This window comes from Heteronotia binoei, chromosome 11, assembly GCF_032191835.1.
Source record: "Heteronotia binoei isolate CCM8104 ecotype False Entrance Well chromosome 11, APGP_CSIRO_Hbin_v1, whole genome shotgun sequence".
NCBI classification, from domain to species: Eukaryota; Metazoa; Chordata; class Lepidosauria; order Squamata; family Gekkonidae; genus Heteronotia; species Heteronotia binoei.
This window is the reverse complement of record NC_083233.1, coordinates 51,152,224-51,414,419: the sequence shown is the minus strand read 5'-3', so window position 1 is coordinate 51,414,419 and position 262,196 is coordinate 51,152,224. Positions and strand designations below refer to the sequence as shown.

Genomic DNA, 262,196 nt, shown 5'->3' with positions numbered 1-262,196 from the left:
TCTGTAAAAGGGAATGCAGTCATCTTTCCCCCTTCTAAAACATCCGTCTTGAGGAATTCTGTGTAACTTGAAAGCTTACAGATAAGAACATAAGAGAAGCCATGTTGGATCAGGCCAATGGCCCATCCAGTCCAACACTCTGTATCACAGTGGCCAAAAAAATTTATATATATATAAAAAAATGTGTATATATATATATATATATATAAATTTATATATATATATACACACACACACATATACACACTGTGGCTAACAGCCACTGATGGACCTCTGCTTCATATTTTTATCTAACCCCCTCTTGAAGCTGGTTATGCTTGTGGCCGCCACCACCTCCTGTGGCAGTGAATTCCACATGTTAATCACCCTTTGGGTGAAGAAGCACCTCCTTTTATCCTTGGTAGCCATAAATTGGTTTGGGCAAAGGTACTGTTTTATACTCTCTCCTACCCCAAAGGTTAGGGGGTGCCAGATTTTTAGCCTAGCAATTTTTGAGTACTTGGAGACATACCTGTTTATCTGCAAATCTATACACTTGATAGGATGGAAGGAAGAACCTAAACAGGCAAACACTGCATCATCAGACAGTGCCAGTCTTTTGAAGCAGCCTCAGTTCCTGCAAATGCATCCTCTCTTCACCATCTCCTTTCTTTGCTGGCTGCACTCCAATTTTTTAAGAGTTCTTACCACCAAGCAATGAGTAGCTTGTAGTTACCAGCCATCAAGACTATGAAGCAAGCAAAGGCCCTGTGTAAAAACCTAAGAGTCTCCCTCCACAATGCAACAGAACATTAGACAGGAAGCTTCACAAGCTGCATGAGGTTTATGTATAATGCTCTGTTACTCTCTCCAGAGACAGTATCAACATATCTCAGGGATGGAAGGGGAGACTATGGTTAGAAAAGAGGCCTTAGTCTCCCCACTGACTTGCCTGAGCCTAATGAGTCAGTAAATGGCAGAGGCATCAGGTGATGGACCTAATGTATTTCTTTTTATCCTACTATTCCTCCAAAAATCTTAGACTGGGATATCCATAGGTCATCCACACACACTTCTTCCATTTTATCCTCACAACATCCTGTGAGGTAGGGACTTTCTGTCACATAGTTCAGCTATTGCATTCCCCTCATAAATATGTTTCCTGAGAGCATCACTGTCCTTTCAAAGTAGAATTTACAACAGGATGCAGGGAAAGCACTCCTGGTATGCCCAGAGGGAATCTACCTTTACCTAATTTTGCCAAAAAAAAAACCACCTCTGGTGGTGGAGGGGTATTCTGCACATTCTCAAAGGGACTCATCTTCAGAACGAACCACTAGCTGCTGCTCCTAGGCATGAAAGCAACTCTCCTAAAGAGGACTCCGACTACTTCCGCTTTTGTTAATTTGCATACAACATGCCCGACTCCTGTTTATGATAAGATAATTAAAAAGTAAATAACCAGATGGATAAGATACTTCTTTCCAAATGGGTCCCTCTGCAGACATCCTAAATTAACATGGCTTCTAAGAGCCACGCCAAGAGCCTAAAAGAAGACACGCTGCTGTATCCTAAAGGCTGCATTGCAAACATCAGCACACTTATAGTGAAGTGAGACCCATTGAACTAATTTGCCTTAAAGTTGTGCTGCACGAAATGGATAGCAAAGAGCATGGGGGTGTAATTCCATCTTCCGCACAAGATGTCTGAACACAGGATTCCTACTGTCGTCTTCTGCATTTGTTTAGTTTGCTTAAAAGTTCATAGTTGTGATATCATACCCCATATCCTTAAAAAAAAAAAGTCGCCACTGATTTGGGAGCCTTAAAACCACTAGTATTATTTTAAAAAATAGTAAATCGGGCGGGTGCCTCTCTGTGTGTGAATGCTTACAACGAATCGAGAAATAAATCACACTGGGATGATTAGGAGCTAAGCGTCAAGCCTGTGCACGCTTCCTTGCGAGTAAAGTCCTACTGAACTATATTCCCTGCACGGCTTGTGAAATCGTGCAAGGGGAGGAGGAGAATGTGCGTGCACTTTTGTTATATTCCTAATACTTAACAGGCAACCCAGACAGGCCGCTGGGAGTTCCCCGAATGAAATTTCCAGGGTCTGGGTCCCTCTCTATCCCCCACCTGCTTTAAGAAGGCACGCGTGGATCCGGACCGGGAGAGCGGGGGGGGGGGGGGTTAACTTTGAAAAAATCCCTCGCCGAACCTCCGTGGTTACCGCTTCCCCCTTCAGTAATTTCTTTTTTGGGAAGGGGCCGGGGGTCTGCACATGCTCAGAGGCACCGGGAACGCCTCTTCATGTGACGGGCCAGGCGGTTGGAGCAGGCCCGGCTGGGTTCCCGCCTTGCGAGAGGAAGAGGCGGAGGCCCAGGCCCTGGCGCCGCCGGCCATGGAGCGGTTCAGGACGGGCTACGGCGGGGAAGAGGCCGAGGCCTCCGGCTGCGACCAACAGGCCCGACAGCAGGCGCGCCATTACCAGCTACTCTCCGACCTGCAGACCCTGGTCAAGGACCTACCCAGGTGAGGGCAGGGATTCGGCTGGGTGGGAACTGCCCGGGTTGTGCCTCTGCCTGCTGCTCCGCTCGTCGTGGCACCGTGAGGGGGGGGGGGGGGGGAGGCAGCAGGGCCTGCTAATAACAGAATAATTATATATAATTTCCAGCGATGTATAATGACAACAACAGACACGTCGGTATTGCCCTGAGGCGAACTTTTGCCTGTCAGCACTGGTTCCTCGCCCCGCCTCCCAGGCAATCTAGTTTACGGGCTGTTTATGAGGATTACAGTAATGCGAGTGATTACGCTATCAAAGGGAAAGTGGTTTTTCTTTATGTCTTCCTTCACTGGCCTAGCAGCCTCTGGGGCCTCTTGAGACCTGATTTGTAAACAGGACGGCCTCATCCGCTTAAGTCTGCAGATGCATCGTGCATTTCATTTTTAAGGCCCTTCATCATAGGTTCTAGAGTTCATCAACCAACTCTCTGCCCCCAGCACAGGAAATCTAGTCTAGAGTATTGGCACCACACCTGTGTGGTACAGCAGCATGCCAAATATTTGATTCTGAGTTATTCTTTGAGTTGTGATATTGGTGGCTGCGGTTCTTAAATCAGGTTCTTGTTCATTTTCCTTTTATATAGGCAGGTGAGGTTGGCCTCTGACCGCTTGACAGGCATTTTCTGTGGTTGCTCCTTCCTTGTAGAATAGCTGTGCAAAGCATGTAAAAACTTTGGTACCATTTGACAACACTGTATAATTATTTCTCTCCGGCTTTGTTTTAAATTGACCCAAGGTATAAGTAACAAATATAAACCAACTTTGAAAATGTAACTGTGTGTATATGATGCTGTCCTAAACTATACAGAGAAATAATTGGAACTAAACAAAAACATGTCACTGGTTTCACGCTCCTTGTTCCTTTTGTTCTTGGATACTGAACACTGCTGGTGAAGAGGAGTTTGGGGGAATTTGAAAGGTTGCACAGCTGTTGTATTTGGGGTGTTCTTAAAAACCAGCATGGCTCCCCACAATCTTTGTCCCACTGATACTAATAATAAAGTGCCACCAAGACACAACCAACTTAACAGTCACCCCTGATGGGGTTTTCAAGGCAAGAGATAAGAGGAGGTGGTTTGTCACTGCCTTCCTCTGCATATTAACCCTGGTCTTTCTTGGTGGTCTCCTATCCAAGTACTTATCATGACCAATCTGCCTTAACTTTCAAGCTCTGACAAACCCAGGCTAGTCTGGGCTGTCCCACTACTCTTGAGGGGTTGTTGTTTGGTGGTAGAGCATTTGCTTGGCATGCAGGAGGTCCCAGGTTCAGTCCCCAGTATCCACTTAAAAGATCTTGCGGTAGGTGATGTGAAAGACCTCTGCCTGAGACCTTGGAGAACCACTGCCAGTCTGAGTATATACTATTGACTTTGATGGTCTGATTCAGTATAATGCAGTTTCATTTGTTCATGTGTGTTCTTGTTTGTATAGCCTCAAGGGCACATAGGGTACATATTTCTCTTTGACTCTCCCTTGTATTTTCCCTGCAGTTCTTCCCAGCAGCGATTGTCCTATACGATCCTCAGTGACCTGGCATTGGCTCTCATCGATGGGACAGTCTTTGACATTGTCCAGGGCTTACTTGAGATTCAGCATCTGACAGAGAAAAACCTCTACAACCAGCGGCTCAAGCTGCATCATGAACACCGAGGCAAGAAGAGATTCTGGACAGAGTCTACTCTCTGGGTCACAGCCAAGATCACGTAACATGAATTGGTTAACCCACAGCCATCCTCTTGTACTTGCCAATCAGGGTGGTTAGAGTTGTAAAAGTGTAGATTGCACATAAACATGTGCACACTCTAATTTAATGCTGAAGTGATTAATCTAATGCAGAAAATGAGTTCAGGATGAGGATTTGAGCATCTTTTCACATTTGCGTACTAGGTGTGAATGGCAGGTGATATTGTGCCTCTTTTTATCACACACATACTCACATGCATACTACACATACTTTCCAGGTGAGAGAACTAGTGGGTTTTTGTTGCATTACTTGAATTGTTTTTATCTAAGTCATTCAGGACAAAAGTCAGATCTGCTGTTAGCTAGTTAAACACAGAAAATAAGTACATTACTATCTGCCTCTGAGGCTATTGGACAGTTTTGCAACTCCCCTCACACCTCTCTCCCTTTCTGCAGCCAGCCAGCCACTAAAACTTGCTTGAAGGGGAGAAGCAATAGGTTTGCCTCAAACAGGAGCAAAAGCAATTGCAATACTAAAACAAATGATGTGCTTTTGCTTTTGTCAACTGCCAGTACTCAAGCAGGAGATGCTTCATAAACACAAGGAAGCCCAGCAGTGCTGTAAGCCTCACAACATGCCTCTTCTGAAAGCTGCTCAGCAGAGGGAATTAGAGGTAAGGCATTCCTCCTCTGCAGGAGCTGCTAGCCTAAAGGATGTGTCCTTTGGTGTTCAAACAGAGTTGGATAATGTTGTAGATTATAATTTACCTTGATGTCTCAGTTGTGGCTGAGTAGGATTAGGAACAGTTTTCTTCACCATCCTAACATTTTGACAGGTTCCTTCCTCTTCTCTTCTGACTTTGTAACGAGAGAGAGAGTTGGAGGTTCATTGAGTTTGCACAACAGGAAAAAAAATTCCATTGAGATTAAACTGCTTGGGCTTTGCGTGGGGACTTGGAGTCAGGGAAGGGATGATTTCCCATGTCCCACTGGCAGGTGACCCAGGTGGGTCTGCATTTATTCATTTGCTTGCAACTTGTTTCAGTGGCAAAAGTTGTCAGGAGATGTTTGTTCTAAGTGTCTTTTTGCAATTCACTCATTTCTGCAAGGGGTGCAATGACCAAGATGGTGTAGAACAATCTGAAGTGGATAGACAGAGGGTTAGACTTGGTGACCATTATCCTTTTTCTCTTTGATTTCTCACAGTGTGAGTTTTCTGCTAATCTTTTCCCCTTTTCTCAGGCTGTGGAGCAGCGAATCCATGAGGAGCAGCACATGATGGATGAGAAAATTGTCCTGGAACTGGATCAGAAAGTCATTGACCAGCAGAGCACTTTGGAGAAAGCTGGCGTATCGGGGTTTTATGTCACTACAAACACACAGGTCTGTGCAGAAATGAGGCACAGTCAATCAGTACCCTGCTAGGGCTTGTAATCCATTCCATTTCATGCTGTGTTCCAGAAAGGTTCTGAATGAGAAGGTCAGGTATAGGTGACAAGCTTCCCTCAAGGACTGCTTCCTGAGCACTCCCTCTTGTCACATAGGTAGCATTCTGTGGCATGCTCTTTGTGGTGAGGGCGCTAGAACCAGTAGTTCTAGTTATACCCAACTTATTCATTTATTAAATCACTTTTCTAAAAATATTGTTCAAAGCAAATAATAAGAATAATGGAACTACAATCATATGTAAAATAATCAGGGGTGCAATAAAACCACCATTAAAATTCAGCACACTCTTTAGCAGCCCAACATTAGAGATTTTTAAGAAAAGCTACATCAACTAGCTTGCAAAACCATACAAAATTGATAGATTTTGTCCTTATGGTGAAATTAAATTAAAAAAAGGACTGAGTGGGCCTCGCTAAGGAAGGAGTTCACGAAGGTGTCACTATAGGGAAAATCAGACAGTTAGCCTAGACAGACCAACACAACAATAATATAATTGTTTATTTTTATTTATTTACTTAATAGCTTGATTTTCTTGCTGAGATTCAAGGAAAATTAAAGAACTGAAAAACAGGTCAATTGAAACAGTACAAGACATACAATGAACAAAAGTAGAAAACTGCAATAAAAAACAGTGTAAGACAAGATGGATCCATGAAGTTGAATGAGCATTTCTCACAGAATCCTTTGTGAAGCTCAAGGGTCCTTTAGAAGGTGATTTAGTGCAGAGAGGGGTTCTCTGTCAGTAAGGTGTGTCAAAGTATCCCAGTTAACCATCCATTTTCCTTTCCTGCAAACCTGCATGACATGCCTGCCAGCTGGTCTTACGCTTTAGTGGCAGAACAATCATGTGTCTTGGGCTTTATAACAGGTCATTGTTGTACCCCTGCAGAAGGTTCAGTGTAAACCCACACCATGTGATTTGAGATTAAAAACCTTACAGAGAGATCCACAGAAATTACTAGCACCCATCCTACAACCCCAGATATACTAAAGGAAGTTGTTTGGGGAATTAAACAATTGTACTCATGTGGAGCCATCCATATGCAAAGTATACAAGATGATAGGCTCCTGTCCCAAGGAGCTTACAATCTAAATGTTGACATTAGAAAAGAAAGTGGAGGTGGGGATAAGTGAGAATGGATTTGTGCTCTTTCCAATTGCATGTTGTTGGGTTCAGTTGCAGTAATGGAGAGGGATTTAGGACTAAGGGGTTTGCTAAATGCTTGACAAAAAAGATGGATTTTGAGGGGGGGGAGTAATAAATGTGCCTATCTGGCTTCCTTAAGATGACTGTTGGCACAAGGAGCCAGGCCAGTGGCCACTTACAAGTCTCTCACCTTCATACCTCTTTTGTTGACACATTAACCTACTCCAGAAGTGCTCTAGCGCATGGGGGGAGGGGAAAGCTGGGCACACTGTCTTTCTGAAGTAAAAATGTTATTTTCTCTTGACAGGAACTGACTCTCCAAATGAATTTGCTGGAACTGATACAAAAACTACAGCAAAAGGAATCTCTTCCAAGAAGGCCCTTCCCTTGAAAGGGAGACCATACTTACATTACTTGCTTTCCATTTCTAGTCAAGATCCTTCTCAGGTGTCTTGATCAGGGTGGTGGTGATTATTTTTATGTAAAAAGATAGCTGCCTCCTGTTCCCTTGCCAGACAGCAGAAAGAACAAAGGTAAAGATGAGCAATTGCCCTTTGTCTGTTGAGTTATCTGAACGCACAATTCTCTAAAACCCACTAAGGCCAGAAGTTGATTCTGTATTTATGTATTATTTCTTTTGTTTTTTATATTTATAGCTGTTGTCCACTTTCCACATTTCAAGGCTGACATCGGAAAATGTGGTGCGTGACACAGACAATAAACAGTGTTAGTTTCTCTGTAATATCTCTGTGAGTTCTTATGTTTTGGGGGGAGAGGAAAAGAATGAGCCCATGTTTGTTGGCATTTGCCAGAGGCCTGTGGCACTAATGTTGGGAAGTATCTTAATCCCAGAATACATACTTTGCATGATGAGGCATCTGTAGTTAAAGCTTTTAGGTAGAAGATAATGAGAAGGACCTTTCTCTGCTTTGAAAAATTCCTGCTAGTCAAAGGGGGGCTATCCTAAAAAATATATGGTATAAGGCAGTCCCATGAACTAGATTTTTTTTAATACCATCCATGGTGTAAAGTTTAACCTTGCAGTGACCTGAAGAAAGAACAGCATTCAAGTGCAGTAGGCTCTTTTTTTTTTCTTTTTTTTTTTGGAGTTTAAACTTTTTATTAATTAAAAACAAAAATACATTCCAACAAACATCAACTATAATACTAATAACCATAGAATCTACCTTACAAGCCATCCTGTTATGAATACAATATGCAGAGTGTACTCTTAAAGATCAACAAAACTTTCCATGGTATAAGTTTGTGTGAGTTTATGCTGTGGACTAACACAGCTACTCACCTGAAAGTACCTTTCAGAAAGGGAAAGGTTAGACTGTCTGTTCCAAGGTCACTCAGTGAGCTTTACAGTAAAATGGAGATTTGAACAGAGGTCTTCTGAGTCCCAAACCAATTTCTCACTAGCATTACTCTGCCCCCAGGCTTCTGTTTTCCCCAGCCAAGTGATCATTTTCCCACCAGTTGCTCCATGAGTGCATTTTGACATGCAGCTTCCTCCAGTTCTCCTTGAGGCTTTGTGATACTAAGGATTGAGAAACCATGAGGGGAACTGGAGGGAGCTGTGTATCAAAATGCACCCACAGAGCAACTGGTGGGGAATCGATCACTTGCACCAGGGGGAAACAGAAGCCTTGGGGTGGAGCAGTGCTAGTGAGAAATCGGTATCCGTTTGACATTCTGAGCAGTATCAATTAGTCATAAGCTTTATTGCTTTAATTGCCCCAGCAATTAACACCAAAACTACCAACATCAGAATTATAATGCAAAAACAATAAAAGCTCTAATACACATTACAATTTTAGAAAGAAGCTAAGCACTATACCATGCTGTTGCCTTGTGTAATAGGTAGTAAGCATTTATGCCACACAACTTGACCAGAATCAGCAGGGCTACCTTTGTAGCCAAGGACGCTAACAAGGCATCCAAAGAGAATGGCCTGTACCAGGCTCAGAGGAATTCTGGTCTTCAGGGGTTCTAGCAATGCACTTTATACATTACAGAGCTTTGTAAGCAAATGAGGTAGGTCCCTGCTTCCAAGGTGCTTATAGCCTAAATTTCAGCAGTTGAAGAGGTGAACTACAGTGAAAGGGAGTGGAAATGTACCAGTGCAGTCACATCTGTGGTGTTCATCTGGCATAGGCAGGACAGTGACCTTTCAGGCTCTAGTGCCTGTCTGAAGACAAATGAAACAACATGCACACCCTGTCATAGTTCCATCTTTGGATGCAGCCCCACACCAAGGCACATTTGTGGTCATATTATGGCATACCTATGTTTCCAATTGCAGCCATTCATTCTGAGTGCAGGCTGTTCCTTTTGTAGTTCTGCTCCTTTCATTCTGCAGCCAGAATAGTAGATAGGGAAGGAAACATGTTGTCCATTTTAAGATAGCTATGTTGGATGCCAGTTTGCTTCAAGTTCAATTCAAGGTGCTGGTTATGACCTTAAAGCCCTCCATGTCTGAGGGCCACATATCTCCTTCCATATGCTCCCATGTAAGTGGCGGCCGGCCGTGGCGTAGCTGCTGCGCCGCTAGTAGACTTCCTGAGGACTTCCCCACGCTGGAGCTGAGGGAGATGGTTGCCATGGCAACACTGCTGCCATAGGCATGCAAGGGAGGCGGAGACAGCCGGAGGGGCCAGCCCACCCCCCATTGGCCAGTCCTGGCGCATGCACCATGGCTCACGACAGGGATGGGGAGAGGCAGCCCCAAAGAGGCTGATAGCCATCCCCAACCCACCCCCAAACAGAACGGAGCCAATGATGGGCAGACCATCAAAGGCAAAGGAGAAACATCCCACCAACACGGGGAGGAAACAGGAGTGAGGCTGGGCATGTGCACACGAGAAGCATGGCTTGGTGGCGGGGTGGGGGCGAGACAGGCCCACACGGGACCATGGAGAAGCCATCAATACCCTCGCACCCTCCCGCTGCCAATGGCAGGCAGACAAGCAGGAAGTACCAAGTGCAGGAGTTCGCTGTCATAGCGGTTGGACTGTGTGTCTGGGAGTGAGCAGCCCAGCAGCAGACACGCCCCTACCCAGAGACCCCCTGTGCCGCCCTGTCGCCCCCTGCCATGTGCACGGAACACCTCCCCCAGGGGCCGCAGAAATCAGGAGTGCGAATGCATCAGCCGCAGAACTCACTTCATCAGCCCCCCTTAGTGCCCTGTGCACAACAGCCCTGTGGGGTCGGGTAGGCTGTCAGTCCGGGCAGGCCAAGGGGCAGCACTCCCCTCCCCAGTCCAGCCATGTGGGGGGCAGCATGGCGGCTCATAGACCGTCTCCCCCCCCCCAAAACCAAGTCTGCCCACCCTCCCAGGCATTCCCTCAGAGAGGCCACTGACGGGGGGGGGGGGTGTTGCCCAGGGAACATGCAACAGTTGCCAAGCAGGAGAGACAACAGAGGGCACAGCTCAGACTTTATTTTTCCGGAACAGAGTGCAACAGTCTCCCTGGCGCACGCTGGGCAGTCTCACCGTGGGCGGGGCTCCATTCAGAGCGGCAGGCAGAAACAGCTGAGGGAGTGGGGGGCAGTGGAGCGACACACGCGGAAGCCTCTCTGTTACAGTCCCACCTGCAAAACGGAGAGAGATCAAGAGCACCTGCAGAGGTGGTGGCTGGAAGAGCAGACTGCGTTGCAGCTGGGCGCTCTCTTAAAGGGACAGTCTCTGACCCACCTCCCCACATTGGGGCAGCTGCCACACACACACACCCTGCCCCTCCAGGGGTTGGAAATGCGGCAGAGGGCAAGCCAAAGGAAGGGAGCAGGCGGCAGCACAGGGGAGCGGGGTCAGCAAATGCCCCCTGCCGGAGCCCACTGCCTGGTTCAAGTGACAGACGCTCGCACACCAAGCGGTCGAGAGCGAGAAGAGAGGGAGGCGGAGGGGGCAGTGGAACCTACCCAGCCATGGGCGACAGTCCTCACATGCAGAGCCTCCGGGAGCCCGAAACCTGTGGAGATCTGGAAACAAGAGCAGTTAGCCCCAGGGGAGAGACCTCTCTCTCCCCCTCGCAAGTCAAAGATACTGTCAAAGCAACCGTGCAGTGCAAAACCCATCACCAATGTGCCTGCCTGTCCCTCACTCTAAGTCTGTATGGCCGGGTGCTCACCAGCAGAGCTTCCCACCAAGCAAACCTGTCCCTAACAACTGAGTTGTGCAAGGCAGAGCGGAAGTATTTCTAGGATGGGGGGGCGCGATTGGGGACCGGGGAGGGGGCTCGCCAGGCCGAGGTGCGAAGGGATTGGTGAGGCAATCACGGCGCTCCCTAAGGGGTTTGCGAGCTTCTGCAGTGGCAGAGGCAACCTTTGTTTTTGATTTTAACAAGTGCCTATGGGACACGCCGCTATTTTTGCTGGTGTGACATTGCGCCTCTCGGGGGCATGTCATGGGCCAAACTGCTCAGGAAGCGGCCTAAGCCTGGCCATGCCCCCAACTCCACCCCCTCCTCCGCCTGAACGCCGTGCTCCACCTCACTTCCACCAGCCCTTGAGCATAGCCCTCAGGCACCACTGCCTTGGGCGGAGCAGCGTTCGGGCGGCCCCGCACCCACATAACTCCCCTCCACTGTGGCGGTGCCGGTGGTATGTCGGCGCGCACCCTTCCTGCGCCCACATAGCGGCTGTCTGCTCCCAAAAGACTTTCCGCCCCTTTTCGGATTGTGCTGTTAGTCTGCCACCTGCTGGCTGTTCCCCCACTTTGGGTGGCTTGCCTGGCATGAACTGGAGCTTGGGCTCACATCAGAGTGGGCTCCCTGATGAGATTAAGGGAGCCTCCTCACTGGAGGACTTCCAAGAGTCATTGCAAGGCTTGCCTGTTTGCCAGGGCCTTAATGGTATATGAACAGGCATCTCTTTTTTGGAGTATGAGAAGTGTTTGGGGTTTTTTTTTTTAAATTCTACTTGGTTTTAATTTGTAGTACTTAAACTTTTTTATAAGATGTCTTGAGCTCTAAAAGGAAAGGCATGGAATAAATGTTTTAATATCAGTTGACAAGCTGGCTGAGCTGTTGTTAATTTGGTGGTTACCACTAACCTTTCCAGGTATTCTGGTTAGAACTGGAAAGTTGCCAAAGACAGAATGAGGTGGGGAGATAGGGAATGAAAATAAGAAGAAATCAGAGACTTATCTAAGCAGAGATTGAATGTCACAGACTAAAAAGTATCCCCCTCATTTGTTTGTGGTATAAATAAATTTGAGTGCAAGCATATTCCGTTTTGACCAGCATTCTGTTTCTTACAATGCCAAGCAAATGCTTCTAGCAAGCTCACAAGTAGGCTATGACAGCTGTCCTGGCTTGCAACTGGTATCTGAGGTATACTTACCTTTGAAGACAGAGGTTCCATTTAATACCATGCCCAACAGACACTGGCAGATTTCTCTTCAGTGTGTGAATTGGTTTAGAAGATATTGGATTTATATCCCGCCCTCCACTCCGAAGAGTCTCAGAGCGGCTCACAATCTCCTTTACCTTCCTCCCCCACAACAGACACCCTGTGAGGTGGGTGGGGCTGGAGAGGGCTCTCACAGCAGCTGCCCTTTCAAGGACAACCTCTGCCAGAGCTATGGCTGACCCAAGGCCATTCCAGCAGGTGCAAGTGGAGGAGTGGGGAATCAAACCTGGTTCTCCCAGAAAAGAGTCCGCACACTTAACCACTACACCAAACTGGCTCTCTGGTTTACAGCCAGCTACAGTACAGGATGTCCTAACCTGGATAGCTCAGGCTAGCTCAATCACATCTGTTCTCAGAAGCTTAGCAGGGTATTTAAATGGGAGACCACCAAGGAGACTAAGCAGGGTATTTGAATGGGAGACCACCAAGGAATACCAGAGTCGTGATGCAGAGGCAGGCAATGGCAAAGCACCTCTGAACCTCTCATGCCTTGAAAACTCTACTGGGTCACCATAAATTAACTTACTATGTTAGTGGACAGGTCACCAGGCTTTTTGTGTCTGCAGATCTGTGTCACAACAGGCAGAAATCTAAGCAGGCATACTTGCTGTCCTTGCACCAGTTTATAGAGAGGAAGAATATAAGAACATAAAAGAAGCCATGTTGGATCAGGCCAATGGACCTTCTAGTCCACTGTCACACAGTGGCCAAAAAACCCAGGTGCCATCAGGAGGTCCATCAGTGGGGCCAGGACACCAGAAGCCCTCCCACTGTTGCCCCCCACCCCATGCACCAAGAATGCAAAGCATCACTTGCCCCAGACAGAAAGTTCAAGCAATACGCTGTGCCTAACAGCCACTGAGGAAAGCTGCACCTGTTGGGTTCCAGCAGTTGTTAAAATGTCAGGGGAGAGGGGGTGGCAACCCAACACAGTCAGTTTCTCCCCTGAAGGGGTGGAGCAAAGAAGGGAGGACTTCTCCTACTGTTGCCCAGCTCCAAAAGATGTCAACTTCCTTTTTGGCTGGTGCCGGGCATCTTGCTTCTGCTCCAGCGCCAGCATCCTCCCGCCCACCTTCGCTCCTGTTTCCTCTGCAACCTCTGGGTTTGCTGGGCAGCTGGCTGCGCGGGGATTAGCGGCAGCTCCTTCCCCCCCTCCCCCCCCTCTCCCTGCCTGCCTTCCTTCATGTTTAAATAATAAGGCCGTGACGCAGCGCTGTAGGGCGAGGGCAGGGAAGGCCCCGTGTGCAGCTGGCATCAGCCGGAGGCTTGGCCACCCCGACAGGTAAGCAGGGCCCCAGACCGGCGGGGGAGGCGGTTTTGAGCGAAAGTGGACCGAGCCGGGCTCTCCATCCCTTGGGTAGGTTCCCTCTGCATACAGAGAGCGGCCAGCCCAGCCCATTCTAGCAGCAGGGCTGGGCTGAAGCCACCTGCCACGCAAGCGCCCGGGCCCGCAGCCAGTCGCAGGTGCCCGTTAAGGCCATGGGGCGGGGGGCGGGGAGGACAGCCTCGCCGCAGCCGGGGCGCTTCCCTGGAGGGCGCCGGTGTGTCCGGCGGAGTCCGCCGTCTTCGTGGCCGGGAGGGAGCTGTCCAAGGTGGGGCATGTGCTGATTCTGCCACCCACCCTGTCCACAGCGGCTAGCATGGGCAAAGCTCTTTCCAGGCAGAGAGAGGAGTGCATAAACACCCAATTCCGAGCCTGAGAAACAGGCCCCCGCCCAGGTTCTTCGGTTCCAGCCATTTATTTTGGAAATGTTCTTCAGCTGTCCCTTCCCAGGTTCCTTAACGAGCGACCCCTTGAAGGTATAGACACACACCTGTATTGTATACAAACGCAGACCCAAAATGTGTTTTTAGTAGCATGCGGACGATATGTGAGTCTCAGCATGTGCCTGTTTCCCTTCCTTTATCTGAACGACTGAAGTCAAGTCTACTCACACATCTGGGGTGGGCAGGGGGCTTAATAGGGTTGCCAGCTCCAGGTTGGCAAAGACCTGCAGATTTTGGGAAGGGGAGGGGCTTGGGGGGTATAATGCCAGACCGTCCACCTTCCATTTTCTGCAGATCATTTGTAATCCCAGGAGATCTCCAGTCACCACCTGGAGGTTGGAAATCCTAGGAGCTACCAGGGGGGAAGTTCAACATTTGGATAGGCTTCCATCCCATCACCTCTTTCTTTTGGCCATTGCCCTTTTCTTATTAGGGTGTGCCCCCCCCCCCCCATGATAATCCCTGCTGTTAGGCACAATACCTCCATCTGAAAGAACTAAAGCCAGCTCAATATATTTTGATGCCAAAGGCAGCAAACATAGTGGCACTCACCCCCAGCTAGTTAACATGGTCGTTTTGTCATTTTTCTTCCCACTCCACCCAGAAATTGAGGAGCCCACACTCAGTTTTGCCAGATGCTCCCTAGACCCAATTTTTTAAAGACTCATGGGTCTCTTTGAAGGGAGAAGAGAGAGGAAATAGATTAAAAACAGGATAATTGTCTGTTTTGTGGATTTGGTGTGAGATTCCTTGCAGTTGTCTGCAGGTCAAACATCTACCCTCAGGAAATTTATGTTGATGAGTTGGGGAGTTTTATTTATTTATAGTTCACATTTATTTATAGTCCACATTTGTCACTGAGACTAAGGTGAATTATAGCATTTAAAACCATGCAATGAGGATGGTGTAAGAAATACAACTGTGTGATAAAACAGGTCTACTGTCATGAAACAATGCAATAAAATAGTATATGGCATCTAAGAAATGCAAAACCTGGATTACAGAAATCTGAAAACAATAGAGAACAAGATAATGTGCACAATAAACAATGCCATAAACAGTAATTGTCTCTTTGTAAAAGCATCCTCCTGAACAATTCCAGTTTCACTACAGTCTTATTCCTCTAACAAAATGCTCTCCTGAACAATTCTGTTTTACACATTCAGCGGAATTATTGAAGTATGGGAGCCTCCCTGACTTCCGCAGGCAGACCAGTCCACAAAATGAGAGGCACAACAGGGAACACTTGGGTATGGGCAGCTGCTGATCTCACTCATCTTACTTGTGACATTAATTTTCAGAGGCAGCCTTTTCTGATACAGGTGCTTGGGCAATTCCCTTGGTGGGATGACATCTTTACAATGTGATGCCTTGTAATTCTCCTTCTGCAAGCTTCACCTTCCCCCTTGCCCAGGCCTTTAAAAATTAATTTTCAGAAGGGGTAGCAGTGGGCTTGGCTTTAGTACTTAGGTATGTTAATGCATACACAGGAGAAATCCCAAGGAGGTCTACTCTGCAGTAGAGCCTATTTTATTCAGCAGGCTTTACTCCCAGGAAAGAGTTCTTCAGATTGCAATCCAAGGTGCCGTGTAGTGGCAAGCTGCTTGTGAAGCAGAACATACTTCGTAAAAAGTTTTGAACAAATCCTTTAAAAAAAATAATTTAAACGTATAGAGCAGGCCATTGAAAAAGGACTTTATTATTACAGCATACAACTGTTGAAGAGAGAACTGGGTGGTGCAGAGTGTGGAAAGGCACTTCTGGCAATGATACCCTAAGAAAAGGTATCTAAAGCTCATGCAGGCAACTGTTCTTATTCCCCAGCATTGAAAGATATGTGGGAGACTGTTCTCCAGTAGCAAAGGTCTGCAACCTATGGATCAGAAGACAAATGTGGCTCAAATCAGGCTCTTTAAATTAAGATATGGGGGGAGGGGGGTTGCGCAGGTGAGATGCTAAAATAACTAGAATGTGAAGGAAATGGCAGGCAAAGATTTTTATGGGACTAAACTGCTTCTTAGAGATGCTTTACAAACAGGGAAATGACAGAGGTGAACAGCGGCCAGTAATTTAGGAGTAAACCCTGCCCAGATTGATGCAGGTGGACAAAAACAATTACACAGGGTATTCCTGTGGATATTTATTGCTTGTTGAGAGACTTCATATGTGCCACTTTCCTAATAAAGAATTTGCAGCAACCATTAGTTGGGCTGCAGAAACTTTGTGGATCACCATATCAATTATCAGCAATGTTCAGTTGTATATTTTCAGTTACACTTTCTTATGCTAGCTTTCTGTTGATCTCTTGTTGTGGATTTTGCTCTTAAACTGGTTTTTTAACTGTGATAGGTTGCTGACCCCTGCCCTAGTAGCAAGAATTAGCTTTCAAAGCGCCTGAGCTCCTGGAAGGAGCATGGGGCATTAAGGAGGAGGAAAAGATTCTGGTGATTATGGAACTGATAGGGAGAGAGGTGCTGTCAAAAATCCAACCCTGGGTCCCCTTGGGTTATTGCCCCTTGTCCCTTGAACAATACCCAGCCCTGTGGATCCTCCACATTTAATGTACACAAGCAAAACAGGCCTTTAAAATATATAAGGTTTACTAAAGGATTTAAAAAGAACATTTCAATATGCAGTACAGTTTCTATAGCTTAGTAACAGAGAAAATATAAAGAAGCTAACTGTTCTGATACATCAAATACCTGATATTAGATGGCAAATCTTCTTGCAGCATAAAATTCAAGCAGTAGTATAAAAACATTCTATATGTTACAGCATAACATATCAAAGCTATTACAGAATGCTCATTATAGCATGAGCATAAAGTTAGCATGACTTCCTTTTGGCCGCCCTACACCCTTACTATAGCCTCTTGCCCTCAGGCACCAGGTGGTCTCTTGGATCCAATCAGGAATCTCTCTTGCTAAAACTTTGCAGGAGATGTTAATATCTTCTCCTAATTCCCCCTCCCATCTGCTTATATACAACTGACCACAAGTTCTCACAGTTACCCAATTACCACCTTGAAAGAGATAAGGATGGTATCTGCAAGAAGGCCCAAATCATGAACACCTGCAAGCTGGAGCTACCCTCTAATAATCACAATAACCCTTGAGGAAAATGAGAGTGCTTGCCTCATAGGGTTCCTCTGATATTCATGGTACAGACCCTCCTGGACTGCCAAATTTCTTGGACTAGGCCCCGTGAAACACTTGGGAGTTCTCCTTCATTCCAGGTGTGTATGTAATGGTAAAGAAAAGAGAGGGGAGGTGACAGTGGGCATCCTCTCCCTCCCCAAGACCAGAGCCCAGCTCCAGGTGAGCACCACCATTCCTTTCCAACTTTTCTTATTTGAATTATTTGGTCTCTTAAAAAAGAAAAAGTAAACTACACCCTATTTCTAGGCTAGCTCAATCTCATAATTTCCCAGAAGCTAAGAATGGTTGACTATGGTCAGTACTTGAATGGGAGACTATCAAAGAAGTCTAGGGTTACTAAACAGAGGGAAGGCAATGGCAAACCACCTCTGTTTCTCTCATGCCCTAAACTGATTTGACAAGCATTTTCCGTCAACACTGCTTTGGATTGAAGAGGGACCAGTGAAATCATCCTCTCTGTGTATACTCAGAGGCATTCCTTAACTTGATTGCACTAAAGCCCAGACAGACCCTTGATATTGGAACAGGGTCCTGGCATGAGCTCCTGGTAAATGTGAAACCTTAAGTGAACAGAAATGCCTCCACGTTTGCCCCACCCCAGTGTCACAGCACATGCTCACAAAATCTTCCTATAAAATAAGGGACAGCTATTCAGCTAGCAGCACTTTTTAGCTGAACCTGTTCTACAGGCACCTTCAGCAGAACGTTTTGTTCATTTCCCTCAAGCACAGGTTGAATTTCCAGGTATTCAGTGGAGGCTGAGGGTCACCTCTCTCCATTTCTTTGCTGCTTCATTGGTGTCTGACCAGTATTTTTGCCCCAAATCACTGTTTATATGCTGGTACAACTGGATCAGTTCAAGTAGACCATTAATGTGACTATTCTTTTCCTTGCAGACTTTCAAGCCGAAGACTAAGGAGAGAGTGCTCTGCCTTCCTACTGTTGGTGGTGACAGGCTGACCCCACCCCACCACCACCACCACCACCTTCCTACCAAGATGGTGAGCCGCCTGCCTCGCTCAGCAGAGCTGACCCGCTTCTGCCAGAAGCTTAATCGAGTGAAGACTCTGGAGGATGACATGATGGAGACTGCCTTCAACCGATGCCTGACCACTTTTGACTTGACACTGCTAGGCATTGGGGGTATGGTGGGCTCTGGCTTGTATGTGCTCACTGGTACTGTTGCCAAGGAGACGGCAGGGCCTGCCATCGTTATCTCCTTTATCATTGCTGCCTTTGCCTCACTGCTCGCTGCTCTCTGCTATGCAGAGTTTGGCGCTCATGTACCCAAGACTGGCTCTGCATACATGTTCACATACATCTCTGTGGGTGAGATTTGGGCCTTCCTGATTGGCTGGAATGTCATTCTTGAGTACATGATAGGTGGGGCAGCTGTCGCCAGAGCATGGAGCGGCTACCTGGACTCCATCTTTGATCACAGAATCAAGAATTTCACTGAGACCCATGTTGGCACCTGGAGTGTCCCATTCCTGGCACATTACCCAGACTTCTTGGCATCAGGCATACTGCTCATAGCAACAGCCTTCATCTCCTTTGGGGCTCGAGTCTCATCTTGGCTCAACCATGTCTTCTCTGCTATCAGTATGGGAGTCATCCTCTTCATCCTTGTGATGGGATTCATTCTGGCTAAGCCCCAAAACTGGGGGGCAGCGGAAGGGGGATTTGCCCCCTTTGGCATCTCAGGCATCATGGCGGGGACAGCTACATGTTTTTATGCCTTTGTGGGCTTTGATGTTATAGCTGCATCCAGCGAGGAGGCCAGGAACCCTCAGAAAGCTGTTCCCAGAGCTATTGCAATCTCACTGGGCCTTGCCACAGGGGCCTACATCTTGGTTTCCATGGTGTTGACACTGATGGTGCCTTGGCACTCCTTGGACCCTGACTCCGCCCTAGCTGATGCCTTTTACAAAAGGGGTTACTCTTGGGCTGGCTTCATTGTGGCTGCTGGATCCATTTGTGGTGAGTATGGGCTGAGGCCCAGGGCTTGGGCTTTCCCAAAATCTATATTAGCTTCTCATCACCTGCACTGTCACCGGAGGCCAGAATCTCCCCTCCCTTGTTGCCATCCTGCAAGCTGTGGGCTGTTCTTCCTCTCCTCTTCCTCACTCATTGTAGCGTAGAGAGAATACAGGCTATCACCTTTTTGTTTACACATTACAAAAGCCTTTGACCCAACAGTTATCTTGCCAACGGATGGGTGTTCAGCACCAAGACTGAACAAGGCCAAGCTGTTATGAGCCATTCGTGAGGGAGAGGGTGCAGGACTTCTCTGTGTAGTCTGATCCAGCATGCAGCCCTTATGTTCTGTCACAGTACTGTACAGTTTGTCCTTTTCATCTCAGGCAGCTCAGAAGAGGGAAGGGTGAGTGGGTGGTCCTTCTAAACATGTGCATCTCCTGTTTCTTTCCAGCAATGAACACAGTTCTCCTCAGCAACCTCTTCTCTCTGCCACGGATTGTCTATGCCATGGCAGAGGATGGGCTCTTTTTCCAGGTGTTCTCACGTGTCCACCCACACACACAGGTTCCTGTGGTGGCCATTGTGGTGTTTGGCACTCTCATGTCTTTGCTGGCCCTCATCTTTGACTTGGAAGCCCTAGTCCAGTTCCTGTCCATTGGCACCCTCTTGGCCTACACCTTTGTAGCAGCCAGCGTCATTGTTCTGCGCTTCCAGCGGGCCAAGTCCCAAGCACCAAACCCACCTTCAGAAAGTGAGAATGCACCACCAACATCTGCAGAGACCATTGGTGCCAGTGAACCAAAAGAGTATGAATCTTTCTCTGACAAGCTGAACTTGGTAGGCAAGGAAAAGGCTAAAAGTCAGCGGGAACCAGGACAGCTTAAGGCCATTTTTGATCCTTACTTGGACTTCCTCAGTGATTTCTACCCAGGAGAGGTGGTCACAGTGGCTGTTATCATCCTCATGGTGTCTGCTATCTGCTTGTGCTCCATCCTGGTGTTTGGGAAGAACCAGCTTCACCTGCCCACCTGGAGCTACAGCTTGCTGATCATACTGTTCAGCCTGGCCTTTGTCGTCAGCTTGGTTCTCATTGCGGTTCACGAGCAACAAAAGAAAAGCCAGACATTCCAGGTAACTGGGAGAAAGCCTAATAAGGGATTTGCAAGATATCTGCTGTCCTAAATACTCTGCGGTTCCCCCCACCCCCACCCTTTCCATTCTCTTTTCCTATTGAGGCAGCAAATTCAAGCTACCACTGTAGGAAATATGTGTTTTTGTCATGAAGTCTGTTTCTGGTGAGGCAGACACAGGACAGCTTTCCCACAAGCTCTGTTTGAGTGCAGAGTCTCACGCCATGATTTTGCTAGAACTTGATCATGGGAAATAGTAGGCCTCCATGTTCATTAGTAAGTAAGCAGTGAATTAGATGCTAGTTTTGGAGTCTGCAGAGCAGCATCAGTTCCCTTGAAAGAAATAGCATGACCTTAGAAAGCCTGCCCCCTCACTAACTCCTTGCCACTGACTTCTTTCTTCACTGGTTGTGTTCCAGCTGTCAAGGTTTTTCCTTCAGCAAATGAGATATGTTTCCTATTGCAGTGGGGAGTAGCCCTCAGACATCAAAAACCACTCTGCTGGGGGAAATGTTAATGTTGCATTTCCAGAGAAGGTATTCAGAATAATCGGGGGCCTCTATCTTCTTTCAGCCAAACCCTGTTGAAAAGCCCCTGAATTGTTGCAGCCTGTCCATCTCATCTTGGTCTCCTTTCCTTTTTAGCTCCCCCTGGTACCACTGACTCCAGCCCTCAGCATCCTCCTTAACATCTACCTCATGCTGAAACTCAACTACATGACTTGGCTGCGCTTCTCTGTCTGGCTGCTTGCAGGTGAGTTGGGGACTGGCTTCTGAAAATGGATGTTGAGAGGGGACTGGGTGGAGTTTGGGGGGAGGGGAGTGAGGCAGCTCACTGGACACTCTGCTGAGGCTTTGGAAGGGGGAAATTCTTTTCTCTCACCCCTCTAGAAAAGAAGGCAGGGTGCACAGGCAACCCACCAAATGCAATGTGGACTAGCTTGTTTTCATTCCTCTCCTCAGTTGTGAACAAGAATATTGAAATGATGATGGTCATGTCCACAGTAGAGCTTGAAATGCAATGGATGAATTTTCACATTTAACAACTTAAATTTTAACCTAAAAAATATGGATTTATTTATGTATTTATGCACCCATTTCCTCCCCAATGGAGACCAACAGTGGCTTACAAGCCCCTTCTATTTTATCACACAAACAACAACCCTATGAGGTAGATTAGGCTGAGAGAGAGTGATTAGACCATGGATGGCCAATGAGCTTCCATGGCAGATACTAGGGCTGTCAGCTCTGGCATGGAAAATTCCTGAAGTTCTGGGGGAAGTTCTTGGGGAGGGAGCAGAGTGGGGCTGTAATGCCACAGAGCCTGTACTCTGAAGCTGCTATTTCCTCAAAAGGAAATAATCTCTATTACAGAGATCAGCCTCAATTTCAGTAGAACTCCAGGCCCCACTGGGAGGTTGGTAACCTACCTCCACAGTTGGGATTCAAACCTGTGTCTCTCAGATTATTGTCTAATACTCTATGCCAGCAATTCCAGAATTGAAACTGGACATCAAAATCAAGAATTCAGATATTTTGCTTGATCAATAGTTAAAATTGCCTATATTTTTTCAAAACAATATCAGAACATGTAAAATATAGCCAACTACTAACCATGCCCTGCAGTGAAATCTTCAGATATCAAATTGTTGACAAATATCAAATATTCATCGCATGTTTTTAGATATTCAGTATTTAGGATTACCAATCCCAAATTGGGGGCAGGGGATGCCCTTGTTTAGAGGTTCTCCCCCTACTTCAGAGTCATCAAAAAGCAGGGGTGGGGAAGGAAATGTCTGCTTGGTACTCTATTGTACTCTATGGATAATGCTTCCCATAGGATATAATGGAGAATCAATCCGCGGATACCTGGGGCTCGGGAGGGGGTGCTGTTTTTTGAGATAGAGGCACCAAATGTTCAGTACAGCATCTGGTGCCTCTCCTCAAAAGAACCCCCCAAGTTTCAAAAATATTGGATCAGGGGGTCTGATTCTATGAGTCCCTCAAAAAGGTGCCTCTATCCTTCATTATTTTCTAATGCATTTAAAAGGTGTGCAGTCCCTTTAAAAGCCTTCCCTTTGGAGTTCAATCCTGTTTGTCACACCCTTAATAATTTCCCTATAATCTATCAAAGCTTCCCTCCACATCCCTCCACTCTTTACATGCATGATAACAGAATGTTAATCTGCCTTTAATTTACTATGGTTTTATAATTTTTATGTAAATTGTATTTTAACTGTATCTTTTATGAATTGTATAACTGATCATGGTATATACCATGTCCTGTTAGCCGCCCTGAGCCTGCTCCGGCGGGGAGGGTGGGATATAAATAAAACTTATTATTATTATTATTATTATTATTATTATTATTATTATTATTATTATTATTATTATTATTATTATTATTATTATTATTAATAATAATAATAATAATAAATGAGGAACAGAGATAGATAACTTTGTTTGGCTTCCATTGCAAAGATAACTTGGCCAGGATGTTCCAATTCCTTTCATTTTTGGCCTTGGAACTCCCATGATCATCCTGGAGCTGGTGGCCAATTTTGAGATTCCTGATGAGTTATGCCTGCTACCAGGGCTTTTTTAAAACAGGAATGCAGTTCCAGCTGGCTTGGTGTCAGGGGTGTGGCCTAATATGCAAATGAGTTCTGCTGGGCTTTTTCTACAAAAAAAGCCCTGCCTGCCACAAATTGACAGATGGACATGAGGATTCTTTTATTAGTATAGTTACATGGTAACTGCCAGCCAAGTGATTTGTTTTGTTATGATTTGGATCAAGGTCATATTTTTTGGGGGGGCAGGTGGAATCTTTGGTCAGGGGGCCCTTGGTGGCTCTTGGTAGCCCTGCTTGACACACTTTCCACAATAGCCACCTGTTTGGTGAAGTATAGTATTTTGTCCAGGTCAGGACTGGCCCGAGACTGTCCGGCACCCTAGGCAAGGCTAACTTCTGCCCCCCCTCACTGATAACATCACCAAGTCACATGGGGGGCACCTAATTCGGCACCCCCAGAAGGCTGGCACCCTAGGCAATCACCTGCTTTGCCTAGTGGCAGAGCCAGCCCTGGTCTGGGTGCCCTTTTAAGCTGACAAGCTGCAGAGTTTGTCCTTTGCTGCTAGAGCCCAGGCTTGCGGGGAGAGACTGCCATTTAATCACTTGGGCAGTATGCCTTTTTTCTGTATGCTAACTCAGTGAGTTTGTCTCAGCCTGGGATCTGAGTAAATGATTGACAAACACTTCCTGGTCAGCTAGGTAGTTTACTTTTGTCTCTCATTAGAGCTGATATGCTGCTCTTCCTGCTTCCTTCTAGCTAGTGGAATCCCATTGTACTGTTTTACATAGAATCAGAGTTGGAAGGGACCTCCAGGTCATCTAGTCCAACCCCCTGCACAGTGCAGGAAACTCACAAATATCTACATGTTTATTTATTTGCCACATTGCTTAGCCTGCAGTAACGAGAGCAGGTAGGGGAATAGCTCTCCTAGAGATATGCCAGCCCCCTCCTCTCTGAATGCCCAGCTTTCATTTTAAAGAAAATCCTCCAGCCCTTTCATGGTAATACCAGTGGAGGTGTGCAACCTGCCTTTTAGCAATTGCCCTGCAAATAAGGAGGAAGGGAAGCTGAAGAGAGCAGTGCTGCTGGGCAGTTAACCCTTTATTGACTGAACCCATTCTTCTCTGGCTGGTTGCATAACTTTTTCTCGATTGTTTCTTTTTTATTTGTTTGTTTCTCCCCCTTAACAGTGGCAATGAGAACAAGAGCACTGGGAAGAAAATCTGACTTGACAGCTACACTATTTTGAGGGAACTTTCCCTATCTGCAGTTAGGAAATGGCCCAAAGTATAAACTAGGCCAGGGGATTGGGATGAGGTGGGAGATGGCAGTGCTTGGAAGCACTCAGCCAGGCGCCTGATTGGTTTGTTTTTTCATCATTGCTTGGAAGTCACCCTGCAGGATCTGGCTTGTATGAAGGACTTTTCTCAAAGCAGAAAAAGGTTGCAGGGGGTTTGACACAATATCGAACAAACAGAAGCTTTTGAGTTAAGAAGGGATTGAACCTGGGGTTTTCTGTATGTCAAGTTCTTCTGAGCTACAGCCCTTCCTAAAAGGTTAGTGTGACATACAGAACACATACATACAAACCCCAACAAGTGATGCAAGATGGGGGGGGCGGGGAAGGGAGAAAGCAAAGGTCCATTGAAGCTTTGGAGTCTTGTGAGCAAAAATTCTACTTCATAAACTACTAGCATTAAAGTTGTGAGTGAGCGATTTGTCTGCTGCATAAATTAGTTTCCTCTGGGGCCACCTTTACTGAGTTAAGGAAAAATCGTGAGCTGGAGGCTAAAAAACTGCGAGAGAGTTCACACTAACTCAGCTTCGAGGGAACACTAGGGGGGCGTGATATGTAATGGAAAATATATAAAAGTTGAGTTTTGGTGAGAGGAATCTCACAGGAAGGGGAGATGCAGGAACTGACCTTTGATCTGGATGTGATATCACAGGACATATCATTACAAAATTATTAAATTCCTTTCCTCTAACTCCATCCTCCCCAAAGCTCCAGGAATTTTCAATCCCAGAGTTGGCAACCCTACCCCAAGGAGCAACTGGACACCTGGTACTTAAAATCAAATTAAATTCGAATTAATAATTTGTAATAATATTGGATTTACAGGGATTTTTCTGTTTCAAATTAACTTATGCTCTCCCTGCAATCTTTATGCTCCTCATCATAAATGATTTAGTTCTGGGCCTGCACAAAGGGATCGTGGTGTGATTTTGACCTATGGTGATATGTTTGGATTTGCTTTTACTCTTGTTCCTCTTTGCCTTAGGCTTGCTGGTCTACTTTGGGTATGGCATCTGGCACAGCAAAGAGAACCTGCGGGAGGCTCAGGGGCACGTCATCAGTGCCCGCTATGTGGTCTTCCCTAGCAGCAGCCTAGAAGAGACTGTCCAAACAGTTCAGCCTACCACGCAGCCATCTCAGGGGTTGGATGAAACAGCGGAAGAAGAAGAAGCAAAGAGATGATAGGGAAAGCCTATGAAGAGGAGACTCTCCACCGTCCCTGCCTAGCCTCCAACCCACTGCTCTGTGGAGAAAATGGCCCTCGTCCATCCCAGCCAGGAAGTCTTTGAGAGCGGCCAGTTACTCTCAGTGCAGCAGAGAGTCATGGTTTTAAGTTTCTTGCTTATGCCCCCTTCCTCTTGCAAGATGGCTGCCCATTCTCTTCTGTTATCCAGCTTGGAGTTGGGCTTCTATCAGTTGTAGGTTTCTCCCCTTCTGTGGCCACATATCCGTGATACCTGCTTGTTCATGTTGCCTTTCTTTAGGATCTTAGTCTTCCTGTAACAAGAATTTGATCAACATTGGAGGAAAATGGTCCATTTAGGTTGTGCAGATGTGGTCTGGATTGTGGTTGCAGGCAGGCACCTATTATTTCATACCAAGGCAGGCTGAATAGGCTTCCTCCAGAAGAGAGCTGAGATCATGACTAGGCAAGAACCTTTTCTGAGCTAGGTGATCCTTTTTCTGTCCTCCACAAATACAGTCTGAAGTCAGCAAAAATGGCAAATTGTGGGGGAGGAGGGTACAAAAAATGGGCATTTTCAGACTCTTGAGTTTCTCTCCCTTACAGTCTTTGGGTAGTGTTTGGATGCACTTTCAGTGAATCTGAGCATACATTGAAGCCATTGCGGCTTTTCCCATCACATTAAGGACAATGGCTTCTCCAAAAGTACCATTTCTATCACAAGCAAATAGCCCAAATGTTTGGAGGCTCTAGATTAGAAGGGCCAATAAAGATGGAGCCAATCAAGAAGATCTGTCCAGGAACTTTCAATCAGGTGTACCCAAGCAGAGGGCAGTAGCATTCAAGCGAAGGGCTCAGTCTTCCACAACTTTTTCCTGTGCCTGTCCTGCTAAAGGGAATGGGCACTTTCTAGAGTATGCCATGCAGTTCCTGTTTGTTTAAATGGGGCCTCCAAGGAGAATTTCCTTGTGGATTAGATCCTAAATTCCTGAGTGGAAGGAGTGTTACCAGGCTTTTCTTACCCAAAGCACTAAAATGCCTTGTCCCTATTCTACACCCAAGGTGCATCCCTCATTTCAGAGCTGCATCACAAAGGCACCAGCCTGTTCAGATTCTCTGCTCTACTCAAAATGTAATTTGCATCTTTTGCAGCTCTCCCTTGTGACTTAAGTTTTAAGAGGGAAACAGCAGTAAGTGCTGCAGTAGACAAGCCAAGGAACTCCAAAATCAGATGCTAGCACAAGACATTAAACCAATTATTTTGTATTTGTTTACCTAATTTATACCTCATCTTTCTCTCCAATGGAGATCCAAAGTAGCTTACATTGTTCTTCTCCATGATTATCCTCACAACCCTGTGAAGTAGGTTAGATGGAGAGAGTGTGACTAGTCCAAAATCACCCAGCAAGCTTCTCTGGCCATGGGGATCTGAAGTTGGGTCTGCTAGGCCCATGTCTGATACTCCCATCCTCACACAACCTTTCCTGACCCTAGGTAATAGTGGTGGGACTTTTTGTGTCCTGGCCCCACTGATGGACCTCCTGATGGCAGCTGGGTTTTTTGGCCATGGTGTAACACAGAGTGTTGGACTGGATGGGCCATTGGCCTGATCCAACATGGCTTCACTTATGTTCTTAGCGAAGAACAGCCTCCCACAGCTCCCACAGCCTCCAGTTTACCCTGCAACACCTGTAGTCATTTTTACCAGCCCCAAATGGCTTCTTCCTCCTCAGCAGTTAGAAGTTGGTGGGGTTTACAGCTGGTAAAATTGTTTCAGGCTTCATGTAACTGAGGTGCATACCAGAAGCTTTACTGTTAGTGTACATTAAGACCTGCCTGCCTTCAGATGAGCCCGACCTCCATGTCTCTGCATGAATTACTGTTTTGGACTGGCCATTATGCTGCATCACAGGGGGAGAAGCGGCAGTCATTCAGGGACAGCCAATGTAAGGTCAACAGCAAGGAGGCAAAGCCAAAGCAGCTCAGCATACAGTGAGGCAGTTGGCTGCCTCATTTTGGAGAGGGGTCATAGAAGCCTTTCTTTAAAACAAAACAAACAAAAAAACCCTGAATTATTTCTTGTGGCCTGAGATTGGAGTCTACCAATGAAGCAGAAAACAGAGATTTTTTTAAAAAAAGGCTTTATACTGCCATGTATCAGGGATATTAATATCCTGAAGCAGCACAGGCCACACCACCCAATTCTTCTAGCTTAGGCATTCCAAGATGGCCTCCCTGCCCTTATGTGCCTTCGTAACCATTTCTTTTGTCCCTTGCTCTCAGATGAATCTCTGCTAGTGGCTGAACATTCGCTCTGCAAGTTACATAAATTAGAGCACAATTCCCCCATACAGTACCTAAATGTCATCTTAATTACTTATCTTAAAAAGCAAACCATTGCCAGAAAACTCATATGAGTTGCACTTTTGTGCAGATACAATGATTTTCCATTTAAGCACAGATGTTAAGCGAGTTATGCAGTTGGACCCAGCAGGCAGCTATTTGACAAATATTTATCCCTCCCTCAGCAGAGCTCAGTGTGGTGTCTGTGGTTTTTGCTGCCTCCATATTTAACTTCGCAAGAAGCCTATGAAATGGGCTAGGCAGAATGTGCACAAGTGACTGGCCCAAAGTGATCAAGTGAGCTGCAGGGCTGAGCAGAGTTTTAAATGGGAATCTCCTGTTTTAATCTGACAATATGACACACTGGTTCTGCTATCAGCTGTACTGTCCCTCTGTTGTTTGCCTTGGGCATGGTCACCTTCATAGCTCAATGAGACCAAGCAGCTTGAAGGGAGGGGGAAATGGATAGCTAGTTGGAGGAAGGTCAAGGAGCCTCCTGTGGAATTACTGAAGACAATCTGGGTTTCCCACTTGCAATGCTTTTGAAAGAGAAGTCCTGAAGCCACCACCAAAACCTGTGCTTATTTTCTTCTTCTCAAGTATGGATGTAGTCTGGCCACTCCAGCCTGGTTTTCAGTGCGTGTGTGCATGCATGCACACACACAGGAGAGTATGTATTGTATGCTGGTCTGTCTACTGTGCAACTACTGTCTGTGGACTCCAGGAGTGCTGCCCAGTTCATGCACGCTACTTCCCTTGGTGTTCAGACTGCTTTATACTTATTCCATCTGCCACTGAACTGCAAGCAGGCATGGTGGTGCTATCATCAGTAACAGTGTTTCCCTGCCCTTGCTACCGCTCTGCTCTGTGCAATGGCTCGCCCCAGCTAAACTGATAAAGGTTTGTTCCTCCTTGATTCTGAGTTGCTATGATTTTTTCCCCCCTTGTTCACAGTTTGCTTCCTGCAGGCTGCCCATGGAAAGAGCTGTTTGTGGGACAAGTCAATACCAGCAGAACAACAACTAAGAATCACTTCCTAATGGGTACTTACAGCTGTCATGGCAGCCATTTTGAAGCTCAGCACTTTCCCTTTGTAACAAAATCTCTGACAGGGCCTTTCTAAAGGAGAATCCAGAACACAGCTGTAGTGACATTCCACAATAACTAGAACATATTTCTCAGAAGCCAGTGCTTCTTTATCATTTTTCAAAAGGAGTTTTTCACTATTACACATTCCAGATTGCAAAATGTGGAAGCCCTCCATTGAGAACTGAGCAGCCCCTTGCCAATCAGAATAGTTAATTAGTACAGGTCCAACATGGAACATGGGTTTAGCCCTCTGCTGTACCTTCATGAGGAATACCATATACAGTCCTGCATGCTGCATTTCAAGGAGAATTTTTGGTGCTTTGGCTGCTTTGGCCCAGCCCCCTGTCATACGACCCACTCCCAACCTTTGGTCCTTTTTCAAACTCCTCCTTTCCATGGACAGCTCTTATGTCACCTCCCTATTCTGGCTGAAACCCTGCAAGTCTCTGCATGAAGACCTCCAAGGAGACAGATGCCCACCACAGCCCATGTAATTGGTTCCATTGCCAACTAATTTTTTAGTCACTGGGAAGTTTTTCCCTGGACATTTCCACACAGATGTTTTGTCCCACCTTGTAATGATAAGTTTAGCAGGTTCTCTGAATTCTCAGCTTTTGTTTTTTTAAAGAAGTCTTTAGCTCCATCCCTTATGGTGATATAAGGAAAAAGGCATAGCTCCACATGAGTGAGGGATAGGGACTTGTTTATTTAAATGAAAGCTGGGAATGCAGAGAACCTGCAAAACCTATCATGACAAGAATATATCAAGGGTTGTAATTTTTAAAAAAAATCAAAAAAACACTCATCTCCGGGGGGGTGGGGGAGTGGTTTGACAATGACAGACAAATAATGAAAATGTAGGGTGGAGGTGCGTGGGGAAAAATAATATTATGCATGAATCACAGAATCATTGAGTTGGAAGGGATCCCTAAGATCAAGAAGAAGGCAACTCAAAACTGGCTTCCAGAAAGAGACTGGGGTAAAAGTAGTCTCAAAAGAAACAAAACAAACCCAGGGGACAAACAGAAGTGAAAACAAAAGGCACAAAAATGTACATGGAAATTGGAATTAAACTAAATCAGTATGGGGCCAGAACCAATAAAAGAATCTCATGTGGATAGGATAAGTCCAATGATGTTGCAAAAGGGAGAAAAGAAAAAGGCCATCTCTCTTTCTTACCCTCTGAGCAGTGGTTTTAATAGTTGCATTTAAAAAGGAAGAGGCGAAAGAGCCGGTTTCTTTCCTTTTCTCTGCAGGGCAAGCCAGTAGCTTACAGTGGAAAGAAGGGGAAATCAGCTGAACCACCTACCCACCCCAACTTGCTACATCTGGGAGGCAGCAACTTTTCCAGGACCAGAGATCAGAAGAGCTCAACTTCTAGCTGATCACCTGAGAGTCAGCTTCTGATCTCAACCCTAAAAAATCTTAGCTGAGTACAGAGCAAAAATTCCCCTAGGAGGAGATCAGAGGCTGACTCCCAGCCTACTCCTGAAGACTGGCTGCCTGATCACCACTAGCAAACGGGAAGTTGTCTGATTCCTCCAACATGCAACTTAGCATTAAAAAGCAACCGGGGGGGGGATATAGATAAGGACCACAGCTATGAGAAAAGCTAACACTTTGTACAAGCATAACCTGGGCTGCTATTAATAGGGGGTGGGGGAGAAGAAGCAGATTATCTTTGTTCTGCTACTGTGGTTATAAACAGCCCAGGAAACCCAGTTTCAATTGGGGGAAATGGTGAAGGGGGAGTTGAGGAGGAACCTTCTCCTGCTTTGCAGTTCTTATTCATACTTGTATATTCGCCTGTGACTACACAGTATACCGTGCAGCTTCACCCTTAGCTATCAAAACTTTGGGGAATACAGGATAGAGCAGTGCAGCATTTGCAGACAAGGGATGGAGGATATGTTCCAAGGCATGCCTCTTTAATAAGTCAAGGGAGAACTGAGACTCTTTATTGCTTGTGACAATGTCATCCCAATGTATGTATAAAGCCAAGATACACAGACCACCTCGGCTAAGAAGCATACAGCCACACTTAGGGGTGGAATTGTAACATGATTATGGGCTCCACTCCCATCATTCATACTAGTAACTGGAAAGGGAAGAGCAGAGAATCCACTGGGCCATCTAGCATTCAAGGACTTCTCAAGAAACCTTAAAGGGGGGGGGGGGGGTGGGAGCCACAGCTGCTACCCAGAGACAATCACAACCCTATTGTAATTGCTCTTGCTCCCATGGACTTTCCCCAGGAGCCCAACTAGATGAGACACTGCTCTTGTGTAAACTGACATTTCCTTGAACCACATATATCTCTGTGCACAAAAGAACCAGATGCTCTAGCCACATTTGCAATCTCCCTGATATGCCCTTTCTGCTGCCCTAAGCACACATCTTTGGGGCTTTCATCACCCAGATACCATCCCAAGATTCCTTGAAGTTTTGAGCATGTGTAGGGTTACCATATTTTGAAAAGCAAAAAAAGAGGATACGTTTCCTGACAGACTATTTCAAACAAGTGATCTCTATGACAAATCTCATTTTCAATAACCCTACTATTTAAGCAGTGATAACTGCTACTAACTGGGAATAATAAGAAGAGGATATCAGGTAACCCTATGCATGTGTCTTTCCTCCTTCAAACTATAGGGCTTATTAATTATTAGCACTTTGCCACAAGGTAGCATCAATACCAACTTCTTGTGGTACCTCAGAAGGGAACCACATATTGGAGATTTGGAATCCCCCCCTCCTATAAATGAACTCTCTCCCATCCAAACCTGTTATTGGCCACACAGGCTGTTGTCTTTTTCTAAACCAAGCCTTAATCCTCTTCCCCCAAAGCCATAATTTCAATCCGCTCCTCTTCCCTGCCTTTTAGTACTAAATAAAACATCAGGAGAACCAATCACCTGTCTCTCAGGCTGCATGCTGTTCTGTCCTTACTGAAGTGGCGTTCAGAGAAGACTGACATACATGAAGGAAAATTCCTCCCACCTCCCTCCCAGCATACAGTCTGTTTTTTTCCAGTCTAGGATTTTGTTAGGAGGGTGAGAGTCCATGTATCTGAGGCATTACTGCCAGTGTTTGGACAGGGATCAAAACAGAGAATCACTGGAAAAAGATGCAATCCAAAAGCATTTTGAATGCTTGTGGATTGCAGTGTTTGGATATAGACAGGTGACAGCAGATCATTCAGAGAACTGAGGTGACTTTGATGCAGGTGTCACATCTTTTGTCTGGTTGTTGTCTCTGGCCCAGTAGATTCAGCAGCTTTCCAATAGACTAAAAACCTGCAAGAACATCTTGATCAGAGGTGACTGTGCAACGTGAGTGGTTAAGAGGCATGGAGGCTTCTCAGATGCCGTTTAAGCAGCCTCTTCACCTTCCATGACCCCAAGAAGGGGTTCACATCTTGGACTGGTTTGCTCTGAACGAGGGTCTGGTCCCATCGTGTTTGATCTGGAGGCCTGGAAAGGTTTCCTGGACAGCATCACACAGGCCTGTGAAATCCTGCTTCAATACAATCTCCTGAAAAGGGAGAAAAGATGCTTTACTACATAAAGGGTTGTGTCCAGCAAGATTTTAGACATCATCTTGCCCAATCTCCCTCTTTACTACAGTGCCAGGCCTCATGTGGCTTTTGTCCAGGCAGGGCCCATGATCGCCAGCAAAGTTCCTTTTTTGGTGGGTTGAATTGGGTGCTTCTTTTCTTTTGCACCATCTGAAAAACTGGTCAGACACAATGAGAAATTTCTTCTGATGGGGGAGAGACAGGGATCGTTCTTACAAAACAGTATTTGTCCCCACTCTTGCATCTACTCAGCACAACATGAAACAGAAACCAGCTTCAGGCTGGAGGTGGAAATGTCACCTCCAAGGAGTAAAACAGATGACTAAAAGAAATCACCAGAGAAGGAAGTCAGAACAAAGTTGCTTATTGACCCCCAAAGCAAAGTGATCTTGCCAAGGAGAAGGGAAGAGGCTGAGCTTTCACTGAACTGCAGTAGGCATAGCAAAGGAGGGTGCCAGGTCACAGAGATTTTGGGAGGGGCAGGAAGAACATAAGACTGGCCTTCTTGCAATAGACCAAGGTTCAAGTTCTCCAGCACTTGAGACAGATGTCTCTAGTAAGTTTGCAAGTGGGTTCTATAGGAAGCAGCCAAATTTAACTGAGTGGCCTAAGCATTCAGTTCCACTTAGCCATCATTTACTAATAGCTGTAGATAGTCCTCCACAAATCTGTCTAATCCAAAGCAGAAGCAATGACTTCTACAAGCCAACCATCAATTCTGTGAAACAGCAGCAACCAACTCATCACATATCTTCGGAAGAGCTAAACCCATCCATAGCATCACTCTCAACTACAAACAATCATGAATGAGTTCTCTTTTGGATCACACTTTCCCACCATTGCTAAAGTACCACTGTACAAACAGATGATTTGCTAATCCCATCTCTTCTCCTATCATTCACAGACCACACCTTGCCCCCTTCCATCCATTAACACCTACTGAAAAATCCAGAACTTCTAAGACAGCACCAGGATTTGCTTGGATGGATTTCAGAATCCTAATGCAGCCTTCACTCTGTATGGGGTTTCTGGCCACCTGCAGATCACAACAGGGAAATTCATTTGTTTCTTTGTGCCAAAGTATCAGGATCCAATCTTCTCTGAAAAGCTACTCACGCTGAGGCACCTGAGAGTCTTGTTTTCTTTCAGGCCCAGAGCAAGGCAAAGGGCTCCTTCCAGTGAAATGCGATTATTGCTGAAAACAAAGTGAGAAGAGAGAGCAAGCTTCAGCTGTTTGCCTATTGGTCTGTTTAAATTTTATTTTTTTAAATGCCATATCTTAAAGTTGCCTGAAACACAGATGATCAAGAACTCAGCCCATACATATGGACTGGAGATGACTGACACAACCAAACTCCACTCTGGTCAACACTCGTTCAAAGTAGTAAGATCTCTGGTGTCTGACCAAGCTGTTCCATCTGGAATCCTTCAGATTCTTGGTTTCCTATGCTGCCACCACCCAGATACCCACTTTTCCCTAAGCTATTCCCATCACTTACGAGATGTATGTACAGAAGGCTGAAGGAGGATCTGAGCAAACTATGGCTCCCCAGACATCTAACTGCCTCTCCCATTCAATTCAATCAAGAATTGTCCCGGATTGTCAATCAGAACAAGGATGACTTGAATCAGAGAGGAGGGTAGGCATTACTGCTATCTGTCTGGTGGCTTGTCAACCTCCAGAAGACCAACTAGCCACTGTAGCTTTAGGAGGTCCAGGATCTGCTACTGAGGGTCTACAGCTCCAGGGATGGCAGTGCATTAACTATGTTGCTTCTGCAGGTTTCTCTTCCTGGCAGCAAGTGCTGCAGATCTCAGGGCTGCATTTTAGCACAGTTTTGATTTGCACTGTCAGGATAGAGATGCACAACTTGGAGTTCTGTTTCAGCAAGTCTGGCAACTGCTGCAGACAAGGCTGTTTTTGAGCACAGGAAAGGTGCCCTAACTATTTTGTTGGATTGGGATCTAGGATTCCCAGGGTGAAATCCCTGAAGAGCTGCTGATGACTGGCCTCGGGCAATGCTGTAGAAAAGTTTCTGTAAAGGGTCAGCCAACATTCTCTGCTAAGGATATCCAAATTCTGCAATAAAAAGCAGTATTATGCAATGTACGCACATGACATTTAAAATGCCATGACTATAAGTGTGAGTTGAACAGTCCCCAGTCCACTCATGTCTCTTTGGCAAGTCAAGAGGCCTTCCCTTTGGCTGCCCACATACAGTAATGGGACAGAAATAATGGCCTACATCACAAGGCTGTTGTCAGGAGTACTGAGAAAAAACTCTGAACTCTCCAGAAGAGGCATACACACATTAAAATGTGATTACCCAACATTAAGTTCTTCCAGCACATTGTTGATTTTCAGGGCCTCACCCAAGGCAGCAGCTCCCTTGTCACCAAAGCCATTGTAGGAGAGATCCAACACCTGAAGGAATATGTTTGCCTGCAGAGGAAGGGACAGTTGTGGGATTAGCTCATTTTACACTGAAGTTAGCAAGTCTTATGAAGATCCTTCTTTAGAAATGAATGTATACTTGAAAAGCAAGCCTAGAGCCTGCTTTCAGGTGACCTGGTGTTCCACTCCAAGATCCAGACCTGATGGCATCACTGGGGAGGGAAATGGCTTTTATCAAACTTTGGCGAGACCTGCGGGGCTGAGCATCCATAGCAAGACTGTGCTCTTTGACTCCTTGAAGTCCTTACTGTTTTATGAGAAAGGCTCTGGCTCTGCTCAGTACATGACACTGTAAGGGAGTGGTAGTGTACTGCAAGCTTCATCCCGACAGTGGCATCCCACCACTTTGCATCAATCTGAACAGCCAAAGTTTATTCAATCCTCGACCTTTACAACAAGTGATGCTACTGTACCAGAAGCACTGTGCAGATGTTGGCCAGCAAACACAGAGCTAGAGACTTCCTGGTTGACACTATTGACACTACCCTTGTAATGCATGGTAAATGAAAGCAAACTTGCCTTACCCACCAGAGGCAAGGGAAAGCTGCCGCATTGAGTGACAAATCTGGGTTGCCATTACAGGTACAGGAGAAAAAGCTTACTCATGAGCAGAGGCTGCCACAAAGCTCTGCACAAGCCCCAACGAAATGGAAAAGCTCTGGTTAATTTCAATGAGGTTGCCCAGGAGAAGTGTCTGGCAGACCACTTGCCCTCCTCATTTGTGGCAAGGAAGTGTCAAAACCCAAGGGAGATTTGGAATAATAAACTGAGCAGATCATTGGATTCTACCCAACCTCGTTTGAACAGAAAGCACCTTTGGTTATGACACTTCCAACAGGTCATGCTCACCGAGTCAAAGCCAGTATCTCCAGACCTGAGTATTCTCCTGGGGCACACACCTCAAAATTTCAGGACCCAGTCCCAGAAATGAAGCCACAGGACCCGGCTCCTCATTGGGTTTCCTCTTTAGGCCATATTTTCTGGTATTGTACCTGCCTTTGCCTGTACATTGTCCTTTAAAAAAAAGTGTTGGGGTTTTTTTGCCATCAAGTTAAGCTGACTTCTGGTGACCCTTGTGGGGCTTGAAGTCAAAGGACATTCAGAGGTAGCTTGCCATCACCTGCCTCTGCATCAAAACCCTGGCATTCCTTGGAGGTCTCCCATCCAAATACTAGCCAGGGCCGGGTCTGTATGGCTTCCAAGATCTGATAAGGTCAGGCTTGCCTGGGCTATCCAGGTCAGGATCACATTGTCCTTGTTGAGTCAAACTTGATACGCCCTTGGATATCAGGTGGGATACAGTAAAGAATCTGCTCAGAAATCATCTCTGGAAAACTCAGCGAAGACATTTTTATGGAATTCTCAGCTACCAGTTATTTCTGAATGAAAAAATTTACTGAATTTTTATGCCATGGGATATAAAATTTGGCAACACAGGTTTTCAAATTCAGACCACTTTTTCATTCAAGAATTCCTGGTAGCAACCAGTTCCCCCAAGACACCTTTGTATTTCCCAGAAATCTGACTAGTCTGACAAAAAGTAATCTGACAAGGAAAGGAAAGGTCCCCTGTGCAAGCACCAGTCGTTTCCAACTCTGGGGTCCAGGCATGAAAAACCTCAGCTTGAGACCCTGGAGAGTCGTTGCCAGTCTGAGTAGACAATACTGACTTTGATGGACCACAGGTCTGATTCAGTAGAAGGCAGCTTCATATGTTCATATGTTGCTTTCACAACGTTTTCACAGCAGACTTTTTACAGGGTGGTTTGCCATTACCTTCCCCAGTCATCTACACTTTCCCCCCAGCAAGCTGGGTACTCATTTTACCAACCTCGGAAGGATGGAAGTCTGAGTCAACCTCAAGCCAGCTACCTGAACCAGTTTGTGCTGGTATCGAACTCAGGTCCTGAGCAGAGCTTGGGACTGCAGTACTGCAGCTTTAACACTCTGCGCCACGGGGTTCTTGTCTGTCAAAGACTTTTGTAAATCCGAATCTTAGCAATGCTGCGCACAGAGCCCACTACCCAAGAATCTCTCAAGTGAACCTTCTGTTACAGAAATCTCTTAGAAACGTGAATTCTTCCAATGCTTTCCAACACACTATAGGGAAGCTCACTTGTGTACTTCCAAACTAGCCCACCCCATAAAGTTTTGCCATTGCAACCGAATTACACAATGAAGATAAACATAGCAAGATGGAAATGATGGGAAGAATGCAGTGCTTACCTTCAAACCTTTGGCAACAGCAATGGCACCATGACCCCGGAAGCAGTTCCAGCTGAGATTGAGCTCTTTCATGCCAGCATTTTCTGCTATTGCTGCTCCAAGTACCTCACCTGAAAAAAATAAATGTTGCAGATCAAAAGAAAACGGAAGAGAGGCTTGGGGGGTCATGGTGGCAGATAAGATCTTTAGAAACCTCCCCGTAAATTATGCCCAAAGTGTCCTGCCTACAACTTGCATGGTTGCAGTCATATTTGAACTCAACAGGAGAATGAGGCTTCCTGATTGCCGAGGTCAGGGTTGCTCAACGTTCTCAACACAGAAAGGGGGTGAAGTAGGGGAAGACATGAGATGAGGAGAAAGGATGTGCTGCAGGAAAAGTGCCGACGGCACAAACAACTCAGAGTATTCCTGAAAGCAAGCCAAGCCAGAGAGGTAGATGCAATCTGCTGGGCAATTCTCTTGCCCAGGCCCTACAGAAGTGAAGGAGCTGTATATGAGCATGGGAGGATGTCTGCAAAGAAGATGGATTCATACTCCATCATTAGTGAAGGGAGGGGATTCATCTGCCTGTCTCAGGCAATGAGACAACCGGGGCTGGCTCTGGTGGCTCCAGTGGGACAAATTCTTGAAGCCAACTGATTGTGCAGAACTGGAAGCTCAAGAAGCTTGGGTTTGTAGAAAGCAGCAATACTGTCACAATTGTGGCGTGGACTAAAATGATTTTAAAGGGTGCATGTGGCAAAAGGGTGGCGGTGATGGTGGTAGGTTCCCTTTCCTGGGCTGTTCCGCCCAATTTCAACAGAAATACCTAGAAGATCATTTTCTTTACTGAGTCCTACCTTTGCTTTTCCTCTTTTCTCTCATTTCTTCTAGCACTAAACTTGCTCCTGCACTGAGCTGTTCCTCCCTCTTTTCTGGGCAAGCTCTCTCTCTTTCACTGGTTTCCACTGACTCACTGTGTCCTCATTTCAAGGTAAGATGGAAAGGGGCACCTGATTAGGAGCCAGGTGAGACTCCTTCTGTGCACAGAGCAAAGGAGGGTCTCCCGGCAGCAAGGTTGTTCAGCGAGCGAGGGAAACGTAAGATGAAAGAAGCCAAGCACATGAAATGGAGAGACCAGGTGGACCCTGACCCTGGAGCACAAGGCACAAGCACGATGTGGCCACTGAACAGTAGGAGGAAAGAAATGAAGCTGATCCAGTGCAGGAGAAAGAGATGACCACAGCACCTGCATTCTGAAGAGAATATTGACAAATGTTAGCACATGGCCCTAAATAAACAAAACAGGTTAAGCCATGCCCCTTTTTTTGATTCCCTTCTGTTTGTGCAAGGGTAGGCAAACCTTCAAGTTGCATAGAAGTCTTCTTCAGGCAGAAAAAGGTAGTTGCTAGCTTTCAAATGAACTTAATTAAGCTCCTAATTAACAAAAATATCTTTGGTTTATGCATGGAACAACATGATCCACTGAAATATTTTCTTGCCTCCCCCACCCCAAACACTAGAAATAAACGAGAACCATAAGAGAGTAAATGTATTGCTTTTTTCAGTTTTTAAAGTTATGACAGCACTCCGAGGTAATTTGCACCCAGAACAGTTAGTGCTTCAAATGCTCTTAATACAGTTGGGGGCAGTTGATGGCTAACTCAGGTGGCATCATTCCAATTTTCCTGGCTCCTGGCTCTGCCTCGGATGAAGCATCTACAGTCACTGTCTCATAAACTGCTTCCGCCCCCCCTTTAAATCCTTCTTCTAAATACTGCCCATCCCCTTAATGCAACAGGTACCTGCCATTGTCAGAGAAATACTCTTACCAGCTGACTCCCCGAAGGCATTATGGCTTAGATCAAGAGATTCCAGTTTATTGTTGGTCAAGAGCGCATCAGCTAGATATTTGGCCGCTTGGTCATTTAATTCATTTCCTGAGAGTTTCAGGGTCACTAGCATGGCATTTTCCTGAAGCATAGCAGACAGGGCCTTGGCCCCTTTCACCCCCAGCCTGTTCTCTGATAAATCTACATCTGTGGGAGAAGAACACCAGCTTTTAGTCCTACCAAAAAGAAAATCTCCTCCTCTAGACCCAGGCTTGTTTCCTTAGTTTTCCACAGTGTTCTGTTAATTTTTTGACTAGCCAGAATTGGAAGCCAGCTGAAGAGCCCTCCTCCCAAAGTGACTGATCTCCTAGACCATCTGTCCCTCAATCACATACACCAATTACTCTCATTCCTGTACCTCTTAGATTTTTGACAGCAAGCACAAGCCCTCCCCCCCAAAAAAACACAGAGTATATGGAACACAGAATAAAACCTATCTTAGCCTTGTTCATGTTTGCCTGCTCAGACTTCATTGTGAAGCCAGATCTCTAGAAACTTAGCTGAGAGGGACCCACAAGTCATGCAAAAGCATCTCAGTATCTGTTCGAGTGTGTGCCACGTGGCTAATATTTTGCTATCCTAAAGCACTTCTCAAACCCATGGAATTAAGACCATACCTGAAATGTAGCAATTTTCCTTTAACATCTCTGCCACTGCAGCTGTCCCATCTCCATTTAGCCAATTGTCGCTTAAATTTAACTTCACAACAGATGTATTGCTTGCAAGAGAAAGAGCCACAGCTTTGGCCCCCTAAAGCAGGGAACATGGCAGACATGAGCGAACTAGGAGCAAATACTGTTCAATGTTAGATGAAACAGTCTAGGCTTGCTGGTGGTAAACCCACACCTGGGCTATACCACTTCAGACAATACAGGTGGGTTCTCATAATGGAATATCCTCCCATCTCAGTCCTAACAGAGAAAACTAGCATGCCCAGGTAAAGCCTACACTGGAATGCTTCTTCCTTACTGGCTTCCAATGTGAAAGGAATAATTTTGTGCAGGGATAATTTTGTAGGGAAAAAAGGTGCAGGAGCTCAGTAGCATATCTCATATGCCCCAGGATCTGTGTGCAGTGTGGAGAGAACTCCCCACTGCATGCAGACCCTGGCTGGAGGTTCAGGAGCTGCGGTCCTGTGAGCTCTTGCTGAATTCAAGCCCTGATTTTGTGCGAAGGGCATTCAGTCCTGTGAACCCCACTCTGCAGCCTGAAGTGGTACAGACCAGAACAGCTTTACCTCCTCATCTGCTAACTGGAAGAATTTGCAATCCTTTAAACATCTGTGCAGTTACAATCAACAGTGTCTCTGATTTACCTTCACAACAGAGAAAAGCTGCTCAGGAAAGAATCACTACTTTGGCCTTGAGAGCATCACCATGGTGCCAAGAGTGTAAAATTAGGATTGCAGAGACCAAGATTCAAATTCCAACTACACCCTGGAACTCAATGGGTGGCTGATATTGGGCCAGTCACTCTCTCTCTCAGCCCAGCCTACCTTGCAGGATTGTTACAAAGATCAAATGGGGAGTGGGGAGCTGTGGAGGGACTACATATGTAATCCTCAACTCTTTGGAGGAAAAAGGGAATAACAAACAAATACACAAACAACTAGCAGGAAAATTTTCAAACTGGGAGAGACACTCAGAATGATCCTCCTGAGAGGTAAGAGATACTTTTTGAATGAGCAAAAGAGCTGGTGAAGTCTACAGAATGGAGCCGTCTCTATACCTCCCATGGATTGGATTCAGTCAGCTTCTCTGCTGGTGCAAAAGGGAGGCCACTAAAAAAGCTATGCTAGGGATTGGGCAGCCCATAGCAACAAAAGCCATTTGTGATAGAGGCTGTAATAAGTAAGGCAAGGTTCTGTGAGGAAGCTGGCTGGATCCAGCCCAACTATTCTTAGAGAAAAACTGAAGCTCTGAACTTCATGGATGCAACCTGAAAAGGAAAGCTCTCCCGTGCAAGCACCAGTCGTTTCCAACAAAGACATTAATTCCCCACTGCTCCCGCCCATCAGCAGTCAGCTGAAAGCACCACTACTGACTCAGGCCAAAACCTGAAATCAAATAGATGCTGTTTCCTCTGGGGATTATACAGCTTTGGATGGGGAAACAATGCACATTTTTTTAAACAGTCAGTTTTGATTTCTTTTTCCTTCTTAGTCGCTGAATACCTTACTTAAATTTGCTAAATTTCAATTCATGGACCAGCTATAAAAAGTTAAGGGATTGGTTATTTGTTTACATATGTTAACGTATGACACAATATTATACATTTTTGTCTTCAATACTGTTTCTTATCAATAATTTTATCATTACAATTCATACAAATAATTTTATAAAGTTAGCTCAAACTAAGTGACTTGGTCTTAAAGGTGCAATCGACTCCTATTTTGTTCATCCTAGGCAGAGTTATAGTTTTCTGAGTCCACTGGAGTCAATGGCCACAGAAGGATGTAGCTTTGCTTGGGATGGCACTGTTAGAGCTTCAGTTAGCATTTTAATATCTCCTTTAGCACACAGCATCTGAGTTGCATCACTATATGATCATTTCTGCCACATTTCAGACTGTGCACAATACTTCACATGCATTATTTTAAAAATTCTTACAATGACCCTGTAAGACAAAGCCAACAGCACTACTGTTATACTGCAGATAGAAGGAGAGGGATACCGATGAAGTAGAAGTTTGCCTCTGGCCACTCAGAAAGGTTATGGAAGAGGCAAGAACTGAAATAGGATTTCCCAGCTGACCCACTTTGCCATCCATCTGATTAAACAGCTGCTAATTAATCCTCCAAAATACCATCACAAGTTCCTGTATGGACAGAAAGCAACATCAGATGGGCCAAAGAAAAGGAATTTTCACCAGTTGTTACCTTTGGGCCAAGGCCATGGTGCATCAGAGACAGCTCAGAATCTTTCATGTGCCGTATAAAATAAGAGACAGGAGTGACACCATATGTTTGGCAGATCTCAAGGTATTTGGCTTTTCCTGACGGATCATAAACCTTCTTAGAATCTAATTATAGAGGAGGAGGATGAAAAAGAAAATAAGAAGATGAGACCCCCAAGAAAACACATGAAGCCATTCATTGGGAAAACAAGCCTATTAACATCTGGATATTCTATTTGCATCCAATGGTATCACAGTCTTAAGAGTCACAAAGCACAGCGAGACATCACATACCCTCATCTCTGTTGTAGTCAGAAAAACAAATGATAGACAGCAAGCATGAGCCACACTCAAATTAAGAAGAGCAGCAAAAAGAACTCCAGAATGTTCAGAACATTCTAGTACTCACTAGTGGAACCAGGAGGCAACAAAAACATGCAAGGTAACCGTACCAATACCAGATATAACTGTTACAAACAAAAGTCCATGTCAAGAAGAAGTACACTATCATCGAGATTTTGGAGGTTGTTGGCACACAATCCAGGGGGCTTTCAGTGTCGAGGCCATTAGCCTTGTATCCATCTCCTTGTCATATCCTGGGCTCATGCAGAGCCAGGAGGGCAAGGAACTGCTGCAACAGCCTGGTGAGCCAAGTGCATGCAGAGCCTAACAGTGGAGCTGTAAGTCACCTGCTCTTTCTCCCTCCCTCCTTTGTGGAAGTCAGGACAGGCAAGCAGGCCCCAGCAGTTAGTGCCACCAATCATCCATGCACCCAGCCAGCAGCCCTGTCATGCACCAATCATGCCATACACCCATTTAAGGCTGCTGCTTTGCCACGAGAAGACCTCTTTTTTGAAAGCCTCTACTTTCCAGCACTCTGGGTAATCACCTTGGTCCAACTAATGAGCAGCTCAACTCACAAGACTTCTTTTGCAAATACCTTCCATTTCTAGGTCTGTATCCCACTCTTCCTCGCTTTCAACAACTTCTTTTGTCTCTTCTTCACATCCACCCTCTTCCAAATCATCTTCTGCTTTCTCCACATGATAGCTTTCACCTTCCTGGGGTTCAGCAACATACTGTGGACTAGCCTGAGACAGCATGCAATAAAAAAATGCATACATGCATACTCATGTACATACTACAAGAATGTAACAAAGCAGTTCATCTACCAAATCTCTCAAGAAACAAAGAAAATTAAATTAGCAAAACGGATGTTTCACACAGAGCTAGAAATGTTTGAGAATGATTGGACTAGCGTGTGTGAGTTTGTGTTCCCATTTGATGCATTTCAGTGAGCACTTCTGACTATCTCTGGTATTCCAGAGGGGCCCAGCCCCTTGCAAACAACCCCTACAGGGATCTGATAGCTGCTCAGTCTGCTGAACTGCAGCTCCAGAAGCTGCTCGCTAAAGAAGCCTGCTATACTTTAAGGCTTTTGCAGACCATGTCATTAATGTTTGCTCAGAAGTCAGTCCCATTAAGTAAATTGGCTTGAGTTAACGGTACTTACTCTCGACTATGCATACATAGGTTGCAGTCTTAACAATGTAATTCTATTCATGTTTACTCCCACTGTGATATTTTTCCCCCTTACAGTGCACATTCCTAAGCAGAACAAATAATACCTTCCAAGAGCCATTCAGAGCCACAAAAATGGCACAAACAGAAGGCTGAAACCATTGCAGCTCTAGCTGTGGTCTGATGACTGTATACTCTGACACTCTCCCCCCTGCACCATAGTTCTGGGCCCCTGCAGCACTTGGGAAGTTAGTTCCTAGCAAGTGCCCTCTGACTAAAGGGAATTTGGGGGAAGTCACAGTAGGGGGAATATGCATAAAATTTCCCCTTCTCTCATTGGATTAGAACTCAGGGTCACTCAATGAAATTGACTGGCACTAAATTCAGGACAGATAAAAGAAAATCCTTTTTCATACTAACCTATAATTAATTAACATATGGAACCTGCTGCTACAAGAAGAGAAGATTACTGTTAGTTTCAATGGGATTATAAAAGGATCAGATTATACAGTCATTGGAGGAAATCTATTGACTGCTATCAACTGCAATAGTTAAATGGGAATCTCCGTGTTCAGACAGTATACCATACACTGGAGGCACACATAGAGGAAAACCACTGGTTTCACTCTCTCCAAGTGCCATGTGGCAGGTCTTTGTTAAGAACTAGATGCTGGAGATAATTCACCAATAAATCAGAGAACTGGGGAGGGATGGTGGCTCAGTGGTAGAGCATCTGCTTGGTAAGCAGAAGGTCCCAGGTTCAATCTCCAGCATCTCCAACTAAAAAGCAAGGACATGGTAGGCCCATTGCGAGGGCAAGAAAGTGAAATTGTAACGGGTAATGAAGAAAGGGTGGAACTGCTCAATTCCTACTTTTCCTCAGTCTTCTCTTCTGCTCAACATGGAAAAAACAGAACATATAAGGAGGGTATGAAGTTCCAACCTAGGATCAGCATTGGGGTAGTACATAAACACCTAGTTTCTTTAAATGAAACTAAGTCCTCAGGGCCAGATGAATTGCATCCAAGGGTTCTAAAAGAGCTTGTGGATGTAATTTCTGAGCCTCTGGCTATTATTTTTAAGAATTCTTGGAGAACAGGAGAGGTGCCGGAAGATTGGAGGTGGGCAAATGTTGTCCCCATCTTCAAGAAGGGGAAAAAAGACAATCCGGGTAACTACCGACCTATCAGCTTGACGTCTATACCAGTGGCGTCACTGGGGTGGGTTGCACCCTGGGGCCAAGTGCGTGGGTTGCACCCTGGGGCCAAGTCGGTTGCACCCTGGGGCCAAGTGTGCCGGACTCGGAGGGAAGAGCAGCAGTCCTCGTGCGCTGCCCAGAGGTGCTAAATCCCTCGCGTTCGAACAAAGGAAGCCTCCGCCTGGAGAAGCCGAAAGATTTGGGGACGGTAACCGTCCCGAAACTTGAGGAGAGGCGCTGCTCGTCCTGCAAACTACTTCTTCCATCAGTCCGTCCCTCCCAAGGCGCTGGCGGCGGCGCGGGCTTGTGCAAGACCAGTTGCTAGCCGAGAGCGGCGGCTGGGGGAGCTCAGCGCACCTGGCGAGAACCAGCGAGAAAGAAGCCCGCTTCGGGTCCTCGTCGCCTGCCCCCTCCTCCCCCGCCGCCAGCAGCAGCGCCTGCGGTGCGGAGTCTTCAGCACTGGCGCTCATGCGCACTGCCGGCAATGCTCCTGCGCTACCCCTCACCCGCTCCTCCTCTTGCTGCTGCGAGCGCGGCCGATGCCGCCTGTTTTCCTCCTGCGTGAGGGACTCCCTCGCTCTCTGCCTGCCTGCCCCCTTCCCTTCCCTCCTGCGCCCCGCGCGTCTAAAGCCTCCTTTCCCTCGCTGGTTGGCTCGCAACGTCCTCCCTTCCCTGGTTTGCCTGCTCGCCCTCTGATGCCTGCCTGCGGAGAGCTGCGCTTTCCTCTTCCCTCCCGGCCTTCTCTCGCTTCGCCACTGCCTTGAAAGAGCCTCCCCGCGTCTCCCGCCAATAAAGACTGTGATTGCTTGCCGCCTGCTGCCTTCAAAGAGCCCTAGGGGGCCAATGAGAATGCTCTGGGGGGGGCCAATGGCCCCCTTGGCCCTGCCCTAGTGACGCCTCTGGTCTATACCTGGAAAAGTTTTAGAACAAATCATCAGTCGGTCCTGGAACATTTAGAAAGAATGGATGTGATTACTAAGAGCCAGCATGGGTTTCTCAAGAACAAATCATGTCAGACTAACCTGATCTCTTTTTTTGAGAAAGTAATTACCTTGCTGGATCAGGGGAATGCTGTAGACATTGTTTATCTTGATTTCAATAAGGCTTTTGATAAGGTTCCACATACTGTCCTTGTTGACAAGTTGGTAAAATGTAGTTTGGATCCTGTTACCGTTAGGTGGATCTGTAACTGGTTGACGGATCGCACCCAAAGAGTGCTTGTGAATGGTTCCTCATCCTCTTGGAGAGGAGTGACAAGTGGAGTGCCTCAAGGATCTGTCCTGGGACCTGTTTTCTTCAACATCTTAATCAATTATTTGGATGAAGGAATAGAGGGAATGCTTATTAAATTTGCAGATGATACTAAATTGGGAGGGGATGCAAACTCAGAAGACCGAAACAGGTTACAGGATGACCTTGACAGGCTGGAAAACTGGGCTAAAACCAATAAAATGAATTTTAACAGGGATAAATGTATAGTTCTGCATTTAGGTAGGAAAAATCCAATCCATGGTTATAGGATGGGGGAGACTTGTCTTAGCAGTAGTATGTGCGAAAAGGATCCAGGGGTCTTAGTGGATCATACGCTGAACATGAGTCAACATGCGGTGGCTAAAAAGGCAAATGCAATTTTGGGCTGTATCAACAGAAGTTATAGGGTTGCCAGCCTTCAGGTTAGGCCTGGAGACCTCCCGCTTTTGCAACTGATCTCCAACTGGCAGAGATCAACTCCCCTGGAGAAAATGGCTGTGTCAAGGGTGGACTCTATGGCATTGTACCATGCTGAGGTCTCTCCCCTCCCCAAACTCCACCCTCTCCCATCTCCACCCCCAAAGTTTCCAGGTATTTGCACAAACTTGGCAACCCTACCTGTTCCATCTAGCAAAGTAGCTCTTATGCTAAAGCAGGCTTTTACATTGCTCAGGAGAGCCCACCGTGGAACCTCCATGTTCAGGCACGCGCTTGGATAGAACGGACAGATTTGCGGGAAGCCACACTTCATCTTTCAAGAACTACAATTCCCAAAGTTCCGCAGGGCCATCTCGGCCACCCCATCCCTTTCTCCAGCCTGGCCTTTCTAACCTTTCGCCCCTCAGCAGAGTCCGGGGAGCTGCTGCTGCCGCTCTGACTGACATCGAAAGAAGAGCTGCTGCTGCCGGGCCACTGACCCCCGACGTCGTTCTCTTGCTCCGGCACTGGCGATAGAAGCAGCTTCGGCATCAGCGCAGCTTGGACCGAGGCTGCTGTTTGGCTGTCATAGCAACGACGCCGCACTAAAAAGAGGGAGGAGGTGACTCTGCTTGGAAAATGGGCGGGCGCATCAGGATTCACGGAGCCAATTGGAGGAGGCAGTTAAAAAGGTGGGGCCTATTAACTGATGGACAACGAAAGCGAGCGAAGTGTGTGGCTATTAGCTTAGATACAAAGGGTGGGTTTTGGAGGTTTTTAGAGTGCAATGCTAATCAGAGCTGCACCCTTCTAAATCCTTTTGAAATCAATACGCTTTGAAGGGTGTAAATCTGCATAGGATGACACTGGAGCTGTGCCATAAGATCTGGTGACGATAAATGTTCAGATGCAGTATATAATATCAATCTGAACAGCAGTGGCGGGGGGAGGAGTCCTAAAAGCAGCTGTCTGGCCACTGTTGCAAAGAGTATTCTGGGTCTGATGGATGCTTGAGTGCAGAACCTAAAAGTTTGTATAGCCTCCAAACTGCACTTTCTTCCTCCCTTGTTGCGTTTGAAAACAGATGCATTAAAACAAACACTCAGACGGAGACATTTCGTATATACTTTCTTGATTTTTCAATGTTCAAGTCATGTTTAATGTCTTTCCCCACCCCTCCTAGAAAATGGGAGTGAGGATGGAGCTGGGATTTGTCTTTGAAATGAATAATAGCGTTGGAAGGGACCCTATAGGCCATCTAGTCCAACCCCCTGCTCAATGCAGGATCAGCCAGAGAGCATCCCTGACAAGGGTTTGTCCAGCTGCTGCTTAAAGACTGCCAGTGAGGGGGGGAGCTCACCACCTCCTCACCAGCTGATTCCACTGTTGAACAACCTTTACTGTAAAACAGTTTTTCCTAATATCTACCTGGTACTGGAAATTAAAGAGTGCAGAGTGGTAAAGCTGCAGTACTGCAGTCCTAAATTCTGCTCACGACCTGAGTTCAATCCCGGCGGAAGCTGGGTTCAGGTAGCTGGCTTGAGGTTGACTCAGCCTTCCATCTTTCCAAGGTCGGTAAAATGAGTACCCAGCTTGCTGGGGGGAAAGTGTAGATGACTGGGGAAGGCAATGGCAAACCCGTAAAATCCCGTAAAAAGTCTGCCATGAAAACGTTGTGAAAGCAACGTCACCCCAGAGTCGGAAACAACTCGTGCTTGCACAGGGGCCTAACTTTACCTTTTACTGGAAATTAATGGTAGTGTACTGGATATTACTGGTATGTTGTCCTGAACATAAACTGGCTTGTCATACCCTTTTGAGACTGATACCCCATTATAATGTAATTTTCATTTTTCTTCCTCCACTGGAAAATTGGGTGTGGTGGTCAAGCTGATATTTGAAACTCAAATGTAAAGTTGGTCCCTGCCTGTATATGTACCAAATTTCACTCACAATTAAGGGAAGCTTTTTAAAAAATAAAAAGTTAGTTGCTACACCTGTACAATGGGAATCTAACATTTGCATGCAATGAACTTGAGGCGACAGTCCATGGGAATATCCCATTTTATCCTTTCAATAATCCCATAAGGTCGATCACAGTGAAAGAAAGTGATTGCCCTAAGGTCACAATATTGACTTACCTTGTAAGGTTGTTGTATGAATAGATGAGACCTGAACATTTAAAGTGCTATCCAAAACATTTTTAAATTCACCTATTAAAGTAATAGAACACAACCATGGGTCCCAATTAGGTTTCTTTAGGAGCAGGAGCACCACAGCCTGCTTCAAGGCAAGGACAACCACCTCTTCTCTCATGGAGGCATTTACTGTTTCTCTGATCCAGGGTCTTGGCACCACTGTGCCCTGGTACCAATATGCCAGATTTAAACAGCCAGGAGGGGCAAGGATCATACAAGCAGGTAGAAGGCTCCAAACGTCTATGAATCCTGTCCATAGCCTCAGACTTTACTTCCCCCCTCCCTCCCTGCTGCTTAGGAAGATACCAATACTGATGTTAACATCCTGAGTTTCTTTGGTTTTTAAAACTGCCTCCTTACCTTTTGAGCTCCTACTGGGCAATGGGCCAAGATACAGTGTCTGCTGCTGTCAGCATCCGCTAGTCTTTCACAGCCAGCCAGCAATGGAGGATCCCTGGAGCAATGTCTTCCTGGGACTTCTGGATTATAAAACAGAGAAGTTTGTGCTAACCAGGAACAGAAAGGTCGGAGTGTTGCACCGCTTGATCCAGCTGGGGATCCTGGGCTATATTCTCGGGTAAGAGAAAGGGCTGGTAGAAAGGGCAGATGGGCAGCCTTGAAACTGCAAGTCACAGGCTTTGCTAGCAGTTCCTCAGACTGCAGTGCCCAGAGCAGTGGCTGAGCCTGCAGGATTGTTTCAACTACTCCTGTATGTGAGCCTTTGGCAGAAGGAGCCAGGAAGGGGAGGGAATGGAAGAGGGAAGCACGAGTTTCCTGACTTCTTCACGCATGCCACCCACATCTAGGGTTGCTACCTTCTGGTTCTCCTTTACTTTTAATAATAGTTTGACATTATAATTCCTGTCAGAATTTTGCCTGATGTGACTTTTGAAGGAAATGTGAAGATTCCTGCTGAGGCAAAAAAAAAAAAGTAGCTACAGCAGCAGAAAATACATGACGACCTATGTAGCTTCTCCCAGGTCATGTAGAGTAAGCCAGGGTGGGGCTCTGGCTTTGTGACAGAACATCTTCTCTACATGCAGAAGATCCCAGTTTAAATGCCTGGCATCTCCAGTTTTTTAAAAAAGATTGGTAGTAGATGACATGAAAGATCTCTGTCTCAAACCCTGGAGAGCCACTGCCAGTCAGTAACAATACTGGCCATGGTAGACCAGTGGTTTGATTCAATATATGGCAACTTCCTGTGCATGTTCAAGCTACTGAGGAGTGAGAGGAGCCAACCTGAGAAGTTTCTTTGACTGGGAAATGGCCCTCCAAAGTACACACCATTCCGTCAGATAATCTTGGCATGGCACATGGGTAGGTTGGCATATGACTGTATGTGGGTTTCTCGCTGTCTTTCCTGCTTTGCAGATGGGTGTTTCTATTCAAAAAGGGCTACCAGGAGAAGGATGCAGACCCTCACATCTCTGTGATCACCAAACTGAAAGGGATTTCGGTCACACACATTAAGGAGCTTGGAGACCGGTTGTGGGATGTGGCAGATTATGTGAAACCTCCTCAGGTATGCTTCTGCCTCAGACAGTGTCAAAATTGGCTGGCTAAATCAGGCCAGGTTCGAATCAGTGTTTTGCTTCCAAAGCTGGAGACTGACTTGTTTGTGGACCAGGAACTTTTATTCTTATTACCTTTTGACTTATTTGGGTTAACATTGTTCTCGCATTACTCTGGTTCATTTCAACAGGGCGTGTACAGAACATCTCAGTGGATCTTGCCCCACAATCAGATCAAGTAATCTGTCACCTGAAGAGGCCACTCATGACAGAACCCCCTTTGAAATTGCCACATCCTTGACAAAGCCACTTAGTGAATTCTTAGCGGACAGATTCTAATTAAAAAACTCAGTCCAACACTATGTCCAGTGGCAACATTTTGGTCACTTATGCACTAAAGGAAAGCATGTTTTTCCCCCATTTCCCCACATCACAGCACTTTGATGCACCTATAGGGGTTTTCCCATCTTTTCTGCAGTCTTTCCCAGACCTGTTTTGCTGCAATGTTTTAAGAAAGATCAAAACAAAATCAGACTGACACGCCAGTGGATGAGAAAGTCCAGATCTGTCTGGTCCCACTCACATAACCCCATTTTCCCCTTCTCCAGTCACCCGCTACAGTCACTGCCCCATCCACCACTGGTAGACTTCATTGGCACTTCATTTATCATTATGTTATCTTTGTCTCTGAACTCTCAGTTTTAAAAAAGTTTCTAGTCCCTTTGGTTATTTTCCTCATGCAATGGAAGAGGATAGAGACTTTTTTTTAAATTAAAGCTGGGGATTCAGGAAACCAGGTTGCTATGATGTTATAAGTTATAACAATTTATTATATTTTCAGGGTTTTTTTAAGTTCCCTGAAAATATAATAAATTTTTAAGACAGGGGAAGTAGCTGCTGATGGAGCCTAGGCAGGGAAAATGCAGAGGAAGCCCTGTGACTGCTGTGCTGTATCGCTGCAGCAGCTATGGTGAAACCACACAGACCCAATTAACACCTTTGCATAATAACTAAAAATGTGTTTTTCAAAAATGCTTTAGGGAGAAAACGTATTCTTTTTGGTTACCAATCTCATAGCTACACCAAAACAAGTACAAGGATCCTGTCCAGAGGTAGGTCCCCTCATCCATTCTGCAATAAAGCATCACCTGTGCATGGATTCCTTTGACAACAATGCATGGCTTCCTCGATTCTTGCGTGTCCTGTGTGTATCATCTAGCAGTCACCTCCTCTCAGCTTTAGAAAAGAGTAAGAGTCCAGTAGCACCTTAAAGACTGACAACATTTGCGGTAGGACTAGGGGGACTGGACTAGATTGCATGAATCACTGCTCACTGCTTCCATCTTGATCTATCTCTTCTCAGTTTGTAGCTGTGTTGGCCTGAATGATCCAGCTTTGTGGCAATGGAGTGAATAAGATGACCTTTTGTTACTCTCAGCATTACATATGTATCTCTACTGTAAGCTTCACTACAGACGGTTTTACCAGTAGTTGCCTGTCTGGAGTTCTGTCAGAGGGGCAAAGAAAAAGATTGTTCACACGAGTCACATCAGACTTTCTTAGAATTCTTAGGGAAAGCCATAATAGTTGATATGGTATAAAACTCCACAACTTTCTAGTTGTTTTCAAATTCATCTTTTGGTTTTTGATTAATATAATTTGTCAACTTTGCCATAACTGCATGTTCTTGCATCTTATTAATCCAGTTCTCCAGAGCTGGGCAACACACAGTTTTCCACTTAGCTGCGGATATTTCTCTTGTTGCGGTTAACATATATTTGAGCAGTTCATGCATTGTTTTATCCACATTCTCTGGTAGAATTCCTAATAGTATTGTCTCTGATGACATAACAAATTTGATTTTTAATATGTTTTGAATTTCTGTATGTATTTCCATCCAGTATTTTTAATTTTTTTTTGCAGGACCACAACATATAGTAAAAGGTACCATCTATCTGATTACACTTCCAACATAGTCCTTTGCAAATTTTGTCCATCTTCTCAATATCTTTGGGTGTTATATATCATCAAAAGAACATTTTATACCAGTTCTCTATGTGTTTGGCTTGCTATTAATTTTATGTCCTTTGTCCATAATGTTTCCCATTGCTGCAATGGAATCTCTTTCCCAAAGTTTTGTGACCATTCCACCATACATGTCCTGACTTGTTCAGTTTCTGAATCATATTGTAATAGGAGCTTGTAAATGTGTCCTGAAATATGTTCTTTCACGTTCAATATTATTGTTTCAAATTGAAATTACATAATATATGGAGAAGTAATAAACCACCACCAATAAGTGTTGTGAGTTTTTTCTGTCTTTTGTAGCATCCTTCTGTTCCTGATGGAAGTTGCAGAGAGAATTCAGACTGTGTTGCAGGACAGCCAGTAATCCATGGAAACGGTAATAGGATCCTTTTACTTCTTGGTCTTCTCTTCCCATCCCACCATAATCTATCACACAACTTTGACACTTGCCCTGTAGTTCCTCCCAGTTGCACCAGATATAATTTTCCTACTTTCCTTTCCTACCTTAAGAATTCCAAATACCACAGGTTCCATCATTGTGACCTTTCCTTGATTCCAGCCTCTTCCTTAAAGGGTACCTTCAGCTTGACAGTTGCCTGACAGAAATAGGGCAGTGAGAAGCCTCCCAGTAGCCTTTAGTCCTCTGGTCAGGGACAGTGGTCACATGCAGCGTCAAGATATGAATGGATACCATCTTGTAGGTGGATGAAAAGGACACAGTCAAGTAGCATTGAGATGGTTTTGTTCTCTTGCAGGGATAAAAACAGGGAGGTGTGTCAGTTTTAACATCTCCCACAGCACTTGTGAAATCTACGGGTGGTGTCCAGTGGAAAACCAGACCTTGCCCCAGTAAGTTCTTGCTCTTACTTTAAGCATCCTGCCTAAGGAAAGCTGTCTGTTCGGCAATCTGCCACAAACCATCAGAATCCTTATCTGGATAGCAATACTTTTTTAAGAAGAACAGAAAGTGACTTAAAGACATCACATCTCTTTAAAACTGACTTACATATGCAGGGCTGGCTCTGCCACTAGGCAAATTAAGTGATTGCTAAGGGTGCCAGCCTTCTGGGGGTGCTGAATTGGGTGTCCCCCATGTGACTCAGTGATGTTATCAGTGCAAGGGGGAAGGTTGCCAGAAGTTAGCCTTGACTAGGATGCCAGACAATCTAGAGCCGACCCTGTACAAATCCAAAAATGGGAGGTGTACACACACCTTGAGCAGTGATTCTTCTTTCTGATCACCTTCAACTCTCTGGGGGCAGTGCAGAAACATACTGACATGCTGAGATCACCATGGATATGCAGCCATGCCTTTTTAGACAGATGGACAAACTTCCAAAGTGAATCAAACTTGGGAGCAACTGATTCTTCCTGTTTTCAGAAGCAGCTGATTGGTTAGCTCTTTAGGAATCACAAAGCCAGATCAATAGTTAAATGGGCTATATGCTGGTTCTCTTTCATTTTTTAAGTTAAAATCTTCTGAACCTGGGAGGGGGCATGTTTGAGCAGAAATCCATGCAAATAGCTTAGTTTTCTCTTGATCATGTAGCTTAATTTATTGTCTTATTTTCTTATTCCTACCATGAACTCCTCCATTACTTGGTCTGTTGGTTCTGTTTCCCATCTAGGAAACCACTCTTGGCTGAAGCAGAGAATTTTACCCTCCTTATTAAAAACAGTGTCAATTTTACTAAGTTCAATTTCTCCAGGTAAGAATAGAGATCCTTTAACAGTTTGAGGCTAGAGACAGAAAGCCCTGGAAAATCTGGGGCACAGCACAGGAGAGATCAGTGATTGAATCCTCCCAGCTTTCTAAAAATGCAGATCTAAGCCCAGGGGGTGAAGTTTGTCTCAGTTTAGATTAGGGCCACCTGGAGGAGGGGGAAGAGGGTTTAACTCCCTCCCCAGTATAGTTTGTTTGAGCATCACTCATCCACCAATGCGAAAGGCATGTCATCATCTGTCAACAGTGCCTTACTGCTCTTTACATAGGACAAAGAAGTCAGTCACCGTACTCAAGAATATATGAGCACAAATCTAATGCTCAGAAACCAATAGACCAAAATTGCAGTCTTCCACAAAACTGTTGCTGACTTACAAGGCAGCAAGTGAACAGAACAATGGAAGTGCTTCAAGACTGTATATGTTAAGATGTTTTAAAGATTTTTATGCTTTTACCATAATATTTATTTTTGTGTGTTATTAACTGTTGTTAGCCGCCCTGAGCCCGATAAGAGAGGGCAGGATATAAATATAATAAATAAATAAAGAGGAAACTTCAGTACAAAACTGCAGAATCAGAATTAATAAAGAAATGTATCACATTTCTTGATGCTTGAGCAAAGTCCAGGCATTCATTGGGCACCACAATTTAAGGATACAGACAAGCTGGAACATGTCCAGAGGAGGGCAATGAAGATGGTGAGGGGTCTGGAGACCAGGTCCTAAGAGGAAAGGCTGAAGGAGCTGGGTATGTTTAGCCTGGAGAGGAAACGACTGAGAGGTGATATTATCACCATCAAGTATGTGAAGGGCTGTCATTTAGAGGATGGTGCAGAATTGTTTTCTCTTGCCCCAGAAGGCCAGACCAGAATCAGTGGGTTGAAATTAAATCAAATGAGTTTCTGGCTAAATGTTAGGCAGATCTTCCTGACAGAGCAGTTCCTCAGTGACACAGGCTTCCTCAGGAGGTGAAGGGCTCTCCTTCCTTGGAGGTTTTTAAGCACAGTCTAGATAGCCTTTTGACAGCAATGCTGATTCTTTGAATTAGGCAGATCATGAGAAGGATGGTGGGAAGGGCTGCATCAATGCTTAGTTCTTGTGGCCCTTTCTTACATGCCCAAGGAAATGCTGATTGCCAGTTTGGAGTCAGTCAGCAATTTTTCTCCAGGCTTGTTTGGCCAGGAATCCTGGAGGTTTTTGCCATCTTCTGGACATGGAGCAAGGATCCCTGGGGATGTATGTGGGGGGGGGGGGAGTATTTGTGAATTTCCTGCATTGTACAAGGGGTTGGACTAGATGACCCTGGAGGTCCCTTCCAACTCTATGGCTCTATTATTTCATTATGTTAGTCTAGCGCGGGGTGGCCAATGGTAGCTCTCCAGATGTTTTTTTGCCTACAACTCCCGTCAGCCTCAGCCATTGGCCATGCTGGCTGGGGCTGATGGGAGCTGTAGGCAAAAAACATCTGGAGAGCTACCATTGGCCACCCCTGGTCTAGCGGAACTCAGGAAATGGTTTTCGATGCCTCCTATCATCATGCATTGCTAGTGTCTGGTTACTATTCTGGATCACATTTGAACTTTACCTGATAATATTGTAACCTATCCTTACATTTCATGACCTTTGGAACTTTCAGTTAACAACCATATATGCATGTATCTATCTACCTACCTGCATTGACCAGGATAGCTGAGACTTTAGGGGAGGGACGGTGGCTCAGTGGTAGAGCATCTGCTTGGTAAGCAGAAGGTCCTAGGTTCAATCCCCAGCATCTCCAACTAAAAGGGTCCAGGCAAATAGGTGAGAAAAATCTCAGCTTGAGACCCTGGAGAGCCACTGCCAGTCTGAGTAGACAATACTGACTTTGATGGACCAAGGGTCTGATTCAGTATAAGGCAGCTTCATATGTTCATATGATCTGATCTGGTCAGATCTCAAAACCTAAGCAGGGTCAGTCTTTGCTAGTACATGGGTGGGAGACCAGCAAGGAAATCCAGGGTCATTATATAGAATTAGGCAATGGTAAACTACCTCTGTTCCTATCTTGTATTGGGGCAAACCCCTATGAGGCTGTCCTAAGTTGACTGTGACTTGACAGCTCCCCACCCCCCACCCCCCAAAATATGTATACATCTGCCAGCTCAGGATCCTGACAAAGCAGACTCCAGTTCATAAAACTTATGCTATTTTTTTAAATTCTTGGTGCCACAATGTTTTTGCCAAGACATTTCTGTGGTTGGAGTGGAAAAACCAAATGGTACCTCCCACTAATTAACATGAGGCATGATCAACCTGAAAGTTCTCCTACACAAGAATTGTCATTAAAATGGACAGAAATTGCACAGGGGCACAGCAGGGAGGTGCAATATGAAGTGACTATTTTCAGACAGGAGATTTGGGTATCATTAAGAGCTTCACAGTGGGAGACTGACCACTCTAAATTCTTGCACAGGCCTTTCTGAAATGGTTGGGACCAGTCCTAAAAAAGGAAGCAGTGATAACAGGAATACAAAATCCATACCATGATAGCCAAACCCTAAATAATATACAAGAGATCGGCTGCTTTGACATCTTGTGAAAAAGATGCTCTTGTCTGTGCCTAGGATTTTCAGGCCCCTGAAGTGAAAACAAGAAACTATTTATTTCAGACACCAAGTCTCTCCACTTTACCAAGCAGTAAATGACTGAAACAATCTCTCAAAGACATGAGTTCTTTTCTGGATCTCTTTTAGGACCAACACTTTAAAGACTGCCGATGACTCCTACTTCAAGGGATGCAGATACGATGCTCACTTTAGCCCCTATTGCCCAGTCTTCCGTATTCATGACATGATAAAAGCCACTGGAGAGAATTTTGCAGATCTGGCCCTCTTGGTAGGTTTATTACAGGGTTGGAAATGTGGTAAATATCAATGACCTGCTTGCTCATAAGAACATAAGAAGAGCCCTCATGGATGTGACCAGTGGTGGTCCATCTAGTCCAACATACTGTCTCACACAGTGGCCAACCACTTACTCTGGTGGTCCAACAACAGGGCATAGAGGCTGAGGCCTTCCCTTGATGTCACCTTCTGGCACTGGTATTCAGAGGTTTACTGCCTCAATGTGGAGGTTCCCTTTAGTCATCAGGGCTAGTAGCCACTGATAGGCCTATCTTCCATGAGTGGGACCGAGGAAGTTAAATGTTTAAATGGAAGTGACAATTGAGCAGGCCTCAGGCTGTGTGAAGGAGTTTTTACCTGAGGACTTTTGTGTTCTTAGGGCTCTGAGGCACATCACTGCCTGCGTTCATAACAAGACTACCTAAAAACACTCCTTCCACAGTCAACTAATCATTTTGTCCCATATGGTTTCAAGGGTTCCCAGTATCTCAGCAGGATGTTCCAGCCTGCCCATGCTGCTGAGATAACAGGGTCTTCTCACATTGTGGTTTTCCTACATTTTGGGAGCAAGACTGAAGGGGTGTGTGTGGTAAAATGTTTTCAAGAAAAATTAAAAAAAAAATGATTACAAAACAGCAATTGGAATTTGTAGTCAATGTTCTTGATCCTACACAGGGGGGAGCCATTGGCCTGCGCATTGACTGGAACTGTGATTTGGATCAGCCTCCCTCAGAATGTAGACCTCACTATTCTTTCAGTCTGCTGGATAAAAAATATAATTTCAGGTGAGAGAGACATTATGCAAACAAAAACAGCAGGGTTCTTTTGTGTGGGGAGTGGGGTTAGACTCACTGTCATGATCCCAGCAAGGTGTTAGGGACCAGGGTGTAAATTTGTGCTGGGGCTCAGCTCCAGCACCAGTTTCAGTGCCAGAGCTTGAGCCCAGAAGACAGTGTTGTGTAATTGTGTAATTCCAGTTTAAGTCCCAAGCTCCAATCTTTTTGGCACCCCAAGGAGCTGGGAAGCACAGCACAGAGAAGGTGCCTTGAGGTGTTCCTTCTAAGCTGTTAATGTGAGCTAGCTCAGTTTTTTAGCCTCTGGCTCACATTTTTGTCTTAACTCAGGAAGGGGGCCCCCAGAGCAACCTAATTTATCCAGTAACCAAATTGTTCACTTACAACTTTAATGCCAGTAGCTCACAAAGCAGAATTTTTGCTCACAAGGCTCCACAGCTTAGAGGGAGCATTGGCACCCTGTGGTATACAGATGTCATGTTGTCTGGCTGCCAGACAACCAGCAACATAAGTGGGGAGGCCTCTCTTTCCAAATGCCCCCACTAGCTCCAAAGTGAGCTGTTAAGGGTCTTTGTAGCTTGTTGAAGCTAAGACATCAGCAACATTAGTGAGAGGCAGAGCTTTTTTTGTAGAAAAAGCCCCTCAGGAACTCATTTGCATGTTAGGTCACACCCTCTGACACCAAGCCAACTGGAACTGCGTTCCTGTGCATTCTTGATCAAAAAAGCCCTGGTGAGAGGTACTGTATGTGTTCAACCACGCTGGTCCAAGGCAAATTATAAATGGGCTTTGCAGCCCACCATGGAACTGGTCTGAGAGGCAACAGCTCCTGCCAATTTGATGTCCCAAGCAACTGCTTGGGCACTTTGGGTGGTGAACCAGCTCTGCCATGGCTTGGGAATAGGCTTTTATCTAAGAGTTTACCTGATCAGGCAGGTGATGTGACCAAACAACATCAGAAAATAATGTGAACATTCTTTAATGGTTGTGGATTTTTTCTTTCCAGTGGAAGCTAGTTTTTAGGAGATGATCTCCTAGATGTGTTCTTTAAGGAGAACTGATAAAGTAACACCCCACCCCATCCCTGACAACTGTGTGGGCAAACAGCAAATGTAGGGAAAGGGACTGCATGTTTTCATTTTTTCTGAATGCTAAAACAGACCATGTGTATTATTTTTATTCATTTATTAAATTTCTATATTTTGAAGGCTGTAAGCCTGAGCTCTGGAAGCACCCCCATACCTGTTTGGTCTTGCTATCTGAAGAGTGGTGATGAGGAGGGGCAGCATTACCTACTGCCATTCCAGGAATGCAATAGCTTGAAATTGTGAGGCTGCAGTAGATCACTCATGTGCTAGTGTATGAATGGAGCAGGCAGGCAGAGCCTATAAACAGCAGTGAAGATACAGAGAGCTAGATGTGCAGCTCTGTTTAAGCAGAGCCTATAAACAGCAGAGCCTATAAACAGCAGTGAAGATACAGAGTGCTAGATGTGCAGCTCTGTTTAGCAGAGTCACTGGTGGCAGCAGTTGTTATCCAGTTATCCAGTTTGTTATCCAGTTTGTTTTTGACACTCCAGGAAGCAAGGAAAAGGGGTGATATAGCCACACAGAGTCTTGGGACAACTATAGAGTTTTCTGGTCTCTCCTGGTGGGGGGGACTTGAAGGAACAGGAAGAACTTACAAGTTCATTCCTTCACAGGGCCTGACAGGGATACATGCAGTATGAATCCCTTACATGTGTAATCCATCTCCACATGTTATGAAGATACATTTTTCATCAACGTTGCTTCCTTTCAGAACAGCCTTCTATTATCAGGACCCGCTGAATCAGCACTACAGGAGCCTGCTGAAGCTCTATGGTATCCGCTTTGACATTTCTGTCCATGGACAGGTACGTGCCTGAATTGTCCCTGCAGGAGTCCTGCTGGGGGAAGTCAGCATGAGTCTGCATGGTTGATTTGAATGTTAACTTCTCCTGGGACACTTCTTTTCATGCACATCTGTTGGAAGCAGTTTCCAGCAGCCTCCCCTCCAACTCACTAAGCATCCTAGCCTCATCTTTTTCTCTTTTTTTCTCCATCTCTGTTGGATGCCCAGCCTCCATTAATCTTAATCTAGGACTGCATCCTGTCTTCCTTCACCCCCTCACTTGGCTTTCAGCATATAAAGCAAGTCATCTGAAACACTGGTATCAGTTCTAAATTTGTGTAAGCTCTCTTGAGAACAAATTTTTAGCTCTAAAATGGGGTAAAAAGGCATTCACAGTAGATCCACTCACTATGATCAGGCACAATAGATCTCTCTAGGCCTCTTCTTCTCTCCTTGTATTCCTTTTCCTCTCCTTTTCCTTAGGCTGGGAAATTCAGCATTGTGCCCACGGCTGTCAACTTGGGAACAGGGGCTGCCTTTCTTGGTGCTGTAAGTATGCCCACCCATCCCCCCCCAAAACCCTTGGCCAGTGTAGGACAAGTGAACCTCACCCAGGGTTCAAGGGTTGCCTCCCTTGGCTATGTAGATGTCTCAGAGAGGGCAAGAGATGCTTTCTGCATTTTTGGATGAGAGAGATGCATACAGGCACATAGAGGTTACTGAGCTGCTCCTAGCAAGTGCCTGAGATGTAGACACAGTGGTGAAGGAGAGAAATAGACAAAGCTTCACACATTGGGCTAGATCCTAAAATTCACAGCAACTTTTCTGTCAGAGAAGAGCTCCACTTCTAGTGGATCAGAGTTATAGGATCCACCCCATTACAATGAAATTGAGAAAATACCCTGCTCACCTCTTGCTCATCTGAAGTACTCTTCTTGGCTGCTCAGCACACAAGACATAACTGGGGGCAGGGGATGAAAATCTCTCATCAGGGGAGTTTTTAAAAACTCATGCTGACATCCACTAGAGAAATTAAGCAAGATGGTCCACATTTTCTTGCCCCAGACCAGGCTGCATTTATAGCCTGCCTGATCAGTGCTGTTTAGCACTTTCAGTGTTTCAAACACAGCCATCATGTACATTGACTCATGTACCAATTGAGGCACATTTGTTGTCTTATTGAGAAATTACATTTCAAAAAGTTTGTAGTGCAATTAAATACATCATTGCAAATGTTAGCTATTGCTGCATTTAACAATCCACAGAAAGTAAACATTTGTTTGTACCCTTCTAGGCCTCTGTTGTTTGCGACCTGGTTCTCCTGTACCTTGATACGAAAGCAGAGTTCTATCGGAGTGAGAAGTATGAGGAGGTAACAACTGAACAATGTCATGTGCCCTTTTTAAAAAGTGAGATGGCTGCATTTGCAAAATCCTCTGTCTTCCACAAGATCTTACATTGTAAACTTATGACCTTTATTTTGTCAGCATATTACAGTCCACTCCCCCATCCTCATCTACCCACCATTTCTACATTCTGTGTCCCAGTGCAGAGAATGGCAGGATGTTCAGATAGTCTTCTCCTTTTCCTTACATATACAGTAGGCTTGCCAATCCCCAGGTCCCAGCAGGGGTTCTCCTGCTTTCCCAGGGTCCTTCCCACTCCCAGTCAGCTGGCCGTCGGAGGAAGCCCCACCCCCACAGCCACTATGTGCCTTTCCACCTCTGGAGGCTTCAGACTCTGCTTGGAAAGGCTTCCTCTTGGGATCATATGTCTGTATCTTTAAGGCTAAATGGGGGCGGGGGGGAGTAGGCAGAAGAGCATGGCTGCTCCCAGTGGCTGTGAAAGCGGCCCAGACCCTCCATTAGTTGCACAATCTTTTCAGAGCTCCTTTGAGTAGGAAAGGTAAACTTGAACCTTTGGTTACTCTGTGTTACTTTGAACAAGTTGGAAGTTCAACAACTCATGAGTAGAGATGCCAGTCCCCCACTTCAGAGTCGTCAGAAACTGGGGGTGAGTGGGGAATGTCTGCTGGGCACTTCATTATTCCCTATGGAGGTCGATTCTCATAGAATATAATGGAAAATTGATCTGGGGGTAACTGGGGCTCTGGAGGGGCTGTTCTTTGAGGCAGAGGCACCAAATTTCCTCATAGCATCTTGAGACCCTGGAGAGCCGCTGCCAGTCTGAGAAGACAATACTGACTTTGATGGACCAAAGGTCTGATTCAGTATAAGGCAGCTTCATATGTTCATATGTTCTTCATATGTTCATCTGATGACTCTCCTCAAAATGCTCTCCAAGTTTCAAAATTATTGGACCAGGAGGTCCAATTCTATGAGCCCTGAAAGAAGGTGCCCCTATCCTTCATTGTTTCTAATGTTGGGAAGGCATTTAAAAGGTGTGCGGTTCCTTTAAATGTGATGGCCAGAACTCCCTTTGGAGTTCAATTGTGCTTGTCACAACTTTGCTTATGGCTCCACCCTCAATGTCTTCTGGCTCCAACCCCAAAGTCCCCAGATATTTCTTGAATTGGCCTTGGCAACCCTAATATACAGCCTTCTGCACCTAGATCTATGTGTGCACTGGGATGCTGATGGTCTGTTTCCCCCAGGCTAGCAGATTTGTGCTGGTGTCTGCATGCAAAACACAAGAGTAGGGTTGGGGATGCATGTTAGGAACAGCTATCCTGCATGGATCAGGAGGTTTGTACATTTTGTAAGCATGTTTTCACTTAGCCCAGAGGTCTTCAACCATTTAGTGGTTCATAGAGCCATACCTGTAGTGCCATAAACTGCCTTTTTTTTGGGGGGGGGGGGTTGCAGAGGACCTGCTGCCATGTACTTGGCACCTTCTGCCCATTCACACAAAAGAAGTAGCAAGACAATGAGGAGTTATTCAAGTATGCATAAGATTACTTTTTAGCACATAAGAACATAAGAAAAGCCATATTGGATCAGGCCAATGGCCCATCCAGTTCAAAACTCTGTGTCACACAGTGGCCAAAACCCAGGTACCATCAGGAGGTGGGGCCAGAACTCCAGAAGCCCTCTCACTATTGCCCCCCAACCACCAAGAATACAGAGCATCACTGCCCGACAAAATGTTCCATCTATACATTGTGGCTAATAGCCACTGATGGACCTCTGCTCCATATGTTTATCCAGTCCCCTCTTGAAGCTGTCTATGCTTGTAACCGCTGCCACCTCCTGTGGCAGTGAATTCCACATGTTAATTACTCCTCCTCTTCCCATCATATGACTCAGGTGTCATGTTACTTACTGTTGTGTGTTTGTATCTCACTGGGTTCCATCCTTTTGCTTGGGGGTTAAAGATGGAAATTGCTGTTTTACAGGTATGAGGATCCAGCCCCTCTCTCGTCCATCTTAACTGTCCTCTCTCCCATTTGTTGCCATCAGTTCAGTCCCTTATCTTCTTTTACTGACTTGAGATTCCCACTTTCCAGCTTCTAACCCACCTGGAAACTAGCTTTGGGGAAGGAGATTATGAGTTTCTGGTATTTGCACCTCTGTAAGTTACACAAGACTGTGATAATTTGCTTGGCCTTTCTGAAGTCCTAGAAATAATCAAGCATCCAAACCCTAACACTGTCCCTCTTGTATTTTTGCAGGCAAAGCCACCAAAAGACACAGTTAATGTAGCTCCATAGTACTACAGACTGGAGAGGGCAGACACACAATGCCCCAATTATCAAGGGTCAACTGGAAGCAATTTGAAGTGCCTCTGCAGAGTCTGGGACCCTGTTGGTGCAAAGATATAGACACTGTCTATTGCCATTTTTTTTTCTGCGCTGGAGCAAACAGCAGTTCTAGGGCTCAGTTTCAAGTCAGGAGAACAATGCAGGGGAAATGGTTACATTTCCTTCCACAAGTGGCATAGGCCTGATTTGAATCAGGCCCTTACATGGCTGCTGTTTACAAAACATTTATCAATTCTGCAAAAAGAACACCCAGCATCTCTGCATGATAAACACCTCTTTCTTCCCCCTCCCCTCTTGAAATTTTAGATAAGTTTGCCAGAAGTCACTTGTCACAAACTTGGGATTCCTAAATGTTGAATTCAAGCTGGCCCTTCTATTTTGTGGATTTTTAAAGGAACTTTTATCAGTAGCTCCAAGCTAAATGGGTTAGTTTGTCACCATAGGTAAGATTGGCAAGCTTCTGAAGCTCCCAGGCACTTTTGGAAATTTGAGTGGGTGTCACCACAAAACAGCTGCCAATGGGGATGGGGCTCATCACAAAATGCTTGGGAGTTTGCAAGCCAAACATCCTCCTATAATGGAGGCAGCCATTTCTGAATGATGGCTCAGTGGCCGAGCATCTGCTTGGCATGCAGAAGGTACCAGGTTCAACCTCTGGAATCTCCAGTTAAAGGGGTCAGGTAGTAGTTGGTATGAAAGATATCTGCCTGAGACCTTAGAAAGCAGCCGCCAGTCTGAGTAGACAATCCTGACTTTGATGGACCAAGGCTCTGATTCAGCATAAGGCAGGTTCATCTGATGCCTCCTGGGGGGGGCGTCTTCTGAAGCACCTCCTGATGCAGTGAAGCAGCGAAAAGCCAGAACTGGCTCTTGGCATTAGGAAAGTAAGAAATAAGTACCTTGGCACCCACAAGAATTATACTGGGGATCACTATCAAGTTATAATGTAACTTCTGTCTCTTTGGCATGTCGTAGTAATTGTGTCTTAGTAGTTCACTTTTTGTTCCTATTGAGGGAGCTAAAAGAGGGGAGTCATGGGATACTTCAGTGGTTTTTTCAGATTCTCTATGAAGTCCACCTTCTGTATTGACTGATTGTATCTGCTGAAATTTTGCTGGGCATTAATGTTCTCGTGCAGACACCAGGGCATGTTCAGGATCAATGGGCAGCAGACTTCCCCAGCCGACCTCTCCCCAACGGCAGCCTCTAATGCTTCCGTGTAGCTTCCCAGGCCCTTCAGGTCCCTCTTCAAATTGCTTCAGGTAGAACCGCCTGGCCAGCTGCTTGGTCATCCCTTTAAGTGCAAAAAAGGCAGCTGTGATCTCAGAGGTGAGAAAGAGGAGGAGGATCAGATGCATGGCTGTCTCCAGCGGCAGCCTGATGGTGTCCTCATCAGCCAGGAGGAACAACAGGACAGGCAGTTCTATCAGGAATGACAGCAGGAGGAAGCCAGCAAGCTCTGGGACCTGCAGGAATCAAAGAAGAATTGGTGAACATTGAAGATATCCAAAATGAGGAGCCCCTTCATGCAAAGTTCTGCTTTTTGTGGGTGTCAGAAGCCACCTGCCACACTGCACCAGTGAACTAGCATCTGTAATAAAGCTAAAACCAATTTGCTGCTCAGACTTCTCCTCTGTGAATGTTAACACTGAATAAGTTTTGAATTGTGAAATATTCACCAGCTATTTAGCACCTGATATATTTTATCTCAAAATTATCTCATTGAAAAATCTGGTTTCAGTATTAGAAATTCAGTAACTGATATTTCAAGATGTTTGCTAGCTGTGGTTCAGTAATTTTTAACATATTAACACTATTTTATGAATGGGGAGGATTTCTGAGGCAACTGTATTTGAGGGAGAGGAGCTGAACTTTCTGCTCCCTTGTCCCCTTTCAGCCTCTATCCAGAAACTCTGACCGATTTCCAACTCACCTTATGCCGCTCTAATGTTCCTCTTCTCAGCGAGGTTTCCTTCCGGTTTCACACCATCTGCCTCGGGGCTGCAGCTAGCGTCGGCTTTTTTGCACCACAAACAGAAACCTCTAAAAACCAGTTTCCTACTAAAAAAAGCCGACGCTAGCTGAAGCCCCAGGGCAGATAGTGTGAAATCGGAAGGAAGCCCCGCTGAGAAGAGGAACATTAGAGCGGCGTAAGGTGAGTGGGAAATCAGTCTCTAAGAAGCAAAATCTTTGCTCACCCAAGGAAGATTTTTATCACTCCAAATAAGACACCTGGGTGTGGAGATGTAATGGAATCTTTAAATGCAGCTGTGTGATTGGGGCTGTGGGGAAAAAGGAGTAACCCTTTCCCTCCCTTTCTTTATCCTCCAGTAGAAATCCTCCATCTTTGGAATCAGCAACCAGAGTGCATTTTAAATTATTATTCTACAAAAAATTAATAGCTCCAGAGGGTGTTTACCATGATTCTGATCCCAGTGGCTTCCCTTGACTACTTTTTAAGGATAGACTACATCAGAAAATCAATCACAGCCCTGACCTGGATAGCCCAGTGAAGCCCGATTTAGGAGTATCTCTGAAGCTAAGCAGGGCCAACCCTGGCAAGTACTTGGATGGGAGACTTCCTTGGAATATCAGAACTGGGAGGCAGAGGAAGACTGTACCAAGCCACTTCTCTGAACATCCCCCATGCCCCAGTAGGGTTGCCAGAAGTTGTCATGACTTCCTGGTATAAGCACACACACACACAAAATACAAGTAAATCAATCACAGATCCCCACCAAAGCATTGGTTTGGCCCTTAATATGGTTAAGGGACACAAAAGTTTGGTGTTTGTTAATAGTGCCATCATAATCAGTTACATTCTTCTAAGCCCATCGACTTCAATGGATTTAAAAGGGTGTAACTCTCCTTGGAATGGTACTATAGGGGGCCAAACTAGACCTTATAGTGTCCACAAGTCCAATCTGTGGAAGCAGATGTCATTTTAAAGCTGAACTTAGCCATTTAAAACAGGCTGTTTCGGCACCCAAAAAGGTGCAAGGGGAGGGCGGTGTTTGGACAAGACTGCCCATTCCCACAGTCTTGAATGCTGAGTCACGATTGGGCCCTCACTGAATTTTTTAAATGACTGAGTTCACCTTTAAAATGGCATTGGCATCCATGGTTGGACCTGAAAATGCCATGAAGTCTGTTTTTGACAGAGTTGCAGAGAGATACTCCAAAATTTCTTCATTCTTTAGAGAAATCTAGGATGACAAAATGAGGACTCCCCTCCCACAGGATCTTACCTTTTCTTGCAAGTTCCCAATGTATCCAAGGTAGAGACGCAAACATTCCAATAAGATGATCATCAGGTATGCACCAACTAGGAGAACTTGATAGTAAGCGGGCAGCAGGTTATACTGTAAGAAGGGATCGTGATTTAGAAAGAGAGGGATGAAAAGGTTGCTATACAAGTTAAGAACTTTGTATATTAATCTCGACTAGGTCTTTAATGTTTGCAGTTCCAGGACTCACTTTTGAACCCCAGATGAGGGGCATGGGATCCGGCACAAGCTTGCAACAGGAAGTCAAGTCACATGATTACCAATAACATGAAAAGGAGGAGCCAGAATTATGACTTCACTAGTAGGGAAAGAAACTCTACATTGCAGATGTGCAAACTGCTTTGGAAAACTGAGGGTGGCCCTACCAGGCTGTGCTGGATGGGTGAAGAGAGTGATGACAAGGGAGAGTTTTGGCAAGGAGGTATGTATCTATATCTTCCTGTCCTAAAAAGGAATATTCTCCCCTGCTGAGTTGCCTTGCCCTGCTGTTCCACTGCCCCTTTGATTGCACTGAGGGTCACAATCTGTCAAAGACCACTGATCGGAGAAAAATGGCTACCTTCACTTGCTGAAGCAAAAATAAGCAGAATTCTTAGGGAACATTAAAGTCTAGCAGTTTTTTAAATTCCAGCATAAGCTTCCATGAACCAAGACTCAGCTCTAGTCCATGAAGGTTTTTGTATCTTGAAAACTGATTTGTCTTTAATGTTCATCTGGAATCTTGTGGCATATTCTTCCCCTCACATCAATCCTTCAGATCACTGGAAGTGACTGGCACAGGCAGTACAGCACCCTGTTTAGAAGGTCTAGTAGCCATGGGAAGGCAGGCTTCATTTAAACAAGAAGAAATGCTTCAATTATTAAACCAAAGAAATAACAGGAAGATTCTGAAATCTTGTTGGAGTTTTCCAGGAGAGAGAGAGGACCCTCTGGAGGTATTTCAGGTCACCAGTGCAAACATTTGACAGAGCAGATAGTCTCCTCTTCCCCAGCTCTGTATGCTTCTGTGCTTCCCCAGATGAAAGTCTCTGGATCCGGGCAAATCAGTCCTGTTAGCGAGGCTGCAGAGCTCTGTGAACCAGCCACCCCCATCAGCCTGCACATATCCAGCTGTGATCGGTCTGTAAGACTGGTTTTGTTCATATCTTTCTCCCCAATAGGGATCGAAAGCAGCTTACATCATTCTCTTCTCCTCCAATTTATTTTAACAGTACCCCTGTTTAGCTGGTTAGGCTGAGAGTGTGTGACTGGCCCAAGCTTCCATAGCACAGTAGGGATTCAGACTTGGATCTCCCAGATCATAAAACAACACTGTAACCGCTATACCACATTGGCACTACTATCAGACACTTGTGGCAGCAAAATTTTGGGCAATGCTGGTGAAGCATCATCTAATATAAGAGGTGCCTTGCCAGGATCTTTTGCAACATTCTCAAGGAACTCCTCAGACCACAATATGTTTGAGGAATGTTGAAAGCATTTTGGATTGGCCCTGTTGCTCACCCAGTTCAGTGGAGAAAGCAGTGATGCCCAGTGTGCAAAAACCCCTCATCAATTGAAAGACCTTCCAAAAAAGAAGCTGTACATGTAAGCCCTCAAGGGACTGTTAATGTCTATGGTGTGCCATTACCTTAAGTTCCAACATGAGTCCCTCTGCCAGACACCAGAAAGGGAAGTAAAAGACGTTGAAATACAGCATCATTTGCAGAGGCAAACAGGAAAGCACCTCCTGTCCTGATCAAGAAATAAAACAAATCCATTTTCAGCTCACTCTTTGGAATTGTTGGGAATGTAATGATTTCCTCTAGAAAGTTTGCTGGGGGGGGGGGGTGTTATTATACACCACCTTTCCAAAATATTGTCTACATATTAATGTGGAAAATAGGTAATTTTAAAAAAATAAATAAAACTAGTTTCATTGAGACACTTGCAGGAGAACTTCCCTCTGAACAGTGTGTCCAGTGTTAGTAGTGCATGAGACAGATGCCATAGTGGTGAGAACCAGGTGCCTGCCTTGGGCTGACTTTGCAGCTGTCACTCATGGTAATAATAATAATAATAATAATAATAATAATAATAATAATAATAATAATAATAATAATAATAATAATAATAATAATAATAACAACTTTTTATTTATATCCTGCCCCCCCACCCCCCGCTGAGGCAGGCTCAGGGCGGCTCACAACATATACCCTATTTGCTGGCATATAAGACTACTTTTTTGCCCTGAAAAACATGCCTCCAAGTGGGGAGGGTCGTCTTATACGCCGGGTGCACTTCAGTTGGGATAGACATAGCTGCCCATAGTGGCCTTCCGATGCTCGCCCGGTGCCCATAGTGGCCTCCCGATGCCCACCCACCTCATTCTACATACCGTCCAGTATCGTGTGGTATCCAGCGCGGCCGCGGCGGGTCATCAGCGTGGCTCCGGCGAGCATCAGCAGCGAGACAAGGGTGCCAGCCTTTTCGACGTGACCGGCCCGTTCTGCTCGGCGGGAAGCAGCGGCGCTTTGGCCCGCCCCTTGTCTACGCAGAGCTCGCACATGCACACTTGCGCACTAATGCCGGTCACAGGGAGATGCAGGGGCGGGCCGGAGGCGCTGCGGTCGCGCTGCAGCCGTACAATGGTGTGCGGAAGAGGGGGTAGTCTTATACGGCGAGTATATAACAAACTCTATATTTTGAGTGGAAATGTTGGGGGGTCGTCTTATACGCCCAGTCGTCTTATACACCGGCAAATACGGTAAATACAATACACAGTAAAACCATAATACACAATAATTACAATTAGATAAAACCATCATTAAATCAACTTATATTAAAATTAACATTATAGTGCTATAACTCAGATCTTCTATAAAATTCAGTGGCTAAAACATTTCCAGCAAATCTATCTTGGCTCAGCAACTGAATGAGCCATCCCAACTGAATGAGCCATTTTAAAGAGGAAGGTCTTGCAGGCCCTGCGGAATTGGTCCAAACACCGCAGGGCCCGCACCTCCTCCAGGAGCTGGTTCCACAGTAGTGGAGCTGCGATAGAGAAGGCCCGTTCCCGAGTAGTCTTCAATCTGGCCTCCCTTGGCCCAGGGATATTCAGCTGGTTCTTTCCAGCTGACCTCAGTGCTCTCTGAGGTTCATATGGGGAGAGACGGTCCCTCAAGGAGGCAGGTCCTCGGCCATATAGGGCTTTAAAGCTAATAACCAGCACTTTGTAACGAACTCGGTACACCACTGGCAGCCAGTGCAGCCCGCACAACCCATCACTCCAACACAGCCTCTCCTGCTGTTCTGAAAGGTATGCATGTGCAAGTCATGGCACTGGTGGAAGCGGCTGGGAATCTGCACCCTCCCACAGAGAACAACATGGTTGTGGCTGCGTGTCTGAATGTGCATCACATTTGTGCCCAAGTAATCTCCTTAGTGGGAGTGGGGCAAATGGTTTCGTGAGCTTTTAAAATAATGAAGTAGTTAAAAAGTGGTTAATAATTATAGAGTTATTCATTTAAAAATGGGGGGTACAGTGTGTACATAAAGGGAGCAAATACAATGGCAGATTTGATTAATTTTAAAAATTTCACAGAAATAGTATCATTAAGAGTTGAGCCATTTTGTACTAAAAAAAAGGAAAACCTGATCTTTCTTTAAAAGTCACGAGGCAATGAAAAAACAAATGAATAGGGTCGAGAATGGGGCTTTAAAAAACTGTAGACAATAATTTGCAGGGATGCAAAATTTTCCTGTTGTCATGGGCTCACCCAAAGGAGCATGCTATGTGCCCTGTTATTCTATTACATTTTATTTCATGTGAGATGCCAGATCTCAGAAAGGGGAGCAGACACAGCTTTTTTTTCTCTCCAGGAAGAATGAATACAAATATGCAAGCATAAACACAAAGGGGCCGGGTAGTTCAATGCTGGTAAGGTAGTGTGTGTTACTAAACTGCTTATCACAGTTCCTTGGGGGGGAAATGAATTTTATTTTAAGCTATTGCAGAGTTAATTAATAGTGTGCAGAGCAGGTCTTTGGCAGCATGGAATTGTGGCTATGGGATGGTGCAATCCAGCACTAATCCTTTGAGGGCCAAACCAGACATACATTCTCTAGACACACTATAGCTACTCCAAATTAAGTTCCCATGTACTGTAGAGGCCCAATTTGGATTGAGACCATGGCTCCAAGGGGAGGAGGGGCATCAGCCTCCCCCCTGCTCTTTTCCTGACCCCAAGATGGCCCAACTCCCAACCAACCCAACTTGTGAAAAATGAGGGGAACTATAATAAAGGGGAAAGGAAATGGAACAGAAATGGAATAGCTGAGCTTCTGGCCCACCCCTTTCTTGCAGGTAAACTCTTAGAAGCCTGAGCTGCTGGTCAAGAGCCCTTTTCACAGAGCTGGGAGGAAAGTCAGAAAGAGAGAGGCCCTGTTTCTTCCCACCCCCCTCCTGTTTCTTTACACAGTATTTTTATATGGGAAGCTGTTTTGATTCTCCATTGAGGAGAAAGGTAACATGGAAACATTTAAACACACAAATGTCCATGTTTTTATTTGGGAGGGAATGCATGAGTGGCCCTGCCCCAGTCCCCCTGGAAGACCATCCCGGTGGTGGCACTTTTCATACCTGGGGTGTAGCTTTGTGTCAGGCCACAGTCACCAGTCTTGTTGTTGATGAAAAGGGAGCCGCTGAATGTCGTCAAGCCCCTCCGGAGGTGGGGAGGCAGAGGAGTCTGCAGAGCCATAGTGCTGCTGGGTGTGGGCTCCACCACCCTGCTCTTCACACTCCCACCCTTGAGCTGGATCAGGCAGTGACCTGCTAATTTTATTACCTGACTGGGCAGCACAGCTGCCATTCCACTGTTAAGCCTAGAGATTAAAATGGGGTTGAGGAAGGAGAAAACAACCCTTCTTTTATAAGGTTGCCACCTCCTTTGCTGACTACACTCTTTTTCTTCCCTTTAAACACACCGTGCAAAGGGGAAGACGCAAACTTTTCAACCACTTTGTAACAATAGTTTCCATTTATTTCCTTGCCATGAATCACCTTATTTCTGCAGCTCAGACTGCAGCCAAAGACACAGAAAGCAAGCTAAGGCTTTTCTGCTGATTCTTCCAGTCTGCAAGTCAAATGTAGCCCACCCTTGCCAGGCTTCTGGCAACCTCCTTGCCTTTGCAGCCTTAGGAGGCTGGGGTGCCAATCCATGAGCGATGGGCAATCGATTCAGTTCCGTGGGCCACAAGTTGGGGCAGGCCTGCTTTAACAGCAGACATTTAGCAAAGTTTTGTCCTGAAATAATGGAGAAATCTTTACCTGTCCAGGTCCTAAGCAGTTGGCTGCTGTAGAAGGGGTAGGAAGAGGGCCCCCCACCCAAACAGCAGCAAACCCAATTGTAGTTGATCTCCCCAGCTGCTGCCACAACTGAAGGTACAAAACTGCATAGTGGGAGTTGTGTTAGATTCCCCTTTGGGTGATTCAGGCTCCATTCTCATGCATATTTACTTAGGCTCCTTTAAACACAAAATGGGAGTTACTTCTGAGTAAACTTGCATAGGAGTAAGTAGCAGATGTTTTGCTTACGCTGAGAAAAAGAGCTAAGGCATGATTGCTCAGTCCAGTGCTTATGATGGAGCCATGCTAGGATTCTAGCTAGCATGTACTCATTTCTCAAGTAACGACAAGCTAGACCAGCCCTAGAAATATTGAATAGGAGAGTGGCTAGAGTGCCAGTTGACAGGGGGTTGGGAACCCATCGTGCTCGGTATTTATGCCTTTATCAACAGAAGCTTGATTGTAAAAGTCATAAGAGAAGGCTTTTAACTCAGGGGTGTCGAACTCATTTGTTATGATCTGCCATAAATGAGACCCTGTCAGGCCAGGCCTTGTGTGTCATAAAATGTAATACCAGGTAGTGGAGATATAAACTTTATAAAGAACACAAACTATTAAATGTGTTTTTTTTAAAGTAAAATAAAACATGCTTAAAGTATATCACTCTTTCAATATTGTGGTCAGTATCAAAGCAAGCTCTCTCTCTCTCCACCCCTTCCTTCCCAAGAGAGGAACCTCAGCCAATGGAGGCTTTGCTCTGTATCTCCTGTGTGATTGAGAAATCCTGGCAAAGCAAGCTGTAATGCAGAAAGAAAGCCAGAGAGAAGGAGAAGGAAGCAGACTTGCTTGTGAGCCTAACAGCAGCATTCTGGGGGCCTGATCCAGCCCAAGGCTTCATGTTTGACACCCCTGCTTTAACTGCATGGCAATAAACAGTTTCAGCCTGCTAACCTCTGTGCAGTGAGATATTCTTAAAAGCAGAAACACAATGGCCTCTTGAAAAACTGGCATTGCAGTTGTACACCTGAATGGTTAAGAAAAGGAGAATCCAGGAGGAAATAGGAAGCTAGCGGAGGGGCTGCACACTGAATCAGAACTACCCAAACCACCCTTGGACAGAGGATGCTTCTAGCATGGAGCTTTATCAGATGCATTTGTGAGTCAAGAGGATGATAAACACCCAGAAGCAGGGCCAGTGCAAACTAGGGACAGCCCACCGCAATGACAATACACTCTCAAGTGTGGTTTCATACATTAGTTTATTATCAATTTAGAAAAAGAGCGCACATTGTGAGACAGCTAATCTTGCAGGAGCTGAATAAAGCAAGGGGCATGAGAAAATTGTGTGGACAGAGGAGATGCAGGTGGGGCAAATACTGTCTTTATTTCTTTGCACCTCTCACAGTTATATAAAAAGCAGGAATTCAGTGGCATGAAGATGGAGTGGTGCAGTTGTCAGGTTTCTGCCTTCTGAAACGTGTGTTCATGTCGTACAGCTGGGCAAGGTAAATGGTGAAAGCTCTGTTAAGTCAGCACCCAGAAGATTCACAGCACTGAGATGGACTAATCCTGTATGTGGAGATGGAGAAAGCTCAGCAGCTGCTTCTCCCAGAGCTGTGCCTTGGAAAAGAAAACACTCAGATACCCCAACCATGCACAAAATTCACCTTTATGCCATGGATAGTGCCAAATGCAAACCATGAGGATCATGTTGAGTCTCCCAAGGTGGTCTGGAAAAAGGGTCTGTTGGATTTCACAAATGGTGCTGACGGCCCAGGGTAAGGATGGTTGGGAACAAGGAGGACTATTATTTGGAGAGGCATAGGATGTAGAAGCCGTGCTGCTTGACAGGCAGGGCTGCATAGGCTGGAGGGAAGAACCCCCACTGCAAACTGAATTCTATGACACATAGGAGTGTATGCAAAAGTTAAGCTTATTTCTCACTGTTTGCCTAATTTCTGAGGGGGTTCGGATGACAAGGAAACTATTCCCGCTGCCAATGAACCAACACGTTATTCAGCCTCCCCACCCAAAACCAGAGATTCTAAAATGCAATGCCCACACATTAAGCACATCTGATAGCTATGAAACTAAAAATGAGTTCATCTTTTAAAAAAGGAGAGAGAAATTTAAAAAGCTGGATCCTGTGTCCATATTTCATGCTCCTCGTGCAACACTGCAGCATGTATATAGCCCCAGATATAAGACAAGTAGGGAGGCAAGAGGGCCAGGAGGAGAAAGCATGAGGTGCAGCACATTTGCCAAATAAGTGACTGTAGTTCTCATGCTGTAACAGTCTAAGCTGCTGCAGGAAAAGCCCATTTGCTAATGAAATCAAGCTGGATGCCTCACCTCCTCTCTCCTGGCGGAACTGAAGCAACTTCTTGGTTGATTGCCCTGACTGCAGGAAAAGCATGCAAGTACTGGGAGATGGAACCACAAAAGGAATGGAGCTGAAGAAGGAATGATGGGATTGTGGATGGCTAGTGGAAGGTAGCTAGCCAGGGAGTAATCCATGGAGATCTTCCTCTGCCCAGGGTTCTCCTTTCTGGCATCTGTATGCTACAGTTTTCTCAGAAATATGCAAACCACCCATATTTTCACCTCTTCCACACTGCTCTGATGAATTTATGGAGTGCTTTCCAAAGGACACATCGGACAGTGTTAGTTCCGCGGAGGGACCACTTTTCCTTCTGGTTGGCTTGCAGGACTTTTTAAAGCCACTCTATGGCTACTAAAGTGCAGGTTCATCTGGTCAAGTACATTCCCAAGAGTGGGCCTTTGGAAGGGGATGTAGAAGGAGGTCAGCCCAGTGATGGGTTCATAGGAAGATACCAGATTCGTCGAAGTCATGGGGGTGTGCATGGCATGCAGCTCTCCGCTGGCTACTGTGGTGTCTCTAGAGAACCAGCATTTCCCAGGGTCATTATGAGCCTTTCCCTGTTAGCCAAGACATGTCTCCAGTTCTATAGGAAAGACAGAAAGGAGTTTCATTGTAGGCAGATCTCCCAAATTTTCCCCTCAGCAAGTTAACTTCAGGCTTGAGATTGGCAATTGTTGTTAAGAGGTTGGGAAGTACAAACCCTAAAACACCTTTTACTTGACCTGAAACACCCTTGAGGACAAGTTATTTGCTCCACTGGGGAAACCCACATGTTGCCCACCAGTACATATCAGTTCCCAAAGAGCCAAACAGCAGCCTAGGTTCATTTAGGTTGGGAATCCAGCAAAGAGGAGAAGGGTTGAGGCTTAAGCCCCCTCTCCCACCTGCCATAGTCCCCATCCAAATCAGGCCCCTACACATTTGAAAATTACGTTTCAAAAATGGTAAGCTCTAAACAAGGAACTCCTGGTGCACATAAAATATGAAAGAACATGGGGTGGATCTGAAAATGCAGAACATTCTCTTCTGGTTAAACAGGTTTTATAGGGGGTTTGTATAGTTTTCAGAAGCCTGCAAAATCTGTTTGAACAGTGGTGAACATGGGAAGTGAAACCTCTTTCATACCATGTCTACTAAAACTATCCTTGGAAGAATGGTAAATCTGCACATTTTATTTTATTTATTTATTTCATTCAATTTATTTATTTATTCGATTTTGCTAGTACAGAAGTCACAACTAATTGTTCTAGGGTGTCATGGCTCCAAAAGCCATAAGGCAAGGCTACCAATCAGGATCACAAACCTAGCTAGAAGGCTTTGGATTCCCATGTTGTAAAACAAGATGCTGGGCCAGGTAGAGGTCTGTATGATGCACAGCTCCCACCCTTCCCAGTGCCCTAGGGAAAAGGCTGGGGCTCAGCCACTTGCCAGAGAGGCAGAGAGGGAGTCTTGCCATAGAGTCCAAATTTCTTATAACCCCCTCCTTCCCCGTAGCTAATACATCAGCTAGAAACAGTCACCTAATAAATTCTGTTTCTTATACTGGCTTCCTATCCAGCACAAACTCCTTCTTGTTTCCTTCAAAGCCTTCTCTCACCTTGCTCTTCACACTTCTACTCCATGGTACTTATATCCTAGCATTCCTTACCCCACCCACCATCAGCCACCCAAACATCTCCTGCTCACTTGGGGTCAAAGCACATGTGACTATTTGTAATGTGCACCCTCTGAGTTCCCATCAACACATGCAGAGTCATTTTGGGTCAGAAAATATGGTGCCATGGAGAAGGCTGATGCCATTCGCTGCACCATGGTCCCAATCCGAGCCAGGGCTCCATACCCTTGGGTAAGAAATTGCCTTGCACCTGATGTCTGACTATTTCTGTCAAAAGTCAGATTGGGAGAACTCAGACACTACATGTTAGAAACCACAACCCTTCTGAACATTATACATTCTCTTCCATTGCTACCCTTATACCCAGAGCTACCTCCCAGAACACCTACCCATTGACACTTCTTCATATCCCTCCCCCAAATCACCTTTTCCATGAAGCTGTTGGCTTAATCCAGCCGTCTTCCATCCAAATGAACCTATGCCTAAGGATATGTATCTCACACCTACCCACATCTACCCACTGTTCCCTGTTTCCTTTGCTCACTCCCTTCCCCAGGAATGTCTCCATTGTGAGTGGAAACTCCTCAGGAAAGAAACCCACCTTAGTGCCATGGCTATGTTGTAAGCAGCAGGTTGACGATGTTATGGAGATAATAATGCAAAGCCAACTAGACTGGCCTTCTGCTGAAGCAGAATCTGAAGGGTTAGTATTTGTTCACAGTTCCACATGCATGCATTAGGGACTCCAGAGTGTCTTAGCCTTGCTGTTCTTTCTCAATACTGTGGCTATAACAGACTTAACATACAGCACTACCTTAGCCTGGTCTTCCAAAGAAGCCCACAGAAATCAGCAGCCAACATAAATAGTCCTGCCCACAATGTATGGGCATCATTTGTTACACATGGAGAGAGAGAAAAGCTAGCTCCTTTCCCAATTTATAGAGTCTGCTCTCCACCAACCTGGCCATCAGGATAACTGTTCTTCACTCTAGGTGACTGGATGAGATGCTAATTTTCAAGCAAGTCTTTACATACCCAACAATTCACAGAAAGAAAGGCAGGTTCAAATTATCCTGTAGCTTTCTCTTCCCTTTTGGTAAGACCTTGCTCCCAAGTTGCTTCCCAAGCACGTGAAGAAGTTAAAGACAAAAGGGGGAGGGGCTAGCACAGCTTAGTGCCTGCTGACAAAATGCTCAACTATCTGTAGATACACAGCCCAGGGTGGTGGTGGTGGCAACATCCAAATGTTTGTTCCATTGCTAATAATTGCAACTTTGACATTGTTAGAAGGCTCAGGGCAGCAACTCAAATATACGTACGTTCCATAACGGACGGACAGCCTTAAATTGCAGCAGTAAATGAAGAGAGAGAAAGAAGAGTAAGATAATCAACATTTGATCCCATTGTCCTGACCTGGAAAGCCCAGACAAGCCCTATCTTATCAGATCTCAGAAGCTAAACAGGGTTGACTGTGGTTAGTACTTGGATGGGAGACTGTTCTTAAACTACCCATCAGGAGGCAACGGCAGGCTCTATTAAGCCACCTCTCTGAATATCCTCCAGGCCCCCAGTAGGGGTCAGTCACCAGAGGTTGACATGACTTCCAGGTGCAGACACACACACACACACGCACACACAGACAGACATTTGATCCCATTGGGTTATTGTCTTGCAAAAACCTTTATGTAGTGTGTACCATCTGTACACAAAAAAATCTTCACCGAGAAAAGTGAATTTGTGGATGAATATGCAGAGGGAAGGACTATTTCTGTAAATTCACCTAAAAGCAATTGCTTGACCTCATTTTAATCACTGGGATGGCCTCACTAGCAGACAACTGTGCAGTGCACTATGGGATGTGTAGTTCCATGGTGGTGTCCATGCCTACTGTCTTGGCTACTAGCGACAAAAAAGTTTTGAGGTTTGGGTGCAGAGAATGAGGGGAGGCAGAAAAACTTAAGTGACATGCAGCTCTTGATCTCAAGCTAGATTTGATAAATATGCCTGTTGGACTGGACTGATCCTGTTTTCAGATGCAAGGTCACTGTCATGCACTGCTGACACTGTCATGCCTGTGTCCAGTCTTTGGAAATCCTGCTGCCACCACTCTGGCTCCTGCAATCTTATCAGGTAGTGCCTCAAATTACTGTAATCAGGGCCCTGCCAAAAGGAGGGCGACCAGTACACAGACTAGAAACCAGCACTGAAAATAAATTCCAAGATGTTCAGGATGCTGTCTTCTGTGCTCAGTGCCAGACTGCACATTTCAGCACACTGCCTTTACTCTCACCCTTTGAAAGTGGGGAAGGGATCAGAGAAGTTGACAAATTCATTCCTTCATTACAAAGAGAAAAGAACCGAACCGACAGGATGGGAAACTACAGCCTCAACTCCAGGGCTACTTACTCTACATCTCTTTTTCTGATAGCTCTTCCGACTCCCATGACATCAGCAACCTTGGAGACAATTGGATCATAATTCATACTTGCCACAGCGACCACCTCATCATTCCTAAAATGAAAGATCACATGAGCTGGAAGACAGAGGAGAAGGAGGGGAACAGAGGCTTTGTAAACCATTTGAAGAACCAGAAGGAACTCTTCCTCAGATGCACAACCTTTGTGTCTATGGAAACAGAAGGACACTTGTCTCGGATTCAGCAGTACCTTAAGGGGCCATCCAACCTTGCCCAATCCAAGGCAAGCTTCAAGCATCTCCAAGCAACGATATTTTTAGAATACAGGACCGCTCAAGAAGTACCCTTGTTTTCCTCAACTTTCCAAGAAAAACCAGTTCTGTGACCTTGAAGCAGAAGATTGGCTGTGCACAGTATGAACTGACCTCGCTCACACTACCCCTATGACACAGAAACCTTACTCTCAAGCCTGATCAGATTTACATATTTAAAAGTTTCTTTTTTTCTAAACTGATAAAATGACAAGTGACCTGATCAATGCATTAATGTTCATGTGACCTTAAAAAAAATCCCCAAGTGGGCACCCTGCACAAACTGAACACATGAAAAAGTTTGTGATTAGAAATGTTCCCTGTTGTTATTTTTTTAAAAGACAGTAGCTATGCAAAATTCATCCTTAGTTGGGTCTAAGGGCAGAGAGTGCCAAAAGATCAACAGGCTAGAAGACTGTGCATCTCACCCTGGAAGCTGATTATGTGCACCACAGTGCTCAGGCCAAGAGTTAAAGCCAAGTATCCTGTGTAATATTAAGGGATGCTGGGCATACAACTTGGATTGCAAATGGCTGCTTCATTGGTGTCCCAAGCAACCACTTTCTTTTGAACGCAGTTCTTTAAGCAAAGCAGGTCCCAGTGTAAGAACCGGTAAACCTAACCAGTTCACACAGAGAAAGACAGGCCATTTCTTGCTAAATGTCATTTGTTATGCAGAAGTTACACCTCCTCTCCACCCATTGAAAAAAATACTGTAGTAATTTGATTATTGACAATACCAATTTCTTCTATGTCTTGATAACTGCAATTTCACAGCTAAATAAGGTGAAACAGTCCAGGGGATAGAACATCACCAAGCAGAGACAGAGAAGAGAGAAAGGCAGAGGGCTGCCTCTTACCTGCCAAATAAGCTGCTTTTCCCAGATTAGCCCAAGGTGGAAGAAAGCACAGGTGAACTGAAGGCAACCCCCTCACTTCCCAACATACAGAACCATGACAGCAAAGCAACTCTCTCAGGGATATCAAATGTTCAGTAGATAAGAAGCTACCAGATTGGCCCCAAAGGATAAGAGAAAGGGCGTGCCAGAATTATACTTTGAACCATTGTTGGTCAGCATTGGAGCAAGCGGGTTTTCTGGCTTTCATAAATCTGTTCAACAAGCCAGTATAAGTAGATATATAAGTTACCAGGAAACATTTGGTGTTGCTGATAATGAGCTCTTTGGAAAGCACTGTGCATGAACACGATGGCATATGTTTTGCTGGTCACTTGTAACCAGATTCATCTGCATATCCACACACTAGAAATGTGCCAATTTTCAGTTCTGGGTGAAGAACTCTATGAAATGCAAAACTGTGCATGCTCCAAAATGGATCCAACACAAGACAGGTAATTTCACCTAGTTTGCATCTAAGATCTAGTGAAGAGATATGGCAGAGGAACCTCCCAGAGGTTACACCTACACATCAGCACTTCTCATTGGAGGGGAAAGAGAGGAATGAGAAAATGGGCAACCCGCATGTCCCAGTTTGAAAGAACAGAAGCCTGATTAGTCCTTGTTTGCAGATGCTGATCAAAGTTACCTCCAGGACTCTACGCAGGGGGTCACTTTATTGTATAATGACCATCTCTTGGGGGCTCGCCTAGACAGCAGAACAACACATAAGTTTCAGCAGCTTGTCTGTACCTGGGGTTTTAGGATCTAGTGCAACAGTTACTGAATTTCCTACTGTGAAAAACCACTTTCTGTGCTGATCTCAGATGCCACACAACCCAATCTTTAAATCTGCCATGGAATCCCAGGCAGTTTACACCCAAGGACCCTTTTCTGCATTCCTTTCTATTGCTGTTGGCAAATACAGAGGCAGTGGAAGAGGTGCAGAAAACATTCCCTGTGTGTAAGGTGCCTAGGTTTCCATGGCAGATTTACAGACTGAGTTTCGTGGCAGCTGGGTCACCACAGAAAGAGCTCTTTCATAGTAAAAAGCATTTACAGCAGCAATAAAGCAACTAAACATAGATTCTTCTCATACTTTTCTTGCCTCAGTGTCCCTGTGGTTACCACTGCAACCACAGTTATGGCTGCAAAGGAATGCCAACTGTGATTCTTCCCAAAAATTGCACTTTGCAAAGCAGGTATGGGAATGACCACAGCAAAGCCAGGGAAGCTATGGAACCAAAGCAAATAAGGACAATGTCTTCTGAATGCTCCTGAAAACAGGGCAGGAATACAGAAGTGGAGGTGGAGCAAATAATCTGTGCAGAAGCATGTCCCCAGTGTATCCCGGAGGATTCTGGGGCAGGCTCCAATTGTAATGCCAGGCTTTCTGCTATGGATAATCATGAGATTTCTCAGTATTACTGTTCCTTCCAGTGTTCCTTCTTTCTTTGTGTTCCCAGTTTAAAAAAAGACAGGTTGCTTACTTGTAACTGTAGATCTTCGAGTGGTCATCTGTGCATTCACACCCATGGGATAGAGCACCTGCGCCGATCCCCGAATCAGTATCTGAAAAGCCCGGGATTTTTCCGTGCTCGGTGCCAATGGGGATGCGCAGGCGTCCCAGTACGCATGCTCACCGGCACCAGCGCAGGGATCCCGCCAGTTCTTTCCTGACTGCTGGAAGCCCCTATTGGAGGGAGACCGTCAGCAGTGGGGAAGGAGGGCAGATAGTGTGAATGCACAGATGACCACTCAAAGATCTACAGTTACAGGTAAGTAACCTATCTTCTTCGTGGTCTCTGTGCTTCACACCCATGGGAGACTAGCAAGCAAGACATACCTGGAGGCGGGAAGACGGTCAACCGGAAGAAACAGCTTGCAGCACCGCAGTTCCCAACCGAGTCCTCTGCTGAGCATGCACGTCCAGCACATAGTGCTTCATGAAGGCATGCGGAGAAGACCAGGTGGCAGCCTTGCAGACATCAGACAGGGACACGCCTCTCAGGAACACCACCGAAGTGGCCATCGCTCTTATGGAGTGTCCACGAACAGGCCCAGATAACGGCTTCTTTGCCAACAAATAACAGAGTTTAATCATCTCAGTGAGCCATTTTGAGAGCCTCTGAGACGAAATCCTGGAACCTATCTTGGGAGCAGCATACGAAACAAAAAGCTGCTGTCCTTGCAAAAAACCTTTGAACGTTTCAAATAAAACAGCAAAGCACGCTTCACGTCCAGAGCATGCAACCTACGTTCCTCGTCCGGAGGGGCTAGGGTAAAAAGTGGGCAACCAAACTTCTAAATTGAGGTGGAACTGAGAGACCACCTTCGGAAGAAAACTAATGTCTGGCGCCAGGGAAACCCCAGCCTCCCGAAAAACAAGATAAGGATAATCACACCGCATCGCCGTGAGCTCCCCAACACAACGTGCTGATGTGATGGCAACCCAAAATGCAGTCTTCCATGACAAGAGCTGCAAAGAGCACGTGGCCATTGGCTCAAAGGGGCGATGGGTTAGTTTGTCCAGCACTAAAGTCAAGTCCCACAACTGTGGGGGTGATCTTGATGGTGGATGCAGCCTAAACAACCCCTTCAAAAATTTCTTGGACTGAGGGTGTGCAAAAACGGAGTACCCCTCCACCGGATCATGGAAGGCAGATATTGCCGCCAAATAAACTTTGACGGAGGAGAAAACAAGGCCCGCATCCACTAGGGACAACAAAAAATCATAAATTGCCACCAATCCCACCCTGCTAGGTGAGACCGAAGGGTCAACTAAAAACTTGGTAAATCTCCGCCACTTCCTGTCATAGGAAGTGCAGGTGGACAGTTTTCTGCTGTTCATAAGAACTTGCTGGACCCTGTCAGAGAACCCTAATGGTCGATAAACCATGCTGTCAGCCTCAGATGGGGCTCGTTGTGATGGAATACATGCCCACCCTGAGCTGACAGAAGGTCCGGTTCTGCCGGGAACTGGTAGAAGACCCCCCTCGAGAGTTGGAGCAGGATCGAGAACCAGTTCTGGCGAGGCCACCAGGGAGTCACCAGGATGCAGCGTGGTCTCTCTCTTGCTATTTTGTTGACCACCTTCGTCAACAATGGCAGAGGCGGGAACATGTAGAGGAACCGGCCCTCCCAAGGAAGCAGGAGCCCATCTCCCAGAGATGCTGGATCTGCTCCCCCTCTGGAACAGAACCTGGGGCATTTCTTGTTCTTGGCCGTGGCGAAGACATCCAGCTGCGGGTACCCCCAAAGCTGGAATACAGGCTTCAGAAAACGCCACTGCAGTTCCCACTCATGTGGGGAAGCCCCACCCCTGCTGAGGGAGTCTGCCTGAATGTTGAGGACCCCCGGAAGATGTGCCGCCTTCACAAAGATAGCATACTGGAGACACTCGAACCAGAGATCCAACGCCAATGCACAGAGCCGACGAGACACTGTCTTTCCCTGCCTGTTGATGTAGCACAGGGCAGTGGTATTGTCCTTAAGCAGCGCTACAGTCCTCCCCGCCACTAAGGGGCGGAAAGAACGTAGGGCAAAGTGAACTGCCAGCAGTTCTAGATAGTTTATGTGGAACTGAGTCAGTTTTGGCGGCCACCGGCCCCCCACACACAGGCCTTCCATGTGGGCCCCCCAACCCCACAAGGAAGCATCTGTGGTGATAGTCATAGTAGGAGTCGGAAGATGGAAGGGAGCTCCCTGGCAGATGTTGTTCTCTGACTCCCACCACTGTAGCGTCTGAAGAGTCCCGGCTGGGATGGTGAACCTCTTTCGAGGTGAGTCTCTGAGTGGGTGAAACTGGTGAAGAAACCACAACTGTAGGCCTCTCATTCTCAGTTTCGCGAAAAGTAGCACACTTGTCGTCACCGCCATCAGCCCCAGCATCCGCTGAAGCTGCTGTGCTGTGCCCCACTTTCGCCTCTGAAGCAGTTGTACCAGACTGACAATGTCCTTTGCCCTCTGTGAAGGCAGGTATGCACGATGCTGGTTCGTATCCAGCAAAGCCCCTATGAACTGCACTGTCCTTGACGGAGTAAGGTGAGATTTCTCCAAATTGACCTGCAACCCCAAGGTGTCGAGAAGATGTAGAGTGATGGCAATGTGCGTTGACAAACTTTCTCTCGACTTTGCCACAAGGAGCCAGTCGTCGATGTATGGAAAAACGACAACTCCCTGGAGACGGAGATGGGCAGCCACAACGCTCATCATCTTCATAAACACGCGAGGTGCGGTGGACAGGCCGAACGGAAGGGCTTTGAACTGGAAGTGCTGGGAACCCACTGCAAACCTGAGGAAATGCCTGAACTCTGGATGGATGCTGACATGGAAGTAGGCATCCTTGAGGTCCAGGGTCGCCATCCAGTCCCCTTGATTGTTGAGGGACAGGATTGTTTGCAGTGTGGCGATTCTGAACTTCTGGTACAGAATGAATTTGTTCAGATTCTGAAGATCCATAATTGGTCTTAAGCCCCTGTCCCTCTTGGGGACCAGGAAGTAGCAAGAGTAAAAACCTCCCGTCCTGGCCTCCGTCAGAACTCTCTCTATGGCTTGTTTCTGTAGGAGGTTGTTCACCTCCCCCAGCAGAGGTGGGGAAGGGGGAGTGGTGATCACCACGGATTGGTTCGGAATCTGCACAAACTCTATTTTGTAGCCCTCTTCTATGATGGACAGAGCCCACCTGTCTGTAGAGATCAACTCCCAGGCAGGTAGGAAAGGGCGGAGGCGGATAGATGTTGAAGTGGGGGCGATGACGTGTGCCACAAGAAAGTCAAAGGCCCTGCTTTTGAGGGCGAGCACCCTTAGACTTGCCAGTAGCCTGAGAACCATAGTGGTTCCTGTTGTTGCCTGAGTACGATGGTCTGTCAGGCTGGGTGGAGCGAGGTCACCATTGCTGTTCCGGTGAAAATTTTTGGAAAGGCTTCTTGGCCCACGGTTTGTGCCACTGCTTCACCTTAGGAGCCCTGGAGGTGGCCTGCACACCCAGGTTCCTAGAGGTCTTCAGGCTCTTGTCAATTTCCTGCAGTGCACTGTCTGTGGTGGTGCTAAACCGGCCATCCCCCTTGAAGGGCAAGTCCTCGACAAAAGCCCTAGTGTCCTGCTGCAGGGCTGTTGATCTTAACCAGGAGTGCCGACGAATGCACACAGCAGACGTGATTGCCTTTGCCGACACGTCCACCATGTGCTTTGCTGCAGCCAATTGCTGCTTGGCCACAGCAAAGCCTTCTTTCTGCAGCTTCCTGGCAGCAGCCTTTTTGTCCTCGCTCAGGGAAGAGAGAAGAGGGGTGAGTTGTTCCCATACGGAGTACTGGTATCTAGCCATGCAAGCCGCATAATTAGATACCTTTACTCCCAGGGCCCCTGCAAAATAAACCTTTCTTCCCATGTTGTCCAGCTTCTTTCCCTCCTTGTCGGGTGGGGATGAGTGGACCTTTCGTGCCTTGGATGAAGAAGAGACGACCACTGAGTTTGGTTTCGGATGGGTGAAAAGGAACTCAGCCCCCGTCTCCTGGACCCTGTACATATGGTCCAGCCCTCTGGATGACACTGGAGTTGAAGATGGTTTCTTCCAGGGCTCCTTCACTGCCTGCAGAATCACTTTGGTGACCGGCAAAGCGATTGCTGAGGATGTGTCCCTCTGCATAATGTCAAAGACATTATCATCCACGACAGGTTGTGGTTGCATCACAGGCAGGGAGAGGGAGGTTGCCATCCTCTTCACCAGGTCGCCATAGGACTTCAGATCCTCCGATGGCGAAATCGGGAGATCTTCGATTGTCTAGGACCTTGGTGAAGGCTCCAAAACACCCTCCTGGGTGTCGGGACCACTCTCAGAATCCGATGAAGAAAACTCCCGGTGCTCAGAAAGGATCGGCGTCGATTCCCAGATCAGTGAGCGGATCGACGTCGATGGTCACCGACGAGTCTCAGCCGCTGATGTAGTGTGCCTCTCCAGAGGGATCGATGCCGATGGTCTTTGGGAATGGTGCGACAGCCTCAACATACAGGACGCCTTGGACTGTTGATCCCATTCCGCAAACTCCCTTGGTGGATACCACTGATAAGGAGGATACGAATACAGATAGGAGGGCGGCCATTGACGCTGCTCCCATGATGGTAGCAGTGGGAAACGGTGTGGTGCCATGGAGGGCTCTAGCTCCCGTCTGCCTCTGGGTTCCATTGGGGGAGACGGATCCATCGGCGCCGAAGCCTCCACTTCTGAGATCAACCCGCTCCTACTGTGACGTTGCGACCCGGATAACGAGGATCGCTGGGTGAGGTCGATCTCCTGCTCGGACATCAAGAGGCAGTGTTGTTGGGTACTGCCTCTCGATGCCGATGGGCTGTGGCATGGGGACGCCAGGATCTTCCTCGATGGGGCAGTCGGTGCCGAAACGACGGGCGACGGGGTGCGGGGCCTCTTCCGCTTCTCCTTGGCCTTCTTCGGGGAGGATGCTCGGGTCCCCGAGTCATCCCAATGCTTCTTAGCGGGTGTTTCCACTGATCCGTCATGGGATCGTTTTGTGGAGGAGCCTCGCTCAATCGGCATTTCGGTCACGACCGGGGTCACATCGGCCGATGTGACCGTCGGGGCCGGGGTGTCTGCCATGGTCGATGCCGACGGGCCCGATGCCGATCTTTGAGGGTGAAGTGCCAATTCGGTTAGAGCTGCCGAAAGCCACGCCGCCCGGTTCTTCCTCGTTTGCTTAGAGAAGCGGAGGCAATGTGGGCAGGACTCCACACGGTGCGCTTCACCAAAGCAGAGAAGACACAGAGAATGGCCGTCTGGGGGGGGCAATCTTCTTCCCACAGGAACGGCAACGTTTGAAAACCCCCCAGCGACTTTCCATAGACTCCTGCTCAGAGTCCTCTGAGGGGAAAAAACTTTGGGGGAAAACAAACGAGGGGGAAGGCCTCGGAGGGCAGTCCGACAGACACACAAACTTTTTTTTTCTAACTAACTATCTATGCTAAGGAAAACAACAAACGGGCTATCTACAACGATAAAGGCAAAAAACCAGTATCTCACTGACCGGGGACACGAAAGGCGAACCTCTCCGCGCAGCAGTCAGAAAGGAACTGGAGGGATCCCCGCTCTGGCGCCAGTGAGCATGCGTACTGGAACGCCTGCGCATGCCCACTGGCGCCGAGCGCGGAAAAATCCCGGGCTTTTCAGATACCAATTCGGGGATCGGCGCAGGCGCTCTATCCCATGGGTGTGAAGCACAGAGACCACGAAGAAGAAGTGTTCCTTCTTTCTTTGTGTTCCCAGTTTAAAGAACTATTTCCTGCTCTTCTAGCTTTGGCATTTCTGAATCAAATATTCTTCAGATCTTGTGGGGGGGAGACTCTTTTATGTTCTGCCTTTCACTTTGCAGCCAAGTCCTTTGCTCAATATTTTTGTGAGCAGTCCTAAGTGCTCTACATAGCTCCTTGCCCACTTCATTATTAACAAAACTAGAAAAGTTATGCAAAATGAGGTCTGAAAAAAGACTGGAGGATAACAGGGAAAATACTGGAATGCAACTCATTGCCATTGATGTGGATTCTCTATTAAAGCTGAATGAACCAATGATGGCGATTCTAGAATGGAAGTAACCATAAGAGAGAATTAAATACACTTACTTTGTGTAAAACGCCACAAATTTCAGTTCATCTAAGTCTCCTTGAATAATCACATCATCAAACCCTTCTCCATGGCCTGAGAGGGGAAAAAAGGAAATGTAAAGATATCAAAAGGGTTGTATGTATTCCACAACCACCACAAAAATGTAAAGTGTGCCAAGTACAGCCAAACTGCTACCCATATACATTATGCAAATATATATGTCTTTTTTCAATTTACACAATTTGTGCTTTGATTTTACTATTCTGGTTTAGGTAATCATGTAGAAAGCTGTATAATGCAGTGAAGTCCTGCTTTCATTTCTGAGATTTCAGCAAGTCCTGCTTAGACCCTTTCAAGTGCATCTTAACAGAAATGTTCTATTTAAAACCACATTCAGAGAGTTTTCTGCATTCTCAAGCACCTGCAACAATCACTTGCCCTCAACAGACACTCTGCATTTAGGATTACCCAGACATTCCTCCATGCACATAGCCACTTGTGTTCTGCAGCTCTTCCACTCTCCTCCCAACAGAAGTATGCTTTTACTTTTCCCCCCACTGAGAATTTTCCTCATTGCAATCTTTCAGTTAAGAAACTGCGGCCAGTTTTGCCCTCACCTGTGTAGCGGATGCTTTTGCCAAACATTGCTGTCCACAGATATGGGACAGTGCTGATTTCTGTCCCGTGGGCTAACATGTTTAGAGCCGCTATGCGTCCTGGAAAGTGGGAATAAAACAGAAGCATTAAACGAGAGCATAAAAAACTATTAGAGGTGTCATGTTAGAACAGACCAAGTCTATCCAGTTCAGCAGTCTATATCCAACAGCAACCAGCCAGGTACTGTTAGGAAAACTGGAAGTCAGGCATAAACATGGCGACCCACACTTATGGTTTGTCTTCTTCACCTGATACTCAGAAACATAAGCATGGGGCCTGAAGCAGCTGTCCCTGTTGCCCATTGGCTAAGACCACCCCAATACAGGATAGGATTGAAAATATATCGCAAGGGTCCTACAGTTTTAGGCTAGACCAAACTGTGTGTGCAAAACAAAACTGATTTTGAAAGCAAGACCAAGTAGCAGGCTAGGATACACTTGCTACCTGACAAGATCATTAAAACAAACTTTACCACCTCTGAGCAGTATACACATTCAAGAAATAAACACTGGAGTGTTGAAAATCAAAAGCTTTCAAATCAATTGTTCGTGATAGCCTGGCATGGACAGAAACAGAGGGCCTAAAAAGTAGTCAGGATGGAAGTGAAGATGCAGGTGGATGCTCCTGATTTTAAGGGGAACTGCAAATAAGTGGACCTGAACTCTCATTCTTTCTGTCTTAGCTCTCCACTGTCTGTCAATTGAACCCACCTTCCAGGTAATACAGTCAGGGTAGATATCTGGTGCAACAAATGTGGCAGTTTAGTTTAGCCTTAGTCTCTCTACAGCAAATTGCACATGCATTGCAGGGGTGGCCAATGGTAGCTCTCCAGATGTTTTTTGCCTACAACTCCCATCAGCCCCAGCCAGCATGGCCAATTAAGGCATTTCTCCCTGCCTTTTCCTCTTCACTCCCCAGTTGATGGTGTTTTGGTATTAAAGGCAGCATTTTGAAAAGAAAAAGGCACAAGCGGCACCCACCCTGCATATGAGCCATCTGCCAATGAGGGATGTTCACCTTCTTGTTATTCCTCAAGGCCAGTGGAAATGCAACGGCATCACCAGCTGCAAAAACGCCTGGAAAGTTAGTCTGCATCATCTGAAAGGCACATAAAAGGGTTCTGTTCAATTCAGATGATACAGTGATATGTTACATACACACAAACACATGTAGGAATGGAAAGATGTTGTAAATGGTGATATGATATGGCTGAATCTCTTTCCCTGCCACTCACATTATGCAACACCAGAAAAGCCCAAGCTTTCATATTCCACCACTTTTTCCTCTAAGGAGTCTAAAGCAATGCAGAGGTCTCTTATTAGGGCATAAAGCACAGCCAGGCTTGTGTGGCTTTAGCATTACACACATGAACACATGAAGCTGCCCTATACTGAACCACAACCCTGGTCCTTCAATGTCAGTATTGTCTACTCAGTGGGTCTCCAAGGTCTCAGGCAGAGGTCTTTCACATCACCTCTTATCTGATCCTCTTAACTGGACATGCCAGGAATCGGACCTGGGACCTTCTGCATGCCAAGCAGATGCTCTATCCTGAGCCACAGCCTCTCCAGGTGTCTTCAGATTATGCCCTGGGCACTGTACTCTTGCTTGCCCACACTGACCAAAGTGGTTCTGGTTCTGTTCCTGCTTCTTCAAAGTGTCTGTGCCTTTGGTTCCACCCACCCACCACCCCATTTGCATTGGTTTTAGCCTTCCCTACCTGAATACTTTTGATGGATTTACCTTATTCACAACAATGAAGCCTTTGGAATCCATGTTAATGCCACTCTGCTTCAGGAAGCCTGTTGCAGGAGTTGCACCTGCCCAAAAGAAAAAGAAAATTTTGTAACTGACTCAGAAGTCCTACCCTGTAGCTATCCAGGCCCCAAGGTACCAATTTTAGGGACCAACTTCAATTCAGAAGTGATCTTGTGAGTACATCTAAGTGAGAAATCACCTCTAATTGGGCTATCCCTGTTATTCCGAGACAATAGGATGGCCAACTGCATCATGAATTTTCATGAAAAGGCTACGTACGAATCAACCTAGGTTCACAGGGCCATGCATTTAAGTTCCAGAATTTGATGAAAGAGGTGAGCAACACATCATCCACAAACAGGACACACTGTGGCTCCTAGAAGCCATTCACAGGACACACTGTGGCTCCTAGAAGCCATTCACAGACAATCCCAACAGTGATACAGCTGCACAGTGAACATAGACACCTACCAATGCCTATGACACAGACATCAGCACGGAGAATCTTGCCGCTCTTCAGCACAACTTCCTTTAGCTTTAAGGGAGGGAAAAAAACAACATGCAACATCCAAATCATCACTTTTTCTTTAATCAAGGTTGTGCTTGCCATGACGTGAAATCACAACATAGTTTGGATTAGATGGGGAAATTGTTACGTACCAATTGTGTCTGGCCAACAGGCAGAACCATTTGGAGCAGTGGAAGCTTGAAGTCCTGCCCTTAGAATAACAAGCCTTACAGGCCACAGCAGAGCCAAAGAACCCCCCCTCTCTCATCTCCATAGCTCCTGGTGTCTGCTAGCATCTCTGATCCACCCACTAATGTGCCTCTAAATGAGCACTTTCATGCACAGCATGAGAGCCAGTTTGGTGTAGTGGTTAAGTGTGCGGACTCTTATCTGGGAGAACCGGGTTTGATTCCCCACTCCTCCACTTGCAGCTGCTGGAATGGCCTTGGGTCAGCCATAGCTCTGGCAGAGGTTGTCCTTGAAAGGGCAGCTGCTGTGAGAGCCCTCTCCAGCCCCACCCACCTCACAGGGTGTTTGTTGTGGGGGAGGAAGGTAAAGGAGATTGTGAGCCGCTCTGAGACTCTTCGGAGTGGAGGGCGGGATATAAATCCAATATCTTCTTCTTCTTCTTCACAGCATCACTAAGTAACACTCTCAAGGGAACAAAGGTGGCAATGCCCACACTGGTGTCTTTTTCCCACTCTGTGCTGTACAATATACAGAAGGAAAAAATATACTTTCCAATACTGCTCTTATGTATGAATAGATACCTGCAAGCTCCACCTCAATTTTCTCATCAACCTCACTGGGCAGGAACACAGTGAATGCACAGTGCTTTGGAGGTTTTAAAGGGACAAGTGCCACATCTGGGTGCACAACCCTGCTGCTATCCACAGAAACTGTCACCATTGTAGTACCTTGCCATCCTGATCCCTCAATTCTGATACTTCAGTCTGCATGTAGAATTTCACCCGGTTGTTTTCAAACATCTGTCCAAGAAAAAGAAAAAAAAGGAAAAACGGCATTGAATTGGACCCAATGTCTAAGGTATGATCAGCCCCCAGAATGTTTCCCAGACAGAGATAATTACATAGCTGTAATTACTTTCATGATGGCTCGCCCAACCTTCTCCCCAAAGAACTTCTTGAAAGGGATTTCCTCTAGCTCTACCACTGAGACAGAATGGGCCTTCTCAGTCAGATAAGCCGCAACTTCCATCCCTGAAAAACAGAACTACTGATGAACCATAGCAATACTTGAATTCTCATGTGAAGTCCAAGCAACACTGAAGCTTTAAATTCTGGATGTGGACTACTAGGATTAGATCATGTTGTGATCTGCCCTGAGCCCGTTATGGGCGGAATATAAGCCTACTAAATAAATAAATGCAAAAGCAGCCAAAATTTTAGCTTCATGAAGACAGCGACAGAACACAGTTCACTGTGAAACTGTCCTATGTCAACTCCAACATGAACTTCCTTCTATGAGGCCTCTCAGCCCCATCCACCTCAGAGGAGGTCTGTTGTGGGGGGGGGGGGAGATATAGGAGATTGTAAGCCACTCTGAGAGAAGGGCAGGGTATAAATCTGCAGTCTTCTTCTTGTACCACTAACACAAACCAGAACTAAAAATAAGGGAGAGAAGAGGCCAAACCTGTCCTAAACAGTTCAGTGTTCTTGCATTGTATTTATTTCTGTTGGAATTCAGAATGTGCTAAACAAAAACTAAGAAAAGCAATCATGAACATACAGGAATCTTGGACAGACTGGGAGGGCGCAGCCTGTTCCTGGAATCTTAACTTTTCTCTGCAGTGCAGAAATGCTCACCTAGGAAAGATGCACCCACAACGACTGCATTTTTGCTAGTTGCCAATTTGACCACTCGGTTGGCATCTTCCACAGTACAGATATTAAAAACATTTTCCACTTCTTTGCCTTTACAGCTAAGGGTCTTGGGCCTGAAAAGAGACATTCAGACTAGCACTAGTGGTGAAAGAGAATTCTGCAAAATTTCAATGCGGCAAATGTGTGTGTCAAATTCTGACACAGATTGATAACAGTTTGTCTGTTTTAATTGATTCAATGAATGGGTAAAGCAGATATACAATTTAACACAATTTATTTTAAGTCATCTTTCAGGATACATCAAATACTGGTAGCCACATGTCAGATGTGGTTCAGAACTGTGACTGCTACTGTCGGATATTATCCAATGCTGTTTATGGATGCAACATCACTGGAAGTCAGAGGCTGATGCCAAGCGTCAAACATTTACCAAACACCTTGCACAGCTGGAGAATACGCAGAGAATACTAACCATCAGGATTTACAGGGAAAGCAAGGGGGCTGGACTTTTTTTCAGCAATATCTTACTGTTGCACCCCCTGGGGGCAGGGAACTTTGTACCCAGAGTCCATGAGGAGGTTCTTGAAACCACATGCCCAGGCACGCTTTTGTTATAACAACCCCCCTGAAGGTGTGGTTCAACTCACCCACCTGAGGGTTCCACTGTATTACAGTGGAAAAGAGCCACATCACTCCCACCTCCCTCTTGCTTTAGCTTTCTTCTTCTTCTGCCAGCCTCCTCCCATTTCCATCTTCCCCCATTTTTATATTGCCGGCTTCAAACTTGGTCCTTGACTTAAGTCTGACCCTCTTCTCTTTTCCCTGACTTGCCTCACAACACCTGGGCCTAGAGAGCCATTGCCAAGCCTGACCTGCAGCCGAGGCGACTGCAACTTCCTGCCCTTCTTCCCACCCAGGTGAGTCCTGCTGCTGGGTCCAAGGGACTGCCCTGCCTGCCAGACAGTTTGTTGCTAGGTAACCTGCCACACTTACATCTGACAAACTTGTAGCTAATACTAAAGTCTTCACTTGGGAAAAAAAATTCCCACAACTTTTGCCCTTTTATGGATACAGTAGTCTGACTTGCCCAAAGTTGACTAGCATGTCAGTGAAAGAGCTTTTGATTTGGATATCTCTGCTAGTCCAACTGCTGAGGGCCAAAACAGGTCAGAGATTGCAAACCTTTGTCAGTCCTAATTGCTCCCTAACATACATATGCAACAATGATTTGATGAGAGCTGCACAGTGTACATTTAATGCTTCAAGCCCTCCTTGGCCTTCCTATCAAACCCAAGCTCCTTTCACTGTTATGATCAGTGGGAAAGGGGCAAAGACAGGTTATAAAAAGACATATCTTTTTATCCCTTTAAAATGCTAACAGTGTGGCAAGTCCAGTCTGGCTAGCAAAACTAACCAAGAGTTGAAGGGATAAATCCTCTCTTCCCTTCCCAAGTGGTCCCTATCCAAATCACAGCTGCATAGGCACTTGGTTTACTTTTTACAGACTGGCAAAGATCCATGATTTCTGCTACCTCTGTTTTGGCCCTAAGCTACTGAGAACCGATTTTCACAATACAGAGAGTCCTTCTGTCCGCAAGTGTTCCCCATGGACCCTGTTAACAAATCTGATCTGGGAATTCTGTGCTTGAAACTTCATTCCTCTGGACCTGATTTGGATGAGGACCAAGGAGGGGGGACTTCAGCACTCCCCTTGCACCATTTTCACAACCTAAAATGGTCCTAGAAGCAGTGATTTGCTCCAGTAGAAAAACTTGTGCACACAGAGGAGTTAAACATAACTCTCCCCAACTGCAGCAGCTTCCTCAGGGGGAAATGACATAGTAGGAGACTTAAGCCCTCTTTCTTTGTGCTGTGGCCACAGGCTGAATTGGGATCATATATGCTTGGGAATTAAATTCCAAGCACAGAACTCCCAGAACACAGTCGCACAGTATTCCAAAAGCCTTTTGATAGTGTCAGTGGCAGACATTTTGTAACATGAGAATTGGTCCCATGCTATTTTGCCTGTATGATACCAACTGAAATTATTTGTGGAGCCATTATCAAATTACATCAACTTCCTGGATATGATCAAGGTTTCCAAGTAACACAATCATCACTGACACAGTAAGGCAGGGGTGGCCAACGGTAGCTCTCCAGATGTTTTATTTGCCTACAACTTCCATCAGCCCCAGTCATTAGCCATGCTGGCTGGGGCTGATGGGAGTTGTAGGCAAAAAACATCTGGAGAGCTACCGTTGGCCACCCCTGCAGTAAGATTTCCCTCCAAACTCTCTTATGTATGAAATAATAGGTCAGGGGGGCACAATGCACTCCACTGAACACCTACGTGCTTCCGGTGGCCAGCAACAGTTTGTTATACTCCATCTTAAATCCATCCTTGAAGACTGCAGTCTTGTTCTTGATATCTACAGCCACAACCTGCAACAAGTTCTGAAGATCATTACAGGGAACCTCCAAAAAGACCACATTTAGATTAAGTGTGTGGATATTTCTGACCCATCACTCCTCTCAACATCTCCTAGTAACTTTGACTTAAAGCAGACATGATGTCTTTGCTCCCCATGTTTCCCTGCCTCTGCTCCAGGTAAGACAGGCTGTGATGATCTACATCTTCTATGTGCTTTAACTAGACATTAAGGAAGATGCAAAGAAAAGGTAAAACGAGAATCCAAGGAAAGCATTATTATGCATGATGCAGGAGGTACTCATCTCACTGTTGTCCATTTTGCATGTTGCATAGTATTCTAGAAGCCTGCTAAACACATAGCAGAAGCTGGGAAACAGAAATACTGCCAACATATGCTTTCCTTTCTTCTCTGTAAGTAAAAGGCCAAGACGCTTTAATTTTTCTTTTAACAATTAAAACTGAACATTCAAAAGGAGGATGTGTAATATTACTGAGAGGGCCAGACCCTATAGATTCAACTGTGGCTTTTGTTCTGGGCATGCTTTAGACATATAGTACTTTTATTTATGACATTTATATCCTGCCCTTCTTCCATCATGGACAGCAAATATGGGAGATTTCTACAGGATCCTCAATCCAGGAGCTGACCAGACTGATACCTGCTTATCTTCAAAAACCTGGCTATATTATGCCGCTCCTATCCTGTCATAATCAACGCAGCATTTGTGTGCACCATGGAGCTACTTCAGTGTAGTGGTAAGAGTGTCAGACTGATTTCGCACTAGGGCTTGTTCTGGATGAAGAGCCCTTTTGCCCCTGGCACTTCTCTCCATTTTCACATAAGCTGCCACAGGGCTGCAAGTTGGCACGCTGCTTTTCCACGGCAAGCAGAAACCACTTGTCAGAGGATCTCGCTTGCTGTGGGAAAGTGGCGTGCCAACTCACAGCTCCACGGCAACTTGTGCAAAAACGGAGAGAAGCGCTGGGGGCAAAAGGGCTCTCCATCTGGAACAAGCCTAGTGCAAAATTGGTCACAGACTACAATCTGGAAAAAAGTAGGTTCAAATCCCTACTGTCATGGAAGCTTTCTTGATAACATTGGACCAGTCATACATTCCCAGCCGATTATTCCCCTGTCCCCTGGCAGTCATTTTGTGGTTAGTTGTGCCCCATCCCACCCTGCCCTGTTTTCAAAACTCCCAGTGTCCACAGGCTCAATAAGGTTGAGAATCTGCTGATCTAAACTGCTCCTGGGTCTGCCCCTGCCCCCACCTACATATTTACCTGCATTTCTGTCAGGACCTCAATGTCATACATACGGAAGAATTCTTTAGGTCTCAAAGCAATCTGATCTGGGTGGCAATCCATTGACTGAAATGAGAAGCCATTTTTGTCCTCAGTCATTGAACAGTAGAAGGGTAAAGAAATCTTTAGACTTTCTAAACAGAAGAAAACATGTATTCTAATACTAAAGGAACAGAAGCCCAGGCCAAAGAGTTCTTGCCATCAGCTCCTGAAGGGACCACCAATCGCCTGAAAGAAAACAGCGAGGCAGGCCTTCTTCAAGCTTCCCCAGGCTACTGAAAGGCCTGTGCCCTGTGGGGAAGGCAAGAGAGATAGGCAGGCCAGGGAATTCATATTATCAGCTCCTAAGAAGACATGCAAAGGCCTGAGACAAATTCTACTGCTCATTTTATCTTTTCAGTTTTAAATTGCAAAGCCCTTGGTTGTCTTGACAAAAAGGTGACATATAAAGGCATTAAACAAGCAAATATATAAATAATCCCCATCCCAATAATGTGTACTGGTTATTGTTGGGAGGTACAAGCTAGGGTGTGTGGTTTTTTTAGGGAACCTCCTTTCCAGCTCCATGAAAGGCAGATTTATTGAACCTCATGAAAAACATGACAGCTATTCCTCTTCTGCTCCACTGTTTTCAACTCAACATTACACTCCATGTCAAAACATGCCATGTCTTTCCCTTTGCTCTGGGAACAGAAAACATACAAACCTTACTTAATTTGGGCCTGTCATAGGGCAAGTGTCTGTCCATTGTGCACATTACAATCCTGTCTGAGAAACCTTCTTGCCGTAATGTTTCAGCACATACCAATCCAGCAGGACCTATGGAAGAAATGAAGCATATAAGTTTTTCACTGTTGCTTTACAAACTTAAATTAGTTTTGTACCAATTTAGCTATCATGTCAGTACTTCCCCCATCAGAATTAAAGTTGTTTGAGGTTGGTGCAAATTTGTTTCTAGGTATATGTGGGACATGCTAAATGAAATTTCTTGCTATTTAATATACAGAGATAAAACAGGTTCTTCTGATACTATTATAAATATCAGCTGAAGAGGAAAATTCTCTTTGAAACAGGAAGTTTACTATATCGCTATTAGACCCAACAGATTTACATGACAGAAAGACAACCCTAGACATAAAACAAGTGTTCTAAAAAGGTTATACACAAAAGCCTTTGAGAGAGAGAGAGAGAGAGAGAGAGAGAGAGAGAGAGAGAATGAATGAATGAATGAATGAATGAATGAATGAATGAATGAATGAATGAATGAATGAATGAATGAATGAATGAATTTCAGTATCTATGTTTAGGGTTTTTGGTTGGCCCAGGCTAGCCTGACCTTGTCAGATCTCAGAAGCTAAGCAGGGTTTTTTATTTGTTTCTTGCCTTGAAAACCCTACAGGATTGCCATCATTCAGCAGTTTTCACCACCACACTGATGTCCCTTTGATGTATCTTTGGTAAGGCCACACCCACCCACCCTGGAGCTACCAACATCTTTTTAGCTCTTGCTGATCCATCATACCTGCTCCAATGATGAGGACATTTGTGCTGCTAATGTTGTAGTTGCTCAGGGAAATGCACTTGGCCATCACTTTGGTTCGCCTTTGTGTCTGAAGAGCCTGGAAGTCATTCAGAAGACCATATCTTTCAACACCTAAATTGTTCTCGCACCTCACAAAGCTAAGATGTTTAGGTGCTTGAGGTTGAAAAATTAAATGGCATGCCCCTTCTCACTAAGGAACACAGCACTGCACTGTGTCAAAGCCTCTAACTTTATGGAAGGACCACCCCCAGAATGAACCCAGCATCTTTGGTCAGTAAATTGTCCCTATGAACATGCCTCTTCACTGTTTTGTCTTCCTTTTCAATCTGCCTACTGGTTCATGCCAGGATGGCCAAGATCTCATCAGATCTTGGAAGCTAAGCAGGTTTGGCCCTGATGAGTACTTGGATGGGAGACCACCAAGGAAATCCAGGGCTACTATGCAGAGGCAGACAATGGCAAATCACCTCTGCTTGTCTCTTGGCTGTGACTTGACAGCACTTCCCACCACCACACTGTCTCATAATGTGCTTTGTGTTCCAGCGATCTTAACTGAAGAGTTAGGTACAGAAGCTGGAATACAAAGACCAAAAATACAAAGGTGTGCTCAAGAGCTCTGTAGCAGGGTAAGCTGAAGGCTGCTTCTCAAATATCCTGACGGACATATTTTTAGAGCAATGTGAATGGTCCAAAAATATCCTCATCACATACAATACGCATTTTTGTCTCTGCACAAACTAAGAAAAAAATTCTGCACCTTTCTAGTATGAACAGTTTGAATTGGGAAAAAGCAGGCTGTGGAGCATATGCCTATTGGCTGGAGTTCATAACTTCACCAATATACTTCCTTACGATCCTTGGGGCTCTTTGGCAACCATTTATATAGCACCTTTTGGGAACATCGTCATAGTTGTACTGTGAAAACTTTTTAAAACACATAACACACAAAGATCAGCAACGGAAATAAAAATATCCAGCATTTAGCACAGAAAAAGCAAAAAAAAATCAGAAAAATAATTGTCATCACTGTAAATCCTGTCCAAATACTGGGGGTGGGGGTGGGGGGGAAGGTGGCCATTACATGATTTCTGAATTCAGAAGAGATTTGACCAAACATATGCATTACCCGTTCATAAACTATAGCTAGGGATGCAACCCTTATGTAAACATCCTTAGAAATCAGTCCTCTTGAAATCAGTGGGATTTCCCTTTCAGTAGATATTTTTAGGATTACGCTCCAGAATCCCTGCCACCGGCACTAGTATTTGAATTAGAGTCTTACCTGTTTACTTGCTCGAATGTATACCTTCTCCTTCTCAATTTTCACCTATGATTAGAAATTGATTTTTAAAAACACATTTAGTCATTTAATTTGTTTTCCCTGTTCTTAAAATGATCATTTATTAATAATAAGCATCCAAATAATGGAGGCCCAAGGGCTGCCCCCCCAATGAACCTGAAGATTCTTACTTTTTACACAACCAGGATATTATCCTGTTGGGATTCAAGACATGCTTTGCTAACAGTAGTTAAACCTGGAGATCTCACCTGAAACTTTGGCAAACTGTCCAGGCCCGGAAAGTCTTCTATATCTCCTGTGCCAATGTTAAAGCAAGCCCCATGCCAGGGGCAACGAACTCGCCCTTTGGACAAAACCCCTGCAGAGAAGTTTTTGAAAAGGCAAAAGCGAGGTTATTGCTTTGCACTGCCTTAGTTACCTGCCAATTTTAAATCATCAAGATTCAGGCCTCACTACTCTTTTTAAAAAAATAACTGAGAACATTGAGCAGAAGAGAAAATCATCATTAAGGCTCTAGTCCAATTAAAGCGGCTTCTAGTTAATTCATTGTCCAGATTTTAATTGATTCATCAATTAACTATTCATTCCCAAGTATATTTAGAGTTTTTTGTTCCATCTAGCTCTAATAATTGTGAAGTGGTTTTATCTTACGGGTGGGTTTTAGCAAGCGCCTGTTAATTATCACAAAAACTAAGAATATGCTTAGCTAGAAAAACAGAAAGTTTACTCTGGCTTTCCTTGGAACAGAATGTGGATTGTCAATCTATGCAAATCAAGCAAAAATGTGTATTTGTGTGCGTTTACTTTTGCATAATTTATTTCTAGGCAGGAAATGAGAAAACTGGACTGGACATTACAGTCCTTCCCCAACGCTGGAAATTCCAGCTGATGTTGCCCATGTATGTTCATGCATCTTTTGGCAATCACAGGGACTAGAAACTTGTTTGTTTGAAAAAGTGGAAACTGAGATTTACAACTTCTTCAGATATTCTATCTATCCACTCTCTACTTTTTCTTCCTTTTCTCCTTCAGATTTTTCCTTAAAAAGCTTCTCTTTCCTCTCTGGTCTCTTTAGTTACCCTTCTTGGATGGTATCTCTTGCTTTCCCAATTTAGATCAAGATGACAGCACAGGGAGAGAAGGGGCTTCAAGCCTTCCCAGAGCCCTTCCTACCACCCTTTGATGCCCTCCTCCCAATCTATGATCTCATAAGAGTCTAAGGGCAGCCATGATATCCTGGAAGAGTAGGCAATAATACAACTTTCTAAAGCTCATTCTTTCAGATTTTTAAAACATCAAGGGAATGATTGAACCTGTAGCATTTTCTGGAGATAACAAACTGACCTTTCACCAACGGGGCACCGTAGTGAGGACATTTATGGCCCAAGGCATAAAATTCCCCATTTTCTTTGACCAGCAAGGCCTTCCCACAGCCCAAATCCACTTCTCGCATCCTAGAGGGACAGAGACAAAATTTAAAGAATAGTTATATTTTCTTAAGGACATATTGAACTCAAAGCTAACATTAGCAGAGGGTCTAGCAGAGCCCACAATGTGCTCTGGATAATGGAATTCAAACAGACAGCTGCTATAGCATAGCAGAACATCAAATGTTCCCATGGAAATTGCAAAAATAATTGTCCCCCTCTCAATCCATGTACTCATGGTAGAATGGAGGATTTTCTTGCCTGCGTGATGCTATGCTATGCCAACGTCAGAAGCAGGAACGTGAGCTGAGAGATGCCAGCTAAGTTTTGATCCACTACTGATACACCCCTGTTGCCTCCCAGCTCTTGTACCTAATGCCAGCACCAATGTCAGGGTCACACACCATCACCCAGCAGGCTCATAACCCTCTCAATCCAGCAAAGAGGGAGTTTTAATATTGCCAATTAGAAGAGGCAGTTTTAGAAAGTGAAGTGAGACCTGCACTGAGAGCAGTTGGAAACAAGTCACCAGGAATAGATAGGATAGCAACAGAGCTATTCCAAGCCACAGAAACTGTCTATTAAAATCTTAACAAGATTGTGCCAACAAATCCGGAAAGCAAAAGAAATGGCCCACAGACTGGAAACACTCCATTTACATTCCAGTTAAAAAAAATGCCAAAGACTGCAGCAACTACCAGACCATTGCATTAATTTCTCATGCAAGTAAAGTGTTGCTCTATATGAAATGAGAAATGCTAGAGATTCAAGCTGGATTCAGAAAAGGAAGAGGCACTTGAGATCATATTGCAACTTTACATTGGTTACTGGAGCATACAACAGAGGTTTAGGAAAAAATTACAGCAAAGCTTTTGACTGTGTGGATCATGAAAAACATGGTTGGCTTTAAAGGAAATGGGTGTGCCACAACAGCCAATTGTTTTGATGTGCTCTGTATGTGGTACACTCTGAACAAGAGGTCACTGTTAAGACAGAATATGGAGAAGCAGAATGGTCCAGAGAAGGGCAACTAGAATGATTAAAGGGCTGGAGCACTTTCCCTATGAAGAAAGGTTGAAACGCTTGGGACTCTTTAGCTTGGAGAAACGTCGACTGCGGGGTGACATGATAGAGGTTTACAAGATAATGCATGGGATGGAGAAAGTAGAGAAAGAAGTACTTTTCTCCCTTTCTCACAATACAAGAACTCGTGGGCATTCGATGAAATTGTAGCAGAAAGGTTAAAACGGATAAAAGGAAGTACTTCTTCACCCAAAGGGTGATTAACATGTGGAATTCACTGCCACAGGAGGTGGTGGCGGCCACAAGTATAGCCACCTTCAAGAAGGGTTTAGATAAATATATGGAGCACAGGTCCATCAGTGGCTATTAGCCACAGTGTATGTGTGTATATAACATTTTTTGCCACTGTGTGACACAGAGTGTTGGACTTGATGGGCCGTTGGCCTGATCCAACATGGCTTCTCTTATGTTCTTATGTTCTTATGTTTCCGATTGGCAAAGATCTCAGAGACAGGGCTGGCCCTGCCATTAGGCTCAGGCCTTCTGGGGGACCAAACTGGGCAGCTCCCATATGACTCGGTGACATTATCAGTGTGTGGGGGAGGGCACCAGAAGTTCGCCTTGCCTGCAGTGCCAGACAGTCTGGGACTGGCCCTGGTCAGAGAAGAGGAAGACCCAACATAAGATGGATTGATGGAATAAAAGAAGCCACGGCCCTCAGTTTGCAAGATCTGAGAATGGCAGCTAACTATAGGACGTTTTGGAGAATATTAATTGATAGGGTCATCATAAGTTGACAGCACTTAACACACAAAACAACACAAGATGGATGTGCAAACATGGTTTGATTCTAGTCCAGTAGCACCTTGGAGATCAACAAGATATTTGTGGTAAAAACGTAAACCTCAAGAACCTTGCTGGTGGTATTGGACTTGCATCTAACTGTTCTACTGCAGATTATACCCAGTGAATCAAATGTGTGTGTTCTTCAGCTCAGGTTCTCAAAGCTGGGGACCAAAGGAGGAGTTTGATGATGCAGCTCTGTTGACTAGACAGGGCCAGAAGACCAGGGGGAGGGACAGTGGCTCAGTGGTAGAGCATCTGCTTGGGAAGCAGAAGGTCCCAGGTTCAATCCCTGGCATCTCCAAAAAAGGGTCCAGGCAAATAGGTGTGAAAAACCTCAGCTTGAGACCCTGGAGAGCCGCTGCCAGTCTGAGTAGACAATACTGACTTTGATGGACCAAGGGTCTGATTCAGTATAAGGCAGCTTCATATGTTCATATATGTTCATGTAGACCTAGCCTGGCTGATCTGGGTGCTGATGATGCATGCTCCTGTTTGCTTTGGAGCCCTAGTACAGCACACTCAGTCCCAAGAACACACCAGGATTGCTCCCAGCTCCAGACTTTACTGTTCTTGCTCCACACCCAGGAAGATCTGAGCTTAAAAGTTATTCTTACTCAACCTCAGACATTACACAATGAATGTCAAAAGCTCCAGCAATGATAAAGATACACCACTTATTTGAGCAAGGACCTCTAAAGATTCCACCACTGTACACCTTTCAAGGGGGCAGACCCGCCCTACCCCATCCTTTGTTCAGTGCTAAAGGAACAGGCTTCACTGCATTCTATGACCAAGCTGATATCTGACCATATCTGCACTTCTTGTTAAAAGATATCATGGTGGCAGACTGTCATGTACTTGCACTGAGAATAAGATGGCGGTGGTGACTAAAGAGCTATGTGATGCAAGAGGTTCTAATCCTTACAAGCGTATACTGGAATAAAATTCTTCATTCTTTATGATGCCATAAGACTCTGGTTTATTGCTGTAACAGACTTTGGTTTATTTTTGCTATAATAGACAACCATGCTAGAACTGTAATCACAGCAGGGATAGGGAGAAGGCTTTGCTCCAACTTTAATGGTGTCACTGAATGCCCTCTCTTGCACATGAGTAAACAATCTCCATCCCTTCCTCTAAGGACTACACCTGGGGAGTTGTTGCAGTGAAGCAAATATCTTCCCTCCTGTTTTGTTGTTGGTAGCCTGGACTCACTGACCAAAATCTTACAGGGGTATGCAAAGTGCAGAGAGAAACACTGCACAATAAAGGCCTCTTTGTTTTACACAAGCCCTTGTTTCAAGCACACTGGCTGATCTATGACTGTAATAAAATTAAGTACAACGTTTCGCATGCGCACATCAAGCCACACTGATAGACACTTTGCTAGAGTTACTAATGACCTTAATGTTCCTGGTGACCAAGATTAATTTAATTCATGTCTTAGTATGTCCCATTACTATGTATGGGTGTGAAAGTTGGGCAATGAAGAAAGCGGAGAAGAAAGTACGCTCCTTTAAAATGTGGGGTTGGAGGAGATTTTTTCGATACGGTGGACCTCCAAAAAGACAAATAAGTGGAATCACTGGAAAAAGCAATAATGCTAGGGAAAGTTGAAGGCAGCAAGAAAAAAGGATGTCATAACATGAGACGAACTTACTCAATAAAAGAAACCACAGCCCTCAGTTGCAAGACCTGAGAATGGCTGCTAAAAGAAAGGACATTTTGAAGATTGTTAATTTATAAGGGTGCCCTAAGTTAGAAGCAACTTGACAGCACTTAACACACAATAACCCTTTGACTCTTTAACTCTAAATGCAGATGTGGTTCTACACTTACTGCCCATTGTCAAGGTCCTTTACATGGCAAACTGAGGCTTCAACAACATCCTTCAGGTTCCGGTATGGGTTCATGGCAATAGGGTGCTCTTCCAGCTGGTAATGCCGTGAAGTCCCATTGGCTTTGTAGATGATAGGGCTGGCTTTCCCATTGGGCGACATCTCCTCTTTGGTTCTCTCTTTCTCTGGCAGCACAACTTCAATTTTTACTTCAACTGTGTGAGCAAACAGAAACCTTCATTAAACCCAACAGACAAACTCCTCATACAAAATTAGCCCCAGTCAGAATCACCTGTTGGACAGATAACATTTGCCTTCATTTGGAAAAGGTAAAAATATAGAATAGCAAGGATTTTTTTTAACAGGAATATTACATTGTTACAAACATGACACGATTCAGATAACAAAGCCTCACATGCATAATCAAGTAATTTCCATAGAATTAACAGCATTTGTTAAAAACTAACCCTGAAAGTTGCAAAGAAAAACCTGATCCTTTAGTCAGCATTTTTCCAATCTTCTCAAAATAGGTTGAAGTTTCTGGTATTCAAGGATATAACTTTCTCATTTTGCATATATACAATTGCCTCCTGATGGCCCCAGATTCCTCTTCTTCCAAATCTACCTATGAATCCGTTACCTACTGAATTTCCAGTCCTATCACCTTAATCTGTAATGAGGACAAACTTCCCAAATTCTAAAAGGCAGTAACACTTGGGGGTTTTCAGCTACAGAATTACAGACAAATCAGGCAACAGAAAACAAAGACTGCTGTGGGGTGGGTCATGATAACTGGAAACATTTGCAAGATATGCTTGTTGCTCTTCTGTAGATTTTTAAACTCCATAAATGACTATTAGGAATGCACAGTTAGTTTACAGAGAAGGGGTGTGGAGGGACAGTCGCAAGGCCTGCAATGTACTTGGGTATGCTGAGGTCATATAGACCACTTCACCCTGCAGGGTTCTGTTAGAGACAGCTAGAATAGTCAGGATCACTGGGAAGGCTAGTTTTGCTTTCAGTGCAATGCTTCTGTGCGTGCAACACTTTAACTTTACCCCTAGATGTAAATGGCACCCATTCACTGATTTATTTTAAAAAATCATATCCTGCTTTCCCCTGTGATTCAAGGCAGCTTATAAAACACAATTTAAAACATACGGAATAACATAAAATTCCAAATAACCCCCCTCAAAGATACCTGTAGTCTATTACACACACACCAATTAAAAGCCCTGGCAAACATACCTCTTATGTCATCAGGGAGACTATTACACAAAGGGAGAACTAAAATGGAAAAGGCATGGACTCTAGGTGAAAATAACTGACCTATCTTAAACAGGGGTACAACTAGCACAGGTGGCAACTTCTGGATCACAACCAGTACATGAGAGATACTAGAAAGAGTAAAGGGGCAGACACTCACACCTGTTGGAGTGAGAACTAAACCTGTTCCCTGCTCCTCATGACCCCAGCCACTAAGAATGAAATATCCTGCATAGCCTCCTTGTCATCTATATTGTTTTATGATCACATTGCAGATGTGGCAAAACTTTAGGCCCCAATATATCCATACAGATTCCTCTTTTCACCACATCTACCCAACACTGCAGATAACTAGGAACTATAACTGAAGCATCCAATGCATTTGAAACATCAACATACAGAAGAAGAGACTGGATTTATACACTGCCCTTCACTCAGAGTCTCAGAGCGGCTTACAATCTCCTTCCCTTCCCCTCCCCACAACAGACACCCTGTGAGGTAGGCAGGGCTGAGAGAGCTTTTCGAGAATCACTCTTGAGAGAACAGCTCTGAGAGAAGTTGTGACTGACCCAAGGTCACACCAGCAGTGGCATGTGAAGGAGTGGGAAATCAAACCCATTTTTCTCAGATTAGTCTTAACCACTATACCAAACTGGCTCTCCCCCATGTCACAAAGGCTGAAGGTGACTTCCCTAGGGGTCAATTTGCAGCTTCACAAGATTTTAACTAGGGACATCCCTGCTCAAGCTCTCTCAGCCACTGTACAACATCAGCCCTCTACAGAACAGAAAATGAGGGAATCAGAACAGCAAGACACATACACAGGCTGGAAACTAGTATCAGCCACTAAATTCAAGCTCACAAAGGGGGATGAGGATCACAGATATAAATCAGTTTTCAATAAATGTAATCCTACAAACTACCCTTTCACTTGCACAATTGTTATTCTGTTGATCATTTGTGGCATATTGTGCACATGGAAATTTTTAAACAAAATTGATTATTGTCCAGTTTACAGCTGATGTAGTGCCCAGTCAACTTGACACAATTCTTGTCCATCCGGTCCTCTGGAACACAGAAGATGACAGTGGTACCCAGCAAAGGCCTGTTATGTTCCCCTGCTGAAGGTTTAAATGTGTCCTTAATTGCAGTTCAGTATGTTGATCAGAAATACTCAGTGGAAATAGCTGCCTGACTGAATGTCCCATCCTTGATGGCTCAGAGATACTGGGAACACTGCTGGCGGCAAGTCCAGGGAGGTAGCAACCAATCGAGAGAAGAAGCCAGAAGAAGGCAATAAGAAATAAGTGCCTTCTCTGACAATGGGGGAAGGCCCAGACCAAGGAAACGCTGAACGGACATCAGAAGCAACAGAAGTACCTTCAGGCACCTGTCAGTTCTTTTGCTTTTTTCCTACTTTGGATTTTATTTCTTATCTAGTAATTCTTTGGCCTTAAACCTCACTTCCCTTTGAAAACGAAGTAGTAGCCCCAGGCCATTTGAGTAAACAATCACTGGTCATAACCTAGTATGCTTTGTTGGCAACACAGTCAGCCTGGATGCAAAGTGATGGTCAATAAACATTGCATATAGATCAAAGGACTCAGCTTAATTAAGTAGATGGACAGGAGGTGTTTCAGTAATAGACTTTTGCCATTAAACGGTTAATTTGAATTATTAGCTGATCTGTTTTAAATGCATCATACCTCTTTCTCTCTTTGCTGTTTCTTTGGCATAATCCGCAGCAAACTTTCAGAGAGTCAAAGCAAACAAACACAACCTATTAAATGTATCTCCAATAATTACCCCTTTTCTATTCCCTTTATGTTCCTTGGCAGCAGATGTACTATTTTCAGGCAGATAAAAGCAGCTTGGAATCAAAGTGTGTATCATCAAATATGGCACAACTAATTAACTATCATCACCACCATTTCCCCAAAATGACAATCAGGCTCATATGTGGGGAGGACCAACCTCACTATTATTCAATATTTAGCTAAATTGGAGAGTTTGAAAAGAACAACAAAAGTGACTAGAGGACCTCAAAATATTTGTGTTAGTTAGCTAGCCAGCTGTAGCACAGAGAACACTGAAAAGGGTTAAGCTGTTTTGAGGAAACATGAGGGATGTTGTCTTCCCACAAAAGACAAATAAAATGAAAATACAACAGTGATTACTTTCAAGATAGTGGGTAAAATTAACTGTGAATTACATAATTTATTTAACTGGATATATAACCTGTCCTTTCCCAAGAGTTTGGAGCAGGCACAGTATGCTAATTATTCTGCCCTGTCCCCATAGCTGGTCACCAGTTTGCATAAAAATATCTTTACTGCTTTGGGAAGATAGGCTCAGGCTTTGGTGAAGCTGCAAAGGATAAGAATTCCACAAAGGATGTGTTTCTGTGCACCCTTGCAGACCTGGCTTGGCACATAAATTGCATATGTAAAAGGGCTCTTCATCTTAAAAATCCTGGATGGATAAAGAAACAGAGGCAGCCTCTGAGGTAAATGTGATCCAAGCAATTTATGATTCTGTAGATCACTGCTTCTCCCCTCCACCCCCATCACATTGCAACCAACATAGCAATAGTTTTCAAGGAAGAGATGGTTAGAGGTGGTTTGCCATTGCTTGTCTCTGCATAACAATCCTGGCATTCCTTGGTGGTCTCCCAGTCAAATACTGACCAGGGTCAACCTTGCTTAGCTTTGTGAGATCTGATGAGCGCAGGGAAGCCTGGCCCATCCAGGTCAGGGTTATCCTTGCCATTAAGCCCCAGAAGGAAACAGGGAACCAGGTTACTGCTTGAATTTGGTTCTGAGGATTCAAGCTAGTCAGGATGCAGCATGTATCAGCAGAAGCCTCAATGGAGCCACACTCCTCAGGTATTCCAATGTAAACATAATTTTTAAATGCTGATTGTTAGCATGTATTCCAATTTTTCTGAATTTGTTCATGGTCATGGTGCTTGCTGCCACCAAAGGAGAAGGGAAACTTGAAATTTACCATGTCCAGGGCTTATACAATCAAAACAAATGCTGTGGTGTTATCTGAAGTGAACAACTGAACTAGAATTTTTTATAGCTTAATTCTCACTCAATGGCCATTAACAGCTATTGGCCACTCCTAGCAACTGGAATTTCCAAGTCAGCACTTCCTACCAAAGGCTGAGTGATTATGTCAGTGACCTCCACCACCCCCCAACCACCCAACAAGCTGGATCTGAATACTGCATGGGTAGCCCCCACTGAACCCAGTAATTACAGTTGCCAAGTCCAATTCACGAAATATCTGGAGACTTTGGGGGTGGAGCCAGGAGACATTGGGGCGGAGCCAAGAGCAAGGGTGTGACAAGCATAATTGAACTCCAAGGGAGTTCTGGCCATCACATTTAAAGGGACAGCACATCTTTTTAAATGCCTTCCTTCCATAGGAAATAATGAATGATAGGGGCACCTTCTTTTGGGGCTCATAGAATTGGACCCCCTGATCCAATCTTTTTGAAACTTGGAAGGTATTTTGGGGAGAGGCACTAGATGCTAAACTGAAAATTTGGTGCCTCTATCTCAAAAAACAGTCCCCCCAGAGCCCCCGATACCCGTGGATCAATTCCCCATCATTCCCTATGGGAATTGTTCGTGGAGGTGCATGATGGCTGTGGGGGCGGGGCTTCGCCCGCCGGCCAGCTGGCTGGGGGAGGGGGGAAGCCTGTAAAACCGGGGGATCCCCCTCTGGGACCTGGGGATTGGGAAGCCTACCAGTAATGCTCCCCCAGGGCTGTTTCAGGTTGCTGAAATGGAACTAAGGAATAAAGCTGAAGCCCCTCCTCCCCTTGTGTCATGGTCCCAATCCAAATCAGGCCCATGAGGAGGCTTGACATCTTAATTCCCACCAACTATGATCTGACTGCATGAGAGATGGGTTTAGGATGCAAGACCGAACTCAGAGGAAAAGTCACATCTGGTTTTGCCCTAAAACTGAGTTTTGCAGCTGGATAGAAGCAGCATTCTTTTGCAGACAGAGGACATGGGAAGTTGGTGTGATGTGCTGGGGGGAGATGATGCTGTTTTAAACAGCAGCATTGAGTTTGGGGTACATCAGCCCCCCCTCCATGCTATTCAACTTATATATTTGTAAAAAAAAAAAAATCAAATACTGTAAAAATGTTAAGTTTTAGACTTTAGGAAACTGGCGCTTAAAATCTTTGCCCTTGTACTGTGTTCATTCTTAAAGAGTGGCAATCCTAAAATGGGTTCCAGTGGCAGAAGAACCCATTATTTGCATGCCACAAGTCCCAAATTCAATCCCCAGCTAAAAGGAACTCAAGCTGAGAAAGACCTTTCTCTGTTTGATTCCAAGGAAAGCTGCTGCCACTCCAAGGAGACAAGACTCCAAGGTAAAAATCATACGTGCATCATAAAGTGCAAGCATATTATCAAGTGATTGTCTCACTTCCTGCATGACACCCAACTGACATAGAAACCCAGTGTAAGCACTTTTAAAACTGCCTGGTTTTTTTCCACAACTGCACCAACAGAAAAGCTGAAAACTGCTTTAAATGGTGCATGTGAATTTTAGTCGGACAAGACAGTTGCTTTGTATGAGGCAGCATCACAAGCTATATATCAGCTATCTGCTGGCGCCATCCAATCCACCATCCACTGGATGCACAGTGCATTATTTGCACATAATGTTCATTCATTAGGCAAAGCAATTTTAACATCCCTTACTGGGAGGTTATAATTTAAAACAGTTACTTTTATCATCCATATTTGTATTTGCATTTTAAAGAATTTGCAAACTGTAGAGGGCAAAGCTTCTTTTCCCCAAGTAATGCCTGGCTGACTTGCATTATCAGGAGAGAAACACTTTTATATTATTTTATTTATTTACTTTAAATTTATATGCCACCCACTCCGCAAGCAAATTCTGGACGGCTAACAGTCATGATAAAAGCAATGTAAATACAATTATAAAAGAATAAAACACACATAAACAATTTAAAACTACATTTTTAGGTGCTATAAGAAGATTTCATAACAAAGGCAGCTTCTCCGTATCTCAGTTCTCTGTTCCTTATAATACTCTATTAGTGGTCTTACGAAGGATATTGTTAGCAATATAACAGTGGCAGCCTTCTCTCACATTAGTTGTTTTAGGCCTGATGAAAAGTTCGGTTTTGCAAGCCCTGCAGAATTGGGAGAGGTCCCACAGGGCTCTCATGGCCTCTGGGAGACCATTCCATAACATCGGTGCTGCCACTGAGAAGGCCCTAGCTCATGTAGTGCTTAGTCTGGCCTCCCTTGGTTTGGGGATAGATAATAGATTTTGACCTCCTGAACACAGTGCTCTCTGGGGTATATATGGGAAAAGGCAGTCCCTTAGTTAGGCAGGTCTTCAGATATATAGGGCTCTGAAGGTCAATACCAACACTTTGAAATGGATTTGGTACTCAATAGGCAGCCAGTGCAGTTCTTTTAGCACTGGTTGATGTGCTCCCATCGGGGGAGCCCCATTAACAACCACACTGCAGCATTCTGCACTAGCTGCAGTTTCCGAGTCAGAGTCAAAGGTAGCCCCATGTAGAGGGCATTACAGTAGTCTATCCTCGAGGTGACCATAATATGGATCACCATTGCTAAGTCATGGTGCTCCAGGAAAAGAGCCAACTGCCATACCACCCGCAGATGGAAAAAGGTAGACTTAGCAGTAGCAGCTACCAGGGCCTCTATAGTCAAAGAGGACTCCAGGAGCACTCCCAGGCTCCTGACCTTAGGGGCCGGTATTATTGGGGCCCTGTCAAAGGCCAGCAAGGGAATTTCCTTTCCCAGACCACTGTGACTCAGATAGAGAACCTCCATCTTCGTCGGATTTAACTTCAATCGACTCAGCCTGAGTCAAGATGTTACGGCTTGTAGTGCCAGGTTCAAGCTGTCTGAGGCGCAGGCGGATCGACCACACATCAATAGCTAGAGCAGCGTGTCATCTGCATATTGATGGCACCCTAGCCCATACCTCCTGATCTTCTGGGCAAGGGGGTGCATGTAAATGTTAAATAACATTGGGGATAGAACCACCCCTTGCGAGTGGGTGCCTCTGGGACGATTCTTCCTCTATCACCACCCTTTGTCCCCGACCCTGAAGGAAAGAGGTCAGTCATTGCAAGGCAGACCCCCGAATCCCCACATTGGCGAGGCAGCTAGCCAGTAACTGATGGTCAACCATATCAAATGCGGCTGACAGGTCTAACAAGAGCAGCACTGCTGAGCCACCTCGATCCAGATGGCGCAGGAGGTCATCCATAAGGGCAACCCAAACCGTCTCTGCCCCAAGACCTGGATGAAAGCCGGACTGGAAGATTAATTAACTAACTAGTAGATTAATTAACTAAAACTTTGATTGGGCCAATTTTAAGCAGTTTGGGCAAATTTTAATTGCCAAGGTTACATCTTAAAGACATACTGTTTATTTTTTGCATCTCTTTTGATCCTAGCATGCAAATGAAAAAAAAAAGATACTGATAAAGAAAAAGGGAATGAAAAAAAGATATTGATAAAGATGGAATTCCCTTCAGACAATATGTAATAACTTGTATTTGTTCAATGGTAAATGTTGGTATTATTTCAATAAATGTACTTAACTGAAGCTTTGGTAATCTGTAAAATTTACTTAAAATTAATTAATCAATCATTTTAAATACAGATGATTATTTGCCAAAATTCTTTAATCAGTTGACAGGCCTAATTATCAGTATTAAGATCCTGTAATTCCTTCATGATTGAATCCTCATTTAACCATTCATTATTTTCCTCCAGGATTGAGGGTAGGCAGGCTGGCTGGCTTATATTTACCCAGTGAATTCCGTTTACTCTTTTTATACACTGACATACTGGCTTCAGCTTTTGTCCAGTCCTCTGGAACATCCTCAGTATTCCAAGATTTATTAAAAATCAACCTCAATGGTGCAGAGAGCTCCTCAGCCAGTTCTTTTAAAACGGTAGGGTGCAAGTTATCCGGTCCTGCAGATTTAAAAATGTTCAACTTTAGTAGATGCTATTTAATCTCTTTTGTGGTAGGAATATGATAAGCACTGTACAATATGAACACCCTCTGAATCTTATTTCCCAACACAGAGACGATATATTTGCTGAATATGTACATTTGTTCCTTTCCATGATTGCCAGTTTTAACAACTGAAGTATTAATGAAAAAAGATTTAACACTAAAGAATAAATTGTAGAAGATACTTCTCCTCTCCATACACATACACACACAACACCCCCTTTTTTACAAGTTACAGTGGACACACATACAATCCATGTACAATGCACACTTAATTTTTTTTAAATACACACATTTGTAATCAGGGCTTTTTTTGAAGCAGAAACTCCTTTGCATATTAGGCCACACATCCCTGATGCAGCCAGTCCTCCAGGAGCTTACAGTAGGCCCTGTAAGAACAGCCCTGTAAGTTCTTGGAGGATTGGCTACACCAGGGGTGTGTGGCCTAAAATGCAAAGGAGTTCCTGCTATAAAAAAGCCATGTTTGTAATCATTCTCATGTTACATTCCACACTCACAGGGCTGAATGTAGATACCAGTCTCACATTTATCTAAGTATTGGTCCCTGGTTTCATTTATAAAGTGAATGCTCATTGGCTCTTTCTTACAAACAGATGTTTGCATGTGTATGAAGGATGTACATACATTAACCGAAACCCAAGAACAGAGCTAGTGTGAGCCAGGCTTCACAAATTATAGCCACAAACAGAGGCTCAGTTACCTTCCCTAGGGCCTCAGATAAACTGTCTGCTACTTTGTGATCACACAATCATCATAATCAACACCAATCTAATCAGCATTATAGCACCACATATCTGGTTATCTGTGCAGCTGGTTGCTTTTTTCTTCTCTTAAAAGTCTCAAGAATTTTTAAAAGAAGAGTGGCACAACCGAGGCAGGGAGTGATGATGCATGATGTCACAGGTTCTAGCCCATCAGCACTCCTGCTTCCACATCTATTCCCAATCTCCTTCTGTCAGACTTTCACATCCTGCTTTGCCCTCTGCCACGATAGGTACTTCTGAGCCCTGGTCTTATTTCACTACAGCTTCTTCATCTAGTCCCAGAAGCCGTTACCTGTTCATGCCCCATCACTGACATGTTTAGTGGGATGGCAACCATGAAGTGTGCAGGAAGAAGCAGCACATAACTGGAAATTAGATTTTTTCCATAGTTCAACTAGTAATATTATAACCATTAGCCACAAAAGGAAAGCAAAAGCTAAGAGGGTTTGTTGTAAAGAACCTTGTCAAAGGTGATCCCCCTGTACTTCCCCCTGAACTTTTCACAACCTTCAAAATACCTCTAAAGTATACCTAGTGACATCCCAGGGATCTTTCAGGTTGACAAAATAGCTCCGTGGGGGGCGGGGGGGAGACTTGACAATTGTGAAGCTTGTGCTGTTGCTCAGAGACAACAAAAGGCTCTCTGCACATGCTCAGGGACATTCTTTTCAAAGGCTCTAGGCTGTAGATAAGCGATGTGATCCCTCAAATAGACTGACCTTCATGGGGCTACAACTAAAAAAACTAGTTTAAACATTTGCCAATTATATTAACTCCAGAGTTAGAATTTTCCTTCAGTAGCTTTGTACAGGGTTTAACCTTTTAGAACACAGTCCAAGGACAATTGTACCTTGCCAACTGAGTTGGATAAAAGTTAAGAAACTTAACTATAACTCTCCTATTTGCCAAGAATCTTAGGGGCAAACTAGATGTTGCAGCATTCATGGGTCCAATTCATGAATACTGATGCTATTTTACAGAATAATTCAGCCATTTTAAAATGATGTAAGACGCACTAATGATGCAGAGGGACCAGCTGATCGTGTCCCTCTATGTGTCTTTTCAAGTCCCAAAACAGCTGAGGGGAGATCCAAGTACAGGCCAACGTGTTCTCCTACAAGAGACTCCTGCACAATCTCTTTTCTGAACCACATACCCCACTCTGATACCTGCTAATACTACCTAGAAACTCTTTGGCTCTACACAGCATATCTCTTACAAAGCACCACTCTAAACTCCCACAAAAGCCCACAAGTGAAGTATATGTTGTTAAAAGCTGTTCAGGGAAACATCCACCACCTATGAAGTAACACTGAAGATTCCTTTGTTAACCCCCTGGATGCCATCAGGTATCTTTTTACAAAAATTCCTACTCAGAGGCCCATTTTACAGTAATTTATCAGCAATCTCTCAATACAATGTACACTAAATCAACTGGAACAACGTTAAGAGTCCAGTAGCACCTTTAAGACGACGATATTGGATTTATTTCCCACCCTATACTCTGAATCTCAGTCTCAGAGCAGTCACAATCTCCTTTACCTTCTCCCCCCCACCCCACAGCAGACACCCTATGAGGTAGGTGGGGCTGAGAGAGCTCTTACAGCAGCTGCCCTTTCACAGACAACTCCTACAAGAGCTATGGCTGACCCAAGGCCATTCCACAGTTGCAAGTGGAGGAGTGGGGAATCAAACCCAGTTCTCCCAGATAAGAGTCTGTGCACTTAACCACTACACCAAACTGGTTAAGACCAACAAAGTTTAATTCAAGGTGCGGGCTTTTGTGTGCAAGCACACTTTGTCAGACAAAGGAATGGAATTAACAGTCCTACATACAGAGGGTAGGCAGTAAATTAACATGCAAAATAGTGAAGATGTTTTTAACAGATTAAAAGAATAGCAGGCTTGGTTTCTGGTTATCATCCACTTGGATTTCACTGTGGGGGGGAGGGAGAAATGGCAAAGGTAATAAATTTGCCAGAATTGGAGACTAATATATCCTAAATGGTGAGAATCTGTCACTGGATATCATCCATCTCCTCTCTAGCACAGAGGCAAACCTTGCTAAATCTTTTTATTTGAACATAAGAACATAAGAAAAGCCATGTTGGATCAGGCCAATGGCCCACCCAGTCCAACAGTCTGTATCACACAGTGAGTGTGTATATATATACACACACACACAAACACACTGCAGCTAATAGCCACTGATGGACCTCTGGCTCCATATTTTTATCTAACCCCCTCTTGAAGCTGGCTATGCTTGTAGCCGCCACCTCCTGTGGCAGTGAATTCCACATGTTAGTCACCCTTTGGGTGAAGAAGTACTTCCATTTATCCATTTTAACCGGACTGCTCAGCAATTTCATTGAATGCCCACGAGTTCTTGTATTGTGAGAAAAGAAGAAAAATACTTCTTTCTCTACCTTATCCATCCCATGCATAATCTTGTAAACCTCTATCATGTCACCCCGCAGTCGACGTTTCTCCAAGCTAAAGAGCCCCAAGCGTTTTAACCTTTCTTCATAGGGAAAGTGTTCCAAACCTTTAATCATTCTAGTTGCCCTTTTCTGCACTTTTTCCAATGCTATAATATCCTTTTTGAGGTGCAGTGACCAGAATTGCACACAGTACTCCAAATGAGACCGCACCATCGATTTATACAGGGGCATTATGATACTGGCTGATTTGTTTTCAATTCCCTTCCTAATGATTCCCAGCATGGCGTTGGCCTTTTTTACTGCAATCGCACACTGTCTTGACATTGTCTTTGAAGTGGGGCATTGACTGCATAGAGCATTTTTCTTGTCACCAGAACATTGAATTACACTTAAATCTACCATTCCAAATTACATGACATACTCCATGGCATTCGTAATTGCTAAAAGCAGTAAACTGAGATTGTTATGTAACATTAGCAGTAAATCCACTGATACACATATTTAGTATACTGTTCTTTTGAGGCCCCCACCCCCCGCCATGTCTGCCCTGCCGTTAAACAGACATATGCCAGGCGTTCCACACTTGAAACTTAGTTCCCAGCCACATGTATGCTTGACTTGTATGAGGATCCTGGCATATAGGAAGAGGGGCTTAAGCCTTCCCTCCAAATCATTTTCCCAACCGAAAACGGCTCCAGGGACCCACTTTTTACTGATCTCCAAAAAGGCAGATGGCAACTCTCTAGGACTGCTTCATGCTTGGAAAATAGCACAGGTGGAAGACTTGTTCCCTTTCTCTCTGTGGCTTCACCTGACTTGGGCCCTCCCACACCCTGAATTAAATTCCAAATATGACATAGACTGGGGGGGAGGGGAACGCAAATGTGAAGCATAGGCAGGTACAGAGGTATTCTAGAGAATACCTTTTGCAAAAAGGTGCAAACATATTTGTTTTGCAACAGACCCAGCATTTCCTAACAAGAGCTTTATACAGTAAGGGCAGCTACCTCTTGGTCTCCGCAAGTAACCTGTGAGAACAGAATGCCGAAACTACCTATCATCATGAAATGTTTTATCACCTGCAGAATGCACTGTTAGGCAAATGACATCTTAAAAGAAGAATAAATATACATTAAACAAAATATCAATACTCTGAATGCCACAGACAATACATTAGGAAAATAAGCTACAACAGGGGTCCCCAACCTTTCTGAACCCTTGAGCACATTTGGAATTCTGACACAGGGTGGTGGGTGCCACCATAAAATGGCTGCCGAAGGAGGCTGAGCCAACCACACTAGGAAACCCAGTTGCAGGAGAGGAAAGGGAAAATTAAAAATACACTGAGAAAGAGAGGTAATAAAACCAACACCGTGGTGGCAGCTGCCACTGAAATTGTATTATTTTAATCTACACAGCCAATCAAAACTTCAGTGGCAAATCAGAGGTCTTACTGAGCATTAGTCCCACCTGGTCCCACCCACTTTCTAAAAACACTTGGTGGGCACCAAGAAAGGTGCTAGCAGGTGCAATGACACCCCTAAGCACCACGATGGGGAACTCTGAACTACATTCATACCGGTTTCAGAAACTGCAAGTCAGCTATCACAACAGAAAAGCATGAACAATCTACTGCTAAACCATTTAGTGATCCCATCCTTTCAAACCTGAAAATGCTATTTCCAACAGTAAAACCATCCAGTCCTTAGATGCCTTAACATAATGGAGTGGAGCTTTAACTAAAAGAATGGTAATACACTTCTACCAATGTTATTAAGTAATATAGCTTTCTTGCATTCAGCTATATGGGATTTGTGTGTAGTTTCAGCATCCCTACCATGATGCAGTCACTCCAACAGAAATGTTCTTGTGGCACTTTGCAATAGCTCTGGGAGAGACATTTACCGCCTCCAAATAAATATGCATTCTTTTCAACACATGTATGTAATTTGTCATGAACCAAAGATGGGATAGCATTAAAAAGGATTATACAAGTTCACAGAAATAGGGTAGGATTATCAATAGGTATATTAGCCATTCTAGCTAAACTGAACCTTCACATTTAGAGGCAGTATACCAGATCCAGGATGACCACCACCATACCAACACAGAGGCATTTAGCAGGCTATTGTTGGAAACAGAAGCCTAGATCAACAAACCTTTGCTTTATCCATCAGGGCTCTTCCAATTTAAAAAATATATATAAGAACACTGGGCAGAGATTCTGCCATCCCCTCTGTATTTCTACAGAGGACCGGCAGAGCTAAGAAAACATTTAAATGAATAAATAACAACAACCAAGATGAATAAGTAACAACACAAACCGTGCCAGCACAGTGACAGGCACCAAAGGCTGCAACCCTACTCTTGAGATTCATTTACCAAGAATTCTCCATATGCACAGCTCCTTCCCCATCAGAGTCCATTGCATGATGTGCAGGCTTGGGGGACATAGAATCAGGACTACACTGCCCAAGAGAGAAAAGCAAATGACTTCATTCACCCACCTGTTCCCCCATTGTTGTATATCTGCTGAAGAATCAATGGGAGAGGCCACAGAAAAGTGGTAGAGTATCTGGTTGGCATGCAGATGGTCCCAGGTTCAATCACTGGCATTTCTAGTTAAAAGGATCAGATGGTAGGTGATGTGAAAGACCTCTACTTGAGACCCTGGAGACCTGCTGCCAGTCTCAGTAAACAGTACTGACTTTTGTTTTAACCAATTTATTGATAGCATATAGTTACAGAACTTAATTTCCCTTCGTTGCTTCAATACTAACCCATATGACTTTTCAATCCCCCCTCCCTCCAATACAGTACTGACTTTGATGAACATAAGAACATAAGAGAAGCCATGTTGGATCAGGCCAATGGCCCATCCAGTCCAACACTCTGTGTCATACAGTGGCCAAAAAAAAAACAACCCAAGCACCATCAGGAGGTTTACAAGTGGGTCTAGAAGCCCCTCCACTTGTGTCTCCCCCCGCACAAGCACCAAGAACAGAGCATCACTGCCCCAGACAGTTCCAATAATAGCCAATGATGGACCTCTGCTCCATATTTTTATCCAATCCCCTCTTGAAACTGGCTATGCTTGTAGCCGCCACCACCTCCTGTGGCACTGAATTCCACATATTAATCACCCATTGGCTGAAGAAGTACTTCCTTTTATATGTTTTAACCTGACTGCTAAGCAATTTCATTGAACGCCCACAAGTTCTTGTATTGTGAGAAAGGGAGAAAAGTACTTCTTTCTCTACTTTCTCCATCCCATGCATAATCTTGTAAACCTCTATCATGTCACCCCACAGTCGATGTTTCTCCAAGCTAAAGAGCCCCAAGCGTTTTAACCTTTCTTCATAGGGAAAGTGTTCCAAACCTTTAATCATTCTGGTTGCCCTTTTCTGGACTTTTTCCAATGCTATAATATCCTTTTTGAGGTGCAGTAACCAGAATTGTATACAGTACTCCAAATGAGACTGCACCTTAACATACTGTGCTCTGATTCAGTATACCTTAACATACCAGTGATTTGATTCAATATATGACAGATTCATGTGTGTCTTCTCATGGTCCAACAGCATCTTTGGGAGCAGAGCAGAGGCAGCCTTACCCTTAAGAACAGCAGAGTGACAGTGAAGTTCCTGGTGGACCAGGCCCTAAATTATTGGGATAGGAAGAGCTCTGGATTCTTTGCTTCAAGTATCTTGGACAAGCTCTCCCAGAGGATATTTCATTGTTGTGCCAATTTAGAGTCAACTGTTATTGTGTGAAAGGGTTCCCACAAAATACAACCATGAACAAAAACTTAGGATGACAACCTTTAAAATGGATAAAGTTAATATTGGGGTAAATATACACATTACAATGTAATTTTGTGATTCTTTCTCCCCCCCCCAAAAAAAAACATTATTTTTTTAAAAAAGAACGGTCACTGGGGGCTGCAATTTAAAAGGGAGCCACTCTTCCAGTTCAAAAGGGAAGGTGGAAGTTACTCCCTCCTGTCGTTCCCTGTGCTTGTGTCCCCTTAGAAATGTGGCCCCAGCAGCTGCTTTTCATGGGGGGGTGGGGCAGAGAATCACATCACATAGAAGTAACATCTACTCATTAACGGTTCCCAGCCATAACAGAATCCCTTTGTGCTCAGCAGTGATGCAGCAGGGAGCCGCCATGGCAGAGCTCAGGCAAGCAGACACAATGGGGGATATGCAATTGCTGTGAATGGCATGGAGCTAAAATAAGAAAGCTTAACTGTTAAGTTCTGCCGGAATCCAGAATTAAAGAAAGCTGTATGTTCCTTTACTGGTCATTAACAAATGACACAAACAATTGTAAACATACCCCCTTGCAAGGTTTTTCTTTAGAAACAGCCCAGCAGGAACTCATTTGCATATTAGGTCACACCCTCTGATGCTCAGTCAGCTGGAACTGCGTTCCTGTGCATTCTTGCTCCAAAAAAAAAAGCCTTGCCCCCTTGAGACTCAAGGAATTTCAGGATTTTCTTTGAAAGACAGGAATATTTAAAAGTCAAAAACAAGAAAATGCACTCGCTTTTATTAAGACAAATCTAAATAATAAAAGACAATGTATGAACTTCCAAGTTCTCTAGAATTTTTAATCAGGCTGAATGTTATTTTAAAAAGCGGAGGGAGGAAATTTTTCAGGCCATGAAGTTAAGGTTTCCTTCTCACATTTTATATTTAAATTCATCACCACAGCTGTCTCTACCCTGATATGTAACTGGTGCAGCATGAAGATTCAAAGGGAGAAGCGACAGAGAAGGGGGCCAGAAAGATGCTTCATCCAAAATGCTGGGACCACCCTATTCTGTGCTGTGCTCTTCTTCCTTCTGCCACTGCTCGCTATCCCCATTCCTAGCAGAAAAGCTCCCAAACTCATGTGATTAAAATGACTCCGAAAAAATTGGCTAAGATAAGTAAGAAAATGTCGGATAGATGTTGGAAATGTAAAAAACATGAAGGTTCTTTCTTCCATATGTGGTGGACATGTGAAAGAGCGAAAGAATTCTGGAAGATGATACAACAAGAAATCACCAAAATTTTGGGCTATGATTTTAAGAAAATTGCAGAGACGTTTTTACTTGGATTACAATTAGAAAAATACCCAAAAGAAGACAGGACTTTAATTTGGTACCTGTTATCAGCTGCTAGGACTTTGTACGCGCAGCTTTGGAAGCAAGAAAAAATACCAGAGAAATGGGAATGGACCATGAAAGTTTTATCGTGGAGTGAAATGGACAAATTAACCAGAACACTAAGAGACTATGATTTAGAGATATTCAAAAGGGAGTGGAGAAAATTTAAAGGATATATGGAGAAAACTTGGAAAGTAAAGAAATATTGGACATTTTTTTAGTTGTAAGAATATATATACGGAACTTTGAGCAATCAGAAGTGCCTTTAGTATGGATTTGAACTTATAACCTCGGGGAAGTCAACATTGGAGGGAGGGGGGATGGAAATGTCATATGGGTTAATGTGAAAAAAAAGAAAAAATTAAGAAATAGATAAGCTTTGTAACCATATGCTACCAATAAATTGTTTAAAACCAAAAACAAGAAAATGCACTCGCTTTTATTAAGACAAATCTAAATAATAAAAGACAATGTATGAACTTCCAAGTTCTCTAGAATTTTTAATCAGGCTGAATGTTATTTTAAAAAGCGGAGGGAGGAAATTTTTCAGGCCATGAAGTTAAGGTTTCCTTCTCAACATCCTGCATAGTATGTTTTGGGCTCAGGGTGCAGTTAGTCAGGTTGCACAATTGGTGCCCTGGCACAAGAAGCAAAAATGGAAGCCCTCCAGTTGAAAGCATAACCAATAGTTGATCAAATGTCTCTCTCTGATACCAAATAGAACACTCAGGTCAAAAGCAAAGAGAAAACATCATTAGACCTTATATTAACAACATTTGAGATTAGCTGATGCACTAAGTAAAGAGTTGAGGTCACATTTTATATTTAAATTCATCACCACAGCTGTCTCTACCCTGATATGTAACTGGTGCAGCATGAAGATTCAAAGGGAGAAGCGACAGAGAAGGGGGCCAGAAAGATGCTTCATCCAAAATGCTGGGACCACCCTATTCTGTGCTGTGCTCTTCTTCCTTCTGCCACTGCTCGCTATCCCCATTCCTAGCAGAAAAGCTCCCAAACTCATGTGATTAAAATGCTGGACTTGGATATGGGGGACCCAAGTTAAAATCCCCACCCTGCTATGAAGCTTTCTGAGTGACCTTGGGTCAATCCCTCATTTTCCACCTACCCTACCTCACAGGGTCATCACGAGGACAAAAATTATTTATTTATTTATTTAAAATATTTTATGCTACCTTTCCAGCCAATCAGGGTTCACAAGGTATTATTTTAATCTTCAGATAAGAAGAAATAAGAACATAAAAGCATTAAAACATTTGAGCCACTAAAAACACAGTCAAAACCAGAAAGTAAAAAATACAACACTAGAGGAAGGGCATGCCAGATGAAACAAAAAGTCTCCACCTGCTGGCAAAAGATACTGACACAGGGAGACAAATCTCCCTGGGGAGGGCATTTCAAAGTTTTGGGGCCACAACCAAGTAGGACCTTTCTGGGGTTGCCACCTGTCTAGCATCAGATGGTGGAGGCAACTGAAGCAGGGCCTCCAAATGTGATCTTGGTGTATGGGCCACCTCATATGGGAGGAGGCAGTCCTGAAGGTATGTTGGTCATGGGGTTTTAAAACTGAGAAGCCCAGGTCAATCTACACCAACCTGAGGTACTTGGAGGAAGGGCAAGATTAAAATATATATACTAAATATATAAACAAACATTGAACAGCAACACCTTCTTAATCTAAATTAAGGCTGGAGGAGGTTGTCCTCACTCTGGTGCTATCAGGATACAACTCCCATACAAGAAGGAAACACTCAAAATCAATACAGAAACTCCAACTGATGCAGAGTATTGCAGCTTGGTAATTACTGGGAATTAGACAGAGCATGTCCAATTCTACAGTCACTACACCGGCTGCCCATCAGTTATCAGGCTTAATTGAAGGTATTGGCCATCACATACAAAGCTCTTCATGGCCTTGGACCCTCATATCTGCATGACTGCCTCTCCCGATATGTACCACCATGACAACTTTGCTCATCTGAGCAAAGTCTCCTGCAGATGACAACCTGCAGATGGGCAAAACCAACAACGACCTGCATACATGCCTTCACTACTGCAGTTTCCACCTTGGGGAATGGCCCATCTGAGGAGGTCAGGAAGGCTCCCACTCTGCTGGCTTTCCAAAAACTATGCAAAACATTTACTGAAGAGGGCTTTTCTACATAGGCAATAGAGTTGCACTGTACTAGACGAGTCACAAAGTTTCTTGAAGCAGATATCAGGGATTGTGATCTATACTACTGTGTTTAGCTTGCTGAAACTAAGATCTTGCTATGTAATTTTTGCATTGTTTAATATGTCATGTTAATATTTTCAGTTCTTTTTTAAGATTTCTGATTGCCTCTATAGCCCTAATCATATTGTATTCTTCACTGAATGTCGTATCCTGCCTAATATATTGATTCATTCTGTGTAATCCACCTGAATCCAATAAATAAATAAAAACATGTTAGTGCAAGCAAAGAACAGGGAAATTCATGGGTTCAGACCTTTTTCACTTGCTGGCTCACCTTTGGCAGATCAGAAGAAATGCCTCCTGGTGCCTTTTGCAAGCTGGAGAAGAGTTGGCTCCTTATTTCTCAGTAGACTGTTGGTGTGCCATAAATAAGGAGCTGTTACTAACATAGGCATGTATGGACCAGTCAGTTACTAAACAATATTTTTTTTGCATTTTTATGCCAAGACCTATATTCTAAACTCATTTTCACGAAAAGATCTGCTTCCTAGAATCCATGTAAAGTTTGTGCTGGAGGTTGAAAACACTATGACTAGGAACATGGAGCCTCAAAGCTTTGAAGAATCAAATTCTCAAAAGGCAGGACAGCTAGGTGCCAATCTCACCCACCCCAAAAAGTCTATGCCTCACACAAAGCCATTTCTACTACAAGTTTTAGCCTGTTTGAGTTTAAGTTCTCATACTGTTTGCTAACTATGGTTCAACTCTTAGTCAGAGACTTTGTCTCTGCTAGTGCCGCCTCCCAGGCCAATGTTTCTGGTGTTACCTCCTGGAGTCTCTAAGCTCTGAATGTTTAATTAAAGTCATCACAATTCATTATGCCCAGAGTGAAACGAAGTTTTCTGTGGATTAGCCAATGGCTTTAATCCCTTGATGTAAAAGCAAGGAGAATTAAAATTCTCCACAGAGCTCTCCCTGTGGAGTGGCCTGACCTACTTTAATTGTAGCGTCTAACTAGAAGGCAACATGGGACAATTACAGCAGAGGCATTTTGAAGTGCGGTTCACCTGGCTTGGGTTTGGAAAAACATCCTCCCATGATGAGCCAAGCAGAACGAAGGAATCCCAAAAGAAGAGGAGGGGCAGATCAGAAAGTGGAGTCTTCAGCCCAATCTCCAGAAGAAATGGAGCTCCAAGGCAGAGGATGTGCAAATCAGGAGCCACAAACAGTCCTCATGGCAGCAGCGGCAGCAGACACCTCTGCTAAAAATGGCCACTCACATCCACTTTGGTCACCACAAGAATTATGCGTCATGACCTAAATCAAATAAAAAACTCAGTTAACAATCTGGTAGCTAATGTTTTACAAGAGCAGTCAAAATCACTCTGGAGCTTCTGTTTTTTTAAAAAAGGTAGCGTTGCGTATGCTCCAGGTGTCTCTGTGGTTGAAACACACATGCACACACACACAAAAAGGCCCTCTAATTTTGTGTGGAACAAGTACCTCATATTCTTAAGTCCATATCTTTCTTGGCTGGTTGTAGAGAAAAGCATAAGATGACGTCTGCTGAAGGCTCAGAAAACAAAGGCATTCCTAGGTGATTAAAAAATGGATTTCATTTTTTCCACTGTTCCCTTGGAATGAACATAAATACAGTCTTTCTGTAGGTGGGCAGTTGTATTTGTGCATTTTAAATATTTCTACCCCACCTGATCTCTGCAACTCAAGGTGGCTAGCAAAACAGCAGAAGCTGCAGGATGCAGACATCACAAGAGCCCAACAAGTCGAAACCAAGGCAGAATTAAAACAGCAGAGTTAAATGGCAGCACAGCACAGAGTTAGCATAGCTAAAACAGTTTACCTTGCACCAAATGCTCCCTGGAACACAACAATCTTTCACAACTTCCTGAATGAGGCCTTCACTGAACCAACTCCACTTAAGTCATTCCAAAGAAACAAATGTACCACAGAAAATGCCCATGACTGAACTGTTGTCAAATGGAACCTAGGTGAGTGTACCATTAGGAGAAGGATGCCTGGCTCAGAGGAGTATACTGGGAGATGCTGTTTGAGAGATATGCGGGTCCCAATCTATGAACAGCTTTAAAGATGATTGACAGCACTTTGAATTGGGCTGGAAGCAAAGAGGCAACCATTGTAGTTGACACAGCACTGGCATTATATGTTCCAAGTGGCTGACCTCAGACAGGAGTTTTGCTGCTGCATTCTGCACCAATTGAAGCTTCTGAGAAATTTTCAAAGGCTGCTCCACCCAGTGCTGAAGGTAGTGGAGGTGACAGTAATGTGGGTCAGCATGGATAGATCAGCAGAGTCTAAATAAGGGCTAGATTTAATTTAAAAAAATTAATTTTAATTAAATTTTTAATTTAATTTAAAAAAAATTTAATTACACATTGTATGTGTGCCTAAGGGAACAACTCTTCTTCCACACACTGGTGTGGAGATGGGGAGAGAAACAAGCAAACCCTCTAAGGAATAAAGGAGAAGAAAATATTTACAAAATGGCCAAGACACAATCTGCTGGCCCAAGTCAAAGGTTTATCTAATTCAGTGCTTTGTCTCCAGTAGCAGCTACCCAGAAGCCTCTGGAAAACTTACTAGCAGGGCATGATGGGAATTTGCTGTCTCTATCCCTGTCCCAGCAACTGGCTGTTTGGTTGAAATATTCCCATTCTAGGTCTAATTTTCAGGCACACTCTAGCTCTGACATGTTCAAATGATCAAGAGAAAGGACCTTCATAGGACTATGGAGATAAGACTTGAGCCCCCTACTTTCAGATGAATCAATGCCTAATTCTATATAATTAGGAGACAGTTCCAGTGGCTTTAAAATCTCACCCTTTAAAATCTCTGGAGCTCCAACTTTCTTTTTCAGTTCTTTCACTTAGTACTCTGTGACCAGTTAATCTCTGGAGGGAGAAGTATACTGTTCTGAGGACTTTAATGCATCTTTATCTTTACAAGGAACTCATGGAGGGTCATAAAAACTTCTACAAGAAAATATGTGGTCTGGGTAGATTTTCCAAAGAATCTTTGACCCAGCTCTGAGGATAAACTTTGTGGAGACTGCTTTAGTGTCTGGGTTCAAAGACTGGATTTCAAAGCTAGCCCCAGGGGATCCTTAGCAAGAAAATTAATACGGGTGGACAAGTTCCCCAAAAGACAGCTTTATCTTTTAACTGTTTTTTTTTAATAATCTTCTACTTTTCCTTCAAGTCACTTCCACATAAGGGCAAACAAGACAACTAACAAATGGAGATTTTAGAATTTGGGAAAGCTTTGAATATCAAGATGTGGGTAACAAAGGTGATATACAAACTCTTAAAACAAAAAAATCTCAGTTTGTGTCCTGAGTTCAGTACTCCCATTGGCCCAGCGTGGTTTGGTGGAAAGGGGCTTCTCCTTACAAACCTGTAGCGGTGCTGCTGGGTTACTCTTGGGCCATTCCCTGAACAACTCAACCCAAAGAAGAAAATGAAATCCAGCAGACTTCAAGAAGGACATCTGGAAGTGCGATGGAGGATAGACTAATAGACAACTTTCATATTTTCTCATACAACATTGCTTCTTAGTGGTCACCCAATGACACCGGCTGGCTATAGGTTTAATAATGACAAAAGTGAACACTCCTGAACACAACATACAATTTGTCTTGTGGAACTGACTGCTCCAAGATGTCACTGGGGCCTGGTGGTAGAAAGTGCCATCAAGTCACAACCAATGTATGGTGATCCCTCTGGGGCTAATCAAGGCAAGACACATTCAGAGGTGATTTGCCATTGCCTGCCTTTGTGTAGCACCCCTGGATTTTGTTGGTGGTCTCCCATTGAAGCAGTAACCAGGGCTGACCCTGCTTAAAATCTGAGATCTAATGAGGTTAGCCTAGCCTCATCTTGCTTTAAAAATCATTAGCTGGGTTCATGGGTGAGAACTTGATCAACAGCTATTTGCCATGAAAAATGGAACCACAATATTCAGAGGCAGCGTACCTCCAAAGAACAAATGCTGAGGACTGTTGCCTTCTCCCCTTGTTTGGAAGCTTCACAGAAGCACCTGGCTGGCCAATGTTAGAAACAAAAGGACAGGCTCATGGGACTTTGGATTCAGCAGAGATATTCCTACAAATATTTCTGTGTTCTGGGGCAAGTGCTGTTAATGCCAACAGGGAGCATGGAAGGTTTCCTGTTGCAGGGTAGTTTCAGAGAATAGTCATGTCGGTCTGCAGTAAAACTCTTAGATTCTAGTCCACCAGTACCTTACAGACCAACAAGATTTTCAAAGTATAAGCTTTCGAAGCTCCTTTCATCAGATACCTGATATCTGTCTCTCAAAAGCTCATACCCTGAAGATTTTGTTGGTCTCTACAGGGCTACTGGACTAGAATCTAACTATTGCATAGAGTAGGTATAGTTCTCCTGGACAACTTTGTATTCACCATGAGAACGCAGAACCAGACATGTTGTTTGCTCTGTAGGTTAGTTCTAATTATGTATTGTTGTATTATAAGAATAAAAAAGAAAGGGAAAAAATAAGAATGTCAAAGCAAAGCTGGTAGAAATCCATGAGGGGAAGCCTGCCTGGAACAGAGATTTGACAATGGAGAAAAACCACCCAATGGCTGATGTTCACCTACTTAGCAGCGCTGAAAGGTACAGCGCCCAGCCAGAGGAGGAAAGTTGGGAATTTTAAAGCTGTGTCACCATGTGATGGAGTGAAGGAAAAACACTAAGATGGCCCTTCCTCAAGGCCAGGCCAGTCAGCAGATTCCACATGGGAGAGGGAAAAGATAGGCAGCTGTGATACCATGCAATCCAATACAAAATTCTCCTGTAGAACAAAGTAGGAATCCAGTAGCACACTTAAAACCAACGAAGTTTTATGCAGAATGTAAGCTTTCATATGCATACATACTTAAAGGTGCTACTGGGCTTCTTTGTTCCATTGCTTCAGACCAACACGGCTGCCCTCCTGGATCTAAAATTCTCCTGTGCAAGCCCTACTTAATGAACAGGACCTGAGGCTTTTGTGCAGCCCCTGTTAATTTCAGTGGGACTTATGCAAGGCCTAGATTATTTCCCAATGTTAATCAGCAGGAAGGAGATGCGCTGCTTGGTTTTCTCACTTCAGGTCCCAAGTATGTCAGCTCAGCTTTGGAAGAAAGGGTTCCCCAACCCACAATGAGGCCACTACAGGACATAGGGTGCCCTGCAGACAAACTCCTGCTTGCTGTTTCAGCAAATTCTGGTCTCCAGATTAGATTCTCTCAGCAAGGGATGTTAGGACACACAGGTAATCTTCTTTTGCACATTAGACTGACAGTCTTCCAGAATTAATTATTAAACAAGAGATGCAATAAAGATCTCAAAAGTACATCAATAAAACACTGATAAGCTTTCTGGTCACTACAAAGTGTCAAAAAGAAAGGGCTGAATCGCAGCAACTCAAACAATGTTGAGAGGAAATTGAGAAGATGACTAAGGAGGGGTGGGATATGATAGATGTTCCTAAAAGTATGGCAGGCATGGAAAGAGTTTATAGCTGGAAACTGTCCCTTCCCAGTAAGATAAGAATTTAGGATTGCCTATTGAAACTGACTCACCAAGCACACAAAAGAAAATACTTCTTCACCCCAAATGTATAGAACAAGGTGGGTAGTCATGTTAGTCTGTCTGTAGCAGTATAAAAGGTCCAGTAGCACCTTAAAGACTAATAAAATTTGCCCGCTTATGTCATTTGGCATCTGAACAGAGCTGGCCCTAGATTGTCAGACACCCTAGGCAAGGCTAACTTCTGGTGCCCCCTTTTCACTGATAATGTCACTGAGTCACATGAGGGGTGTCCAATTTGGAACCCCCAAAAGGCTGGCATCCTAGGCAATTGCCTCGTTTGCCTAGTGGCAGGGCCGGCCCTGCATCTGAAATCACTCCACTTTCCAATATATAGGACAGATGGGACTCACATTCTAGTTGTATCTTAAGACGTGAGCAGTGACTCATGAAACCTCATATTCTAGTCTTTAAGGTGCTACTGGACTCTTACTCTTTTCTACTACCCCAGATGTAAGTACCATGGAATGCATTGCCACAAGATGTAACAATATGGCTGAACATTTAGATGGCTTTAAAAGGAAATTAAAATTAACGAAAAAGGAGTGCTTCATCAACAACTCTTGATGAAGACAGCTGAATGGAACCTCCATGTTCAAGGTATTCTGTATCTCAGGGGTGGCCAACGGTAGCTATCCAGATGTTTTTGCCTACAACTCCCATCAGCCCCAGCCAGCATGGCCAATGGCTGGGGCTGATGGAAGTTGTAGCAAAAAAAAAACATCTGGAGAGTTACCGTTGGCCACCCCTGCTGTATCTGAATACCAGATGTCAGTAGGGAATGCTTATGAGCACCCCAAAACATCTGGCTTTGTGTTGCAAAAAGGGTGTTGAGCTAGATAGACTTTTTTTTCCTGATTAGCAGTGCTCTTTTTATGTTTATAGATTTTCTGACAATGTATCACCTCAACAAAACAGTTAAAGATTTTTTAAAAAACATTTTGAATATTGCATTTTAGTGCACCAAAAGAAAGAATGAATAAATAAAAGTCTCTAATCAGAATTCTCATGGCATTCTCCAAAGACATCCTTCAGAATGATGGGTCATTCCAGACAGGAGCAGGGTAATCCTAAAAGGTAAAGGTAGTCCCCTGTGCAAGCACCAGTCATTTCAAACTCTGAGATGACACCGAGTTCAATGTGACTTACTCCCTAATAAGTCTTACTCCATTACTTACAGCCTTGCTCTGTTGCAGCACAAATCGACAGCACTCTAGTGGCACTTTCAAGATGAATAGGTTTTAATATTAGCGTAAACGTTCCTTGAGTATTGGCCCAGCTTAAATAGCACCAAAATCCAACAATAGATACCATACATAAACCAAGGCCAGAATCTAGAAGGCCCAATCCATTGGGAAGGTCATTTGCACAAGTTCTGTTGCTTGTGGTGCCCATTTTATGCAACATGCTTTCCCAGGGATGGCCTGTCAAGGCCCAGCACTGCATTCTTTCCAACAGAGATTATTTTTTTTCTTTTAATTTTTGAACAGTACAAATCCCATTCTTCAGTTATGCCAACCAAGCAAGAACAGGGTACCAACTAAATCCTTTAACACTTTCATAAATCAAAGGTACAAGAGCACAGGGAATTAATGATGTTGCAATTTCAATTTACAATGCAATAACTTTAAGTCAGCATATTGCAGTTATAAATGCTGGTGAAAGGAAACTAAAATGGAAGGAGTTGGGGCATACTAGGAGAGCAGAGGAGAGTGGCCAGTGTAGGCTTGACCCTAAGCTCCCCTAGGAAAAAGTCCTGCCGAAATAACAGCCCTTCATCTCCTCCTGGAGAGCCAGTTTGGTGTAGTGGTTAAGTGTGCAGACTCTTATCTGGAAGAACTGGGTTTGATTCCCTGCTCCTCCACTTGCACCTGCGGGAATGGCCTTGGGTTAGCCATAGCTATTGCAGGACTTGTCCTTAAAAGGGCAGCTGCTGTGAGAGCCCTCTCAGCCCCACCCACTTCATAGGGTGTCTGTTGTGGGGGGAGAAGATATAGGAGATTGTAAGCCGCTCTGAGTCTCTGATTCAGGGAGAAGGTCGGGGTATAAATCTGCAATTCTTCTTCTTCTCCTGCTTTGCTTTCACAGCTACCAACTGCAGTCAATCTCATTTCATCAACACGACCTACAAATGCATGTAAGGACGCCCATAACAGAACAAATAACAAGTATCCAGGTAAAAGTTACAATAGAGGAAGGTAAATGCTAAGGTGCACTCTGCTAATGTTCAGAGGTTAACCTAAAGTCACCTTAACAGGTTGCTCTCTAACTTCCATTTTGACTGAGATTAGACTTTCATATCTGAACAACAGTAGTCCACATAACAAGAAGCAGCTTCCTATGTAATTGGAGCTCCTGAAGAATGAACTTTCAGAAATCTCCTACAGAGAAGGAGAAGACTGCAGATTTATACCCTGCCCTTCTCTCTGAATCAGAGTCTCAGAGTGGCTCACAATCTCCTTTATCTTCTTCTCCCACGACAGACACCCTGTGGGGCTGAGAGGTCTCCCAGAAGCTGCTCTTTCAAGCACAACCTCTGCCAGAACTATGGTTGACCCAAGGCCATTCCAGCAGCTTTAAGTGGAGGAGTGGGGAATCAAGCCCAGTTCTCCCAGATAAGAGTCCGCACACTTAACCACTACATCAAAGGGGTTTGCAGTCTTCCATTAGGCAGGACAGGAAGGGTCTGATAGGTTTTAAAGGGGAAACCCCATCCTTTGTTGGGACAAACTGCAAAAAAAAAAAAAGGAGCAGGAAGATCTCATGTTCATTTTATTTTCCATTTGCTCAGTGGTTGTCAGACTTTTTTTTACTCAGTAATGTGTTTTTTCTTTTTGTAATCCATGATGACAAATACAAATAAAGTTACACTTTTATCTTCTATAAAACTGGTGTTGCAGTGGCCTGTTCACACTCACATGGAAGCCGAAGTTGGCTCATGCTTACCACACTACAACAAGGTAGGTTCCCAAAGTTTCACTTTTGTCCAGGATAATTTGAAAGAGGTGGTCAGGAAAAGCCTTATAATTTGAAATTTATCTTTAGAGAGATGCAAACAGAGAGCCTGGTGTCCTCATTAAACTAGGAGAAAAAAAGAGATAACCAGGTACAAGACAGAGTATTTGTCCAGGTGGGAGTAAGAGAAGTTTCTGTGTAAGATCCCCTAACAAAACATTTAGCAAAACACACCGGGATCTAGAAGGTCTAATAAACTGCTCTACTTTGCACTTTGTTCTCTTTTTTTCTCCTACATATCGGTCCAGCCTTATTTTCTTCCTGATTGCTGTATTCCTGTATTCCAATCAGTCCAGTAAATTAGGCAGGTTATATCTTAGCTGGTATCCAGACACTAACAGCAGTAAGTGGAATCCTATTTCTGTGTTGGGGGGAGCGGGGAGTGGTGAGATAAAGCTGGAAAGAGGTGAACTCATCATTAGGGTCTACTAGCCTGGGACCTTGACAAGCTGATCATATGCCACTTCCCCATCGTAGAATGAGCAGCCTGCAGGGCTCCTTTTGCCAAATGCAGCAAGGGCTGCATTGTTCTAGAGTCCATGTTGTACAAACAGAGAAGACACTCTACACTGATGGTGGGAACTCTGGCCCCTTGCACAAACAGCCACACCTAAGGGCAATCATGGGTTCAGCATATTATGCCCACAGCAGAACTCCAGACACAAAACACTCTGTTTCACTCATCCAACTGACAATATGCTCCATCCACATAAGCAAGGGATGCCATTCCTCAAAGTTGGACTGCTGCAAATGCCTCCTATGCACAACTATCCCTGTATATTGTGATAACTACATACTGGCATTAACCATCCTTCTCCACTCAACAGCTCAATAACTATGTTTTCTGTAACACGGGCATAAGGTAGATACAAGTGCTGCTAGCCATGGAACATCGCATGCATTCAAGTTCATACTGTAGACCAGTAAAAGCAATGGAGAGCATCTCTCTTGAGGTACCACTAGGTACTCCGTGCTAGCTATAGCCTAGCTATAAGCAGCAGCATGAATTCCAGGCAGGGTTCCAGTGCAGCCCTCTCCAGGGGATGTCTAAGCCTTTTAACTACACTTCCTCCCCCACACACCCCGCCCAAAAGGATGAATCTCCAAATGCAGACATTAGACACAACTGTGGGACTGTTTGTTCCAGGAAAATCTGACATTACTCTGAAGCTTATCAGGGATTCATTGATGAGAGAACTGGTAATAGCAGACAAGCTACCCTGAAAGAGAAGTTGCATGCTGTTAGTGACCTGCCCTTGCAAACTGTGGCTGCTATTTGTACAAACAAGTCCCAGGCACCTGGTAACCAGAACAAAATATGAACTATATGATCTGGAACACTCCCCTGAGATCTCTGCAGCATTCAGAGTCTCCCTGACAGATACATCTATATGAAAAGGTAGAAGAAAATCAGAAACCCACTCCTGAACCCCTCAGTACAGCTGCTGAGACAGTCACTGCCATACACATCCCAGCATATTACAATATAGAATTCCCTCTTCTGAGATCTGCAACTGAAGCCAAGAGACTTGCTACCCGAAACCCATAGCAATGGCTAGGATTTGAACTCAGGTCATATCTCATAGACTTCCCATCCAATCATGCCAGGCCTTAATGTGTATGGTCAATGAGAGCTTGTTCTGTATCCCACTGCCAGCTGAGATATAGCAGGCTGGCATGTTCCATAAGTCCATTTTGGCAGTGATGCCCAAACGTTGGAATTATCTGCCCTGGGAAGTGGCTCCCTCCCTATCTGCTCCTTCTAAGTCAAGACACTGTTACATCAGCATGCTTGAGATCTGGGTGATACATGACTACGTCTGTATCACTTCTGTGCTTCTAGATGCTTTTTGCTGATTTTGGATCTCACAGATGTGCTGCTCGTTGTTTTTGGTTGTCAACTTAGCTGGTTTTTAGAATTCATGGAGAGTTTGTGGATTGTTTGGGGCTAAATTATTATGCATTGTAAATTACCTTAAAGGTCCCATATATAGATAGAATAATAGAGTTAATTAATTTCAACAGACTGCTCTGAGATAATACTCCATGACACCCAACAAAACAAAAGAACTACCCAACCCCTAATTAAACAGCAATTATTTTCCTCATGAAGACCTCAAATTTTGCCCCAAATATGTAAACACACCCAAGGAAGAAAGCAAGGGGAAAACAAACAGGAAAAGGGTCCATAGGCTCTCTCCAAAACTAATTAGACACCCTTCTAAATGCCAACGATATCCCTCAGCATCTTCAATGCTGAAGATACAAGGGCAGCATTCAGCATTTTTCAAAAATTAGATAATGCATTTTGAGTTGATACACATATGTTCCAAAAAGGCTTTAAAGCTACAAAACAAAATGAAAACTAGTTTACAGGCACAAATTCCAGGGCCACAGTTTGATCTTTCTTAGTTCCGTACCAGGGACAGCTTTTTTTTTTTAATCCTTTTTTCCTTGACTGACTTTCAACTTGCTTCTGCTACTTCTGCAATGCTCCAGTAACCTTTTCAGGGAGACAAGAGCCCATCAAAATCCATCAAAAGAAATGATTGAAACATGAGCACTAAATAGCAAGAAGACACATGCTCTCATTATCCTGATGAAAAGGGTTAAAGGAGCACAGGCACAAAACTCCCATTAAAATGTTGGCCTTTCTGTACTGCAGTTCCTAGTCACAGTAACACAGCAAAACAGCCTGAGATTTTCAACCCGGCAGGAGTGAAAAACACTCTGCAGCGGACATCCAGGAGCTGCAGACTCTCAAAAACAACCCACATTGAAATAATGCAATTAAAAAAAAAAATCTTCTGAATGCAAGGAGGGTGCTGCAGTTTCCACAAATGGCCATTGCTTGCTATATAAAAATAGCTAGAATTGCCAAAAAGAAAAGTGATCTTCCCACAGACGTTGCCTCTAAGCAGCCAAACACAAGAGAAAACAACTTAGCTCCTTTGCTTCCTCAGCAATCTGCTTATTCATACAGCAACTAGAAGAATTTCTTACCTGAGCCGATAGACAAACGAGGCATCCACACACAGGACATCAGGGGGCTCTTCAGGCAAACAGCAGCCCTTCCAGGACTAGTGTGCATTGTGCACACAAGCAAGCATTTTATTTGGAGACCGTTTAGCGCAAACTCTTCTCCGTTCTCACAGCAAGGCAGTCCGGCCAGTCAATTGCATGCGGTATTGATAAAATGGTCCAGGGTGCCAACTTGGCAAGAATTCTTCAGTGCTTTCTTCCGGCACCAGCTGCTGTCCTCAACCAAGCCACCGGCTGCTCATCTGCAGCCTTCAAACTTCATGTTCTGCCAAGAAACTTCAAGGCACCTGCAAGAAGCAAGCTGGACAACCTAAAACCCCCCTGGTGGCTCACAAGACACAGGGCCTTTGCTCCACTGTCAGCAGATAATGCATGATTGGTGAACTTTCTCTTGCTTAACCACTTCACTGCTGCAGGAGAGCTGGAGAGCAATTCTACATCCACAAGGATAACAGAGAAGCAGAATGCAGCCCACCTAGCACAGATTTTCTATTTTGACTAGCAACAGTTCTCCAGGATCCCAGGTGGAGTCCTGCTTCTTTAGAGCCTTTTAATGGAAGATACCCAGAATTGAACCCAGGACTTCTATATAAGAACATGGAGGAGGTGCTGGAAACTGAAGATATGATCCCATACATATTTCAAACACACACTCTACCACTGAGCCACAGCCCCTTCCAATTTTTTTTCCTCTCAAGAAGGAATTACCTTCTTTGACCCAGTTGCATGGTCTTCCCAGTTGCAGGAACAAGCAAAGCTAAAAATCACATTTAAATCCCTGCATAACACAAACTCTCTGCACATTTCAACAGCTACTTACCAGAGTGAGTATGAAAAGTACTTAAGTCCTATATTCTTCCATGCCTAACAGACCCTGGATCTCCTGAAGGATAGGGTTTGTTTATAAGTTATTTACTCAAAGGAAAATACAGGGGAAGAGTGGTCCAGGAAGGATGTGAAGAAGCAGCTGCAGGTGAACAAACCCAAACCTGAGCAAGGAGACAAGCCTATCCTACCCTCAAGACTGTGGTTATGACCCATGGAGCAGACTCAACCACGGATATGTGGGATACGGCCCCTCAGAGGCCTGATGTTGGAGATCACTGTTTCATTTTAAAATTGCAGCAACAAGGAATATGAACCCTACACCATCTTCTGCTTGCTAAATATGCACTCTGTTATTCAGCTAATCCCTCTCAGGGGCAGGGAAAGGGGAATTTGTAATAAGAATGCCAACTGATTAGTGGAGGAAATACCTAACCTGCTCCTGCGCTTTGAACGGTAGCTCGATCTGCAGAATTAGCATGTGATTCTCTACACACACGCACACCCCGCTCCATAGAATGATGGAGAGGAACACGATGGACCTGCTAGTAACAGCACAAGCTGAAAATTTGGCAACAAGCATCATGGGCCTACGTATATTTGCTTAGAAGAAAATCCTTCTGAGCACATTGGGATGTACCGCCTAAGTAGGATGCAATTGCAGGTGTGGCCCCTGCCCCGTTCGGAACAAATGACCGGCCCTTTGCAGCGCCCGCTCCAGAACTCCGAAAGTTCCGCAGGACATGATGCCCTCTCTGATTTCACAACGCTCCTTCTCCGGAGCTGCAAAACCTCCCTGCGCAAACAAACACGAAAGCTCACTTGCAGTACAACAGCGAGCGCAGCTGCCGGCAGTTTTTCAGCCGATGGAATCTGGGAGTTGTAGTTTTCACTGCAAGAGCCCCTTCATCGCCCTGCTACAGGAACTGCATTTCCCAGTACCCTTGTTGTTGCGGCTTTCCGCTGAGATCGATCGTGCGCTTCGGTGTGTAAATAGAGGTGAGTGTGAGACGACCTTATGGGGGGCAAGCAAGTATGCTATGTATAGAGGGCCGTTCTTTTTATATATAGGAGCTCAAATAGGCCAAGAGTTTCCAAACGTGTGTTCTTGTTGGGTCGTTTATTTTAGGCCAGGAGTTAGGTAACGCGGCTTTTAATTTTCCTCGCAAGGGCCACCGCGGATTTAATTAAGTGCTTCTTCGTTAGCCTTAGTCTATAGCAAGTTCAAATACGATGTTTAAACTATTGTTTGTTTTGAAGAGTGGTAAAAGTTCTTAAAATCAGTGATAGCTTCCCTCCTGAAATGCAGGAATTCACACTGAAAAAATCCTATGCATACTTCTGTTTTGGAATAAATCCCATTGAATCCAGGGGGATTAATGTCTGAACAGGAATGCGCAGGATCATTTCCCATAATAATTCAGAAAGAATTTTGCCCGTGCTTTTTTTCTGCCAGCGCTGTTTAGAAAGACTTTTAACGGTAGGTGGTCAGGCTTCCACATACCTTTCTGTTTCCACTGTTAAGCACTGCTTCCACTTTTCCTATTAGGATTTGACCCCACTTAATTTTGAGAATTCTAAAAAACCCTTTCCATGTATTTTAACATTGTATTGATTCAGATTTGTATTAGATTAGAATACAGTTACAGAACAGGGAGAGGGGTCATTTTTAAGGGTGAGAGAAGAATGATGTAAACTGCTTTGGTCACCACTGTGGAGAAAGACTGTACTTTTCCTAGGTAGAGGCTGCAGGGGTGGGGAGCCGTTGGAAAGCTGAAGTCAGATCAATTCCCCTATAGAAAATAATCGCCTTGAGGTGCATATTCTATGGTATACCATAACACAGCATGCCAGGCAAAAAAAAAAAAAACCAGATCACACCACAAGCACACGCTAATACTAAATGCAGCAAGGCTGAATATGACAAGAAAAGGCACCAACAATACATTGCAGATAAAAGGAATGCTGAACTTCATCTTTGTGATCATCATCATGCCATGTTGCCACAGCAAATTGATGCTGAGTGCCCAAGGCCAGGGCCCTCGACCAGAGTCTTTTTCTAGAACCCGTTGCATTTATTCTCCTAAACAGGCTTTATTCCTTGTGTATTAGAATACATGTAATAACAGAACGGGGAGGGGTCAGTTTTAAGCCACATAGCTTATGGTGATTCCTTTGAACCTCTGGTGAACATTATGCTGGGAGTCTGTACCTTCCCACTTTCCCCACAGAAGTGTTCCTCAGTGGTAGATCTCCATGCCAAGAGTCTGAACTGTTATGATGTGCCCAGAGTCTTTGGAATATACAGAAATACTCTTCTCAAAGGGATTCTGAAACAGTCCTGCTTTGAGCATCAGACCCATCATCTGTGGTCATAACCTAGATGAATGCAGGTGTGGCCAACACCTTGAAGGCTATCAAAGGATGCAGAGTCCTCCTTGGCCTACAACATCTCCATTCCTACTCAACTGCTAAGCCTGTCCAAACTCTTGCGTTTGTTCCAGCCAGTCCTCCCCCAGAACCCCTGGAAGTTAAGAAGCTGCAAGACTTCATTTTTTCCTCCCAGAGGTTGTTTGTGATCACTGGAGCTGGAATTTCTACTGAGTCCGGAATCCCAGACTATCGCTCTGAAGGTGTGGGCCTTTATGCCCGGACAGACAGGCGGCCCGTCCAGCATGCTGAGTTTCTCCGAAGCTCCCGTGCCCGCCAGCGGTACTGGGCCAGAAATTTTGTGGGCTGGCCACAGTTTTCTTCCTATCAGCCAAATGCAGCACACCTGGCTCTGAGGAAGTGGGAGGTGCTAGGGAAGCTGCACTGGTTGGTGACCCAGAATGTAGATGCCCTTCACGTGAAGGCTGGAAGTCAGCGGCTGACGGAACTACATGGCAGCACACACAGGTTTGTGGGATACACAGAATCTTGCTCCAGAACGGGTGGTTAAGTGTGGCATAGCAGTTATGGTATACTATGACCAGGGACACCAGAATTCAGATCTGTATTGTGAAGTTCACTTGGTAACCTTTGAGTTAGGCATGCTGTTTCAGTTTAATCTACCCAACAAGGTTGCTGTGTCTTGTAGAAAGGGCAGGATAAATGAATTTGCAGTTTAGACATGTAACAATTGCTCAGGAATGGTTAAATATCTAAGCCATTGGTTTTCAACCTTTCATATGTTAAGTTCCACCAATCACTCTATCAAAGAACCTTGGTTCCATGATAGAAACAAAAAGCCCATTTTTTTGTATTTTAAATTTTTATTAGTTTTCCAGAAAAGTAAAGGGAACAGGGGAAAGGGGAGTAGAAAATTAGATACAAACATCAATATCATTATAGTTTAACCTGTATGGAAATACTTCCTTAAAGTCACACCTTATCAGATATTATCATCACTTTACTCTGTCATTATGCTCTATATAAAATGTTTTCACAATTGTAAGCCTTTGGCTAAGTTATCTAATTAGCTTTACATTTCTAATATATGTGATATTGTAATATACATTACAGGAGAAGGAGATAAAAGTTGACACCAGAAAGTCTTAAGTATCTAACCACGCATATAGCTTCACCCAAAGTTTTCTTGCTTCTTCCTTAGATTTCCCAGCAACTAACTGGGATAAGTATTTCATCTCAGCTGTTTCCAGTACTTTCTCCATCAAGTCCAATCTCGTGGGAATTTCTTGAAGTTTCCATTTCTGTGCCAAAAGGATTCTAGCTGCTGTATTAATGTGTGCCAATAAATGTCTCGTCTCTTTCGTATAGTCATTGGGGCATATAGTCAATAAAAATAGTTCTGGTTTAAGTTGAATCTGTGTCTTCAAGATTTTCTGTAGTAACTCATGCACCATCTTCCACCATCTTCACTACCTCACAGGTCCACCACATATGGTAAAACGACCCAACATGCTTAGTACATTTCCAACATTTATTTGACATGTTAGAGTCAAATTCCTCTAACATGATGTTACGACCCACATTTTTAGCCCATTGGACCATACAATCTATTACAGTCTCATCTTGCATCTTCATCTGTAGTAAATATGAATATATGTTAGAAATTATTTTTTCTTGAGGATCCACAAAAATTTTGTCAAATGGATATTGTTCCATATTAAAGTCTATTGTCTTATATTTGGCATATCTGGATTCAACTTGTGTTCTCAGCCACCAACTCATTTCAATATCCATATTTTCTAATTCTTCCTTGGTTTTCAGGTGATTATCTTTTTTCAACAATTCTTCATATCTATAACCCTGGTTTGGTTTTATAAGGTTAGGGGGTGTAAATGCTTCCGCAGGAGACACCCATCTTGGAATTTTCTGGTAAAATTGGTTTTAATAATAATAATAATAAAATTTTATACCCCGCCCTCCCCGCCGAGGCAGGCTCAGGGCGGCTTACAGGTATGGCAAAAGCCATATTGAACAATAAAACAGTTATACAATTCTCTAAAATAATCTCTACTCACTGCTATCTCAGTTATTAATATTAGTGATGGCGTGATGTTTATTTCAAGCTCCATCTTGAAAGGCTAGCCGGAAGAGGGCGGTTTTACACGCCCTACGGAATTGGCTAAGGTCCATGTATGATACAGGGATTTCTGGAACCAATGATTTTTAAAATAAGAATGCCCTTCTAGTCTTTGGTACCATAGGTACGCATGTCAGCCCAAAGTAAGATCATGGCCCTCTAACATCAACTGTCTCCTGTCATTCAGTAGGACCCAGTCTCTTACCCAGGACAACACCGAAGCTCTATAGTACAATTGCCAATCTGGAAGGCCCAATCCCTCTCTTGTTTTAGAGTCCTGTAATATCTTCAGTTTAATTCTTGGTTTTTTCTTTCACCAAATAAATTCAGAGACCATTTTGTTCAGTTCCTGAAAAAATACATTAGTTAAGAGTACTAGTATAGTTTGGAAAAGGAATAACAATTTTGGCAAAATATTAATTTTTACTAAAGCTCTTCTTCTCATTAGAGATAGGTTCAAATCTTGCCACTTTCCAAAGTCTTTTTTAATCTCTTTGAGCAGTTTATCATAATTGTCTGCCTTTAAATTACTGCATTTGTTTGTGATATGGATGCCCAGGTATTTAACTCTTTTCTCATAAGAAAATCCTGATTTTTGTTGAAGGAGTTGAGTTTGTTCTGTTGTCATGTTCTTGGTTAAAAATTTTGTTTTATGATAATTTATCTTCAGTCCTGTCCAGTGACCGAATTGATTAATCTTGTTGAGCAAATGACCAATAGAGTATATTGGTTGCTCTAATATGAAAACCAAGTTGTCCGCGAAGGCCCTCGATTTATATTGTTCACCCTTGATCAGCGTTCCCTTAATACTTGGATCTTTTCATTTGATTGTTCAATATCTCTAAACACAAAATAAACAAAAGTGGTGACAGTGGACAGCCTTGTCTTGTACCCTTTTGAATAGCAATTGGTTCTGTTAGTTCGCCATTCATCATCACCTTTGCCCTTTGTGAGGAATATATGGATTGTATCAATCTCGGGAAGTTCTCAGCACATTCCATACCCTTCAGCTGTTGTAACATACGGTAAATTGCCAACGGACTTTGTCAAAGGCCTTCTCTGTATCCAAACAAATTAATGCTAATTGTTTCTCTGGGTGGTTCTCATAGTATTCCATTATGTTACATATTGTTCTGACATTGTCTTTCAAATATCTTCTTGGAAGAAATCCTGCCTGATCTTGATGAATCATACTCAGTAAGACTTTCTTTAAACGTTGTGCAAATATCAAGGCAAAAATTTTATAATCCACATTTAAAAGAGAAATTGGTCAAAAATTCTTTATATCTTTCAAATCTGCACCCTCTTTAGGGATTAGAGATATTGTGGCTTCTTGCCACAAGGCTGGAATTTCAGCTTCACTTTGAATCTTTCCAATAAGACATTTAAATAGTACCAGCAAATAATCTTCAAAAGTTTTATGAAACTCTGCAGGTAAACCATCTGGACCTCGGGATTTACCATTCTTTTGGCATGCAGTTGCATCTCCCACTTCCCTTATCGTTATTGGTTCATTTAAAATTTTCCGTTGCTCCTCTGTGAATTTATTAAGATTGTTCTGTTTAATGTAGTCTTCTCAATCTTTCTTTTGGACTTGTTTGGCTTCATATAATCTTTTATAGAATTGCTCCACAATTTGACATATCTCCTGTCTTTGGAATCTCTCTTTATTTTCATCTTTTAATACCAGTATTCTTTTTGTGTTCTCTTTTCTCAGTCTATAAGCTAACCATCTCCGTGGTTTATTGGCATGTTCAAAATAATTCTGTCTGGCAACTCTTAATTTTTTCTCCACTTCTTCCACAAGTAATGGATTCAGTTGATGTACTTTATTAATTTTATTTTGAAACTCCTGTTTTGTAGGTTGTGCTTTTAAGTTTTTTTCAGCTTTCTCAGCCTGCAGCATTAATTTTTGGAAATTTTCAGTTCTTTCCTTCTTTTTCTTGACACTAAATCTAATTGCTAGCCCCCTAAAATATGCTTTAGCTGTATCCCATACCACTTGTATCTTCATGTCTTGGGTTATATTTTGTTTGAAAAAAGATTCAATTTCTCTCTTGGTTTCTTGAAGGAAATCTTTATATTTTAGAATTGAGGTATTTAACCTCCGAGATCTTTTCAACTGGGATCCCTTGAGTTTTATCATTACAGGATTATGATCTGATATAACTCTTGGTTGAATTTCAGTCTCCACTAGATCTTTGACCAAGTCCGTGGACAGCCAGCACATATCAATTCTTGACCATGATTGGTGGCTAGCAGAGTAATATGTAAAGTCTCTCAATTTTGGATATCTTGTTCTCCATGCATCAACTAAATCCAGTTCTTCTGCAAATTTCCAAAAGCTTGGGGGCAATTGAAATCCTTTGGCTTTGGTAAGTATGTGTGTTTTTTTGTCCAATTGTCTATCACAGACTGCATTGAAATCTTCTACTAGGCAATATTCTGCATATTCCAGGTGTACTAGCTTAAGATGCAAATCTTTAAAAAAAAAATCCTGATGTTCATTCGGTGCCAGTATAATTTTTTTGCTATCCACAACAATTTCCACTAATAACATTCTTCCATCCTCTGAAGCATACTGTAACTATGGATTAAATTTGTCCTTTATATAAATTGCCAGACCCTTTTTTTTCTTATTTGAATCTGTTGCTACAAATAGGTTGCCAAGTTTCTTATTTCTCAGTAGGTGTTGATCTTTTGCCAAAATGTGTGTTTCTTGTAAGCAAATTAGGTCTATCCCCAATTATGCCAAATATTTAAGAGTCTTCCTCCTTTTTATAGGGGAGTTAAATCCATTTACATTGATAGAAACTATTGAAGCCATAATGGATCTTTCTTATCACTACCTTTTTATCTTTTTTAGTCTGGAGTCTTGTTAGATATTTCCTTGTTCCACTTGGATCCTCATCATCTGAGATTTCCTCTTCCTCTTCTTCCTCTTCCTTTTTCTTCCCTTCTTTCTTCTCAATTTTCTCTTAAAAATTTTTAGCTTTAAAGGTAGAGTTTATCCTATACCTATTCTCTTCATATGTGAAAAGAAGGCCTTCTGGCATTAGCCACGTGTACGGTATTTCTCTTCCTCTCAAAAAGTTTGTCAAGTCTTGATATTCTCTCCTCTTTTGTCTAACTGGCTATGGTACCTCTCTCAAAATCTTCACCATATTTCCTGCTATCATCACTGGCTTGTCTCTCGTTTGTTTCAAAATATTGTCTTTGGTCACCTTCCTTGTCAGCTTCAAATGAATTTCTCTCAGCAGTTTGTTTCTTCTCGTGAAACTTGGTGGTACCCGCTTGACCTGGTCAAACTCCTCTCTCATTTTGTCAGGTGTCACTTGTAAGATTTCTGAAAGAGTTTTACTTAGTATTTTCTGTAAATCTTCAGATTTTTCTTCTGGTATGTTTTGAAACCGCATCATATAGGCTGCTGTATCCATTTCCAATTGAAGAAATCTACTATCATATACTTTCTGCTCTTTTTCCAATTGTTCCACCTTTTGACTATTGTCAGACACTTGTGCATCTAGGACCTTCAAAGCTTTCTTAGTCTCTGCCGTTTGTTTTCTATTTTCTTGAAATTCTTGTTTAATCTCTGCCATCTGTTCGCCTATATTATCTACCTTACCAGTCAATTGTGCTATGGCAGTTAAAAGGGTATTTTGCATTTCTTTCATGTCACCCTGCATGGCTGCAGGTGTGAACTTTCCTGGGCCGGACAAAAAGCTGGGCGAAGGGGTCAAGAGTCTACCTTCTCGATTCTCTCTCTTCCTTGAACCCAATAGTTGCTTTATTGTCCATCTCCTTTACTACATTGTTCCTCACACTTAAATCACTCTGGATGTTTTCACTTAGCCGACCTGTTTTGGAACACAATGTTCCTACTTGTATCAACAAACTCAAAAATCAACAAAAGATGCCAGTGTTATAAAAAATAGTAGTTTGTTTGGGATCACAACCTTCTCACTTATAGCAACAATTTAACCAATCCCAAACAATGATAAGCAATATATTAAACAGGACCTTTTTGCCAAAACAACCTTTAAATATCTCAAACACCAAACAGTCAAACTCACAGTAACAGTTCCCTACACAATGCCTTCTCCAAATGAACAGAGCAATCCAAAGTAATCCTTAGTTCATTCAGGTATTCCAAAGTGAAGTATTGTAGGAGTTCTAACAAGCCCATTTTTTCTGAGAGGGCATGACAGGCCTTTTGTTACCATATTTATCATTTATAGTAATCTTTAAGGACTTTAAAAATTGCAGTAGCTCATGCTTGTAGCTCATTTAGAGCTGGCAAGAAATGGCACATCAAAGACCCTTGATGGTGCCCTGAGCTGGATAGCCCAGGCAAGCCCAATCTTGTCAGATATCAGAAGCTACGCAGGGTCAACTCTGGCAAGTACTTGGAAGGAGGACCTCCTTGGAATACCAGGAGGTGGGAGCAAGCTTCATTCAGCCACCTCCCTGAGTATCCTCCAGGGCCCCAGTAGGGATCAGTCACCAGAAGTCATCATGACTTCCAGGTGCAGAAACACACACAAAAGACAAAAAAAAGACACTTTAGGGTTTGTAGAATCTTTCGGGCTCAAGTGCCATGTTCTACTGGAGAAAGTTTTTCTTCCAGACATTTCGTTCTCAGCTGCGGAGAACATCCTCAGTGGCGCTGCAGCCGGAGCAGGCGCTCTGACCTTCTTGGCTACAGCAGCCAAGAAGGTCAGAGCGCCTGCTCCGGCTGCAATGCCACTGAGGATGTTCTCCGCAGCTGAGAACGAAACGTCTGGAAGAAAAACTTTCTCCAGTAGAACACGGCACTTGAGCCCGAAAGATTCTACAAACCCTAATGATGTTACCAGCCGTGAAAACCTGAAATCTTTGAAAAAAGACGCTTGTTGGTAAGCAGGGGCAACAGGGTATTGGGAAAAATATCAGTGTTCCACATTACTATGAGCATGCCCAAAGGTTAGAGATGGGTAATCCGTGGCATCTAGGGTCAGCCAGAGATGGTACATCACACTCATAGGCGGACATGTGCACTGAGGGAGAGAGAATTCTTAGAAAATGTTATGAAAACCTAATCTATTTCTGTGTCCCACTCGTGGTACATGTACCACCAGTTGAGAACCTCTGATCTAGACAGTTCTAGTCTTACGCTAAGTCTTTGTCATGCAGGGTGTTATGCCTCAGCTGTGGAGAGCAGATGCCCCGTGCTGAGCTGCAGGAACTCTTTGAAGACTTGAACCCCACATGGAAAGCTGAAGCACATGGAGTAGCCCCTGATGGGGATGTCTTCTTGACAGAAGAGCAAGTGCAGAATTTCCATGTCCCCTGTTGCAAAAAGTGTGGTGGCCACCTCAAGCCAGCTGTGACATTCTTTGGTGATACAGTTAGCAGGGACAAAGTTGACTTTGTGTATCAGCGACTGGCAGAAGCAGACTCTGTCCTTGTGGCAGGATCTTCATTGCAGGTATGATGTAGTGGATTGCTGGCATATCGTAGTTGTGCGGGGGGGGGGGAGTGGAGAATGTGTTACTCAAGAAACAGAAGTTCATTGTGACATGGAGAACTGATCATGCTGTTCTTTGGTTCCTTGGTAAAGTTAACATAAGAGAAGCCATGTTGGATCAGGCCAATGACCCATCCAGGCCAACGCTCTGTGTGGCCAAAAAAAACCAGGCGCCACCAGGAGGTCCATCAGTTAGATGAGTAGGGGGGTTTACACATGTTCAGAGCCTACAACAACTCTGGAAGGCAAGCATTGTTACAAATAATATGCTGGAGCTCAGAGACAGACAGAGACATATCTGTGGCTTGGTTTCTTTTGAGAACCAGAAGGCTTGGGTTCTTATACTCTTTACTGCTATAAGCTTCCATGAGACTTCCCTCCTTGGGCTGTAAAATGGATTGTCAGTTTGTATCCCAACAGGTGTACTCAGCTTACAAATTTGCCCTTGCGGCCGTTGACAGGAAGATACCAATTGCCATAGTTAACATTGGCCCAACAAGGTCTGATCCCCTTGCGGTTTTGAAGCTGAATTCTCGTTGTGGAGAGCTGCTGCCTTTGATTGTCATACAGTGATCTAAATCTACATCCAGAGAAACATTTAAAGGTAAGTGCTTGCATACCACATTTTAGCGCACTGGATTAATTAATTGTACCCACTGAAAAGTTGGTTGCCCAAACATCTATTTAGGGGCTGGAAGATGCTTGAAAATAGTCTGCTGGCAAAGCTGAGATTGATTTGCTCCTCCAAATTCTCTTTCAAAAGGTTCTCCAGATATTTTTTGAATATTCACCAAATATTTGATACCTTTTTGTATCTAATAGTTGATGTGCAATTAGTATTTGACAACATATCATAATAAAAGCAGTTGAAGTTTGTGAGATTTTCGTGTTTGGCATTTGCCAAGAGGTAGCAGAAAGCACTCACATTTTGACATGTAAACTTTTAACCAAAAATGCAGGTTAGAAATCTTAGTTAAAATTTTCATATTCATTATGAAGGCTGAAACTGAGAATGTTACAAAATGTTCAATATTTGCTTCTGTTCTAGAAGTTAGGGTGATTTTTAAAGGCAAGGTGCCTTTGTGTTTGTGTACAAGATCCAGTAAGATTCTGCACCCTAAAATAATTACAAATTCAGCAGTGAAGAAAAGACTTATAATCTTCAAAAGATATTGCTTACACACTTTGAAGTATATCTTTGCAGCTATAAAAGCTAGATTCTCACTTTATAAAAACAAAGAAAGCTGAGCTTCTGTGCCGAGTTCCATCTTCTGCGTTCCAGCAGAATCATAGTATACATACAGGCCTACTTACTGAGTTCCTGGCAGCTAACTCCATAGGATGGCTTGCAATACATATGATTGATTTTAAAATGCTGATTTAAAATTACTGTATAACTTCTTTATATGAATATGTTGTTAGCCGCCCTGAGCCTGCCTAGGCGGGGAGGGCGGGATATAAATAAAATTTATTATTATTATTATATGGAGTCTTAGCAATTAAACAGCTGCTTCTTCCGGTAGCTACCGGCTCCTGTGACCCACAAGCTGCCCCAAAATCTGTTTTAATCACCAGTGAGAAAACTGTCAAGAGTCAACAAGCTGGATGATGACAATCTCTTAACAGACTCCTGCTTGCCTTCTGTTTCTAACACTGCTTCAGAATGCCTTTTCTTTTGGTGTGATGGTTAAGTGTGTGGACTCTTATCTGGGAGAACTGCATTTGATTCCCCACTCCTCCACTTGCAGCCGCTGGAATGGCCATAGCTATCAGAGCTGTCCTTGAAAGGGCAGCTTCTGGGAGAGCTCTCTCAGCCCCACCCACTTCACAGGGTGTCTGTTGTGGGGGAGGGTAAAGGAGATTGTGAGCCACTCTGAGATTTAGAGTATAGGGTGGGGTATAAATCAAATATCTTTTTTTCTTCTATAAGCCTCTTGGGGACTAACCCTGACATGCTCTGTATTTTGTAATATGCCATTGAGTTGCTGCAGAAGAGCCCCATGGCGCAGAGTGTTAAAAGCTGCAGTACTGCTGTCCTGAACTCTGCGCACGACCTGAGTTTGATGCCGGCAAAAGCTGGATTCAGGTAGCCAGCTCGAGGTTGACTCAGCCTTCCATCCTTCTGAGGTCGGTAAAATGAGTACCCAGCTTGCTGGGGGGAAAGTGTAGATGACTGGGGAAGGCAATGGCAAACCACCCCATAAAAAGTCTGCCGTGAAAATGTTGTGAAAGCAATGTCACCCAGAGTCGGAAAACAACTGGTGTTTGCACAGGGGACCTTTCCTTTCCTTTTTCACTGCAGAAGATGGGCACAGGGAAATTTAGGTTGCAGATTACCACATGTTTTACTCCCTATGTTCCATCTTTACTAGAAGATACAGAGGCAGAAGAATCCCAGAAGGACATATCTCCAGATCTGGCTGTTGTGCTTTGGAGTGCATAGAAGCGAGTGTGCTTCAAATGGAGATTTTAGGGATTCAAGTAAGATTTGGCTCACCTGGGATGCAACCTGTGAAAGAAATGAAGGTAATTTGCATTGTAATAGTACAGGCTGTAGTCCTATATGCTTGTAGGATTTAAGAGTCATAACTGTACTACATGACTTCAAGAATGTCTTTCCTACCTGTATTAACTAACATAAGAATTGTTCCTGTGTTGCACAAAAAAGCTACAGAATTCCCCTTCCTGACCATTTTGGCTTTCCTTAAGAAAAAGGGAGTGAGAGAGACAGACTGTAGACAGACAAAGTTCCTAACTCTGGTGTCAGGATAGAGTTTGAAAGTGTGTGAGCAACATCTCATAAAGCAAAATAGCTGCTAAACTTGTATGTTTGGGGTCAGAAATGGTGAGGGGGGAGGCTTTAGAGGTTCCTTATTGTTCATTATCCCTTCCCCAGCATAAAGATAAGAATTAATTAGGGAAAAGAGTAAAAATTGGAGAATAAACTATGTAAAGTAATTCGTTTATGAGTTTCTAAGAGCTGCAGAGCTCAGGATTTCCTATTGCAAAAGTGGGGTGATTTGGGTGCTTCTTTTTTAGTGCAGAGTCTGCCTAGCCCTGGCTTTTAATTGTTTAGAAAGAGCTTTACTGAATGGACAGCTGCGTGACAGTGAAGCTGTCTCTATCAGAAAGCCTGCAAGCAGAAATGGAAGGAAGATTCAAGGATCAATTTTGGAGAAGGATTGCATTGCATCTGTGTATACCAGGCATACAGCTGGAGTCAATAACTGTTTTCAAATTATGGATTGTTATTTTGATGTGCTTAATATCTGTATGAAGAACTCTGAGTTCTTAAAGATGGGCTAGATAGAAATGTGATTAATAAAATGAAATTTTATTCTTTCCCGGTCCTGGATATTAATGTGTGGATTTTAATGCTGCCTTCCTATAATATGACTTGCAGGATGGTATATAATTGGAACAAACCCAATAAAATAAGTTAAATGGTTAAAAAACAACAACAGATGTACTACATGACTTCAAGCACAAGTAAACAAGACCAACTTCTCCTAGGACTTGGGCATTGATCATAAAAGTATTGGGATAAAATGAAATAAGGCAAGGATGGGCAGGCTTGTATCCTAGGGTCTACTTCCAGTTTGCACTAGAAGTCTCATGGTTCACTTGGTGTTCATTATATTTAGAAAGTTTGAGAATGTCCACAGATGCAAAATTCATTCAAATTTAGTGACCCTGAATTGCATGCTTGCTAACCAGATGCCTTTTTGGATCAGACAAATGGCCAGCATTTGGCACAAAGCGCTTAGCACAGGTGGCCTACCACAAACTGGTCACTGATAAGATTGTGGTCTCTTTTCTGTCCAGCCCTGAAATCAAAGACTAGGAGCATCATACATGCTAGTGGGGTAGCTGCTTTGGACTCCAACACAGCTAACAGTAGATTTTAATTTTTTTCTCTGTGTTGATTGTATAGTTTTTATTGATAACTCATAATCTGCCTCAGATCTAGGGTTACCAGGTCCTTCCCGGTAACTGGTGGTGGATGCGGGGGGGCTTACCAGTAGAAAGAAGGTCAAGGCCACATCACCAGTTCACACTGGAAGTAACATCATCATGCATGCAACTTCTGGTTGATGCTCTGGTATTTGAGCAAAAACTCTACAGTAAAACTGGCTTCTACATTCAGTTGCCAGAGAAATTTATACCCAAATACTAACCCCGGAACTAGCCCTTGCAACAAGTCTTGGTGCCAGCAACACTGTACCCTTATCTGCTTGAGTAACACTGTGGCAGACCAAGACTGTGTCAGCTGATGGGCCCTAGCTCTGCCTACCCTCCTAGGGTTCTGAGGAGAAGAGGCTATTTCACTCCCTCAGGGTATTGCTGCCACCATTGTCTTTGTATTGGGCTCTGGTTAGGTGGAACAGCCTCCTAACCTCCCTCTGGTGTCACTTAGATTCTGCCTTGGAGCTTCCTGAACATCTTTGGGATTCCCTGGAGAGTTGGCAACTGGCCATTTTACCACTTTTCTCCTCCCTAGGGATTCCCTGCCCCACTCCTAGGGTTTCCAAGTGGTTGGGGGAACTATATGGTACAGAGGGATTTCATTCCTTCAACGATCAAAGGATTTATTTAAAACTCACAACTATATACAGGCAAATCATAAGTGAATGGAAGAAATAAAATAATGTAGAAAAAAATGCTTCATCTTTCTTCCCACTCTAAACTCATGCCCTATCTATGTGGTATGCAGGGCAGATACCTTACTTCATTACTCTCCAACCAAGGACTGACTGGCTTTCTGCCTCAAACTCAATAATAGAAACCGCAGTTCCCACCCAGGAACTGGTTCATTCTCTCTCCTACAGCATCCTGAGGAAGATCTCTAACTTTGAGGGATTTCCTCTCCTCTTTAGGGAGTTGCCCTCAGATTAGTGGTTACAGACAAGAGTGGGGGGAATGAGAAGGAGACTAGGCCAAGGCCTACCTAAAGTTTGATAGTCTCCTCCCATCCAACTGGCAGACAAACTCCCCCACACACTCCACAGCCACTATGCAGGGTTCTTTAAGACGGTGCCCTCAGGTACCACCCTGTGCTTTAGGGAAAGTAGGTGGGTCCATTGCGAAAGCTGCCCTCATACAAATGGAGACATACCCTCCACCCTAAAATTCATCCCAATATTTCAGCTGTTGGGATTGCATTCTGTTTCTGAGTTGGAGGCCAGCTGCAAGCGCATAGCTGGCAGAAAGGATGAGCCTGGAGAAAGAAGCCATCAAGTCCCAAGCACAGAGCATCCAAGCTTCTGGTTATACTAATAAGTGTTGCCAATACAGTTTGTTCTCAGCTTGCTGTCCAATGCATTGTTCCAAACCTATATAGAGTTTGTACACACAAGATATACTTGTGTGGGAAAGTAATAAAGTGTGTGTGAGGGGGAACCAGTTTCTTTTTTAAGACATTGCTTTCTGCCCTGTGGTGCAGAGTGGTAAGCTGCATTACTGCAGTCCAAGCTCTGTTCATGACCTGGGTTTGATCCCGGTAGAAGCTGGGTTTGGGTAGCTGGCTCAAGGTTGATTCAGCCTTACATCCTTCCGAGGTCAGTAAAATGAGTACCCAGCTTGCTGGGGGTAAAGTGTAGATGACCGGGGAAGGCAATGGCAAACCATCCTGTAAAAGGTCTGCCATGAAAACATCCTGATGTGACGTCACCCCATGGGTGGGTAATGACCCGCTGCTTGCACCTTTACCCCTTTTATCTGCAAGGAACATGTGCAAACAAAGAATGAAAGATTTGGGGACATAATGGGGTCACAGAGGTACAATTGACTGTATGTCACCACTTCCATTGCCTAATCCAGAGGTTGGTTGGTTCATGCAAATCAATTAAGGGTCCACTAATTAAGAAAACGTCATGATGCAACGTCACCCCAGAGTCGGAAGTTACTGGTGCTTGCACAGAGGACTACCTTCACCTTTTTAATTAAGACCCACTGCCACCATCTTCTTGGCTGTGACTGTGGCTGTGCTGTCAGAACTTTACTAAGCACACTCCAGCCTGAATCATGCTATGCAGAGAATTGCTGTAAAGTTTCCATACTAACGCAAATTACTTCCATAGACCAATCTGACTGTTGATTCCAGCACCTCATCTTGCTTAGGATTGCCAGGTCTGGGTCAGGAAATACCTGAAGATTTGAGAGCAGAGTCTGCAGAGGTCAGAATGTAAGAAGGGGAGGCAGCTCAACAGGAGGGATGTGATGCTGTAGAGCAAAGCAGCCATTTTCTCCAGAGGAACTGGTCTTTGTAGTCTGGAGATCAGTTGTAATTCCAGGCAAATTCTGGGTCCCACCTGAAGATTGGTATCCCTTTGTGGTTTTGTTATCCTTTGCTGCAAGGAAGTGGGATGGGGCACTTAGGCAAGAGAGTACATGAGCACCATCCAGCCCAAAGATTTCCTACCAAAGAGACTTGTCTCAACTAGCATTATTGTGGTGATTGTCTCCACCCCCCATTTTCCTCTAATCACTCATTGCACCAGTTCAGCAGCTCAGGATGGTGATTTTTCCTCTGTCCGCACTGCTCCTGTGCTTGGTTTACACTTGGGGAGGGATGGTGGCTCAGTGGTAGAGCATCTGCTTGGTAAGCAGAAGGTCCCAGGTTCTATCCCTGGCATCTCCAAAAAAGAGTCCAGGCAAATAGGTGTGAAAAACCTCAGCTTGAGACCCTGGAGAGCCGCTGCCAATCTGAGTAGACAATACTGACTTTGATGGACCAAGGGTCTGATTCAGTATAAGGCAGCTTCATATGTTCATGTTTGAAATGTGCTGGAGTAGGAATAGCTGGTGACTCTATGCAGCTGACCTGTTGCTTTTGCTTAACCTCTGTGCAGAATGTAGATTATATTGCTCAGTTCAACTGTGAGGTTTTCCTGTCCACCAACTGCTTTTTATTGCATGTTATAGTTCAGTTTGTGTTATATTGCTTTGAGTGTTCACAGGGTACAGTAATTCAAACACTGAAACATGAGCTGTTCTGTTTCTCTCATGTTGGAAAAGGCAATGTCTGGTGTACAGAGAAGAAGACCCTGCAGAGGGTAATGACAATTAGATAGAATAGTGAGGTCAGCACCTTTTCTACTGTTAAATGTCATTCCTTATCTGTCTCCAGATTGCTACTGTTAGGACAATTTCCCCTTTCTTCCCCCTTGTGGCTCAGTGGTAGAGCATCTCCTTGGCATGCAGAAGGTCCCAGGTTTAATCCCCAACATCACTGGAGAGCCAGTTTGGTGTAGTGGTTAAGTGTGCGGACTCTTATCTGGGAAAACCAGGTTTGATTCCGCACTGCTCCACTTGCACCTGCTGGCATGGCTTTGGGTCAGCCATAGTTCTGGCAGAGGTTGTCCTTGAAAGGGCAGCTGCTGTGAGAGCCCTCTCCAGCCCCACCCACCTCACAGGGTGTCTGTTGTGAGGGAGGAAGGTAAAGGAGATTGTGAGCTGCTCTGAGACTCTTCGGAGTGGAGGGCGAGATATAAATCCAATATCATCATCATCATCTGGGAGAACCGAATCCCACTCCTCCACATGCACCTGCTGAATGTCAAAGAGTATTATTTTGCTGAAAAGACTAGACCATTTGTTCTAAATCATTACTCTACATGTGCTACCCGCTGTTTTGTGCATTTGATCATCTGTGGGTATGGACTAAGGTATGTTGGCAGCACTACTCAAGCCCTTAGAGTACGTATCCTGGAACACAGGAGCAGACTTAGGAACCATGTGATTGAAGCTCCTATGGTCAGCCATTTTATGCAAAAGAATCATGACTGTGAAGATTTTTGTTTTTTCACCTTATACAAATATGAACAAACAGATAGAAATGAAGACATGCACAAGATCCTGCTGCAAAAAGAGGCATACTGGATACACCGGTTCAATTGCATTTCTCTATATGGACTGAATATGACCAATTGATGTTTTTTATAAATGGTCTTCTTTATAATATTATGAGTGCTGTGCATAATTTGGTTGTGTGATAACACATTTTTGTACAAATTATGTGATTTGACATTCTTTGTATTGAATATTTTGTATGTTGTATCTGCTGTGGATATAGTTTGTGGTGTTTGTGTCTTTTAGCGTGTTGCATTAGAAATATGTTACTTTACCTTTAAGAGGTTTGTGTAATGGCAGCTGTAAATGAGATGTTTGCCTTTTTAAACATGTTAGTTGCACCATTATGGTGTGCAAAAAGTCTCATACTGAGCTGTAGCCAATGTGAAATTGCTGTTGGAAATGCTCTGCGTCCCCTTTTAAAAAAAATTGTGTGAAGAATCTATATAATTAAATCAATATGTAAGTATGATATTTTTTCACTGGAAGAGGGTGGGTGGTGTCTGAATGTCCTTCCGATATTTTTGTATAATATTTTCTTTTGTTAGTGGTCCCAGGTCTGATGAAGACTGGAAAGAAACAAGTACTTATTCGATTGGTTAGTCACCATACTACTTTGGGACTTGAATGTACATGTTTTGGACATTTAGACTTGTTTCTATATAATTCTTAGTAAATTGGTCACTAGCTTGTATTTTTTGTTGTATCCATTATAGTGACCTCTCTTGGATTGTATTCACCTGGAGGCTGACAACCCCATAACTGCTGATGTTGTACACAACACTCTAGGTTTGGGGCAGAAACTATGGGTTTTTTACTATAAGATTGCAAACCCAAAGAGTCGTTGCATGACATAATTGCATCAGGAATGACACATGATGACATCTCTGTTCAGAGGTGGGCCAACTAGTAGGGACCAGCAGATTGAAGCCCCAGAGACCAGGGGATTCCCTGGCAGGACCAGGTCTGGCCACCCTAAAAGGATCTGGCAGTAGATGATGTGAAAGACCGCTGCCTGAGACCTTGGAGAGCCCCTTCCAGTCTGAGTAGACAATACTGATCTTGATGGACCAATGGTCTGATTCAATATGAGACCGCTTCATGTGTGGAAGTGACGATACAGAGTGAGACCAGGCAGGGAGGGTCTCTTTCCCCATGTTTCTCCCAGGCTGCCTTAAGCTCCGTTTGAGTGGTATCCATCCCTCCTTGGGCTTCAGACAGCAGAAGCAAAATACCCATTTTTGATTCATGAAATGGCAAAGGGAGGCAGAGCTAATCATCTCCCATCCCCAGATCTGCAACCCTGATCCATATTAGACCTTCCCACCGTGCACATGATTACTTTTTGTAGTTGAAATTACATATCAAGGAATTTAATCACAAGCATACTATGCAGCGATGGTGCATGTGAGAAAAGTGTGCACAAAACTGGAAGATGCTCCACTTCTAGCACAAATGCCTCTACCTTCATAAGAACATAAGAGAAGCCATGTTGGATCAGGCCAATGGCCCATCCAGTCCAACACTCTGGGCGTTTTCGCACTCACCTTCAAGTGGCGCGACCACCCTCTTCACGCCGGAGGATCTGCAGGGATTTCGCATAAGAAGCGCCGGAGCAGCCAAAAGAGCCGGCGACTTCCGTCGCAAAAGCCGCTCAAACGTTTTCCTGCTTCTTGGCGGTTTCCGTTTGAGCGGGTTTCGCGACGGAACTTTCCGGCTCTTTTGGCTGCTCCGGCGCTTCTTATGCGAAATCCCTGCAGATCCTCCGGCGTGAAGAGGGTGGTCGCGCCACTTGAAGGTGAGTGCGAAAACGCCCTCTGTGTCACACAGTGGCTCAAAAAATTATATACACACACACACACACACACACACTGTGGCTAATAGCCACTGATGAACCTCTGCTCCATATTTTTATCTAACCCCCTCTTGAAGCTGTCTATGCTTGTAGCCATCACAACCTCCTGTGGCAGTGAATTCCACATGTTAATCACCCTTTGGGTAAAGAAGTACTTCCTTTTATCCATTTTAACCTGACTGCTCAGCAATTTCATCGAATGCCCATGAGTTCTTGTATTGTGAGAAAGGGAGAAAAGTACTTCTTTCTCTACTTTCTCCATCCCATACATTATCTTGTAAACCTCTATCATGTCATCCCGCAGTCGACGTTTCTCCAAGCTAAAGAGCCCCAAGCGTTTTAACCTTTCTTCATAGGGAAAGTGTTCCAACCCTTTAATCATTCTAGTTGCCCTTTTCTGGACTATTTCCAATGCTATAATATCCTTTTTGAGGTGCAGTGACCAAAATTGCACACAGTATTCCAAATGAGACCGCACCATCGATTTATACAGGGGCATTATGATACTGGCTGATTTGTTTTCAGTTCCCTTCCTAATAATTCCCAGCATGGCGTTGGCCTTTTTTTATTGCAATTGCACACTGTCTTGACATTTTCAGTGAGTTATCTACCACAACCCCAAGATCTCTCTTGGTCAGTCTCTGCCAGTTCACACCCCATCAACTTGTATTTGTAGCTGGTGACTTATTAGGTTTTACTTCGTCTATCAGTTGTAGGACCTCCTCTCTTGTCACCTCAATCTGACTCAGGTCTTTCAACACTCCTTCCAAAATTAGTGGTTCTGGAGCGGGCAAACACTTCTCATCTTCCACAGTGAAGACGGAAGAAAAAAATGCTTCAGCTTCTCAGCCATTTCCCTATTCTCCTTCAGTAATCCTTTTACCCCTTGGTCATCCAAGGGCCCCACTGCCTCCCTGGCTGGTTTCCTGCTTCTAATATATTTGAAAAAAAAATTATTGTTGGTCTTTATGTTCTTTTCAATATTTCAGAGAGTTCTGAGAGAGAGCAGAGAAGCTCTGAGATAGAGCAGAGAATAACTGATATAAGAGTGAGCAGCTGGGGAAGTTGCTGATAATTTCTGAGTTTGTGTGACTACTGAAAGTTCTGAGTTTTGTGGTTGCTGGGGAACTGCTATTTGTTTTGTGAGTGGGCTGAAGGTGATTGTTGCTGATTGATTAGGAGTGGCTGTGTTCCCTACCCTCTTTGCATTGTTAAGCTGCGCCTTGCCAGAGAGCTAAAGGGCTCTTAACCTGGGGGCTGTGTATAGACCAGGAACCCAGATCGCTATTTTCCTTGTGTTCCCAATAAGGTAAGTAGACCCTCCAGAAGGAGAGCCACATAAACAAACAGGATTTAAAGGGGACTGTATGTTTTAAACAAAAAAGCTATCATGAAGGTAGAATGCCAGCAGGGGGGGTGGGGGCTTTCCAGTGTTTTGCACTGAGTGTCACATGTATGACTATCTGCCCATAGGACAGAAGTCTTGGGTGTGTTCTCGGTGCAAGGAGCTCCTGGTCCTCAGGGAATGAGTTTGTACCCTTGAGGCCGAGGTGACTGATCTGGAGAAGCAGAAACAGTTAGGCACTTGAGGAAGACTCTCGGGGGCGTATTAGATCAGCCCCGCTCTGAACATGGCAGCCCCGTTGCTGCCAGCGAGCATGAGGGTCTAGAGGGAACAGGGCACCATGCTGAGTATAAGGGGAATGCGCCCTCAGAAGGGACCTCTTCTTCAGTTGGTGAGCGGGAATCCTTTTGCACCAAGGAACCATCCCTGGGCAGGGAGAGAGGGGGGGTCTTGCTAGTTGGTGATTCGATCCTTAGGCAAGTAAACAGCTGGGTGGCAAAACCGCGTACTGACCGTATGGTGACTTGCCTGCCTGGTGCAAAGGTAGCAGACATTACGCATGTATTAGATAGGCTGATAGACAGTGCTGGGGAGGAGCCAGTGGTTGTGGTGCATGTTGGCACCAACGATGTGGGGAAATGCAGTCGTGAGGTCCTGAAGGAAAAATTTAGGCTGCTAGGCAGGAGACTTAAGGCCAGGACCTCCAAGGTAGCCTTCTCAGAAGTGCTACCTGTTCCATGTGCAGGGCAGGAGAGACAGGTACAAATTAGAAGTCTCAATGTGTGGATGAGACGATGGTGTAAGGTGAAAGGGTTTAAGTTTGTTAGGCACTGGGATGCTTTCTGGAACAAGCGTGAGCTGTACAAAAGAGACGGTCTCCACTTGTCCCCAGATGGAACCAGGCTACTGGCGCTTAAAATCAAAAAGGTGGTAGAGCAGTTTTTAAACTAAATCTTGGGGGAAAGCCAACAGGAGATGAAATGTCTCTGGTTCGGGGGGACTCATCTCAAAGAGATGAAGGGTTAGTTGTTACTTTTCTACCAGGTAATGGATCAGAGTTGTCCACTGAGATGGTGACAAACATTATGGACTGCCTGCCAAAGTCTTAAGGCGGCAGGAGGAAGGTTGTGGGCCTAGCTTGCCTGGGAAATTATAGATGTTTGTATGCAAATGCTAGAAGTGTTCGAAGTAAAATTGGTGAGTTGGAATGTTTAGTCATTGATAGTCAGTGAAATGGAGAGTCATTACCAGGTATAGTTAAGGACTCACTCATAAGTTCTGAAACATAGCACTGGCATAACAGTTTTTTGAGTATGCATGTTGTTTCCTTTCCTATTGGTTTTCTCCTGCAGTCATTTCATATTATCTGTGCTAGAACAACAAAATCAATGATTTCCAAGAGAATGCTGCCCTCGGGGAAACGTGCTGGCATAACCAACACCTGGCTCCCCTTATGACCACACCCCGCAGTCCTAATTAAACTGCAGTGAAGTGGGGCAGGTCACCCCAGGAGAGATTGCTCAACAGAGGGAGGAGTATGAACAGCGCAGGCTGAATCTGAACTTTCAATCTTTTGTCAGCTTTTAACACGCGGCTGAAAGAGAGCAGTTCTGAAGTGAATGACAGATTCAAAAAGCAACCATGGCTGTCCTCAAGATCCTTGTGCCACTCATCATTGGCCTCTGTGCTTACTATTTCTATAGCCCAGAATCCTTCTCTGCAGGTAAGCAAAAGCCTTTGTAGAGGCACCTTCTTTCTTCAAACAGCCTTGTTAGACTGTAGCAGTGGAAGACAAGCAGTGTATTCTGCCTCCCTTAGGTCTGATCACATGGCCTTCACTTTTGGAGGCTTTCACTTTTGGCCACAGCATTATAGAGGCACAGCAAATCCTATGTGCAGCTATGGGTGCATGAGACCAGCTGGTCACATGCTGAGAGCTATCACAGGGAAGCTGCTCCCATGGCTCTTGCAGATGCATAGGGCCAGTAGAGGCTGATTATATATGTGCTATAGTGAGTGCCTGAATTTGGGGCTTGCTCGCTAAATTACCCACTTTGTTAGAGGCATTTTAAGTCGCAACCTTTCCAGGTGGTTTATGCATCAGGCCAGATCCAGTTTTGGGAAGAGGCAGAATCTGCATGGCTGCCTCCCTGGTCTGGGGACCCCCATAAGGGGTCTTGGAGGGGGGCAGCATTCAGTGACATGCCCAGCTTGGGAGCTGTCACACAGCCCCCCCCCCCTCAGATGGTAAGTGAACCATGCAGAGGCTTGCAGCCATGGGAGTCCTCAGGGATTGTTATCCCATGTGGCTCCCCAAGCATATGGGCTGGGGGGAGGGTTTGTATCATCAGCCAACAGGCAGGCCAGCTGATTCTAGATCCATGCCCCATGAGGCACCACTGCTTCTGTGATTGTTTTTCCAATAAAAGCTGTAGTCTCCTTTTCTCCAGTTATGTGTACGTGGCTTTGTTATTTCCCTTTGGACCCTTGCTCCTTCCCCTGCTCCTAAGACTGCAATCGCATTTGTGTGACTGTCAACCACCTGTTTAGTTTGGATATTTATTTTGGCACATACACACACACACATATAAAATCGTTCCAAATACAGTGGGAAGCTAAGCAGTAATATCCAAATACAGTGTGAAGCTTTTTTCTTGCAAGCTAAGAGGCTGAACATTAGTACAATCTATAACTGATACATTTGCTTGCGTACTGGAGGGATCAGGGCTTTTTTTGAGCAGGAATGTGCAGGAACGCAGTTCCAGCTGGCTTGGTGTCAGGGGGTATGCCCTAATATGCAATGAGTTCCTGCTGGGCTTTTTCTACCAAAAAAAAAAAAAAAAGCCCTGGGAGGGACCACAAGTAGGTCACATGACAACTTAAGGCAGATTGCACCCGTTTTCATTTGTTTCTTCCTGTTTGTTTCTTTCATTTCTTTTCATTGCTGTTTCTTCTTGCTTAGAGAAAGTACTGGGTGTGTCGCTTGTGGGTGTAAGATGCTGTCCTGAGAAACCAGTTGCAGAAATTTGCTTCTTAATTGTGCCCAGAAACTGAGATATTGCATAATAACAGCAGAGTAATTAGGATCATGCAGTGAAAACAAAAGTATTCCTAATAACTGCGTACTCCATGACCAAACCCAAAACATGCAACTGCATTTGCTCCACAAGCCTTTTTATCCAAAATCTTCTGTGGCACATACACATAAGTGGGGCTCATTAGGCTTCAGTGTCCATTGGAACAAACTGAGAATATGACCTAGTGCTAACATCTCCCTAGACTAGAGTCTGATCAACAGCAACAGGAATATCTGGAGGACAACTCAGGAAAACATCCCCATTCTCTTTATTTGCCACCCAATCAGACGTTGATGTTCAATTAATTCAAGATGGACAAAAAGAAATCCTCCTACACCCAACCAGTAATCAAATTGTAGCATTTGCTGCCAGTGGACATAATAATGGCTATTGGCACAGATGACTTTAAAAGTGGATTAGGCAGATGCATGGGGCTATGGCTACAAGCCACGATGACTAAAGGAATCCTCTACATCAAATAGCAATAAATCCCCAAATATCAATGCAAAGAGGTGACATCAGGAAAGGCATTGGCTGCTGTGCTGCTAGTTGTTGATCAGTCAGGGCAAATGGTTGGTTAATGCATGAAACAGAATGCTGCTCTGATCCAGCAGGGCACTCATTATGTTCTGGTGCCTTTTCCAAAGAATGAAGAGATGTTTCTAATATGGGTATCACCTTGCAGACCTAACCAAGCGTGTTTTGAATTATGTTTGTAAGCTGCTGTAAAGACCTAAATAGTTGTGGCAACATTTGTAGATAAAAAGGATACATATAAATTAATATTCCTCTTTGACTGCATATTTCAAAGGTCAGTTACAAGCCATGGGCTAGAGAAGCTTGTCCACCATTACTGATGTTCTCAGTGATGGACCTTTGAGAATACTTGGAGGAACTTCAGCGTTCTTTCTTCCAAACAGTTTAAAAACTATTGTGGCACGCCGTCACATAAAAAGCCTCTGAAAATGGTACATGCATCCAGGGCTTTTTTGTAGCAGGAACTCCTTTGCATATTAGGCCACACACCCCTGCTGTAGCCAACCCTCCAAGAGCTTATAGGGCTCTTAGTGCAAGGCCTACTGTAAGCTCCAGGAGGATTGGCTACATCAGGGGGGTGTGGCCTAATATGCAAAGGAATTTCTGCTACAAAAAAAGCCTTGCATGTGTCACAAGGGTTTTTGAATATTTCACAAGGCTTTTCAGCACTTTGCTGATGCAACCACAGGATCATTAACACTGGAAAGATAGATCACCACCACCCTCTCTCAGACAGGCAATAACCTGTTTAAACAGGCATGGAATAACAATCAAATTTTCATTTGTCAGATTTGCAAAAAGTTATGCACAAAATAGGAAACATAGGAATGCAAAAGTGATGCACAAAACAGGAAACATAGGAAGCAGCCAGCCAGCACAGGGTAGTGACTAGGAACCCAGGTTGGAACCCAGGTTCCACTTGCCATGGAAGTTTGCTGGGTGACCTTGGGCCAGTCACACACTCTCAGCCTTACCTATCTCACAAGGTCATTGTGAGGATAAAATGGAGGACAGGAGGACAATGTAAACCTCTTTGTGTTCTCAGCAGGGAGAAAGGTGGGTTATAAATGAAGTAAATAAATAAATATTGTATCTCTGCTTGGCTGAATTGCTAACAGAATGAGAAGTTACTTTCTGTGGAATGAGGACCAAATGCTTCTAAATAATGTTGGAAACTCACACCAGCTTCTAAGGTTGGGGGTTAAACAGTCCCGTGAAGCAGTGAGTCAGACCGTGACCCCACATCATTCACAAGCTTCATGACTGAATGAGGATTTTAGCAGAGATCTTCTTCCAAGCCAGTGGTATCACTGCACCACATCAGCTCTTGGTGAGGGAACCACACCACAGTTAGGGTTTTGAGCTGCTGTCTGTATAGCAAACACTCACTTGAAGGAAGCCATCTTGACCTGCTCCTTCTGTGCCTGCAGAAAAGGTGCAAGGGAAACGCGTCCTGGTGACAGGGTCAAGCGCAGGGATTGGGGAGCAAATCGCTTACGAGTTTGCACGGATGGGGGCCAACGTAATGCTAACTGCAAGACGGGAGAACTTACTCGAGGAGGTAAGTTGTGGATCCACTAAGTAAAAATTCCAGAGATTCTCAAGCATCTCCAGAGATTCCCTAACTTACCGCTACCATCTATTCACACATGGCTAAAATAGTTCTTCTCTCCCCTCGCCCACCCAGCATCCCCTGCAATCTTCTACTATTTTGCTTAAGGACTGCCAAAATACCTTCACATTGTGATTATCCAGCAAAACTATATTTCAGTTCTCTTCCTCTCCAGGTGGCTCAGAAGTGTCTGGAATTGGGGGCCAGTTCTGCAGGGTATGTCATAGCTGACATGAGCAATCTAACTTCTGCCCAGAAGGTCATTGAAGAAACCAAGAGCAAACTGGGTAAATACTGAAGCCTTTTAATTCCTGCTTAGACAAGTGTCTCCAATACAAGGCTGAAGATCACAACACAAGCGAACAGCTCTTTGACCCCTTTGTCCTATCTTCTTCCTCTAAAGAACAGCAGTGGGTTTGGCAGACTCTTCCTTTTCTGCATCAGGACTTTGTCCTGACTTGTCTAGTGCACCTTTGCTTTACACTGAGCAGGAAGGAACTGAAGTGCACTTTTGTCCAGATATGCATAACCAAGGGAGGGTTCTTATGGTGTATGGGCCAGTGGTACCACCTCCTTCTACTTCTTACTTAGATTCACCAGAATAGCTTCACTGATCCCTAGTCTACTGTTTACCTTACTTTTATTTTTCTGCTGCCATCAATCTGAACTTTTCTCTAAACTGCATTTTTTTTCATAGAATCAAACTAGATGGTACATTCTCCATGTGCAGAGTAATAGGGAGGGACATGTACTTGCGTGTCTTGTTAGACCTAGATCTGCTGCCACCATTGAAACTAAACACCATCAGTTAGCAGCTGTTGGTTCTCATGAGATTGGCCACATCTGACATGGAAGGATCTCAATCTGACAAGCAGGGCTTTTTTTTAGTAGGAATTCACAGGAATGCAGTTCTGGCTAGCTTGGCATCAGGGGGTGTGGCCTAATATGCAAAGGAGTTCCTGCTGGGATTTTTCTACACAAAAGCCCTGTGTGAAACAATGGAGATGTCAGGGGTATGGTTTCATATGCAAATGAGTTCCTGCTGGGCTTTTTCCTATTAAAAAAGCTCTGCTGACAATCACACTAGTGGAGGCAACACCATCTTAGACTCCCTGCTGTTGACTCTCCACCTTTGTACCCCTTCCCTAATCTGGCCTGTATAAAAATCTCAGCATCAGGCTTGATAGGGAACAAATTCTAGCCTTCTCTAACTGGTTGGTGCCTCATGAGCTTCAGGTTTGATTGCATACCTCCCTTCCAGCATCCTTGTCCAGCTGTCCACCATTCTGTTTGCTGCTACCTTATCTCTGCTCCAGCCTTCTTTGGAAAAAACTGCTCCGCCCATTTCTTCACTTTCCTCCATATTTATGGAACTTCCAGTGTCAAGTTTATGTTCTCTACTTTATTCTGCTTTGACCCTTCTGAAGGATCTACCCCATTCACCATTCCAGATCTTGTTCTAATTCTTTGAGAATGATCTGTAATTCCATCCCTCCACATTCTTCTCCTCAGTACTCCCAGTTGTTGGTGACCGGTCACCATTGGCAAATATATAGCTAGCTGTGAGCACCCCATTTTTACTATCTAGGGACAAATGTTTTACCTTTGTAGTGAAAGTACAGGGCTCAGCTAGAGAAGATTGAAAGATATGGCACATAGGTTGATGTTGAGAGAAAATGACATCTGTCAATCCTAGTCCAAGAGCTGGTGTGGATCTTGCTTCCTCTGTGTCTTTTTTCCTTTCAGGAGGCCTTGACTACCTAGTACTGAATCATGCTGGAGGAAATGTTGGGTTTCATTTATACAAAGGAAATATGGAAACTGTGAAGAGCTCCATGACTATCAACTTCCTCAGCTATGTCCAGCTGACGTCTTCTGCACTAGATATGTTGAAGCAGTCTGAAGGGAGCATCATCGTTATATCTTCCATGACTGGTAGGGGAGGAAATGTCTTTAATGTTGTTAACTTTCTTATGAAGCCAACAGTTTGGCTTCTGAACATAGAAATTCTGTTATGCTTGCTATCATGGGTAATAGCTTTTGATAGACCTATCCTTAGATGTGGCAAATTATTTTAAAGGCCATGACCATCCCTGGCAGAGAGGTCAAACCAACCCCTCTCCCTAGTAGTCTACTTTCCATACAGGTGAAGCCAACTCTCAGTCCAGTGGAAATATAGACTAATGGCCCAGGGCAGGACAGACACGATACTGTCTATAAAAGCAGCAACTAATACCAGAAGGGCTAGGGCAGGTACTGTAATCCAAAATGCCAAAGTCATTTCATAGGAACACAGCATGCTTGGACTGCTCTGAGGATGGGTGGTGGTGATGATGGATTTGTCCTTGAAGATGAGATGGAGGTATCTGTACCCAAACAATTCACATTGTACCCATACAACAATTCACTGGGGATGTTTCAAAGCAGGAAAATAATTGCAGAGCATAACCCGCTTCCCAGTGCACTAGTATTCTCTGAATCCAGAGGTCCTGTTCCTCTAAGTTAGTGGTCACATATTTTGGCAAAGGATGTAACATTTCTGGAAATTTATAATCTATGTGGGGAAATTTTAGAATGTTTGGGGAGGAGGAAACTGAAATATATGCAGTATTTACCTTCCTAAACTTATCTCACTGGGTGTTTTCGCACTCACCTTCAGCCGGCGCCGCGACCCTCTTGACGACGGAGGATCTGTGCTGATTTCCCACACGAAGCGCTGGAGCAACCAGAAGAGCCGCCAATTTCCGGCGCGAAGCCCGCTCAAGCGTTTTCCTGCTTCCTGGCGATTTGCGTTTGAGCGGGCTTCGCGCCGGAAATTGGCGGCTCTTCTGGTTGCTCCAGCGCTTCGTGTGGGAAATCAGCACAGATCCTCCGTCGTCAAGAGGGTCGCGGCGCCGGCTGAAGGTGAGTGCGAAAACACCCACTGTTTTAACAACACAAAATGTGTTTGTTTATTTATTTGTTAAAATTTATATTCTGCCCTCCCCACAAGCAGGTTCAGGGCAGATTACAACATAAAAATAAACATTTAAAATCAATATAAATAGCAATTGACTTCAATAAAACAATATAAATTCCTTTAAAACATAGGGTTTCCAGCTGGACTCAATTGGTCTCCAAGTGCATAAACTGGGCTACATACAATAATGGATGGTACTTCAACAGTATGACCAGTATCAGTATAAATGCATAATTTATAATTTAGTTAGCCTATACAATTGTTCAAACAGTGGCCTGTTTATTGAATTTAAAGGTATAAATGCCTTTATCTTCTGTGAGCAAAATTAGAAAAGAAGGCCTCAAAAACTTGTCAGTTTGGTGAAGTAGTTAAGAGCATGGACTCTAATTTGGATGAGCCAGGTTTTATTCCCTACTCTTCCACATGCAGCTGCTGGGTGACCTTGGGCCAGCCACAGCTCTCTCAGAGCTGTTCTCTGAAGAGTAGTTGTCTCAGATCTGCTCAGCCCCACCTACCTCACAGGGTGTCTATTGTGGAGAGATGAATGGAAAAGAGATGGTAAACCACTCTTGAGTGAAGGGTGGGGTAGAAATCCTCCTCCTTCTGTTACCTTACCACCTGTATCTTAATTTTTGCCATCTGAGAGGTATTTAGGGGAAATTTAAAAATGGAAAACAAAAAATTTTGTAGCAAACACTAACAAACAATGGAACTAACAGCATATTTGGATATCAAGTTAAACTTTGCAACACTGAAAATATCAGACCAATAGTATATTATTATCATCATACACATTATAGCAAATTGGTGGATGTGAGAATAAAATGGGAGAGGGAAGAGTGATATTGTAAGTCCCTTTGAGTGCCTATGGCAGGTAAAGTGGAGTATAAAGAATCTAAAGAATGAATTGTGGACAAAGCTAGTCACAGAAGTATTCACATTTAAACCATATACTGTATATGTCTACAGTATACCAAAGAATTCTTATGTAGCATTATAGATGGTTTTTCTCTTTCCAAATATATAATATGATGATTTTATGTAAAACATTGTCTTTAAAAGGGTTTCACCCATTCCGAAAGATAAAATATTTCATTGGAGTTTTTCTTCAATTCTTGTCCAAATTTACATAGTGCCTTCAAGGTGTATGAAACACTTTATATGAGTTAATTCAGTCCTCTTGTCTATCATATTTTAACCCCAAGCATTTATGGATCTCCCTTCCCCCATTTTATCCTCACAATAAACCTGTGAAGTAGTTAGACAGAGAGGTGACTGGCCCAGAGTCATCCAGCGAGTCTGATGCCTGAGTAACTATTTGAACTTGTAACTCCCTGATCTTAATCCATCATTCCACGCCACCCTGGCTGTCTTAATAATGGAGACACAGGTCACAACTTTTGCTCGGTCTACCTTTTTACCATCTTTGGCAGGCCAGGCAGCTAATGCCCTACCTATCCCCCCAGGATTACTGAATTGTTACCTTTTCGTAGGGCCTGTAAAACAGCTATTCCACCAGGCATTCGGTTGAGGCGGCGAGCGTCCTATTCCATCGGCTGACCCTATGTCACAATACCATCTCTGCTGGAATACCGAGTTTATATCTGATGTTCAGTATATTATGATGTGCCCAACTGAGCTGCCAAATTGTATTGTTTGCTTTTATTGGTTTTTAATTGTTGTTTTACTGTTTTAAAATGTTATCTGCCCTGAGCCCATCTGGGAAAGGGCAAAATAAAAAATGTCTAAAATAAATAAAATAATAACAATTATTATTATTATGCCCATAATCCGGGAGAGACTTAGGACAAGTCTACCTCAAAGCACTTGGTGAGTTTGCACTTGAAGTGAGATTTGAATGAGGGACTTCCCAGTTCCTACTCTTAGTGACCACAATGTACCAACTGTCAACCTCTTTCCAAAGATGTATGAATCATCAGTTGCCTCTTTGGTAGCAGAATCAGTCCCATTGTACTGACTCAGCTGGGATGGAGTCCAATCTATTAGCAAAGTTGTGAAAGATCAAAGGGTGTCTCTAACGTTCTAAAGTACAAAGTCAACATGCAGTTCTTCCCTCCTCCTAACACTTTTCAGCCCTGGAATTAAGATCTACAAGTCTTCCAAGGTCTCTGATCTGCCAGATATATGGTGCTGGCATAAAATAACTTTTAATCCTGGACCGGACTGAAGGGATGCTTCCTTTCCTAATATCTCAGTTGAGCCTGCCATCCCAGATATGCTTAATGACAATAAAACCTTATTGACAGAAGGATGTACCTTCCACTACATGCACAGGATCAGGCTGTAAGGCTCTCCTTGACAAAGAAAGAGACCCCATGACCTTACAGACTAATGTTCTCTATTGTTGAATTGTTCCTCTTTTTCAGGCCGTATTCCATCCCCATTTGTCATTGAGTACTCTGCTGCCAAATTTGCACTAGAAGGCTTCTATGGTGGACTACGCACTGAGATGCGTCTTCGGAAGATCAATCTGGCCATCACAATTGCTGTGCTGGGTTACATTGACACAGGTAAGCCTCACCTGAGCTTCTCTTCCATGGCCACCTGATCCTCCATCCCCATAAACTTGACCTCATGCTGTTTCCTGTAGAGACTGCCATAAGAGAAGTCAGCGACAAAATGACCCTGGTACCAAGTTCCAAAGAAGAGTGTGCCCAGAAGATAGTGCAAGGAGGTGTACTGCGACATCGGGAAGTTATCTATCCCTATTGGAGCCAGAAGTTTGTCTTATTGCTCAGAGACTTTATTCCAGACCTGGTGGACAAACTAGTTGGAAAGTCTTACAAAGTGGAAAATATTTCTTAAAAGAACTTGCCTATAAATAACAGGGACCCTCTTAGTACTGTATTACTGCTCTACAATCTTCTCTGGTTTGCTCTCTATTCAAACCCCAGGTACAGTTTATTTCACATGAACATAATAAACTCCATGCATTCTCTCATTGGTGCAAAAGTAGTAATTATAGGGGGAGATGTTACTTTGCATTTGCTAGAGATTAGATCAGTGTGAGGGAACACATGAAGTGCAAAGCAGAATCATCATCACCCCAGCAGCACTGCAGCTATATTGTCTGGTGTGGTGCTACTCCAGAGCAGACTAAATGGGCACAGACCAGGTGGAGGCAATGGTCAGAATTAGCAAGAAAGTTCTGAATTGAAGCACTATCTGAATGAGCTCCCTCTCAAAACCCTCTTCAGAAACTCTGTGACTCAAAGGTCAGGTATCACAGGACATGGGAAAAATGGCTCTGGAATCATTGTCCTGCTCACACCAACTAGCAAACCCTCTATTCTCCATGATGAGTGACATCCAGCAAGACTGGAACCCAAGATAGTGAGTAGATAATCTTCCTTCATGCTGGCTCTAGTAGACTTTGAAGCTTTCCGTAAGGCTCTGCTCACTACAGCTGTGGGGCTCTTTGTCAAGGACCAAGCAAGGTAGGTTATGGATCTTTGTGTCAAGACTTATTATATGCTGCTATGCCATGGGGTTTTCTCTGGGATGGTGCTGGGTTTTCATGGGCCCTGGGCCTTTCCACTTTGGTACAGCCCCTTTTTCATCTAACAATACCCCATTGCATTTGGTCCTTCCTCTTTGATTCTACCCTTTCTTCTTAACCATGCCACTTTCCATTTCAGTTTGCATACTCTAGTAAAGAGAATTCATACAAAATTTTGCTTTCTTAGCTGCATGAAAGCAACAGGGAAAGATTGTCACCTGGTGAATGCATAGCAAAGTGCTTAGCTTTTGCTGGGAAAGTCCTTTGCTTTATTACTACACTATACAGTTAATGCAGAAAAAGAGCTAATTTCCAGGTGGGTCCACAGTTAGTCAAGAGCAATATGTTTAAAATTCCACGGAAACAATCCAAGACACATAGGGGGGAAAATAACCTTTTGTTCAGTTATCCCTTCCCATCCTGATTCATCACATAGATTCATAAGACTTTTGCAGTGAAGAAATAATCTCTGCCATTCTCATGGTCCTTATAGTACCGTTCCCAGTTGTATCACTATGCACCAGCAGCAGAGCCTTGCATCCCTATAGACAGGTGAGGGGAAATAGTACTGGGAAATGCTACAGGGAAGTGAGGTGGAAGAAGTCGGTGCTTGGTATGAATTCTTGCTTTGGAGTTTGTTTTATTGCCTTTTGCTTTTATGACACCCTGATCTGCTGCAACCTGAATCTCTTGCCCTTTACTGCAGCTGGAGATTCTTGGTGAAGTTAGCAACGGTAAATGACAGTTGTTAGAGTGTAAGGTGCCACTGGACTTTTGTTCTATAAAAGAAACAAAATTATTTCACAGCAAGGGCATTAAGTTTTTATGTATAAGTGGACCCCTGGGAAGCCCTCAGGCTCCAGTATCTGCCCCACTTCACCAACTGGCTCTGGGCTTTCAGCAACTGTTGGACTCAGTGGGTCCTTTCTTGGGTGCCAATCAGCTCCTGTGCAACCATTTCCTATACAATATATTTTAGTGTGCCACTATTTCTCCATCCTGTCATTCTGGACTAGTTACCACTCTTTTACGAGGTTTACTGTCTTTATCCAGGCCTGCATCTGCCCACTCAGCTGTAACTTGCAGCTTTCTCTGAGAATCTAATATATCTTGTCTGTGGTATTCTGAGGCTCTGTGTGAAGCTGCAGTTCTACTTGCACGTTATATCCTGAAACTTCCTCTCTACAGTCATTGGAAGGGAAGTGGAACAACCCAGGTACACCCAGAAGAAAGCAGGCAGCAGGGATGATGAGCAATAACCCCAATGTTATGGCTTATGAAAGAGAAACCCCAGCTGTCTTATACAAGTTTTGTGAGAAAGGGGCTCTTAAGGCCAGTGCAAGAAGAACTGTGGAGGCACGGCTGGTGGCATGAACTGAGTTGCAGAAATTCAGCACCCAACAAGAAGAAAGGGACCAGGTGTCTACAGTCACCCCTGAGGCCAAGCTGGATAGAGGAGAGCTGGCAGTTTGGCTGAGAGGGAAATCAGCAAGTTTAGATTTTTCTTTTTTATCATGTCTTCGGTCATTGATCTCTTTATGGCTTGATTCAGTGTTTGTAGAAAAAGCCCAGCAGGAGCTCATTTGCATATTAGGCCACACCACCTGGCCTGGGAGCACGTGGCTGCTGCATGGCAGGTCGGGCCAGCCAGAGCCCTGGCCAGCCCAGGCGGAGCTCGGCTCCTGTGGGCTCCGGCAGAAAAAAGCCCTGGCTTGGTTTATTTGTAAGCCACCTCAAGAGCAAAATTTGGCTGAAAGTTAAATGGACACTTGTGGGGGTTTTTTACCATGTGGTTCAGCACAGGCTAAAAATGCTTTGTGTTCATAAAAGAGAGATTGTTTGCTGCACTACATGTATTAGTTATGTTTGGCCTTTGCTTCTACTGATGGCTGTAATTTCTTCTAATTTCATAATTTTTATCTGAACACTTCTGAAAAATGAATAAAAGTTAGGATTCATCTTTCCCTGTGTGAACTGGCTGGCTGCACAAATATTTTTTAAAAAATCCCAAAAACCTAAAGAGAAGCACTTCAAGGCACACTCCCTAACCAGTAAAAATGTCTCAGTCAACACTTTCCAAGTGCTAACCTGCCTGGCATTTTTTTATAGTCCACAGTTGGAGGCACTGACAGCAGAGTCTGCACACTAGGAGTATGCAGTGACCTTTAATTCGCTTAGGATCACACATGAAAAGACATTCAGGGCTCCGTAAAGTGGGAACCAGGGCCCGGGTTTTCCATATCCTTCTCATCATCTTTGTTCTCTCTGAACTTGGCCAGTATAGGAGTGTTGAAAACTGAGCCACTGCTGGATGGACCAGCACTCTGGGAAGATGAAGTAGGGCTGTTGATGGGAGTCCTAGAATGAGAAAATATGCCTAGTAAGGATTTCCAAGTGCCTCCTAAGGCTGTATCTACATAACAAACAGAATTGATAAATAATAATTCCATCTGCTCAGGGAATTCTGTGAGGTGTAATTTTGCAACAGGGACTAATGGTCTCAACAGAGAATTACTAGCCCCCCCCCCCCCTCCTGCTAAATACAATTGCCAGGATATTTGAAGGAAGCTATGGCAGTTGATATTATGGCTGAGCCAAATCAGGAATCATATCTTGTTAATCAGTTGTTCTCCATCTTTTGTATCTCACATCCCACACCAGTCACTCCATCAAAGAATCTGTCTCCCATCATGACAGAAACAAAAAGCCCACTTTTTCTAAGAGGAACGGCTTTCTTTTATGAATATGCCAATCACAGATGGACATAGGAATTGAGGGTGAGTGAATTCTCACTAATTTTTGACAGAACCGAATCTACAAGTTGGGGGGGGGGTTTGGTGGGGGGCAAAATTAAAAGATCACACCCCCTTATGGGCCCATTCTATCTTATGGGCCCACAGAATAGAATGGACTCCATACCTAATTTGGCGCCCCCCCTCTGTCGGTGCCCAGGGCAAGCACCCCCCCTCTGCCCCTCCTAGATCCAGCCCTGATTGTTGACCCACCTTGATTACTTCTACATCCCACTTGGTTAAGAACCACCCAGCCCCTTTTGTTCACTGTATGGAAGGATTCAAAAGCGGCATGTAACAACACATTCAGGCAGCCATACTCTTGCTTACAGATGCTCCTCCACATCATCAGTTCCCACCCCAAAAGAAAAACATCCTCCCCAGCAGATTTTGGCCATTAGCAGTGCTGGCAATCCCATCTCTTCAAGTAGCAGCACACCCATGGACAGCCTCATCACAGATCCATCAACATGCAAAGAAACACTGCCTATTGTATTACTTTGTCACTTGTAGAATTCCCGTTTCTTTTGAGATAGCTTTTTTAGAGTACAACTAAGCTTTTAGAAGAGAACCCACAACTCTCTTCTGTTTGCATTGCTGTTTCAGTCAAATTGTGGCCAACCTTGAAAGGGACCTGTACCTTGGAAAACTGGAGTATTTCAGTCTACAGAAGGAGTTGCTACCGAAGTATGGGGGACGGAAGCCACCAGGGTTCAGCATTAAGGGCCGCAGGTCGACTATGCTGTTGAAAGACGGAAAGATGAGGCTGCGGCAGAATTCTGGCTTAGGTGGAGACATGAGAATTTCTGTTTCTCTCAATATACTCTCTAAAGATGCTAAGGCCCATATTCAAGTAAGAATAGACTCTGGTTCTGTCCCAGAAGGCTCTGCAGTCCAGCTCTGACTGCGTCTCATGAACACCCTGTAACTAGCCAAACTGTACCCTCCAGAATGTTTATATTCCTCAAGAACAGAGTGTATCAGGGCCTAGTGTAAACTGTTATAGATTAAGGACAGCTGACTAGTGCTACCCAAATGATGCTTTATCTGTTCCATGGTTGTGTATATTCTATGATGCTGTTAGTAGGAAGGGTCTGCGTACTGTTGCTGGGATATTCTTCGTGACACCCGCATTGGAAATGCTTAGCAATGAAAGGATATAAAAGGTGTTAATTTTAGATGCTGGGGGTTGATAAAATGCCTCAAAGTTTCTTCTGCAACTATAACTTTCAGAACTGTGGAAAAGCATAATTGCCAAAGTGACAGTAACTCCATTTCTGATGTTTATATTGCTGAGGTTCCACTTTATTGAATTAGCCATTTTTATTTCTCTCTGCTTTCCCAAGCCATAATTGATATCCTACATTGGAAAGTCCCTCAACATATATCCAAGTCCTGGGAGGATAGCTGGGGCATAACTCAGTGGAAACAAAATTCAGACCTGCCAATAATCATAGATAAGCTTAGATGCATATTTCTTCTCTTCCCCTCAATTAGGGTTGCCAAGTCCAACTCAAGAAAGATCTGGCGACTTTGGGAGTGAAGCCAGATTTTGGGGGTGGAGCCAGGAGCAAGGGTGTGACAAGCACAACTGAGCTCCAAAAGGAGTTCTGGCAATCACATTTAAAGGGACCATGCTCCTTTTAAATGCCTTCCTTCCATAGGAAATAATGGAGGATAGGGGTACCTTCTTTGGGGGCTAAGAGAATTGGACCCCCTAGTCCAATCTTTTTGAAACTTGGGGAGTGTTTTGAGGAGAGGCATGGAATTCTATGCTTAAGATTTGGTGTCTCTTCCTCAAAACACAGCCCCTTTGGAGCTCCAGATACCCACAGATCAATCCTCCATTATACCCTATGGGAATTAATCTCCATAAGGAATAATGGAGTGCCCTCCCCCCCACACACACACTTTCTGATGGCTCTGAAGCAGGGGGAGGGCCTTCAAACCAGGGAATCCCCAGCTCTCACCTGGGGATTGCCAACCCTACCCTCAGAAGAGCAACATCAGTGGCTGAGGCCTAGCATCCTAGCTGAGCAATGGCTGAGGTCTAGCAGCATCAGCAGCAACAGTTCTTTAAAGCTTTTGGTGCTCAAAGTTCTTCACATACATTATCACAATAATCCATGTGAGCAGGGCCAGTATTATTAGCCCATATTGTGGATGGGGGGAGAAGTGGCTGAGCAGGAGAGTCTTGTCAAAAGCCACTCAGTAAACTGGTGGCAGCAGTGAATATTAACTGGGGGGGGGGGGTCTCTCAAGTCACAGCTCATTTTCATAGCCATGTTTTGCAGGTCTTTTTTTGTAGAAAAAGCCCAGCAGGAACTCATTTGCATGTTAGGCCACACCCCGACACCAGGAACTGCGTTCCTGCTCAAAAAAGGCCTTGGTATTATGCCAACTTTATTTTTATTAAAATTCATTTTATCTTGCTTTTCCAGCCCAAAGTCATACAAAGCCCACCAGCTCTCTGAAGTGCCAGCTGAGGCCGTTCTTTCTTCCTTCCAGTTCTCCTTCCCTCTTGAGTAGACTGGCAAACTGAAGCCCATCCTGCTTCTGCTGATCAATATTATTTGGTTCCACTCAGCTTCCCCAATCTGCCAATGCTTTGCTCTCCTGACAGCTGAAGGTAGGGTTGGCAGTTCAGAAATACCTGGAAACTTTGGGGTGGAGCCTGAGAAGGGGAGGGACCTAAGTAGGCCACAGTGCCATAGAGGCCACCCTCCAAAATAGCCATTTACTCCAGAGAAATTGCTCTCTGTAGTCTGGAGATCAGTTGTAATAGTGAGAGATCTCCAGGCCCCAGCTCAGGATTGGCATCTTGTGAGGGCCATCAGGCTTTAAGTGAGAAATCAAACAAAGAGATGCTTTGTGGAGAGCTCCCCTCTGCCCCATTAGTCTTTAAGTTTCCACCCATAAGTCTTCTGTTTTCTAGTCAGTTTGGGCTTTCCCTCCCCCATTGGTCTCAATCTTTCCTCTCACCTCTTCTGATTGACCGAAGACATGCCAGCCCAGAGCTGCTTCAAGTCTGTGTTGGAATCCAGGGCTCTCTCCATCTGTTGGGGTGAAAAGTAAAAGTCTATCGTGCCCTGAAAGCAACAATCCTTCCACAACAAAGTCACTACAACCACTACTGGTCAGCCACACCACACCCTGTCTATTTGCCAGGATGGAAATGAGGAAATGAGATCCTCTTGGTCTTCTAGACAATCCAACCCCTGTTCACTTTCGCAGCAGAGCAAAGATAAGAACAGTGATTATGGGAAGGCAAGGCAACTACTGGACCAATGTGTCATCTGTCTAGGGTGGCCCTTTGATTCCCACTCTACTGTTCATTAACAGTTCATTTGCTGATCTGAGGGAAATAGGAGGATTTCCTGAGCAACCCTGCATGTGTTCTCATTTTCCCTTCCAGCTGGGCAAGAGTTCTGCCATGTACGGCCACCTCTTCCTTTCACCTGTTGAAATGACCAATTCAGCACAGGCACCATCATGTTTCCATGTGCTGCATGCATTGGGACTGCTCATATAATACATTTCGAGGCTCATTCATAAAGCATTTTATGTGGGCATATAAAAATGAATGGTATGACACAGCAATCGTGTGTCTGCAATTTGAATATTCTCTACAAATCCACTTGCCACAGAGTTGGAATTAGTCACAGTTTTCTAACAAGTAAAACATCCTTTAATGATAAGAGATGCCGAGGCTCAATGTTTAAAAGGAAGGAAGAAATTTGGACAGCAAGCAATCACTGGCCCCTCTCTCTGTGCACAAGTGTTTGTAAACAGTCCATCTACACATTAAAGTCCTCGTATTTGCTGGACATAGACTTTGTTGCACATGTGTGAAGACAACTCGGTGATACTTTCTAGACCTGCATTTGCGACTACAGCACTCACAGATAAGCAACTTGAACTCTCCCGGCCCCAACATGCTGTTTTTGTGTCCTCAAACCTCTTCATTGAGTCAATATTGACTCCATCCATTGTTAAACTTGCACATAGCCACATAAGTATATTGACTTTTTACAGTGGAGCCAATAGCAGTTGCACTGCAGCATATTGTTCCCCAAGGATTTTATATATTTTTATAAGAAAATATGAACTTTATTGAAAAGTTTAAATAAATTACAAACAGTGAGATCAAGTATAAGTACAAAAATATTACTATAAATTTCATAAATAATATCCATATTGAAAACAATAATAGTAATGATATTAAGAATAGTAATAAAAGTAATAATAAATAATAACAACAATGAAAATAATATTAGGAGCAAGCATTTAGAACATGACATTGAATTCTGGACAAACTACAATACAAAATCTCTTTATAAATCATATTCTTATTAAAAGAACAAACATATACATTATCTATTTTCTCAAAGATTGGGAACCATTTAGTGAAAAACCTTTGACAGGATTCATAGGGATCAGTATGGTCTAAAATGGAGGAAATCTTGTCTAAAATCAGATGGTCCCAAAGTTTAGAGAACCACAAATCAATGCCATTCTGGGCATGCGCACTGCGTTCCTGCTCCTCAGAACAGGAGAGGAGCCTGCCAAAAAAGATGCTATGCTGCTATTGGAGTTCTCCAGGATCGGCTTCGACCAAAAGGCACGAACCCAAGTTTGTAGACTGCACAGGGACCACGAAGAAGATGCATAGTTATTAAAAGATCTCTGATGGGGAAGCATTTTTATTGAATGCTAAAAATTGGGTAGAACTAGTTCTGGGTTAGTGGGAACTGTGAGACCAGTAAGGTTCTTAATGAGAGACAGAACTTTAAGCCAGAAAGCCTTACCAAAAACGCAGTCCGACCAACAGTGAAAATAGTTAGCAGTGGAGCCACATACTCTCCCAACATAGTGGGGAAGAATGTGCACAGATGTGAGATAGCGTTACGGGGGTTTGATAAAACCCTAACCGTGGTTTTGAAGTTTTGTTGAAAAACATTTAGAGATTTAGTTTGAAAGGCTTTTGAGGACCAAATCAAATCCCATTGTTCCAAGGTCAAAGATAGGTTGAAGTCTTTCCCAAGGATTTTAAATGTGTAGATGGAGCCTGAGAAAGAGACCAGTGCTCAGAGACCATGCAGGTCAGTGTACAGACTTTTCTCTGAACCCTGCCTGAATCTGTTGGCCCAGCTCTTTAGCTTCCTACAATAGGGTTGCCAAGTCCAATTCAAGAAATATCTGGGGACTTTGGGGGCGCAGCCAGGAGACTTTGGAAGTGGAGCCAGGAACAAGGGTGTGACAAGCATAATTGAACTCCAAGGGAGTTCTGGCCATCACATTTAAAGGGACAGCACACCTTTTTAGATGACTTTCTTCCATAGGAAATAATGAAGGATAGGGGCACCATCTTTTGGCGCTCATAGAATTGGACCCCCTGGTCCAATCGTTTTGAAACTTGGGGGGTATTTTGGGGAGAGGCACTAGATGCTGTACTGAAAATTTGGTGCCTCTACCTCAAAACATAGCCCCCCCCCAGAGCCCCCAATACCCGCAGATCAATTCCCCATTATTCCCTATGGGAATCATTCTCCATAGGGAATAATAGAGTGTTCCCTCCCCCCCCATGCTTTCTAAAGTGGGGGGGAAGGCCTCCAAACAAGGTAATCCCCTGCCCCTTCCCTCTCTCTCACACACAAATACTTACTAGGTCTTATTCCTGCAGAACTTTACTTGATCTGAAAACGAAAGCAAAACAAAGGGAGGGGCCGTTTTCCAAAGCCCTTCCTGTTTCCTGCTCAGCCTTAAAGGCATATATTTTAAAAACGGAACTGCAGGAGCTCTGAAACTGCATGGTGATTGTGGGGGGCGGGGCTTCCCCCGCCGGCCAGCTGGCTGGGGCGGGGAGAAGCCTGTAAAAACAGGGGATCCCCCGCTGGGACCTGGGGATTGGGAAGCCTATCCTACAAGGAGTAGTACTGATAAGGGGTAACCTAAGGTAGGAGCTAACAAAAAGCTACTAGGCCAAATCTAACTCACCCTCTGCACAACCAAGAAGGAACTAAAAAGGGAAAGAACCTGGAAAGAGCGCTGCAGGCAATGCGTCTTCAACCTAATGGACATCTGATTCAAAGGCCTGGAGTAGGATGAAGTGAGCTTAGCAAAAATTAGAACCGCAAACCTGCTTTGGGAAAGAACCAAAGATTTTGGGCACAGTTGCAACACGTGAATCTGAAAGACTGATCTGGCTGGGGCTGAATCCTCCTGACAGAATGTTCTTCCTAGTCCTCGTTTTCCGATGCTTCCATGGCACAATTTTGGCAGCTGAAAAAGAATAGTTGCAAGTGAGCCATTTCCCAAGGGATGCAGCCATAAATCCTGACTGGTTTCTGCTATGCACAGAACAAATGCACTTGTCCGGTTGACAACACATCATGTTCACTTTCCATCTGGCTTATGCTTCTACAAGGGACATTTGCAGCCTGACCTCAAACAGAAATACATGTCTAGCTGCATTCAAAGAGACTTGTGGCTATGCAATACTGTGCACGCAGCCTTCAAGGATGTGATCTCGTCCTTGTAAAAGCCACTCCCCTGTAAGCAGCAATCAATCTGTTTACACAAAAGGCGTAGGGACTGTATATCCAAAGGTTTGGGATTGTGCTCCTTCATTGCATAAAAGTTCTCACTCCACATTTTGAGTGTAATAGCAGATTTCCTAAGCAAGTGTGTTTTCTGGCTATATGTCACTTTCATCAGCACTTCCCCCCAAAGAAACTCAGGGCAGAGTGCACAGGAAGGAAAATGGAGGAAAATGTCTTGTCCCTTAAATAGAGGCTTAATGTACGGAAATGGACAGTCAAAACTCTTCATGACATCAGAACAAAATACCATGTCTTGGTAAAGAAGATCTTACTAAGTTTCTATTAAAAGGACGGGACATTTTCCTCAAAACTTGTCTATTCTGGAAATACACTATTCTCTCCACCTTCATTTTATCCTTGCAACAACCCTGTCAGGTCACTTGCTGAATTTAAAGGCTGTGTGGGGGTTTGAACCCAGGTCCCCCAATCACTAGATCATACTAGATGATGTGAGCTTTAAAAGCAGGGAATTTAACGGAAATAATTTCAGTCTCTGCCAGTTCATTTGTGAGGACCACAGGGAAAAATTTATCTATGCCACAAGTCTTAACACGAAAAATGCTACCTCCCCCATAGGTGCTTTCTCAAGTAAAACAAACAGAGGGCTTACAATGACCGTAGTCACTGGCCTTCTGCATCTCACGCATGAGTTGCTCCGCCTTTTCTCCTATCTCCATTTCCTCCATAAAGTTGTTGTAGTTCATGTCTCCCTGAAGTATGGCAAAAAACTTGGCCTAGAAAACAAGAGTGGAAGGTAGAAAAATTGCACATGAGGCAAAATGAAGTAACAGGATCCCAAGGCGATGCAATGGACTGTCCCATTTGACACTAAGGATAGGAGACACCATGGTTCCGCAAAAAATCCCCTCCAAGAAGAAAATTAGTTCACCAGGGAAATGGTTCCAACAAAGACTTCTCCCTGCTGTGCTAAATTTCTATTTGCAGGAAGGTTGTTTTTGTTTATTTAACTGTGGAGGGAGCATTACAAATGCTAGTAAAAGTCCACTCTGTCACATCAGGACTCTATCACTTCATACATAGCAAACATAGATCCAGATTTATGTCGGCTTCCCATAAATATCACGAGTCACGTGACACATTCTCAAATCAAAACAAGAGCCTAGTCCGCAGTTGCAACTGACAGCGCCACCTCCACCCCCTAAGCTGCCTGTGCAATTCAACTGTTACAAGCACACAAGCCACACAAGACTGTAAGAGTCCTTCAGGCAATTGTTTCATATAATTCAAGCAAGCCGAAGGCGCTAGCTAGCCAGAGTAATGTAGAAGCTAGAGTACTGAGCTTGGACTGAAGATTCATTTCTCTATATGACCCACTGTGCCACAGTGGAGCTATCTGGCCAATGAAGGACTGCAACCTTTTTACTGCCTTCTGCTTCTATGCCTTTCATAGCAGCTTCTCTTTCCATGCCATGCAAAATGTCACCAATTGATTCCTGCATACAAAGTGGCTGTATATACCCCAGGATTTGGAGGTCCCAGTTTTGTGCTGACCAGCTCTCTATATTGGTCATCTTACTAAGTCCCCAAGCCTTACCTTCAGATATTGCACCACACCAGCTTCCTCATTCTCCATCTGCTTCCTCTTGCGCAGGATCCTCTCACAGATTCTGGGATTCTGCTCCATTTGGGTATAAAGATTCTGCAGCGATTTCTGAGTATAACTCAAAGACTGTTTCTCAAAGGCCTGGGGGGAGATCCGCTCGCAGAAAGTTATGAGGAGTGGATATTCATTGTCAAATTCATCCAGGGTCTCCATCTTATGTACCAGAAAAGTGAATGAAGGGGGAGAAAAGGGGGCAGAATTACAGAACAGCCTATAATTCAGAAAATCCAAATTATCCCTCTTCAATTAACTAGCACAAGGCCTCATCAAAGTGGCCTTAAAAATGGAGGCCCAGGTGGCAGCCACTGCCAGATCAGCCTTTTATCATCTTCGGCTGATAAGGCAGCTGGTCCCCTACCTCGTATGCAACTACTTAGCGACAGTGATCCACACTATGGTCACTCAAGATTGGATTACTGCCATGCCCTCTATATGGGGCTGCCCGTGTCTCAAACCCGGAAGCTTCAACTAGTTCAGAATGCGGCAGCCAGTTGCTATTGGGTCTTCCCTTATGGGAGCATATTCAACCTGGGCTGAAAGCACTGCACTGGTTGCCTATTGCATACTGGGTTTGTTTCAAGGTGCTGATTCTCACCTTTAAGGCCCTATATGGCCAGGGACCTGCATACCTTAGGGACTGCCTTTCCCCACATGTTCCCCAGAGAGAACATGTATAAATAAATAAATAAAATCAACAGGGAAATTCTCCTCTGCAAGTCTTATTGAAACTATGTATTCACTTGCTTTCTAGTCTGCTTTTCTCATTGAGTATCAGAGGATTACAGAATTAGAAAATAATGCAATAAAAGACCAGTAAAATACATATAATAAATAGTGCAATAAAAGTGGATTAGGAAAGCAGATAACATTGCAGTAAAAACAAGAGAATAAATCCAATTTCATTTTAATGAACATTTCCCTTTGTACTATCACACTATCCCTTTATATCAATGCCCTTCTAAACAATTCATGTTTTGAGCAATGAGGATGATCAGAGGCCTGAAGACCAAGCCCTATGAGGAAAGGCTGAGGGACTTGGGACTGTTCAGTCTGGAGAAGAGGAGGTTGAAGGGGAATATGATTGCTCTCTTTTTTAAAAAAAAAAGTATTTGAAGGGCTGTCACTTAGAGGAGGGCAGGGAGCTGTTCCTAATGCAATTTTATTCCAGCATAAACCACTTTGTCACAATGTGGGTTCTGGTTCACAACAGTTTAAAGTGGAATAAAATTTCATTGTAAGGTGCCACTTTAACAGAGGGAAACTTACTTTGAGTATCCATAGGATGTAGTCACAAACATGCTCAAAGTAAACGGAAGATCAGTAACTAGAGAATTTTCAGCCTCACAACCCCTGGCAACTTTCAAGGAAAGCCATGGCATTCAACAGGTACACACTGGCACTAACAACTGGGCCAGTTAGGATTGCAGAAAGCAGGTGTGAGGAAATAGGATGTTTTGCCCGGCAATATTCCCGTAAGCAGTGGTATATTAATTGCCCCATAAAGAGTAATTGTTGGGAAGCCAATGTAAAATGCCAACAGCTTCATCAGCATGGACCCAGATGGGTAGCTATGTTGGTCTGAAGCAATAGAACAAAATTAGAGTCCAGTGGCACCTTTAAGACCAACAAAGTTTTATTCAAGGTATGAGCTTTCACGTGTACTTCAGGTACCTGAAGAAGTGTGCATGCATATGAAAGCTCATACCTTGAATAAAACTTTGTTGGTCTTAAAGGTGCCACTGGACTCTAACTTTATTTTTATCAGCAGCCGTTCTTCAAGGACCATTTGATCTCTTGTCAACCACACTATCTACCCCTCAGTACTCCTGCCCCTTGACAGCAAAGGTAGGAGGGGTTGTCCTCATGACACATCAGGAATTCAATAAAGCAACAATTTAAGAGAAAGGTTCCTTTCCCTCGTACCCAGGATTGCCAGAGCCAGGGGATGGAGCTTTAGGAGAGTGGGGTTTGGGGAGGGACTTCAGTGAGGTATTCCATAGTGGCCATTTTCTTCAGATGAACTGATCTGTCACCTGGCGATTAGTTGTAATAATAGCAGATCTCCACTCCAGCTACCACCTGGAGGCTGGCAACCCTACAAACTGAACCTAGTGGCTGAATCTTCAGATAATCAGAATAGGGTTCCCAGTTCCAGCCTGGCCACTGGCAGAAGATGAAGGGGTAGGGTTGCTAGACCCAGGCTGGGAAATTCCTGGAGATTTGGGGATAGCGCCTGGAGAGGGCAGGGACTTCAGTGCGGTACAATGCCACAGAGTCCACCCTTCAAAACATCCATTTTCTCCGGGGGAGGGGACGTATATCTGTAGTATGGAGATAACTGTAATTCCAGGGGATCCCCGGGAGGCTGGCATTCCTATCAGAAGTTGACAGTCTCACATATATATCTCAGGCATGTGTGTTCCAGATCGAATTTTTAGACCCTCTGCAAGAAGGAAAAGCTCCTGTATATGTCTCAGATGGTCTCATTACGCCTCGACTCTGGCACTGAAAGAAGACCCTGAAACTTACACGGAAATCAATCCCACCATACGCAAAAGTAACGTGGCTGTTTGGTTCTGTCCCCGGAAGTGGGCGGAACTTGGAGGGGTGTGGCTGATGCCCTATTCGGAGACGGTGGAGGCGTGGCTTACGGTTCCCCGGACTGTGGTGGTTGGAGAGTCTTTGCTTCGTGCTCGGCGCTGTTGCTTGCCGCGCTGTTATGTCTCGCTGTGGCTTACCTCCCTTTCCAGCAGCACTGGAGGGCCGCTCACATTATGGCGTCAGCAAAGGCCGGAGCACGGGGAGGGGGGAGGCTGGAGAAAGCGCTGCTCTCTTGGGGTTCTCGTTCTAGCCACGTTGTCCCCCTACGCTGAGATTTCAAGGGCGAGGGAGGTTTCCCTGCCCCTCCAAGCATTCTTGACAAGAGAATGGGGCTGAGGTTGTGGAAAGCCGCGTCGCAGAGCTTTGCGAACACGTGTTGGAATGCAGTCCCTTGCCCTCTGTCTCCCATTAAGGGGAGGAGTTGTGGGAAGTAAAAGACGCTTTCATACGAAACAGCGGCACCAGTGTGAAGAAGAGGATGCTTCGCCTTTCACCCACGACCCCAAAAGAAAACCAACAAGTTGACAGGTTTTGATGCCCCGTTTTATTACTCAGGCAATCGGTTCGTTTAACTAGCTTAACTTTTAATCCAAGCTTCCTCTATTCCTGTTGTCCACAAAGCTGCTTGTGAGACCCTGATGAGGGGGGGCACAGAAAGGTCCCTGCGTAGGTGAGACGACTCGAGCTTCACTTGCAGTGTTTGCCCGTGTCGAAGTTCTTGTAGGCAGGGTTGTACGGAGCCCCTGCGAAGCAGATGGCGGCGCTGCGATCGCAGTTACAGATAAATGCCTCACATTCGTTATTCTTTTCTGGAGAGAGAAGGGGAGAGTAGAAACACAGGTCTCAGGCCCTCCCCTTTTTAGAAAATGAACACTGGTCACACCTCCCTCAACATTTCAGACCACGCCCAGTAACACCTGGAAACTGTCTACTCTAGCAGTTTGCCATTCTGTTACAGCCCACACCTGTTCACTTTCCCCCGCTGCCCGTCATTCTCCCTGGGAATCCTGCACCTCCTGTGTATCGTTATCACACATGCTGAATTATTATTTACATAACATTTATATCCTGCCTTTCTTTATGGCTCAAGGCAGTTTACAACAATTGTTATAAACATTTTCAAGTAAAAAATAGCAAACCCCCAATCTCTGCCCCCCATAGACTAGCAGCAATGATACTACTTGTTCAGAGTAGTAGTGAGCAAAGGGACGGATTGGGGGCCCCCCAGTGGAAGGGCCATACAGTTGGAAGAGGTTTTTGAAGGGATGGACCTGACCCCCCAGGCCCCACTGTAGCTACGGGCCTGGCCTGGCGATAGTCTTTCAGATATGTGGGGCCCAGGTTGAAGGGCTTTAAAGGTCACAATCAGGTTTCCTAAACATCACTAGCAGCAACCAGTATAAGTAAAGCGCATGTGTTGGGAATTATATCTCAACGTCACATCAAGAGAGAGGCCCTCTTGACTCCTTGGAGTTTAATTCAAATACTTCCTGACCTGCCCACAAGGAATGTTTATGTTCTTCTGTATGCTTCGGGCAGCCCTTGTCTCATCCCCTCCTTCCAAAGCTGAAGGAAAGACATAGCGCACAGCTTCATCCTGACAGAGACCATGGGCTCCCACTGGAGAGTGGTGCTGTGTTCTGTGGTCAGCAGCAGCTGGAACCTCTTTTCAGCCCTGAAACCTGAGATTCTTTAACTGATTAAACCTGAATCCTTTGTGTACAAAGCATACATATGTTGTGTTATGGACCAGAGTGAGCTGTGGGGTTCCCATTGCAGCTAAACATGGCTAAGCATACCACCGCAAATGATGTTATTGCCAGAGCAGCTGTAGGAATAGATCTCCATGTAGGGGCTGTCCAGAATGAATTTACACTTGGGGTGTTTCTTGGCTTCGGAATAGCACTTGTCATGAATCTGACAGCATCTATTTCGGGGGGAAAAAACATTCAGAGTGATTCCCTGATCTTTGGAAGAACTTGTACACTGCTTTGCAGAATGAAGTCATCTATGTTACCAAATGTCTCATCCTGTTGGTTTTATTGACTCACTGTGCATAATGCACCTTGATTCCCAGTGAGAAAGGTGGCCTATAAAGAACGTAAATAAAAAAAATATTTTTCATGTTCTTTTTCTAGTAACAGGCAAGCCAATGAGCCAGCTGCTTCGAGGAAGCTCAGAATGCAATTGTGAAGATGCTGGTTGTTGCTTATTTTCCTTAGTATTTGGTATTCAAGGATATACTCCTTTGAACATGGAGGCTCCACTGAGCAAGGGATCTCTCAAGTCGTCCTTCCTTCTAACAACCAACATGGCAATCCATCTGTCAGAACTTGGGTAGTGAAATAAGAAAGTCTCCAGATACACAGAAAAATATTAGTTTGTAAACTGAAAAAAATAAAACAGCAACAAAGCTCCACTGCTGCCCCGCCTCAGACACGCACACATTTTGCCTTCCTGGAGTCCCAGAATAGTAAAAAGCAATTGAACATCAGTAAAAAGAAGGGGGAAAGAAAATGGGGGTGGGAGCTCTGACCAGGATAGCCCAGAATAGCCCAATCTCGTCAGATCTTAGAAGCTAAATAGGGTTGATTCTGGCAAGTACTTGGATGGGAGACCTCCTTGGAATACCAGCAGTTGGGAGGACAGGAGCAGGCTTTATTCAGCCACCTCTCTGAATATCCTCCAGGCCCCTAGTAGGAATCAGTCTTCCAGGTTGCAGACATACACACACACACACACAATGGAGGTGGGGACATAGGCCTATTCAAGCCTCTTATCAGTTTATACTGGCCTGGAAGGGCAGATTGCAAGAGGTCCCTCTCTCCTTATCACTCAGAAATATCAAGGCATTGTGCTGAAAGGGTTGTATTCCTAATAATTTATTTCTTCCCCACTTCCCAGTTCTAATTTGTCCTTTTACAAAGCTGTCATGGCTTGCTTTCTTGAGACCATGATATCTAATGAAGAACTTCCTGTGGTCAGTCCCAAATGAACCTAGTGCCTGATCCCATATTCAGCATTGTACTTCCAACAGCAGTCAGCTGGGTGGTTTAGGAAGCTCACTAGGATGATTAAAAAATAACAGCCTCTCTTTGTTCTGTGTCTCCCATACATAGAACTCAGGGATAGACTTCTTTTGAGAATGGAGGTTCCATGTAAATGTTACGCCTAATAGACTTCTCTGGGTGTGTCTGCATTAGACATTTCCAGTAACTATGTACTACTTTTGGAGTTAGAAGCTAATTTTTGACATCAGTTGCTGTCCTATCCCCTCTACACTTATTTCAAAATAACATTAACAATATCTGTTGACTTAAATGAAAACAGCCAAGAGGCAAGCTTGGGGGGGTGATTTGAGAGGGGGCTCAAGGACTTGCTTACGTGTCTAGCTCATCCATCGGTGTTCCACTGCCCCCTATGCCACAATAGCAGCCATAGTTGTTGTAATCCTTCAGTGGGTCACTGTTTGGGATGGTGCATTTGATCATGTTGCGGAATTGCCATAAATTTCGGGGGCTAGCAGCATTGGACACACCAACTATGCCAACTGAGACAAAGAGAAAAGGGAGGGAAATGTCAAGCGAGAACCTGATGTAGGGTTTCCTCCAACGTCTTCTGAATTAGAATAGGAAGTATACACCATTCTTAAACTCTTATATCTAGAAAGAGTAATAAAGAATTAGCTCCCCAGCAAGAGAGTCCCATTCATGTTTCTGTACAACACAAATCTGCCGAAGTCTACCAGTTGGAAGACTGCAAGGTTAGAGCCTTGGACTGACAGTAGCCTTTGTTTCATTCATTTCTTGTAGAACATCAGAAGAATAGAAATAGAGCCTATTGGATCAGACAAATGGTCCATCTACTCCAGTGTACTTTTTCACACAGCTGCCAGCCAGTTGTCCTGGAGGGCGAAATAAATAGAGCATAGAGATCGAGGCCCCCCCCCACACTGCTTCCCAGCTTTGGTATTCATAGGTTTGCTGCTTCTGTAGAGGGAGATTCCTTTAAGTCACCATGGCTAGTAGCCATTGATGAACCTCTCTCTGAAGCTGCCTATCCCCTCCTTTTTTCTGTGCATGTGGCCATTATTACCTCCACTAACAGTTTATTGCACAGTTTAATTACTCATTGACTAAACAAGTATTTCCTTTTGTCTGTTCTGAATCTACTTAATTGGGTGCCCCCCAAGTTCTAGAATTATGGGAGAGGGAGAAAAAGATCCTTCTATCTACTTTCTGTACCCAAAGCATTATTGTCTAGACTTCTGTCATGCTTTCCCTTAGCAGTCCAGCTGGGCTACTTCCCTCCCCCCCTTTTAAATTCATTCTAAAAAAAAATTGATTGGGGACTATGGAAAATGGAATGTTGGAATAGGCTAGTGCCAAGGTTATAGTTTATCTAGGGCACTAAAAAACCTTGGGGCAGCCCAGAATGGGTCACCGTATGAAGTAAATTTGGACTTGTGTGTAACCATATCTAAAAGGTTAGGAAGCACTGTCCTATGGTTCATATGTTTGTAAACGGATTCAGGTGGATAGCTGTGTTGGTATAAAGCAGCAGTACGTAGTTTGAGTCCAGTGGCATCTTTAAGACCAACAAACTTTTATTTAAGGTATAAGTTTTTGTGTGCACACACGCTTCTTCAGATACAATGAAATGGAAGTTAGTCCATACAAATAAGTAGAGGGTGAACAGTAAATTAGCATACAACATAATGAGGGTGTGTGTAAATGCACCCTCATGTGGCAAAAAAGAAAGATCATTTCCTGATTTCAGTTGCTGAATATCAATGCTTATACAACTGTTTCTCCATATGGTTGCACATTGAAGCAAACAGAATGCTATTAATGCACACATGCATGATTTATAATCCATTACGTTCTGTAGGTTCAGTGCAGATAACAAAAGCAAAGAAGCACATGTGCATACATCCCCACCCACACTGTTTCTTCCAGGATTTAAATGTCTCCACCCTATCTCAACTCAACTCTGGGTACCAAGGAACAGTCCCAAGCAGCCTTGCAACACTTCCAGCAAGTGCTCAGGCTTGGACTTTGGTAAGCCTACAGAGTGAGGAGCCCCATAACCAGAGGAAGAGCCACAGAGTGCACCTCTCATCATTTGAACCAGGCACACAAACGGGAAATGCTTTGTTTAGTCAGGGTGGTCTCCTTTCCCTATTCCACTGTGCCTTGATAACCCCAACTTACCCAATGCCAGAAGGAGAAGGGTGAGGTTCATTTTGTCCACGAAGTAGAGCAACCAGCGCCCCAGTGTTCCCCTTGGCCTCTTTATATGGCCACTTTACCTTGGCACTAGGGTCTGAGATAAGAGGCTAATGTTTGCCTTCCTATAAGCATCCTGTCAGGCCAAGGCCAGCTGGAAAACCAGCTACCTTGGTTCCAAGAATCAGCTTAGGCACAAGTTTTTCCGGTAAGGAACCTTGTTTCCTTTTAAACTTTAACACTCCTGGTGCAAGTCATTTTACTGCCCATATGTAGAGGACCCTTTAGGGTTCCAGTTTTCTAATGCTAAATCTCACCCTAGAACATGAGAGCTGATAATAAAGAAACAGAGTTCCAAAGAGCATGTGTGGAATGCTTATCCCATTTCCACCAAACGGCCCATCTTGAATTAGAATTCCAGAATACAGAGTAATGTCTTAGTGGGTTTTTTAAAAAAAGATAATCTAAGGCCTAGTTCACATATCCATACATAGCATGATTTCTCAACTGAGTGTGTGATTCTACTCTGCTGAAAAGATTGCAAGCAGTATGTATCACTGATGGTGCCATTCAGACATGCAAGTTATCACTTCTTAGTGCAGACAAGAGCAGTGTGTGAACTAAGCCTTGATTAAGGAACCATTCCCAACATAGTCTCCACATGAAGCTGTCTTATATGGATTTACAATCATCAGCTCAGGAAAAATCACTGTGGAGTGTTGGTCCAGTATTATGTACTGGAAATGGAACTCTCGAAGGAGAGGCAGACTCAAGCTGGCATCTTTAACTGAAGATGCCACAGGCTGAATCTGAGACTTTCTTCAACATGGAAACCAAATGAACTGTGAACTCTCTCAGGCTTGCAAACTCAAACACCTAAGAGGGTGATTGCTGGAGTCACAAATTTAATCCAATCAGCGGCAGCTATTGGTGGCCACACAATGATGTCAGCATCAATCCGTCTAGGAATTCTCAACAGCTTTGCAAATATAAGAGGCAGCTGGTAAATTGATTGCCTAACTTAACAGGTGGCACAGCACCCACACTCCTGCCTCATCAGGTTTTAAAGGACAAGTTCAATTTATCGTGAACATCATCCCTTCTTTCCAATGAAATTGCTGGTGGGCTGGGGTAATTGTCACATGATCACAGCTTTACTTCAAATAATGCTCCTGTGCTGGAGAGTGAATGAATTCAGAAGGGCTTGCTTTCTGCATTCTGACTCTTATTCAGTTTCTTATTCACTTTGACTCTTATTCAGATCTCACTGATGTGAAATGAATTAAAACATGGTACTTCCAGGAAGCAAGGTTCATTAGTCTACTGGTGGACCCTGCTCAACCCTTAGATACTATCTCAGATACTGAGGACAAGGAGGGCTGACCCAAGACATTTGGGTGTCTGGGAAGAAGATTCAGAAAGTTCTGGCCTACTCTTCCCTCACTGTTAACTGGGGCACAATCCAAACAGAGGTTCGCCTTTTAAAACCAAATTGAAGTGAAGGTACTGATGACTACGACCATGTTTTTTTTCACAGTTCCAGTGATTTTCAATGGGGCTTGTTCAGGAAAATTTCCCATGACTGATCTACCTTACACTCTACCACCCTGCAATGCCATCTAAACTTAACCACATCGTGATATATCAGATCAATGTTTTCTCATTGGAGAAACAAAATACCTCAGCCAGATCACCCATCTCCTGCATGCCTTCATCAGAACTGCCTTTTCATTTGATGGCTGTTGCTACTACAATGAATTCGTGCTCAAAATCCCCCCCCCCAATTTTTTTAAAAACCCTTTATCTCTACCTCTGTCATATTTTCCCTTATCTACATATCAACACTTGGGAGATTTTCCAAAGACAAGCTCAAAAAGAAAATTTGAAATGCTGACCCACTACAGACCACCACAAAACAAAAGACATTTTCAAATAATTTATTAGGAATTTTAAACTGAAAATCTGGAAAAGGGGGTTACAGGTATGGAGAGAATAAACATTGATGTGTAATAAAACTGGCTTAATAAAAACCACAGCTTTATTTTCTTAAAAACACGCACGCGCACACACACAGCCACTCCCTAACCACAGCTCCAATTCTAGGCAGCAGCCAAGTGGGCTGGAACACAAATTCCAGACCACAGCAGTACAGCCAATACAGGTTGGGAGACGGGCACAGAAGCAGCTCAGCACAGGTACCAAGGAGGAGGCAGAGTGCCATCCGCAGCCTCCAAAGTTGAAGACGAGAGAATAAAAATAAAACCCAATCGAATTTCATTTGTTTTTAAAAAAACAGACACACAAGACTCGTCTCAGTAACAAAAATTATTGCTTTGTGTTTCCAGTACTATTTAGCTAAGTACCCTTTCTTCCCACCCTACCCCAAAAAAAGAACTCTCCCAATATTTTTCAAGCTGCTTAGGGTTGGGGGCCTATAATACTTGAGATTCATGGACAAGAGAGCAATTCTATGGGGAGAAGTAGAAAAAGGGAAAGGGGTTTTTTTTCTTAAGAGAGCTGAAACCATTCTGATGGAGTCATCCTTACTAATGGGATGGGAATTCGGGTGCCAATTTTTATACAGTCAAAACCCAATGGGAAAGGTGGATTGTACCATGTTAGGCTATGGGGCAGGGGGTCCACTTTCCATGCAAACCAAATGCTAGCATTTCAGGGAGAAGGCTAGCCTGCATACACTTATGCTGGTTTTCTGAATATGAGAGGTTTTTTTTTCCATTTTTAAGCTGATGCATTTGAACATGCACCATTCCTACAACTATGGCAGTTCCAAATGGTACCGTTCAAAATGATTTGATACTTTTGAATAAACACTTCATTTTTTCATCTCTCAATATAGCTATTGATCAAATGAGCACTGCTAGTTTTTGTAATGCTCCAAAAACCCCTCACCACCAAACCAAAAGGAAACATATTTGGCCAGAAAATAAATGAGGTGCTCACCATGGGTTGTAAAGACCCATCATAGTTTTCAACTCCTACTGTTGCCAACCTAAGAAGGGGAGGAGAGTGGGCCCCGCACCCTCCTTTCTCTCTTGCTCAGAGGGCCAAAGTTTGACGGAGGAGGAAGAAAGGTATTCTTTATTTTAAAATTCAAGATGAATTATGTTATTTTCCCTGGGAGTAAGTGTCAAGCTGCATCATAATAAAAGGCTCAGTCACTCCCCTTAAACAAAGGTCTTTGGTTCAAGTTTAAACAAATCTCAGACCCAGGATACCTCCAGGTTTGCTACATTTGCACTATTAGATGTATGCTTAAAACTTCTCAGGTGGAAATGTAATATGTAAAATGCCCTTGTCAATTCATTTTATGGGGAGGAGACTAAAAGAAGGAAGCTACGAGGTCAATAGCAGTCCTTTATTTACTTAAGAAACATATCCTACCTTTAACATAGGGGTAGGGTTGCCAAATCCAATTCAAGAAATATCTGGGAACTTGGGGTGGAGCCAGGAGACTTTGGGGGTGGAGCCATAAGCAAAGTTGTGACAAGCACAACTGAATTCCAAAGGGAGTTCTGGCCATCACATTTAAAGGAACCGCACACCTTTTAAATGCCTTCCCTACATTACAAACAATGAAGGATAGGGGCACCTTCTTTTAGGATTCATAGAATTGGACCCCCTGGTCAAATGTTTTGAAACTTGGAGCATTTTGAGGAGAGTCATCAGATGCCATGCTGAAAATGTGGTGCCTCTACCTCAAAAAACAGCCCCTCCAGAGTCCCAGATACCCCCAGATCAATTCTCCATTATACCCTATGGGAATTGATGAAATGCCCAGTAGATATCCCCCCCCCCCTCATTTCTGATGACTCTGAAATGGAGGAAGGCCTGCTCCCACCTGGGGATTGGCATCTCTACTCATGAGCTGCTGAACTTCCAACTTCTTCCAAGTAACACAGAGCAACCAAAGGTTCAAGTTTACCTTTCTTATGCAAAGGACCTCTGAAAAAGATTGTGCAACCAATGCAGGGTCCGGGCTGCTTTCACAGCCACTGGGAGCAGCCATATTGTTCTACCTGCTCCAACCCCCCTTGCCCCCATTCAGCCTTAAAGACAAAGACACACCATCCCAAGAGGAAGCCTTTCCAAGTGGAGTCTGAAGCCTCCAGAGGTGGAAAGGCACATGGTGGCTGTGGGGGCGGGGCTTCCCCCCCACTGGTCAGCTGACTGGGAGCAGGAAGGAGCCTGGGAAAGTGGGAGAACCCCGCTGGGACCTGGGGATTGGCAAGTCTACATCAGGGTGCTGAGGTCTCTCACCCAGAGGGGTGATGAAGCCCACACCTGCTTTGTTTCAGCAGTGCTGCAGCCTCAAGTGCTGCCCAAAACAGCATCCAAAATCTCACAGCAGAGAGTGATGCTCTGGTTCTTCATCAAGGCAGATAGACCTCTGGGGAAAGCAGATGCTGGTTTCATAAATGGGCATCTTTGATGGCCTTTCAGATATCTCCCAACTCTTAGGGTTCAGTTTATGTTCAGGAGCCAGATGATATCCAAAAGTGCAACACTCTAGCTCCTAGGGAAGGCCGGCCATTAGCTTGCCATCCTACCTATTAAATAGCGCAATGTGCACTGTAGAATATTGTACCCATGGGGGAAGATGACTATACAGCAAACAGATTCAAATGACTTTTGCAGATGAGCATCCCCCACAAATGCCGCAGAGGGACATTCCACTATCAATCTTGGAAGTTTTTGAGAGTGAGAGTAAAAAACCCCCAAGACTGTGAAACATAGGGCAGGAAATGTTTAGTGGGAAACATTGTGGGGACTGCCATCTTTGTGGAGAGGGTCTCTGAGTAGTTCCACAGAGTGTCCCTCCATCACCCAGCCCCCCAGATGAGTTTGAGCTCCAGCACCTCTTGTCTGGCCAGTTAAATAATGGCTGCGTAAGGACAGTGAGAAGCTGCAGCTCTTCTCTCACAGGATCCCTGAGAAGCATTCTGAATCTCCCTAGTTAGCAATACTCCCTTTGTCCAGTGTCTGAATTGTCACCCCTGATGCCCCATGCCACAGCACCCCAAGCCTCCCTGTGGGCTGTGACCCCTTTTGCAGGAAGCAACAAATATTGGGAGAGTTAAAGTTCATCAACAGTGTTAATAGAGACCAGTGGTGGCAGCCGAAGCCCTTTGCTGAAGCATATGCTGGCGCTGCAACAGAAGCAATGCCTGCTGGAAACTGCTCCACAAGGCAGCCCACGGCTGGTTCAGCCACCTCCCTTCTCCACCCCTGCACATGCACACATGCGCACACACACACACACCCCTCGTACCCACCCCACCACACTTCTATCGCATCAGAGGTCTTAAAATCTTACATTAAAAGGTATAAAAAAGAAAGGAGGTTCATCATGGTCCATCTGGAGAGTATTGCTCACATTTACGGCATCAAAGCCCAGAAGGAAAAAAGAAAAAAAGAAAGCAAACTCAAAATTGCTCTATAGAGACAAGGCCCAGGAACTCCTTGTCGTATTTACAGGTGATAAAGGAAGGTCAAGAAAAAAAGCATAACAATAATAAACCCACAGAAACCTAAAATCTAGAGAATAAGGAAAGGAAAAAAAACAACCTTCTTTCAACCCATAGGGAATAGTGTTTTTTCACTTAGCAAAATATACAATTCGCATTTGTTCCACAGCAATGCCCATTGAGCATTCACATCCTGCTAATTCTGCACATTTTAAAAACCTCACATTGACAGAAAAAAAGAGAAAAACTATCAATCGCATCAATGCCTCTCAGCTCTCTTCCCTTCAAAACTGCTTTCAGTTTATAGCAACGTCCTTTAAAAATGACTTTTTCTCATGACCGAGTCTGTCCCACCATGCCCCCACTCACAATATATATATATAAAACAAAACAAAAAAGGATTTCCAAACCAAAATAAAAATATTCCTCAATAAAGCTACCTATGCACGATCACAGAAACCCAATTCATAAAATGGTTCTACTGGCTCCAAAAAAAGAGCAAAACAGCAACAATAAAAAAAAATTGAGAGGACTCATCTCACCACCTCCCCCACCCCCGTCCCCTCCCCCAAAAGATAAAAAATAAAAACTAACAAACTAACAAAATAAATAAAAGAAGAATCTGTGGGTCAGAGGGTTTGAGGAGTAGTGTAAACGGTCTGTGGTTAGTAACAAAAGAAGAGAAGATCTCCTTGCATTCAAATCCAGTGCTTTCTGGGCATCGGGAGAGATCAGGGCAGGCTAGCGGAAGCCCGGCCAATAGCCGGTGGCGTGTGCAGTTTTATTTATTACAATGAAATCTTGGCTCATCCCTTGAGTTTTGCCAGATCCTCCAGATCACTGTCCTTGGTTTGTTCACTGGGGAATCTGCAGGATGTAAAGAAAGAAAGGGAACAAAAAACCCAAATATTTTAAAAGGTGGTAGCAAAGACCATGCACCACAAAGTAGTTGCATTTGTAGCCAGTTCCAGGAAAGAGCACACTCCTACTCTAGAAGCAATGCTAAGCAAGGCTGGACATTAAAGAGCATTGGAAATGAAAGCCATGAGCCTAAAAACAAGGCCAGCCCAAGTTATTTTGGCAGCAAGTGCTGATGCAGGGGTCCTCAAATTTGAAGTAGTGAGGTAAAATTTTCAGGTAGTGAGCACCACCACAAAATTGAGGTCATGGGGTATTAGGGCCAATCACAGAATGGCTGCTACCAGGGGGAAGTGGGAAAAGGCCAATCGCAAAACAATGAACAGTTCCAAACTAAACTTTTTCCTAAATGGGTACACCCTAAAGACAAAGATGATGTCACTTGGCCTGTTGTGAAACATCTCCTGCCCGGTGCCCTCCGGACGTCATCACCAGCCTTACCTCCAAAGGCACCCACAATCAGACCTCAAGTAGTACAACAGGGGTATATTTAAGGGAGAAAGGTCTTCATCACATATCTAACACCCTGAGCATATGTGGGTTCCAGAGCTGCATCTACAAATGGATGAGAAAAGCCACTCCACTTTGGAAACTGTAGTGAGTAGGAGAGAGGTTTACATAGGGATGGCATTGACATGTCCCATTCCCCATGCTACTCCCTGTTTGCACCAGCCGTCCTAGGGTTGCCAGGTTTGGAGGGTGTTCCGGGGGTGGATGGGGATGTCACACAAAGGAAGCTCTGGTGTTTAGGCAAACTCTATGATTAAATTGGGCTTAAATCATAGTGCTTGTCCAAAACCAAAATGTCCTCCCCCACAATGACTTCATTTCTGGGCGACATCACCATGTCAGGGACATTGCACAGTGACATCCTGTTCAGGGAAGGACCAGCCAGACAGTTGGTCCATGGTGGAGAGTAGCCCCTAAACCAGGAGATCCCCACTGTGATCTGGGGGCCAGCAACCCTAACCCATCTCCACTCATTGCTTTGGCACAGAAGCAGCAACTGGATTAGAATCTTGCTGGGCCTACCTGCAGCTCAGTTATCCACCCCACAATGGATGAACCACAGCTCAGTTTTTTTTTAAAACCCTGTCAAAGGGCTAGGGGGAATGCTGGGGCTTTTTCTTGCCATTTTGAAGGTGATGCTAAGCCTCCCTCACCTTGCCAGATTGAGTGCAGGCAGAGCTCTGCCTTGCAGCCTGCATGCTGTTTCCCCTTTGATCCATCTTGAAATGAAAAACCCCTAGATCCCCTTCAGCTAAGAAGGTTGCTAGACTCCCTCCCCCAATAGAGGCAGGGATCCCCTGCTGCCAAGCCCCACCGCCCTGCAAACAACCTCTCCCCTCAAAAAAGGAGGGAGATTCATTCAATATGTCACTGCCCAGGTGATCCAGAAGTGGTGTCATCATATCCAGGTTATTGGGGGATACTCTGGTATTTGGGCAAAAATTCTATGGTAGAAGCCAAATTATGCTTGCTAGTCCCAAATCCGGGTGGGGGATCCCCTAGTTTTGCAGGCTCCTCCCTACCACCAGCCAGCCAGTGAGGGGAAGCCCCACCACAACAGCCACCATGTGCCTTTAGATCTCAATTAGATTTAGAAGCTAGCAAACTGCTTGTGTTATGGAAGGGGTGTGTGTGTGCCTTTAAATCTCAGTGAGTCCAAAGCTCATGGGGGCGGGGTGAGCAGGCAGAGCCACATGTGTGAGAGAAGAAGAGAGCCCAGTCCCCCTGTTCGTTCTGCATTCCTTTCAGAAGCTGTTTGTATAGTGAAAGGAATAGTAAAGAGTTAATTGGAACCTGATTATGGGATAGAGGAAAACTCCACTCCCTAGACCTCTCTCTCTTTTAAATTGGATGAAATACAGCAGATTGTATCAGCACCAAATTAATTTTGATTGTTTTAACTACAGAATGTGTAATTTTATAATATGTATTGATTTTAATTGTTTGTTGTGATTTTATACTGTGAACCGCCTTGAGCCTGCTTCGGTGGGGAGGCAGGATATAAATCAAATCAAATAAAAATAAATAAAAAATTGTTACATTCAGCAACTCCAGTGAGTAAAGCTATCTATACTGTTGCCCCAGGAAGATCACAAAAGTGTGGGCATGCAAACTATTTATTTTGGCTGCTTTGTGAGCATGTGTGTGTATTCACTTTAATTTAGTGGAAGTGCAGCTGCTCAGGAACAAAAAGTCAAAAAGAGGATGAGGAAATGAAGACTGCATTCAGAAGAACTACACTGCTGTATTTTTATTTGTTTGTTTGGAATGGGCAAGTCTCCTGGCTCCACCCCCAAAGTGCCCAGATATTTCCTGATATGGACCTGGCAACCCTAAGCCAAATTTACCACAGAGCTTCTGCCCAAATACCAGAGCATCATCCTAACTTCCAGGAGGGACCTGACAACCCTATCATCAGTCGTGCTTGGAAAAAGCACAACAGCATGTGGAAACTACCAATAAAGTGGGGGCACATCATGTTTATGGTTGCCAACTCCAGCTTGGGAAGTTCCTAGAGATCTGAAGATGGTGCTTGGAGAGGGCAGTCTGAGGAGGGGAAGGAACTCAGTGGGGTTGTGATGCTATAGAGAGTCCACTTTTTGAAGCTGCCATTTCATCCATGGGAAATTATTTCTGCACTCTAGAGATCAGTTGTGATTCAGGGAGAAATTCAGGGACCTACCTGGAGGTGGTAACCCTAAGTGTGTTTCACCCAGGGGGGAAATCTCCATATGGAAACCGCTCAAGTCAAAACCAGAAGTTTGAAATGGCAATTAATAAAGGTATTATTTTCTGAGTAAAAATATTATATAACACCTCTTCACAGAAATGTGCATATGGCAGTTCACGATAGAGTGAAATAATATTTTAAAAAATTGCAATCACATTAACAACCAACAATAATGTAGAATGAGTTAAAATGAAAAGCAACTCTATAAATCTGCTAAACCACCAGCAGCAGCTTAAGATTGGTTCTAGCTATTTTTCTGTGTTCTGGTGGAATTTACTGTTTAATTGCTGTAGTAACGATTCTTAAGACCTGTGCTGGAGACCACCTGGAAACCTTTTATTAAAATTTGTTCCATTACAAGTATGTTAGACAATTTTTTAGGCACCCAGATAGCAAGCTGTATAAGGCTTGATAGCAGGAGTCCCTAACAAACATGTTAAGCCTGCAGAAACTTTTGGAGTTTTGAGAAAGGATAACACAGAATACCATAAAATGGCATCCATTGCAGTCACAAAATGGCTGCCATGGATGGATTTGTCTTGGAAAGTCCATTACTATCTTCTGCCACCAGGTGAACACTTTTTGTTTCAGTTGGCATTCCTTCAGTGATCCCTCCTTCCTCATCAATGTTTTAACTTTTGTTTTTATCTTTTGCACTTTTTTTGAACTTATTTTAACAATCCATTTGCATGTTGTTTGTAATGGCTATTAAGAAAACATTTTAATTTGTATGTTGTTAGATGCCTTTTTGGCCCTATGGGGGCAGAACAGCAGGGTACAAATATTGTAAATTAACACACATTAATTTCCTTTCCTTCTCTATCCCCTTTTCCCCTCTTTCTGCCCAGTCAGGGCCAAACATGCCACAATTCTCCATTTTGTAGATCTCTGGCAGAAAACCAGGGTTGCCAAGTCCAATTCAAGAAATATCTGGGGACTTTGGGGGTGGAGCCAGGAGACTTTGGGGTGGAACTAGGAGACATTGGGGCGGAGCCAGAAACAAGGGTGTGAAAAGCATAATTGAACTCCAAGGGAGTTCTGGCCATCACATTTAAAGGGATAGCACACCTTTTAAAATGTCTTCCTTCCATAGGAAATAATGAAGGATAGGGGCACCTTCTTTTGGGGCTCATAGAATTGGACCCCCGGGTCCAATCGTTTTGAAACTGGGGGGGGGTACTTTGGGGAGAGGCACTAGATACCATATTGAAAATTTGGTGCCTCTACCTCAAAAAACAGCTTCCCCCAGAGCCCCCAAAACCTCCAGATCAATTCCCCATTATACCCTATGAGAATCGATCTCCACATAGGGAATAATGAAGACGTTTCCCTCTCCTCCCCCCCCCCCGTTTCTGGCAAATCTGATGCAGGAGATTGGCCTCTCTACTCACGAGTTGCTGCCAGCTTCTTCACAGCAACACAGACACACCATCCCAAGTTGAAGCCTTTCAATCAAGCCTCTGGAGGTGCAAAGGCACAGGCCAGCTGACTGGGGGCGGGAAGCAGCCTGGGAAAACGGAAGAACTCTGGCTGCTGCAATCGGGGCTGGGTGGGAAGGGAAGGGCAAGGAGAAGCTGCTTCGATCTGGGGTGGGAAGGGAAGGGACGAGGAGAAGCATCAGGGATCGGTGGGAAGGGAAGGGGCCTGGAGAAGCTGCTGGGATCGGGGCTGGGTGGGAAGGGCCACCATTCCCCCCCCCCCCCGCTTTCCAGATTTTGGCGAGCAAGGGGAGGAGGCTTCAAATCGGGAGCCCCCGCCCAGGCGGGGGATTTGGGAAGCCTACAGACAACCCATTTTATTGTTACAGGAAACTGCTGCAGATTTAAGCTCCCTTCTCTCAACACCCCTTCTACAAAAGGAACAAAAACAGCAATTCCAATGGCACTCTAAATTTTATGTGGACTGTTAGAGTGTAGGGATCCCCAATTAGGGGACCCTGGAAAAGTTCTGAACCCTTCATTTCCATGAACTTAGGAGGAGGCAGCAGCAACAGCAGAGGAGGAGAAGATTGAGTGAAGGGCAGGATATAAATCCAGAGTGGCTTACAATCTTCTTTCCTTCCTCTCCCTGTGAGGTAGGTGGGGCGGAGGGAACTCTTTTGAAAATAGTTCTGAGAGAACAGCAACTGACCCAAGATCACCCAACAGCTGCATGTGAAGGAGTGGAGAATCCAACCTGGTTCTCCCAGATTACATTCCACGCACTTAACCACTACACCAAACTTGCTCACAGTAGTGTGAAGGCAAAAGATCAACACTGCTTGCCAGGCAGCAGGCCAAAATGAGAAGAAAAGAACAGCTGTGGGTGGTATGTAATGATCTCATGTAGACAAACTAGCAGGTAGCAGCTTTCTGATTTGAGAGCCACTTCTAGGCAAGCCAGGAGATAGCTAGGTGAGGAGGGAGACCAAGAGCTAAGAGGGGGAGGGAACAGAGGGAGCCAGGTTGCCAGCAAGGAGCACTCGAGAAATCACTTTCTAATTCTTCCACCTCTCTTCCTTCCCCCCTCTCAGATCATCTGCCTGACCCATCCGCCATCTGAACCATAACAGTATCCCCACTATAGCACATGATGGAACTGACTGACTGCTGTTGTGTCGCACTGCACATCTACTGGGATTAACTGAGCAAAGGCAAGGAAGTACACAAGCATCAGGAAACACATCAGCAAGTGACATGATTCTTACAGGATCTTCATAGAGAATCATGGCTTGATCAGTTAAAACCAGCACTTTGTATTGTGACTGGAAATACATGGTGAGCAGTAACTCACAAAAGCTCATCCCCTACTACTAATTTTGTTAGTCTTTAAGGTGCTACTAGACTCTTGCTCTTTTCTATTGGAAAAGAGTGCTTGTTAATAGTTCCTCATCCTCTTGGAGTGGAGTGACAAGTGGAGTGCCTCAAGGATCTGTGGTGGGACCTGTTTTATTTAATATCTTTATAAATGATTTGGATAAAGGAATAGAGGGAATGCTTATTAAATTTGCAGATGATACTAAATTGTGAGGGGTTGCAAATACAGTAGAAGACAGAGACAGAATACAGGAAGATCTTTACAGGCTGGAAAACTGGGCTAAAACAAATAAAATGTTTAACATGGATAAATGTAAAGTTTTGCATTTAGGTAGGAAAAATCCAAAGCATAATTATAGGATGGGGGAGAGTTGTCTTGGCAGTAATTTGTGTGAAAAAGATCTGGGGTCTTAGTGGACCATACATTGAAAATGAGACAGCAGTGTAATGCAGTAGCTAAAAGGCAAATGCAATTTTGGGCTGTATCAACAGAAATATAGTGTCCAGATTGTGTGAAGTGATATCGCTTTACTCTGCTCTGGTTAGACCTCACCTAAGAGCACTGTGTTCAGTTTTGGACACCACAATTTAAGAAGGATATAGACCAGCTGTAACGTGTCCAGAGGAGTGCAACAAAGATGATGAGGGGTCTGGAGACCAAGTCCTATGAGGAAAGGTTGAAGGAGTTGGGTATGTTTAGCCTGGAGAGGAGATGACTGTGATATTATTACCATCTTCAAGTACTTGAAGGGCTGTCATATAGAGGATGGTGTGGATTGTTTTCTGTTGCCCCAGAAGGTTGGACCAGAACCAACAGATTGAAATTAAATCAAAAGAGTTTTCACCTAAACATTAGGAAGAACTTCCTGACAGCTAGAGAGGTTCCTCAGTGGAATAGGCTTCCTCAGGCAGTTGTATGCTCTCCTTCTTTGGAGGTTTTTAATTAAAGGCTAGATCATGAGAAGGATGGCAACGGGGGGGGGGGGGAAGGGGGTAGTGATTTTCCTGCATTGTGCATTGTGATTTCCTGCACTGGGACTAGATGACCCTGGAGGTCCCTTCCAACTCTATGATTCTATGAAATAAACAGGCATCCAATGGAGACCTTCCTAAGGAAAGCTCACAACTGGTGAACCAGCTGAAGCTAATTAAAGGTGCTAAATGTCACAAATTAAATCTGTATACCTGACAGTAGATCCGGATCTAACAGCAAACCCCAAAAGGTACAAACATGCTTCACTGGATTCAAATGGAAAGGTTATCTGTACACTGATGGCATTAACTCCAGATCCCTGGATGGCCTCTCTGCAGTTTTGTGTAGATATTAAAGAGCATGGGGAAATATACCAAACCTTGTGGAACACCATAACATAGTCACCATGGTACCAAACAAACCTCCTCTAGCCCCACACGTAGGAGTGGAACAACAAAAGCACAGGGTCCTGAATGTCCAAGCAAAGAAAAGCTGTTGCCATTCTAAAAGCAGACCTGAAATTAGGGCTTTTTTGTAGCAGGAACTCCTTTGTATATTAGGCCACAAACCCCTGATGTAGCCAATTCTCCAAGAGCTTACAGGGTTCTTAGTACACGGCCTACTATAAGCTCCAGGAGGACTGGCTGCATCAGGGGTGGGTGGCCTAATATGCAAAGGAGTTCTGCTATAAAAAAGCCCTGCCTGAAATCTAGCTCTAGTGGGTCTAGTTAGTTGCTTTCATTCCAGACTGCTTGGAGTTGATCACCTGTTCCAGTAACTCCCCTCCTCCTCAACAAATAATAGCAACTAGCCTATAAATCTGCTGGCTCTCAAGTTTGTTTCCCCATCACCACCAACTTGTCAAGAGCAGCAGCACAACTCCCTCTATGAGACAAGTATCAGCCACCTCATGAATCCATCTGACCACGCAACCCTAAGCATGTTGTTAAAAGCCATGAAAGACAATGTTCAAGCAAATAAGGTGGGTCACACTTCTCCAAGCAACTTGTCAACAGCCTAAAAATGCAATGCGATCTTGTGGAATTAATAGTATATGTTCCATACAGAATCAAGAAAAGTCCTGTTGGATCTGACCCAATAGTTGTCTAGTCAAGCATCATGTTTCCAATGGCCAAATACTTCTTGGAAGCATGACAAGAAGTCACCAATCTTCTCATGCTGTGTTCTGGTCCAGCTGAAGCTTGTGAACTATCTTCAAGGGCAGTCCTACATACTCTGCATTATAGAAGTCAAGCTAAAAAGTTCTTATTCCCCTCCCCCATCTTACCTCCTTCTTTCTTGGTTCACAACTTCAGTGGTAACCATTAGTGAAAGCTGTTGCGATCAAAGGCCCCTGCAAAAGAACACAGCACTCATTGGGTATATTTATACTGCTTTGAACATGAAATGTGCTATAAAAATGCAGGATTATCAATAATGCTTATAACCACAGGCAAATCTTTATTTCCCATGTTTTTTAAATAGTTTGGTGAACAAATATGAACATAAGAGGTTATCAGTTCTATGATCATAAGAGCACGTATCCAATAGCAAGCTACTGATCCATCAATTCTGGTTGACAGCAAGTGATCCATCCTAAACTTGCTGACAAAACATTAGTGGCAAATTTTTGCAAAAAGCCTGCTAACACACATGCATACTGACACACACACACCATAAAATGTTGCTGTGATTCTCCTGATCAGGAGGGAGCAATACCATGCAAGTGACTTGCTCCAGTGTGATGTTGTTCACACAAGTAGACTATCAACTATTGTCAGAGATGGCTCTCACATCCTGTAAGCTGGAGAGGCCAGGGACTGAAGAAGAAGAACTGCAGATTTATACCCCGCCCTTCTCCCTGAATTAGAGACTCAGAGCGGCTTACAATCTCCTATATCTTCTCCCCCCACAACAGACACCCTGTGAGGTGGGTGGGGCTGAGAGGGCTCTCACAGCAGCTGCCCTTTCAAGGACAGCTCCTGCGAGAGCTATGGCTAACCCATTCCAGCAAGTGCAAGTGGGAAATCAAACTGGGTTCTCAGTGGCGTAGGGAGGGGGGGCGGGTCGCCCCAGGTCTGGGGGGCCCCTTGGCAATGTTAAGGGGCCCCTCAGAAGCCGGCTGCCTGGCGTCCCCAGGTCCCACCTGGAGGCTGGCATCCCTGACACACACACAGGGCTTTGGCGCCTGTCTGGCGACGCCACTAAGCCCATCCCTGATACCCAAGAAAAGTCTTCCCTGTCCCAAGTTTTGCTTCGGACGGAACTCGAGGGAGACGAAGCCCTTTCTGCAGCTCCAGCGGCCCCGAGGGATCCCCTGCAAGGGCCGGAGGCGCTAGCGGGGCTGCAAGAAACTCTCGACCGAGCCCGTCCAGGAGGAAGCACGGAGCGCAGCCACGACTTGCTAGAAAGAGCAGGGCCCCTCCGCCCCGAAGCTGCAGCCACTCGCCTCTCCTCACCCTCTCGGGCCGGGGAACCTGCAAGGCAGCGGCGCCCTCCACCCGCAGCAGCCAGCAGCCGCCCACGGAGCTCCGCGCTGCCGGCTCGCCCCTCCCTCAGTCCCGCCCGCCCGCCTGCCTGCCGGGAGGAGAAGTGAACACTGCAGCCAGGCTGAGTCGGCCGCCCGCCGGAGGCTCCCCGCTAGTCCTGTCCCTAGAAGAAGATCCCATTTGCAGTATGTTGTTCTCTTACATAGTTGACATAACTAAAGAATTAATAACTTGTGTGTGACTCTTGAGAGTTTAAGAGTTCTATACTATTTCAGCCAGTGATTAAATGCCTAGAAAATCTGTTTTAAAAATAATTTCATTTGATCTTAAAGATGCAACTGAACTCATTTTTATTTGTGCAAGGTTTCCTTTAGTATAGATCTCTATATTACTACTTAATGTATTTCTTTATACATATAAAAGGAGGGATCCTAGAACTGGTGGGGGAATGGAAAATGCATTCCTCCACCAGCCCCATTTCTTCCCTGGGTCTAGTTCCATTTTTCCTCCATTTTCTGCTGGAGCCTGCTCTATTTCCTTTGTCTCTTCCAGGCACTCTTTTTGGTTGCTACAGCTACCCAAAATGCAGACTCTAGGTTCTTACTCTCAACATGGGGGTATTTTTATCTCCAACTTGTTTTTTTAATCACATTTTTCTGCAAACCTGGAGAGCCCCTTTGGGTTTGCAGAACCCTAAATTGTAGCTTCATTTGGCTTCACTGCGTGGACTTTCTCCCTCCATAGCTTGTGTTTCTTAAATTGATTATGTTCTGTGCTGTTGCTAACATGGCAGCTGTGGCTTCTTTGCTTGTATCAGTACAGAGCCAGTTTGGTGTAGTGGTTAAGTGCGTGGACTCTTATCTGGGAGACTCAGGTTTGATTCCCCGCTCCTCCACTTGCAGCTGCTGGAATGGTGTTGGGTCAGCCATAGCTCTCCCAGCAGTTGTCCTTGAAAGGGCAGCTTCTGCGAGAGCTCTCTCAGCCCACCTACCTCACAAGGTGTTGTGTATGTGTGTGGGGGGGGAAGGTAAAGGAGATTGTGACCGCTCTGAGACTCTGAGTGAAGGGTGGGGTATAAATCCAATATCATCATCATCATCTCCTCCTCCACTAACATTTTTCCCATGAGGCCACTTGTCTATTTTATCCTTTGAAGCCAGGGACCTATTTTGCTTTTTCCTGAGTTATTTCTTTTGTAGGTAGATAGAACAGGATATGTTGCCTATAGGATCTTAATTGCCAAGGGGGCTTCACTGCACCTCCACGTGGCAACCCAAAAGACACACACAGGGATCTAATTGCAGGGGTGGCCCACGGCAGCTCTCCAGATGTTTTTTTGCCTACCACTCCCATGGCTGGCTGGGGCTGATGGGAGTGGTAGGCAAAAAAAACATCTGGAGAGCTGCCATGGGCCACCCCTGTAATAACGAAAAACATCCCATACCATAATACCAAGATTTACCAACACAATAATACCAACACACAGTGATATCAACACCCCTCCCTCGCAAGTGGTGGCCATCTTGCGGAAGTGACATCACCGGAAGTGACATCATATCCTGTTTCTGGCGGCGTGCACACACGTAGGGGGGCCCACATAAATCTTGGGCCCCGGGCCCCCAAAGCCCTAGCTACGCCCCTGCGGGTTCTCCCAGATAAGAGTCCACACAATCACTACACCAAACTGGCTCTCTGACTGAATCCATGACTTTGTGAACACAAATCCTATACTCTTCCCACTGTGTGACAGGTTCCTCCCCTTGATCACTTACCCCTAGGCTGTGGCCAAAGCCAGTACTTGGGGCAGGACTTGCTGCGCTGATGTAACTGCTGACTCCTGACTCTTGATTGGCTGCTCCATAAAGCTCTGCCATTGGCCCAGGACTGGTAGTACCCAGGAAGCCACCAGTGCGGCTTGGGGTGGAGCCTGCAGGAGGAAGCAAAACTAGCCGGTGAAGATGACAAAATGGTAGCCCTGCCCCCCCACCCCCCCCAACAACCCAGCACCAAGTTATCCAAAAGCTGGCAAGGCATCCCACTGGGTAGCTAGACAACAGTTACCTGTCCCTCGCACCACAGCTGCTGCAGCTGCTGCTGCTGCCATTGGTCCGTATGCAGTGAGAGGAATGGCTGAAAACAAAAAGAGACAGATGTCAGAGTGAATCCTGGCTTTCAAGCTGGTAGGGATGTTTTCACCCTCTTGTTGAGAGGTGGGAGGTGGAAGCCAGCCAAGTATTCCATGCTCAGCTACTTCCATCCTTTTTAGCTATCAAGACCTGAGCCTGCAGTGGCTTTTGAATTGCTGACTGAAGGGGGCGAGTATCTCACTGGTCTGGCTTGTACATTTGGAGTAAGACATCCTGGTTTGCAAAAGTCCAAAAAAATCACAAAAGAGATTCCAAAACAGCTCTTTGCACTGCTAAAACTCATGACCATGAACTAAGAATAACTGTCTTCTACCGTCATGCCAGCAGTTAGAACATGTGGCCTCCAAAATATTTTCCTTCACAAGTCTTCTCTGAGTCAATTGCCCTACTTTATATCCAGCGCTTTTTGAAGCAGGCCCAGAATGCAAAGGCCTGTGTGTGAAATCTCCATTATTGCCCCTGAAGATTAGTACAGGGATCTAAGCTGGCAGCTCCTCTGAGAAAGAGCCCCCCCCCTCCCCCCCGCAAAATTGGCCAGCTGGCAAGCACCATTCCCATGTTGCTACTCCCTACACGCACACCCATGCTGGGAAATGACAGAGCACAGGCTCTGCCACCCCCTTCATCCTTCTATGGAGGAAACTTAATCAAATACCAAGAAACAGGAAATCTCCTAAGCTGTCTGCTCACATAGGAAGCAGCCTTCCAAGATTTCAGGCAAAAGGCTACCTGAGACTACTTAATTTGAGACATCAAGGACCCAAGGGGAGATTTCCCAGCATCACACATACATAACTGTGGCCTAACATTGGAGCTAGCAAACCACTACCTGCACAATCACCTTCACATACAACAGGACTTTAGATATATTTTACCGTGAATGCACAGGTGGGGCCATGGCACCTGCTCTATGGAAATTCCCTATGTTGGAAGTCACAGTAGGGAAATAAGACCCCACATGCGCTTCCCTCATATAAGCCCCATGCAGTCCAAGTCCCAGAAGAAAGAGGTAAAAGCATCTTGTGTGAGGAGGTGTTACAGAGAAGGGGATAATTCACCAGGAAGAGATCAGTCTATTTGCTCAAAAAGAGAAAAAAGGAGAGAGAAAGTGACAGAGAGACTGCTAGGCATAATACACCAGGACATCTGCAAAGACTGGGAAAACAGCAGCAGCAGCAGCAAGGTCCTTCCAGAATAAGCACTACACTGGATTACAGAGGAAGAAAAGGGGCATATAGATGGGAAGGGGAGGAAAGAAAAGAACCAAAGCCCTAAGCAGCCTCTCATCTCTGCTCCATCATATCTGATAGACGGCTGTTCAGACCCTTGGTCTTTGGCCTATGGGTTCCCATAAGCTTCCATTTGTCCCCTGTGCCCTTTAACATCTACACAAAACTGCCAGGTGAGGTACAGAATGCTGCAGCCAGGATGCTGACTGGAGTGGGTCATAAGAACCATATTACTTGAGTCTTGGCTCATCTGCACTGGCTTCCTGGCATAATTCAGGTTGCTAGTTTTGACCTTCAAAAGTATTATTATGGCTTCGGACCTTCATACCTAAAAAAACACCTACTCCATTATGAACTCACCTAACCACTACAATCATCTTTGGAGGCCCTGCTTCAGGTGCCCGTCTTCTGAGATTAGATGGGTAGCAAGCTGGAACAGCGGCTTCTTGGTTGCGCCATGAAAACTCTGGAACTCTCTCTCCAGAGACACTTGCCCTTTTTTCATTCAGCATTCCCTCAGTGATCCCTCCTACCTGACCATTGTTTTAACTGTTATGTTTAGCTCTTGTGTATGTATTTTAGCCGTGTTTTTAATTGTTTTAATGATATGTGCTTTTTGTGTGTGAATTGGTTTTAAATTATTTTAAAATCTCATTTTATCATGTATGTTTTATTTTGTTAGCTGCTTTGGTGGCCCTTGAGGGCAGAAACGCAGAACATAAATTTTGTTTAAACAACTGTGTGCTACTTTTGATGGGCCCAAGAAGGAGTACCAAAACATCTAGATTTCCTTTGTTAGTCCCTCTCTCAAGAAAGGAAAGGGGAGTACCACACTGTTCCAAGCACGTAAAATAGTATTGTACTTGTAATTGTCCCAAGGGGCTCAGAAGAAAGAATATCCAAAAATATGCTGTTAAAAAAATTAAACATATTCTTTTGAAGTCACTGAATGCTTTAAAGTCTTCAAAATACTTCATGTATATTATTGCTTGTAATTCTTAGAACCTGTGAGGAAGAATGGCTTATTGTCTCCATATTTTAGATGTGGGGGGAGAGTCTACAGTTGAGCAAATGGCTTGGCTGAGGCCCCCTAATGAGGAGATTTGGACCTAGAATTTCCTAGATCAGTCTCTTGACCATTTATCTTTCACCAGCTCTTATGGAAGTGAGCTGTTTTCAAGGAAATTTAAAGAAAATAGTATAAAGAAAGGGCAGGAGGCTTGAGAGTGGCGTATACGATCATGAACAGAGCAATTTGTCCTCTTGCATATCATACAAGAAAGCAGGGTTACCTAATGAAATGGATTAACCATTGGTGCAAGACAAAAAAAAAGCATGTAAAGCCTGTCATTTAGATGGCTTTAACGGAATAATAAAATAAATTCATGGAGATGAGGTCCATTAGCGGCTATTAAATGTGATAGCTAAAATTACAGATGGAGCAGCCAATACATGTCTTTGATTATAAAAGCAAGAAAAGGTGATCTCTATTCCACCTGATGAACTTTACCAAAGGGTTTTTGAGCTAAACAAGATGGATATTGGCTTGATCTAGAACGGGAAGTTCTTACAGTAACCCAAACTCTTCCAGGGTAGCTTTAAAAGTACAACCTACAGAATGTTGCCTTCATATCAATTCAGATCATTACTCCTCTTACTGGAAGCAGTTTTTCTAGGTTTTTCAGGCCAAATGCGACTGCCTGAATTTTTCAACTGCAGAGGCAGATGATTACACCTGGAACCTTCTGCCCGTGGCATATGTGCTCTGCTAATGAACTGTGGCCAGACAGTTGTGCAAGGAAACAACTACTTGACAGTTTTAACAGAAGGGAGTGAGCAGGCTTCATACTTTGTGTGTACATTTTAAGTAGAAATGGGAAAACAAGAACACATTTTTTCTGAAGAAAGAGCCATTGCAGAGTAGGCAACAAGATAAACACTTCTTGGTTCAAACGAACACATACCCCTCAGTATTGGCTATATGATTGTTTTCCTAACATGCATTTCTGCTCAGCTCTCCTTCCCATCCATCCCCACCTCTAATTTTGATGCAGACAAAAACAAAAATCAGGACCACTTGCAGACACCTCCCTGCTACCCCTGAAATGGCATAGCAGTGACAGTGCTGGAATAGCCCAAAGCCCCCCTGCTCCCCTTCCAGTTTTTGCAAGGTTTAGGAAATCAGCAGGACTGACCTGTGAGCTCAGGGAGGACGGGGGCACTCGGGAGAGGGGTCCGCTCTACACGGAATTCTAAAAACGAAAGGCAAGACAACTTAGGATGCTTGGTCAATTCCCCCCTGGAGAGGGGATCCAGCAAAGCAACAGAGATGCAACAGCAAACAAAAACTTTGTGGGTTGGGTAGGACACAGGGATCCTTTGAGTTACCACTTGTTCTGAAAACCAGCAGGTGCAATATGGGGGAATGAAGAAAACCCAGCAATTTCAAAAGCAACATTGGACACAACTGTTAAGTACCACAAGTTCCCCCCTCTGTAAAAGGGGAACAACAATATGGCCTACATCCATCATAGGCTCAATGTGAATGCAATGAAAGCTGAAAAGCACTTTGCAAACTAAAACTCTTCTAAAAAATAATCATCATGCACCAGGCCTTAAGTTAAGGTGGGAAAAGAAAGAGAAATGCTGCATCTACCCATTAATGAATTCTTTTGCAGTGTGGTGAAAGGCAATGTTAGTGGTCCTAGCCTATAAGGTGGGGGACCTATGTTCAAATACTGGCTCAGCCATTAAGGGTTACTGGGTCACTCACTATCTCCCACTCTAACATAGCTCGTAGAGTTGTTGTAAGAACACAGCAGAGATGAGAATGCAATGTATTAACACCTTGAAGGAAGGGTTGACAGATAAGGTAGAAGTAGGAAATATTTTGCCATGGGAAACCATTAGGTGGTCTTCAAGCTGTGTCTTTGAGAACCTTGCAGCATGCAAACCAGCTTCCTTGACCTCCTGAAGGCAGTGGTTAGTCCGGCACCCACAGTGAACTGAATATTCTCAGGACTTGATGGCAGAGGCTCACAGGGTACAAGGGGTACAGTTTGTGAGCCTTAGCTTAGAACACCATCTGTTATTGTGCCCCTTTTATAAAGGGTTCAGATCATGGAACAAACTGTCTATTACTAGTGAAACCTGAATGTCTTATTGCTGAGAAAGACCAGTCAACTCGATACAAGAGTGGCTGCTTAAAACCAGAGCAACCTATAAGAAAATGGCTACTGTCTCATGCCAGAATGATAACCCTGAAGAAATGTGATGATGCCGTAAATGCAACTTTTAGCATTTGCTTCATTCATGTTATGATGCTGTTGCGTTACACTGGGTACAGACGTTTTGCAAAAGCAATTCAGTTTGTTGCAGGGATGAGAACTTGGACAGTAATAGTTCCCATTTAATGCAGTGGGCTTGTGCAGAAGAAGTTGCCACCAATATATAGGGAGTTGTGGAACAGTTTTGTTTGCTCCCCACTTTGATACAAATCCCCCAAATTAGGCTGCCTTCTTCTTATATACAGCACTATCGTACTATTAGGAGCCTGGTCTGCTTCTTTGTTTGCCAAGTGCTTCAAAGCCCTTACTTCATTCATAAGGTTTGGACTCCATCCCGTTTTCATGCATGAGCCTTGGTAACACCTGGGTTATTATCAATAATGCAGAATCAAGAGTTTGCTTTGAATTCAGAAAGATGGCAACTCTGCTTTGAGGTGGAAGCTGAGGAGAAAAGGGAGCAGGGGAGGAACACAGTTGAGAAAGAGACAGACAGACTTGCAAGGGAATTCTTTCCAGTAATAGCCAGCCTCATGGGAGAATCTAGTCACAAGGGAGTTGTATCAGCTTTTCTGGCCTCTGTACAGCTTCTTCCCTGCCTACGTCATGGATTCTTCAGTTGTTTCCCCTGAACCCCACCCTCCCAGGATTGCAACAACTGGCAAAAAAAAGATGCCAGGAACCCATCTCTAGCACAAGAACAAAACTACAGGAAATAGCTGAGAGAAATGAGGACTTACCAGGAAACTGGTAAGTGTAGCCAGGTGCAATGCCCGTGTAACTCCGACTGGCATAGGTGGCAGCCTGGAAGCCAGGGTAGCCTATAGTTTGAAACAAAAAGGTTAACGTGTCTTCCTACAGAGTTCAGGTTTTGTTTTTTAAAATATCACTTCATTCCTGTGTTCGTATTCAACTAGATTAACAACAGGAGACTGGGGCCCCTCTTGAACCCTGTGGCAGCATTTGGGATGGGAAGGGGAAGGGCAAGGAAAGACATTCCCACAGAATGAAGCAAATAAGTTTTCTTCCAGGGTAAATGGGAGGGCTCTGAGGCAGTCTTCAGTCCTTGCACCTCTTATGCTAGAAAACCCTTAAGTTTATCAGCAGCATCCAGTACTATTCACTGTCCCCAAGAATCTTCTTATCTTATATGGGTGGCAGCTCCACATAAAAGAGGTCTCTCTGCCAAGAATTTGGCTTGCTCAGCCAACTTTTGAACTCAGAGGTTGGAGCTGCAGTCTTTGTATGTTCACTCTGTGTGTCCCAGGAGAATGGGAGGCAAACTGAAGAGCCTCATCGGTTCAAATCCCACAAAGAGGAGGCTGCCCAATATATCTTGCTGCTCTGGCCTTGCCACCCTCCAATCTGCCTCTGCTGGGCTGAAGAGAGTGCAGGCATGTAACTTTGCTAGATCTCTGTACCAGATGTGACTGACTTGTTCAGACATTCACAAGAGAGAGATGCAGAAGACATACTCAAGTTTAAAGGCAACTTGCCTGATAATTCTAAACTCTGGGCTTGCATCCTGAGGCTCACCCATACTAGCACATTTCCTATAGAGAAGCTGATGAATTAGTCCTTATACGTCCTAACAGTAAACATTTTGGGGTAGAACAGCAAAGGCCACCACCATTTTTAATTCAAACAAAAAGCATTCTTCAGCTGCTTGGGAAGCCAGATGTTTTGCCCATACAGTAGAATATTTGCAGTTCTCCATTCTGCCAGGTGATGGTGGTGTATGATCAAAATTAAAAATGCATTTCTTCCAGAGAGCAGCACAAACCTAACCAGGAAGCAAGCAACCCAGATTGATTGGAGCAGGGGAGAAAGGGAGAGAGGGTGGCAGAGAGCTCAGATTTTATCATGCTTACCCAACATGCCAATCCCAAGCATGAAGGCATCCATCCCATAAGGCATCACTCGGGACCGCCCCCTTGCAGAGCCAGTGGGGGACATCACTTCCTTTGGCTGAGCTTTTTTACATTCCACCTGACACGGGAAACACAAAATGGAGTCAGGCTTCTGCTTATATTTGCAGGACAATATCCCAGGAGGCTTACAGCGTCAGAAATTCTAAAGCTTGCAAGAGTTTCCTCCCCCCTCCCCAAAAGCATCTCTTCGTACATCATGGTCCCAATATTTACCCAACCTTCTCCTAAAGGAAAATAAAGGTTAGCATCGTTTTCACTTTGACCATCGTTTTCACTTTGATTAGGCTGAGAGGTGTATTAGGCTGTTTCCACACATGTTATTTGTCCCAGGTTTGAAGCTGATGAGAGGGGGGGGTCCTGCTTCCCCATAGTATCAGTGCACCTCCTGGGATTTCCTTGATCTTTCCGAAGCCTCCTTTGCTGCAAAATTTTGTGAACTATCATAGCAAGGCTTGGATGGCTACCATATGGGTGGAAAAGTTCAAATGTTCCCAGTACTACTCTGAGGATACACTTTCTTTGCCCCTGTCCCCAAAGTATTGCCTCCCCCTGCCACCCAAGAAGCCTTTTCATTTTTTTAAAAAAACCTAGCAACTGAATTCCCAGCTTTAATTTTTTTAAAAGCCTCTAAACAAGGGGTGGCCAAACTGCGTCTTGGGAGCCACATTTGGCTCTTTCACCCATACTGTGTGGCTCTCAAAGCCCCCACTACCTCATCAGACAGCTTGGAGAAGGCATTTGTCTCTTTAAATCACTTCTCCAAGTCAAGCCAGCTGGCAGCATGGAGAATGCATTTAAAGTTAAAGTTGCTTTCTTTCCACCTCTCCCTCTCTCACTTGCTTTCTTTCCACCCTTCCTTCCTTCGTCTTGCAGCTCTCTTGCAGCTCTCAAACATCTGATGTTCATGTCTTGCGGCTCTCAAACACCTGAAGTTTATTCTATGTAGCTCTTGCATTAAGCAAGTTTGGCCATCCCTGCTCTAGACCCTTTCACTGTGGAGATATTAAGGGAATGGCATATCTCCCCAATACAGCAAATAGAGCCTTACTCTTAAAAAAAAAATCAGAGGACTTTATATCCATATAATGATACAACAATATTCAACCCTAGGAAAGCGCTGGTGGCACCAGGGTGGTAGTGGATGACAGTGGCTGCTACGGGGTGGTGCAGGGGAATTATGGGAAAACTTGCCATGGCTGCTATGCTGTATGGGCAGCCACAGAAGGGAAACCACATGTGCCTGTCTTCATGTGGAAAACACCTTAGTCTTCCAAAATCACAGCCTTTACTTCAAAGCTGGCCCAATATATATTTGGTGCCTAAAGAAGAAAAACAGTGAGATCATGCACAGTCTATGAGGAGGGCCTCTGCGCTGTTGTGCAATCACATGCCCATTTCCACAGGGCTAGCACAGGAGAAGCTCAAGGTGGACTAAGCCATAATGTGGCTCAGATTTGTTTCTGATCTTGCCACTTTATTGGCACACAAAATACACATAATGGTAGTGCTGGCTCTGAAAAGCAGAGGCTGCGATTGTGGATAATACAGTTGATCATCTCAACAGTCTAAAATAGATATATAACTTATAGTTATACCCAGGACCCTTTTTGTAGGAAAACCCCAGCAGGAATTCATTTTCATATTAGGCCACACCATTGATATCACCATTGTTTAGCATAGGGCATTTTTGTAGGAAAAGCCCAGCAAAAGTTCATTTGCATATTAGGCCACACCCCCTGATGCCAAGCCAGCCGGAACTGCGTTCCTGCTAAAAAAAAAAGGCCCTGGTTTTTACCCCATCTTCTTCCAAGGGGCTCAAGGCAGTCACAGATGAGAGAGTGACTGGCCCACAGTTATCCAGTAAATTTCATTGGGGGAGGGTGATTTACTGTAAGTCACACAACTTTTAGACAATGGTTTAAGCAGGAGCATTGCTGCTTTTATATTTCACAGACTGACCTACCATACCTTTTGGTCCTCCTCCAAATCTGCTCCCATCCTCTCTACAGACTCAAGCTGCAGGCAATCCCTATTAATTTACATGTGAGGATTCCTGACATTGTAGCTTAACTGTTTCTGAACTGATTTGCCTGTTTTGAAGAGAAGAACTGTAGATTTATACCCCGCCCTTCTCTCTGAATCAGAGACTCAGAGCGGCTTACAATCTCCTACATCTTCTCCCCCGACAATAGACACCTTGTGAGGTGGGTGGGGCTGAGAGGGCTCTCACAGCAGCTGCCCTTTCAAGGACAACTCCTGCAATAGGTATGGCTGACCCAAGGCCATTCCAGCAACTGCAAGTGGAGGAATGGGGAATCAAACCCGGTTCTCCCAGATAAGAGTCCGTGCACTTAACCACTACACCAAAGAGGGAAGCACTTTGCCAAGTAACCCAGAGATATATTCTCTGGCAACTTCAGGGCCTGTGGATACAGTTGGAGTGGTCCTGAGGTTGCTAAGTAACCATTAACCCACCCCAAAAAATTGCCAAGCAGCTCAGAGGGAATGCATAGCACTCTTTGAAAGCCCTGGTGACCCAGGCTATTGGTCAAACTGTACAGCGGGAGGACCAGGCTCACATCTCATTGCTTTATGTGCTAGCTATTTTTGTTACCATTTTGTTGTTGATCTCATGGAAGTGGATTTCGCAGACTTTCTCCACAATATCTTCACTTTCAAATGTGACAAAACCGAACCCTGAAGAAGAAAACAGACCCGGACTTGGTTAGCTCTGTTCATCATGGAGACCTCAAACAAAATCACACAGAACAGGAGCCCAGACTGGAATCCTACCACACTCAAGTCCAGTGACTGGACTCAATGACATTGACCTGTAACTCAGTGAAGTTACACATCTCTAACTGGACTGCACCACTTCAGGCTGCAGAAGGAGGCTCACATTATTGAATTCTCACCATGCAAAAGAATTCCTCACACAAACTAGCCCAGCTCCTTCCCTACCCTGGCATCCTAGTTTTCCGTGAACAGTAGAACAAAGCCTCTGACAGAATGTATACAAGAACCCATGGATCAGGTCTTATAACTTTTAAAATCAAAACAGAGCCAGGGTACCATGATATTTTCAGGATGCCATCTTACTATTGTTTATTGTGGTTTTAAAATTATGTTTTTTTATTTTTAAAAATTGGTTTATTATTATAAATCCCTGTGTTGTAAGTAACCCACCCTGAGCCAACTTTTGGGGAGAGTGAGATAGAAATTAAACTAATATATAACAATAGTAAAAAATGTACAAAGCCCTGGTTCACCATGCCAATAGCCCTCAACTTGGTATCTCTTCCTGGCTCTGTCTGGCCTTCCACCACCTTTTGAAGGCCCACTGATGACAAAAAAGCATGAACAGCTCATAACAATTGAGGGGGCTCAGCCAATTGGACAGTCACACAATCCAGGGGTTCTGCAGGGACACCACAACTGCTCCCTTGCATCAGAATGGAGTCAGTAGGCTGTCGCTATAGCAAAACTAACAAAGTTGCTCTTTTAATCTTGGCTGCAGGTACCACCAGCACCTAAGCTCTCTTTAAGCCTCAATGAATGGTAGCTATTTAGTTGAGCTGTGAGCAAGGAAACAGGATTTGGAGGGAAGGGTGGATGCAGGGAGGCAGTGTTGAAGGAAATACAGGGTCAAGGAACGAAACGGCAAGGAAGACATTACATGGAGTCCAGGGGCAGGAGAGGTTCTGCATTGTAAAGAAAAAAACAGGTAGTATGGTAACTGAGCCCTGGAGTCTGTGGGGAAGGACTTGTCAGCCAGAGAGCAGGAGTGAAACTTCATGAAGCAATCTGAAACAGTCAGCAAAATCTAGCAGTAATATTAACCAGTGCAGGCCCCCACTCAACATGCAAAATAGACGGGATACAGCCCTCCCTCTTATACGCCTGTACAACTTCAGAGTGTAAAATGATTGATATGCTGTGCATGAAATCCTACATGGGATCATCTTGGATAAGGAGAAGGCAGAACAGTAACTCTGCCCTCTTATGCCCAACCCAGCAACACAATGAAAAAAACAGATTTCTTCCAGCTATACATAGATAAGTAAGTAGATAGGTAGATGTGTGTGTGTGAGGGGAGGGAGGGAGGGAGAGAAAGAAAGACTGATTGACTGACTATTATAGGAAGATTAAACTTCAGACTTCTAGACTAACCTTCTGTGTGGTGTGTTGGCTTTCAGTGTGAAGAGTATGGCTGTTAGCAGATTGATGAGGGGAGGAAATTCTCACAAGCACGGAGATAAATGTGATCACCTACTAACATGTACACACTAAATCACTGCAAAGGCTAGCTGAAAACCTGGCAACCCTTTAAGGCAGGAGGATTTTCAAGCAGGGGTGTGCTTACACAGCAAATTATTCCCACCTGCAGATGAAAAGACTGTACTGTGTTGAAAAACAGAAGCGGTGTCATAGATGAAGTTAAAGAAAGCCCAGTCTTGATTTGCAAGCCAATCAAACATTTACAGGCTGTCAGGGCCCCTTGGGTAGTATCAATAGCCCTCAAGCCAGTCCATTCCTTTAACACAGCATGCCTTCTCTCACCCTCCCCCCCTTCCTCTCTCTTATTCACACACAGGGGAGTGGTCTCAGAAGCTTGCAGGGCTCCCCCTCTGTAATCAAACTACCAAAAAGGGGCTCTGGGGAAAGGTGACCTGGGAGCAGCAGCTGGCCCCCATGCTGTGTGGAAGGAGGAGAGACAGTCTCTTAGCTCTCCTGTCAGTTTCCCGTGGTCTCAAATTACACAGGACAAGGTAAGACATACACAGACTGCTGGAGCCACGTAGGTGATGGGAGGGGAAGGGAAATGGGGCCTTCTCCTCTTCAGCAAGTGTAGCTCACAGGAAGCGGGTGGACAAAAGCCCTCTGTGCTGAGCGGGGACTGAGGTAAAAGGACACGTTGATGAAGGAAGGAGGGCTGAGGCACAGAGATAAAGAAGAGCTGTGGATTGGGCATGTCACTGGGGGCTGGGAGCCTGGGAATGCCACAGGCACACAGACAGTGCAAGCTTCTGTGCCAAAAATATGGGTCTCACCTCGGTGCCGGTTAGTTGTCTTGTCAAACATGAGCATAGCATCATCCACCTGCAGAAAACAAAGATGGGGTGGGGGAAAAACTGAGGTGAGGGAAGGAAGACAATTGCTTTAGCTTAGCCAGATAGGACATTTAGGGTCACTAGACAAAGAGAGGCAACTGTATCAAATGGCAAACTTCAGCTATTAAATGAATTAAATTTTTACTGGGTGGGGGGGTAGTTGAATATTTTTTGAGAAGCTCCAAAACTTCTTGAGCTGGTCCTGGAACTGCCTGCTTGCCAAGCCACCTACCAAAGACTTTAATAATCTATCTGCTCACCACTGTCCCTCAGTTGCCAGGATCACATAATTCCTGAGCTAGCAGGACTGCCCAAGTTTCATTCCAGCATGCGACAAAAAGGCTTGAGACTCTGAATATGTAAAGCCAAGCATTTCCCAAGTGGTAACTGACTACTTGTGAACATAGTATGCATTTAGTAAGCAGATCATCTGTAAAACACTGCCATGCAACAAGGAGAATTTTACATCATGCTTCTGGATCTGAGCAAAAATCCAGGGAATCAGGGTGTGGCAAAACACCCCCCCCCCCAAAAAAAAAAAAAGATGACCTCTTTTCCAAGTGATAACAAGCACACTGTAATAAACATGCCGTAGAAAGTTAGCTGCTATAGGACTGAGCCAAGACTTTTATTTGTAGCAGGAACTTCTTTGCATATTAGGCCACACACCCCTGATGTATCTAATCCTCCAAGAGCTTACAGGGTTCTTATTACAGGGTCCTCCTGTAAGCTCCAGAAGGATTGGCTACATCATGGGGTGTGGTCTAATATGCAAAGGAGTTCCTGCTACAGAAAAAGCCCTGGACTGAGGTACACCCCACACCCACATGCAAATTATAATGGAACCCTAATGGGGGGAGGGAAGGAACCAACAACCCAATTTAAATCTTATTAATCTACTAGGTATTCTTAGACAAGTCACTACTGCCTTTGCTCCTACCCCACCAGTGTGGGTGTTATAAGCATATGAAGCTGTCTTCCACACAATCAGATTTAACCCACCTGGCATAGCAACTTTCCAGCATCTCAGAGATTCCTCCCCAGCCTTGCAATCTTCATGTTTAACTGGAGGCTGGAGGCTGAACCCTGGACCAACATGCACAACATGTGCTCTACTACTGAAGCTGTTGTCAGTGTAATTCTGCACTGACACAGGGCAGATGAAAAGATCACGGAGATCACACCTACCACAGAAGTTTGAATGATCCAACAGCCCACTTATAATCCATTTATCCCTTTATAAATAAATGGTCCTTTATTCATATAACACATGCATTTCTGAATTTAAGTTTTCCATCAGCAGAACAGAACTTTATTGTCCCTTTGCACTGATCTTCACGAAATGCTGCCATTGGGGGATAGGGGACCCTGAGGAATAACAAGGGGGGTCTGCTGCAGGGAGGGGGAAACTGCCAATTTAGTCTGGATCCAACCTCAATATATGCAATCAGTTTTGGAGGAAACAGCAGGTAAGTGTGTGCTGGTTATTACCTTTAAAGCCCTATATGGCCGAGGACCTGCCTACCTGAGGGACCGTCTTTCCCCATATGAGCCCCAGAGAGCGCTGAGGTCAGCTGGGAAAAACCAGCTGAATATCCCTGGGCCAAGGGAGACCAGATTGAAGGCCACCCGAGACCGGGCCTTCTCTATTGCTGCTCCACTGCTGTGGAATCAACTCCCGGAGGAGGTGCGGGCCCTACGATGCTTAGATCAATTCCGTAGGGCCTGTAAGACCCACCTCTTCAAAATAGCCTTCAACCAATGACAAACCGGGAAGTGCCACTGAAAATGCTTTTAATTACTGAATTCTGCTGAAGACCTAACGCTTAGTACCATGTTGATATTGTTATTGTTAATTTTAATAATTGTAAATTGTTTTAACTGTGATTTTATAAGTAAACTGATGTATAATGTATTTTATGTTGTAAGCCGCCCTGAGCCTGCCCCGGCGGGGAGGGCGGGATAGAAATAAAAAGTTATTATTATTATTATTATTATTTATTTTGAAAATCTTACTGTGCTTATATGGAGAATAGTACTGGCCCACACTTACAGGGAAGTTGAAAGTATTATGGATAATGGGAGAAAAGCACCTTAAACACTCTATAACTGTTGAGGATTGTTGCCACTTAGCATATGGTCACCTGTATTCCGCCTCTATTGCCTCTATTATGTGTAGTGGATTTTAATAGACTATGATGTTTAGATGTGTGCATACGGGGGCAGATGTCTCCCACTGTTTACTCTGAAAATTGACATAATCAATAAAGAACAAGCCTGCTTTGGGAGAGGTCCAACATTAGGAAACAGGTTAGTGGCTTAAATGGTTGGCGGTCTTGGCTTCATTCCTGAAATTTACTAGTTGGGTCTCATGGCCTTAAAGCAATACTCAACAGCATATGACATCAGGGTCAACCCCCCCCCCCCCCCCCGTTTAGAAGAGTCACATGGAGGCTCTTCTGGACCAGCCACATCATTCCCTTTTGCAGGGCACAGAAACTGGCGTGCCAAAGAACTAGAGGTGGGAAGTAGCTCAAAATTAGCTTTGTGTCTTTGGGTCAGGGCTGGTGTCAACTGGCAGCACAGGCAAAGCCAAGGTTTCAAGATTGGCGTGCACTGGACAAAGCAATGCAAGGAAGCAAAGAAGATTATCCACTTTACCAGCAGGAGTCCTGCTTGGAAAAGCCTAGAAGAGGGGCTGAGACTTTTAATAGCACAGGCAGTTGGTGTTCTAGCCTTGTTAACCCAATGGTGTCAGAGTAATTGCAGAATTTGAACCAGCTCTCCTGTTTGCCTGAAACAGAGGCATTGGGTCTTTGCTGCAACTCCAGAGGAACACTGTGCACTGTGTCAGGGAAGGTGGTTCTTTCTTTACCTCAGACAAAGGCATGCTAATGAATTCCCTACCTTTATGGAACACCCATTTTCACCACTTTGCAAATGTGCCTTTGGAGCATAGTGTCAGCTACAGGCTGAAAAGTCTCTGATTTAAATCTAAGCCAAATATGCCTTAAGCGGCCTTAGAAAAGCCACTCTCTTTCAGTTATAAATGGGTAACAACATAGAACTACCTTGTAGGAATGTTGTCAAGATAACTCATGAAGTAATACCCATGAAGTATTAAGAATGCACTCATGAAGTCTAAATGCTAATTATTCCTCTTCAACCATTCCTCTTCAGCACCAGAGCAAACACTGAGGCAGTAGTCTGCCCTAGACTTCTGACCACTGCTGCCCTAACACTATTGTTTCCCATTACTTTGTTTTCACTCTGTCTTTCTTTGAAACTGCTGGAATTCTGCACAATTAAGATAACAAAATGCAAGTTGATGCAAGCCAAAGGACACCCAGGAGAAGACACATACTGCTGTCTTCAAGGATGTGCCTTATAGGAAGTTTAAGTGGAACACCATAAACAAATTAAAACAGAAATCTTAGGAGAAGAAAACACAAATCCAGTGGTGTCTTGAAAGACTAGCAAAGTATTGTAGCATAAATTTTGTCAGCCCTTGAAGTACCACTGGACTCCACTTTTATTCTGCCAGTAACACAGGTACTCATCTGTTGATTTGCTGGATCAGAATGGAAGAAAAAACTGCCAACACAAAAAGGGGAGGGACTCAGTGAAGTGAAACTATCCAGCAGAACTGCTGCATCTAACCTGGAGACATATGGAGTTCCCATGTTGTAGGACCATTTGAGAATTGCAAAAGGAATCGAGTCATCTTTAAGTGGAGACGCCAGAGACTGAACTGCCATAGTAATACGGTCTATTCTTATTCAAACAAAATGAAGGCAACAATAAAGAAACCCCCCATGTCTCCCATAAAGTGGGCCACAAATGCCAAACTCTACAGAAACTGAGGACAAGACCTTTTCAATGTAATGTCAGAGTCTGGAATGAAAAGTTAGGAAGACAGTGGACGGCTGCTTTTCCTGGGAACAGCCAGGCAGCCGACTTCCCCAGAGCACCCCAAGCACGTCTCCAGTGGCAGAGGCCTTTCCTGACATCGGACTAGCATTCAATTTGCAAACAGAAAATGTGTGTCCTCAATAGGCTTCCGTGTCCATGGAAACCCAGGGCAGGGGAGGCGGGATTAGTGGGGCCAGCCGGGCCCAGCAGCCAAGTTCAGGCGGCCAAGTGCTAAGTGTGAGTGGCAGCCCTTGGCGGGCGGCTATTGTTGCAGCTGGCTGTTGGGTGCCTCTTTGGGCTGAGCCCCTGCTGGGGATCCCTGCTGCTCCCCAGCCCATTCTCTCGAGCCTTTCTTCTCTTGAGGCCTCACTGGCTTTGCCAACGCCTGAGTAAGGCCTGAACAAAAGAGGCTGCCGGGGATGGCTTCTCTTGGGGCCTGGTTGCTGTGGCAACCCTGGCCCCTCCAATCCCAGCTGCTGGATCAGATTAGCACGAGCTCAAATGCTCTCTTCTCCAAAGCTGTTCTGCACAGACACACAAAGGCACCCTGCTGGGGCCAGCTTCACTCATGCCTCTTGGGAGCTGGCCCTTATAGGCCTCAAAAGGGGGAAACTGAGAGCCACCCCACCCCTTCCCTAGACACACACACACACACACACAAGCATCCTGTGAGGGAAAGCGTGTGTGTGTGTGTGTGTGTGTGATGAGGGCCAATCACTACCCTCCACCAGGGACTACCACTGCTTCTGCAATACCTCTGCTTGGTCCCCAAATACTCAACCGGAGCCCACTAATCCTCTACTAGACTAGAGGCTCCTGCCGCAGCTTGCCTTCTCTGCCCAAATTCTGAAGGGAAGCAGCTGGGAGTGATGTGGGCAGAAAATGGCAAGGTACATGCACTGACATGATGTCCAAACAGCTAGATGACATCTTGGCAAGTTCTGAGGTCCTTTTTCATAAGTTCAAGTATGCCACATGTGAGCATTGTGGCATTATAAGCTTGTGGCTTTGGCCACATTCAAGAAGTAACCATAGGTACAGAGTGAGAGATTCAGGGTGCAAAATAAGACCATGAAAATTAATTCTCATATACATTTTCAAGCCATTTTAAACAGCATAAGATAAACTTAGCAATAGTACTGTTACACTTCACTGGCATTTTTCTGCTTAATTAACCATGACCCTTATCAAAGTGCTACTTACAAAACATTTTGGCTGCTTAATAACTGATTCCCCCCCCCCAAAAAAAAGAAAAAACAAGATCCTTTTCATCAGTAAATTCTAGCCGGGAAGACAAGGGATCAAATCCCTACTTAACCATCAGGTTCACTGGGTGACTATGAGCCAATCACTCTCAGCCTAACCTACTTCACAAGGTTGTTGTGAAGATAAAATAGGAAAGGGTCATCATGTACATAGCCCAGAGCTTCTTGGAGGAAGAGGTCAAAAATGTAATTAAATTAATACATCCTCAGTTCTGTAGCCTTTTTATACACTGCACCCTTAAAATAAGTCAGTCTTGCTCATCCATTTATAAATCTTACATACCAGCTTTTAACTTTCATGCACAAAATCATGTGCACGCTGAAATTTTTTTAATGAAATTGTTTTTAATTTAACTATCACTGTTCTGGGAAAGAAAAATTAAGGGATCCATTCAGTCATTCCTTTAGTATATCCAAGGTCATTTTATTGCTGTCACAATCAAACTGTCCCCAGGAACCCTGCAGTGTTCTTTGATGAGAAGTCCAAAAGACAACTTATCCACCATGATTCATCTTCCCCTTCAATTTGCAACTGTGAGGCACATTCTGGAACAGCTCTCTCTTCATGGGGCACAATGGCGAGGATACAGGGGCTTGACCAGCACTTTACACAACACCAAGACAACCACAGAATCATGTGACACACCAACGTCACAGGTGGCTTAGCGGACAAATCAATCTGGGAAAAGCTCCATATCCTTCAGCATTTTCCAGATTAAAAAAAATTAGAGGACATTCCAGATCACGATTTTATAGCGTTACTGGTGGAGCGTGACAGCATGGTCAGAGAAATAATGATGGGGCCAGAACAACCCGCTCAAATGTGCCGTAAGTAGAAAGCAGGAACTGAAACTATATGTAAGCAAGTGACTTCTATATGACAGAGGCAACAACGCAAGGAAACTCAGATTTATATTTATCTATCAGCACACATGCTGTATTTCACTGATACTATTTAGAGAATATCTGTTCCATTTTACAGCTGAAGAACACTGAAGCCCCTCAATCTGGCTAGTTCAGCGCATGCATACTGAACAAAAATGAAAAGTTATGTTCTAATAAGTAACTTATGCATAAGTAGTGTTTTCCCCATGCTGCTGCACAACTGCAGCCTTTTTATACAGTGCACCCTTAAAATTAAGAAACAAGGTTTACAGATTGACCACACACACCCCACCCCATACAGATCGGAGCTCCTGCATCTCTCTATTAAGAAATTAAGCACAAATCCTACCACCAAACAACAACCAGAGAATGTGCATACAGTCTGTTCCCTGCAGATAATAATCTGATTTTCATTGTCCTTCCATCATTAGCAATACTTCATAAAACAAGTTGTCTTGTACCCAAAGCTTTCTCCTGACTTGTTATAGGCAACATCTCCTTGGCTCCTCCATCCACGGCACCCCATTTATTTTGTGCTAAAAACTTCAACAGGATGCAGCCCAAGAGTTCATTTTGAATAACAGGGATGGAATATGAGAGGAAAATAACCCCTGAGAATATAGAGACCCCTGCTTCCCCCCACACTTAGAATTCCAGAGCAAGGATTCACACTACTGGTCCCCACCCCCCACCCCAACACAGAAGACATGCTCTAGTTTTAAAAGCAGTCTTTGTCACTACAGTGCAAAAGAGCATTCCTTGCTTTATCAACAGAAAATTGAAGTGTACATGCAGCTAAAGAAAGCTCTTACCTCCTGTATTCTATCTCCTACCCACAGCAGTTTAGCTGACCTCAGTGGGCCAAAATAAGTAGTGAAAGCATCTCTTTAGCATTTAATACTAAAGCTTTAAGGAAAAAACGCCATGGAAGAAAAACAATCAGCACACCCTTTTAGTCTCAATGAGAACATGGGATCAACAATCACAGCTTTTAGGTACTGAAAAAAGCTTTGAGAGACTGCTTGCTTTCAGTGTGTCTTTTCTGGACTTCCATTTTTATTGTTATAGGCAAATATAGTGCATGCAAAAAATAAATAAAACACAACTGTTGCTTTAAAACTAGGACAATCTGAGGGCAGTGATTTCCCAGGGACTCTGAAAAACAGAACTGTCCCAACAAAAACACAATGTGGCAGGAAATGGTGCACCCTAAGGGCAAGGACTTTGAAATCCACTGTTTTATACAGAGGGATGCCAGCCTCCAGGTGGGAGCTCTCCCCTGGAACTACAGCTCATCAGACTACAAAGATAAAGTTTCCCTGGGAGAAAAGGATGCTTTGGAGTGTAGATTCTGTAGCACTGTACTCCACTGAGGTCCCTGTCCTCCCAAGGCTCCATCCCCAAATCTCCAGAAGTTTGCCAACCTGGATCTGGGAACCCCGTCACAACTCACACCAGTTGGGGGGGGGGGGGGACCTGGCAACCCTATTGCCAGTCTGCAAGTAATTCAACCCACCCCTGCACAACAACTTGCTTAGAATGAGAAGCCAAATCTAAGTCACCAGCTTTATAGGGTCAGATGGGATCCTATTGGCTTGTTGTATGTCACCTGATCCCTGCAGGGCTGGCAGCTGCAATACCACCTTTTGGCCCCTCTACAGTGGTGGTGCTACAACACAGAAAAAACAGGCCAGCAGTCCCTGTTGTCTGCAAACTGCGGGGAGGGGGTTGGTACTTGACCTCATCTAACAAAACACAGTTCAAAAACTCTGCAACCTTTAAATTCCCTTTTGTATCTGACTGTGCCAAATAAATGTGCTGGCTTGTCTGTTGTTTCCCAGCTGGCTCGTTTTTTTCCTTCCTTCCCTCACCTCCATCTTCCGCCCTGCATGTGTCAGCACTTTCACAACCATCATCGTCTTCTTCCTTTTTGCAAAATCATCCTAATCCAAGCCTGCTGGCTTCCATTGGTCATACACCAAAGTCTAGCCCAAGGCTTCGCACCTATGCTTTTCAAACCACAACTGAAAAAACTTGAGATGTAGGTAGTGTTTTCCACAGAGCCACAGAATATCATGCCATGCTAAGGCCCAGATTCACTTGCTGGGGACGGGGAGAACAACATTAGATCCACATCCCATAACATGGAATACATACAGGTTAATAAGATTCCCTGTGCTACTTCCAATCAATGGATCCCAGAAAACAAATACATTTGTCAAAAACTTGACAAAACACACTTTATTATGCCCCAGACTCAGTAACAAACACAGCTGTGTCACAAAACTCAGGATGTGATGCTGGCTACAGAATTCCAATTCTAGAAAATCTTAGCCTGAGAGAGAGAGAGAGAGAGAGAGAGAGAGAGAGAGAGAATGAAAGAGATTATAGTCCTCATAGCTGCAGAATGAGATGTTCCTGGAAACGTCAGGGCATTTTCTGATGACTTCTCAGAAAGAAAGAGATTTAAGAGATTTCTCAAAAAGAATAGGATTTGAGTACCATCCATTGCTCATTGCCTGTCCCCATCAAGTACTATGCAATGACCACCTTCTCCCATATGAACCTACCCACTCATTCTGGTCATCTTTGGAAGCCTTGCTTTAGCTGCTCAGCCATCTGAGAATAGACATGGTGACCTGAGAAAGGGATTGCTCATTTGTAGCACCAAACTTTGGAATTCCCACCTCAGGGTGATTGACCTGTCTCTCTCTGTCAATGCCTCCTGCCAGTAGGTGAAAACATTTTTTGTTTCATTTGGTATACCACCCCCCCTTAACAGTTAACGGCCTCCTCCCTGGTTCTGGTAGTGCTGCATGTTTATGTGCTTTTACTGAATTATCTGCTTATCCCTCAAACTCCATCTCTACCTGCAATCTCCTATTAACCCTATGTGCCACAGATTAAGAACATAAAAGAAGCCATGTTGGATCAGGCCAATGGCCCATCCAGTCCAACACTCCGTGTCACACAGTGGCCAATGTATACACATACACACATATACATACACACACACACACACACACACACAAATATACTGTGGCTAATAGCCACTGATGGACCTCTGCTCTATATTTTTATCCAATCCCCTCTTGAAGCTGGCTATGCTTGTAGCCGCCACCACCTCCTGTGGCGGCTTGGATGAAGAAGTACTTCCTTTTATCCGTTCTAACCCTACTGCTCAGCAATTTCATTGAATGCCCACGAGTTCTTATATTGTGAGAAAGGGAGGAAAGTACTCCTTTCTCTACTTTCTCCATCCCATGCATAATCTTGTAAACCTCTATCATGTCACCCCGCAGTCGACGTTTCTCCAGATTGCCCATCTGTGAATTTTTGGCATTTGGCATTAATAGCAGAATGCCTGTAAACATTAAAATGTCCTTCATGAAAAAGTGGACTTTTTGTTTCCATTCTGGTAGAATGCAAGTTCCTTGACAGTATGATTGGCAGGATGTAAGATGCAAAAGGATGAGAACCACTAGGGTTGCCGGGCTTCAGCCCAGGTGTGAGTTACCCTGCTTTTGCAGGTCCCTCTCTGCTGCTGACCAGCTGGCTGGCAAGGGGAAACCCTGCCTGCAAATGCCCCTGAATGTGACAGTGACTTCACCCAGAAGTGATGTTGCCACTGTCCGGGTGATGCTCTAGTTTTTGGGCAAAACTCTATGGTAAAATTGGGCTCAAACCCAATGACATCAGCAACGTGATGACACCACTTCTGGGTGATGTCATTGTGGTGTGTGCTTCATGTGCATACAAGAGCATCCTGGAACGGATTTCCCCATTAGCAGCCAGGTAGGACCTGGCAACCCTAAGAACCACTGACATCTTCATCCTTATCTGAGAAGTGAGGTGGGCAAGCTGACTCATGGTCTCGTATCCCAAAGAAAGTTGGTGCCTCTGTCTCACTCTCCCCCCAAGAGTGTTTTCTTATAGAACAGGGAGATAGCACAGCAATCACAACCTGCACAAATTGCCAGGATAGACAGACAGTGATGGCTGTGGGGAAAAGCAGGGCAGGCTTCCAGGGCCTACATGCAGCCTCCCTGAGGTACAGCTTATTAGAATGTGCTCTTCCACTGCATTCCTGGAGCAGACCAAGAAGCTGAGCTGCACAGAGTAATTTCTATCATGAACAGAAACAGGCCTACCATGAGGCAAGGGTGGAGAGAAGATTCAGGGTGCCCCTAAGGACAACAAAGAGAGAACTACACCAAGAGACCCATGAGATACTATTCAGCAGGAAGTTATCCTATGCAAGCCCCACTGAACTGAGGGAGCTGCACAAGAGCACAGCCAGCAAAGAAAAGGATCTGTCCCAGATCCAGGTGAACTGAACAGCTCAGACTCCCATTTGCCACTGTTCAAAGCTGAACTGCACAGTAGTTAGACTATGTGACATTCACTAACGCTGGCCTCACTTGCATGCTGGGCAGGGGTAGGGGGAGTGGGGGAGTGAAAGGAGACTGTTTGCTAACACTGACTGTCTCTTCCAAATAATCCACCTCCATCACTCCCCACCGTAGGAGGCACAAGTCAGCCGAAAGCTTTTGAGGAGGAGTGCATGGCTTAGGAGCGTGGGAACATTCAACAAGCTCTTCATTTGTAGACAGAGGACGCAAATAGCAGCTCTTCCCACTCACCCCAGCCAGCCCTCATCATCTCATTTCCGTTCTACCTTCAGACATCCTATCTGTCTGAAGGCAGAGCAACAGTCAGCAAATGAACAGACACAGGAAGAAAAGCATCTTGCATTTTCACACACATACACACACTCACACACCCCTCATTACATATTACAGAGGCCTAGTGCTGAGGGAGAGGGTAAATCTCTTTCTGGATTGTGCCTTCCCACACCACAGGTGTAGCCAACGGAATGATCCCCCCTTATGAAAAAAAAATCCCCTGCACATAGAGAAGTGCATATGAAGGAGAGGGATCATAGTCCAGGCTTCTCCCTGTAATACCAATTTTCTATATGCAGAATTTTTTCTTTTTAATTGAAAAGCTCAGTCCTAGGTTTATCATCTCAGCTGCTATTTCTGAGATCTGTGACTAAGTCAACTCTTGTGCTTTGAATAAACCACTGATAGTCAAGAACCTGAGATTTCCTACCCCCCACTACAGTAGAAATGTATTTCTGGAAAGTCCAGGGGCACTGAAAACTAGGAAAAGGTGCTCTAGTCTCCAGAGGAAATGAAGTGAGGGGCGGGAAATCACTCTACATGAATCCTCCTCCGCTTCCCAGTGTTTTGATCAAATATGTCAAAACATCTGGGAGAGAATGGAATTATCATTCTTTCAGGGATAAGAACAACTGGGCAACAAAGATTCTCATGTAAATCTGATGCTAAGGAAATGTCCCTTCAGAGCAATCTGCCCGAGAATATTTATTTATTTAAACATTCAATTTCTAACCTGCCCGTCCCTGCACAGCAGGCCTCAGGACAGGATACATCATAATAAATAGTTAAAACATATCCTTACAACATTAAGGTCATTCCATCAAGCCCTGACCTCGATATCTCAGGCAAGTCCGATCTTGTCAGATCCTGGCAGGTACTTAGAAGGGAGACCTCCTTGAAATTCCAGGGCTGGGAGGCAGAGGCAGGCTGTATCGAGCCAGTTCTCTGAACATCCTCCATGTGCCAGTAGAGGTTATCAGAAGTCGCCATGACTTCTCCAGACATGCACATACATCCGCACACACACACATACAAAAAATACCAAAAAAGTCACTCCATCAACAGTAGCACTTTATAAAATTAGAGCATTGCTTTGTAGCCTCAAGCTAGCCAAATATCGTAGCCTCAAGCTAGCCAAAGAGAAATCAGTGGCAACAGTCTTCTTCTATTGTGGTCTCAAAGCCATGACTGGCTACTTTCAAACACAGCCACTAGTATCAAGACTTCAGTGACTGAACCTGAAATACAACAGGCAGAATGGAAGTAGATCAGTGTCCTAGTATTTAAATCAGATCTAGCCAGTCCAGAGGCTCTATACTCCCCATATGCCAATCATGGGGGTAATGTTGCCCATCTCTTCCATGCCTGAAGCCTAAGCATACACAATACGCAGTAGCCCTCCGGACTAGATTGCAGCCCCTAAAGTTCCCATTGCAAGCCCATGCCAAAGAGGATTTACCCTGCAGTCCTTGTAGTGGGCTCAAAGTCTTTCTGTCTTCACTGCAATTCCTGTTGACATGGAATTGTCTCTCCTCCCCTCTTTTCTTAAATACCCTCTTTCAAAAGGCTCAGCAACTAGATTTAACACATTCCTAATGAAAGCTGTTTGCCCTTTGTGACACTGGGATAGACTCATTCTCCTAACAAGGCATGCTTCTGTTATATGATTATTTTTCACTGCAGCATAAGCTATAGCTTGCTCATTCAAGTGACCTGAAGTAGTTTGTACCTTCCTGCAGCATATCTGCCTCTCAGCTCATACCTTGATAGCACCATATATGGACCTGTGTTAATATCAGCTTGTAAGTAGACAGGTTCTTATTAACATAGATCCATGTATGACTGGGAGAACCATAGGCAAGGGGGGGGGGGCTGTGAAATGTGCAGAACCTGCCTCTCAGCACTTGGTCTTGCTGGAACTCTGGGCAGTTCGCTGTTTCTTTATTACTCTCTACTTCTCACAGTAGTTTACTTACCTTTATAGTTAAAGCTTTTTATATCCTGCATGCCCAATAAAATGCTTCCAAAGTGGCTATAGCTCCCAGGCAGTCTCCCATCCAGGCAGATTACAGGGCCACATCTGCTCAGTTTCTGCTGCAGGGTCACATCATAAGCCAGGACCACACTCTGGGCCACTCCCCAATATATGAAGCAAGCTGGGTATTGGCTAATTTAGATCTAAGGCTGGATTTGCAGGCTGAGCAAGGACTGAGGTTTCACAAACAGAAAACTGCCCTCACGTCTGTATGGATTGGTCAGCCCTTTGTAAGGGCTTATCAGACCAACCCCAAGGGTTAAAAAAGCTCTTGTGCTTGCTGAAGCAAACATGATGAGGCCAATAAGTTAGTGGGTATGGCAAAGTCTATCCTAATAGCAAGATGCAGCTCTGTACAGACAGCTTTGCAAGACTCCTTACACTACTGAAAGTCTCTTCAATCTATTAATTATGGAGAAAGATATGCACAGATCACCTCTCTTTTTCACTGATCCTATTTTTGACATTCTACATTCATCCGCTAGGCATATGATTCAGGGTATGCAAATAGATTTGGGGTTGCTAAACACATTGCTACTGAGATCTTCTACACTGTGATCTTCGAAACTACAAACAAAAAAAAATTAACACAACAGTGGGGGGAAATATGAAAAAACACTAAACAGCTGAAATGTATTTTTCCTAAATCTAAGTCTAACTATACAGATAATGATAGTCTATCTACAAAAGTCTTTGGGCACACTACGTGAATAGAGAAGAAAGGGGTGAGGCTGGTTTTGTGATTCTCAAACTGGAAGACAGAAGAGGGGAAAAACTACACATTGTATTTGTACCTTTGATCTATGGAATGCTGGGACACGAAGGTGCCCCCTTCACTGCCAACTACTGATCAAAGAGCATCCATGGCCACATGGGCAGGCTCCTAAGTCCTAGGGAGGGGCTCTGTGGAAGCAACATCATAGAAGAGAGCTTAGGTATACAGCACACGGAGTCATACAAAAGTGAGTGTGTCGGTTCTGTTGACTGGAAGACTACAGCAGCTGCACGTTTAAGTTGAGTCATCCCCCCAAGAAAGCATTTATGAAACAAAGTCAACATGACAGAAGGGGGAAAAGAGCATTAGGCACAACCCATGGAAAGAGCATCTCTTGTGTGGACAACTCTCTTGAAATGAATGCCAGTTACGGATGCCATGCTCCAGCACAACTCATGTTTTTATCACAAAGAAGGTTTTCCTAATGGATCATTCCCAGCAAGCAACACTCCATGCTACACTAAGGAAAGGGCACTGATTCCCTGAAAGTTAAAACTTCTCTGCTGGTCACTGACTATTCCATTCCTAGCCATTCTCTCTGCATGAAAGTCAGGAACTTCACCAAGCCTGTTATCTCCTGATTCATAACTTCTGCCTAAAGGGCACTTCAACATATTTTTCTTTCAAGTTCTCTGACCATACCGAGTGTCCCGCCAAGCCATTTGGATAATGGAAATTAAACCGAATTATCCAAAGGTATCCTTGTACATACTGTCCCACCCAACCTCCATGCCACAATAGTGCCAGAAAAGAAACTGAGAGGGCAGAATGGGCAACCTACATTCCCAGGAGGTCAGCCTCTGTCTACTGTTAGAAACTTCCCAAATGAAAACATCTCATTTTACATACTTGGTTTTTAAAAAATACATATACACTCATAAGCATCTCACTGATTTGAAGGGGGTTCTGTCCAAGCAGGCACATTTCAGATTGTACCCCCTCTCAAAGATGAGGGAGCAGGCCATTTGGGAGAAGGGCAGGGGACATTCATCTCTCCTTGCTATACTCACAACAGCTTGCAAGTATTGTAATTCCGTTTCACTTGCCTTCTGCTACTGTGCTGTGATACTGTGAGCATGGTTCCTACCGCTGACTGCAAAAGAGTGCCAGGGTGTCCCAAGGTAGGCTCACAGAGTACTTTCTCATACTTTACACCCAAAGTAAGATGACATAACGCATGAACAGATACTCCAAATAGATAAATAGCCAAGAACAAAAGTGTTTACAGCACCAGTGTTCTGTCCCAATTAGAATTCCAGAATGCATAATACAGGACCTCATGGAAGACTGAGAGTTTAAAATATATCCAAAGCCCTTGTGATTGGCTTGGGGCACAGATGCCATACAAATTTAGGTCCCCACAAATAAAGAGTGCTCTTGGCTCACCTATGTAGGGCTACCGGAGTGGAAATGGACAAAATTACGGGATCCTGGTCACACTGGGGGCCTATAAAGCCAGGCAAGTCATGTGATCTTTTTGAATAGAATGTATGTGTAGTGTGGAAAGGACCCAGAACAAATGTTTTTAGCTCTCAACAGCCTGATCTTACCATGAGGTAAGAGATGTCCAAACATCAGACTTTTGGGTGCCATTGAGATGTAACATCTCCAGAAATTCTGAAACCAAGGGGTGGGGGAATGATTTCCATTTCCCTCCAAGAAAACATATGCAATACTAACTTTCCTTTCAAACCTAGATTTATTTTCCTGCTTTATCATAAAATGCATCATTTATAACTTACTTAGCATATAAAGTTGTATCAATTGACATTTATGAAATGTACAAGTTTAAAGGCCTTAGTCTTGCAGGCAAAACTGCAAATACACGAAATGCCAAACTGTGAGAAAGCTGAAAGCTGCTACACCCCAGATTAACAATATTTAATTCATTCCATCAAGAAAAAACATGCTTCATAGTATTTTTCAGTGCTCCCCAACATTCCCAAAGAGTTCTCAGACTTTTTCATGCTATATGTTTTGAGAGCATGAAACCTTATTTTTAAAAGCATTCAATTCATTTACATTTTTGGCATTTTTTCAAGGCTCCCCCAAATTTCCTAATTACCCAAAATGGCCTAATTTTTCCAGCGGCTAAAATATTGAAAGCTATAATATTAAGTGGGAAAAACCTTGTATTTAAACCCATTTTAACTATTTCCAAAAGAAAAGAAATATTTCATATAAATTTTATTCAGTGCTCCCTGAATTTTTTTAATTTTCTCTACCAGAGAAATGGGGGGGTGTTCTTGTGGGGGGAAAGGGCATTGCCCATTTTTTTTCTATCCCCCCCCCAAAGCCATCACATTTCTACTTGCGCTTAACAATGGCAAAGTGAGACAGAGAGGTCTGCCCCCTGAAGCATGGTACATTGGGAAAGTTTCCTTTAAAAGTCCTGTTGAAACAGACAGGAATGTCCTCATCCCATATTAATTAATATGGAGCAGGAAATGTGATCAGTTTTCTTTCTCTTAGTGATCTAGTTGCAGGGTAAGGATGGAGGATGTTAGAGACTGAAATTTTAGAAAGGGGGAAAGTCAACTATAAGGCATAAAATCAAGGTTTAGGAATGAATTGTTATCTGTAGCAGAGCTCAAGCACAGTTGAGGGACACATGACTTAAAACACTGATGATCTCTGCTTAAATACAAATTATATCTTTTAACCATAAAGCATGCATCAATCATGCCACAAAGTCCCCAAGTGCATCTCAGAAGTAACTGAAGATAGGACAGAAAAGGAGTTCCAGCTTCCTCAGTCCTGCATACTTTTGAAGGGCCCAAAGAATACACTGTACCAAGCCAGACAAGAGACAGGTCTTTTCTCCAAGCTAGAATTGACCATTTTTCAACTGGCCACTGTAGCCATGTTGCTGAGAACAGCTTGACCAGCAGGAATTAGCAGTCAAACAGGCAAGTATTTCCATGGTGCATGAAGAACTCCACCTGCTATTTTCTGCAGAACAAACTCCTGTTCAAGATGCAAGAAGGTACAAGAACATGCCGGGATGGTTTCTCAGTCAGCTAGGAGAAACCCAAACTGGCTTTCAGTAGCACAGCAGGAAACCACTAAGCCCCACTAAAAGGTTGCCCCAAAAGGCTCCAAGTTCCAACAAATCCCAAATGACCAATTCTGTATTGGTTTGTAACTGTCGTGGTTTCCCCCAAAGAATCCTGGGAAGCACAATTCGAGGAAGGTACTGACAATTGCCAGATTTTCCTAGATAGTTTCATAGAAATACTATCCCCAGGAGACAGGGAATCTCTTTCCCCAGTTAAGTCTACAATAAACACACACAGAGAACTTGCCTTCCCAAATTGCTCAAAATACTGTTTTACGTCTTCCACAGTGGTGTTCACAGACAGGCCTCCCACAAATATCTTCTTGGTCCGTGTCACCATCTAGAAGACAAAAAGGGAGCGACAGAGAAGTGGGCAGCAGACAAACACAGAACTCATCCCAACAGCTACAAAATCATTGAACCTCATGCAGTCAGAAAAAAAGTTGGCCAACAACCACAGTAATGCAAGGTTATTCAGAAAGCCTGTGCATGCAAGCTCAAACAAGCTACACAGTAAAGAAAAAAAAATTGGCCTCCTGATAATCTCAGGTTTTTTTCTTATTTTTTCTTTTTAAAAAGCATGTTTCTATCCCTGAAGGTTGTGAAGATTCACTGAACTGTACTACCAGCCAAATGTGGCCACTGCTGGGTAAAGCCTCAGCAGCTGGAAAATGGCTCTGGTGCTCTGCATTGCTCCTTGCCCACCCATGGCTAAATTATGTAAAATATTTATTTATTTATACCCCACTTTCTCCCCAATAGGGATCCAAAGCAGCTTACATTGTTCTTCTCCCCTCCATTTCATCCTCACAAAAACCCTGTGAGGTAGGTTAGGCTGAGAGTTTGTGACTGGCCTAAGGTCACCTAACAGGCTTCCGTGGCAGTGAGGATTCAAACCTCGGCCTCCCAGTTCCTAGTCAAAACTGAAAAATTCTCTAAACATGCCAATTTTGCATAATTCTGATTCCTCTCTTTTAAAAATAATATAGAACTGGTTGCAGCCGTCTGGAAACTGATATCCATCAATCCTGTGCCTCAAGCGACAGTGAGGGACCTCAAAGTGGCCTCTTGGCATGGCTATCTTCCTGCCCTTCCTCTCCTTAAAAATCTACCCAGCATCCCCCACATACACCTCAAACAGAGGAGATGGTAGTAGACCTGGAATCTCTTTCCCAAATGCCTCCTGCTCTGGGGCAGCTCCTGCTCAGTTTATTGAGGTTGTGCAGGAAAACTCCCCACTGGATCCTGCTCCATGCATCAGACCTGCCTGCCTCCCACTCCTACTGACACCCCAAATCTGACACCTGGCAGCAGCCTCAGTTTGCCTAATGGAAGGGCCATCTCTAACCTGAGGGGAACAGCCACCATGAGAGGTATTCCTTGGTGCATGAAGACCAACCATTTTCTAACACACAAACCATACTGGGGAGCTGTCAAAGGAAACACTGCCTTCCCTCAGCCCCCAGCCCCACAGAGTTCCCACAACCCAAAAGGGGGCCAAAGGCTGCTGCAGAACACGAGTGTCCTTTGAACCAGCTTTGTGCAGCTGCCCCGTTGGCCACGTCCCTGCACTGCTAAGAACACATGCTCCTAATTACCCCAAGGAGCACAAGGCTAATCCACAGCAATTCCCAGGCTTGGAAAGCAGCCCACCCAAACACTAAAGCACCTTCTGTCACCAAACTGCTTAATGGAATTAACCCAATTCCAACCATGTGCTTCCTGGCTCCAGTTACTTGGGATACCTGAACACTCGCTATTCACGGCTCCTGATCCCCTTCACTACCCTGCCCACGTCTTCCTTGCCCTTTCTCTATTTGCATGGCAAATTCTCTAGCAAGGCAGTCTTTAAGAAGGCAAAAGAGAAGAATTGGGGGGGGGGGGCGCTCCTGCATCTTGAAAGGCAGTAAGTCATTTGTCAAGAAAAACTAAAATCATGGGAATGTCCTCTGTTCTTTAAGGAATAAGACCCTCCCCCTTCAGGCTGGGGCGCAACTCAGCTGACCTATCATTTGAGACCCTTGCTCCAGCCTCCAGAATGGAAAGCTAAACTTTATTATGCAAGTAACAGGCAACATAAGCAGCAACCCTGCATCTTACTGCGGCCTACAGTAATTGATGTTCAGATACCATGTCTGGTTTAAGCAGTTGTCCAACCATATGGATAAAGATCAACTGCATGTGTTCCTGGCAAAACGTCCAAGTTTCTGCACCAAAAAAATCCAAATCAAATGGCCAGTTTCACAAAACTGCATATCTGATTATTATATTAAATGTATCTGCAATCAATATGTGTGTGTGTATATATATATATATATATATATATATATATATATATATATCTCCAAGTATGTGTGTGTTGCATAACTGGAACTTCTGGATGTCTTTCAAATAATTTGGAAACTGAAAAGAAGATGTGCCTTAGAACTGCAGGGAACAGAGAGAAGTTTTATAATGTGTTGTTGTAATGTTTGTTTTATTAAATTGTTTTGTATTGTTTTAACATTGTTGTTGCCCACCTTTGAACTTGGGAGAAAGGCAGGCATATAAATAGATTTAAATAAGAAGCAGCATGGGTATTAGTGTTAGCTGAGGAGGGATGTGAAGATTGAACAGTAGCCAAAAGTGAGACAGGCAGATATCATGTAGGGTGCTTGTGTTGAATTCCCCCCATAACTGTAAGTTTTCCGCAGCTCATCTCTAGCAACTGAATTTGCCCACATCTTCCCATTTTTTATTCCATAATGGCTAATAATTTGCTTTTCTTAAAAATAGATGTTGAAATACTCATGAAACCAGGGCTTTTTGTGTAGAAAAAGCCCAGCAGGAACTCAGTTGCTTATTAGGCCACACCCCCTGACACCACCATTGTTTCACACAGGGCTTTTTTGTAGGAAGAAACCAGCAGGAACTCATTTGCATATTAAGCCACACCCCCAACACCAAGCCAGCCAGAACTGCATTCCTGCTCAAAAAAAAAAAAAAAAGCCCTGCATGGAACACAGTGTTATTCTCCAAATATGACATTACTATGCCACTTAGAAAAAGTGCTATTGTGATTGCTCTTCTTCATCACCACAATTTGCATTTATGATACAGATCAATTCTAACAGTATAACTTAATTCTCTCTCATTTTAGTCATTTACTAAAATATCTATACCCAACACTCATTAGCTCTATTATTGGATGAGTACCTATAACCATAAATTACATGAAAATCCAAGATTCTGCCAGGTTCCCAAACTAAACTTGTAGTCTCCTTCCTACATCACCTGCCTATATCGACTTTGACCTCATCTTGAGGACCATCAATTTTCACTTCAAAGCAACATCAGGAGCCTCCAATGCTGACTGAAAGAACCAGCACACTCTGCATCAAAGGATGCTCTCACATGGCAATGTTGAAGCTGGAAGTCAGGAGAACAACCAGATGGGGAGGCCCACTTCAACACCTTAATGCAAGAAGGTGCCCCCACTCCCATTTTCAAACAGAAAAGATTACATACCTTCGGTTGTGCTCTGCGAGGAAATGCCACCTTCGGATCAATCTGAAAGCGGAAAGGAATCAGCTAACACTACACAATCTTTCACAAGAGTTCTCTCTTCAGTCAACCACAGAGAAGCACATACACATCAGCTGAACAAATATTTGTATGCATCATAAACCCACACCCGATAATAAAACAAAACAACCAGTAGGACATCTTTGGAGGCTACATTTGTTCAGCATGCTACATTCCATCAACCCAAAGAGCAAGCAATGTCCTCCAGAAAGTCTAACTGTACGAGCACCAGTGAAACAAATGGGAGATTTGGAAGGTAGCACCTCTTTATTTTACCAGAGTTTGTGTGGGAAAGCTTCCCGGTAGATTGTGCCCAGTCTTTTTGTTGTTGTTGTGGGTGTTGCTGTCAAGTCACAGCTGACTTATGGTGACCCCTGGTGGGGTTTTCAAGGCAAGAGACTTCAGAGGTGGTTTGCCATTGCCTGCCTCCATGTCACAATGTTGATATTCCTTGGGGGTCACCCATCCAAATACTAGCCAGGGTTAGAAATGCCAGGTCCAATTCAAGAAATATCTGGGGACTTTGGGAGTGGAGCCAGGATACTTGGGGGGTGGAGCCAGGAGACATTGGGAGTGGAGCCAGGAGCAAGGGTGTGACAAGCATGACTCAACTCCAAAGGGAGCTCTGGCCATCAAATTTAAAGGGACTGCATACCTTTTACATGCCTTCCCTTCACTTGGAAATAATGGATAGGGCCTCCAAACTGGGGGATCCCCTGCCCCCACCTGGGGACTGGCAATAATAATAGTAATAATAATAATAATAAATTTTATTTGTATCCCGCCCTCCCCGCCTAGGCGGCTCAGGGCGGCTAACAACCTTTTATACATGTACAATAATAAATAAAAGCTTTAAGTTTAACAATAAAACATTTAAACATTATAAAAACCAGTTAATTTTAAGAATTCATTATTTAAGTTAATTTAAGTTACTCTGGCAGCAATGGTGGCATTCTGACGCTGGTTCTGCCAGGGTTGACCCTACTTAGCTTCCAAGATCTGATGAGATCAGGCTAGCTTCTGGCTAGCCAGGTCAGCGCCTACTGTCTACTCAGGTTAAAAACTTTTAGAAATGACACCCATGTTTCACAATTTTTGAGAGGAAATAGTTTCAGACAGGTTAATGTGAAGTTGGCACTCAAGGGTGTTTTCTCAAGTAAAGGTGCATGATTGCTGCAAATTTAAATCTGTTTCAGTCCCATTTAATTAATATAACTTTCTCCAAAGATCCCTGGGAACTGAAGGGTTTTTTTTCTATATTCATTGTTAGAGACATTTCAATCTTTCACAGTTCCAAGAACTCCTTATCTGAGAGCCAGTTTAAAACTTGTTTAAAAGCACAGGGTAGGAATCTCCGGAGAAAACATACATGTATTCCAAAACTGTAGACTTGTAGACACTCTCTTGACTCTCTTGGAGTTCTTATTCATTGCAGTGGGATTTGTGTTGCCTAGCTTCCTAAGTCCAGTTCTGTTTAAACAACTTCATTATGTTTAAACGGTAACCATATAAACTAAGCTGATTATTTCTGAATCTGATAAATATCTTCATTATGTTGCATGCTGATTTACTATCCAACCTCTGCTTATATGTATGGACTTGTAAACTCCATTTCATTGTATCAGAGGAAGTGTGCATGTACATGAAAGCTCATACACTGAATAAAACTTTATTGGTCTTAAAGTTGCCACTGGACTCAAACTTTGTTCTACTGTTTCAGACCAACATTGCTACCTACCTGAATGGTACACAGTGGATTCTAATTGAAATCCCTTCCTAAATCCCCCCCTCCACAGGCACTGCCCCCAAATCTCCAATAATTCCCAGGCTGGAGCTGACAACTCTAGTATTAAAACTACCTCCATTCAAGTATCTAAAGTTTAGAAAAAGCCAGTTAGGCATATAGAGGTGGTGTTCTGAGTCATTTTGTTCATTTGGAATGGGAGTCTGAGATAGTGTGCACTTTCGTCTCACCAGGTGGCAATCATGGAAGGGAGTCCATCCCCCCCAACCAAATGGCAGGGTGAGCTGAAGCAATTTGAGAGCAAACTGCTGTGTGAGGTGGTGGATACAAAGTGCTCTCATTTGCCAAATAAAACAAAACAAAAAAAGTTTAATGAGCCCAGGACCAAGATTTGCAAGATTTGCAAAATTCTCTGTGTATTACTAGGGTTGCCAGGTCTGTGTTGGAAAATACCTGGAGACTTTGGGGGTGGATCCAGGAGAGGGTGGGTTTTGGGGAGGGGAGGGGTTTCTGCAGGGTACAATGCCATAGAGCCCACCCTTCAAAACAGCCATTTTCTCCAGGGGAGCTGATCTCTGCCAGCTGGAGATCAGTTGTAAAAGTGGGAGATCTCCATGCAAAACCTGGCAGCTGGCAACCACAGGAACACAGTACCTTTTACCATTAAAATGCCCAAGAATTCTGTTTATCATAAAATAAAGATTATTTGTCCCATCTTATTTATCACATAGAATCCTCCTATGGTGTAACTTGGTGAAGCTTCAGAAAAATCCAGTGTAGCATGGATAAATGATAGAAAGTTTAAACACTTGCTTCACTCATAACACAAAAAACCCCTGCAATTTATTTCAGACTTACATTCTGTCAAAAATGCCCAAATATTGCAATGGGTCATTTGGTTTGTTAAAATGCAATGGTTTGATTAAAACCAACTGCATATTTAGAATCACATCTCAAAATTCTCACTTAAACATTTATTGATGTGAGGGTGAGTTGGGAGTGCAGGCAGAGGGCTGGCCCTAGACTGTCTGGCACCCTAGGCAAGGCTAACATCTGCTCCCCCCCCACGCCGTACTGATAACATCACTGAGTCACATGGGGAGCACCCTATTTGGCACCCCCAGAAGGCTGGCCCTGTGCAGGTATAGTTGATGAAGTAAATCTTCTCCATGGATTGTCTACTTTACAGAAAAATGACTGCCACCTGTCTGGCTGAAAGCAGAAGAGGAAGGCTCAGCTGCAGTAGCAAAGCAGTTATTTGGGGATCCCTAGAGAAGGAGGTAGGCAAGGAGTTTTTTTCTCACCACTGGAAGGAACAGAGTCAATAGCAATGCCAATTCTGAAAAAATAAATGACAGCATTCTGTAGTGGTTAATGTGGAATATTTGAACCTGAGAGACTCATGTTTGACTCCCTACTTTGCCATAGCTCACTGGGTGACCTTGGGCCAGTCACACTCTCTCAGCCTAACCTACCTCACAGCATTGTTGTTGTGAGGATAAAGTGGAGGACTGGGGAAATGATGTAAGCCACTTTGGGGGGCCCATTGAAGAGGAAAGCAGGGTACAAATATCTAAAGAAATTGGCAGAGGACTTTATTACCTTTAATCGCTATCCAGACCAAATGGCCAAGCCACACTGGTTTACCATGTGATCAGTCTGCACACAATCAACAAACTGCTTGTATTTCAGCCCACAATACCTGATCCCCTTATCTGATGAAGTGTGTTTAACTTGACTCCTGCTTTGTTAAAGAAATAAACGACAGACTGATCTATCTCTGTACATGGTGTGGAAGTTAAGGCAGAAAGCTTAACTTAGAATTTCCTTTGGTAGGGGAAAGCAGAGAGGAAATCGCAAGATCCTTAACTCTTAGAGACTTTTATGATTTTGAATTTTAATTAGTAGCAGCTAAGACATGTTTTGGTGCTTGAGACAGAAAAAATTCAAAAAGGCACCATCTCTCCTGCTAAATCATCTCTTGGTAGTTTCTTTTTGCATATATCTCATTAAAATTAACAAGAGATATTCAAGACGTCTGCTGTTCACTTCAACATGTTTTACACAGGAGAACTTCCTGGTGGATTGTGCCCCTGGTCAGATAAGTGGCTGCCTCCCACTGTTCTGCTGACCTAGTCACCTGACCTTGCCTTTTCAAAATTGCCACTTCAGAAAGAAGTCAAGAATTCCCATGCTGGAACATGCCCAAGTCCATCTGTTCCTGTTTTTGGCTTTGGAAGTCCATCCAAAAAGCATATAGGCCAAGGCCTTCCCCATGTTGTTTGCCCCCATCATCTGACACTGATAGGCAATGCTTCTGTCCCTGCAGATTCCATTTCACAGCTATGGCAAAATGTCATTAACAGTCCTTTCATCCAAGAGTTTGCCTGAAGAAGTACTTTCTTTCGTCAGTCCTGAATGTGCTGCCAATAAACTTCAGAGCGACTCTAAATTCTACTATTATGAAAAGAGAGGGGGGAAAAGATCCTTCTCTCTCCACACCTCTGGAAACTTTATAAATCTCCTTCCTGCCTCCCCCTTCGGTTGTCTTTTTTCTAAACTGAGAAATATCATTCTCTTTAGGCTTTACTCATCAGAAGGATGCTCCAATTCTCTCTCCCTTTTCTTATCTGTACTCCATAGAAGCAATCTCTGCTCCCCTTACCTTGGTATTTATTAATGTCAGCTCTCTCTTTCCCTCTCCCACCCTTGCATTTTGGCAAAGGTAGAAATCCGGAGTGAATTCTGAGGACAGGGGACAGAAGGAGCCCAGGAGGCTGATGGAAGATAATAAGCACAAACAATTATCCCCTGTCTTTTCCAGTTCTCAGCCAGCGACATTCAGCTCCTGCCAAGAAGATGCTTTCATATTTCAACAAAAGTTTAACTTGGGCTTTTCTTTCTCATTAACCCCAGTGCAATCTCACTGGACAGAGATGGTGTGGTTGAGGCTGAGCTGGACTGGACTGGAGCGTCAAATTGTTTAAATAAAGTTCTTCTGTACAACTAGTAATTGTCATAGGCAAATTGAGGCAGGAGTGGGGGGAGCTTGAAAGGATGTAAACAGAGTAAAGGGGTGAGGGGGAAAGGCTGGCATTAAAGCACTTGGGGAGGTTCTTGATCAGGGGTGGCCAAATTTGTTTAACGTAAGAGCCACATAGAATAAGATGTTTGAGAGCCACAAGACATGAACGTCAGATGTTTGAGAGCCACAAGGAAGAGAGGAAGGAAGGCAAATAAATGGAGGAAGGGAGGGAGAGGTGGAAAGAAAGCAACCTTAAATGTATTTTCCAAGCTGCTGGCTGGCTTGGAGATTTAAAGAGACAAATGCCTCCTCCTAGCTGGCTGACAGGGTGGTGGGGGTTTTGAGAGCCACACAATATGTGTGAAAGAGCCACAGTCTGGCCACCCCTGTTCTTTATCAATGCTCAACAAAGCAAACTTCCTTTGCAAAATCATATAGAAGACTGTGAAAATGGTATATTTATAGAATATTATTTATTTACTTCATTTATACCCTACCTTTCTCCCCAATGGGGCCCAAAGGAGCTTACAATGTTCTCCTTTCCTCCATTTTAGCCTCACAACAACCCTGTTAGGTAAATTAAGCTGAGAGGGTGGGACTGAGAGGGATCATGCAGCAGGCTTCAGTGGCAGAGTGGAGAGTCATACCAGGGTCCTTCTGATCCTAGCCTGACACTTTAACCACTACACCACACTACTGGCTCCTGTCTTTATTAATAATTCCAAGGTATACAAAGGGTTTTAGAAGTCTTGATTATCTCACTGGAATTGCCATTTGGAGAAGGCAAGTCGGAATTCTGCCACAGTACTGGTTTTGAAGAAATAATAAAATGCAGCTGCGGCAAATGGTCATAAAATCAACTTTCCTCCCTAGTTTAATTTTGGATGTATCTGAGAGTATGCCTTTGAATTTTACAGTAAACTTGCCCCTGCCACTGAAATATCTTTGCTCAACCTACAAAAATTTGAAATGGTACTTCTACCCAGGGCATTTTTTGTAGAAAAAGCCCAGCAGGAACTAATTTGCATATTAGGCCACACACCCCTGACGCCAAGCCAGCCAGAACTGCATTCCTGTGTGTTCCTGCTCAAAAAAGCCCTGTTTCTACCCGCACAGCAAACTTATGAATTAAATTAAGCAGAGCACAAAAGAGAGACTTGACCAAAACCACTCATTGAGCACCGCATCCCAGATGGGATCTGAATATGGGTTTCCCAAGCTGATTCTCCACAGTGAGGAACAGCCTTGATGGATCACATTAAAGGCCCAACAGCAACCCTCCAGAAGCCTTTGTGCGATCCCAAGAATGATGTAAAGATGTAGAGATACACAACTTTTGAATATAACTCTGTTTAACTATCACAGGTGGCTACCATTGGCAATGTAACATCACACATCTACCTGGTCTCCCTGAAAGCCATCTAAGCCTGTCACTATCATTCCACATTGTAGTCTTGGAACTCCAGATATTCTCTGTATATTCTCTGGAAAAAGACACTATAAAAATACATGTCAGACTTCACAGCCTTTTCCCTTGCCTCCTGTCCTCCTTTTGCCAACCACTTTCCAAAGACCTAAGCAGGATGCTAGCTTTCTGCAGAAGGAAGGGGAGGGAGTACCCCCCACCCAGCCAATAATAACTCTTTGCATCATCATCATTGTTGTTATTATTGAAGTATTCATACAGTAGTTTTCCAAAGTACACAAAGTTCTTTATTCCACTAATCTGTACAGTGAACCTCTTACACCCATATCACAGACCACCTACTGAGTCCATGATTCAGCTAGGATCTGAACCAGGATAGCTCATGGCTTCTGCCCAGAAGTGCCATATTATGCACACTTCCCTGCACAACAGACAGAAGCAGCCGATATCAAACAGGAAGGCACTTCTGTGCCACTAGTCTGCTGGAGCATGCTGATTCTCTCCAAACAAGGGAGCTGTGAACCAGGAAGGGCCCCCCCATCAACATTTTGCCTCTCCTATGAACTCTCTGGGTGGCTTTCCCATGGAACTGCATGCTAGCTAGGAGGCAAACACTGCATTCCCACCCCTACATTTGCATCTTAGTATAAATGTGGAAGGGGGGCATTTGCAAGGGAAGATCAGCAGGCAGAAGTGGGGTCCTTAACGCTTGCTCGTCCAGCTGATTCTTGCTAGCAAAGTCTGCTCCCGGCCCTCGTACAGCCATTTTTAGCCTATTTTTTCCCCAGCTGGGCTCCAAGAATAGAAGTGAGTCTAGCTAGTTGGAAAATAGTCCTATAAAGGCAGCTGCAGAGAAGAATCACACTGTGGATATAATGTATGTGAAATACCTGCATACCTCTGAAGTACTATATGAATGCATACTAAATAATCATCATCCTCATTTAGAGTAACTTTCTGCTTTCATTTTAGTTCACATGGCTCAGTGACCTTACCAGTAGAACCAAGGGCACAGTCTGCATCCTCAAAATCCTCCTCCTCCTTCTCTCCTCCCTAACACCATGTAATTACCACTAAAGCCCATGTAACCACATTTAACTGACTGGCTTCGTCATCTGAGGTCTCCATTGCCAAGCTGATGTCATAGCCAAACAGAACCACAGAAGACACGTTGGCAGCAGCTCTTTGGTGCTAGTTTGATTACAAGTTACTTCATACTAAACTTAAAACTCACAGAGAAAAGGCAAAAACGCTGAAATCTTCTAGCCAAGTCAATACACCTACGAAAGCATGTTTCTGTATTCAAAATCCCAGAGTCCTCATATTTCATTCTCAGTTTTGGGGGAAAGAATACTGTTTCTCTAATTCCCCAGGAAAAGGGGGAGGAGAAAAATCAAATTATCTTCACACCAAAGAGCAAGCTAAAAATATTAGGACCAGTTCACAGCTGTATGGTTATCCTATATACCAGGGGTGGCCAAACTGTGGCTCAGGAACCACATGTGACTCTTTCACACATATGTGTGGCTCTCAGAAACCCCACCACCCCATCAGCCGGCTTGGAGAAGGCATTTGTCTTTTAAAATCATTTAAAGTTAAATGTATTAAAGAATACATTTAACTTTAAATGATTTTAAAAGACAAATGCCTTCTTCAAGCCAGCTGATGGGGTGGTTGGGTTTCTGAGGGGTTTAAAGTTAAAGTTGCTTTCTTTCTACCTCTTCTTCCCCTCAACATTTTCCTTCCTTCTTTCCTTCCTTCCTCCCACCTGCCTTGTGGCTCTCAAGCATTTGGCATTCATGTCTTGCAGCTCCCAAACATCTGACATTTTTCTATGTGGCTCTTATGTTAAGCAAGTTTGGCCACCCCTACTGTATACCATCTCAACAGACTTTACAGGCATAATTTCCAGTTCCACTTCAAGCAGAATGCTTTCCAACAAAATCAGTTCATATGTTTGCCTACAGTTCTTCAGCCACAATCAAGTCTTCATCTGTTTGAACAAACTCTGTTTCAACCAGAAGACAATTTTCCTGTGAGCTGAGGGTCCAAGAACGAGCTGCAGTGGCAGGAGGGGGAATCCTGTCCCTTTAAAGAGGTTTAATATGTGGAAACAGGGCAGGGAGCTAAATAACATAAACTGCTGTTGTTTGCAGCAGATCAAATTAATATTAAAGAGACAGCTAGAGAGACCAGCTTAGGTTAAACAGCATCGCCTGGTAACTGCTTGCAGTGCAAACCAATATTAAAGGGACAGCTAGGGCAACCAGTTTAAAAGTTGGCAGCCCAGCCTCCAAGTTGTGTCCATAGGGGAACACATGCAGGCTGTAGATTTGGATAGCACCCAAATGTGCTCCCATTTGAACATTACAAGAAATGCCACTAGCCACATTCAGAATCACATGCACTGTGAGAGTTCCCTTAGAAGTCCGATAAGATTTTTAATGGGTTGCCTTTTAACAGCCAGAGCTCAGGGCCTAAGACAATGTTAACCATTTTCAGCAGGCACCAACTCATACTGGAACAGGCCTTTTGTCTCAATGGTTTTATTAGGCAGTTGTCTTAACTGCTGTTACAGCTCTGACATACACACACACAATGCCACCCGTAAATTACTAACAACATCCTAGAAACTTTAGAGTGTGAAACCAGAAGAGGATATAACTCCACACTTATATCCACTAGAGAAAGAACCAAAGGCCAGGTGAAGAGAAACCCAGAAACCCTATAATAAGACAAGGTGGACCAGTAGATTTTGCACACCATTAAATGCAGTGGAGTGGGACACAGACAGTGGTGGCCTATGAGGCACAAACCAAAAGGTGTTCTCCCCCATTTAGGGGGTTTGAAGAATGAGAGCTGTGCTTTGCTCTTGTCAATCAGTGTACATTGTGTGTGGGGGGCGGGAGAATGCTGCCATTTGGATTTCCTACCTTAGGCACCAACACATCTTGGGCTGGCCTGAGAGGAGTGTGTGCTTTAAGCTCCAAACAAAGAGAGGGCTCTGCCGAAGTTGTCACCACGCTGCCTAATTCCTCCCCTCCAGCCGGCGAACCAGACGCATCAGGGGATTTCAATAGTCATAGGCCAACCCCCATCGTGTTCTCTAAAGCACGAGACCCCTTCTGTTCTCCCTCCGTTCACTTAACCCCTCCCCCCACCCATTCCGCCTCACAGGGGAGCCCATGGCATAGTTTTAAAAAACACAAGAGGCTGCACTGGGCCAGAAGGTGGAGAAGAATGGGAGCCAGAGAGTCAGCTTTCATCTCGCCTGTATCACTAGAAATATTCCCAAGGATTAACCAGGCCACTGTGGACATTCATCACTTGCTTCTTTCAAAACAAAAAAGGGAGGGGGAATGACCCAGCTCCCACAGAAATCCATGAGAGGCCTGTCTTATTGGGCACTGCAGAAAAGTTCTCAGAAGGGAGAAACCTTACCCCCTCTCACTCTAGAAAACCTCTTTTCTGCACAAATTCCCAACAGGATTAGCCATATTACTAAACCCCAATCCTATGCATAATTACTCAGGGAAAAAGTCTCACTGGCTTGGGGGGGGGGAGCAGGGAATGCTTTCCACTAAGTGCATGCAACATTGCGGCCTCCATAGCTTGTATCACAAGCAGTCAAAAGTTCTGCAGCCCATTAAAGGTTATCAAAGATATGGCGGCTGAAGCTTATTCTTAGCCAAGGCCACCTTCATCAGATGCATGATGATGAAGCAGACACAGCACCTATGCCTAAAAATAGGGGAATATCAACTTTTTAAAAATGTCTTGATTCTGCCTTAGCTCCAGGTTTTAAAAAGTTTCATTTTGTTTGTTTTGGAACATCTGTGTTTGGAAATTGTAGAATAAATTTAATGAGAACATTGCAAGAAGATTCTGAACAAAGCACCAAAAGGCAATCCGTAGATTTAAGCAAGATCACTGATAACTTTCAGCACAAACTTTGCAGGCAGTCTCTGCTTCCTCCTATTTACTTTGGTACAGAGATTTGCCAGAAACTGTCAAATTACACCCAAAGGGACATAATCCACCTAGAAATCAGTTTGCACAAGCCTCATTGAAGTGATTGGGAGTTGTGTAGCTTCTGTTTGTATCAACGAGACTTCAGCAGAACTGCCTGATGACTGTTTCCTTGGACATTTCTTTCATTCTCTGAACCATTTTTAAAAGCATACTACTATATCTACATGTGCCAAAACTTTTGCCCCATAACAATCACAATTCCATCTCAGAAAAAAACACCAGATCCATAAGACAAAACTTGGATAGCAAGAAGTTCCATCCATCGCTTATCCCTCCCTCCCCCTACAAAACATACACAAACTTAGCATGGAATACAAGAAAAGATGCAACATAGGCCTACAAAGTCATCAAGAGCCAGAACTGTATCCAGTCCTAGAAAACCCAGGTTCAGATCCTAGCACAAATACAAATCTTAGGTTGAGTGGCTTCAAGTGCCATCCTAAACTGGTCTACTCACAATCCTGTTCACGCCCGTTCAATGATACCCAGGAAAGTATTCATAGGGCTGTGTTGACAGGTAGCCATTATGAGCCTATGAAGTATCCAAACAACCAAGAGAATGTTTAGAAAACCACAAACCTCCAGGAGATATCTGTTGACCATGTCAGAAATCTTCCTCCCCCCCCAAAAAAAAATAGTCCCAGAACCCATTTACAGCGTCAGAGCATGATCCTGGAACATATGAATAGTGTGCCCCTGAGCATATACAGAAAGACTGCAGTATAGCCAGTACAAATCTCTTTTTTCAGCATCTGGGATTACAAAAGAGAACTTCAAGGACATGGATTCTTTGCTGTCTTGTGTCCCACAGAACTCTCTTTTGAAAAGCAAAGAGTTTGAGTTGAAGCAGTGATGGGGCTCCAACTGAGTGAGGCCTAGGGATCTGTGAGAAAAACTTAGCTTTTGGGGGCCAGCCCAAGTCATTTTAATACTGGAGGGGGAAAATCCAAATCAAATCCCCCCTTTCCCCTAATTAAAATACGTTAATTAATGTGTTATACAGCTCTGGTTCATTTAAACGAAGGTTGTGCAGGAAAACTTCCTGGTGGATTGAATCCTGTGAGTTGGAACTGATCCTGCCTTTCTTAATGGTATGTCAGATTTGCCCTCTCACATTGTCCCACAGTAACATTGGCCCTCTGGAACAGCTACTTGCTGTAGATGGAGCTATGGGTGGTTAAAGAGAATAGTTCCAACCTTCAGAGAAAGGTCCAGTGTCTACCAAGGTAGTCCATAACTGGTGGAAGCTCCAGGGTCACATTTCCTTACAAGAGACATCACAGTATAAGAGGAAGAAGCATCTGTGGGGTACCTAGCAGTCCCCCCCTCCCAAATATCCATCAGCATTACATCTGCCTTTCCATCACATCTGTCTTTCCCAGTTCATCATCACCCTAAGTCTGTTTCTCAAAGACAAATATATAAACAACCAGAAGAATGTTTAGAAAGCCACAACACCTGGCACACACTTCACAACCCTGCTCAAATCAGAGAAGATGGTGGTTCCAAATCTAATATCCTAGGCTGGACCAATGCTTCCATCAATACTCAATAACCAGTGATCAGATATGACAATTCGGAACCTATTGCCAGCCAACAAATGGCTATAAGATAGCAGAAAAAGACTCACCGTCTTGGAGTCCAGTTCGTGTCTGGATTGGGCCAGAACCTTGTCCACACCAGCTTGGTCCATGAATGTGACAAACCCGAACCCCCTGCATCCCAAAATCGAGAGAACCAGGCAAGCACAGGGAAAGAGAAAAGAAAGTTGGTTAGAATGGTGCCAGGCAAGCTCATGTTACCAGGAGGAGCAATGCACAGGCACCTCACCTGGATCGCTTTGTCAGCGGGTCCCTCATGACCAGGCACTCCTTCACCTCGCCAAACTGGCTGAAATACTCCCGCAAGCCTTCTGCAAAAATAACACAAGGACACCAATGGGTTTCCATGCAGGTGACAATACCCACCCCTCCCTCAAAGCCTTTCCCTCCCTCCTCCCCAAAAGCCCACAGAAAGAGGGTGGGAAGGGGGGAGGTGTGATAGTATTAGACCTCTACTGGGAAAGATCGTAGAAAACATTCTGCAGCCAAGGTGGAGGATGGAGTAGAAGCTGGACGCAGGACCCCAGCACAGAAAACCGCCAGGCCCCAGCATGAACAGGAGGAGGAGGAGGAGGAGGAGGACCCACCGCCACCCCTTCCCCAAAGCAGATCACAAAGACCCACATGCGCATGGGGGGGGGGCGTCAATCTGGGTTACAAAGGCACCGCTGAGAATCCCACCTAAGTCACAAGGAGGGAAGAGTTGGGAAAGTTTGGACTGTAGGTGCCGCTTGGGCAGAACCGAACCCAGCCAATGATGGGACCAGGAACAGCCTCTCGTTCGCTCCCTGCCCCCCCCCCCCGCTCACCTTGCGTGGTTTGCCAGCTCAGTCCTCCGATGAACATTTTGCTAAGGAGAAGGGAATCAAACCAAAACACAACCATTAAAAAAATAAATCAGTTTTCGAAAGAAGGCATAAAACCGCCCGCTCAAAGGCAAGAAGTGGCCCGGGCGCAGGAGGCAGGGCCGGGGACCTCGCGGAGGGAGGATCGGGCCGCCGCTCTCGGAGACCTCCGGAACTCCTCCATCCATGGCGAGGGGAAGAGAGTGGGGGGACCGGTGCGCCCCCGGAGCGCCTGGGAAACCCGATCGGGGGCGGAGGAAGCGGGCAAGGGCGCCCCGGGATCCGGTGGGGGCGGGCTGCCCGGCTCGACAAGAAGGAGGCGCTGCCGGCGGCGGCGCACGGAGAGGAGCGCGGCGCGGGGGATCGGCCATGTTGGCGGCTCCCACCAGCCACCCAGGAGCCTGCCCTAGCCACGAGCTGCCGGGCGTCGTGGGGAGGAGAGATGCTGCCGGCTCCAAAACCCGAGGAAAGGAGGCGGGCGGGCGGGCGAGCGAGCGAAAGAGGAAGGCGAGAGGGGACTGGCCGGGCCAAGTACCAGGGATCGTGGGGAGAGTCCGGGGAGGCGAGGCCGGGCTGGCTGGCTTCTGTCTCCATTCGGACCTCTTCTCCCTGCGAGGAACAGAGCCACACTCCCGGGGCAGCTGAGCGTTGGAAAAGGGGCCGGACGGCCAGGCCATGCTGCCCCCTCCCCCGACCCCTCTCAGCCAGGCGGGGAGGGGAGGAGGGGAAGGGAGGGCCGGGCCCGGCGGGGACAACCTGCCCGGCTCCTCCCACCCCCGGCAGGCGGGCAGCCGGCGTGAGCATAAAAACCCGGCTGCCGGCCCGCCCGCAACTGCACTAGGGGCTGCTGTTGGGGGGACGCTTCGGGATGCCGCGGCCATGCGCCCAGGGCGCACGGACCTGGTCGGCTGCTTGGGTTGCCCCTCACTCGCGGGGGCGGCAACAGCAGCAGAGTTTTGGAGGGAAGGCCACGATCCGCGCTCAGGCACCTCTCCAGCCCGGGAAGGGGGTCGGGATGATTTCCTCACCTGCCTGGATGACCAACCCAAAGAGAAGAATCCACTCTCGGCGCGCCGGGAACAAAGGGGGACGCCTCAAGAACCTGGAGAGGCGGCCTTGTGCGAGGATCCGCGCTTAGACTCGGGGCCGGGGAGGGGGCTTTCTTCGAGGTCGGCGGCAGGAAGAGTTGGAGGGTGGGAGGGCTTGCGACTTAGGCCCACAGATCTGGAGCTGGGGGTGGGGAACGGGACTTGGCGCCTTAGCCGGGGAAGACTTGGACACGAACAAGGGACGCTCAGGACGCGTCTAAAGAAACCCGATACAAGCTTTGTTCTCGATCCAGAGATGCTACCTGGTCAAGGAGACCTCCATGGTCAAGGGCGCAGGGATGTGGGCCTCCCTCCTCCTCCTCCTGGGCCCACCTGGTGCATCATTACTTGCCCACTGGTACCAGGCGGGTAATGATCGTGGGGAGAGCCCGCACTTTAAAGGGTTAAAATCAATCCAACCGGCAACAATAAACAGCATGTGACACGGCAAGTGTAGCCTGAGGGGGAACCGGCACGTTGGGAGAATGGGACCGTATTTAAACATGATACTGCCAGGGCCTCCCTCCTCCTTTCCCACTTAAGAGCACCCCCCCTCCTTGTGCAGCTGCTCCAGTCACCAATCCTGAATCCACTTTCCACTAAGTCCCCCCAGAGAGGCCCGCTTTGCACAAACCATGGAAGGTGCATTCAAGGGCGGTTCTGGGAGGAAAACTGGACAAGGCACAGGGAGGCTGCACCAGAGGGAAGATTTGGGGTGTCAGTCATGGCAGCAAGCAGAGCCGGAGAAGGGCGGGCCTGACCCACTGGGCACAGTTTGCTCTGGAATTCTCCTGCACAGCTTCACTGAAGCAAACAGGAAATACTTAAGAGCCCAGCAAGGCTTGCACACATCTTCTTCATTTCAGTTTTTCACAAGACAGCCTATTAGCAGATTGTGTCCCATAAAAAAAAAAAAAGTTTAGTGCTGCTAAAAGCAGCAAAGTGGGAGACAGACCTGACCCAGAGGTCACAATTTACTGGGAAGAAACTGTTCTTCACACAACCCAAACAGACAAGCAAGATAGCATGCCCTGGGACACTGCAATAAAAATTAGCCTTTTTATCATTTGGAATCACTTTTATACATTGTGTTCTGGGAACTGTACCACTGCAGAATGCAGGATAACTTGTATGTGCCCACAGAAAACTAGCATGTCAGGAAATAGTAGCTGAACCTTCTCCATGTTATGCTAATTTTTTAACATGCAGGGTGGCAGGGTTTTTTGTTTGTTTTGAGTGGAAGAGCATTAACCTCCCATCTTCTGTCTAAAATGGTACTGTACCTAGAACACTTGATTGGTGAGGCTTGCAAGTGTAGCTCAGTGACAATACTTTAATGCGCCTTTTAAAACTCTGAATACATGGCTTGTTTAAGGGTTCTGGCAGCTGAATCCCCCCCCTTGGTTTTGTTATTTTCTATCATTCTTTAGGTCACTTAACCCTGGTCAGTTTCCACCATGTGAGTGGGTGGGCAAGCACACTTCCTTTTAGGTCAGCCCAGGCTCTGTCCAAAACTGAAGGAGCAAGTCTCTTCAAAAGCCTGCATGAGCATCACCGGAAGTGCCTGCTGGCAGACTGGCACTGCTTCCAGCCATAGTTAATATGTTCCTTGTTCCTATCCTAAACAGTGGGGAGAAGAACGTACTTGGATTCAATCTCAAATGTGTTTATTTGCCATCTAAACTTTGACTTAAACTGGACATAGGCTCATCCATAGCATCCTGATTCTTGTCATATCTTAACTTTGGCAACTGCATTACAAGTGCACCATGAATGTTGCAACATTTGCTAACAAATACAGCATCTGTGGGAGTGGGGGATGCGGCTGTACCTCTCTGTTAACCATTCCAGTATCTTCCCCAAAGCCTATTCATCTGATACATTTTCTTTTATCTACACACACCTATGAGGACCCAGATATTTTGTAATGAGGGAATGTCTGAGCGACTACATTTTCCTGATATTTGTTTGTTTTATCATTCGTCTTCCTTATTTACACTCAAGGCAGATTACAGAGTTATGAAAGACAATGCAATAAAGACAATATAATACAATTAACAATGCAATAAAACTGGATTGCACAATCTACGACCAATGAAATAGAAATCATAAATCGCATCAACTGGATTTTACAATTAGAGAACAATGATCCAATAAACCAAATTTCACAACTAGAGAAAGATGAAATGCTGACAGTATAATACATCCAGTAAACAATGCAGTCCAAAGCAGGGAGGAAAAGAAAGATGCCTAATCACTTCACAGGCAGTTGAAATTAGAGCTGTATTACTTTGAAAGTGCCTATCCTGCATTATTGTGTTTTCTCACATCTCTATTGCCTGTAGCAAAATGCCCTCATGATACAGTAGGACAATGTGCCCCCTTCCTCATGTGTGTATCTGGATCAAAGTAGCCAGGAAAGGTCCTTAACATTCATTTGGAGGTTTATCTGAGAGATTTTGAAGGAGGCCCAAAGCATCAATTAGTTTTGCAGAATGCCTGAAGCAGGTTTTACATAGCCTTAAATTTGTCACTAGATTTACCTCTACATCAAATTAGAAACCTGAACTTTTTTGTTTAACTTCAACTGAAAAGGAATTTAAGGATGAGGGCATAAGGTTTACACTGAACCTCTCCCATATTTCAAATACCATTTTTAAAAATGGGGTGGAGATTTATTCAGAATTCTCTAGAAATGTCCTTTTCTGCTCACCTCAAATTGTTTCCTATGCTTACACCACCATTACTCAGAGATTTTTACAAGGTTATGGTCCTGAGGTAATGTACTTCATTGAGAACTATTAACCACCTGGGTTTCCCATAGTTGGCCACTGTTGGAAACTTAATAGTCAAGGTTTCAACCCTGCTATTCTTCCCAATGAGGACCCAAAGAAGCTTATAACAGCCTTTACCCCTCTTCCATGTTAACCTCACAACCCTGCAAGGTAGGTTACACTGAGATTGTGTGATTGGCCCAGCATTACTCAGTGAGTTTCACAGATGAATAGGGATTTGAAGTGAGGTCTCCCTACTTCTAAACTGACACTAATCACACTACACTGGCTGGCTTATCATATAAACATATGTATACTTTATACTGGCTCAGTATCATCCTCTCTCAACTGTCAGTGGTTCTCCAGGATCCTTCACAGCACCTCCTACCTCTCTTCACTAGGACTTTCTATATGCAAAGTATGTGCTCTACCAATGAGCTGGAGTCCAGTAGCACCTTAAAGACTAACAAAACTGGTGGTAGGATATAAGCTTTTGTGTCATTGAATAGTGACTAATGAAAGTTCATACCCTACCACAAATGTTGTTAGTCTTTAAGGTGCTACTGGACTCTTACTCTTTTCTACTGCTACGAACAGACCAACATAGTTACCTATCTTGACCTACCAGTGAGCTGTGGCCCTTCTAATGTTTTATGTTCTTGTACTCTGATACCACAGAAAGAGTTCTCACTGTCAAGGGTCTCACGTTCTCACTGTCAAGGGTCACATAAACAAATGAACCTTATACCTGAACCGGGTTCATCAAAATCAGTATTGTCTATTTAGACTGGCAGCAGCTGTCCAAGGTCTTATGCAGAGGTCTTTCACATCACCTACTGCCAGATCCTTTAAATGGAGATTTTTGTTGTTGTTCAGTCGCACAGTCGAGTCTGACTCTTTGTGACCCCATGGACAAAGTCACGCTAGGCCCTCCTGTCTTCCACCATCCTCCGAAGTCTGCTCAAATTCATGTTTGTTACACTGTCCAGCCATCCCATCTTTTGCCGTCCCCTTCTTGTTTTGCCTTCTGTCTTTCCTAACATTGGGATCTTCTCCAGGGAGTGCTCCCTTCTCATTTGGTGGCCAAAGTATTTAAGCTTCAGCTTCAGCATCTGACCTAGTGAACAGTCTGGGTTGATTTCCCTTAGGACTGACTGATTTGATCTTCTTGCAGTCCAAGGGACTCTCAAGAGTCTTCTCCAGCACCATATCTCAAAAGCATCTATTCTTCTGGTCCTTATGGTCCAGCTCTCACAGCCATACATTACTACTGGGAATACCATTGCTTTGACTATATGGACTTCTCCATATAGTCTTCTCCAGCACCATATCTCAAAAGCACCTATTCTTCTGGTCCTTATGGTCCAGCTCTCACAGCCATACATTACTACTGGGAATACCATTGCTTTGACTATATGGACTTTTGTTGGCAGGGTGATGTCTTTACTTTTTATGGCCCAGGTTCGCCATAGTTGTCCTCCCAAGGACCAAACATCTTTTAATTTCATCGTTACAGTCACCATCTGCAGTGATCTTGGATCCCAGAAAAGTGAAGTCTTTCACTACTTCCATGTCTTCCCCTTTTATTTGCCAAGGTGTGATGGGGCCAGATGCCATGATCTTAGCTTTTTTTATGTTGAGTTTCAAGCCTACTTTTGTGCTCTCCTCTTTCACCCTCAACAAGAGGTTCTTTAGGTCCTCCTCATTTTTTGCCATTAGAGTAGTGTCATCTGCATATCTAAGCTTGATGTTTTCCCCAGCAATCTTAATTCCGGCTTGTGCTTCATCCAGGCCAGCATTCCGCATGATGTACTCTGCATATAAATTAAATAAGCAGGGTGACAATATACATCCTTGTCGAACTCCTTTTCCTATTCTAAACCAATCAGTTGTTCCATATCCCATTCTGACAGTTGCTTCTTGACCCTTATACAAGTTTCTCAGGAGACATGTGAAGTGGTCTGGTACTCCCATCTCTTTAAGGACTTGCCACAGTTTGTTGTGATCCACACGATCAAAGGCTTTAGCAAAGTCAATGAAGCAGAAATAGACATTTTTCTGATTCTCCTGTGCTTTCTCCATATTCCATCGAATGTTGGCAATTTGATCTCTAGTTCCTCTACCTCTCCAAAACCCAGCTTGAACTTCTAGTAGTTCCCGATTTAGATACTGCTGAAGCCTAGCTTATAGGATCTTTAACATGACCTTGCTGGCATGTGAAATGAGTGCAATGGTGTGATAGTTTGAACATTCCTTGGCATTACCCTTCTTTGGGATTGGAATATAAACTGATCTTTTCCAATCCTCTGGCCACTGTTGTGTTTTTCAAATTTGTTGACATAATGTGTGCATCACTTTAACAGCATCATCTTTTAGGACTTTAAATAGCTCAACTGAGATACCATCATCTCCGCTCACTTCGTTGTTGGTAATGCTTTCTAAAGCCCATTTGACTTCACTCTCCAGGATATCTGGCTCAAGGTCATCAATTTCACTGTCATGGTTGTCCGGGACATTGAGATCCTTCTTGTATAATTCTTCTGTGTATTCTTGCCACCTATTCCTGATCTCTTCTGCTTCTGTTAGGTCCCTACCATTTTTGTCCTTTATCATGGCCATCTTTGCACGAAACGTTCCCTTGATTTCTCCAATTTTCTTGAAGAGATCTCTTGACCTTCCTATTCTATTATTTTCCTCTATTGCTTTGCATTGTTCCTTATCTCTCCTTGCTGTTCTCTGGAAATCTGCATTCAGTTGGGTGAATCTGTCCATTTCACCTTTGCCTTTTGCTTTCCTTCTTTCCTCAGCTATTTGTAAAGCCTCATCAGACAGCCACTTTGCTTTCTTGCATTTCTTTTTCTTTGGGATGGTGCTGATTGCTGCCTTCTGTACAATGTCACAAACCTCCATCTGTCTATCAGCTCTAGTTCCTTAAACCTCTTCTTCACCTCTACTGTATATTCATAAGGGATGTGATCAAGGTCAAACCTGAATGGCCTAATGGCTTCCCCAGTTTTCTTCAGTTGAAGCATGAATTTTGCGATGAGTAGCTCATGATCTGAGCCGCAGTCAGCTCCAGGTCTTGTTTTTGCTGACTTTAAGGATCTTCTCCATCTTTGACTGCAGAGTTTATAATCAATCTGATTTCTGTGTTGCCCATCAGGTGATGTCCATGTGTAGTCGCCATTTAGGTTGTTGGAAGAGGGTGTTCGCTATGACCAGCTTGTTCTCTTGACAAAACTCTATTAGCCTTTGCCCGGCTTTGTTTTGTTCTCCAAGGCCAAACTTGTCAGTTGTTCCAGTCACCTTTTGACTTCCTACTTTGGTATTCCAGTCCCCTATGATGACGAGGACATCTTTTTTGGTGTTAATTCTAGAAGGTGTTGTAGATCTTCATAGAACTGGTCCACTTCAGCCTCTTCTGCATCAGTGGTTGAGGCACAGACTTGTATTACTGTGATATTGAAGGTTTGCCTTGGATACGGACCAAGATGCCTTACCACTGAGCCACGGCCCCTCCCCACCCAGAGATCTTTGTATTTCTATAGAGAACTGAAGATTTGCTTATTTAATTGTATCTCACTTTTCTTCACAATGGGGACCCAAATGAGCTTATGTTATTCTCCTCTCCTCTGTTTTATCCACAAAATCTTGTGAGGTAGGTTAGGCTAAAAGTGTGTGGCTGGCCCAAGGTCACCAAGCATATTTCCATGGCAGACTGGGGATCTGAACTTTGATTTCCCAGATCCTAGCCCAATGCTGTCAGAAATAACACATTTCTGTCAGAAATAACACAGAAACTGTGTACACATGATTACCTACCTGGGAATGAGGAGGAAGTGAATCCAGAGTTCTCGATCTTGCCAGGATTTGTCATTTCAACCTCAACCCCTTAAATAAAATACCAGCGAATGACTCAAGGCCCAGGATTGTTTTAATAGAATATCTAATCATGTCCCAGAAAATCTTCAAATAAAGTGATTATAACTTTCCCTCCACAGAAGACCTAAACAGAGTGTTATGTCAGAATGACGGTGGTTGGGATATAACATTTTAGAATGCTGCACAGCACTTCACACCTCAGGCATCCTTACAACAGTTGTCTAAGGTAGGTCAGTGCTATTATCCCTATATTGTAATGAGGGAAGGGGGGGATTGAGAAAGGGTGGTTTACATAAAGATGTGACAGGTGACATTTGAACTGAGAAATTTGCACCTTAACTGCTGCTATACCAACTGTCTGCACATGGACTTTATTCAGGAGACAGGACCAGCTTCACAGAGCTCTTGCACAGTTAACGGGGGGCAGGATCCACTGAGATTTTCTGCCTTCCCTTAGGTACGAAAAGGGTCTTAGCCTGACCCTGTTTCAGTGACTACATTAGCACTGTATATACCTAACTAAGAACATAAGAACATAAGAGAAGCCATGTTGGATCAGGCCAATGGCCCATCCAGTCCAACACGCTGTGTCACACAGTGGCAAAAATTTTTATATATACACACACACTGCGGCTAATAGCCACTGATGGACCTCTGCTCCATATTTTTATCTAAACCCCTCTTGAAGGTGGCTATACTTGTGGCCGCCACCACCTCCTGTGGCAGTGAATTCCACATGTTAATCACCCTTTGGGTGAAGAAGTACTTCCTTTTATCCGTTAACTAGTCATTAGTGGAACAGTCAGAGAATCAACAGAGACAGCTCAATATACCTGGTGCCTGTGACAGAAAATCCAGATGGCTCCCCCTAACTATGGTGGTTAAAAAGGCAGTCTTAAACTAACAGTGCAACAGTTCCTCAGAGCAGGGCTTTTTTCTGGAAAAAGAGGTGCCGAAACTCTAGAGAGGGAAATGAAGGAGAAATACACAGGTGCTCCTCATGGATTTTTAGACATTTTTTTAACCCTGCCTCAGAGAAAGCACCACTGAATAGGACAGAATAGGATTCTGAATAAAATGGCTTAGTATAGCACTGTAAATTATTGACAATTTGCTGATCAAAAATCTGCTGCTATGGATGGGCCGTCTCACCCCATATAGAAAAGATGGCCCTGGAAGTCAATTCCAGAGGAAGCGCAATCTGCTGAGCTGGGGTTAGTTGACAGGCTAAGGCCAAAACTAGAGGCTGGGACAGAAATACATGGCCCAAATCTCTCTAAGCAGCTCAGACAGGATATTTGGTTTATTTGAACCACCTGATATATCAGCCTCCATGTCCTTATTGAGATGGAGATCCACTACCTCTCTGAGAAACCCCTTTTTCTTCCTGTGCTGGACAAAGACTTCATCAAGAGTCACTCACTTTGACTTAGCAAAAAAATGTCAACACAGACATGGCTCAAGGGGGAAAATCACTTAGAATGCTGCATTTCCTACCAGGACCTGAACCACTGTCTGCTTCAGGAGTAAGGAGTCACATAATCAAAGCACCCTAAAAACTATGCCTGAATTTGTTTGTGAACTTACCGAATAAGCCAATAAGGCTCATATCACCATTTGGGTACCTAATAGCACCCACTGGTTATAGTATCTGATCGCTTGCTTCAAAATGCTTATAAAGCCTGAATCTGCAAAGCAATTAAATATTTTCTTGATCTGTTTTTTAACAACTTAATCCATTGCATTTAAATATTTTGCTTATCATCAGATAAGCTGCATCCACACATTCTGGCTATTGTGCTGCCATTATACTATAGCAAACATTTACAACTGGACTGTCTTATCCACAAATGAAAAAATCTACTTGCAAAGGATCACTGTAGCTCAATAATAGTGCAATATCCAACTATGAGTGGATGCAGCCCAAAATTTCAACACAGAAGCCTTTTTTCAAATTGTAAATCAAGTGTCAGATAAATACCAGTGTTATAGACGTTGCTTTAATATATTCTTTTTCTAACTGAGTAGCGTGCCAGAACAAAATAGCCCTAAAAATAAACAAAGGTGCTTTTAACTCTTAGATTTACTGATGATAATTGCCTCCACCAATTACCTGAACTTTTACTTATGGGTGGGGGAAGGTGCCATTTGGATTCTCTGCCTCAAGCACCAAAAATATTCCATGAACAGTTTCTTCATGATACTAGGCCTGATTTCAGCACAATGGCTTTCAAGCTGGTAAATCACCCACTGGAGCATAACAAACCTGCAGGAATCCGTTTCTAAATTGAGGGTGTCTACTGAAGAATTGGGAAAAGGACAAACTCAAACTCCTTCCTCAGCTGTCCCCTTCCTGACTCTAACATTAAGGCCAGGAATTCTGGCAGCGGATGTTATCTGTGCTTGTTGCTAGCTAATTAGGGAGTGAATGCCAGTATCCCAGCCAGCCATGGCCTTGCCCCTGACCTGGAGGGGCCTCACCATCTTGGGGTCAGATGTAATTTTGTCTCAGGTCAGGCCCGGAACTCTCCTCTTAGCAAGCGGCATTTTGTGGTGAGATGGAAGCCATTTTCTCCACACAGAAGGGATTGAGGCCATCAAATGCATTTCGCTGATGAAAAACAGGACACCTTGAGGAAGCACGCCAGAGGCAAACACATTCTACAAGGGACAGTGAGCTGGGGAGGCCACTGTTTGAATGTTGGAGATGTCTGAGCACAGAGGGCATATGTTTCTGTTTCCTTCAAGTATAGAATTACTAGCTACCAACCCACAGAGGCCTTGAGATGTGCAAGAGTTGTCAGCCAAAATTAAGAAAAAAAGAATTCCCTTCCTAAATCAAACCACAGTCTGTCTAAAACAGTGTTCTCAGCCCATGGCACACACTTTGCATTCAGAAGATTCAGTTCCTGGCACCTTCAGTTAAAGGTAGCAGACCTGAAAGACACCTCTTTCTCTCTGCTTGGACCCTGGAGACCTGTTATCAAGGCAATTATGTGATACTGAAGTAGACAAAAGGTTCCACTCAGTTTAATGCAGTTTCAGGTATTCACCAATACCTTGGCACTCATCCCACAATGAAGCATCCCAAGATGGTCCAGCCATAAACCTGCAAATAGGAAATCAGTTTTAATGCTTCCCTCAATTTTTTAAAGAACCTCCCTGCAAGTAAAAAGTTAGCACAGTAAACACTTGGCTGTGCTAGGATTTAATGTACTTTTTGATGAGAGCCAGTGTAATGTAATCGTGTTGGACTACTATCTGGAAGACCTGGGTTCAAATCCCTACTCATGCTATGGAAGCTTGCTTGGTGGCCTTTGATCAGTCATACTCTCTCAGTCTAACTTACCTCATAGGGTTGTTGTGAGAATGAAATGGAGGAGAGCAGAATGGCGTAAGCTGCTTTGGATCCCCAGTGGAGTGAAAGGTGGGCAACAAATGAAAGAAATAATATTTTGATGTGCAGGGAGCCATCAGATTTTGGGTAGCCAAGGGGAACAATACACTAAATTCTTCTGGGCAAGACACACTGCTGGACTGAATGGGAATTGTATGCCTGACACAGCACCCATTCTTTTCAATGAAATCCAGAACAGTAACAGGGAACCTCCAGACAGAGCACAGCCAAAATTAATAGTAAGCAGAAGGATTTTCCATTCCAGGCATCAGAATGTCTCATGGTGGCAGCCATTCTTCCCGATTCTTTATGAAGTTATTGGCCTGTCATAAAGGCAACAAAAAAGGGCACTTTCACACATGCTAAATAATGCAATTTCAATCCCCTTCAGCAACTATTTGCAAGTGGATTTTGTCATTTCACACAGCGAAATCCAGTTACAAAGCACATTGAAAGTGGCTTGAAAGTGAATAATTTAGGGTGTGAAAATGATAGACTCTGTAGCAGACACAGGGCAATTCCACCAGTAAGACTGGGTCCAGGCATTCCATAAAACTATTACTATTATATTGCTTAAAACTTAGATTACACCACCAATAGGCATAGCCCCTTACAACCCAGCCAACAGGCCCCTGCCCAGAAGAGCTTACAATATAATTGGACCAAATTGAAGCAAATAAATATAAGGGAATAAAACAGTGGAGGGTTTTTGGGGTTTTTCTTGCAATGAATAATCTCACCTAGTAGCACTATGCCCCTGATGTACTAGTTTTTCACTTGCAGGGATATTTTAAACATTGGTAAACAATTAAAAACGGCACTCTATACCCGCAGTCTCTGAATACTAGCCCAGGTTTTCAAGATTAGAACGAAAAGTCCCCAATTTTCAAAGGAAAAAAAGAGCTGGCCAAGAGTGTATAGCGAACCTTCTGCAGAAAGCACACGAGCTGCGCGTCTCCTGTAGAGAAGGAAAAGTTACTTTTGTCTCTTTTGGAAATTCCACCGCCCCCCCCCCCCCCCCTCTTTGCGTCTTTGCTTTCCCGGCGGCTTTTGGTGCCAGGTTTTCTGGCGGCGGCCCAGGCTTGCATATTGCCGCTCGGTGCGGGCAGCTCCGCGCAGGGGGCAAGGAGCCTGTCCCTGGGAACTCCGTGAAGGCCCAGCAAGAAGGGGGTGGTTCAAGTGGAAGTGATTTGAATGAGAACCGCCGGGCTGCTGAATAACTGCTTTTATTTAGGCCGGGAGCAGCCTTTGTCCGGCCCGCGCATGTGAGACACAAAAGCCCCCACTTGAATTCATGGAGTTTTAATTGGTTCTCAGGTGGGGGAGGCGACGGGGGTAGCAAAGGGGTGGGGGAGTCCTTGCAAAGGCATGCACGCACCCCAAAGCCTTTGGAGCTTGGCCTCATGCAACTCTCTCTCGCCACAGAAAGAAGGCAAAGGAGGCGGAGGGAATTTCGGGCAGACTCGGGAGGCGAGTCACGCACAACGGCTGCGTTGCCAACGTTGGACTGGGCCTCGGTCGCTGTGCCTTTTTACCGCCGCTCAGGAGATCATGTTTCCCTCGTGAAAAGTTCTAGCCGGTTGATTTCTGCAGAGCAATACGCTGGTAAAGGCAGAGTAGCAGACGTTTTGGTGGGGTTGCTGGCCTTGGCTTTTAGCAGCAGTCACCAACTTAACTGCCACAGAGGCTTTTATTTATTTACTTCATTTATACCCCCTTTTCCCATCAGTGGGGACTCACAGTGGCTTACAGCATTCTGTCCTTCCCGCTTATCTACAGCCTGAAATGCAGAAATGATTCTTTTTTCAGCACTTAGCACGACGTTCCTGTCTTTGTTAACTCTTCGAGACAAAAAAAAAAAAAAAGACAAATGTTTACCATGTGAAGCCTTGATCTAAATGCCAGGGAAAGCCAAAACTTTTGCCTTTCCAACGGGCAGAGGAGCTCTGCCGTAGAACAACTGCTGGTAATAACCCTTAGTAGGGCTGCCATCTCTGGGTACAGAAATTCGTGAAGATTTGGAGGTTGAGTATGAGCAGGGCGGGGTTAGGAGAGGTTGCTCAGCGAGGATGTTATATCAGTGTAGAACTTCTGTTTCTCTTAGCTTATATGGTATACCATCGAGTCCACCCCCAGAGCTGACATTTCCTCCAGGGAAAGCTCTCTTTGTAGTCTGGAGATCAGTAGCAATTCCGGAGCTCTCCAGGCCTCACCTGGAGACTGGTAGCTGAGCCCTGAAAGCTGTTCAGAGACCGGGTTTGATGTAGTGGTTAGAGTGCTGGACTAGGACTTGGGATCCGAATTTAGCTCCACACAGCCATGAAATTCATTGGCAGTGCCATTAAAATCAGTGGGGTATAACTGTCTAGAATGGCATTGTGGATGAGCCAGTCACTGTATGGACCTAGCCTCCTCACAGGGTTATTGTGCAGAGAACATGAGGAAGAGAACCATTCACTACCTGGAGAATGAGCAGGACAAAAAAATAACATCAATAGTAATAGAACTCCAATATAGAGATTAAAGAAAATGCAAAAGACGGTATCACTCTAGGCATTATCACTTCAAAGGCATTATCTTTTATTACATAAGCCTTATTTTATTATATAAGCTTTAATGTGCAATCAAAGCCTTTCTTATTTTAGGATGATTGGATATAAATATGGGCAGGAACTATTCCATGATACTTAATATTTATATGTGCTTCTGAGCGTTCAGTTAATTATCTTGCGATCTTTACAACAAATCTGTAAGTTAAATCAGTATGATTATCTGTGTCTTGGAGGGGGGCGGTGAGGCTGCCAGGTAGTTGCTTGCATTAA

General features: G+C 44.5%; 11 protein-coding genes across 22 annotated transcripts; 5 read left to right on the top strand and 6 right to left on the bottom strand.

Annotated features, from left to right (window-relative positions):
- Nucleotides 1-2,030: 2,030 nt before the first annotated feature.
- Nucleotides 2,031-7,567, top strand: DGCR6 (DiGeorge syndrome critical region gene 6). The gene is made up of 5 exons (XM_060249214.1): nucleotides 2,031-2,513; nucleotides 4,037-4,197; nucleotides 4,803-4,903; nucleotides 5,472-5,612; nucleotides 7,133-7,567. The coding sequence occupies exons 1-5, from the start codon at nucleotides 2,263-2,265 to the stop codon at nucleotides 7,214-7,216; spliced, it is 738 nt and encodes a 245-aa protein (XP_060105197.1). The 5' UTR covers nucleotides 2,031-2,262; the 3' UTR covers nucleotides 7,217-7,567.
- A 10,580-nt stretch (nucleotides 7,568-18,147) lies between these two features.
- SLC7A4 (solute carrier family 7 member 4) lies at nucleotides 18,148-26,033 on the top strand. The gene is made up of 4 exons (XM_060249953.1): nucleotides 18,148-19,145; nucleotides 19,597-20,276; nucleotides 20,920-21,028; nucleotides 25,130-26,033. Exons 1-4 carry the CDS (start codon nucleotides 18,164-18,166, stop codon nucleotides 25,324-25,326), a joined length of 1,968 nt encoding a protein of 655 aa, XP_060105936.1. The 5' UTR covers nucleotides 18,148-18,163; the 3' UTR covers nucleotides 25,327-26,033.
- Nucleotides 26,034-32,031: 5,998 nt separating this feature from the next.
- LRRC74B (leucine rich repeat containing 74B) lies at nucleotides 32,032-46,784 on the bottom strand. Its single transcript, XM_060249890.1, has 10 exons — nucleotides 46,584-46,784; nucleotides 42,723-42,873; nucleotides 41,766-41,908; nucleotides 39,505-39,637; nucleotides 38,828-39,034; nucleotides 37,017-37,126; nucleotides 34,664-34,779; nucleotides 33,453-33,531; nucleotides 33,277-33,372; nucleotides 32,032-32,293 (listed from the first exon to the last, which is right to left on the bottom strand). Exons 1-10 carry the CDS (start codon nucleotides 46,719-46,721, stop codon nucleotides 32,171-32,173), a joined length of 1,296 nt encoding a protein of 431 aa, XP_060105873.1. The 5' UTR covers nucleotides 46,722-46,784; the 3' UTR covers nucleotides 32,032-32,170.
- A 1,965-nt stretch (nucleotides 46,785-48,749) lies between these two features.
- On the top strand, nucleotides 48,750-62,950 carry P2RX6 (purinergic receptor P2X 6). Of its 3 annotated transcripts, XM_060249887.1 has the most exons (12): nucleotides 48,750-48,944; nucleotides 49,742-49,892; nucleotides 50,922-50,993; nucleotides 52,210-52,285; nucleotides 52,665-52,758; nucleotides 53,538-53,618; nucleotides 56,364-56,505; nucleotides 57,189-57,298; nucleotides 59,108-59,201; nucleotides 59,663-59,728; nucleotides 60,474-60,551; nucleotides 62,811-62,950. In XM_060249887.1, the coding sequence occupies exons 1-12, from the start codon at nucleotides 48,811-48,813 to the stop codon at nucleotides 62,847-62,849; spliced, it is 1,137 nt and encodes a 378-aa protein (XP_060105870.1). In that variant the 5' UTR covers nucleotides 48,750-48,810; the 3' UTR covers nucleotides 62,850-62,950. The 3 variants fall into 3 exon arrangements, with proteins under 3 accessions (XP_060105870.1, XP_060105872.1, XP_060105871.1); XM_060249889.1 differs by lacking the exon at nucleotides 50,922-50,993; XM_060249888.1 differs by lacking the exon at nucleotides 59,663-59,728.
- Nucleotides 62,951-64,021: 1,071 nt separating this feature from the next.
- On the bottom strand, nucleotides 64,022-70,927 carry LOC132578991 (transmembrane protein 17B-like). The gene is made up of 4 exons (XM_060249144.1): nucleotides 70,809-70,927; nucleotides 67,818-67,921; nucleotides 66,149-66,262; nucleotides 64,022-64,366 (listed from the first exon to the last, which is right to left on the bottom strand). Exons 1-4 carry the CDS (start codon nucleotides 70,924-70,926, stop codon nucleotides 64,022-64,024), a joined length of 681 nt encoding a protein of 226 aa, XP_060105127.1. The 5' UTR covers nucleotide 70,927.
- A 1,826-nt stretch (nucleotides 70,928-72,753) lies between these two features.
- AIFM3 (apoptosis inducing factor mitochondria associated 3) lies at nucleotides 72,754-134,302 on the bottom strand. 6 transcript variants are annotated; one of them, XM_060249780.1, is made up of 22 exons: nucleotides 133,778-133,917; nucleotides 123,200-123,449; nucleotides 122,467-122,543; nucleotides 103,228-103,441; nucleotides 99,437-99,546; nucleotides 98,341-98,450; nucleotides 98,075-98,119; nucleotides 96,772-96,868; nucleotides 95,956-96,068; nucleotides 95,229-95,315; nucleotides 93,864-93,955; nucleotides 91,496-91,626; nucleotides 90,774-90,889; nucleotides 90,587-90,658; nucleotides 89,633-89,696; nucleotides 89,147-89,223; nucleotides 88,384-88,501; nucleotides 87,364-87,462; nucleotides 86,764-86,839; nucleotides 79,784-79,843; nucleotides 77,918-78,022; nucleotides 72,754-74,479 (listed from the first exon to the last, which is right to left on the bottom strand). In XM_060249780.1, the coding sequence occupies exons 4-22, from the start codon at nucleotides 103,386-103,388 to the stop codon at nucleotides 74,440-74,442; spliced, it is 1,773 nt and encodes a 590-aa protein (XP_060105763.1). In that variant the 5' UTR covers nucleotides 103,389-103,441; nucleotides 122,467-122,543; nucleotides 123,200-123,449; nucleotides 133,778-133,917; the 3' UTR covers nucleotides 72,754-74,439. The 6 variants fall into 6 exon arrangements, with proteins under 6 accessions (XP_060105763.1, XP_060105759.1, XP_060105758.1 ...); XM_060249776.1 differs by lacking the exon at nucleotides 122,467-122,543 and adding an exon at nucleotides 111,344-111,511; XM_060249775.1 differs by lacking the exons at nucleotides 122,467-122,543; nucleotides 123,200-123,449 and adding an exon at nucleotides 111,344-111,511 and having other exon boundaries at nucleotides 133,778-134,302.
- Nucleotides 134,303-135,394: 1,092 nt separating this feature from the next.
- On the top strand, nucleotides 135,395-145,270 carry SIRT4 (sirtuin 4). The gene is made up of 4 exons (XM_060249362.1): nucleotides 135,395-135,640; nucleotides 136,873-137,539; nucleotides 144,342-144,636; nucleotides 145,096-145,270. Exons 2-4 carry the CDS (start codon nucleotides 137,025-137,027, stop codon nucleotides 145,246-145,248), a joined length of 963 nt encoding a protein of 320 aa, XP_060105345.1. The 5' UTR covers nucleotides 135,395-135,640; nucleotides 136,873-137,024; the 3' UTR covers nucleotides 145,249-145,270.
- Nucleotides 145,271-157,239: 11,969 nt separating this feature from the next.
- Nucleotides 157,240-166,779, top strand: LOC132579156 (hydroxysteroid 11-beta-dehydrogenase 1-like protein B). Its single transcript, XM_060249361.1, has 6 exons — nucleotides 157,240-157,449; nucleotides 160,771-160,901; nucleotides 161,128-161,239; nucleotides 162,699-162,887; nucleotides 166,299-166,442; nucleotides 166,523-166,779. The coding sequence occupies exons 1-6, from the start codon at nucleotides 157,368-157,370 to the stop codon at nucleotides 166,735-166,737; spliced, it is 873 nt and encodes a 290-aa protein (XP_060105344.1). The 5' UTR covers nucleotides 157,240-157,367; the 3' UTR covers nucleotides 166,738-166,779.
- Nucleotides 166,780-169,584: 2,805 nt separating this feature from the next.
- LOC132578990 (uncharacterized) lies at nucleotides 169,585-178,602 on the bottom strand. The gene is made up of 6 exons (XM_060249143.1): nucleotides 178,381-178,602; nucleotides 177,436-177,559; nucleotides 176,363-176,505; nucleotides 173,206-173,279; nucleotides 170,864-170,965; nucleotides 169,585-169,789 (listed from the first exon to the last, which is right to left on the bottom strand). Exons 1-6 carry the CDS (start codon nucleotides 178,600-178,602, stop codon nucleotides 169,630-169,632), a joined length of 825 nt encoding a protein of 274 aa, XP_060105126.1. The 3' UTR covers nucleotides 169,585-169,629.
- Nucleotides 178,603-181,571: 2,969 nt separating this feature from the next.
- Nucleotides 181,572-186,373, bottom strand: PLA2G1B (phospholipase A2 group IB). Its single transcript, XM_060250382.1, has 4 exons — nucleotides 186,264-186,373; nucleotides 184,435-184,600; nucleotides 182,850-182,977; nucleotides 181,572-181,859 (listed from the first exon to the last, which is right to left on the bottom strand). The coding sequence occupies exons 1-4, from the start codon at nucleotides 186,292-186,294 to the stop codon at nucleotides 181,738-181,740; spliced, it is 447 nt and encodes a 148-aa protein (XP_060106365.1). The 5' UTR covers nucleotides 186,295-186,373; the 3' UTR covers nucleotides 181,572-181,737.
- A 1,828-nt stretch (nucleotides 186,374-188,201) lies between these two features.
- On the bottom strand, nucleotides 188,202-249,676 carry MSI1 (musashi RNA binding protein 1). 5 transcript variants are annotated; one of them, XM_060250379.1, is made up of 15 exons: nucleotides 249,585-249,676; nucleotides 248,198-248,238; nucleotides 247,618-247,699; nucleotides 247,418-247,502; nucleotides 235,504-235,545; nucleotides 232,244-232,336; nucleotides 215,322-215,370; nucleotides 212,885-212,967; nucleotides 210,211-210,328; nucleotides 209,080-209,160; nucleotides 207,251-207,307; nucleotides 203,741-203,809; nucleotides 203,452-203,624; nucleotides 200,479-200,544; nucleotides 188,202-192,631 (listed from the first exon to the last, which is right to left on the bottom strand). In XM_060250379.1, exons 1-14 carry the CDS (start codon nucleotides 249,602-249,604, stop codon nucleotides 200,503-200,505), a joined length of 1,035 nt encoding a protein of 344 aa, XP_060106362.1. In that variant the 5' UTR covers nucleotides 249,605-249,676; the 3' UTR covers nucleotides 188,202-192,631; nucleotides 200,479-200,502. The 5 variants fall into 5 exon arrangements, with proteins under 5 accessions (XP_060106362.1, XP_060106359.1, XP_060106361.1 ...); XM_060250376.1 differs by lacking the exon at nucleotides 249,585-249,676 and adding an exon at nucleotides 248,769-249,011; XM_060250378.1 differs by lacking the exon at nucleotides 249,585-249,676 and adding an exon at nucleotides 248,769-249,011 and having other exon boundaries at nucleotides 203,452-203,606.
- Nucleotides 249,677-262,196: the final 12,520 nt, after the last annotated feature.

What these genes read in the sequence shown, in the direction of transcription:
- DGCR6 (XM_060249214.1), top strand. Translation starts at nt 2,263, where the DNA reads ATGCTCAGAGGCACCGGGAACGCCTCTTCATGTGACGGGCCAGGCGGT. An exon ending in GCTGCATCATGAACACCGAG is followed by an intron (nt 4,198 to 4,802) that starts GCAAGAAGAGAT and finishes GTCAACTGCCAG; the next exon opens with TACTCAAGCAGGAGATGCTT. An exon ending in CTCAGCAGAGGGAATTAGAG is followed by an intron (nt 4,904 to 5,471) that starts GTAAGGCATTCC and finishes CCCTTTTCTCAG; the next exon opens with GCTGTGGAGCAGCGAATCCA.
- SLC7A4 (XM_060249953.1), top strand. Translation starts at nt 18,164, where the DNA reads ATGGTGAGCCGCCTGCCTCGCTCAGCAGAGCTGACCCGCTTCTGCCAG. An exon ending in GGCTGCTGGATCCATTTGTG is followed by an intron (nt 19,146 to 19,596) that starts GTGAGTATGGGC and finishes GTTTCTTTCCAG; the next exon opens with CAATGAACACAGTTCTCCTC. An exon ending in CTCTGTCTGGCTGCTTGCAG is followed by an intron (nt 21,029 to 25,129) that starts GTGAGTTGGGGA and finishes TCTTTGCCTTAG; the next exon opens with GCTTGCTGGTCTACTTTGGG.
- LRRC74B (XM_060249890.1), bottom strand. Translation starts at nt 46,721, where the DNA reads ATGCCGAAGCTGCTTCTATCGCCAGTGCCGGAGCAAGAGAACGACGTC. An exon ending in ACCATGGCCTTGGCCCAAAG is followed by an intron (nt 39,638 to 41,765) that starts GTAACAACTGGT and finishes TCCCTGCTTTAG; the next exon opens with GGGGCCAAAGCTGTGGCTCT. An exon ending in AGACTCTCAGGTGCCTCAGC is followed by an intron (nt 33,373 to 33,452) that starts GTGAGTAGCTTT and finishes TGTGATCTGCAG; the next exon opens with GTGGCCAGAAACCCCATACA.
- P2RX6 (XM_060249887.1), top strand. Translation starts at nt 48,811, where the DNA reads ATGGAGGATCCCTGGAGCAATGTCTTCCTGGGACTTCTGGATTATAAA. An exon ending in ATTATGTGAAACCTCCTCAG is followed by an intron (nt 49,893 to 50,921) that starts GTATGCTTCTGC and finishes AAAATGCTTTAG; the next exon opens with GGAGAAAACGTATTCTTTTT. An exon ending in TTGCAGATCTGGCCCTCTTG is followed by an intron (nt 56,506 to 57,188) that starts GTAGGTTTATTA and finishes GATCCTACACAG; the next exon opens with GGGGGAGCCATTGGCCTGCG.
- LOC132578991 (XM_060249144.1), bottom strand. Translation starts at nt 70,926, where the DNA reads ATGGCTCTGCAGACTCCTCTGCCTCCCCACCTCCGGAGGGGCTTGACG. An exon ending in GACACAAAGCTACACCCCAG is followed by an intron (nt 67,922 to 70,808) that starts GTATGAAAAGTG and finishes TTTCTTGATCAG; the next exon opens with GACAGGAGGTGCTTTCCTGT. An exon ending in TTGGGAACTTGCAAGAAAAG is followed by an intron (nt 64,367 to 66,148) that starts GTAAGATCCTGT and finishes TGATTCCTGCAG; the next exon opens with GTCCCAGAGCTTGCTGGCTT.
- AIFM3 (XM_060249775.1), bottom strand. Translation starts at nt 133,865, where the DNA reads ATGCACACTAGTCCTGGAAGGGCTGCTGTTTGCCTGAAGAGCCCCCTG. An exon ending in AGGTCCTGACAGAAATGCAG is followed by an intron (nt 93,956 to 95,228) that starts GTAAATATGTAG and finishes AACTTGTTGCAG; the next exon opens with GTTGTGGCTGTAGATATCAA. An exon ending in ATCAGAAAAAGAGATGTAGA is followed by an intron (nt 74,480 to 77,917) that starts GTAAGTAGCCCT and finishes TCTTTCCTATAG; the next exon opens with AACTGGAGACATGTCTTGGC.
- SIRT4 (XM_060249362.1), top strand. Translation starts at nt 137,025, where the DNA reads ATGAATGCAGGTGTGGCCAACACCTTGAAGGCTATCAAAGGATGCAGA. An exon ending in CTACATGGCAGCACACACAG is followed by an intron (nt 137,540 to 144,341) that starts GTTTGTGGGATA and finishes TTTGTCATGCAG; the next exon opens with GGTGTTATGCCTCAGCTGTG. An exon ending in TGGCAGGATCTTCATTGCAG is followed by an intron (nt 144,637 to 145,095) that starts GTATGATGTAGT and finishes GTATCCCAACAG; the next exon opens with GTGTACTCAGCTTACAAATT.
- LOC132579156 (XM_060249361.1), top strand. Translation starts at nt 157,368, where the DNA reads ATGGCTGTCCTCAAGATCCTTGTGCCACTCATCATTGGCCTCTGTGCT. An exon ending in AGAAACCAAGAGCAAACTGG is followed by an intron (nt 161,240 to 162,698) that starts GTAAATACTGAA and finishes TTTTCCTTTCAG; the next exon opens with GAGGCCTTGACTACCTAGTA. An exon ending in CGTTATATCTTCCATGACTG is followed by an intron (nt 162,888 to 166,298) that starts GTAGGGGAGGAA and finishes CCTCTTTTTCAG; the next exon opens with GCCGTATTCCATCCCCATTT.
- LOC132578990 (XM_060249143.1), bottom strand. Translation starts at nt 178,602, where the DNA reads ATGGAGACCCTGGATGAATTTGACAATGAATATCCACTCCTCATAACT. An exon ending in GTGTGGTGCAATATCTGAAG is followed by an intron (nt 177,560 to 178,380) that starts GTAAGGCTTGGG and finishes CTTGTTTTCTAG; the next exon opens with GCCAAGTTTTTTGCCATACT. An exon ending in TCTTCGGTCAATCAGAAGAG is followed by an intron (nt 170,966 to 173,205) that starts GTGAGAGGAAAG and finishes GTCTTTCAACAG; the next exon opens with CATAGTCGACCTGCGGCCCT.
- PLA2G1B (XM_060250382.1), bottom strand. Translation starts at nt 186,294, where the DNA reads ATGAACCTCACCCTTCTCCTTCTGGCATTGG. An exon ending in CCTTCTCCTTCTGGCATTGG is followed by an intron (nt 184,601 to 186,263) that starts GTAAGTTGGGGT and finishes TCTTTGTCTCAG; the next exon opens with TTGGCATAGTTGGTGTGTCC. An exon ending in CCGATGGATGAGCTAGACAC is followed by an intron (nt 182,978 to 184,434) that starts GTAAGCAAGTCC and finishes CCCCCGAAATAG; the next exon opens with ATGCTGTCAGATTCATGACA.
- MSI1 (XM_060250376.1), bottom strand. Translation starts at nt 248,827, where the DNA reads ATGGAGACAGAAGCCAGCCAGCCCGGCCTCGCCTCCCCGGACTCTCCC. An exon ending in GCTTGGGATTGGCATGTTGG is followed by an intron (nt 209,161 to 210,210) that starts GTAAGCATGATA and finishes TTCAAACTATAG; the next exon opens with GCTACCCTGGCTTCCAGGCT. An exon ending in AGCTGTGGTGCGAGGGACAG is followed by an intron (nt 203,625 to 203,740) that starts GTAACTGTTGTC and finishes TTCACCGGCTAG; the next exon opens with TTTTGCTTCCTCCTGCAGGC.